The sequence below is a fragment of the Lissotriton vulgaris genome, chromosome 6, assembly GCF_964263255.1.
Source record: "Lissotriton vulgaris chromosome 6, aLisVul1.2, whole genome shotgun sequence".
Classification (NCBI taxonomy): Eukaryota; Metazoa; Chordata; class Amphibia; order Caudata; family Salamandridae; genus Lissotriton; species Lissotriton vulgaris.
The window spans coordinates 1,289,236,287-1,289,524,644 of NC_141694.1; the positions used below are offsets into that span (position 1 = coordinate 1,289,236,287).

Consider the following 288,358-nt stretch of genomic DNA (forward strand, 5'->3'; position numbering starts at 1 on the left):
TCCCACAGGGTATCCCACTGGATCCCAACGACATACAAACACTATCCACTACATGCTGGGCCTGGCGGAAACTATGCCTGCTTCTAGGCTCTGGATCTCTATATTAGCCAAAATTCCCACTATCTCAAAATCCGTGGATCCCATCAACATCTGAGAAATTATTACAACGCACTTTAGGAAACCTACACCTCCACACATTCGGGAATCTTTTCACGGATGGGCACATTATGACACTAACAGACTTTTCTGCGCATGTAGAACTGTCCCATATGGACAGATTTATTATGACTATGTTACTGATTGCCCTGGGCATGACAATCCCGTCCTCCCCCTTGATCCTGGACGAATTCACGCCTAGCACGCTCTTAATAGCTGACAATGAGGGTTCGCATCTGATCAGCAAACTATACCGTGCTAAGTGCTTGCATGTCGCTTAAACAGCCACATGAGAGAGGGGCACGTCGTCACTGGGAAGAAGGCTAGGGACAACCACTCACTGACAAGGACTGGGCCTGCAGCCATGAGCAAATTAAAAGAGTCTCACCCAATCATCGACATAAACTATTGCACTTAAAAATTTTTCATAGATACTATATCGACCTATACTGATTAAATTCGACTCCTCCAAAAAACTACACAATGCCCCAAATGCCATCACTTAGATGCAGACTTCTCTCACATGAACTGGACCTGTCCTGTCATTTTGGCCTACTGTGCATCAGTGTTTCAGATGCTATCAACCATGATCGCCACATCCCTTACGCCATACCGTAAGCTCGCCCTACTGGGCATTGTCTCAGACATCCCGACCTGCTACCGCAGGTTCAATGCGATAGCATTATTATTAGCCAAAAGGGAACTTGCAATACATTGGGGGCTCGACACCGCCCTACAAAAGAGAAATGGCTTCCAGCATGGCATACTGTGATATGCAAACCGAGGTTTACTCTACTCTGCAGCCCCCCACCTCCCGCCCCAAGGAAATCTGGCACATACATATACCGTGCGTATTTGCTTACCTTGCTACACGTTCCCACTGTTTCCTCTCCATCTTCAGCTTCGGAGCAGCCCACCCTCCCCAAGCTACTCTGCGCGAAACCCTATCAGTAGCTCATGTGCACGTCCTCTCTTGCACATACTGTTGAACTGCGGGACCCCGAACCCACTGAGCTACAGAATAATATTCCTGTTCACTATTACTCACCGTGAGTGTCTATGTGATAATCATTCCCATTCCCACTCTGCTCTCTTCCCTTCCTGATTCTTTACAGATGTGACATACATTATACATTATTCTTCTATTTCTTGCCTTCCTTCTACATAATAGAAATTGTACTGTTTTTACAGATATGTCTAATCATTACGTACCTACAGACTCGTTCAAAGGCGCGATGCTCCTTCTTTTGACGAGATGAAAAGATGTCATCCTTTTGTATGTCTATTTTGATTTTCTTGTGCAAATAATACAATCAATTAAAAACAATTAAACCCAAAATGCACTGTTGACTTCGCTGGGATTCGAACCTGCGACCGTAGCAGTCGCTACTTAAATTGCCAGCTATATTAGAGGAAAACATTCAGAACATTTTGTAAGGAGTTACTTTGGGGCCTCTAGCAAAGACAAATAAAACAGTAAAAAAAACACATTCTTTCTTTCATATAAAAACGTAGAGGGAGACTTGCCAAGTTTTGGATTGGTGTAAAATAATTATGTCACACCCATGGTTGTAAGAGCCTGGTCAGAGCGATCATAACGAGTTTGTTGAGGTACCGCTGCAGTGGGTGTGGTCGAGACGAGTCATGATTTGTTCCAAAAGCACTGCAAAAGCAGGTAAATCAGGTGGTACAGGGCATGATTAGAAAGGGTGCAGCAGGACATGTGATATACATCATTCTGTGCGTAAGAAACAACATTACTCTGGTGGGAAAGAAGGTAGAAGGCTTGCATGTGGTAACAATTTTCTCACTTTACACATCAGGGTGGTTTACTAGTGTGGCAAAATTTGATAATATTGAACTTCTCACAGACAGTTTGTGGACAGGGAACTGGATGTATAGGTTAGTTATGGACAGGTATTCGATGAAGTGAGGCTGTGATACTGATCAATATGTCCTTGCTCTGCGTCTAGAGTAGAGATAGATTTTCTTAACTCTTTCATTGGTACTGTGGTGATTCACAAAGATAATGAAAGTAGTGATACCCTGTTTGTGAGCAAGAGAAAGGGGAATTGGGAACAGATTTATCACAACTTTGCACTGCCACAAATTCACAAAAAGTGGCGGAAAGAAGTATTTTAGAGCAAACAGCGGTATGCACTGCTTTACAGCCCTCTGCATAAAGGGGGCATTGCATGGGTGGTAAAAGGCCATTCTAGAGGAAGCATGTATATTTTGGGAATTTACTACGAATGGGATTTGCATCAATAAGTAAAGCTCACTGAAGGCAGGCGCAAAGTTGGAGAAATACATTTATTGCTTCAAACATTGTATGCATTGCCTGTCTGCTGCACTGTACAGTACAGTACACATCCAATGTGTGAAAAGCTTCAAAGAAAGTCTAGGCCTAGGAATTTGCATTGGAAACAGTACACTTTCGGTACCAAAGTAAGAGTGTGTGTCTGTCTGTCTATTTCTGTGTGAGAAATTTCTCCCGGTACTCCTCAGGTGTGAAACCAAACTTCTGCACTAATGCATCTTTCATGTGGAAGTATGAGTCTTTTACCCTTTCCTCTAGATTCAGGATTGTGTCCCTTCCCAGGGTAGGTACCAACTCTCACAATAATGCTCCTCTGTGCTGCTGGTCTACCTTGCTCACCATTAATGCTCTCTTATATAAGGCAAACCATTTGTCAATGTCATCCTCCACTACAGAGGTAGGCGCCATGTTTATGAGCAACTGAGGTGTGTGTTGCACCCCTACAGAAACCTCACCATTGCTGCCACCACCCTTGCAAGGAATCATGCCCAATTTGACCTTCTTCTTTCTAACTTCCTTCCTTTGCACATGGCCTTTATCTCCACCACGATTATCCATCCTCTATTAAAAAAACAGAGCTGAACCCAGATAAGGCAAAACAGTATAGGATAATCTTGCTTCTACCTGCAACATTTTGGATAAATCGATTAATGGCATTTTATCTGACTTCTTGAACTCAAATAGACCACTGCACCAGATGCAGACGGGTTTTCGATCTAGTTGCAGTACTGAGATCGCTCTTATACTGGTAACAGAGGACTTAAGGAAAACTCTGGACTAGGGTGGCATCGCTGTAGTCATTTTGTTGAATATGAGTGAAGCCTTTGACACTGTCTCCCACTCAATTCTTTTGCCAGAGGCTGGAAAGCGTGGGAGTTACAAGGGCAGCTCTAGGAAGGTTAACATTGTTTCTCGCAGTCAGGAGCATTCAAGTTAGTGAGAGGGCCCTTTCTGTCAGAAACACACCAGCTGAAATGTGGAGTGCACAGGGCTCCTCATTGAGACCAACCTTATTTAATATTCATATACGGCCGCTCTCAGACATCATTTGTGATCTGAGTTTCACAATGGTCTCATATGCTGATGATACCCAGATTGTTGTCTCTTTGTCACCAAATACTATTGCAACCTTCTACAGACTCAACATCTGTCTGGAAAGGGAATCCAACTGGATGGCCTCCAGCTACCTCAAATTAAACAAAGACAGGACTGAGGAAATGGTGACACGAAACAATTTAGCACTTTGGGACCAATTCCTCTGGCCATCATACTTGGGGGAATGCCCCCATCCCTCAAGTCCGATGTAAAAAGTCTGGACAAAGACCTGACAATGGCTGTTCAAGCAAAAAAGGTGTCTGGCACCTGCTTTAGCCTTCTGGGGTCTCTTCGGAAGGCACTCAAATGGCTTCCTTTGGAGTGTTGGAGAGTAGTGGTCTAGGGCAGTGTGTCCCAAACTGTGGTCCGCGGACCCCAGGGGTCCTTGACACATTCCCAGGGGGTCCGCAGGCAGCAGTTTTAAAAGCACTGCAAAGTTTCTTGTATAATTAGCAGTTTTCCAGCAACAATAAAAGTGTCAAGATAACGCCAGTGATTAATGTACCTGATGGAGAGAGATGAGAGTTCTGTCCAGTGGCAGCTTTAACTTATCTAATGTAGCACAGAGGGTTAATATGCCTACAGCTAAGAACGTGTACCATGCATTAAAAAAAATTGTTTTATGTGCATAGGTCTGTGGGTTACTGCTTTTGTCAGTAAATTATGTTTCTTCCCAGATTGTTGTACCCTGGTGCATAGTAAGGTCTTCATTTACTATTCTTTAAAAGCTAATAAAATTCAATATGTAATGATAAATGTGTTATAGACTGCACAATTGTTTCCCAAAAACTTTTGGCTAGAGCCTTCCAAAGCCCCCTCTGTAGTGGCCAGGCTCACTCACTGCACTTGGTGTGCAGGGTAAAGTATGTTTGGGAACCACATATCCTCCAACATCTCATTACCCCCTGCATTACTTCCAGAGATTTAAGATCAAATATATCTCTCTGTTAATCGTGCCCAGAGTCAGGAGAGCAAGAGGAGGGTCGTCGATCCTTCAGCTAACTCGTCTCAAAACTCTGGGATAATCTCCCCACCCACTTAAGGTCAGACCAAAATGTACTCACGTTTAGGAAACAGCTGAAAGTTCACCTTTTCACTCTAGCACAGTAAATCCTCCACGATCTCTTAATTGTTTGCCGCTAGTGCCGAGAAGCACATATATGGGTAGCTGTGCGCACTACAAATGTTCTATAATATAATAATAATCTCTACCACAGTAAGATTAGCCAAGGCAGCCAAATCCACCTCTTTGTTCCCTCATATTTATGAAGCAAAATTGGAATAAATATTAATTTCAAGAAAGCATAAATGACCAATTCAAAGCCTTGATGACCATTGAAAATCAAAAACAATTTTTACTGTCAATTAAAGTAGGGATTTGAAATTTTCAACTTAATAGCTGAGTGGTATATTTAAACACAGGTTCTTTTTACCACTTCTGAACACCAATGTGAGAAAGTAGTTTGGTACTTGAGGTGGATTGAGGTCCACCGCAAGTAATAAAGGCACTATACTGTCAAGTCCAGTAAAAGGTTTCAGTAATTTAAACATGAGCTCAAACCTTGTTAACTATGCCACAAATCAAACAGTCTTAATTTAGAGAAAATATACAACATTTTTAGAAATATCAAAACACTTAAAAAGTTGAAAACACAATATAATAAAAAACGCATAAAATGACACCATTAAAACAAAAATCCAATAAAAAGAGCTGGAGATATGAATATTGAAAGGTTTTAGATCAAAATAGTGGCAAAAAGCACTAAGCGCCAATGCATGTCAATTAGTTGTGGCAGATAGGACTTAGGCAGAATTTCAGGCTGACCACGGTGGAACATGAGTTGGATACACCAACCAGTTTCAACCTGTCCGAAGGCTTTCTCTTTGACTAAGACTTTTCTTCTGGAAGTCACAATCATTCAACGGGGCAAGACAGCAGACTGTATCCAAGGAGGGCTCCATGGCATCAGATAGGTATTGGATGAGGTCCTGGTGAAGCTGTTGGTTTTGGCAACAAAGCCAGAGCAGAAACATTTTAAATTTGCACCCTGAGAAATCCCTTTGCCAGTCAGATACTTTTGAAGCCTTCACCCACTCAAGATTTCTATGTTTCAACTTAGTCTCTTTTTTGGGGTTTTAGAATTTCCAGCGAGCAAGGTTAGAACCAAAGAGGGCTCCATGAGCCCAGGCACGTACTAGGCAAGCTCCTGCTGAATCAGATCTGCTGTGTGGAAAAGCTCCAAGTGGGAATCATGTTTTGTCAGCTCATCGCAAAGCACCTTGGGCAGTTTGGCTTGATAGATATGTCCTGTACCCACTGAGGCCTTCAAGTCCAAAAATGTCAGGAGAAGCCCACTTAGTTAAAGCCAAGGGTCCAAAGACCTCTGGAACAGCAATTGGGGAGGAAAGGCTGACTCCAGCTGAGGGCACCAAAAGAGTTCAGTTTTAATGGATTAGCTGGACTCTTGATGGAAAAGGTCGGTTGCAGCTTGTGGTGGCCCTGTAACTAAAACAGGAGGTCAGCCAGCTGACACCTGGAGTTTACTTTTGTCCTGGATACATGTGTTAGCATGTGGGAGCAGGCCCTGCATTTCAGTTAACCTAACAGGTCTCAATCAGCAGGTGCAGTCTTCTGTTCCTCCACAGGTCCAATAGTGTTCTGAAGAAGGTGTAGTGGGATGCCATATTTATGCCTAGTACCCACTTACAGGTGACAGGCATGACCCCTAACCAACAGGGTAAAAGTTCCCACTTGTAACCCTATCCACTTTTACAGCAGTTCCAAATGCCTACTGTAATCAGCCCTACAGTGCCCCTCACAAATTCAAGATGAAGAAATCCTTCTCTCCTTGTTTAGAGCCTGAGTGCCTACCCACAGGTGTGACCATGGTAATAAGTAGTCGCCTCTTTGATCACATCAAACCATTTCTAGGTGCAACTTTCCCCACACTTGGTTTGGTGCCTGCCTGACTGGTGGGATAAAAGAAGGGGCAACTGTATAGGTGTCATCTGACATCTCTTTGTGACAGAGGATTCCTCTTTGCTGTAAATTAAGTTCTTGGGCATTGCCCAACCGGTATTCCTGTTAGGCGAATATAACCCCTCCTCACAAAAAGGTCATGGTCTCATACCTCTTGAGGATCATTCAACCAGCTAGGTGGCAGCTGGAGGTTAATGCAAATTAGCCTCCATGAGCTTCAGGCAAGAAAAATATAATTTTCTAAAAATCTTTTCCTTAATTTTTATTAAACATCCAACTTCATGAATGAGGGGGGCTTTAAATAAATAATAAAAACAGTCCGGTAATTACTTTTCTAGCCGCTCCCTAGCATGATATAGCTAAACTAATCTTTAAGTTTTCTCCCCAGTGTTTCTGTACCAGTCAGTCTTCATACAGAGAAATTAGCTTTCGAGAACTACTCATTATAAGGACATGTGGATAAACTGGGCGGGATGATGAGTAGTCACATGGACAGAGTGACTATGTTGCAATTAGGGTACTTTTATAAACCAGGGTATAATCCTACCAATGTTTTGAATCACCTGAAGATGGGGGGGCGACCCCGGGTACCTTATGGATTTGTTAACCAACTGCAGGAGGTCCCCCTTTACAAAAGATTCGCTCCACTATCAGACTTAGATTTATGCGACTGACTACGACCACCTACCCCGACACAGGTACATTTTTTGTACACCCCCCCCCCCACTGACGACCTAGACCTAGATAATACAACCCATCATATGGAGGTTAAGAATCAGCTCATGATTGCGCCATTAGCTCAAGTTGATTCTGGGAGCCTCCATCTTTCTGCAATTTCAGTGATTTCTTGGAATATTGCAGGTTTACTCCACAAAACTACGTCCTCTGATTGGTCGTGTTTTGTTGAGGGGTACGACTTTATTGCCTTTCAGGAGACCTGGTCATTAGAGACAATTTGTCATTCAGGGTACTTGGCCTATGCTAAAGCGGCAACCGCAAATAAAAAGGGGAGACCTAGTGGGGGATTGACAATATGGGTAAAGCAACAGTCATCCGTCCAAATAAAGGAACTACCCATAGATAGCCCTGATATCCTTCCCATCAAGATCTGCACTGAGGGTGTGCCATACTTGATACTAATCAATGTCTATGTGAGAGGGATACAGGGTGGGAAAGTCTCACCAACCATCGCTCTCCTAGACACGTTTATGGAAGGCCTACCTGGCTTGGGTGCTGTGGTTATAGTGAGTGACTTTAACTGCACCTTCGAACCTCTGGGCCTGGATGACTGTAGCCTTAGCATGGAGGACGATTAAAACTGGGGGATACCGTCCCTTTCGTTGGCACCAATTAACAAATGGACGGAGGCAGCGCTCCAATTGAAAAGCCTATCCCTAGGACGGGGCATTGGAGCTACCAATGGGAGAACTCCCTCAGTTATGGAAGGTTGTGCCACATTTTCTAATGGGATCAGGAGTAGTAGGATCGATTACATATTTATAAGTTTAGAGCTCTGGTCTAGATTAGTGGATATGGTGGTACTCCATAGACCGGAGGGTGGTCATGATCCTTTACTACTGACCCTAACTAGGATTTGTCTAGATCCCCCAACGGCTGACATCGCCTCTACGATAGGAGAGGTGATCATGTCTCAAGACTCATGCCGGTTAAAATGGGCAGTGGTCTTAGAGGACAAAGATCTTCTAAAGCAGATTAAGTCAACCACGGAAGAGACTCTAGCACTGATGTTTTTTTTAAGAGACAAATAGCAATGGTCCCTTAGATCTTATGAAGGCCCATGAGGATCATTATGCTAAATTAAAGCTGCTATTTACAAAAATTAGGAAGCCGCACAAGCCCCTTCTTAAAAAATCGGCTAAGCGGTATAATGAGAAATGTGGAGTTGCGTTCTGGCACCTCTCAAATGCAATTAGGTTGGGAGTCCCCCTAGAGGTGAAATTAGCAAGGGCAAATTACAAAAAGTCCAATAAAAGGCGAAAAAAGATTTTGATGAAGACAGATGGGCTAGCCTAGCTAATGCCAGTAATGGGAAGAACTGGACTAAATTTTGGCAATTGGTCAAATGGGGTAGCAGCCCGACTGGAACTTCACCAGTTAATAACATTCCTCCCGAACTCTGGGTCCAGCATTTTCAAGGCCAATTTGCTTGCCCTCATAGTATATGTACTAAGTACCCTGAGGTTAATACTGAGGCAGTTTTACTATTTAGAAAAGGAGAGATTGATAGAGTGCTAGACAGGGTCCCTGCAGGGAGGGCGCCTGGTCCAGATTGCATTCCGGCCGACCTTTATAAAAAGGATAGGAAGACCTGGATGGAATATATTTTTATCATTGTAAATGCTATAGCCAGTGGTGCGCCAATACCTGGAACTTGGCGAGGGGCTGAAATTATTCCCATATATAAAAAGGGACATCGTGCCAGTCCCAGCAATTATAGGCTGATAAGCCTAATAGATACCTTGCAAAAAATAGTTGCAAGACTTGTGCTAGGTAGAGTTAATGAATGGATTATAGACCAGGAGGTTTTATCTACCTATCAAGCGGGTTTTTACTTTTCGACCCCACGTCAGCATCGTTGATCAAGTTTTTAGATTTACGATGATCTATTGGTCCACAATGATTTTAGCAGGGGGAACCCTCTATGCAGCATTTGTTGATTTAAAATCGGCATTTGATTTAGTACCCCGTCATAAGCTGTGGGACTCGTTAAAGGTGGCCGGATGCCCAAAGAAATCCTTGGCTTCATTATTAAATTGCATGAGGCAAATTACGCTCAAGTAAGGTGTGGCAGCAGGGTGAATTAACTGATTCCTTCCCAGTTAATAAGGGTGTGCGGCAAGGGTGCGTCCTTGCCCCCACCCTATTCTCCCTATTTATAAATAAGGTCATCACATATTATTCCAATTTTCCGACTGATGCACCATTTCTTGCCGGTTCAAGAGTACCATTATTAATGTTTGCAGACGACACGTTAATTCTATCTAAAACCCAGTATGGTCTGCAACGTGCCCTTGATGGATTTGTCGTTTTCTGCAATGACCATGAGCTTATGGTAAACGTTGACAAAACCAAGTTCATGGTATTGCATAGACACAAATGTGTCAAGGGTAGGGTACTATTGGAACAGACCGATATATTTACCTACCTAGGGGTAACTATGGGTAGGAAGATGAATCGGGTTTCCCAATTAGATGTCTTTGTTCTCAGGCATAATCAGTTAAGCCATTGTGTTCCAATCTTGGCACTAGATCTTGTATGACAACAATGCGCATCCTGATAACGAACACGCGCGCAGATATTGTAATTGCCATTGCGAAATTCTTGAGTTGGTCCTAGGCACTGAGGAGGAAAAAACTGGAGGCTGTTGGGGAATTACATTTAGTGCCTGAGTGTCCTAATGTAAATTGGCCTTCCTCCAGAGAGTAATTGTAGGGAACCACTATATCTGATTGATTTTATTTATTTTAACTATTATAGATTCGTAAGGACTTCGATAATGTTGGTATTATTTTTGTATGAAATGTATGTTTTTAGGGTGTTACACGTTTTGATACTTTTTATGTTTGTAATGTGTATTTTATGATTGTAAAATATCGAATAAAGACTAGCTGATGATGATGATGATGATGATGACATGTTATCTTAACATTTATACATTTCCTACTTTTAAGCACCAGGCACCCTTTCTTGTGGGCTATAGGGCCTACTTAGGCGTGACTTATCAATATTTAAAAGGAAGGATCTCCCAGTCAAAATGGCTTATTTTAAAAGGTAGTGCTGCAAGCTTAAACTGAAGTTGCCTAGCTACAGTGGCAATCTTGGAGTCATGATTGCCTGGTCACACCACCAGTGTGTACAGTAGACTCAAATGATTCATAGGTGACATTTAACTTTCCATGCAATGGGTGAATTTTGGGACACCATATTCTATGGACTTATCATATGAAAATGAAATAGGTCAATTAGGGTTTAGGCAACTTCGACCTTAGGAGTCTGAGGATATACATTGGGCACTGGACTGTGGAGTCCCAGGATATAGAATGTAAAAAGCAGTAAAAGAAATCAGCAAAAAAAGTGAGTGATCACACAAAAAGGAGCATTTTCTCATAGCCTCACATAGTACATTACTCATGACATGTTAAATGACATAATTGAAGATGTCAATAGATTAACAGGTAAGCATTTGCCAATTAATGGGCACGTTCTGCCAGACCCTAAGGACACCACTTTGTGGTCTGGTAAAATACACCACACACATTCCTGAGAGATTGTGCATGCTGTGGCCAACCAATCAAGGAGGGGGGGGGGGGGGGGCTATTGGGACCCACCACATTACCCCATATATTTTTTATTCTTTTTCCGGGCACAGGGACCATATCGTTAAGGTCTTTAATAGCTTTTTAACACATTGTTCATATAGTGACCAGCCAATTAGGGATGACAATTCCCCTTTCAAATGAACAATTGTGGCATATCTGTACACCAACAGTCCATACGTACCTAGTTTTTCTACCAAAGATTAGAACATATGACAACGGAGCATTCACTTAGGTTGCATTGGAACAAAGTCCAATGTTCACAGTCTTCCATTTTTAAACATGTCTCTTAGTGCAAATAAACAAATGAAAAGAACAGAGTGTCCATACAGCCAACATGTGATTTGTCCCACTGCACTATCTCAAGGCCACAAAAGAATATATTGAAAAACATAATTCCAATATTAAACATTTGATTACAGTGTACTAAAAGATTAACCATAAAAATGGAGTAAAATACCCCATGGGGCACATCCAGATCTACAAAAGAACATCTCTGCCCAGTAGTGAAATAACCATATATAAAAAATGTGGGAGTCCAGTGTCCAAAGGACCACAACATTTAAACAACATGTTTGGTGGTATTCCTACCCCTTCTGGGGCACCACAAGGGTCTAAAGAAATAAACCTAAAGCCCTTGCTGCACACTATGGGGCACTCACCAGTGGTAGCACTGATTATGAAATGAGTGGCTATTCCACTCATTTCATATTCACCTGTGTTGATATTTTATTTTATTTTATTGGTTGAGTGTTCCAATCCCATCCGTGACACTCAACAACTGTAGGCAATGTTTTGGGCTGCAGGGGGAGGCCTATGGCTAGTTTGTTCTGTCTAGCTAGAAGCAGTTTTCTTTTGCTCCTGTCACGCAGGAGTATTCTATTGTTTTCCTCCTATCCAGTTGGGAGCTTGTTTTCTTTCTATTCCCACTAGGACACTGTAATACATCATGCCCCAGGGCAAGGGGATTCTGGGGCCTTCAAAAGGCAGGGGAAAGAGGGTTGTATGCACTTCTATCCTTGAAATAGACTTTAACCCAGGGGATGGAGTCCCTGGTGCTTCACAAGGCTTAAGGAGGAGGCCACACACCACATTCCTCATAAAAAAGGATGTTGCCCCATGTGACAAGGTCACCGGGGCTTTCAAAATGATTAGGGAGGAAGGCTGTATGACCGATTACCATTAAAAAGAGAAAGGCCACAGGGGAAGGGGAGCCAGGGACTTCAAAAGGTTCAGGGAAAGGGCCTCATGACTCCCTCTCCATAATATAAACAACGGGGCAACTCCCCTGGGCCCACCCCACCACAAGGGTTTTTTATTTTAAAAGAACTTAAGCCTGTGTTTTTTATTATTGGTCTATGGGTCCTCCGCAGATCTGCAAGACCCCACCAGACCAAGAGGATTGGGTTATCCTTACCCTTCCCCAATATATTTATTTTATTCCTTTTTTCAGTTCAGGGTACCGAGTCCCTGAGTCCTCAATTGGGTGCCACATCTTCGTTTGTTGATGTTTTGGAGACAATCAGATCTTTTCTTTTTATTTGTAGGGTCCACACATCCTTCTCAGCATGAAACACACATTCGATCTGAACCTTAATTTCTCCTAAACTGCGTCACGGATTTACAATAATTCACAAAAAATAGATTTCTGGAACAAGATCTAACTTTTTTCCAAATTTGTTTTAATTCTGTTCAATTGTTGTTGCAATATCACTGTTCTACTTTCCTAATGAAAATTGCATGGGGAAAAAACATGTTTTTGGACCTCCTTTTTATTGGCCCCTGCTTGTTGTGTCATCTCAATATTTTCCAGGAAGAAGCTGAGGTTTATGGGACTTTTTTGGGAAAGTTTGTGACAATTCATCAAAGAGCATCAAGGTTATTAATGTGGTTCTAACTATAACTCAGGGGGAGGGGAGTTGGCAGTCGACCTCGAATCTGGGGAACTGGGTTTGAGTTTCGGCAATGACGCCGAACATCCTGTGATTCTGGGCAAATCACTTAATCTCCCCGTGCCTAACAAAAATGAATGTGTCCTCATGTAATGCAACTGGCGCTATGTAAAGCGCTCTAATACCCGATTCGGGTCAAGTTTGCGGGCTATAAAACTCTATAAAATAGGAAATAAAAAAACAAAATATAACTACCTATTGGTGATTGCCGCTGAGTAATGTGTGTGTGTGTGTGTAAATAAATATATATGTGGTATATATATATATTCACGAAAAAACAAAGGTTATAAAAACATTATAATTAAGAAATATAAATTTTAAAAACTTAGAAATTTACTAAAAAGCAAAGGTTACAGGGACGTTATAGTTAGGTTCAGATATGTGCACACATAAACCCATAGAAATTCAGCAGTTACAGTTATCTCAAGTAACTTTAACGTGGTGCCCTAAGTTTATTATAACTTGCGCTGCCAGCATGCTCACTAATTTGACCACAGATGTTTTGGTGATATTATCAATGATGTCATAGAAGATGTTATGAGTGATGTAATATATGGGGGAATTAGTAGTGCATTGCGAGGGCACAAGCTATAGTTACCGTAGGGCATGAGTTACAGTTACTTGAGATAACTATACCTACAACTGCTGAATTTCTATGGTTTTGTGTGTGTAAAATCTGAACCTACTTATAATGGCCCTGTCATCTTTGGTTATTTGGTAAATTTCTAAGAGTTTTAAAATGTTATTTCCTAACAATAACATCCATGTAACTTTTGTTTTTTTCAGTGAATTACTATGGTATTTTAATGCTATTTTATTTCATTTTATTTATTGAATTTATAAGGCGCAACAGCTACCCATTAAGGGTTTCCCGGCGCCAGGGCGGACTGGGTGAGAAACAGAGCGGCAGTAACTTGAGATTATTGGTTAAATAACAGTGGGGCATATTACCAAGCAATAGCGATAATTATCGCTATTGCTTGGTTAGAGACAAAAATGTAATGCTGAGCTGCGGCGATTTTTATCGCAAATAAACCTTGGTATTACCAAGGTTTATCGCAAATGCGATAAAAATCGGCCGCAATGCATGAATATCGCTGAAAAGTCAGCGATATTCATGCATTACCGAGCTAATGCTCTTAGCCATGTATGTTATCCACCTCCCATTGGATAACATGGCTAAGAACTGCTCAGGGCAGGTGTTAGCTTTTGGAGATATTTGCGCTTAGCGCGAATATCTCCAAAAGTTGGTAATAGGAGATAGCGATGTTAGCGACTGTTTGCAGTCGCTAACATCTTGGCACGCCCACTTTGCATGTCATTAGTGATAAACATCACTGACATGGAAAGTGGGGCTCAAGATGGTCGCTATCTCCTACTAGCTGTCGCTAACTGGTGTTAGCGACAGCTAGGTAATAGGGAGATAATTTTATCTCCGCTTTCTTGGCTTTTAAAGCCAAAAAAGCGGAGATAAACCCCCTTGATAATATGCCCCCAAGTCTTCAGGGATTTGTGGAAACGGGTGTAAATTGTTTCTTTGTGGATAGTAAGGGGAAGAAAGCTCCAGAGGAAAGGGCCGAGATAGGTGTAAGATCTTCCACCCATCCTGGAAAGTTTGAACCTCGGTACTGTACAGTTTTCGTGAGTTGCAGACCGGAGATGGCGAGTAGGAACATAGGGGCAGACTAGAGATTGCAGATACTGTGGTGCCATGCTGGTTTTGATTTTAAACATATAGCTCAGGCCTTTGAACTTAATACGGTTCTCCATCCTGATCCAATGTAGGTCACGGAGGTGGCTGGAAATGGAAGTGGCTCTGGAATCCCTGCAGAGTAGTTTTGCTGCAGAGGTTAGTACCAGCTGCAAGTCAACGAGTTTTTTCAACATTAAGTTTAAGGTGGTTGTGATTCATCCATGTAGCAATTTTCCCAAGACTTAAGCTGAAGGAGTGATGTTGAGCTGTGATCTGTGTTAGAGAAGAGAAAATAATCTGGGAGTCTGCGTAAGTAAAAATGGTCAGACCAGCCTCTTCGGCTATATCGGCTAGAGGCCTGATGAATAAATTAAAAAGCAGCTGGCTAAGGATGGAGCCCTGGGGTACCCCATAGGGTGATAAGTGAATGTCAGAGCGAACAGTGGCAGAGAAAATTTGAAAAGTGCGGTTAGCTTAAAAAGAGACAAGCCAGTCTGAGGCTTAGCCACCAATGCCCAAAGACCTCAGCGTGTTGATTAATATAGGATGGGATACTGTGTCACACTCTGCGCTTAGGTCTAACAGTATGAGAGCAACAGTATCTCCAGCATCCAGGTGATGGCGCAACCTCTCCGTAACACCCAGCAATGTTGTTTCTGTGGAGAAGCCAGCTCTGAAACCAGATTGAGATGGGTAGAGGATTTTGTTGGTTTCAACTAACTGGAAGAGATGGGAGTGGATGTGTCTCTCAAGAATTTTAGAGAAAGCCGGCAAAAGGGAAATAGGTTGGCAATTAGAGAGTACGTCAGGGTTCACGGCGGGCTTTTATAGAAAAGGGGTCACTATGGCGTGTTTCCAGTAAGAAGGGTCTGTAGATTCAAGTAAAGAAGTGTCAAGGACATTCAGGATGACACACAAATGGAGAGGGTCAAGCTGCCTGAGTATAGAAATTGGTAAAGGAACCCTAGGAGAACCAGATTTCACATTTTCTAGGATGATTTTAAGGGAGTCTATATTAAGAAGGGTCCAGGAATCCAAATGGAAAGTAAGAATATCAGACTCCATGTAAGGTTCCCTGCGGGTCGAATCTGTAAATGTGGGGAGAGGGTGTTGTCTGGGGGGTGATTCTGGACTGTGACAGAAGGGGACTGCTCGCATGCGAATTTGCGATATCCAGATAGATTTTTTCTCAATTTTGTACGTGAAAAAGAGGGCAAGATCCTCGCACTTGTGTTTGTTTAAAGGCAGAGGGTTTGCTAGGGTCTCTGAGCCGGCAAGCTCCCTAATTAGGCCAAAAAGTGTTTTTGAACAGTTTGCAGCTTCGGAGATGTTTGTAGAGACAAATTTGGCCCGTGTGGAATTACAGAGGTTGTGGTATATTCTGTTGGCCTTTTTATAGGAATTCCTATTTCTGAACTATATTGTCACTGTAACCTTTGGAATTTTCTGTGAATTTCTATGTTTTTTTAATGCTATTTCCTAACTAGAACGCCCCTGCAACCTGGGTGTGTAAGTATTTGTGTAGGGGTGTGTGAGTGGGTCTGTGAATGTTTTTGGGATCTGGATATGTGGCTCTTTCATGGATTCATACAGGGGTGGATTCGCATGGGGGGAGGTGTGTGAGTGTCTGTATAGGTATGTGAGTTGGTATGTGAGTGGTTCTCTAGGTCTGTCATGGGATGTATCAGTGATACATCAGTATCCAAATGTGATACTATGCATATTGTTTTTTTATGCCCTCAATACAAATCTCTCTGGCACAAGCATTTAAAACCCCTTTTTAGCTCTCTGTTTTTTTCAGGCTAGACCTGCTTTCTTATACCTGCAACTTTTAGAAAGTCATAACGTTTTCTTTTACATGTCAACATTTTGTATAGGGGTTTATGGGTCTGCACGTTAGATTTGGTCCTTGGGTTAACCCACTTTTGATGAATTTGACTCTGTATATTAAGTATTTTTACAGTTATTTCCACTTCTTATGTACAATTATGATGGATTTTATTATATGTTTCCTGTATGATTTTATTGCAAAATTGAATAAAGTAATTGATTAGTTGATTGAGTGGTTGTATGGGGATTTGAGAGAATGTGGGAGTGGGTTTATTTTTTTTATTGGGATCTGTAGATCTGTTGTGGATTCACATGGGGTGGTGTGTGCGTGTCTGTATTGGTATGTGAGTGAATCTGTGAGTGACTGTGTGGGTTTGTGAGTGGGTGTGTTAGTTTTTCTCTTGGTCTCTGAGTGGATGTATCAGTGACTGTATGGGTATGTGAGAGGGTGTATGAGCAACTCTAGGAATGGGTAAGTGGGTGTATGAGTGGGGGTATAGAAGGGTGAGTATGGGTGGTTGTGTGGGGAAGTGAGTGAGTGTGTCAGTGGGTCTATTAATGGGTGTATTTTTTATCTGAGATCTTTATCAAGGGATCTGTTACACATTCCCATGTGGGCAGTGTGTGAGTGTCTGTATGGGTGTGTGAGTGAGTGTGAGAATACCTATGTGAGTCTATGAGTGGTTCTCTGGGTCGGTAAGTGGATGTATGAGTGACTGTATGGGTATGTCAGAGGTTGTATGAGTGACTGTATGGGTGTGTGAGTGAATGTATGGATATGTAAGTATGTGAGTGGTTGTATAGGGTTTGAGAGAATGTGTGAGTGGGTCTGTGAGTGGGTGTCTTTTTTAATTGATCTGGATCTGCGGATCTGTCATGGATTCACATAGAGGCAGTGTGTGAGTGTCTGTATGGGTGTGTGAGTGAGTGTGTAAGTGCCTGTGTGGGTCTGTGAGTGTGTGTGTGTGTGGTTCTCTGGGTCTGTTAGTGGATGTATCAGCAGGACTGGTCCATGAAGCTAGGAGTGGTGGGGCGAGGTCAGGCGTAGTCGACAGATGATAACAATGGAAAATTAAATAAAAAAAAGAAACCCACTCACAACAAGGGCACAGTGAGGGCCCGATTCATAGAACTAACTTAAGACAAAATCCTAAACTTACTACCATTTACTAATTTTGGTATTCACAGAAGGCACTTACTCCTTTTGGTATTCACAGAAGGCACTTACTCATTGATGAGTAAGTGCCTTCTTAGAATACCAAAATGAGTAAGTGCACTTACTCATTTTAGTATTCACAGACGACACTTACTCATCAATGAGTAAGTGCCTTCTGTGAATACCAACATGAGTATGTGCCTTCTGCGAATACCAAAATGGTAGTAAGTTTAGGACTATGTCTTAAGTTAGTTCTGTGAATTGGGCCCTGAGTGTTTTTCTTTTTTTAATTAATTTTCCTTCGTCATCGTCTGTCAACTACCCCCACCCCACTGCTCCTACCTGCACGGGCTGCTCCTGTGTGTCAGTGACTGTATAGGTGTGTGAGTGCCGGTATGGGTCTGTGAGTGGGTGTATGAGTGGTTCTCAGAGTCTCTTAGTTGATGTATCAGTGACTGAATGGGTGTGAGAGGGTGTGAGTGAGAGTGTGGATGTTTAAGTAGGTGTATAAGTGAGTGTATGGATGTGTGAGTGGGTCTGTGAGTGGGTGTATTTTTTACTGGGATCTGGATTCACAAAGCTGTTGGGGATTCACATAGGGCAGTGTGCGAATGTCTGTATTAGTGTGTGAGTGCCTGTGTGGCTCTGTGAGTGGGTGTGTGAGTGGTTCATAGAATCTGTAAGTGGATTTATTAGTGAGTGTATGAGTGTGTGAGAGGGTTTGTGAGTGAGTGTATGGATGTGTGAGTGGTTGTGTGGGTGTGAAAGTGTGTGTGAGTAGGTCTATGAATGGGTGTTATTTTTTAATTGAGATCTGGAGCCACGTATCCGTTACAAATTCACAATGAACACAGTGGTAAATCCGCGAATCCTAGTGCACCCAAACAAAAAACATTTGTGGGCAATTTCTAACCATAAGGGGCCCCTCCCAGACTGCTCCATTAGTCTCATAGAGTCAGGACAACCCTATCCCTACCCCTTATATCATATTTCTACTGTATTTCCCCCTTCAGGGAACCGTGTCCTGATCCACAAAAGGCAGCCACAACTTTTCTCTCAGGTTGTGGCCAGCCAATCACGGCATTGCTGTTGGCATGTGGATCTGCGCCTCTAGTTATATATAAATCTTTTTTCTTTAGTAACTCCAAAACTACAGAAGAGATTTACAATAAATTACAAAAGTCACTCTTTCTGGACAAGGATGTAGCTTTCTGCCAAATTTGCTGTAATTCTATTTGAAGCTGTAGGTATACCTAAAGTCCCTATGGGAAATTGCATGAGCAGAGTTTTTTATTGTTTGAATTTGTCTCGTTTTGTTGTCTAGTTTGTATTTATCTCATGATTGTTGTGGGATAATTATGTTTAGTGAGCTCTTCTTTTATCAATGATTTGCTATTTTTCACATGAATGTATATGTTCATATATGATATGAAGTAACTAATCTATAGGTATGTTGTATTAATAAATATTTATATTTTTGATAATAAAAGTTATAAACTACATGTTTGTGGGACAACTATATGTCTATTTTGGATAAATTACCAGACATTAAATCCTGAGGGGGACAATTTGTTTTTTTCCTTATGATATTTTCCCTGCTCTCTTCTCTCGATATTGAGATTTCAGGGACCCTCTGTTGTGTTTTTAGAACAACCCCAGACCCCTGCCTTATCTGGCACTTACTGGCCTTGATAGTGAGACAAACGCCCTTCAGGGCATTCAACAACTCCTGAAGATGGTACATAAGGTCCTCACAACTGGAGCTGAAGACTGCCATGTTGTCAAGATAGGCAGCACTTAAATTCTCTAATCCAGCCAGGACCTGATGGACCAACCTCTGGAATGTGGAAGGGGCATTCTTCAACCCAAAAGACATAAATAGGAACTGGTAGTGCCCCTCTGGTGTTGAGAACGCTGATCTGTCTTGTGCCCACTCGATTAAGGCAATCTGCCAGTACCTAGACGTTAAGTCAAACGAACTAAAGAACTTAGCAGCTCCCAGCCGATCAATGAGCTCATCAGCTCGGGGATGTGGTGCACATCAGTCTTGGTGATGGCACTGAGTCCACTGTAGTCCATGCAGAACCACAGTTCAAGAGCGGGCAGCCTTTGGAACCAAAACGAACGGGCTGGTCCAAAGACTACTTGAGTGCTCACTCACCCCCAGGTTTAATATCTTGGAAACCTCTTCCTTATTCCTAGCCTTCACTCTGTCAGTTGGCCTGTAACTCTTGTGCTTAACAGGTGGACTATCCCCAATATCTATGTCATGAGTGCACCAATGGATGAATGAAAACAGAGTTGCTAACTGTCCCAGCAACTGGCAAAAGTCACTCTGTGGCCTTATGGTCAGTTTAGAGAAGAGGATCACAAATTCCACTGACCATCCTGCGCTTGGGCAGACAGGAGGTTGAGGTTCTGTAAATTACGAATTTGTTCGTGCTCAGCCTCCATTTTTAAATCACCGCCATTTTATGTTGCCCTCACTCAGGCAGCTCGGCGAACGCAATGTTTTTGTCGTTTATGCCTTTGCGTGTCAGGTGGCTTCCTCGCCTATGTTTACTAACGAGTGTCAGGGTCTGGTCGAGTACACTAATTCCTGTCTGAGCTGATTAATCCCCGTCCGGACTACATGTCATTTCACACCATTGTTTCCTTTAAGTTATCTTATCTGCTGTCCTTCGCTACATGTCTCATGCATTCTCCTGTTTCTCGACTGTCCTTCTACAACACGCAGCTGTGTTTTCTCTGCTTGTAAATCAAATTGTGTGGATTCACTTGTGATTTACTTAAGGGGTCGAATGACAAACAGAACTGGGAACTTGAGTTGCTTTAGTCTTAAAACATTGTCTGTAACGTTTGCCTATAGCTCATGCTCGTGTGTGATTGCATTTTGCATTGTATTGTATCGTATATAAACCTGTGCGCCACGGAGTTAAGTGGCAGTCTCTTTTGAACCTCGTTTGACTAACGACTTCTAAGACCACTGTACTAGCTGCAGCTCATAAATACCATCTTCTACGCCAGACAAAGAGTCTGTGTCTCTGTTTTGACAAGGCAGGTGAATCCCGGGGATTTTAGGTGTACCCTGCACCGCCGAGCCTTAAGGCTGCGGTTCTCCAGGTTGGCTAGAAGTTCACTCTCCTCTTCCACTCAATCATCAGTAGCCAACTCAGACCTCAGAAAGTGGGGTATGAGGCGGTCCATGTGCAGGACCCTCAAGGGCTTCCTAGGAGGCTGTAAGTCCACTAGTTAGGCGACACCAGTCTTGCGCTCCTTCATCTCAAATGGCCAGACCACTTGCCTTGTAGAGAGCAGGGCTCTATTGGATTTATTACCCACATCTTTTGACCAGGCAGAAACTCAACCAGAGTGGTATTCTGGTTGTACCAGCATTTCATGTCCTCCGGGCTAACTTCTAAATTCTCATGGGTGAGTTTCCTGAAGCGTGCTGTCTTGTTCCAGAAGGCTAGCATGTAACTAAATACATCCAGGGGTGGCTTGCTAGGAGTTTCCTCCTAGCCCTTTTCTTTACCAAACTGAGAGGTCCTCATACAGAAGCTCAAAAGGACTGAAGCCACTCTCCTTCTGTGGTAACTCCCTGTAGGCATACAGAAGGCATGGTAAAAGGACATCCCACTTATGCCTCATGGGTTCTAAGAAGCCCCCAATCATCCCTTTCAGGGTGTTGTTGAACCTTTCAACCAATCCATTGCTCTGGGGGTGATATGGGGTAGTTCACTCCACACTCCTTCCACATGGCCTTCATGTACAGTGGCATGAAGTTGGTACTCTGGTCAGATACCACCCCCTTGGGGAACCCATGTGGGTAAAGATCCCCATGAGTGACCAGGCGACAACGGGTGCCATCACTGTCCTCAGAGGGATAGCTCCCAGGTAGCAGGTGGCATGGCCCACAAAGACCAGGATGCACCTGTTATCCATGGCTGACGTGGACTCAGAGGCCCCACAATGTCAATACCCATCCACTCAAAAGGGGTGATCATGAAAGGGAATGGTTGCAGGGGAGCCTTACATCTCCTCTCACCCTTGCCACTCACGTAGTAAGTCCTGCAGGATCTACAGAACGCATCAGAGGTTTTACTCATTTGGGGCCAGTAAAAGTGGGTGACAAGCCTGTCAAAGGTCTAGCCCTAGCCCAAACTACCAGCCAGACGCACATCATGAGCTAAAACCAGTAGGAAGGGTCTAGAGTAATGGGATGCCACCTGCACACAGGCAGCCCCAGGCTCAGCAGCCTTCGGCTCACTATATAGGAGACCCCAGTCTCCCAATAGATCAGGTGAGATCCAGACTCATTGCCAGCAACCTGTTCCTCAGCCTGCTTCTGAAAACCCACAAGAGTACAACACTTTTCTGTGCTGCACAGAATTCTTCCCTGGTGGGACCCCTTTCTGCTGCCAACAGGTCCACCCAGGCTTGTTTCCCACTTCAGTCACTTCTTCCCCTGTAGGTTCTGGGGCACCCCCCCCTCAGGTTCAGCCTCCTCCCAGGCAGTTGGAATTTCTGGAGCAGATTTCCTGGGCCCCCTTGCCCCTCGTCTTCCTGGAAGACACCTGGGCCCGTCTTTCAGGCTCCAGGTCCTTCTGATCACTCTGGGCTGTCATGGACCATGTGTTTGGCAACCCACATAGGAAATCCCAACATCTCCAAGTGGGACCTGTATTCCACCTCCCTCCAAGTGGTGTGTTCCAGGCTGTTTCCCAGCAGACAATCCACAGGCATGGATGGGCTCACATCTAGCCTCAAGGAACCTTAGAACCACTTACCCACCTCCTTAAAGGGAACCTGCAACACTTTACAATGTCTCTCACTGTATTCTACTGCAACTATTTTGTGAAGTACACCAGGGATCACTCTTCAGACACCAGGTGACACCTGACAGTAGTCAAGTCAAGTCAATTTAGCTTTATTCGATTTTGACGTGCAAATCATAAAAGCGTACAATTTTAAAAACATACATTTAAAACAACCATAACAAGGGCCGCAAAATATTGACGAAATTAAAAGTGAAATTTAAAAGATTGTTCAAAGAGAGAGGATCCCGGCCCTAAAGTGTGCATACCTCATTCATAATGAAAAACAACTTTACACAATATTTAGGTAAATTATATATTCTAGCAATCCTGCCTTTAAATAGAATTCCCCTCCCCATAGGCTACTAATAAAAGCCTCTATGGCGTTTATTGTTATACAGCGTATCGAGACGGTTAGGTGCAGGGAGGTTGCTATTGATCGTTCACCAAACAGATATATCGATAGCATGCGTGTAGCCTGCCCCTTTTCTAAGTGAGGGGTGATGAGGGTAAAAGTCATAAAGGTCCCCAGTATATATCGGGCCAACTTCTTCTTGCCGGTACCAGGATTGGAGGAACGGAACGATGTTTCTGTTGCAGAATTTCACTAAGACCAGATCCCCGGCAATATCCTTTCGAAGGGGACCTAGCCAGCCCACCCTTCTAACAGTTAGTATTCTGCCATTAAGGTCAGCAGGCAGGGGTCTATTCCTAGATAGCCAGTGAATAACTTTGTTTTGTAGCTCATGTTGGGTTTCAGTTTTCCCCTGTATGATAGGTGGCACTCCTGATAGAACATAAACAAAGGGAGCAGCCTCTGGTGGTAAGTGAATATGAGGTGCTATGTTTGACCCTGATCTGGCGATATGGCGCTGTGGAAAAACACGATTTGGCGGGGATAAGGGTCCTTTGGATCTAGTATATTAGGAGCTGGAGCCTGAGTCGGAGCATTGGTGCTTAGTGCAGTTGGTTTAGGGGTTCCAGAAACAGCAGATGGAGGAAATTGTCTGGTATATACCAGATTTTTTGTGGGGGCCAGGTTTATGTTGATTGTGGTCTCTAATTCCGTGAGTCTATCCCCCAGGAGGTCTATTTTTGCCATCAATGGTAAAATGGCGGAGTTAATTAGCCGTTCAATGAGGGTCAGTAAGGTCGACTGTGAGGGCGGTGCTGAGAGATCTAACCCTCCCACAGTTTCCCCCGGATCTGAAGTTGGAGGGGAAGTAATAGCAGACAACAAGGAATTTTAAGACAATTTGGGATGTTTGGGTTGATTGCCATTTTGTTTGTCTGTTTCGCACTTCCTTTTACCAGGTGAGGGCCGTGCGGTTACTGTGCTTTGGGTGTCTGCTGGGTTATTTTGGGGCCATTCGCGCGGACTGTTATTAGAGTTTTGTGAACCAGTTGGGGCGCTAATGTATTCAGGGCTGCTTGCAGCTATAGTGTACTTAGTTCCACACAATCGGTTTAGTTCCTCTTGCCCTGTTAAGCTATTCCCATAGTCAAAGACAGATACGGGAGAATGATTTGTAGTTATGCACTCGGACAGATGTGTAGGTTCATTTACCCCTGGTTTTCAGGGAGATTGCTGAGTGGGCGTATTTCCTTGTAAGTCTTGTATCCCTTTTGGCGAGCCGCTGTGTGGGATAGCTTTTTTAGTTACCCCCTTTCGTGTCATCGTGATTACAGGAGAATGATCAAGCAGTTAGTAGGATTGTTCAAACGGATGACAAAAAGTACCTTGATAGTCAGTGAATTAGTAGGTAGGAGTTTTTACCCTCTTTCTGATGGAGCCAAGGGGAGTGGCCCGTCCCGTCCTTCCCGGTCCTGAGAGGGCCATAGAGGGCCCGCCCTTTGCCCGGGCTTAGCCCCGGGCGCTCCCGCGCGCGACTCGCGGGGCGAGAGGTGCTCCTTCCAGTTTAAGCGCCTCCGGGCGCGTCAATTTCCTCCCGTTGGCATGCGGGCAGCTGAGAAATGTTGTTTTTGCCAGGGCGTCGCGATAGACAGCGCGGCCCAGCAAACAGAGTCCCGTGTCCGTGTGTGCCCAGGTGCAGGGTGCAGGGTTAAGGCCGTTGCCCTCACGGCGCGGTGTTCAGCTGGGCTGATAAGGTCCCCCGGAGCTCTCGGCGCTCCTTCCAGTTTAAGCGCCTCCGGGCGCGTCAATTTCCTCCCCATTCATTTTGACTCCTTTGTCTCTCAGAGCCTCTACCGTCTGTCCATTAATGGCCACCCACTGCCTGTATATTTTAGTGTTATCAGGCATAAGGTTTCTCTGGACCATCTCACTGTCCTCCAGTTAGACAAGGGTCATCTCAGCTGGTTCCCCACACCCACCTGAGACCTACTCCTCCCCAAGCGCTACACTGGCCACACCCGATGACTGCCATCTGGTGGGGGCCTGTGCCTACTTGGGACACTAGGGATTCCCTCTAAAGTTTCCTTCCTGGCTACAGTCAAAGAACAACTGGGGTCCCTTCTCTCCATGCTTCCCTGGCAGCACCCAACTGTTCTTTTTCTCAACAGATGGCTGGCAATCCATACCTTGGGAACTATTTTGGGGCCCCTTAGAAAAATCTCCGCTTTTATTGTTGTCCCCCTTTTTCTGCTAGGGGCCCTTTCGACCTTTGGCTGAGTATCCCCCATACAACCTCTTGTTGACCCCGGTACTCATCTAGTGGTCTGTCTCCTGACCAAGCTTCCTGGTGTCTGCTGTTCATCAAGTGCTGGTGCAGCTCTGGAAAACACAGATTAGAAAAGTGCTCCAACACAATCAAATTGAAGAGCCCTTTGTAATCTGTTTCCTCACTGCCCTCCCCCCAACCATCCAGTGCTCTGCAAAAGGAATCTAGACATTCAAACCATGTCTGGGAATGTTGCTGTGTCTAAACTTGTCACTGTACTTACCTGGGATAAGACTATTCCTGGTGGTGAGGGCGTCCTTCATGGCAGTCTTTAGAGGGGATGATGAGTGTGTGCAGTGTTACATTTTCAAAATCCTTTGGCTCAATCCTTTTTTAAATGAAGAAGATCAGAATGGCCAATTCTTTGTAGAAAAATAGTTCTTTATTAATGATGATACAAGCGTGGACAGCCGACACGTGTTTCGCCCCTGTGGCGAATTGCGCCAGGGCTTTCTCAAGGCTATTTACAATTCTGCATAATGCCGCGATCTGTGCATGTTAAATTTCACCATAAATTCCGGTTAGTTAACGTATTAAGGGATCAAATCCCCGACGTGTATCTCCAAAAGCAGCTCGTCTCTCCCGTCGTTTCCGCGCTCGGATTTGATCCCTTAATACGTTAACTAACCGGAATTTATGGTGAAATTTAACATGCACAGATCGCGGCATTATGCAGAATTGTAAATAGCCTTGAGAAAGCCCTGGCGCAATTCGCCACAGGGGCGAAACACGTGTCGGCTGTCCACGCTTGTATCATCATTAATAAAGAACTATTTTTCTACAAAGAATTGGCCATTCTGATCTTCTTCATTTAAAAAAGGATTGAGCCCAAGGATTTTGAAAATGTAACACTGCACACACTCATCATCCCCTCTAAAGACTTTGTTGTTTGAAAACTCAAGAGGTCCAGAGTTTTCTTGAGTGTGTTTGCATCCACAAAAAAACAGTGAAAACTAAAGTGGACTTGGTCTCCTTTCGTGGACCACCCTCCTTTTGCTACACGTCCTTCATGGCAGTGTATGTGAGTTCATGTGCTTTCCGTAAGGCTAACAAAGTGTGCCTCTCCTCTACTGTGAAGTAGTTCCACAGTCCTGCACCTAACTGCAGTCTGTCAGGGACCCCATGCATGGGGTCCCTGACACCTTTCTTTCAGACGACACTGACAAATTGCTGCCACCATCTGTGCAGGACTTCGCCTTTGATCCAGCAGAAGCAGTGTAAATGTTATACTCCTTCACAATATATCTAATATCATGTATGAAACTTTCATTACATCTAAGAATTTGGGCCCACGAAAACTCAATAACCACTTACAAACACCTGGTCCTCCGACAGATCTTTGGAGAGCTAATAGGGACTCAGATAATAACAGACTGATGCTATTTCTTAAATGAGGACCTATAATGAAGGAAAAGCTTAACCAAACATAACAGTCAGAGTATGCATATATGTCAAATAATTCTATAATAAAGACAAAATCTGAATACTTATCAAGCCCCTTTTATCTAAATCATCAAAATATGAATGTTCAATATACCAGAAACATTAGTAATGTGAATTCAATAGTATTTAATTGTTACAGGTAAAATCACAATACAGAAATACGTTTCCCGACAAATACATAAAAAATTCAAACACAAGTGTGAGTGGATAGAGAGAGAAACAAAGGAATCAATACATTGAAATATCAGTATGCAGTACAAGATTCATATGAACCTAGAGTCAATGAACAAATGCACTGGGTGCATTAGTCAGAAATAGCTAACCCTTCAGCTGAAAAGGTATAGCTTGAGCAACATCACCAGCCAATGAGTGCAAGGTAATCAGGATAGATTTTGTTCAAGGAAATCAGGTTTGGACTGACAGCATGTCATGCCCAGTATGTGTAAGGAATATAGCCAGCCAGTGTAGCATGAAGAGAATACAGCAGCAAAAGGCTCTCTTCTTCGAGAAACATCTACTGCCCAATTCTTTTTCCACAGAAATAATGATACCCCAAAGTGTTCATAAACAAGCCCCCGAATTTTTCATTTTCACAGTTCTACATGATTCCATTGGTTAAATTAATGAGGTGATCTTTCTTCAAGCCAATTCATCCGGAACTTTAACAAGTCAGTCTATTGTTAAAACAAAAGATCTCCTCACTCCACGGAAGCAGGAAAGGAGCTTGGATTTTCTACACCATCTTCACGCTCGCTTCCACATCAGTGTGCAACATAGTTGACAATATTATTCATAGAAAGAAATATTTTAACAGAGGAAAGGAATTTCCAGTGATATGCTGTGCACAACTAAATTAATATAACAGGATTTTGGAAATAACCAAGGACAAATTATATTCTTTCTGAGGCTTAGTTTAATAAGAGTAAAATAACTCTAGCAGGGTTTGAGGCCTTCATTGGAAAGCATAAAATCATCGGTTTTCTGAGGAATAAAAACACAAGCATTACTGTTTGAAAAATGAAGAGAATAGATAAGGAAATGGTCATTATTCTAATTGTTTTCAAAAGGCGTAACCCAATTACAAAACGAAAGTTATTACTCAATCAATTATTCTCTTGTTATAAAGAAGAAAACATAATCATGAAACATTTTACTATAAGCATTTTTATTCTAAAGTTTTATTAAAACTCTACTTATAGTTTTCATTTAAGCACATTTGTCATTTTTCCCTCCCGTACTGTTTTAGTTCAAAAACGTCATATTTTCCGTGCTTTCTGCATGTTAAACGTAGCGGCTTCTGTTTATTAAACACCTCCTGCCCTTCTGGCACATTTTCACGTTGTACGTTCAAAAGTCTCCCATTTTATTAATTTTCACACTGTTAAATATGTTTAATAATAACACACTTTTGAAAAGACTTGATCAAACATGATTATTCGCAAAAATCATGCTCCATCAATCCCCCATCTGATGGTGACTCAAGCCATCATACAACCTACATAATCTGATTGTTTTCGGAATACACTTGCTCTCATTTGATTTAGTCTAACACACTCTACATCTCTTAAAACTTCAATGTAAGCACTCCTTTTTTGTCTTTTAACTTTATTTAATCTCTTTTCCTATTTCTTGCTCTTCGTTTTACGTCCTTTGCTTTACTCTTACAGCACCTATACATCAGTATTACTATTAGTATGCCAGCAGCAATAGCAATTATTAGTGTTAGTATTTGTCCTTACAAACTATTACTTAATGCCGAAAACCAATTACCCACCAAGGAAAAACCCTTATCAAGTTTCTCCCATGCACCATCAACTTAATTCAGTTAAATCTTTATGCAAATGTGTAATGTTACTTATATTAAAAAGAAAACAAATAGAGGAGTACCCCCTGGAGGCACTCCAATGCCTCCGCCAAGGCTATAGAGGTGCACAAAAGGCTTAAAAGGACATATTCATCCTTTGTTAGAAGACCTCTCACTCACCAACCAAGTTGGTGACATGCTTCATCATCGGGGTCCCACCTGGATAGGCGAGTGCCATCCGGGTGTGCTGCGACACCTTACTACAGTGGAGCGAATTTAGTTTTGGGATTTTTGTGTAAGTGAAAAAAATGGTGTTTAAAAGTTCTCCAGTTGAGTACTCACTATAAAAAACTTTATTCTGGAGTGACTGGGCAACAATAAAAATTATTAGTTGGACACCCTGCCGAATTAGGTAGGCCTGTGGTGTTGCAAGTTAAGTTGTGAGATAAAATTGGTCTACATGTTTCAACCACTTATATAATTGTAGGGTTTTTGTCAGGACCAGTGATGGTAGCCCGGGTGGTATACACTCGCTAAGGTGTACCCTGCCCTTGACTACGTGAAAAAAACATGAAAAAACCACTAGCAACTCACAGTGGTGGAGAATATGTTCTTTTCCCGGATTTCTAGAAAAGAAAGCCTACAAAGAAAGAAAGAGACAAACGCAAAGTATAATACATTAGACACAGAGCGTGTTTCCCTCCTGATATTCGGCATCCAAAGTGATGATGAAATACGGTGAATGTTAATGCATGGCTCACAAGTGGTCATGCCTGGGAAGCACCATAGGGTTTCAAAAAGGGCCCATGAATGTATATTACAACCCACTCAATGCTGTGTGTCTGTGCACTCATAACACACTCACTGATTCCACTGTACAGCTAGATCGTGAGTGAAAGGAAGTGCTCTTCATAGGGAAGTAAAATCACTCCCCAATTCCTATAAACACACATGCTTGATTAGTTCTTTCAAAGTGGGTGTCAATGCTCGTGCTCGATACTTTCGAGCGTGATTAAAATATCGCAAAGCGGCACACCCCTGTTCAGAATGACATACAACCAAATGTGCAACAGCCAGTCAAGCGCACACAACAATTGTAAGGGTATAGGTGATTATGATAAAGCGTTCAAGGATAGTCAGGAGGAAGGGTATTGCCAGATACGGGTGTTTCCCGTATCCGTCAATACCCTTCCTCCTGACTACCCGGCACACCGAGCCGCTCGTGATCCTAACAAAAGGCATTACCCACCTTTGTGACTAATACGAGCATATTACTGTTCATTCGTCTACTTGTGGTGCGGACACGCTATTTCCCACTAAACCCGACCAGGACCGGGTTGGAAGTAACACCGGTCCCCCGATACTACTATATTTCACACCCCTACAGCCCTGAAGAGTCATTGGGTTAACTGCCCTTACTGACGAAACACGTGTCGGCTGGTTTCTCTATCTCGTTGGTGTCTCCTGGACAGGTGGCCCAACCATTTACCAATTAAAAACTAAGACGGAAAGAACATCGTGTGTGACCTTATCCTTGAACGCTTTACCATTATCACCTATACCCTTACAATTGTTGTGTGCGCTTGACTGGCTGTTGTACTTTACATAAGGGTAGTGTCTACACCCTTTGGTTGCAGAGTTTTAGGGTTCTCTCTGTACAAGCAGCACCAACCAAAACTACTTTTTTGTGACCACTCAACCACTACATGTTGTGCGCCATTCTATTCTGAATTCGAATAACCCCTCGCTGAACTGTGAATACAACCAAACGTGCACTCATCAGGACAGCGAGGAGGGTGTGACACTTACTTGAAGCGCTAGGATAGGATAGCATGCCTCATGGACGTCGAGGTTGCAAATACAAGATCCTGCCATGATCTACATCGGAAAATAAAGGGACTGAGACTGAGTAGCTGGAAGTGGCAAATAATGTAGCAGGATTCAGAGTCAGGCATCTTTTCAACATGATATGAGGGGCCAAAAGTGTCAATTCATATCCTGTCAAGTGAGCACTAGTCAGATGCTGTGTCTTTGTTTGATTTAGCAAGGTACCTAAATGAGGTACGAAAACGAACAATGTGACAAGACTATTCCCTCACTCTGATGTATAGACACAGCTGCTGCCGCCGCCACTCGAAAACAACCAGGCAGCGGGCGGGCAACTTGATCAAGGACAGCCGAGAAATATACACAAGGACGTTGTTTATGACTGTGTGTCTGTGTTAAAACTGAGGGAGCACAACCTTTCCTCTCGTGTACATAGAGTGTGAAAGTCTTAGTGTAGTCTGGAGTTCCTAATACTGGTGCAGGACAAAGAGCTTGATGTAGCTCTTGAAAAGCATTCTGACATTCAGTAGTCCATGGGAGAGGCATCGAAGTGTCTTTAGTCAAAAGGGCCAACAAGGGTTTAATAATGTAAGAAAAGCTAGGGATCCACTGTCAACAAAAAGAAGTAAGGCCAATCAATGCACGGATGTCCTTCTGAATATGGGGCACAGGAGTGTCTAAAATGGTCTGCATGCAGTCTGGTGTGAGTGCATGTCCCTCCTTATACAGGAGGTTACCTAAATAGGTAACCTGCTGTCTACAAAATTGCAATTTCTTCCGAGAGACTTTGTAATGATGAGAGGCAAGGAATGATAACAAGGACAGTGTTCCTTCTTTACACTGTTCAGGGGTATCGGCAGCCAACAAGATGTCATCAACATATTGAATAAGAGCCACCCCTTTCAGTACAGGAAAAGATTCAAGCTGCCTTTTCAATGCCTGTCTATAGATGCTAGGACTCTGTTTACCCTTTTGGAGCTTTACAGAATCTGTATGATCTACTATTCAAAGTGAAGCCAAACAAATAACGACTGTCAGGATGAATAGGTATTGAAATAAATGCATTCTTCAAATCAATGACACTAAACTTAGTGGCAGTAGGAGGAACCATAGTAAGAAGTGTCATGTTGTCAGAGAATACCGGGTATTGGAGCACCACAATTTTGTTAACCTCTCGTAAATCAATGATGAATCTGTAAATTTTAGTATCAGTGTCTCTTTTCAAAATAGGTAGAATAGGGCTATTACAAATGTTACAAAGGACTTCTTCCACAACCCCAACCTTGATCAAATCCTAAACAATGTGTGCCAATGCTTCTTCGCCTTCCCAAGATATTTTATATTGGGGCAGTTGAGGCAATGAAGCACCTTCCTTCACTTGTATATGTACTGGTGGGATAACCATTTGTCCCACATCGGTATCTGATGTGGCCCATTAAGTACTAGGTAAGGATGCCAGAGCGATATCCTCTTTAATGAGACAAGACCTCTCAATCATTGGATAGTTATCATTTAAAATAACACAGATACCTTCTGGGGACAACGTATTTTAGCACAAAAATATTTAAGCATATCGATACTCACAATGCTATCTGGCGTGTTAGAGGAAAGCAGAAATGGACATTCTGCAGTGAATTTATCAAGACTAAATGCAAGTGTCTCTGACAGTGGGCTAGATGTAGGTGTCTCATCGAATCCTATTGATGTTATTATTGCGCCAGACAGGGGAGTCCTAGGAACCAATTTCTTAAACAGTGCACAACGAGTAGCTCCTGTATCAACTAGAAGCCGATCAGTAGAGCCCAAAACATTTGCATCAACAAAAGGACCTTTCTGATCTACTGGCACCTCAACCGGTTCCATACCCCATCCTTGGCATTACTATGCATAATCATAATCCCCAAGACCATCAGCTGAATAATCTGACTTTTGATATTGATTCCGTCTGTCAAAAGTATTAGAATAATTTGGTCCATGTTCAACTGCCTCAAACCTGGGATGATTTCCTATTCCTCTCCTTTGTCCTGAATTCCCTGGGCATCCTCTCATGCTTCCTCTACCCTGTTGATACTGCTGACCTCGCAAAAGGGGGCACTCAGAACGCCAATGTCCCATCTCTTAACAATAAGCACACTGATCAGAAGACAAAGTTGCTTGAGAGAAAGGCGACACACCATGGGTATATACTGCATGTCCGCCTCTACTACTACTCTGAATGGTGGACCATATACTTGAGCCAACATAACTTTCGTCTTTAAATCCTTAACCTTCTTATCCTCTTTGCCTTTTGCTTCCAACTCCTAATGCTCATAATACTGGGCCATAGTCAAAAGGGAGACTGGGGAAGACGTAGTCCACGAACTCTCACTGGCCTTGAGGCGACTAGCTATTTCTGGCAACATGTTAGCGACAAATTTGTCGACAAACAGAGGCTTACCCCTATCATCTGTCAATGACTGCTCACTAAAGTCATGAAATGTCTCTTCAAATCGTGTAAAGAAATCAGAATCTGACTCATCCGCTTTCTGTTTACAAGACGCTAACGTTGTCCAATCTATTTTCTTCGGGTTTATGAGAGTTTGTAACTTAATCACGATAGCTTTGGAAGATCTAATATCTCCTGTTGTGGTTTCTGAGCAGGTTCCCTAGCCGCACCTATTTCTTCTAAATGCACCAAAGTATCACCATATGCTACATTATCATCTATTTTTCAAATTGTTCTCCACATATCAAGGGGCAAAATAAGTCCAAAAAACGTATCAAGTCAAGTCAAGCCAAAAATACTTTATTATTGACCCTGAGGCCATAAAAGCAATACATAAACTTCAATAAAAAGCAATTCTCAAAATTCTGTGACCTACAAAAATGAAATCAGCCTTGATACAAGGGTATCACAATTAAATCTCACGCAAGTTGATTCTAAAATTATAAAACCATCAGATAAAAGTGTGCTAAAAAAAGGGTAGAAACCCTGCAAAACAATACATATGAATAGTCTGGAGGTTACAATATATTCAGATTGAAGCAATGACCATGGGTAAAACAGATAAACATCCAGGATTCAGGTCTGCAAGCAGGGGATGGATTCAACCCATTTCTAATTTTCTATTTGTTTTTAATCTTTGCACACCTAGTACACCACATAGAGTAGAGAAACCTGGAAGTAACGAATATCTTCAGAGAAGATGTGTCATATTTTAAAAGTCTAAATACCTCGAAGTATTTCCTATAGCCCAAGTTCTTACATAGTTGAACAGTCAATTTCACTCTGGCCTTTTTGTATAAAGGACAAAATAAAAGAACGTGCAAATCAGACTCTACAATTTCATCACACCCTGAACAACCCTGGACAGGGGTTAGTGTGCCTTCCCACTTTTGTTAGTGTATTCCCTGAGTGGAAGTGTTCCATGTCTGAATTGCAGGTATAATTTTTTGGCCAAAAGGGCTGGATTTGGTCGATAAACAACTCATAGTGATAAACAGATTTTACCTCCAGGAATCTAAGACTCAGAACACCAAGTGAACTATTTCGTAGAAGACAAACCAAACGGTGTTCCTTAAGGACAAGTGCAAGGGATTTTTTGGAAATAGTGGGGCAGGTTTATTCTGGTGCAAGCCAGATCTCTGGCCTCCCTAGTGCATAGCAAAGATTTCTAACATGCTTGATCCATGGAATCTTCCCCACCCCCAAAATAGAAAGGAGGTCCTTGAGTTCATCTCTATAACTATAGAGCTCAGGCGTGCTCCAAAGCCGTCTCCAGAAGAGAAGGGGGCGATTAGCTATTATGTCCGAAATGGGGACCGTGCCCAAGTTCAATCGCAATGGGAGGATGGGGTACTCTGGGGAGTCTCAAAAGACGTCTAAAGAACTCATTATCTGTCAAAGCAAGGGAGTTAGTACTTGCATGACCCCAGAGTCCAACCACATAGAGTGCTCCTCCTCTAGCTTGGGTCTTGTAGATTTCTACCGGGGGAACAATCATTGTATACCGTAAGAATACCCATGCTGCTTGGGCCAGCTTTAGATTGGCTTTGGCCATGTGGGTCCCCCATTTCATCCGATCGTTCAAAGTCACCCCTAGATATTCAAAAGTTGAAGTTCTCTCAAGGGCCATTCCATCTATGTCGGGGTGAGGGCAGTTGACTATGCTAGGTCCAAAGACCATATACTTTGTTTTAGAACAATTGATCTCCACATTTCTATTTTTACAGAATTGGCAGAACGCGTCCAATGTTCGCTGGATGCCCATTGGTGATTTTGACAAAAGGAGCGTGTCATCCGCGAACATGAGAGCTGCTATTTTTCGATCTGCCAATCTTGGAGAGTCTAGATCTTTCTTGCCCTGGAGGTCAGCTATCAGGCCATTCAAAAAAAGAGAAAAAAGTGTGGGGGCCAGGACACACCCTTGCCTGACCCCCCTTTCCACTGGGAGAGGTGTTGAAAGATGCCCCATTTTCCCATACCGTACACTTGCAAAGGTGTCTTGGTGCAATTGTTGTAGAAGGGGGCAGATATATAGAGGAATGTCCATTTCTTTCAATAGAGCCCAGAGCTTATCTCTTTGGACCAGGTCGAATGCAGCTCGCAAGTCTACAAATATCAGATACAAACTACCCCCCACCCCCCAAGAACCACAGTTTTCTAGAGTATTAGTTGGAGTCTAAATAATTGGTTGATGGTGGAGACCTTAGCACGGAAACCAGCCTGTGGGGGGATTAGTATCTGGAATTCGTCCATCCAAGACTGCAGCCGTGCTAGTAAAAAACTGGCAAACAGTTTTTGGAGGACGTCGATTAGGCTGATCGGGCGATAATTCGCCGGGTCCAAAGGAGAGCCCTTTTTGAATATAGGTATAATTTCTGCCCCTAACCACGTATGCGGGACTTCCATGCCCTGAAGGATAGCATTAAACAGAAGCCTAATGTAAGGAGCCCAAACCTTTTGTTCACTGCGGAACGAATCTCCTGGTATTCTGTCAAACCGCACCTATTTCTTCTAAATGCACCAAAGTATCACCATATGCTACATTACCATCTATTTTCCAAATTGTTCTCCACATATCAAGGGGCAAAATAAGTCCAAAAAACATATCAATATCTGGCAGGGTCATAGTGCAGGAGCTAATGGCTCCTTCCACTTCTTCATAGAAAGCAGCTGGATATTTCCGTGGATCAGGAAAAGCAGCCTTAAGAGCCACAACGTCTGCTCTACTCCAAGGAGTATAGCCCCATTATAGACAAAATATCCCTTTGAATCATATGAATCTTTATCGTCATTTATGCCCGCACCCTTTGGGGGAACACACAAAGGTGCAGCTTCACGCATCAGTCTCACAGCAACTACAGTATCACTAGGGTCATTGTCTTTCCCAGAAATGAACCAGTGGAAACGAGGAGCTGTGAAGGATACCGCCCCCCCTTGTGCAGAAGCCTGCCTGCTGCAATCCTCTTAGGACAGAAGCCTGCTCCTGCCTGACGCCGCGCCTCGCCGGACCCGCTACGCGGGTCCCGCTTCGCGGTTTGTGACTCTACTGAAGGGGACAACCTTGAAATCACCGGCAGGGCTGCGAGCGATAGCGGGGGACTCCGAGGACCAGGAGCCCCCGCGCGCCCATTAACCAGCTGGGCTGCTCTCCCTGCCGGCCCCGCCCACCCTTCTCCATCATCAAAAAGGGTCGTGACCGGGTGACCAGTGGAAACGAGGAGCTGTGAAGGATACCGCCCCCCCTTGTGCGGAAGCCTGCCTGCTGCAATCCTCTTAGGACAGAAGCCTGCTCCTGCCTGACGCCGCGCCTCGCCGGACCCGCTACGCGGGTCCCGCTTCACGGTTTGTGACTCTACTGAAGGGGACAACCTTGAAATCACCGGCAGGGCTGCGAGCGATAGCGGGGGACTCCGCGGACCAGGAGCCCCCGCGCGCCCATTAACCAGCTGGGCTGCTCTCCCTGCCGGCCCCGCCCAATCTTAGTCTGACCAATTGAATAGCTACATAGAGGAAGCATCGCCCCCGCTGCGCGGGAGCGCGCGGGAGGGCGCCGGGAGAAGCCCGGGACAAGGGCGGGACCGTCTGTGGCCGTCAGGGGCCGAAGGAGGCTGGGCTGGGCCCACTCCCTGATATCTTTATCACGGACTGCCTAAGGTACTGTGTTATATGCGGATAATTCCGTGTCCCATTGACATTGTTTGCTATTGATCTGTGTTGTTTTGTCCACTAGCTATCTGTACCCTCCATCCTTCTTCTCCTGGTTACCAGACGGGGGTCTGTTTGAAGTAGGTTTTTTTTCCAGCTTTCACTGAATCGCCCAGGAACACGGATTAGTAGGAGGGGTTAAAAAGCTATAGAATAGGACCAGACTCTGCCTACATGGCTTATACTGCACCTCTGCTGAATGATTTTGCCTTGTAGGAGATCCATTTGAGACCAACACGGACTGCTTTTAGGCCTTCTATTTGAGATCATCCCATATTTGAATCCTAGCATTTTTTGTAATTACCTTAGGACTTCGAATTTATTGAAGTAAGAATTTGCTTATGTTGTTTGGTATAGTTTTATTTTCTGTTTGTTAGATTTGCGGCTTGCTCTCATCACCCCATTTTAATTTATATGTGTAGTAGTTTTTGATCTTTGATACCATCTTTTATCTACCCGTAAATATGTCTAAAAAATTGGCTCCCGTTACCCCAGCACCACTCAAAACCTTAGATTCCTTCTTAGTTCAAGTGGTCAAAAAAATAAATAATGAAAGAAGGGAATCTCTAGGCTTGAGCCAATCACCAATTTTGCTCCCATTGAGTCCTGACCCTAGTGCACAAATGCCTGATACATCACTACTTGACCCTACAATTCACATACCTGACACTAATTTATTAGATATTGGCGTAGAAGATGGAAATCCCGACCAGCTAGCTGATCAGTCATTAAATGTAGTGTCTGATTCAGAGCCACAGCAAAACACCGTTGCGGAAATTCCTTCACCGTCATCGCCTGTTTTGCGACCTGTGAGAAATTGTAGAAAAGCTCAAGCTAAACCGGGGGGGGAAACAGCTAGGAAGGAATAAGATTGCCTCACCCCCTAGACATAAAGGGAAAAAAGCGGAGCATGAAGATGCTGATGAGTTCAGACAAATCATCGACGATGACCTATTTAATAGGATTTCGGACATGATAGACATTAAAATTAAGACCATTATCAAGCCACTTATCGGGAAGATAGATAAACTAACAGCAGAAGTTAAAAAGATGGGCGGGTTGCAAAGTAAGCTGGTTAATGACTTGGAGAATTTAGCTATTCAAGTTATTAAACCAGTAGTTATTGTGGAGGAGGATTTGGGTGTCGAAACAGGTCCTACAGAAGCTCTACAACAGCCCATCCCGGAAGGTCAATTACCACCACCTGTGTCCACCCAGGACGTAATAAGAGAGCCACCCACTTCGCAGCCCGTGGCGCCAGCCCCATTGCATCTAGGGGATGATTCTCCTCAATTTATTATGGAAGCTTCGCCATTAGTCCTGGTATTGGCGAATGTCCCTGTCTTATCTCAGGATCAAAAAGAATCCGCTCAAGGATTAAAAGACAAAGCTCTATATTGGCTCACCAATAATATGCGTATGGCAGAGCAGGGAATTGACCAGCTAGCGGGGGAAATTTTCAGGACAAGGAGGGTACCATGGATTGGGAATAAGACTAAGAAGTTTAAAGGGGACTGCGTAGTACTAAACTTTGCTAGCGCAGATGTACTACCTAACATCCTTGCTAATATCTTCCCACCTCAACGTAGAACCGGATCCATAGTTCCCCTTACCCTGAAATTCTTTTATAATGAGACCCAGATGGCGACCTCCTCTAACTATCCCAGGCTTAGAAGGAATGCCAGAGTCGATCACTGGGGTGGGGAAACTAGACCCAGATTTAATAATGATTGCTTTCACCCCATGACTAGTCGCGGGATAGGTCAATATAAGTTCCCGAATGGGCAAATGGCCAGAACACCAGGGCTATTTTGGCCTAACACAAATAGGTGGGGCCAAAATACTCCGGGTTACGAAAATAGAGGCCAGGGAAATGGGTTCATGACCAGGCAGGGGAATGAACACTTTTTGATGCGACCCAATACCCCTCAACTCATGTGGAACTCAGTAGCAAATGGATGGGATCAGGTGTCTACTCCTTTTGATTGGGGACTGGGAATGGGGAATAGATACGGAGTGTTGTCCGGTCTAAATGATTGCGACTGACATATAAAGATTACAAACCAGGGGAAAGAGGCCATAGTCCAACAATTGGACCGGATCAGTCCAAGTATCAATGGCCTAGATCCCAATGAGTCCATCCTTCAAATAGAGCACGAAGATCGAACTATATCTTCGCCATACTTGCCCGACCATAGCTCGATTCAGGGCCAGGGCAGTGCTAACCCACATAGCCTACTGAATGTGGGATTTAATGAAGTAACCCAAACATCGCGAAAGCCTGAAGTGGCACTGGTGCGGCACCCAGAAACTATGACATCTATAGATTCCTGTAGACTAATAAGCTGGAACATAGCAGGGTTAAATGGTAAGCGTCAGGATAAAGCCTGGTCAAGCTTTGTTCTAGGCCACCACATTATTGCCCTTCAGGAAACTTGGGACACTTCTGATAAACTGTGGTGGGATGGGTTTATTAGCTTCACTAAAGCAGCCGTTCACAGTCGCATGGGGAGGGCCAAAGGAGGTCTTTTATTCCTGTTCTCCTTAGACTTAAAGGGAAGTTGCAAGAAGATTAGCACCGACTCCCCTAACATCCTGATGGTCGAAAGAGTGATTAATAACACTAGTAGGACTATTTACATACATTTTTATAATACAGGGAATAGTGATTATAGAGGCCGTAATATCAACGATTTAGATAATATTTTAAACTCGGTCAGTCAGAACAATACGTTTGATACAGACTATGTTTTATTAGGAGATTTTAATATTCATCCATGCAATCAAAATTGCAGGAATCGTAGGAGAAGTAGTATTGAAGGGGATGATGAACCTGAGGGACCCCATTTTGAACATACCACTGAGGGAGAGGAGCTGGAGGATTTTCTCGCCAACATTGTCTTATATGAACCAGATGGTTGCATTAGACTGCCAACCTTCACTGGCATCCCTCAAGGTACAATCATTGATTATATATTCGTATCCCTAGGAATTCTTAACCGGGTTATCGTCTACCACACCACACAATTACATTTTAGTGACCATAATCCAGTAGAACTGGAGGTGGCGTGGGGAGGCAATATGGGACCATCCCCATTGAAAGTAACCGCCCACCCCCTGAGGACTACTGACCAAGGTAGGCGCATGAAATGGGCAAAGGTGGTCCCGGAAAAATTTTAAGATTAACGGGCAGGTCGAGGTATGTAATAATCCGCGTGCACAGGGCCAAGAAATTGTAGAGGCGTTCGAGGTAATATGTGGGCAGGTGTCACAGGACCTTTTAGCAAAAACAAATAAAGGATTCCCGGGAAAAAAGCGCTGGTTCGATTCAGAATGCTCAAAAGCACATAGACTATTACTGGCAGCCCTAAAAAAAACTCCAAGGGTAAAAGATGAGATCACCAGACTCAGGAAAGCTTATAAATTAGCAATAAAAAAACGAAAGGACACTATTAAACAAGAAGCATGGGAGGGCCTCCTTTCGGCAACAGTCCTGAAGGATAGTAAAAATTTTTGGGACATCATTAAACAGCCCCTCTTCTCAGATGACAATAATGATTCCATGGACTGTGTCATTCCTGATGAAAAGTCGTTATCTCACTTTAAAAATGTCTATGGGGACACTGTTGATGCAACTGATGATGCCTTGTTGTCAAACCCAGCCATCCGCCCCATCATCTTTAACCGAGATGAGGTGGAAAAAGCCATTATGTGCATCACAAAGCACAAGGCACCTGGCCCTGACGGTGTGCCTGCCGACTTTTTTATGTACTCCCCAAAACTGTGGGCTGAAGTTTTGGCAAATGTGTTCAATGCAGTTAATGGTAATCCTGCACCTGCATCATGGAACACCTCTACCATAGTTCCTATCTTTAAAAAAGGTCAGCGAGACGATCCAGGCTGCTATAGGCCCATATCCCTTCTGGACTCTTCAGTAAAATTTTTAGGCAGAGTTCTTCTAGCCAGGCTGAGGGAAAACGTTGAGGGATGTGGTGGATTGTCCGAAATCCAATACGGATTTAGGGAAAGAAAGGGGACTATTGAACAGTGTGTAAACCTACATTTGCTCATCGCTAAATACACTGTAGCCAAGGAGGGGTCCGTGTATCTTGCATTCATGGACCTCTCCTCGGCATTTGATCTGGTGAATAGGACAAAGTTGTGGTCCATCCTGCGGGAGATGGGTATCGATGAGGCTTTGGTCAACTTTATGGCCTCCCTGCACCAAGAACTCTTCTCGAGTGTACGTGTGACGAATGAGGGTAGGCGCACCGCCCTCTTTAGATCATTAAGGGGTGTGCGGCAGGGGTGCATTTTAGCCCCCTTGCTTTTTACCATCTACATTAACGGCCTGGGGTCACACCTAGGGGGGCAAGAAGCCGACGTCCCGCACGTAGGAGCAATAAAGATCCCGGCGCTCCTATACGCGGATGACGCCGTGCTGATCGCCCGCACAGGAGTTGGCCTCCAGCGCCTATTGAATGCTTTTGGCTCGTTTATGGAGCAATTAGATCTTAAAATAAATGTAGCCAAATCACACACAATGGTGTTGGGCCGAGAGTGTCGCAGGAAGAGAAATATAACATTCACATGCAGGGGGGACACGGTCTCTAGGGTACACACATTTCCATACTTAGGAATACTGTTTGACCAGAAAGGGTCCTGGGGTCCACAGGTTAGAGCTAAGAGGTTGGCTGTTATCCGATCATCGTCAGCACTCTTGAGTTTCGCTGGTAGGCTGGGGGCCAGGCCTATGGAAGCAATATTAAATATCTACAATAGTAAATCTGTGGCCATCGCTTTATATGGTTCCGCATTGTGGGGATATGCTAATGTGGAACCAATCCAGAGAGCGGAGAATGGATTTATTAGAACCCTACTCTCTGTACCCCAGTCGACCCCAACGTATTCTATTCACAAAGAAGTCGGCTTACAGTTTCTCTCTGACAAGTTGAGCATGGCCCCTCTGATTTTATGGTTAAAAATGTGGATGAACGAAGAACTCCCACTAAATCATAAGATCATGCTCGACGTTCTGGCCCTTGATAAATCCAACAAGATCCCTTGGCTGGCCTATTTAGCTAGGGCTTTTTTAGACCTAGGCCGCCCGGAGCTTTTTACTTCCCCGGAGAATATTAGAATCCAAGATCTTGATTTTGTAAAAAAATCTTTCATGGGAAGGAAGGAAGCATGCCGTGAAGAACGCGAACTAGTAAAACCGACAGTTAGGGATCATTGCCTGTTGGTCAGTTCGCCATCACTCGCACCATACCTTGGCTTCGTCACAATTCCCTTCCACAGGTTTCTTTTAACCAAATTTAGATTTAATTTGCTGCATTTTTATTTGGGTTCTTTTAGTAATTGGCAGAAGCCAGAATCAGCTCCGCCCTGTAGCTGTGACCAGTTTTCAGTTCAGGATACAATGCATTTTGTTATGTTTTGTGGGTTATATTTAGAGCCAAGGAAAAAATTCTTGTTGCCAATTCTTAAAGAAGCCGGCTTCACTCAGGTGAGACCGGCCTTGCTCTTCTTACAATTATTACCTAACCCCCACATTACTTTTTGCGTTGCTAAATTTCTGGTAGCCGCCTCAAGGGCGAAAGCTGCCTGCCAAGATTAGTTATCCATGTCAAACAACTTTTTTTAACCGTTTGTTACGATTTTAAAATTTGTTGTTAATACTTAATATTATATGTATCATGGAAAATCCTGTATGAAATGTATTTTATCCCTTGTCTCTTTGTATGGTTTTTAAATAAGCCGAATAAAGATATTTTGACTGACTGACTAACTTTTTTTTATACAGGGGTCTGAACTAGTTGCGCAGTTTGAACTTTACTAGCTAATTTTTGCACCGCTTTTAAACGTAGTGTATAATGTCTTAATTTAACTACTCGCCCAATTAGATCAGGTATATTTGAAAAAAGGAAAGTTCCAGCACTTAATTGTTTATAATCTAAATAAATATAATTGGGCTCTAAGGTTTTAGAAATGTTTTTAAAACCAAGTATTACTTCCCAGGTAAACTTCTCTGTAAAATATAACTGCTCTAAATCCTCCACTGCTGAACCATTGGTACAAGGTCTGAAGCAGAAGTAGTCCCACAAGCTTCTTTGCGAGCAGTGGATCTAATAGTTGCTTTTTCATCAACAGTCAAAGTAGAGCGAGTCTGCCGACCATCTTGCTTTTCTATGTCTTTATCGTCTGAAGAAAAATGCTCTTCTTCAGAAAGATCATCCTCAGGGGCAGAGGGAAATTTATATGGGGCGGAGGTCGATCTAACAAGATGGAATCATCCTGAGGTTTATTAAGTATGGGATAAATGGGGCGCCTAATAGGGTACTGGCCAGTTACAGTTAAACAACGCTCCCTGTCTTCTTTTTCTTTTATTGCCTTCATCTCTTTATTTTTTAATTCCAACGCTTTTTGATATATTGTTTTATGCTGTCCTTTTTCTGCCATACCTTCTTCTTTTCTCACTCTCCCCTGCACTTCTTTCTCCCACATTTGTACACAAACATATCTTGTTGACTTTTTTCTTGAATACACATTGCTCTAAATATTGAATCTTTTTAAAGTCAAATGACCATTAAAAGGCCATCGTAAATCAGGATCTTTTTTCGTATATTTGTTCCATAGTGTACTATACATTATGGAAGAAATACTGTATTTAATGTACATAAGTCTATTAGTTGTCCCTTCTGGGGAAGCTGACTGACTTCTATCTAAATCCATTTTGGTACCTCCAAGACAGCAACACAGCCTATGGAGTGTGCTAGAAACAGGCATGCTACCAAGTTTTTGTTAAATATTACTTTTCCAAAGTTTTCAAAAGTAGAGAAAAATCTCCACATGACCTGCCTTTATCTTTTGCAAAAAATACATCAAACAAACAAAACCAGAATCTTGGCCAAGCAAATCAAGACTGCCGCTTCAGACCTTACCAACTTCACATGCCAATCTCTTGGTCGGCCTAATGGTCACTGCAGAAATTACGCCAAAGGATACCTCCGTCGGGACCGGCCACCTGGAGGGTCAAATCAAGAAAACCAGTAAAATCACTTTGGCTGCAAAGACAAGGGTCTCCTCATGCAGGACATCTCCTCAGCAAAATTCCACTCTTCCGTCAAGACCACTCCTTGGATGGCTGTGTCTCCGATGAGGACCCACGTGTTGGGCGCCAACTGTGGAAATGTGCCTTTTAATGAGCACACCGGTACAGGGTTCGCTCTTATCTTGACCACAGGTCCATAGACCAATAAAATAGAGATTGACACTGAAGGTGGAATTCAAAGGACAAGTTTATGAATCACTCATGAGTGGGACCACGTCCAAACAGCACTTCTCAAGTGCTGCCTGGGGTAGTACACTGAATACACAGACCATGGTGCTTATAAACAGAGTTTGTTGCAGAGTAAGCATGTAGATACAAATAGAAGGTACAGGCTCACACAGAAATAGTTACAGCCAGACATGGGCAGATGAGTAATCACTTAGTCAGCAAAGTGGGAGGGGGAACAGAACTGTTCACAGCAGCACAAAATATCTGCCAGTTACATCTCTGACCAGGTTCATTTCAGTAAATACAGGCCTTTTCTCAGCACATACATTGCTTTGGCTCAGTACAGAAGGAGTTAACTAAAGCTGATGACTCAAGCAGAAAAGAAGGGCAAGCAGCAGTGAAGACAGAAGAATTACATTGCTAACAAAATGGATGCCACAAACAAGATAGCTTCAGCTAATGCGAACACAAAATTATTTATGATTTCCAAACTTTCATCAATCCAATTTCTTTCCCTGAAAAATCCCACACATCGGACAACACCATATCTCTCAATTCCACTGGCAAATCATTTACTGTAAATAAAGGATATGAATCATTCAACTCCGTTACCTGCCTTGCCATTTTAAAAATGATGAAATTTTTTATGAAATGCGATTCCATCTGGTGTACAATAGATGGAACAATTCATTTTACACAAGTCCCTTCCTAGCAAATTAACTGGACTTGTGTCTCATACCACAAATGTGTGTAAATCTTGGAAAGTCCTATCTGCACTTTCATTGGTTTAGTTACTGGGATCTTAATCAATTTGTTTGAAACTCCTACAAGCTGGATACCTTCTAACAAGAGGGGTAGTTTGGACATTTCCACGGTTCTCACAGTGGAATGGGTAGCACCAGTATCTACGAGGAATGTATTTGAATTTCCTTCAACCTCGCTATCCACATAGGGACCACACTGATCTACCTCTAAGGATGTGCCAAGCACGACTCCTCCTCCCCCCTCAGGCACCGTCATTGGGATGTATCTGAATCATTTTCTTCCCACTGCATCAAATACTGCGAAGAGACCTGCACATTTGAGTTTAATTGATCATTTGTATGGAAACCCACAGTTGCATTGTAATTTTGTACCTGACCATTCACATTCTGATTCTGCATAGGGGCTTGAGGTATCTGCTGACCCTGTCCTCTGCCAACCGACATTTGCTGATTCTGCTGACTCATCTGCATCTGATTCATTCCAATAACTCCTGTATCACCTGATTACATGTAAACTTCTACACTCTTGCTTCCAATGCCCTAACTTGCTGCAAGCATGACAAGGACATTTCTTTTCAATTCATCCATATTACCTCTACCTCTTCCTTGTGGAATCACTATCATTTGTGCCACAGTGTTTCCATTTGATACTACACCTCTTATACCAGTAGTAGTCTGACCATTTCCTAGTACGCTTCGGGAATGTCTGTATTAAAAAATCTTCCTTTCTTTGCCACTTTCATCTGTGCTAACATTAGTTTCTCCTTTAACGTTTTATGTCTCATCCCAATGTCATCACCACAAAACTTTGCATAACAAAGACTTTTGTCAATTGACTTACTCTGCCAACAAATTAAATGTTGCTGAATCGTGGCACTTATTTCTGGTCTTAATCCATACACAAACCTGTACACAAAATGCCCCATATCTTTCTCAGTGATGTTCTCAATACCACTGTACTGTTTAAACACCTGTAGAAGCCTTTCATAATATGCATGTACAGACTCCTTCAATTCCGGAGTAGCCCTGTCTATTCCTACCCAATCTGTCTCTTTCGTTGAGATTTTCCCTTTCAAATATATAATGACCTGATTATACAATTTCATGGCTTCTTCAGAAGGTGGTCCTGTCTTTGGATCTCTTGGATATTCTTCCTTTGGCCAATCTACAGCAATTTTACACTCAACGCAGTAATCAGCATGAACTACAATATCAAACAAGCCATCCAAATCCTTCCACAAAAATGTTAAAACTTTCACAAACCTTTGCACCTGCTTGTACCATTTCACTGGTTTTTCTCTCAATCTTGGGAAATCATCAGTAAATGATAATATATCCTGCCTTGAGCAAACTTACCTCCTGGTACTTCTCTCATGGGATATATTGTTGCATCAGCTGTTTCTGCTCCTGTCTCACTCACAGGATACAATGGTAAAGCTACAGAGGTATATTCCTTCTTTTTAGCCCATCTTGATTTCCATCAATCCCTTTCTCCCCAACTCCTTAATCTGCAAACGTTTCCCGACACATTTAAACTCTCCAAATCTTTGTAACTAAAATCTAATCTGTATGTTGTCTGTAAAGCTTTAGACTTTTCTATGTCAACACCATAAGTTTATGCAATTTCAGCAAATTTCTCATGTTGGCTTTTTGCTTTCCTCGTAATATTTTTACACATGAAAAGCAATTCTTCATTCCGATATTTACCTAGTCTTTCTGGGCTAATCATACCTGAAATCATTTCTTCCAAATCTGCTTTTAATTTTCTCACATCTATGCTTGAGTCATTTATCTGCAACTGCAACAGGTACTATTTCTTTTATCAATTAATCTAATTCTTCCAGAGAAGGACCTAATGATCTTTGAGTATCTTCACCTATTTCACTTCTGGATCTTCCTGATGTAGGGGGTCATTCTTTTCTCAATCTGCAATAACCTTTTTGGATCTATGTATATATATATATATATTCCAAAACGAAAAGTTGCTCACAAATGAAGACGCCCACATGGCATGCTTGAATTCCTTTTATTCAAAGATGACAGCGTGCTCCAGCCTTGCTCTTTAAACAAAATTAAATCGCCATACGCGTTTCAAGCGTCACCCGCTCTTGTTCACTGGCCTTTGCAAATGAGGAGCAGCAGCAAAATGCGAACATCACCTGCATCAAGTTTAAGTGTCCCGCCCCAGTGGGCGTCTGCACAAAGCATCCTGGTTACTGTGGTTCGCATTACAATATTAATCCAAGTGGATGCTGCCATGCCTCATTAGTTTATGCACATCTTTCCCAAGTGGGCTGTTCAAAGTAGGCACTGCTGGGGAATTCTGCCATTATCTAGTCTGTTGAATTGGAGAAGCCATTCCGGTTAACAGCGCACAATCACATATGCACTGCGGATCCGCTGTATCTGCAGCAGGGCGTCTTCGCGGTTTGAGCAAACCGCCAAAAATTCCAACACGAAAAGTTGCTCACAAATGAAGACGCCCACATGGCATGCTTGAATTCCTTTTATTCAAAGACGACAGCGTGCTCCAGCCTTGCTCTTTAAACAAAATTAAATCGCCATACGCGTTTCAAGCGTCACCCGCTCTTGTTCACTGGCCTTTGCAAATGAGGAGCAGCAGCAAAATGCGAACATCACCTGCATCAAGTTTAAGTGTCCCGCCCCAGTGGGCGTCTGCACAAAGCATCCTGGTTACTGTGGTTCGCATTACAATATTAATCCAAGTGGATGCTGCCATGCCTCATTAGTTTATGCACATCTTTCCCAAGTGGGCTGTTCAAAGTAGGCACTGCTGGGGAATTCTGCCATTATCCAGTCTGTTAACCAGAATGGTTCGTCCAATTCAACAGACTGGATAATGGCAGAATTCCCCAGCAGTGCCTACTTTGAACAGCCCACTTGGGAAAGATGTGCATAAACTAATGAGGCATGGCAGCATCCACTTGGATTAATATTGTAATGCGAACCACAGTAACCAGGATGCTTTGTGCAGACGCCCACTGGGGCGGGACACTTAAACTTGATGCAGGTGATGTTCGCATTTTGCTGCTGCTCCTCATTTGCAAAGGCCAGTGAACAAGAGCGGGTGACGCTTGAAACGCGTATGGCGATTTAATTTTGTTTAAAGAGCAAGGCTGGAGCACGCTGTCGTCTTTGAATAAAAGGAATTCAAGCATGCCATGTGGGCGTCTTCATTTGTGAGCAACTTTTCGTGTTGGAATATATATATATATATATATATATATATATATATATATATATATATATATATATATATATATATATATATACACACACACACGTTGTTTCGGTGTTCAACTGATCTTTCTGAAATACTAATTATTGGCTCTGATTCTTCTTCTGTAACTACACTCACATTTGCTCCACTATTTTCGATCAATCCCTGATTAACTTCATATTTTTTTCTGTAGACTGTATGAACTCCACTCATATTTCTATCTGGTATTGTTAAAGCATGCACTCAAGAAACTCCTTGTCCCTCATTATACAATGGAACAATTTGACCAATAGTCACTGGGATTGATAGAACATCTGGGTTCATTGGCGTTAGTATTCTCGGCAACTCTTCTCTAACTGGATTTTGATTCTGTCTCACAGGTAATTTTTTTTAGGTACGTCTACTTGAATTAAATGGAGCACTTGGTAAAGAATTTGTCTCTACTCTGTTCAGTTCCTCTTGATAAGGTGGACGTTTATTCATCAATAATTCATTTAAAAATTGATCATCTATGTCATCATTTTCCTCAACTAATTCAGTATTACTAGATTTCAGTTCTTCGACATTTCTCTTTTTCTCCTTGCATTTTTCTCCCTCATTAGTCTCAGCTAACATAACTGGAAACATCCATTCCCCTTCTGCTATGTCTCTTCTTCACATTTTCTTTTGAGTATCCCATTTTGCTTCTGAATATCTACTCATAGTATTCTTGTATCTAGTCTGATAACTTTCTCCTTCTCCCATGTTCCCATTCTTCAAGAGCTTCATACTGCATAGGTCTAGGATTAGGTCTCAAATTGTACATTTGTCTCCTTAAATTTTCTGAAATTCTAGGATTAAAAGTCGCATTCTCTGGAAATGCTAAATTACCATCTACACGTATGGTAACCCCTTTCTAATGACATGAATGAAGGGGAGACCCATCAGGAATGACAGGAATTCCTTCTCTAATAGGTATTGGCTCATCTTAACTAAATAAAGTTTTTAACAATTTTACTAACTTCATGATCTTTTATGCTATCAGTAAAACTATGTAAGTACAATCTTCAAAAATACTTCTTCCATGTTATGTTTCTCTGCTACCAATCAGAATTCAATCATGCTGTTAAATCCCAGTGCCACTCACAGCAACTAACCTATAGCAGTGCTGCACTTTTTGTGACGATTTCTCAATAACTGACCAATACCAGCACAACACTTTGTGATGTCAGTATAACTCTTGCGACTGACCCTCCCTTTACAAAATCAGCGTCTGCGTCTTTTCAAAGTCTTTAACAAAAACAAACTAACATATAACAATTTGTCTGCCCTACTAAAAGAAGATAATTGATAGAACATACACTCTGAGAATTCTTTACTTACAGAAAAATCTCGACCAGCGTGATTTTACCCTCACTCGAGTGAAAACTCTCAGGACTTCTCCAGATGCGCTTTCTTAAGTGACCTAAATAAGCCTCACTATTCGCCCGTCAAGCTTCCCTTTGCAAGTACTGACAATACGACCATTGCTCAGCACTGCATCAACAGCAGACAACACAACTCAGTGTATGCCACACTAAGACTGCCCTTAGGCTTATCCCGGGATATTAGGCCAACGACGGACCCGTTACTTCCATTAAGGCCAACAAAGGACCCGTTACTTTCATTAAGGTCAACGACGGACCACAACATATAACATAAAGGTACGTAGTTAATAACCGTCTGTTTCTTAATTCCGTCTCTTCATTACCTAGTATTTTTAGTCAAAACTAACCATCCTCTGCTCCCAGAAGCAGATCCAGTGGAAGCAGTGTAAATTTTATTAAGCATAGGCTGAAAATTTGTTCCGCTCGCGGAATTTGCGGATTTTCCGTGATTTCGCGATCCACGAATCTCGCGAAATCTTGGAAAAATCCGCAAATCAGCGGGGACGAATTTTCTGCCAAGCACTTACAGGGTTACAGCAGCAGGTGCAAAAGTTGAAGCTAATTTTTTGTAACCCTTTACAAAAGGGTTACAAAGAAATTAACTTCAACTTGGGCACCTGCTGCCGTAAGCCTGTAAGTGCTTCCTGGCGCCTCGTTGCCTACTTGCAACTATTCTCTGACCCTGCTCTGACCCTTGAGGCAGGGTCAGAGAATAGTTACAAGTAGGCAATGAGGCGCCTGTCAGGAAAATTAAACCTCAACAGGAAGCACTGACAGATATAAAAACAAGCATTTGTAATGCAATAGGTCTCGCATTAGGAACGTTTGAGCTATTGGTCTTGTAAATGACAATTTTTTTTATTTATGTGTTGGTTTTGAAAATAGCTAAATTAATAGCTTTGTCATTTACAATGCCAATAGTTATAACTTTCGCAAATGTGACACCTATAGCATTTATAATGCGACATGTTTTGTATTTACGTGACTTAGCTGTATTGATATTACAAATTACAATGGCTTTTAATTTTTTTAAATAATTAATACTTAAATAAAAGTGATTTTAATTTATAATGGCAATAGCTTAAACTTTTGTAAATAACTTTTGTGAAGATTATGTTCAGTGTATTTTATTCTGACGAAAATCCAAGAACAGAAGTGAAATATTAACATCTTTTTGTGACATTTGTAATAAAGTTTGAAACATTGAGAGAACATATTTGAACCAGTTGTTGTTGAATGGCTGCGTAGATTGATGCTGGGGTGGCGCTGAGTGGTGCTGTGGTAGTGCTGAGTGGTGCTGTGGTGATGCTGAGTGGTGCTGAGTGGTGCTGAGTGATGCTGTGGTGATGCTGAGTGGTGCTGTGGTGGTGCTGAGTGATGCTGTGGCGGTGCTGAGTGGTGCTGTGGTGGTGCTGAGTGATAATGTGGTGGTGCTGAGTGATGCTGTGGTGGTGCTGAGTGATGCTGTGGTGGCGCTGAGTGGTGCGGTGGTGGTGCTGATTGGTGCTGAGTGATGCTGTGGTGGTGCTGAGTGGTGCTGTGGTGATGCTGGGTGATGCTGTGATGGTGCTGAGTGGTGCTGTGGTGGTGCTGAGTGATAATGTGGTGGTGCTGAGTGATAATGTGGTGGTGCTGAGTGATGCCTGGGTAGCGCTGAGTGATGATGTGGTGATGCAGAGGGCAGAAAAGCACAAAAAGCAGTCTAACAAAGGGCAGAAGGGCAGAAAAACAAGGGAAAAAACGAGTCTAAAAGAGGGCAGAAGGGCACAAAAAACCAGTCTAACAGAGGACAGAAGGGCAGAAAAACAAGGGAAAAACGAGTCTAACAGAGGGCAGAAGGACACAAAAAACTAGTCTAACGGGGCAGAAAGGCACAAAAACGAGTCTAACAGAGGGCAGAAAAACAAGGGAAAAACGAGTCTAACTGAGGGCAGAAGGGCACAAAAAACAAGTCTAACACGGGGCAGAATGAATCCCGCCCTGCGTGTTTGTCCACGAAGATGCCACCTTTTTGTGCAATACCTCTACTCAACTGGAGTACTTTCTACTGTCTAATCAGTAAGTGCTCCCTCGTTGGCTAAATGTATAGGGGCAGATTTACAATAACTGCACATCCCCAGGGATGCACCAGTTATTGTGCGCCGCAGCTCCCCCACCCATGGTGCGCCGCATTTACAATGCGGCGCACCATGTGGCAAAAACGACACAGATGCGTCACGCATCTGTGCCGTAAAAGCAGCGCATTGCTGGAGCTGCGTCGAGCTTGCAACGCAACTCAAGCAATGCTCTGTGGGGCCCTATCTCCCCAATGCTGCATCAAGCCTTGCGCCTGCTTCAAGCAGGCGCAGGGTTTTGACGCAGCATTGGCCTAAAAGTGACTGAGTGAATTCTTGTAGATTTCACTCAGCCACTTTTAGGAGGTGTTCCTGCACAGGAACGCCCTCCCCTGCGCCGGAACGCCTCCTGATGGCACAAGGCTTTACAACGTGACGCGTCACATTGTTAATACCCAGCACCATGGGCGCATCTTTTGTGCTGCCGCTAGGTCAGAAAAGGTCTCGGTAGAGGGTGGGAGTGGTGAACCAGAGGGTGGCAGTGATGAACCAGAGGGTCACAGTGATGAACCAGAGGGTCACAGTGATGAACCAGAGGGTGTCAGGGGTGAACCAGAGTGACAGTGCTGAACCAGAGGGTGGCTGTGCTGAACCAGAGGGTGGCAGCGGTGAACCAGAGGGTGGCAGAGATGAACCAGATGGTGGCAGAGATGAACCAGATGGTGGCAGGGGTGAACCAGAGGCTGGCAGTGGTGAACCAGAGGGTGGCATGGGTGAACCAGAGGGTGGCAGGGGTGAGGCAGTGCTGAACCAGATGGTGACAGTGGTTAACCAGAGGGTGGCAGTGGTGAACCAGAGGTGCTGTGATGAACCAGAGGGTGGCAGTGGTGAACCAGAGGGTGGCAGTGGTGAACCAGAGGGTGACAGTGCTGTAGCAGAGGGTGGCAGGGGTGAACCAGAGGTGCTGTGATGAACCAGAGGGTGGCAGTTGTGAACCAGAGGGTGGCAGTGGTGAACCAGAGGGTTACAGAGCTGTACCAGAGGGTGGCAGGGGTGAACCAGAGGGTGATGTGATGAACCAGAGGGTGGCAGTGGTGAACCAGAGGGTGGCAGGGGTGAACCAGAGGGTGGCAGTGGTGAACCAGAGGGTGACAGTGCTGAACCAGAAGGTGGCAGGGGTGAACCAGAGAGTGGCAGGGGTGAACCAGAGAGTGGCAGTGCTGAACCAGAGGGTGGCAGTGGTGAACCAGAGGGTGGCAGGGGTGAACCAGAGGGTGGCAGGGGTGAACCAGAGGGTGGCAGTGGTGAACCAGAGGGTGGCAGTGGTGAACCAGAGAGTGGCAGTGATGAACCAGAGGGTGGCAGTGGTGAACCAGAGGGTGCTGTGCCTATACACGACCGCATGTGTAACTTCGCCATGCAAGGGGCCCGCGAACACGCAAAAAGCCCCGCGAACACGCAAAAAACCCTGCGAACACGCAAAAACCGCTGCGAACACGCAAAACCCCCAAAATTTGCAAATTCGCACAAATTCGCAGATTGCTGATTGCAAATTCGATTTCACGTGAATTTGCGGAACGCGAATTCGCAAATTTCGCCCATACTTAAATTTTATACTCTTTCACAATATCTCCAATATCAAGTATGAAACTTACATTACATCTAAGAGTTTGGGCCCACGAAAACTCACTAACCACTTACCAACTTCTGGTCCTCCGAGAGATCTTTAGAGAGCTAATAGGGACTCAGATAATAAGAGACGTATCCTATTTCCTTCATGAGGACCTATAATGAAGGAAAAGCTTAACCAAACATAATAGTCACAGTATGCATCTATGTCAAATAATTCAATTAAAAAGACAAACACTGTATACTTATCAAGTCACTTTTATCTAAATCATCAAAATATGAATGGTCAATACACCAAATACATTAGTAATGTCAATTCAATATTATTTCAATGTTACAGGTAAAATCATAATAAAGAAATGCAGATCACGACAAATACATACAAATTCACTAAACAAGTGTAAGGGGATAGAAAGTGAGAGAGAGAAACAAAGGAAACAATACATTGAAATATCGGTATGCAGTACAAGATTCAAATGAACCTAGAGACAATGAACAAATGCATTGCGTGCAATAGTCCGAAATAGCTAACCCTTCCGTTGAAAAGGTATAGCTTGAGCAACATCAACAGCCGATGAAGTGCAAGGTAAGTAGGATAGATTTTGTTCAAGGAAATCAGGTTCGGACTGACAGCAGGTCATTCCCAGTATTTGCAAGGAATATAGCCAGCCAGAATAGCATAGAAAGACTACAGCAGCAAAAGGCTCTCCTCTCATAGAAACAGCTACTGCCCAATTATTTTCCCACGGAAATAAATATACCCCAAAATGTTCATAAACCAGCCCCTAAATATTTCATTTTTACAGTTTTACACGATTTCATTGGTTAAATTAATGAGGTGATTTTCCTCCAAGCTCTCTCAACTTTAACAAGACAGTCTATTGTTAAAATGAGAGATATCATCACTCCACAGAAGCAGGAAAGGAACGTGGATTTGTGTCCCCGTCTTCATGCTCGCTTCCACATCAGTTTGCAAAGTAGTTGACACAATTATTCATAGAAAGAAATACTCTAACTATGGAAAGAAAATTCCAGTGATATGCTGTGCACAATTAAATTAATAAATTAGCATTTTGGAAATAACGAAGGACAAAGTACAATCTTTTCTGAGGCTTAGTTTAACAATAGGAAAATAACTCTAGCAGGGTATGAGGCCTTCATAGGAAAGCATAAAATCATCAGTTTTCTGAGGAATAAAAACACACGCATTACTGTTTGAAAAATTTAGGGGATACATAAGGAAAAATGGTCATTATTCTAATTGTTTTCAAAAGGCATAACCCAATTTCAAAATGTGAGTTATTTACTCAATCAATTACTCTCGTTTTAAAGAAAAAAAACTAATCATGAAACATTTTACTCTAAGCATTTTTATTCCAAATATTTATTACAACTCTGCTCATAAGTTTCATTTTAGCACATTTTTCAACTTTCTCTCTAATATTATTTTAGTTCATGTAAAAAAAACTTCATATTTTCCATGCTTTCTGCACACTAAACTTTGCAGCTTCTGTTTACCAAATGTGTTGTGCCTTTCTTGCACATTTTCACTTTGTACTCTCAAAAGTCTCCCATGTTATTAATTTTCACACTGTTAAAAATGTTTTTATGAACACATGTATGAGCAGATTGATCAAACATAATTATCCACAAAATCATGCTCCATCACCTTCAAATCCTGCTCTTGAGATAAAAACATATTTCTCTATTCAATGGACATTTTGATCTTCTCCAGAGAAATTTTCTATTTCTCTGCTTCCCTCTTGAGCTTGGCAAGTTCCATCTTGAACGTCCTTTCTTCCTGACTGTCCTCCAGCTCCTATGTGGACAGACCCCAATTTTGCACCCAAAAGCAGGCGCTGCGTTGATTCTTCAGCCGCCAGCAGGTGCTGCATCGGAGTTGGAACAGGTGCAACAGACGTCAGTGACACAGTGCTTAGGACTCACAATGCGGCTATTTTCCTGATGCACTGTGTTAGAACTGGGGTCTTTAGTTGACAATGGTATACACCTTTGACCAAATAGGGACCCTTGCTTCTAAGCCAGGGAATGGGGATTACACTACTCGATAAACCCTGCTCACCCCCTTGGTAGCTTGGTATGGGCAGACAGGGTTATCTAAGAGGCAGGGTGTTAAGCATTTGTGAACACATACAGTAATACAGTGAAAACACTACAGATGTACACCACACTAAGCATGGGCGGAAAATCCGTTTCGCTCGCGGATTTTGCGGATTTTCGGTAAATTCGCAATCCGCGAGATTCGCGAATCTCCCGCAAAATCCGCAAGCAGCGGATTTTATGGCTTGCTCGCACTGTTCGCGTGAGTTCGCGGCTTCCCAGTACAACTTCGCGCCCCGCGAATAAGCGCAAAATTGCAGAAATACGATCTTAGCAAAACTGAAACTACTTACCAGGTTCAAAAGTTCAGGCTCATCATTAGTAGCCATTTCCTGTAGTGCTTCCTGAGGGGCCCCTCCAGAGTTCAGTTGCCAGTTGCAACTATTATGTGACCCTGCTCTGAACCTCAGAATAGTTACACATATGCCACAAAGGTCCTGAATTACAGCTAAGGGAGACAAGCAGGAGCCAGGCTGGAAGTTCAAATCCATTAATCAGCCCCTAATTCATTATTGTCAGTTGGGGCAGGGCAGGTGTTGTAACTAATTTTGCAACAATGAAAGCACTTAGCAAGTGCAAAAGATCACTAATCAGGAAGCACTAAGGAAGCAGGTGCCAGCTAAAAAAATATTCTGTGACACATTAATCAGCCCCAAATTAATTCAGGTCAATTGAGGCAGGGAAGGTGTGCTTGCTTTTGCCACAATAATGTACACTGACTGGACAACCAGAGGGTGCTGTGATGAAACAGAGGGTGGCATGGGTGGGCCAGAGGGTGGCATGAGTAGTCAGAGAGTGGCAGTGGTGACAGAGAGTGGCAGTGATGAAGAAGAGTGTCCCAAACAGGCTGGACACGTAGAAACAACAAGTTCGCGAAACTTGCGACCCGACAGGTAAGTTCGCGTGTTGCGAAATTGTACAAAACCTTCGCGAACTGGCAGAAACCCACGCGAACACAAAAAAAAAATCCGCAAATTCGCGAGAATTCGCGGATTTTGCGGATTGCGAGTTCGCAAATCCGTAAAATTCGCGAACGCGAGATTCGCAAAATTCGCCCATGCTTACACCACACAGGTTTTATAAAAATACGTATTCTTTATATAGACTTAACACAAGACCAAAACAACAAACATCCACAATACTGTAATCGATAATAACTCTTCAATATGGTAGAACCATTTCAAAAATAGGTTACTCATTTAAAAGCAGTCTTTAGCAACAGATAACCCCAACTGGAGTTATCACGACGTCAAGGTCAAAGAAATCCCAGAGTACAGACCAACAGAGAACAGTACCTTGAAAAAGCAAAAACAAATACAGCTCACGGCGTCGGGAAGGTGCAGCTTCGTTGGCGCATTGCGGCATCGGTTACTTACTTCGGGGGCGATGATGCGCCAGAAGCGTTGGTTCCGGACCGGAGACGAGATGACATCATGATGGCGCCGAAAGCACGGTTCCGTATGATGTCACGATGTCGATGGATTCTTGACCATCCACATCGACGATCAGCTCCGCGAAGATGTCGGCTTCGGAGTCGATGCGGCACAGCAGCAGGCGTCGGGCCCGCGTCGCAAGTCGGAGCAGCGCTCACGGCTATGGAAAGGCTTACAATGTCGTCGGCTGGTTTTGATGTGGCCTGGCGGCCGGTCTCGGGTTTACTTTGCAGGACTAAGCAGTGCTTACGGCTTCGATACAGATGGCGGCGTCATTTGCCAGCGTTGGTGTTGCAGAATTCCTTCTGTAGCAGCTAGAACAGCAAGTTCCAGATGCAGGCAAACAGAAGGGGTGAAGTCTGGTATCCCTGAGACATTGATTTAGGGGCGAGCTCAAATCAAGCCCTTGGAGTAATATTCTGCAAGATGATTAAAGTCCTTTAGAAGTCCCTTTCTCCTTCCTTGACACTGTAGGCAAATCCAGCAACACAACACATGGGCAGGGGGGGGTAGTACAACTCCTACAGCTTCCGTGGTTCTTCTCCTTGGCAGAAGTTTGTCTTGTTGTGCCAGAAGTGATCTAAAGTCCTGGGATCTGGGTCCCAATATTTATACTAGCAAATCCTTTGTCCTCTGAAGGCAGAGGGTCCTGTACCCAATCCAAACCAGTTCTGTGCAGTCCTGGATCACTTTGTTTACATGACTCCTGCTTTCCTTCGGCAGGGTGGGCCAGGGTCATCAGACACACCACAGAACGTGGAGTCGGCATTGTGGAAGGCAGGCACAGCCCTATTATTTATTTTATTTTATTTTTTGAAGCTTATAAAGCGCACGGCTACCTCCAGCGGAAGTGTCCCGGCGCTAAGATTACATGAAAGTCCCCAAAAGAGCAAACCAAGGATACATCACAATCCGGAAAAGAAAATACTGAACCTAAAAGAACTGCAGCCCTAATGAATAGTAAACAACCAGGTCTTAAGTTGGCGACGGAAGGCTAGCTCAGAATCCGAGAACCTGAGATCAAGAGGAAGGCTATTCCAGAGCTTAGCCGCAGTGACGGTAAAAGATCTGCCGCCACTACGAGAAAGCCTAAATCTTGGCACCGTCAGAAGACGCAAACTATTAGATCTTAGGTGTCTAACTGACGAAGAGATCATAAGACGCTTTCTCAGATAGAGAGGGCCAATTCCATGGATTGCTCGGAATGTCAGGGTCAGAATTTTAAAATCAATGCGACGGGCTATGGGAAGCCAGTGAAGCTCATCCCGGTATGTCCTGACCGAGGTACGAGCGGGGATATTACCAATGAGCCGCGCTGCCGCGTTCTGGACAATTTGCAGGCGGTCAATTAGGTAAAGGGGAGCACCTGCATAAAGACTATTCGCATAGTCTAGGTGAGTGGTAATGAGTAACACCAACCTAAAGTTAACAGAGAGTCAGAAAGCAAGCAATCAATGTACCCAGATACAAATATACAGGAAATAGTTGCTAAACTATGCGAGTTCCCATCAGTCCACCATCGAGACCGCCCTTCATCATCTGGGATCTCTGGTGCATAATTTCTGTCACATTAGCGGTTGAAAAAACCTCTGCTGGTAGATGACTAAAACCAGGCACAGGAAAAACCACAACGATATTTACAGATGTGAAACAGAAAAGGCGTGTCTAGATGGAAACTAGAAGATAGCAGTGCGTGAGAAAAAGTGTGTTTGTGAAAGTAAAAGAAAGATGCTCTAAAATTAGGTAGTGGTCGGGAAAGCACTTTAATAAACACCCTCACACTCCTAAATCAATAAAAACAGTGCAATAGTGGTTTAACAAATAGCCACTAAAGATGAAAGGTCTACATGTTTCTGCAGACACCCGGAGTCTAGTGATCTCCTGCTGCTTCCTCGGGACCATTATTGCTACTGCTAGAGAAAATGATAAGAAATAACAAGAACCATATCACCTGAAAGTGTATGTATCAACATCCTCTCATCCTAGAGGTAGGGGAGAAAATATAGTATAAGGGTACAGAGTCATGATTGCATTTCGAAAATAACGTGCACTGAGCGTGCCATTATTATGTGCTAGACATAAGCTACTCTTGCCCAGCACTCAGACTAACTTAGTCACAAATCACGAATTTAGCAAATTTGTAGATTACGGTTCACTCACCCACTTGATGAGAAGGAACCACTCCACCTCACCTGGCTCAAGCTCAGGTAAATGGATGCACCGCACTAAAAATAAACAACAAATCAAGAGATGTATCCACATCTAAATGTAATCCTAAACTAATCGATTTTAGCATGCTCCACATCAGGCATCACATTCCTACCAGCGCCGTGGAACAGCACCTGGTTAGTAAGCCACAGTTAATGAATGGTAGTTATGAGTTGATGACAGCGCTATCTAAAGTCATCACTGTTTTCAACAAGTATAAGCTTGCATCCGCACTTAACTATAATGCCAGAGTGTAGCGCAGACAATATTGCATGTGAAGAGTAGAACATCGCCTATCTCACTCGTACACATACATGCCCGCCGTCTTACCTCTCCGTCGGTGCACCGGTCGTCCCTCTAAGCTCTATCGTAGGGAGGAACCGACTCGGTGCACCGGCGAGGCAGATAAACCTTTCTCGCTTCCGCATTCAGAGCGCGCCAATGTCCGACGCCCCCTGCGCGTGATGACATCATGCGCCTACTCGCAGCTTCATGCGCTCTTGCTGTTGGGAAATGTAGTTCCCGAGTGCTCTCTGTCTCGAGACAGAGTATGCCGAGACGCCGCGCCAAATTAGCGTGTTTTTATTCGCTAGTTATCTTGTGTCTAAAGTTAATAGCTGGGAACGCGTATTTATAATAAGTGCGCTGTGTGAACAACAGTTTGTACGATTGAAAAATCATATTAATGATAGTTCAGTGTAAAGGCGGAATTAAGCATTGACAATGCAAAACCATTTGCATTATGGAGAATAAATATCCTTCTTTCAAGTTCAAAGGAATCCATAATCAAATAGTGAGAAAGCAAATAGTGGGAAAGCAGTATGATCATCTCACTACTTGGACAATTAGGCAGAAAATTACCAAAAGATCACCAACAGAAAACCAAAAGCTGATCCTATGCACCAGAACCTAACAGAATTTCATGGTGCCATCGCTTTGTGTTACAGCCACTCCTATGTACTATGCGGGTAATATTGTTACCCCATCAAAGATGTCATCTTCTGTATTCACAGAAGTGGGGGTGTGTCATTCCCAAAAGCTGTGTACTATCAAGGGAATTAAGGTCCATTACGAAGACACCCCTACTGCCTAAAGGGACATCCACGGGATGGCATCATTCAGCCCACGTTCATCACTGCGAAGGCGATAGACCCACTTTTGTTCACATTTAAACAGAAATTTCGCCGTGTCAGTAACTGACGGTGGAATCCATGGTTGGTCCAAAACTGTCCACATGATGTCGGTGGGCTGATGACAGTAGGGTCTATAAACTTTCCCCTGGGACCTTCTTTGTGTGTGAGTGGTAATGAGTGCCTGAACGACTGTTTTGCGAGATGATTGCGGGAGGTAAGGGAAAATTTTCCTGATCATTCGCATTTTGGAGAAACAAGCACCTACCACTTTGTTGACTTGGACCCTTCCAGACAAAGCATTGTCAAAGGTAAAACCAAGGTTACGAGCCGCTTGTACAGGAGAGGGGGGAGGATTCAAAACAGTGGGCCACCAGAGATTAGCAGGAGGGGGGGATTTCTTACTGAAAAAGAGAACCTCCGTTTTGTCTGTGTTAAGGGCAAGGTGATTAGATGCCATCCATGTGCAAATGTTGCCAAGGCAGTTTCTAAAGTTGGAAAAGTGGGAGTCAGAGTGGTCTCTGAAGGAGAAAACAAGCTGAGTGTCGTCAGCATAAGAGACCACTCTGACACCCCAAGACTCAACTACCCCGGCAAGAGGAGCTACATAGGCATTGAACAATAAAGGGCTCAAGGCCGAACCCTGGGGCACTCCGCACAGGAGGGGTTTGTCCTCAGATTCAAAAGGGTGCAACGTAACCCTCTGAAATCGACTGGACAAAAAAGATTTAATCCAGGCCAGCACTGAACCTCCTACCCCTAACTGTTGTAGACGGGTGGCAAGTATATTATGGGAAACCGTATCAAATGCAGTGGATAGGTCGAGGAGGACCAGCATGGCCTCCTCGCCCCTATCCACTGATTCCCTAATGATCTCAGAGACTTCTACCAGCGCCGTCTCAGTGCTGTAACCGGTTCTGAAACCGGACTGGGAGTCATGAAGGAGCTGGTTAGATTCTAGATATCGTGCCAGCTGTTTCAGTACCACCTTCTCCAAGATCTTAGCAGGTTTGGGCAGGAGCGATATAGGCCGATAGTTGCTGAATAATAGGGGGTCAGCACCAGGTTTCTTCATTAAAAGAATTGAAAGAACAGGGAGTGGAACAAGGATTATCTACAAGGGGGTTAAGAGATACCGTGGCAAAGGAGGAGGAGAGTTTGACTATTTTCTCCTGAAAGTAATCCGAAAGTCCATTGCACAGATCTTGAGTGGGGGTACATTGGGATTTTGCAGCTGGGGGATTTGCAAAGTCTTTCACAATAGAGAAAAGAGTTTTGGAGGAGTTATGTGCCTGTTGGATGAGGGTGGAGAAGAAAGTTCTCATAGAGGAGCGTTTCAGTTTGTGAAAATGGTTCCGGGCTGATTTATAAGCCAGTTTGGCTAGAGGGTCATAATCCTGTCTCCATTTACGTTCCAACTTCTTACATTTACTTTTCTCCTCACGAAGCAGAGGAGAAAACCACAGGGCCGAGGGACGAGATCTGGAAGAAGTGAGTGGAACATAAGGGGCAACAGCGTCAAGAGCGGCGCAAAGAGCCGAATTGAATCTAGTGGTCTCTGAATCGAGGTCTTCTAGCTGATTGAGTTGGAAATGTAAATGGCTTTCCAAGGAATCACAGGTTACCTTGGCCCATTTCCGACCTCTGGCTCTGTTAAGAGGGGTGGGGGAGGGAGGGGAAGGGGCCGTGATGGAAAAAGGAATCAGTAAATGATCTGTCCAAGTAATGGGAATCGGAGGAAAAGAGGTGATGCCAGGATGGTTGGAAAAGATGAGGTCAAGTGTATGGCCTGCAATATGGGTGGGACCAATAACTAATTGGGGCAAGCTAAGTCCAAGTAAAGTTTCCAACAGGGAAGAGGCTTGTGAGCAGGAGGGGTTATCAATATGGAGGTTAAAATCACCTAGTACAGTAAAATGGGAATGTTTGAGAGAATAATCTGCAATAGAATGCATCAAAGCATGTAGAGAGGAGGAAGTCAAAGGGGGGGGTGGGGGTTGTAGACCAATATGCCTGCACGAATAGTGCGAGCAGAGTCAGCAACCGTAAAATAAGCGGCTTCAATGAGGCCGAGATTAGGAATTTTCGTAAGATTAAGTTTAAAATGAGATTTGGCAATTACCGCAAGACCTCCTCCAGACTTAGAGTTGTCTCTGTTAATACCAATAAAACAATAGCCGGGGGAGTGGCAAGGTGGATGGCTGGTTTAGAAGAATCTTTGATCCATGTTTCAGTAAGAAACAAGATGTCCCATTTATGGGTGTCGAGAGATAGCCAGATATCAGAGGCGTGAGCTGGGAGGGATCTGCAATTGATTAATGCCGCTTTTAAAGTGGTAGGAGGCTGGCTTTTGACAGTCACGGGAGTTAAAGGAGTTTTAGATATCATAGGGAGAGTGGCGTTGCAGTGAGGGCAGGTATATGCCGTAAAGTCCAGATCATGGGGATTACAGCGGGTTAAGGGAATGCAAGTGCCCGGGCGAAATAGGAGCAATTGATCCGAAGTCCAGGAGGATTTTGGGGTGTGAGAGGCAGGGGGACTGGCGCTGGGCGCGGGTCCGGCGCGGACGGGCGCAGACGGGCTTGCCTTAGGCGCGCCTTCGGCGCGCCATCGGCGCGCCCGCTGCGCCCGCCCGCTGCGCGGACGGGAAGGTCCCTTCTTTATATCCGAGTCCATCAAACCGTGGGAGGAGGGTGGGAGGCGTCCAGGAGCTGGAGCGCTACCCTGCCTCCCCCCAAGATGGCGGTTCCGCGTTCTCCCGGCCGGCGAGAGCGCTGTGCTCAGCTGCGCCGGGGGAGAGAGAGCAGGTCGGGCCCCTGGGACGTAGAGATGTCGTCCGGACCAACAGCGAGGTCTGTCTTAACAATTAAAATGCACCTTTTAAAATATACACAGGTTTTAAAATCGGCAGATCAGCGTGGCGTCTATAGCCCAAATCATCCGGCATACAGACAGTCGAAATAACGTCACACGCACACTCTCAATCAGAGTTAAAATCACAGGGAAAGAAAGATGCCCCCGGCTTCCGCCTCAGGGGATAGCAAGTAATCTGTAAAGGCAAGGGGCAGAGGAACTTAAATAGTGAGGGAGGGCGGGAGGCGTCCAGGAGCTGGAGCGCTGCCCTGCCTCCCCCCAATATGGCGGTTCCGCGTTCTCCCGGCCGGCGAGAGCGCTGTGCTCAGCTGCGCCGGGGGAGAGAGAGCAGGTCGGGCCCCTGGGACGTAGAGATGTCGTCCGGACCAACAGCGAGGTCTGTCTTAACAATTAAAATTATTCAGACCTAGGTGCTACTCCTCCCTCCCATCTGCATGCAGATAGGTCTATTCAGCCTTGTGCTGACTCACCCTGTCTAACGGAATCCCCCAGCCCCTGTCACTCACAAAACCAGACACACAATAAACAAGCTAGCAGAGGCAGGCTGGATGGTTAGGCAAGAAAATACCTACTTTCTAAAAGTGGTATTTTCAAACACAGAATGTTAAAACCAACTTCACCAAAAGATGTATTTTACCAGTTCAGGCATACTAAATTCGAATTTTTACCATGTTCCCTGAGTCAGACAGGATTATAAAATGTTATAATCAAACTGCCCATTCTGGCCTATGGGGAACAGGTAGCCTTGCAATAGTGAAAAACGAAAATTGCTGTAATTCACTATCAGGACATGCCACACACATCAGGGCATGTTCTACCTTATACTTATAATGCACCCTGCCCTTGAGCCTACCTTTGGGGTGTCTGATATGAAGAAAAGGGAAGGTTTAGGGATTGGCAAGTGGGTGCACTTATCAGGTCGACATGGCAGTACTAGACTGCACACAGGCTCTGAATGGCAGGCCTGAGACACACTTTACAAGCTGCTTCTGTGGGTGGCACAACCAGTGCTGCAAGCCCACCAACAAGCCCTGGGGACCCATGGTGCACTGGACTAGGGTCTGACAAGTAAATCAAACAACCTAGTCATGGAGTCAATAATCAATACATCATTTTAACATAGGGAGCACTTGCACCGTGGCACCGAATAGCAGTGGCTCAGTGCCCACTGCATCTAAACAGCAAAACAGATCAAAAACAGAGGAGGCAATCAGTAAAAAATGGAAAGGAGACTCACGCCAATGATACCAGGTCTAACACGCTGCAACAGCGTGCTGGAGTCTGTGGTTAAAATTGTGGTTGGTGATTCCAGCGGGAGCCACGCTTCCGTGCAGGCAGTGGCGATGCATTTCTCTTGTGAAGCGATGATTTAAGAAAACAGGTGCTGGTAGTCAATGTGTGGATTTAGATCACCAGGTTACACTTCCAAGGGCTGGGTTTGGCACCACTTGGCAGATCAGGACTCTCAGCAGAAGAGCCCGGGCACTGGTAGGTGAAGGCTTTGATGGCCTTGAGACTTCTTAACAGGAGACAAGCATGCACAAGCCCTTGGAGAACCTCGGATGTAGGATGTAGAAAGCAAAGTCCAGTCCTTTCACTCCCAGGACAGAAGCAACAAGTAGCAGGCCAGCCCAAAAAAGCAACAGTTAGAGTGGCAATCCCTTCTTCAGCATCCAGCTCTTCTTCCTTGCAGAATGTTCTTGGTCCAGAAGTGTTCTGATTTTGGTGTGTCAGAGGTCCAATACTTATACTCCTTTCTACTTTTGAAGTAAGCAAACGTCAAAGGAAAATTTTTGCAGTGCACAAGACCCTGTTTTTCCCTGACCTGGCTTCAGACACACGACTGGGGTGGACACAGTTTTGTGTAAGGACAGGCATAGCCCTATTTAGATGTCAGTGACAGCTCCTCCCACCACTCTAGCTCAGGAAGGCTCAACAGCCTTGTGATGGGCCATCAGGATATGTAAGACAAACCTCAGCTCCTTTTGTTTGATTGTCTCTAGTGAATGCACAGGAGACCAACTGTCAGCTAACCCCGACGTGTATTCTACAGACAGTGAGAGGAACAGAATGGTTAAGCAATAAAATACCCACTTTCTAAAAGTTAATTGAGAAAATAAGGTGCCAGGGCTCGAGTTTGCCCTGGCACCTTATTTTCTCAATTAACATAGTTGTCCAGCCAGGACCCGTAGGACAAAACCCCCCCCCTATTTACACTTTCTAAAAGTGGCATTTTCAAACACTCAATTTAAAAACAGCTTCACCGAAGGATGTACTTTTAAATTGTGAGTTCAGAGACCGCAACCTCCAAATCTCTGTCTACACTAAGAAGAAATGTCAAGGTAATCCCAATGTTACCCTATGGTAGAGATAGTCCTTGCAATAGTGAATCGCCAAATTAGCAGTATTTCACTATTATGACATATAAAACACACCAGCACATGTCATACTTTTAAAATACACTGCATCCTTCCCATGGTCCTGTCTTGGGCCTACCTAAGAGTAATTTACATGTAGTAAATGGGAAGGTTTGGGCCTGGCATGTGGCTGCAATTGCCAGGTCAAAATGGCAGTTTGAAACTGTACACACAGACACTGCAGTGGCAGGTCTGAGACATGTTTCCAGGCCCACAAATAGCATTTGATTTACATGCTCTGGGCCAACATGGTGCACTTTACTAGGGACTTGCTAGTAAATCAAACATGCCAATCTTGGATAAATTAATAACCAATACATTTTACACAGGGAGCACATGCACTTTAGCACTGATCAGAAGTGGTAAAGTGCCCAGAGTCCTACCACCAGCAAAAAGTAAATGAAACACAAATATGAACAGAAGGTCGGAAGTCAAAAGGCTGGGGAAATAATGCCAAAAGATGGCAGGTCTAACAAGTCCATACACATTTCTCTGATGGACCCTTCTGACAAAATAGCTGAGGATAATTAAACTTAAAAAGTGCAGTGGTCCTGGTCTTTTTTCACCCCAGTTTCAGAGTCAGAACTAATGGACACCATATCTAAGTTGGAAACATAACAACACCTTTCTGACACTGTCTATCATCAAAGACCTCACTAAACTTCTCCTCCCATGTTATCCATTCTGTTCAACTCTTCTCTCGAACAAGGTGCATTCCCAGGTTCTCTAAAAGTTGGCCAAATCTCTCTTCTTCAAAAAAACAACCACTGAGTCCAGATGAACTAAACAACTTCTGTCCAGTCTCCACCTTTCCATTCTTAGGTAAGGTGATAGAAGGTTGCATATCCTTCCAACTGTCATCTCTGATCCAGGTAAATAATATCCTAGACATTCTACAATCGGGTTCAGTCACGGTTATAGCACCAAGACAGGTATTCTGCAGATCATTGATGATTCACTTCTCATTCTTGACACTGGAAATCCATGTCTTCTTGTTCTCTGTGATCTCTCAGCTGACTTTGGTACAGTCAACCACATGCTTCGTTCAGCATCCTGATGAATTTAGTTGAAATTGATAATGATTTATAAAGCGCAACGTATGCCAAGGGCATCATAGCGCTAATGTCCATAAAGAACTGCAATGTGGTAGAGAGAGAAGGAACTGAACTAAATAGCGGTACAATAAAGCCAGGTTTTGAGGTGTATCCTGGAGATGCTCAAATGTGGCTAACATCTTAGATGCCTACGGAGCCATTTCCAAAGTAGGCAGGAGGAACAGACAAAACTCTTCCCACCCCAAGAAACGTTTTTGGTTTTGAGGATGATCACCTTTTTAGATGTTTCAGAATGCAGACTTCTGCTTAGGGTATCCATGAAAAAAAATCATTTAAGTACTTCTGCCAGTATCAGGGAAAGTTTTGTGCACTGTACATAGTGGTTGAAAGGCCGGTCTCTTTTTTACAGGGAAGCAATGAAGATCCTCTAATGCCCTGGAGACTGAGTGGCATTTCGGAATCTTCCTGAGAAGCCCTGCTGCTGAATGTTGCAGCCTCTGAGCGTCTATTTAAGGGGCCTTGTTGAATGGCCAAATAAAGGGCATTACAATAATCAAGCCATGACAAGACTAGAGAAATTAGGACTACCTTCTGCAGCTCAAGACATTTTCTTCAGGCCTTTTAGCAGGAATAAACAGCATGAGGTAAGTTTGCTAATCCGATCTGTGAAAGAGAGGTGTTAGTCAACAATTGCCTTCAGATTCCTTACTTTGGTACAAGCATGGTGAGAAAGCCCAACGAATGTGGTCACCAAGCCATGTTACAGAAAGAGGTGTCCTTCCCAAGAAGGAGCACCTCTTTTTTCTTTAAATTCAACTTCAGACAGTGACTACTCATCCAACTGACTATAGTTCTCATGCAGTTGTTAAAACGATGTGTCACCTCTTCCACTTTACTTGTGATTGACACTATGATTTGTATGTTTTATCAATAAGAACTAGCTAGAGGTGCGAGACTCGGCAGGGAAAAAAATAAATAAATCCGGGCACCGCAGAAGGACGACAGGTCCAAGGAGGAACCAGACCGGTACTTCCGGTCTTTTTCTCTGCCGAGTGACCCAAGGAGGCTTTTACAGATACTAGCCTTTTAAAAGCAAGAGGGAATCCCCCTCTACATATAGACGCACTTTAGGGAGCGCGACACATACTAAAGAAACTACACTATAATCCAGTATCACTTATTTGCACTTTTCACTCATTGGTCCTGAGGAAAGCCAGTTTTTAAGGCCTGGCTGAATCATGTAGACCGCACTGGACGTAGGGAATCATAAATTCACCAACACGCCCGACAGCCTTTTTATCCGCTAACAGGGGCCCAGTCAATAAAACTTACCTATCTTACCCTCGGGTACTGGGACCCACTGTATAGCTTTTAAAAATCTCACCTTCTCACTCACTACACACCACACTCAGCAAGTATACCAGCTCCGCAGCAATACTGGCGTTCAAGCACACCCGGGGCACGCTAGGTGCCACTGTGTTGCGCCCGATGATGAAGCATGCCACCAACTAGATTGGTGGGTGAGGGTTATTTAAACAAACCCAACGGTTTCCCTGATAAAGCGTACACAACAGAGTCTTGCACCTCTAGCTAGTTCTTATTGATAAAACATATATAAATTGGGGATCCGGACTAGCATATCCAGTCCTCACTCTCTTCTTTGATCAGGCATACTATGATTTGTATGCCGTCAGCATAAGAGATGGTGGAGAATCTGAAGAACTGGATCAGCTTGGTTTGGGGAGCACATAAATATTGAAAAGCGTAAGGCTCAGTGATGACCCTTGCGGGATCCTGCAGGGCAAGGAGAACAAGAAGTGAACTTCCCAAAAGTGACTGATTGTTCCCTGCCAGAGTGGAATGACCAGAGGAGATTGTAGGCAGGGCCGTCAATCCCAATCTCAACAAGGCATTCCTTCAGGACCGCATAATTCACAGCGTAGAAGGCTGCAGATAGGTCCAGAAGGACCACCATAGTCTTTTCTCTTTTCTCCATTGTCCATGATATGACAAATTTGTTCAGTGGCCACTACCAGTCCTGACTCAGTGCTATGGCCCTTCCTAAAGCCAAACAGAGCTCCAGCCAAAATCCCATTTTGATCTAAATACTCTGAGAGAGCAATATTCAAATGCCTCTCGAGGATCTTTACTGGCATAAGGAGACACAAGTGTGGGCATCAAAAGTGTAGTTCTTCATGTGTTTACCTCCTATCTAATGAACCGTTCACAAAGAGTGAAAATTGAGAGCTCTGGCTCAAATGCAGTCAGCCTGAAACAAGGGGTTCCTCAAGGAGTGATCCTCTCACTAACCCTATTTATCGTCTATCTTGAGCCCCTTTGTGAGATCCTTAGGAACTCTAGGATCCTCTTTCAACTATATCTGATGATACCCAAACCTACTTGATGTTTGCAACTCTAGTCATTATTACCTTTCTTTCCAACACTGTGGCAAGAGTTGAAACAAATGTCAACTTACCACCTCAAACTTTACCTTGCAAAAACAGAATTTATTTTTATATCTTGTAGAAATCAAAACTACCGGTTAAAGAATGGATAGAATACCTCTCGGTCTTGGACTGTCAAACCTTCATTGTTCAGGACGCCAGGTCACTTGGATTCATACTCAATAATTGGCTCAGCCTCCAGAGTCCTGCCAGGGCCATGGCCAAAAGCGACATGTTCCAACTAATGCTGCTCTGGGGGAGCGGCTGTTTCCCTCCATGGACGTTTTACCTGGATTGAATTATTGGTGCTGGAATTATTCCACCTGGCCAACAAACCTGATTTGAATAATCCTGAATTTATACAAACCACATGACTCTTGCCCAGCATCAGCATCAGTGATGCTGTTCCTTTTTTCACTTGTGTGATTAAGCATACTTGCATCTTCCCTGACACTTGCAGATCCTCCTAGCAGCCGCCAGTCTTCAAGTGACACCTTTCCAAGTCTGGGGCTGTCCCCTGTCCTGAAGAAAACCCTCTACGACATATTATTTATGCGTTATTAGGGTCGGAACGTCACCGCTTAATGTTGGTTCAGCCATACATACCTCTGGTTCCTAATGCAGAGAAGCCTTGCCATTACCAGAGAGACTCTGTTTGTTCTGCCCATTCCTGAAATTATATATGCTTGTACATAGCTTCACAATTGTATATATACACTTGTCACCAGCACTGAGCACTCGTGTCACTTTAAAACACCTGTCACTTTTATACTCTAATTTCACTTGGACAGCCCTACAATATGTCTATTTGGGATATCTGATGGAACAATTCAATAACAGAAACCCTTGTTGCAAAGTATCTTTGTGTTTTTTTTGTATTGGGGTGTTCTCATACTTACCTTTTCGCACGCGCTGATTTGTTCTATCTACAGTTTCACTTGACCCATTGAGCATACTGTTGTAAAGTTATTCTTCATGATTTATCCTTGTGAAACAAAGTAATTCTTGCTCCCCGACAGAGGCATTGGAGCTTGCTATATACTCACCCAGGCTCTGAGGGACACTGGAATACCCCATTGTGTTATACCTGCTCTGGGAGATTCGGCAGCTCATTCTGGAGCAGGACTTACAATCAGTTGTTCAGGCGCTGATTATCTCTGAACTAGACTTGATAAAAGTATGCATGTCACGCATCCCCAAAGCACACCCAGCCCTGCTCAGAGCAGTTCTACACACTGCAGCCCACTTTGTTACTGGACAGAAGAAGTTTGACCACATCACATTTATCCTGCTATCCATCCAATGGCTTCCTATTGAGGCATGAGTACAATTTAAAACTGTGTGCACCTCACACAAATGCCCTATTTTCCTCTTTGCCCATCTATACAAGTGGAAATTGAAAATCTCAGGCATAAACCAGAGTTCAAGAAACACAGAATACCTTCTCCTGAGGTCTCCAATCAAGGGCGTAGCTTGGTCAGTAATGATTGGGGGGGACGCGAGCTTCTGATTTCTCAACAATCACGCGTGGACATTTATCAGAAGCTCAACATGAGGGGCTTAGGGGGTAGTGGAAAGAGAGAATGCAGGTGTTTAGTGCTACTTAAAATATAATTGTTTTCAAACTAATAAAAAAAATGTAAGTCATCAAACATAAATGAGAGAGCGTGTGTGTTTTTATCAGTGTGGGCATGTAAAAATCCCAGGTGAAATCCAACGGACACTTCACCTTACCTAACTGAGAGCACTTGCACCCAACTATTTACCACAGAATCCATTTGTAATGGGGGTGTAACACCTCAACACCTCCTCCCACCCCCTTTGCGCTATGCCCCTGCCTCCAATCTTCAAACAAGAACTATACATGAACCAGTCATTCTCAGGAAGCTCAACAAGAATCTTCAGCTCCCTTCTTCCATGCTCTGTATGTCCCCCATTGCCTTAAGAACTTTATAAAGAAACAAACTTCATTTTGAAATACAGTTTGGTTAAATACATGATGCCCCACACACTCTCGAACGTCTTTTTCTCACTTTTCCTGCAATGCGACTCAAATTTATTTTTCCGTCGAGTGAACTAACTGTACTTTTGTAAAGCCCTCTGATGCCCCTACGCTATATACAATCACAAAAATTATTCAAACAAATAAAAATAAAGTTCCTAAATCGTGAGATGCAGACAGCACTGTATGTAGTGGAAAAACAATGACTGACAGTTACAGCGTACCCCAACCTAATAATGCCAAGAAAAGGCTAAACAGAATAAAAATTAACATTTATTACCCTTTCATGCTAGCTTGGCCGTTTGCCATCTGAAGGTCATCTCTAGTTTTTGGTTCTCAGGCAAGATTTTGCATGCATCGTTTTTACTTCTGGTAAAAAAAAAGCTAATACAAATATTACAAAGGACTAAAATAGTCAGTTCTCAGCTTTTGGTATGTTGCTTGGTGTAAGAGTGACGTCACCGAGACGGGGCGGGGCTCGCAGGACCTCGCCCCACCCCCTGGGCCCGTCGGTTTGCAGCCCGCCTACCTCCTGCGCTCGAGACCGCCCCTGTGCCTTGTGACAGCTGTTGGTTGGTCCCGAAGAAGAGAGGGGAGGGTCAGGAAGAGACAGACGTGAAGTTTCTCTTGGACATTTACTACCGAGGGCTCTGGAACCTTGGAGGCGTCGGGGGTGTAGAAAGACGTCACAGGACACTACCTCAATTCACCTGGGTGTGCTATTACGTACTTCCTTATTCTAGGCACCCGTTCACCCTGCTCTCCACTTCCTCCTTTGCCGCCGCCCCCCGGGGTCGCCTTGCAGCGGGCATGTCCGCCCCGGGAAGCGGTGACGAGGTTGCTTCAGCCGCTGGCGGGTCCCCGATGCCCCCAGAGCGCCGCGAGTACCTGTTCAAGGTGCTGGTGATCGGAGAGCTGGGCGTGGGCAAGACCAGCATCATCAAGCGCTATGTGCACCAGCTCTTCTCGCAGCACTACCGCGCTACCATCGGCGTCGACTTCGCCCTGAAGGTGATCAGTTGGGACAGCAGGACCATGGTGCGTCTGCAGCTGTGGGACATCGCAGGTGAGGCAATAACGCCACAATTGCGTAAAGGTCGCAGTTCAAGTGTCAATAGGTTTTCCTGTCAGCCAGCAGCGTGTTGAAGTGTGGGATTTGTAGTTTCCATGTTACCCAAGGAATGATGGTCTAGAAATCACTAATAAGTAGAGGACTTTAGTTGAAAGTCCACGTTTAAATAAAGGTACCCTATGTGACAAGGGGTAAATGGGCATCTTTGTAAATTGGCAGTGGGAAGGAGCTTGTGTCCTCTAACTAGAACATGATTAGCGCCCCTAAAATGGAGACTGGTCCGAGGGGCTGGAGGAGTGAAGTGAGCATGACCGCCGATCGTTTCCCCGGTGATCGTTTATTTCTGTGAATCCATAAGGCTCTGGCCCGTCTATGAATCGGTCTAAAGGTGTTTCAGAAGTGACTTTATAAATCTCTGCGTAGTGCCAGAGTACCTCGTTTCTCCCTATTTGGGAGTGAGTTTCACACATTGAAGTAGTCTCACTCGTCTACTTTATCCATGCCTCTCTTTTATTTTTTTTGTGTTGAACATTTTTATTGAATTTTGCAATAAAAATACACCAAGCGAATAACGGTAAGGATGCATTATTACATTGTTAATAAATTAATGAGGGATTGTATAATGATAAAAAAGTGACAATAAATACATGACATTTGTTGATGAATAAAAGCATATATATATATATATATATATATATATATATATATATATATATATATCCATGCCTCTCTTGAAGTTAACAAAATATGGCTAGTGTTTTTTTACATTTTTGTTACAACATAATTTTTTATCACAATCATCCGGAAAGAGTGACATATTATTAATGCGGCTCTATTTGGGATTAATATGGATATATCACACATCCCTCAATGGGAAACGGTTCAGTAACCTCACTGGACCAGACTTGACTTAGGCTTTTGCTGAAAAAAGACTCAAACAATGGAAAATCTTTAGCAAATAAGGCCCAGGAAATGTTCAAATATTGCAGTTACACCTTTCTGAAAAGGTCAAACTTTTGCAGAATGGCACCAGCATTTACACAAATTACATAACACAGAGTGGGAGAGGTGTGGCGCCGCGGCCAGGGTGACTGACTCCAGAATCTGGGGATCACGGTTTGATCCCGGGGCCGGCGGCAGATTAGCCCAGCACCATGTGACTCTGGGCAATAGCTTGCTTAATCTTCCCGACGGCCCCCAGCGCCTAGAGACCATAACGGGTGATGGTTTGCGCTTTACAAATGTGGATTAATATTATTATTATTACAGGTTTCCTCTAAAGGTATTTGTTCAAACTTGACAGTATAACACTCCCTGAACTCCAGAGAGATATTTCAAGAATGTTTTCCTCCTCAAAATATTGAAAAACACATACCTTATGTTGAAGCAAGAGTGATCGTGTCATTAAATCTCGGATGATTGAAATACATGTGCTGGCTCAATCGTCCTTCTAAAATCTAATTGTTACTGAGTAGTCGATACTTTAGTAAGAAAAGATGTACGTTTTTTATTACAACATATGTATTTCTGAAATGGAAAGTAGTAAACTGTAATAAAGAGATTGCCCTTTTGCATATTTTTTGACTGGTTGGGTGTCTTCTGGTGTTGTGGTTGATGTTTGTACTTTGAATGACTTTAGGTGATGAAATTACAGTTTCCTGATCTGAAACTGCACCGCTTGCCACACCAAGTTCTGTTAAATCGTTCAACTGAATGGCTAACCATTGCATAGATATATGAATAACAAAATGTTATTTTCCGGGATAATTACAAGAAATCGCGGTAAAGGAGTGAACCTTGAAAAGGATCTAAGTTCCTGTGTGTTTGTGATTTTGAGTGCAACTAGTATTATTTTTATAGTACAGCTGGGTTACATAATTGCAACATTAGCTTAGGCCCCACAGGGCATTGTAGTCTATGATGTAACAGCCATCACAGATGGTATTTGAAATCTCACTTCTAGCGGTTGTAGATCTCAGAAGCATAGACGCAATCTTCATGGTTTGAGTTCCATATCGTGATTGCTGCAGAAGATGAGTCGACTTATCCAGTGCATGCCAGTGCTCTACTTGCACAGAGCTCTCATTTACTTTGGCACGGCTCTGTGGAACCGTGGATTAGTAAGGCCTCTGATCTTGCCATCTTAGGGATAACTAAATTGTATGTGTGGCGGAAGAAAAAAAACTTACTATAGATGTGATCTCAGTTTGTATGTTTAGTGTCTCGTCAAGCAGTAACTCGTTCTTAGACTTAAGCTTTAGTAGGCACAGAAATCCTTACATTTCTGTGCCCAGGATTGATGTGGCATGATATATGTGGTGACTCTAAATCTGCAAGCATGTCTACGTCTTGCCACAGACGAGTTGGTCTGTCTCTAAGCCACCTTCTTTTATAAAGTTTTCTTTATAAAGTAACAGGGTTTAGTCAGAATATTTATATTATATGGTATCCCCCACCAGTTCCACCTCCCCACCCAAAATTGTCCTCCGTTTGTAGATCTAACTAAAAAGTAGCCATATTGAGCCAGAATCTGTTTGAAGATAGTAATCTTCTTAGTTGTGTTCCTGCAGCTGATAAATAAACAAATTCCGCATTATTAATTAGAGGTATCTGAATGGTCAGGCATGTCAAAATATGTCCTATGTCCTTGAGTTACGGATATTTTGTCTTTGTGTTTCCAGGCCTTTGAGAGCTTTAAAAAGCTGATAGAGCGCGTAGGTCACCCAACTAGAATTTGTACAGATACTCACCTTGGCCCATAATTCCAAATCGTATACCTTAACCTTTATTTATGTAACTCACGCTCTACTACCAGTATATTATGATTTTATCTCTAATTCCTATACCAGTATCCTACTAATCTTCATCACTAGATACCTATACACGATAGATCAGGGAGTTGAGTTAAGGAAAAGACACTCACAACATCATAACATTTGTAATTATATAACTCCATGGCTGCTAGAGCAATTACCGCTGGGTGCTGAAATATTCAGAAACCCATGCTCCATGACGAGCTCAGCTCGTCATGAGTGTATGAGAGGTGTACATCATGACGAGCTGAGCTCGTCATGAGCGTCAAAGGTGTTAATAACCACAGACTCAGGGTAGGTTCAAACTCTTTATCTAATCATCATCATAAGTCATGAGCCATAAGTTAAATGCTATCAGACTATCAATAACCAAAATCAGAAACCGCGTATAGCTATGAATAAGATAGAGTATGCTAATCATTTAGAAACTTAGAGAATAAAGGGAAGGTAGAAACAAGGAACATGCTAATTTTAGAAAACAGTCTTTCGCAACTTGATTAAAGGAGGGTAAAGAAAGGGAACATACTAAACCCAAAGACTTGCGCAATTCACTGGCAGTTGGAAAGGAGAAATACAATTTGTCAATTCAATTATTTAGATTTTGGCTTAATAACTATAGGGAAGGTAAGATTTGGAACATACTATTAAATTCAGCTTATCTCCTTAAAGGGAGGGTGAGAAAAGGAACATATACTCTTGTAGAAACATATCGCATTAGCTAAAGGTGGGTTGAAAAGTGGAACACACTAATAGTCAATAATACATAAAAGTCTCATTTATCAAGGGACGGGAAAAGAAAAGGGACGTATGCACTCAAAAGCTTTGCAAAATTCGGGAAGGTGAGAAAAGGAATGCAAGTTAATCTACAATGACCCACACAGACTTATATTACCCAGACCAACCCTGGCCACGGGTCAGTTGGAAAAGACAGGAGGAACCCCAAAGACTTCAGTGCCAGTAGGCAAGCAGGTGCAGCTCATGGACAATCAGGAAAGGATAACCCCAGAATTTGGATCAGGACCGATTTCACCAAAGGTTAAGACCAGCACCCACAGCTTCGGTTGCAACGCCTGCGCTACTCCCTCTCTGCAAGGACTCTGCCAAAACCCTGATTGGGTTATAACTTTTATCAGCAAAGTGCTTCGCCAGCACTTTCACTTCCCAAAACCCCGATTGGGTTCTCAAACCTCCCAACAGAGTGCTCTGCAGCGCTCTGCTTTCAGTCACCTATGGAGTGCGTTGGGTCAGTGACAGGTCAGCTAATCAGACAAGTCGGACAATTTCTCTAGCTAAACTTACGCTAATTATACTGTTTTTCAGGTCAATGTACCACCCCCCAATGTTGCAAGTGTAAGGATTCCCAATTTTGATTGGACAAAGGAGTAGGACAGGTCATCACACCACCTACATTTTTAGACTTTCTCAGACTCCTTTTTCAAATTCCGTTTACGCCCCTTAAATTCCAGGTTCTCATGACATATGCCTTTTGTTTAACAATGGTGAATATAACATTGAATACAATGGTAACAATTTTCAGTACAGTTTAGCTTCTTCTAGCTGGGTCACAGTTCGGGTTCCCGGGCGCATCTTGGCTGTTGCTGCCATCTGGCAGGATTCCAATGCTGCAGAGTTCATTTTTCCTCCCCGGCGTGTCATGCGCAGAAGGGACTTCCAAAATGGAGTAATAAGCACCTCCCAGGCCCAAAGAATAAGATTCATGAAAAGTAAAAGGAAACAATTTAGAACACAGTAATAAATGATTACACTGTATACCCTGAATCTCTATACTATACCCATTACTTTAATATAAACTATTGCATTAGGATTAAGCAAAACGAACAGCTTAGCGAAAGCAGCAATGCAAGCTTCTTGTATGTGAGATCACAGAACAGCCATTTTAGCACTAGTGCGCAGATGCGACAGGGTTCCCTCCAAAGCTGCGAGTACGTCATGACAGACAGACGCATGCGCAGTAGAAATTCCCGCGTAGCAGCAGCCATTTTATATGCAAGCTTATTAGGATTAGAAAACACATAAGCAAGCTTCACTCGGTTTCCCAATACAGATAAAGAAAGGGTAAATTAGTAAGACAAACAGGTTGGTTATTTCGTTATATGTTATTCGAGGTTCATGAATCCGAACAAGTCGCTTCGTATGCGAATCCTTGCTCCATCAAAGCTTATTGTTTCAAGACAGCTGAAGGGATGCGACGAGAACACTCAGCAACTTAAATAAAAAAAAGTCCAGGGGGAGAGACTAAATTGGAGATCCCACCTGGTTGAGGATCATAGAATCACCACTTTAAAACTAAGAGTTGAAAAGTTGACCCGTGATCTTAACTCCATCCATGCTGATGACGAGCTCAGCTCGTCATGAGGCACGGTGCTCCCTCGTCATGAGGCACGGTGCTCCGGTGCTCATTACGAGCTGAGCTTGACATGAGCCCTGGAACGCTCACACGTGGGGATAATTCCCCTGCTGTGCTGAGCGTTTCACGGGAACGGGTGTGGTCATGACGAGCTCAGCTCGTCATGAGCACACGAGCACTGTGCCTCATGACGAGTTGAGCTCGTCATGAGCACGGGGGTGCTGTGCGCGCCCCCCGCCACCCAGCACATCGGGGGAATTACCCCCGCTGCGAAGGAGTTAAACAGTCAAGGCAAACGGTCCTACTAACCATTGTAAAAAATAAATTCCAATTTTTTGAGGCCAAGGACATAAATCTGATAATGTCATGCCAGCAATAGGTGTGATCTACATGATTTGTGTTCCTTTGGAGGAAGCTCTTGTTCATTGACTTGCCACTTTAAGGTGTTGTAGTTTTTTTTGTTTTGAATTTGATATCTTTTTATTACCTGGAGCAGATTCATTTTTAGCTGAGCGGCTCATAAGGTGTATGCTTTTCTGGGTTTCCACAGCCTAACATAGTGGTTCAAAGTTCCAAAATTGTATTACATAATACAGTCAACAAAGTGAGTTAATAATGGTTTGTGATACAGTGTTGAAATGCTGGTGCACATGCCACTCCCATCTTCTGTGGTGTTTTGATGTTTTTGTTCAGAAAGTGGCTAGATCAACTTTAGGAACTTTGTGTAAAGTTATCTTTAGTAAGTAGCGGAAGAGTGTGGTGTACTTATGTTTTTTACTTTTTTTTTTAGTATCATACTTCTGCTTTTAAAAAGTTTGTAATGAGTCAAGCTCAAAAAAATGAATCCCTTCTTCACCCTACACCACTTCTGTGTCCATGCACTTGTGGTCTCGAAAATTGAAGAATCTTGTAGAGAGTTGAACTTGGTAACTTGGTCGTGCAAAACTCAACAAGCATTGGCAATGCCAGTACGGCTGGCTTTAAAGGAATGTTGTATTGTGAAGTGTGTTTGTGTGGAAGCAAAGAACTGTAGAATATTATGGGTGTCGCTTAAAAGGACAGGTGACGGTTGCACTATCAAGCCAGACCTCCACATCCACGTTGGTTAATGACTGTCCATCTCCCATCTGTGCTGCCTGCAGGGAAAAACACACATTTTAATAATATAGTTATCTAACAAACTTTTACAGCATTGCAATGTCGTGTATGTCCCTGAAAGTTTAAGGTCAGCGAACTGAATAAATAAACATAATGATCACAGCTTGTTGTGGGAAAGCATTTTTCTTTTGTGAAAGCACACAACTTCTGCCCAATCAAAATGTACTCCTGCCTCACAGCATGTGGGCAGAGCCAACGCCCCTCTCTACTCGCATCATTTTCGGGTGAAAACTACACTGTCAATCCAGACCATAAAAATGATGTCAAACCATCACTAGTAGCAGACCAGACCATAAAAACCCATCCTCCCCATTTGGGTCTATTTTCATTTTTGCTCACCACTGTAGTGCATGCTAGCATGCCTTTGCTTCCCACCAATTTAAATGTGTTTAAAGGTAGACCTTAATGGATGCCAGTAATGCAATGTTTACCTCTCACAACACGGTTTATTTTGTGTGTTTTATGCATAGGATGGGCCGGGCTGGTGCAAAGTTCAATACCGTTGCGTCGCACCTGCAGACGAGCTGTTTATTAGTCATTCATATCTGTAAGATGACAGTGACAGTATTGGAGGAGTTTTGATAGGCTTCTTTTTAAGCTTGGAAGCTTCTGGATTCTTTGGCATAAAACGGTTTCTGTTTCGTCTTGGGAGGTTTATTTTTAATACTGACTAAGAGGTGCCGGTTTATTTTTAATATTGACTAAGAGGTGCCGAATCAAGAGATCTACTGGATTGTGTGATGATATTTCTTTCGTGGAGCTGTTTCGAGCCACCAAGGGACATGTGACTACTAATTGTGTCACTGTGACGGCACACTGGTCATTTCTGTGCAGGATCCGCGTGGACGCTGGGCCATAGCCATATTTGGTCATAGAAGAGGGACTAGACTTCAAACTCCTGCTCTCCTTTACATGTTTACTTTTCCACACTATCACCCCTACTAAACCTTTTCTTCTTTACACCACTTTGTCACAACTTTTTCATCCACACGTGGAGGCCAGAAGTTAAGTCTACCCTGATAACCCGTGCGTGATATTTAGAATGCTCAAATAATTAAAATATATATATATTTAAGCATTGGCAGTGCCAAAATGTCTGGCTTTGTAGTGCCTCACGCAGGAACCCCCAGCACTAAAATGGTTATGACTCTCACCGGGCACCGAAAGGCACATAACACCCCTGCCCTCATGAACTCGCAACCCTCCCCCTTCAAACTTGGCCAAAAGACTCCCCTGCACTCACACAGTTCCCCCGGCTATCACATGGTCGCACCTCTCTCTTGTCCCTCACACAGACATACCTCTCAACTTACACCAGTGGTCTTTAAACTTCTTAATGCCACGCCCGTGTTAAAAGAAAATCATTAGTCCCCCTCAATTTTTCTCAATTATTCTGTTAAATTGGCAATGTTTAAATATGCCTAGACATATTTAAACATTGCAGTTTAGTTCTGTAACCCCTTTTACACACACTCAGAGCCAGGGTATAAATGGCAAATTATGTTGGTGGTGGCCCATTACAAAGTGTCTTACCGCTGCTCATTTCTTTATCACTTAAAAGAGAGCATACTGCTTCTCTTGGCCTGAGCTTGGTGCCCCCCTAAGATCACTTAAGGGCCCCATAGGGGAGTGCACCCCTCTGTACTACACTCACATGGCCGCACCTTGCACTAACACGGGTACACATGTCGCACTTTACTCCCAGCGCCACATCTTTGACCCCACACTCTTTGCGTCTCTGCCGTCACACAGACGCATCTTTCACCCTGCCCTCTCACAGGCACACCTCTTACCTGCCCTTTCATGGGCACTTTGTTCATCCTGTATTCACAAAGGCACCTCTCTTCCCATGCCCTGTCAATAGCACAACTCTCATACCTCCCTCATAAGGACAGACCCCTCCCTTGAACTCTCACACATACACCCTCAAGCTGTACACACACACACAGATACACTACTTAGGCCATTCCTGACACAGACACACCCCTCACTCTGCATTTGTAACCTCACCGTGCACTCACACCGGCAACCTCTCACTTTGCATTAATACAAGTACACCGCTCCCTCTGCACTCCAACAGGGACAACCCCCCACTGCAGTCGTTCAGGCACACCTCTTACACTGCCCTCACATAGGCATCAATACCCCCACAACCCAAACAGGCACACCTTTCACCCTGCACAGGCACACCGTTTACCATGCCCTGATATGGGCACATTGCACACTCTACTCCCAGATGAATACATTGTTCTCCTTATCCTCAGATGGGCTGCTTGCTTACCATGCCCTCACAGACACAGCCTTCTCCTTGCACTTAGGACACACCTCTCCTCTTTGCATTAAAATGGACACTCCGCTCCCGGTACTTATGAATGACATATGTATGTAGTATGTCTGCAAATTTGGTATGTAGTACCTGTGCTTGTTACATTTATGTTGGGTAGTATGGTGCATGCATTGCACATGTACTGTGTATGCTGGATGCATGTACTTGACAAGGAGCCGGTTGTGGGCTGTTGGGTCCTCTGGAGGAGGGAAGGCTTTCCTGAGTGGGTGGTAGATGCCACTAAGCGGAAAAGAAAGGTGTCTCTGAGGCGAGGGAGAGACAGGAGAATGAATGAATGAATAAGCAGTTCAATTTTTTTACTGGGCATGGCAGAATGACTGAAAGTTGTTGGGACCTGGTGTTCTAAAATGTGACTTTTCATTCTGGGCTGGCCGTTGATAGAAACGGCCATTTACAAGGACTTCCTGACGCCATATTTTAAATAAAACATTTCCAAACCCAGCACAGGAACTTTCAAAAGGCAAACCACAGCGTGAGGCCTCCTACTAACGGAGCAGCGAGCTTCCAGCTGTTACATCTGCTGAAATATTCTTTCGTCCCCAAAAGCAAAGTTATAAAATGTTACATCCCTTTTTTTTACCAAGATGTTTGCGGAAGTCAGCGAGTTGCTTCTTGTAGTTCCCAGGTTACACATGGCGACAGTTTGCCCAGCGGATACTCCGTGTTTCTGTATTATTCCAGAAAGCATATTGTGGGCCCACACAGACCCTGAACTTCCAGCCGTGGGCTTCTAGGCGTTCGTGAAGAGAAGTCACTCTGGTAATCCGCACATGTACATCTTGAAAGGTCTAAGTCTTGCGGCACAATTGAAGGCATCAGCTTGGGCAGAATGGCGGGGATGTGTCACTTGACACCACTGTGGACACTATTAATAGCACTGGTCAGTACCTGTCCGATTGTAACAGGTACACTCACTCTCCCTTACACCTCCCTCTTCACAGGAATAAGGTGACATCCTCTCTAGGCCTGAAAAGCAGCAAGAACTCCTGACAGAGGGTGCTCACTAGTTTTTCATCTCACTTCAGGACTTGAGAGGAGAGCTTATGACTGCCTCAGCAGTCCAGGGTTTTTGGATGACACGTTTAATGTGGTACATTTAATGGTCAAATGCAACCCTGTCGGTGTTCGGATTGTGCTCGGCACCAGAAACCCTGCATCGTCTAATCCAACTAGACCCATTCATATATCCTATTCCTTGGATGCTGATGATGCCATCCTTAACCAAGGCAATACCTAATCCAGCTGCTACCTATCCCCTACTCAGGTTCACACTAGTTATTCTTGTCCTCCAATCTGTTTTTCATTCAAAACCCCAATTTTACCCATTGCGTACACCATGTATGCCACTCTCATTCCTCCTCAAATGCTTCCTCTTCAGCTCGTTATCCTAAGGTAGGGGAACCTACTGTTAAACCATTTGTTAAATGTTTTTTAATACATGTTAGATCCTTTACTGAACACTTTTGACTTTATTATTATCCCAGAATCCTGACACTGTATTTTTAAAAGAAACGTTGCTTACTGATAGTTCTGCTCCTGCTATTTCTCAAGCCACTCCTCTTGGTTATTCAGCCCTATGTTTAGATCTCCCCTCTGTTAAATGAGGTGGCCTTGCCATAGTTTTCAGATTGTCTTTTTCTTGTACCCTCCTTGACCCCTTCGAATTCCATTTTGGGGAATGTTTTTTTCTCTCTCAAAATAAGTCCCTGCAGCTTGATCTCAGGTGTGCTCATTTATCGCCCTCCAGGCATTAGATGAACTTTCTCGGCTGCTCTGACTTAATTTTGTATCTCTATACATTGTCAAATCAGCTAATTTCATGATCTTCGGAGATCTAAACTACCACTTAGAAAATGCCTTTATCTATAACTCAATCTGTTTTTAATGTCCTTGACCCCACTCTTGCTGTTACTACCCTACACTCTTTGCAAGACATTTGTTGGACCCTATCTTCTCTAATGTGGATGCCCTCAAAAATTTCGCTTCTTGAAGCGCTCTTATATTGACAATTTCCTGTCCCATTCTCCATTTCCCTTGGTTTCTATATAGACCCTTTGCACCTGTACTTAAGTCCTCATGTGCTAAAGGCACCTGTGGTAATTTTATGTAACCCAATCTTAGGTCTACATTGCGCCCTAAATCTCTCAGTGCATTGGAGGACGCCAATGCAGGGACAACCAATTTTAATAATTGGAAACATTGAACTTTTGCTTACTTGGCTGCGGGCAGGTAGTGACACTATATAACATTCTGTGGGCTTGTGCGTGATAAAGAAATACTGGACAGAGCTTGCAGACTATATGTCCTTGGTGGGGAGAGTAGGACTGAATGGTTCCACTAAATGTCTGGGGAGAGGTGAAGGCCCCAAAATACAAGTAAACTTGGAAGATTCTTGTTCTCAGTGACGCAAAATAAAACATCACCAGAGTGAGAGAGTGCCAGGGACTCTCCAGATATTGACAATTGGAAAAAGACATGAATTGGTGTATGCTGGCAGAAAAAGTAGTATATGAAGGAAGGGGTTGCTGCAACATATGGGAAATAATCTGGCATAGCTGGAAATGATATAGTATAATAGACTCCATGGTCTCAGACCTGATGCTGTGTCGTAGTGATATTGAAGATATTTACAGAGAGGGGGTAATTGAGTAAATGGAGGCAGTTGTGGTATAAAAGAGGGATGCAAGGCCAACTTGTTCTTTAAGGGTGTAAAAATATTGTGCACATGACAGTAGAATGTTATCTTTGTTGCAATATCACTAATATAAATTATTTAAAATAATAATAATGATTGGATGACTTACCATCGCACCTCCTTGGCTCCTCCCACTTGTCATGGCTTGGACCGTCGTGTTCTTTCTTCTCTCTGGTATTCTGAGTACCCCATTGAGAATATAGACCATTGTGAAGCTCCCAAGAGATCCTGGAAACCATTCTGTGACCCCCTCCCCCACCCAGGACAAAGCCATTTATTGTACTGCTATCAAGAAATATCTATATAATAAGCTCGATGTGGTCTACCTATTTTGCAAATAAAGTTGAGACTTTTGGTAACGTCCATAAGAAAATCTTGTCAATCTTTAAAAGATTTCTCTCTCATACTTGCTGTACTGATAACCCCTCCAACTCTTTGTGATAATTGGTCATATTTTTTAAAGACAGAATTGACACGATTCAAGCATGTTTCATTGTCCAAAATGCTGTTGATGCTCTGCTGTTTTTTAATTATATGTCTCAAGTTCATCCTGTGGGTCTAGTCTACCCTACTCTGAACTTGTAGGATTTACTCACCCTTCAGCCTATTGAGTCTTGCTCGTCTCAGGATCTCTGCCCCCCCTTCAGATCTACTCACTTGCTCATGATGTCCTATTCTTACCTTTCCGCATCTTGTACAATTTTTCCTTGCTTTATGCCAAAGTACAAAGCGCCTGGAAACACCATGGTTGTCCTTCTGTTCTGAGCAATTACCTGCCTATGTTACTGCTTCCTTCTCCATCCAAACGTGTTGAAAATAATATTCTTTTGCAACTATCTAATTTCCTTGAATTGCAGTTTCTACTCAATCGGCACAATCTGGTTTCAGAAAAGCTCACAGCACCAAGTCAGCTCTCCTCTCAGTGAACTATGACATTGAGAGTATCGTAGACCAAGGCTGTTTTGCTGTCTTGATACTCCTGGATCTCTCTGCTCCTTTTTACATTGTATCACATCCTCCTTTGATATCTAATCAGTTTCATCTTTGCGTAAGTAAATTATCCTTCATCTGAGCCTGCTCCTTCATATCAGCCAGATACAAATCAATATCAATATCCCATTCCGCTCTTCATCTAAAGTGGTGACTTGTGGGGTTCAACAAGGTTTATCACTTACCCCCACATGTGGTAAGTGTTGCATCTCCCAACTGACTCTTGTTAGATCTTACAGAATTGACATTTTGTTATATGCAGATGACACAAGTTGTTGTTTCAGTATCTGGTAACATCGCTCTGACCTAAACAAATTTTCACCATTGCTTTTCTGAGGTTGCAAGTTGGATGCAAGTGAACTGCTTCCATTGAATGGAGAAAAACTAAGGTCCTTATGTTTGTCAGCAATGCACTAATTTGGTCTTCCAACTTTGCGGCCAATAGAAGAACCCTGCCATTCTCCTTCTCTATCTCCTTTAGTCGGAACTCTGGCATAGTGTATTTGATCCCAAGCTCATATTCTCACCTGTCAGCTAGGGCGAAGCAATCTGTTTCTTTTTACTTAAAATGGTCTGTAAGGCAATCCCCTGTTTTCATTTAAAAGAATGTAGGACCGTAGTCCAGGCACTTTTCTTGCTTTTGGTCTACAGGAAATCTCTTCATCTGAAACTATTAGCTGGTTTCCTTCAGAAATTACAGATCGTTCAAAATTCTGCTGCCTGACTGCCACTCGACCCTCCTCCATGTGCCTTTAGCATGAGTTACCTTAAAGATCTCCTCTGGCTTCAAATCCAAAGACGCCTGCCCTTTAAGGCACTGCGTATATCCCATATTGGTCCTGTCTACTTTAGAAACCAGTTTCAATCTTTTCTGCTGTGCTTATTGCGTTTTCTCATCTTATTTTGTAATGGTCTCAAAGTTTTCCTTCCTTTCACACATGCTTTGGAACTCCCAACCTGTCAGTATAAGGAGAGTTGCTAACCACCTGCGTCTTCTCAAGAAATTGAAATATTGGCTCTTTGCCAAAATCAGGCTGTTTACCTGGCTTCTCTAGTTCTAGAACACCTTTCTGGGTATCTGTTGAGCCCACAAATACTATTCACTGAAGCAGCCAATAGCGTTAGGTGAGAGATAAACACTCCACTGGGTTTAGCCAAGTGTCAAGCCATTGGGTGAAAGCTGCTATGCAGGGAAAGCAAATGCCTGAAAGAGGCAGACCCAAATCCTCCTCTAAGAATTTTACTATTAATAGGTCTGTTTGACCACTGCTCTGTCAAAACCCAGATCTAAAAAGGTCTAGTATCGGATTGTGCAAACTACGCCTATTCTTGCACTTTTCTACAGCATATCTTTCCATGCGTCCCTACCAGTTCTGCTATTCTTTTATTAGAGAAAGTTTCAAATCCTCCCACGTGTAGGCCAAACTACACGCCTCGCCCTATGAACCGTACACTTTTTGAACTGGTGCCCAGGACCCCGAATTAGAGCGCTTCACATCCTCTGAAAGAGTAGGGAGTGCTTTGTAAATTAAGCGGTTAGTATATATAACGCTTGCTTCTGCTGCTAGCGACTGACACACTTCTCTTTATCTGTCTTTCTCTTCCGGTTCTTTTTTCCAGTAAGTTAACTTAATTGTTCCTAACTCATGACTGCTGCCCTGAAGGCGTTGTATGGCGTAGAGCGCATGTGACTGTCATTCGCTGCACCCCTCCTGATAACGTGGCGTGACGTCAGGGGCAGCACTTTTTATCGTCCATCAGAGGTTTCACAGGAAATTCGAGCTCGAAAGAATCCTTTTTGGAAATAATGAGGAAGGAAAATCAGAAATCTTTTCTCTTCATCAAATAAAGTTTGTATTAAGCCTCAAGCTGAGACTGGGTATTACGGTGCTTATTAACATTAACACGTATCTTGAATAGAGGTTTCCGAGCCGCTGAAAGCGCGATTCTGATGGCTATCTCTGGCTCAGTTTGAGGACCTCTTGAAACTTTGGACCCAAAACGAGCCGAGCTTTTACAGGATGCGAATTGGCTTAGTGACTAAACCTGCCAACCATGCAAAATGGGGGCCCCAGGTTCGAATCGCTACCTCGGCTCTGCTTTCTTGGAATCCTGGCAAAAAAAGGTGTAACAAAGTGTGTGTCTGTTGTGTAACGTAGTGTGTGTCTGTTGGTGAAGCGCTATTATGTCCTTTGGCAAAGTTAGCGCTGTGTAAAACTGCCAAAAATAAAACCTGGTTTCTGCCTGTCTGTCACACACTCCAAACTCCTCCTCTCAGAAGTAAGGACAAAAGCATTAACGTTTGATGTCGGAAAGAGATACCCTTCTAGTGACTCAGCCGCGTAGTGTAAAACTGACACATTTCGGCTCAATCCCGGCTTCCCTGCTTGACCAAACTGTCATTCTAGACAAGTATTTTGTTTCGCACAGGCTCCTTTTTGTGTATTCACATGTATGACACACCTTTAGATACCCGTGTTCAGGTGCATTGCGCAAAAACGTCTCGTGTGTTTGACTTAATAGCCTCTGATGTTGCACCAGCTATAAGACTCTAAGCTTTATATTGGGTACACATTTGCCTCTTAGCTCACTAATACCATTGTCATCAGTAAGGAGAAGGAATATTTCTCAGTGCATGTTAAAAAACGTACTTTTAATAAATACTTAGTAACACAGATATAATCTGATGTACTAAAGTAAAATTCTTCAGTGTATTAAAGATATTCACTTTTTTCAACTTTGAAGATCCAATATCCTATTCTAAAATGTTTGATGCATGATTTGCATGTCAAATATTTTCACGGCTCGGGTTGTGCACTGGCTCTTGTAGTCTGTCGACCCTTGAATCAGTTTGTCTTTGGCTGGGCTCTCCCTTTAAATTTGTTGGATTGACCTCATCTGTTCTTGAAAGACAAATTGCTGCAGACTTTTCTTTGAGGGAAATTGTCTGACTAGACGCCATGACCTGACCTGGAGGCTTCGGAAACATACAGTCTTGTGACAGGATTTTTACAACTCTTTTGTCCACATTTTGTTTCTTTATTTTGAACAAGCAAACCTCTACAAGTGCCAGGCCACATGTTTACGGTATGGATCTGAAGGGGCTTCAAGATGGCTGTTGTCTGCCAAGCAAAATAAAACTGCACCGACTTTGGGAATTTTTGTTTCTGTAATTTTGACGATCTCTAAGCTTTTTGTTGACCAAGTTGGACCCCATAACTCCCAATAAACAAATTTTATCAATGGCTTAGCAAAGCAGTAAATATTTAAATTTCTTTAGGCAATAGGATATGTTCGTTCCTGACTTTCAGACTAACTGGATTTCATAAATAAAGCCTGCGTGGCAAATGGCTCGGAATCTTAAGGTACCAGGAGTCGAGGAAGCGAGTGGTGTTTCAATAAGGTTCACTAACTGCACGGTTGGCTCAGCTTTTTATCCCTTTTACCCAGCAAAACCAATATTTCATGTTGTTCACCTGTAAGAAGGTGATTTGAGCTAGAGGTTTCCTTTCCATGCTGCAAATAGTCCAGATATCACAGGAGAAGAGAGCAGAGCAACTAAAAAGTCTATGGAGGAGGCTTATCTGCTAGAAAGTGCCATTCAGTTTCACAAAGTTCACCCATGTCTTTTTCACCTACCTGTACTCTGCCCCAGTCCCTTTTCATTGCACTCAAATCTGCACTCCTACAACAGTGCTTCTTGGGGGCACAGAGGCTTGCTGTGGCCTCTTTGGGGAAAAGTCTGATACCTAACCTGCTATTTTTATTAGTTCACGGAGGTGGAAGCCAGAAGATTGCTTAGTGCAAGAATACTCTACCATAGGCTCATGTTTGTGTGAGTTGGAAGTTTGCACCTGATCGTGGTTAGCAACATGCTAAACAGTAGAACAGTGTGAGGGGGCAAGCTTTTAATTATGAAGCCAGGAGAACTTATTGGCTTCATTTCAGAAGGAAACTCGTGTGATTTTAATCTTTTTCTAAAGCTTATTGTACATAAGGAGGTGCACAAGGAAGGCACGTCCAATCTCCTGAATTTCATACCTCAGACCGCAGTCACACCAGGAGGCGCACTTATCATGGTGATGGATATGGGGCTTGAGGATGCCCACAGGAACTGACAATCAGACGGCAAACGTTGCTTTAATATTGGTAAATTGGAGGAATACTAGTCTGAATTCAATATAAAGCCCTGACGTAGTTCCAGGAGTATTTTGGAACGAAACGCGTTGGCTCGATTGTACTTTTTCTAAAAAACGTTTTGAATATTGATAAAGTAAAGGATGTTGTTACAAAGTGTATGAGCTTGAACTTTCCTTCCTGGTGCACCTCCTTACGTACAACAATTTTGGAATCTGTCGAACAGTAATACTAAATGGCAACAAGTGCCGGGGGAATTGTACATAGGTCATTATACTATTAGTGAATAATATGTGAGGTGCAGCCTGGATAGTTCATCGCCTGGTCTTATTTGTGTGTTTTTCTAAAGCTTAATCGTCTAAGCTTTTCCATCTCTGTACCCTAAAATAAACCAGTTAAGCTTCTCTCAGATTTAACTTTACTAATTCCTATGCCAAATTTAATTTGTGTTCACACTGTGACCCCTGTATTAGCCTGTACAAAATTAGCTTACATGATGCCACTGCCATAGAAATGTTCTTGATTAGTGATAGGCATCAAGCCTTTTCTCGAGTTCCTTGGCAGTCCATGGTCGGTGTCCTGCCATTTAACAATGGCGACCCTTGGCCATCAATACTATTGTAAATCAAAGGTACTCTGCTGCAGTCAATGAGTGGAGTCTTATTCTAGTAGAGAATGATTAGAAACTCAGATACAGCATGACCCAAAATTAACACTGGTTTAATGTCCAAACCAGTGCTTACTGTATGTTAGCGTGTGTGTGCGCACCTGTAGATGGTAGGCATCGGCACTCATTCTAATGCACTGTGACTTCCTTTTCATCATTAGACTTTGGCCCATGGTCAAAGAGCAAAAGACAGAAAAGAGAGATTTTCTTAAGGGAAATGAAGGTTAATCGTGACATGGAGAAAGAATGAATGATATATAACCCACTGAGTGAGATAAAGACGCAGGAAGTATAAGGTTGTGGAAGAAGAAAAGCATGAAGGAGAATCAAAAGTAGCCAGCCATGGTATTCGGTAACTCCAGCATTCAGCAGCACGAATGACTGGCTTCTAAGAATACGGTGTCATCCCGCACTTATGCTTTTTATAAATTGAGCATTCGCTGTGGCTTCCAGGTGGAATAGGACTTTAATCTACCGGTGAGCAATTGAACAAAATATGATGCTGGAAAAAATAAAAAGCGCTAGCTCATGCTAGAGATGAGAACTGGCCCTCTACATTTTTTTACTGTGTTTTATGGGTTAGGGCTTCTATAACAATGACCGTATGGGTAGTGTTTTACTTCAGGACTGCACGCCAGTCCTCTCTGAGGCATTTGATGATTCTTCTCTGCTATTAGCTTTTTTGCAAACTCTAAGATCTTAGACCGAGATGCCAAAACAAAATAGTACTATGCAATAAAATTGTTATAGAGCCGGCTCTTTGTTTCAAGCGTCCCCAACTCTGTCTAGAGTTCTGTGTGCTAAAGTGACCGAATTTCCGCTTAAAAATAGGAGAAATTCCTGTATCTAAAAACTCTCCACCAATATAGGCGCCCTACTCAAACAAGTCAATATAAGGTGCCTTGTTCAAACGCTGTCTAGCCAGGAACAGAGGTAAAGTTCTTTAATACTAGCTGAAACTTAAACTGCTCTCTGTATTTACAAAGAGGTGTATAGCCGGTAAGAAGAAGTGCCGCTCGACAAATTACGGTTGGGCTATTGAAGGGCATAGATTGGAGGTCGTAACTTCCTATACCTTTTTGGGAAAAATATTTTCGGCCAATATGAGTGAGAAACTCCATATAGAGCACTGCTCCCGCAAAGCTCTTGCCCATGGCAATGGGTTAAAGTCCCTATACCAGGCAACGGGGAAAAGACATTTTTCTAGTCTTCTAGAAGTGTTCAGAGCAAAAATCCCCGCAACTATCTTGTATGGTATTGAAGTAATAGAGGTGAAAAACTGGGACTTTTGCCATAAGATTGAGGGGAAACTCTTAAGATCCCTCTCGACTCTTAACAATGCTTGCCCACTGGCCGCCTGCAGGCTGGACTTTGGACTCAGGAGTTCCTGGGTTCAGGGTCTATGCGCCCTAATAAGATGGGTGGCCAGTTTGGCTAGAGCGGGAGATGGCACCCTGCGAGTTCTCCTCAAAAACGAACTATTGGGCAATTTTAAGGAGTTCTCTAAACTCGTAAGCAATTTTAGAAGGGCTGTGAAGATACTTAAACTTGATGAAAGTGCTCTCTTCTCCTACTCCCCCACGCAGTTAAAACATGTCCTTAAGGAGGCCTCGTGGGAGTTTTGTTTCCTCTCCGACAAAAAATCAGTTGGGGATAAAAGGAACGTGGAGCCTCTCATCTCCTCCTATAGGTTGAAACAGCCACAACCCTATGCCCTATGGAATCTCCCACATGGGATACGTAGGTTCTGGTTTTTATTACGCTATGATTTAATCCCACTTAATCTATTGCTAGCCAAATGGTATGGCACTTCTGCCTTGTGCAATTTATGTAAACTGAACAACCAGGACTGTATGCATGTATTATTGATTTGTCCTATGTTACGTAATTTGCGCAATCGATGGCTAAAAGTAATCTGTCTCCGCCTTAACATTGTCACTTTAAAAGATTTTCTTCATGCACTTTATTGCCCTCCAAACGAAATGTTCTGTTCTTATATTTTTAACTTTTTTAAAGGATTTTTAGCTATTTATTAATATTACTGGAGAAACTGTGTCTGTCCGGCCTTGTTAGATTGATTGTTAGTGGTATAGCTATTGCGGATCGAATCTTGTGCTTTTTAAACTCTTGTATTTTCTGTTTGTGTTGCTATGTATTGCATATGCTTATGTGGCCCTCTTTGAGAGCCAAAACATAATAAATAAATTTGAAATACAAAGAGGTCAGAAGAAAAGTGTAGTAGTGGGTCAGGTCCCTCCTTGATGTCCTACTAGCTCAAGGGGGCGATATTTACTGAAAGCCAAATCCACAGTGGATGCCTTTGTTCAGGAAGTTTCTGCTTAATTCAGTTTTAATTCTCACAATTACCGTGAAGCTCATCCTTGTTCTCAGTTGTAGGCCATTGGACATGGGAGTTGAATTTCTGGCAAGTGTGGGCTGGTTGGCTTTTGGATACCTATTACTAAATCTATGAAGAAGTGGACAAGCGTTGAATGAAGGTCCAGCTACACCCCCCCAATTGTACAAGTAAGCCAAAGGTATACAGTTCCTAAGAAAGAGAAGAAGGGGAAAAGGTCCACATGTATCTTGCCTTTCTAATAGTGTAGTTACACCACCTGTCGCAGAGTCCTGTGTAGGTCCCACACTAGCTGTGATCACGACCAACTGTGGTCATACCCCAAGACTCCACTACCGACTTTGAGGGCGTAATTCATCTCCTCTGCTGTTGATTTATTTATTGATTGTCCTAAGGTATACTACATAATTTGTGTGATAGGTGGAGGGTACGGATTTTGAAACAACACATACTCTGAATGACCTACCCTTGAGTAGTCTAGCCTTTGTTTGGTCCTAAAGAATTGCTGTGATCATTTTTTGACATTAGAAAGGCAAGAAACATGTTGACCTCCACGTAATTCCTTGAGACAATGTGGACCATTGTATCCACTCCTGGCCATCACTTGTTTTTATTATAATAAAGCAATCCAGACATTAAATTTACTTTTGAATTAGCTTTAGTTACTTTTAAACTCACTTCACAGCAGCCTATTCACTTCAGCACACTTGCACTGCATCCCACTCTTCACATCAGCAGCAGAAATGAACTCTGACAAAGAGCCCTCATGAATGGCCTGTTGGGCCTTGCAGCACCGGCCCAACAAGGAGCTGCCAGATGATGAAGCATGACACCCCTCGGGGTGTGTGAGTGCTCTTGCTCCTGATGGATCAGATCCCCTATTCTGACACCTCAGTTGTTCCTGGTATTTTCCCCTTCTTCCTTTTCTTAGGAACTGCATTCCTTTGACTGTACTCTGATATCGATTACTGCCAGGCAGAACTTATAAGAAGACCAGCCTTGCTCTGTGAAAGCTGGCAACTCTCGAACAGGGATGGTTTTCAGTGAGGCATGAGAAGCCTACACTGAAGAAAGGATGGGGTGGCAACCTCCCCATACCCTAACAGTTACGACTGGTTTTGTGATGCGGTCCCTAACACAGCAATATGGATAAAGGCATCCCCTAGGGAGTCCACCGACTTGTTCGCCAATGCATGGTGTGCTCCTGTTGAAACCTTCAATTCATCCGATTATAATGACTAATACGTGACAAACACACTCGACTGCACACTACTGACATGTTCCCCACATGAAGGTAGGTAAAACATCACTGTTAATGGGCACTGATTGGATCTTAGGGCCAGTAAGTAGTTTCTATCCAGGTAAAACTCCTCTGTCTTTTTCTATCTTGCGCCTTGGGCAGTTGTGGGCTGTTAGCGAGAGAAGAGGAAGCTGTACCCACACTCGCTTCGGCTTTACTGTGGATGAATGAATAGCTCTGCAGAAAGCTGCTCTGAAAAGTGTGGGATACCTCCAGTGGGCTCCCAAATTCGAGTTCACAAGAGAAAAACAGATCAGCACTGCTTTCCTAAGCCATGCAAAAGGATCTGCTTCGCAACAGTGTACTCTAGGCCCCTAACCTGCCACCTAGCTCCAGTGTGCTCCCTTTGTGGCATACCTGTGCTTTACAAATATTATGTAGCATTACTAATGATGCGTTTTATGGCTTTCTGTTCGGACTTAGTCTGTGTTGCTTTAAACCTGACAGATGATCAGTCATGGTTGATTCGAGGCATGTGCAGGCTCTGCTTGAGTATTGCTCAATTTCTAACTGGTAAAACCTCTTACTTCCTTCTTGCTCAAGCTCCCCGTGATTGTATAAGTTCATGCGTTTGTTTCTGCTTTGCAGCGTTGCGATAGCCAAGAGCTGCAGTTTGAAAAAGACTTTAACATGTTAGTTGTAGGATGTCTTCTGTTTAGTATCGTGATTCTCAGTTGCTCATAGGGATTTCATATACGTTTAATCTGAATGAACTTTGTTTTCCGTGCACATAATCATTTTACAGGCGGAGATGTGGCAGAGATAGGCCTCTTGCCCGCTTTAATATGATCATGAGACCTAAAAGCTGCTGTTGTTGCAGGGTTTTGCCTGGGTGTGTTCGTTTCCAGTGCAGATCATTCAGATAGGGAACTGTGGTTTCGAGCAGACGAAATAGTCCGATTCCAGTGAGCAGGGCATGTTAACGAAAGTCTGCATGCCCAATTCATTTTTTTCTTCTTCTCTGGAGCGCTTCTTCAGGCTAGTCGTTAATCCAGCCTGGGTAAATGTCTGGACTGGTTCTGAACCCCAGATGGATGTATAATGCTTTTTAGGTCGAGCATTTGAGACCTCTTGTATATACTTTAGTATATACTTATATGTGTATGTACTTTGTGGGCTCAGGAGATCACCCTAGGACTTGTCTGCTTCCACTTCGGGACTTTTTTCTGTTCAACTGCCTCTATTCTACTGTCTTGATAGAAAACAACCAGTAGAGGTCAGTAAAATACCTGAATTGCTTTCTCCTTGTTCAACTGCCTCTATTTAACTGTCTTGATAGAAAACAACCAGAACTGTTTTCTGCTGAGGGACTTTTTTTTATTTTTCTGCCAACTGCCTCTATTTAACTTTCTTGTTTAAATAGGGTGCAAAAGCCTGTAATTGTGTCTTCTCTTTGACCTTGAATCACGGGGGTGCATAAAGCAAGGAGCTATTCCAATTCTTGTGGAAAAGCGTTGCGTCATGTTAAAGAAAAAACTGCGCTGGTCCGAGTCGCTGGCCATCTAGAGAAGCCATGTAGAGAAGTGTGGCTCAATGGTTAGAGCGGCAGACCCTGATGCAGAGTTCTAGCCGGGACTAGGGTTCAATTCCCCGCCTCGGCGGGTCTTGGGCTCAAAAGTTCCACGGACCTGATTATTCTCGCCTCAGTGCCTATTCCAATCATAGAGTCCCACTCTGCAACTCTGGGCAATAGCTTGCTTAATCTCCACAACGGCCCCCACAACGCTAAGGATGCCTGGCCTCCACCCTGGGGGTGCCCAGGAGTGGACGCCTCACAGGGAAAGCCAGGATGGGTTCCACAGCGGTATTTGTACAAGCGCCTTGAGACCCTTGCGGGTGAGTAGTACGCTATACAAGTATCAATTTACATTTACATCTCCAAAAGACAACTCAAAGCCTGGCTGTTGGATGCAGCCTTGTCATGAAGATAATGCAGTAGGATGTCTGTGTCTGCTTCAAGCGCCCGGACACTTCAGCTTGAAATGTTGATTGACTTCATTCTTCTAACTTATAATCGGTTTGCTGCAGGTGATGTCAAAATGCCTTTCGACGTTCTCTAAAAGGCACACAGAGGTAGCACAAATTGTTTGGACTACTGTGTAAATCTGGGGCTGCACATCGACCTTGATGTTTTTTCTAGAGTTTTCTCATGGTGCTGTTTGTCTCTGGAAAGAGTAAGGGAAGGGGCAGAAATTAAAACTTTATAAATGATAAATAAAAAAAGGCTATTTTTTTTATACTGAGGTTGAACGTTTGTACTAAGAGTCTGTGGCAGCAAGTGGTACAATGGACATTGTTCGATTGGGGGTGGGGGGGTATATTCAGGGGCTCGGCGATTCTGCGGCTGCAGATTTTTTCGCATGACTGTGGATTTGCTGCGTTTGCCACAATTCATAGTCTTTTGCATAAAATGAAATAAAAAATGTTTCTAGCTCAAACAGATCAAAAGTTACTAAAAACACGGCAACGTGTTTGCACGCAGTGGAAGGCCCTCACAAAGGTTAACTCGTCATCTTTAATTTACTCATTTGTTAAACGGACACCAATGAGGTGAAATATTTTACCGGAAACTGTTGCCAATTTTAAAAATAACAAATTAAAGAATGAGTACTATCAAAAAAGAAGCCGCATTAAGCCAATAATTTGCCTTTTCTTGCAGCATAATTTAATCAACCGTGCTGCATAACTTGGCGCTACCCTGCCGCATATTTCCAGTGTGTATATTTAGATGGTCGCGAATGAGGAGTGAAGTCACTGAAGCCAACAATACTGGCATGCAATTTATTCATACTATACAATTTCAGCTCTTGGTAATTTTGACTAGAAGCATAATATGCAAGTCTTTCTCCATTCATTCTGATGTGAAATGATGAGCACACTTGAAAAACGTAAGAGCTTTGCCAGCTCTCTGGTCATCGGGGAGAGAGTTCCAGTAGTTTGGTCGCAGTGGATGAAACTACCTAAATTTCGATGTTGGGGAGGAGCGATTTGGAGGTAGTAAATACATTTGTGTTTTGCGAAGTGCAGGTTTCTGTAGGCACACCTAGGAGTTTAATCTGATAAGCTTGAAGGCTATAATCAGAAATCTGTAAAGCACATTTTTTTTAAGACATCCTGTTACCCACCTTGGTGTCAGTAGGAGAGTGTGGGTGTCTTTCTGTTGATGTTGTAGAAGGTTTTTGTAGAAAACTAAAGAGCCTGCTAGAGGAAAGTACGCATACTGGGGTACACCCACTACGAGGTTTTTTTCAGTGATCCATTTTGCTTGTGAGGAGAGTGTTGAATAAAGTCATATCTGTGAAAAGATATGGCAAGGGGTCTGAACTTGCACATATTTAGTAGATAGTATCTTAATATGATGTCTGCAGTGCAAATAAAATTTAAAGAGAGAAAGAGTGGTAAGAAAGGATAATGAGGTTTCGAGATGAAGTGAGCAGCTTTATTGTGTTGGCAGGAGGAAAACCGGGTTGGTTAGGCCTCTTGGTGGGGTAAATGCCTAGATGATGATAATTACATTTTTGAGGAGCGCACCGAGCAGAGCCAGAGGTTAGTCCAAGGACAGATAACAGTTTATACTTTGAGGTGAGATACTGGGGGGAGGGGGTGGGGGAACTGGGGTTGAGGGGGGTAAGAATGATGGTAGAAAGACTTGCATGACATTCACACATAGGTTATGAATGAGAACAGATAAGAAAAGGATGCCACCTAGGGCAATAGTGTACATGTGAGGGGATGCCTGTGTGAGAATGGTACACAGACTTAGGACCTTATTACTAGTTTGGCAGTCCGACCGCCGTAGGACCGCGTCTGTTAGTAGGCCACGACACTCTCGGTCCAAAGACCGCCTTATTACAAGTTTACCATGGGGCCAGCGGTGTAGAGGTGGGTAACTTGCAGCAGTGGTGAGTGCTTTTCCCGAATATATCAATACCTGTGTGTGCAAATTGAATGCAGATGTCAGATGCCCATATATGCATTATATATGTGGAAAAATACCATATCCCCATTTCCCTGGGTTCAGCCCATATGTTGGCAGTCGTGGCAATGGGTATTTGGTACGAAAAGAACTCACCTGTGGATTGCTGCAAACAGGGTCCTAATCCTCGCTGTGATGATCCTGCTATGAAAGAGGAACCTGGAGAAAGGGATCTGCGTTTTAATCTACCTCGAATAACAAGAAAGGGGTGAGTATGCACCCCAGTGCCTTTGTCACTGCCACCTTAAAGCAGGCAGTCGGATCGCCGAGATTCGCTGGTGGGACAGGCAACTTTCAATACGGATGGCGGTGTAGCTCCCCTGTACCACCCTGTGGTAGCTGCCTTTCCCCGATCGTGACCCCGGTGGTCTGCTGGTGATTTCAGTGGTCTTCCCAAAGCTGATCCACCCAACTCTTAAAACGGCACTCTGATCGCCGAGCTCACCACACTTATACCACCTCCGATGATACCCCAGTTTACTGGACTGCCAAACTCATAATAAGGCCCTTAATAACTGGTCCAAAGGTTAGAGAGTTTGCCAAAGAGTTAAAGTACCAAGAGACGGAAGGATGATCTCTGTATGAAGCATCCGAGTCAGTTGAGGGCCTTTTCAGAGAAGCCCAAGGGTAGCACAGTCTGCATACAGAGTGACCTGGTGAACTGTGTTATTGTTGTTTCTGTAGAGTGAATCCTATTGAAGCCACTTTGAAGACAGTTCAGGAGATTATGGTTTAGGAGTTACATTGTAATATTTTCCGATGGCTAGCTTAGAGATGGAGCAGTAGTGCATAGAGGGGCCAGTGATTAGGTTTTTTAGGTAAACTCAGAAAACGCCACTATTGAAGAAATGTGATGGTATCATCTGCCTCTTTGTGCTACTCTGTACCTTTACTTCATTTGTTGCCAACCTTTACATGAAACATATTCTTTTGGAGGAAAAATACTCTTAGTAGACCTCGGTCAAGAAATTAGCACTTAAGCAAATTTTGGGAAAGGACGATGCAATTTGTTACGGGTTGCAGATGATAATCTTAAGAGCGCGGGTAGCAACAGTGTGGGTGAGCCTAACCTAGACTGGGGAGTGTTTCATAAAGTAGCCATTTAAGATGGATTTGATTTAAGAAGAAAGGCTGTTCTGGGCCTGGCCAAAACAGGCGGGGATTCATTTCTGTCTGTGAGCTGGTGCTAACTGTGCCATCAGCAAGCATGTGTGCTGTGTTGCCCAGGTGTTAAGGATGACAGGAGGATCCCCCCTCCCACCCCTCACAGGGCTTAAAATCATAAAAATGTTACTAGACCTGCAGGTCTAGTCACTTGAATAATCTACTCGACCTAACTGTAATGTACTTGACCCGTGAACTGATCTCAAATTGTGTGATCATAGGCAAATGTTATGTCTTAACACCTTCGCTGCTAAGGCAATTCCCCTCCTGTGCTGGAAATTGCTATATTTCATTGTTTTATGACGAGCTGGGCTCGTCATCAGCACACGACCACTGTGCACCATGACGAGCCCAGCTCGTCATCAGCATCGAAAGGGTTAAGGAGCCACTTTTCTCTTCAATATCACATAAGGGAGCACCTTCAAATATGCAGGTTCACGATTTATGCTTTACAAAAAAACTATTTCCTAGACCAAACGTTTTCACCATGTATAATAAGAATTGAGCCCACATATAGGGTACACATGATCCGTGGCTTGCTCACTACTTCCACTAATAGCATTGTCATCTGGGCAGTAATATTTCCCCGTTCATGTTTAAAAAGTCACTATTCATAAATATATTGCTAAAGCATGATGTGGTAGTGCACTGTCATTTACGGGTAGCACATTTTTCATTGAAATGCCCACAAAACATTCCCACTAACATGTAGTGCTACTGATAAAACTATATACAGCATAAACAATGTTTGGAATTTGGGTTTTAGCAAAAATATTCAAAAGTTGCACATCACCAAGTAAAATGTTCTGATCCTATAAATCTTTTCGTTAGCCTGTAATCTGACAGCCTTTTTTCACATGCTTTGCACAGCGTGCTTGTCACACAGTTCACTTTACAAAATTCTCTCACTTCAGTCAAGGAGAGAAAAGTGAATGTAGGAAGACAAAGAGACTTTTGACCCTTGTCTCTAAAACCCAAGCAAATGTGACAAGATAACAAGATTTAAAGGCATCTTTATTGCTCATTCACTCTGTGAGCAAGCAGAAACCTCGTCTGCTTGCCAGGACAGGTGAGTTGGCTCTCTATATAGAGCCTTCTGATTAAGTCTGGCTGACCATAGCGAGTGGGTGAGTGGATTTTTCGAGCCCTGCCCCATATCAGCCAGTCCCCGTTGGCAGTCCATACGGCCTTTCGTGTTCCAGCTTGATGCAGCAATGTAGCGGGTAGGCCTGGCTCCATCACCCCAGGGGACCCACTATTGACCTTGTTGCCCCAATGTGCAGAGGTCTAAAAACTCTATGCATTGGCTCTATTGCACTATGACTGCACAATCTAACCCTAAATAGGGAGACCGGCTTATCCTCCCCGACACTGTAACTCAATTTTCTGATTTCCAAGACACCCTTGTTTTACTTTACAGGGTCACTGTAACTTTATTGTTTTTCATTCTAATGCCTTTGTTTTAGCTGTTTACTGTATTCAAAAATCTCAAAATTGTAGATAGTAAGGTTTCCAGACCTGTAACAAATTAAAGGTTGTGACAAGATATGCAGAGTCCTCCATTTTACAGCACTAAGTTTCTGCACATTTCTTAACTGTTCTATGGTATTTCAGTGATTGCATAGTGAGACGTTTGTTTTTCTAACTTTTAGAAGTATTCCACTGTTCGTGATTACTTAGTGATTGTAAATAGTGTATAATATTTCTGTCAAGGAGCCACAGTTCTATCAATGGGCACCCACTGAGTTTATAAATTTTTTATGAGCCATGCTTTTTTGTGATGTGTGCTTTTAACTCTTTGATCTTTGATTTTAACTGCACCTATAGTCCGTGCTTAATTAAATAAATAAGTGCCAGGGCCATCGTCAGTAGGCCACCGCATCTTGCAGCTCCCATTGTCACTGCCAGCGCAGCCAATGACTGTACCAACAAAATTACTAACCATCACACTGCTACAAGTGTGACAATTCTGACTGTTCGATGTCCCCAAAGCTATAAGATTGGATTGGATTTAGTTTTTGTATAGCGCGATAGCTACCCGCAGGCATCCTAGCGCTTATGAGCAACAGGTGTATGTGGCAGGGGCTGAGTTATCTGCTGAAGAGAAGGGTTTTTAGTTTTTTCCGGAACGGCAGAATGTTAGGTTCTGAGCAGAGGGAGATTGGAAGAGAGTTCCAGAGTTTTGCCGCATTTACTGAAAACATTCTGCCTCCGCTCCTCTCTCTTCTAATCCTAAGATTGATGACTTGGAAGGTATGGGCCGACCTAAGCTGTCTGCTACGATGGTAGGGGGTGATCAGGGTGTGGTTCAGAGTTGCTCCTTTCCTCCAGTAGGCACGGTGGGCAATACACATGCTTTTGAAGTCGATTCTTTCCCTCACTGGCAACCAGTGGAGATCTTTTAGTTCGGTTTTCACAGATTGGCGGCGGGGGATGTGCAAGAGAGTGCGGGCAGCGCAGTTTTGAATCACCTGGAGTTTTCTCAGTTATTTGGGGGGCTCCTAGGTAGAGGGCGTTCCCGAAGTCCAGCCGGGAGAGGATTAGGCCCTGGACCATGATCTGACTGGCCTTGAATGGGAGGAGCGGAAGGATCTTCCGAATGAGCCTCAAAATGCCCATTCAGGTGGCAGATAGTTTGACTGACTGGTAGCTAAATGTCAGTGTATTGTCCATCCAAATTCCTAGGCTCTTAATGGTGTCCTTGGCTAAGGGTGTGGGGCCCAGTGCTGGTGGCCACATGGAGTCAATGGATTTCTGTGGGGGGTTACCCAGTACCATTAGCTCCGTCTTATCTCCGTTTAGTTTTGGATAAGACTGGGTCATTCCAGGCGCATACTGCCTCCATACAGCCCCTTAGATCACTTGATTGAGTGGAGGGGTGATTCAGAGTTACCACCAGCTGGGTGTCATCAGCGTAAGACACAATTTGAACGCCAAAAGGGCGAACTATCTCTGCAAGGGGGCGCATGTATATGTTAAACAGTGTGGGACTCGGGGAGGAGCCCTGAGGAACCCCACAACTGAGTGGTTTACTGGGCGAGGTGACATTGCTCTCTCAGACTCGGAACAAGCGCTCTGATAGGAATGATTGGAGCCAGGCCGCTGCCTTAGAGGTGATTCCTAGTTCTGAAATTCTGTGCAGCAAGATAGCGTGATTTACGGTGTCGAAGGCGGCACTGAGGTCCAATAAGATGATGGCCGCAGTGCCGCCCTGATCCACAATCATTCTGGCTCCTTCCGTCACAGCAAGGAGAGCGGTTTCTGTTCCGTGCATGGGGCGGAACCCAGTCTGTGATACATCCAGTAAGTTGTTTGCTTCCAAGGAATTCTGTGAGGGAGTGATTTACATGTTTTTCCGCAATTTTGCTTATCCATGGCAACAAGGAGATCGGGCGGTAGTTCCCAGGGTTCTTTAGATCAAGATTGGCCATTTTCAGAAGGGCCCTAACTGTAGCCTGTTTCCACCTGGGCGGTACGCTACCTGAGGATAAGGAATTGTTGATCAGGTCTAGGATGGTGGGCAGAATGATGGGGGTAATTGTCCTGAGGGACTGAGCTGGAGCTGGGTCACTGGGAGATCTGGATTTTACCTGGAGCATTATGGTTTCCAGGGTGGTAGGCTCCAGTGGTGGGAAGGTTTCCAGGGTGGCAGGAGGAGGCGGGCTTGTTTCCTTGTGGCCTGTTTGGATGTAAGGGGATTGAGGAAAGGAAGAGTAGATCATGGCTATTTTGTTGTGGAAATATTCAGCCTGCTCATTGCAGCGAGTCTGAGCACTAAGAGGATCTTGTAAATTGTCCGCAAGTTTGAGCAGGGTTTTTGCAATTTGGTATATCTCCCTAGATTTAGACGCTGCTTCATTTATTTTATTTTCGTAAAAAAATGGATTGAGCATTTTCTATGCTATTTTTATATTATTTTATAGCGGTCCGGTATGCATCTTTGCTAGCTTGTAAGTAGTCAGTGCGCCATTTTCTGTCTAGTTTTTTGCATTCCTTCTTCAGATTACGTAGGTCCTGGGAGTACCACGCACGGTGCATTTCTTGGTCTCTGTTTGGGTTTGATGTCTTTGGTTGGAATAATGCAATCTAAAGAATTGGTGATCCATTTATTGAAATTGTCATTACTGACAACTGGGTCAGGGTTGCCTTCTGGGACGGAGGCTTCCAGAGTAGATGCCCACTGTTTGGGATTAAGTTGTGACCACTTACGGTCTCTCCTGGGTGCAGGGGCTGGTGTGGGGCATGAGCCTGACGATGACCAGGTGAATGGGATCAAGGAGTGGTCGGACCATGGAGAGGAATGGGTGAGCTAACTGTAAGGTGGATACAGTTGCTGAAAATTGGATCCAGGAGGTGTCCCTTGGAGTGGGTGGGTTCCAGCACTCGCCTGGAGAGTTCTAGTGCCTCAAGACTGTTGAAAAATTCAGTAGCTGCAGAATCCTGGGGATCATCTAAATGGACATTGAGGTCACCCAGCAGGGTGTAGTTCGGTAGGTTACAGACTCCGCTGGCTATTGCGGGTGCTAGGTTGTTGATAAAGTCGCTTAGGGTGCCGGGAGGCCGGTAAACAAGAGTCCCTGAGAAGGTGCATGTAGGAGAGAAGTCTAGCAAAAATGTGAGTTATTGGCAGCTAGACAGGTTAGTAGGGGATCTGCGGCAAGTATATCGTTTTTTATATATGACGGCTATGCCGCCGCCTTTTCCTGATGAGTGATCAACCCAGAGAATTTGATATCCTGTGGGAAGTGCTTGAATAATATCGGGGTCGGAGTGTGTGTGTAGCCATGTTTCTGTAAGGAATAGGGCGTCTGGTTCTTTATCAGAGAGCAGCAAGGAAATCTCCAGGGCGTGCTTAGGAAGGGATCTACAGTTCACGAGGAACATGTGATATGATGGGGGAAGTTTTGGTGTGCAGCTTTGGTATGTGCAGTGTTGGCAGAGAAAGTGTTTTGTGATGGGGTCCCAGGATGCGAGATATTGGGCATTGGTAGGGCCTCACATTTGAAGTAAGGTGCTAGGGCTGTAGGTGATTGTATTTGTTTGGCCAGCGGTCGTGGCTCTGGTCCCGGCCTGTCGCGTACGGGCGCCGACGGGCTTGCCTTTAGCACGCCTTTGGCGCCCTGCCGCCGCCGCCGCTGCGCCCGTCCGCTGCGCCTCCTGGGAAAGGGAACCATTATGTAGTGGCGAGGGTGTGAGGGCGGGAGTCTGCTTGCTCCTGCTCCTCACCCAAGATGGCGGGTCCGGAAGTAGTAATGCGGGCCGAAATGGGCCGGGAGCTCTGTCAAGTCCTCAAGGGGGGAACAGGATCTGCTATGACATAGCGGCAATTTCCAGCGTAAGTGCCGATTGTTTTAGCTTTTACGATGTGCAGTTTTCAAAACAATTAAAAAACTTCTATGTGCAGGTTAAGGACGAATAATAGCTTTTTCAGTCAAGCAACAAGTTTTTAAATCTAAAGTCCCGGCTTCCGCCTCAGGACTATCAGCGATCACACCACAAACACTCGTAGATTGGCGTTGGTTACTGGTATTAGTTCCTTTTACTTATCAAACAACTGTTGTGTTGCTCTTCGCTAAATTACATAAATAGTGCCACCACTTGGCTGCTGTTATAAATGCCGGAAACCACCGGCTCAAATTTAGCACTGCTAATAGCAATATTTTGAGGTATTAAAATGATGTGTCATTACCAAAATGTACAACTGTCTGGATATAAATAATTTCATTGTGTTGCAGCAGTTGTGTTGTAACGTACTTAGACTCAACGCTGTACCGCCTTATTTGAGCTAAGACTCAACTGCTCCTCTACATTTATCTGGACAGTCAAGGATGCAAACTAACTGTCTCGGACTGAATACGCACTGCTCTGGTTAATGGGAAACACGAAGACGGTCACCTTTTAACAGTATGTGTGTTGCTTTGAAAGGATCTCTGAAAATAGCACTACATGAGATTGTATAACGATTGTTATTATTATGACAGTATTTATTTGTCTTTACATTAATATTCCTAGGTATTCACATTTAATTGCTTATGAATTCTTTTATATTAGACATTTTCATGCAATTCTATTAGTAGTTTATTCTGTTTACAGTTCGTTTTTTTGAGCCACATGTATAGACATGGCAATTCTCAGGAGACGACAGGACTGACATTTCACAGTACCCGAGGTGTCATGCAAGCCACACCATTGTATTTCAGAACACTTGACAGAGATTGGCGTGTCTTTACTTGTGCTTGTGAAGCAGTGGAGCCAGACATCATGTGCCTAAGCAGAGTCTGCCCTAGTGGAGAAGGCACTGTAACCACAGTGTGTTTGGACATGTTCAACTATTAGACGTTTGGCCTCGCTCATGCGGATGACAAGGCCACCCAACCATAGCCGCTGGAGGCCGGAGGCTTACTTGACTCATGAAAATCAGAGGGATCTGCCTCAAAACCAGATATTCTTGTTTAATGTAATGTGTTAATATACTGGCAGAATTTTCCCTGTAATGGATGCAAATTTTATAAAAACCTGGTAGGTCTCTTTAGTAAAGAGATTTAATTAGGTTGCCTCCTAACATGAACTGCTGTAAAAGCAATTCTAAACCTCGTGTCCTGCTGAATAATTAATGCATTAAACTCATATTTCATTTTTATACATACCAATGTTCAAACTTTGAAATTGTTAGACTTCGTTCTAATGTTTTCATCTCTTATGAATGTTTGCTGCAGTGATGACTTCAGGAAATTTGTGTAAGTGATGAGAGAAAGAAGCGGCTTCTGGAAAGCTATTGGGATGAACGTTGGCTTCTGCAAAGATAGTGGGATGTGATGGTTGCCTTAAAAGTCTAATATCATCGATAAAAGGGTTCCAAATTTGGCTTCCTCTAAGGGAATGGTCTCAACGCCAAAATAGCATTTAGCTACACTACAGATTATATATCAGAAAATCGAAGTATCTGTATATCTAAATCATGTTTAAATAACTTGCTATACTTTAATTGAAGAGCACAATCTCTCAATGTTTTTTTTTTCTCTTTGTTTCTCTTACGAATTACTAGCTTCAATTTCTTTCCTCCTTTTACAAAAATATTGTTTTTCTTATCATCTTCTAAATTCATATCAATATTGCCTGTCCCGGAGGGGGGAGGGGGGAGACAAAATGCATGTTTGTTGTAAAAAAACAAATAAAGATATATATATAAAAAAAAAAAAGTCTAATATCATGCATAACTTTGAGCTAGTGAGTGTTGCACCCTTAGCAAACAGCAAAACATCTACTTGAGTGTACTGTTTAGCAGGCTGTCTAGGTAGTATTATTAAAGGACACTGAAAATGTGGGGTGTTGGAGGGGGGTGGGGGAGGGATTAGGGTGATCGCTCTCTCAAAATTCAAACTAAGTATCTAAGATGCATTTCCTTCCCCCTAATCTTCTGACTTGTGATAGTCTGTTTCGGAAAGAAAGAATGTTCCCACATTATAAAGAATTTGGATCTGCTGAAGATGAAGCATATGACCATTTGTTTTTACTATTGAGTAAAATAGCGAATCTTAAAAAATTCTACTCACTAAATAGGCTATGTACATGGCCCAATATGTTTTTGCATGAGCAAACTGGTTCGCAAACCTGTTTGCGCATGCAAAAAAGGGTCGTAAATCTGGCCCCAATGTCTCTAATTTGCTAACAAAAAAGTCTATTGATCCAACAGTTTGTCACAGCAACAAAGTGAAACAAATGATTGTGCATGGGCGATTAGTGAATGGCACTGTGCTTAATGAGAGACACAGGAATCCGAACAGCAACCATTTCCTAAACCAATAAGCCATATCTGTGTGGTACTTCATTTACACCAGTGGTTCCATTTTGTGGAGCTCACCGGCACTCAATTTTTTGGGACCAGCGCTTATTTTACCTCATCAGACCGTGGCCCAGAGCAAGAGTGAGTGAAATGCCAAAGGGAGAAACAAGGAGGATGGGAAAGGCTGTATAATTGTGACAAAGAATAAAAAAGGAGGGTTACAAAAGAACCTACAAGCATGAAATGCAAGGGCAGGTAGTATCTGGTGGGAGATTAAAAAGGTATGGCATGGAATGAAGGCTACGCAACCTTGACATTAACACCCCTAAAATTCGATACAGCCAACAGCGGACATCTGAGCAAACCTTTGGGCCCTGGCACTTAGTTACAAACTAAGCACTGGCTGTACGCTATTCCTTTGTGACTAGGTTTGCACTATGTCACTTACATATATGCAGTGTTTTTTTGTAAAACATCTGAAATATTTTAGGCAGAGGTGGCCGGCTGGAGTCCTTTATGCTGGTTTCCTAGTAAGCATTTGATGTCTTTATGTTCTGTGAGTGATCACACAACAAGGCTACTGAAAGCCCTTCATTGACTCCTGATTGAATTTTTAAATCGTGTGCATTTTGCTCAAGATATTCCGTGCAGCTTTCGAGGACAGTTGCTCAGCATCTGCCAATCCGAGTTCACTGAAAAAAAAATTCCAGTCAATCCCAGTGGTGTGGAATTTTACCAAATATCTACTTGGCCAAGGCCAGGATGTTTTAAAAATTTACTTATCCTCTAAAAAAAAGTGCAATACAATGATGCATCCTCACTACTTCAGAGCTGTGTTGGGGGGTGGGGGGGGGGGGGTTGAGCTGAAGCCAACAGTGGGCTCTTTCTGGAGTCCGAATGTTTGTTTTATTTACGTTTCATAAACAAATTATTGATAAAGTATAACAGGAGTGACCACGAATGGACAAATGCTATTCTCAGGCTGCGCAGTTTACAGCATAATTGTGGATTTACATCATTTACCACACAGTTTGCAGACCCCCCCCCCCCCCCCCCAAAAAAAAATGTGGTACCAGTTCATATGGTAGAAAATAATGCTGTTGGATGGAGAATGTACCACATATTTCTTTCCACATAACTTGAATAATCTTACTGCGATATTGTTTGATACGAGCTGTGTAGACCATACCTTTCTGTGACATAATAGTGGATGGCTATTCTTAATGTAACTGTTTTTGCTGCCTTTTGACGAAATAATAAAAAAAATCTATTAAAAAAATAAAAAAAAATGAATAATTTTGCCTCATAACACTAATATTTTTGACAATGGTATGACTGCCGAGTTGGTTGATTGCAGTCATTAAGATGGTGAAATCTTTATTTCACTGGGAACCATGAAATATTTCGCATATTTCACGGTGCCATGTGAAATATCGGTTTTGATACCACTCCATTTGTGCACTAAAAGCACTCAAACCGATAAAAGATCTATAGGGTCAGTCATCTCTCTTGCTCTGTGAAATAACAGCATTTTACCGAAGCTGATGGTCCAATACTTCACATTGCCGATGCTTTTTTTTTCAATGTTTTGCCCCAGTGTTTTTAGACGTCTTAAGGTTGCAGTAATTCACAATCAATAGTACTTTTGTTTGCACCAATAAAAATTCTATTTTACTGTGATGTGTTTAAAAACAACATTTCTGCACCTATTCTGAGTGCACCTGCCTTAGGAAACACCCGTTATAAGATTAGAGATGTGGTCTTTTATTTAAATGTGTTTATTGGAAGAATGTAATTTACACTTTTAAACAGCGACAAATTTTCTTCTTTTTCTTTTGGTGAATATGCCTGTAACAAAGAAAAAAATGAATCCTCACTACCTTGCCAAAACCAGCCCTACTGACTCTTGCAAATATTTTTTTAGAAATCAATCCGATGGTATTCCATTTTTTTTAACGGACACACGTGTATTGAGAAGAAGAATGTAGCACTTGTGTACTTCTCTGGACATGCACCTAGTGTATCGATGTAGAGAAGTAATTAGAAGTCCATAGTAAAACAAAAGCGAACGATCTTTCCCCATGCGTTTCAAGGGCTTTGATGTTCCGGTTTGCTCCAGGAAATCACACACAGAGTGGTTTCCCTGAGTCTCGGGGCAGTCTTAAGATCACTGAATGAAAGGGAAGATTAAAATGCCCGGCATTCTTTGCTCATTTGTGCCTCCCGGTTTTACAACTTGCCTTGTGACTGCAATTATCGGTGGTCCAAGCAATCAAAAAATGTAGTTTAAAAAAAACCCTCCTTTTGGACTGGAGCATAAGTTTAAAGATGGTGCTGCCAGAGGAATTAAATGTCGTAATCCCAGCAAATCAGTTTTTTTCCACCACACTGACATTTTTGAGGAAAGTGTTAACAACTAGAGCACCATAAACAAATCCTACAGTTTTGTCTATAAATAGCCCACAATGCTAATTGCACTAGAATTGGAACTTAAAGTTTGAAAGCACAAAACTTTTTTGTTAGTTTATGTTTGTGAAGAAAGGAGTGCTTAAGTTACGTTTTATTTCAGTTGTTGTGTTACCTTTAATCTTGCAGTCTAGAGACAAGGTAATATTTTATCAACCGCTTTCATGTTACTTTTCCTTTTAGGTTTTATTTTTTTGTGCCCATTCAATTAAATGGAATTAATTTAAAAGTAGACGGAAGGACATATTTAGTCCTCAGTGTTACTTCTGCTGTCTGTTTCCTAAAGCAAAGATACTTGATAAATGGATTTTCAGAGGCATAAACAAAATTGCAATTTGTTTGGGAGCTCCCTTTGCTTTAGCAAAAAATCCTGTGTTTTTAACGTTTTTAAAAATGTGGTCCCCTATAATGGTTACTTGTGATAGCACCGGCACTCTAAAGCGTGGCCCAAATGTGGTCTCCGGACTAACAGCATGCCCGATTTTTGACAGTACGCTATGTCCCTGATTACGAGTGCAGCGATAAAATTCAAATAGCTGTGCAAATATGTGTATTATATTATCCGAGTATCTGTTCAAGAAAATATGATTACCAATCTACCGCTCGCTAAAAAAGTCCAATAAATAGTTTTTTTAAAAACAGATGTCACACCAAGCCTGAATAAGATATCTGTTAGAGTGTTTTTGTCTATTAGCGGCAATTGTTTTAGGGACTAGCACCAAGAGAAGCAAATTACGCCCACACTCAAGCCCTGTGATCCCCACCATGTGATTTCCTCCCAGTGAATAGACCGTTTTGGGACCTATACAGTTGTTTGCATAATCAGAAGATGCTTCTGACTTGTCAAGATCCTCTCTGGCACCTATAGCTGGAAATGCTGGAGATCTGGAATTAATAGCCCTAAAAAATGTCTGTGGGACTCTCACAAGAGAGAGAGTTCATCTGAGGCTTTTCACACTTTTTTTAGATTTGCAAATTCATTCAAGAGAGGCTGACATATAACTCATGTTTTTCTATTTCACGCATACTTATGCAGTGGAGCCTAAACTAGTTATCTGTTCCAATTAAACAAGTTTACTTTTTGGTGTACTTATTTTCTCCCATCGAAGCTATTACAAGTGTTGCTGCAAGGACAACAGTAACAAAGAACCCGCTATGTGCATTAAACATATGACAGGAAGATGCTTGTCAGGATAGTAGGGTAGCCTCAGGACACAGAAGGCAAAATGTTGTCATTGTTACAATTTACGCTGTATGACTTAGGCCTTCTCATTGTTGAGTAGAACAATGTCTCCAATATGCAGCGCAGGACCTGGATTCAAACCATTCAGTTTAGCATCTGACTCAATGTATAACATTAACCTTCTGCACCGTATATATAATCTTGCCTGTTGAAATAGACAGTAAAACCCAAATCTGAAGCCCAATAATAGCTGAATCCCAAACCTCACCCTGTTCCCATACCTTACCAACAGTGGAACCTCATCAATTATGATCATTCTAACTTTTCCGTACCCTAACTATAAGAAAGTCAATTGTTAATTGGTAGTCCTCCACAAGTAATAAAGTCACCGACCAGCTGCTTCCAGTCAACGGTTTCAGTGATTTAAACTTGAGCTCAACCCCTAGTAGCTATGGCACAGACCAGACAGGCTTAACTTTGAGAAAATGTGAAAAGTATTTAGAAGTACCTAAACAGTGAAAGTCAAAAACATGACAAAATTAAAAGCCCACTCCAATTTATAAAAATTAGATCAAAATGATAAAAATCTAATCCGGGAAACCAAGAATATGTTTAAATAAAGATTGAAGTGAAAAAGCCCTAAGGAAAAATAAAGCACCAGTGATTATATAGTCTATGATCATGGTTAACTGGAACCTAGGAGTGATTTCAGGGCAAGGTGGTAGAGTGCAGGTCAAATACATTGAGTAGGATCATTGAGGTCAAAGATTTTACTGTGGGACTTTTAGTCTCTGAAATGGAAAACTAATCCCTCCAGCAAAGCAAGGTTCCAGACTGTATCGGAAGAGAGTTCCACAAGGCTGGATGCCCATTAAACAAGGTAATGCGGAAGTCGTTTGTTTTAGGTCGCAAAAGCTCAATGTGCCAAAATTCAAATTGCACGCCCAGAGATGTCCTCCCATTGGGCAGATACTTTATATGCCTTCACCTAGTTAAGATTTCTACATTCCGACTTGGTCTTTTTTTTTTAGAATTCATAATCTTCTAGCCGGTCAAGGTTGCAGGCTGTATTCAACAATCAATTCTAGAGGTTGGGTACCTTTTGGTTAGGGACGCACCAAAACGTGTTTGCTACTGCAGAGAAACTCCAAGCTGCACTCCAAAACAATGAGTTGAGCAAAGGCTGCTGGGATGATAGTGCACATACAGTTCTACAATTCGTCTTTTCAATAGGGAAGAATGTTTTATCCCTGATTGAGATTTTTTCAGATACTGTGGCTCCCTCACATGTGTTTTCAGTTTCCCCTGAGATTCTTTCTCCTCTTTTATTCCGTTACTCTTTATCTTCAGAATCCTGTTATATTATTTCAAGATCATTTTCTGTTGGACCCCACCTATCAGAAGTGTCAGTATTTGCACTGTCGTCCCAGCAGCCTTCGCTTGACTCTCAGTGTTTGTGTGGTAAACTTTTGCCATTCCGGTGTTTTTTTTTTCTTTTGTTCAAAAATTAGTCCTTGTTAGCAGTTCCTGGTGCCCTTCTTTGCACCTTGAACCAGAAACCGAATGTTTCTATTGGTGTCTCTAGTGGCATTTCATGTCTTTTTTGTTGCTTTTCCATAGGAGGCTGTCTCTGGTAGGATTTTCATGAGGCCTCGTGCCCCTGCCTCTTTTGGGAAACCCATGTGGGCAACCTATTTTGGGGTTTGCCCTTGTCCCTTGTAAGTATTAACTTTATGTTCTGAACAGTATACATTCCCCAGCATCTTTATATCCAGTTCTTGATGCTAGATCTATGATGTCTTTGATGTATTTATTATTTTATCTCAGTTTGGGTGTTGTTCTTCTGTACTTTCGGAGTACATATCTGATTCTTCTAGTAGACCCCCTGTGGCTGCTATTGTATAGGTTTCTTGGCTTCTTCACTTTCACTACCATACACAGCTTGATAATTGGGTCCTAGTGCGCTGACTCTGTCTTACATGAGGCATTTGCTTGATTTTCTAGAGCCTTTCATAAATATTTTTTGTTATTCCCTTAGATTTTTTTTACTCTTCTTCCCTCCTCGCCACCCTGGTTGGCTTTTATTCTTTTTAAGCCCTGAAGAAGGTGTGACCAGTTCCTTGGTCGTTCACCGAAACGCTCGTAGTGCTTACCCAGGACTGAACATACAGACTCTTGACTTTGAATGGCAAAAGTGGATGGAACGACTTCATTATTATTGTTTATATACATGAAGTTATTGATCTGTTGCAAATCCTAGGGCGTGCATAACTATCTTTGTATCTCTCATTGAGCTGTAATTAGTACAGTGAGATCACATGTGTATGAACTTCACCGTGAACCCACTGATACCAGTCCTTGTGGTTTTCAGAGGTATTCAGATTTTAACTTGTGTTGCGTGTATGTTATATGAAGGATGGGGGATATAGCCTTTTTGCAAGCTTAGTCCCAAGTTTTATTTACTTCTTCCTTCTATTATTCTGGACCTGTTTTTGTTAGCTTTTGGACTCTGGACACTTTACCAGTGCTAAAGTGCATATGCTCGCTGTATAAATTATGATTCTGATTGGTTATACATGATTGGCATATTTGATTTATTGATGCACTGAGTGTGCTACTGTCTGTTCATCAAATGCTACTAGTGGGCTTGCAGCACTGCTTGTGCCACCCAGGTGAGTAGCCCTGTAAATGTATCCCGGACCTGCCACTGCAGTGTCTGCGCTCAGTTTAAATTGTCATGTTGACCTGGCAAGAGCACCTACTTACCAGGCCCCAACCTTCCTGTTTCTTAAATGTAATTAACCCCTCTGGTAGGCCCAAGGTACCCCCATGGGTAGGGTGCAGTGTATGTAAAGTTAGGACATGTACTTGCGTGCTTTACATGTCCCGATAGTGGAATACTTACAATATCGGTTTTCGATATTGAAAGGCCATCTGTCCCGTAGGCTAACATGGGAGTGCCTTTATAACATCTTACAAGTATAGCTTTCCATTGGGACAAGATAGAGAAATTGACTCTAGGCTCTCCGAACTTAGAATTTAACAGCACCTCTTTTTAGGGAGATGGTTTTAAATTTTGTGTTTGAAAATGCTACTGTTAGAAAGTAGTTTAATGACACAATGGTTTATTTAGAGTGAATTGATCTCAGTTGCAGTATTTTTAAACATAAATACAATCTAAAGGATCCTATATATTTTAGAATCCGAATTTTTTACACTCCATTAAAGACAAGTATGTAGCAGGGCAAAAGGAAACTTTGTTAAACAATTACTTTATTCATTCCACATTATAGTATCAATATGTTAGAGAATTGGTAGATCTGGTGCTCACAGGTAAGTGAAAAAAACGTGCTTGTGAAGGGTGAAAAAATATTAAAAACATGCATTGAATTTAACAACCAAGAGTGAGACTCCTTTTGGATAGTTTTTCTATATGATAAAAAGGAGTATATTTGCTCTATAATCGACAGCGTGTCGATTTCATCTACACAAGATCATTATCAGGGCTTTTATGTGAGAACTTAGTGGCACATTAAAGTCTACCGCCATACCAATGGGAAATGGGACCACCCGCTAAGGGTGCAGCAGTCCAGTCATCCCATTAGGATGCGCCCGCCACACTGGCGGGCGCATCCTGCATTTTTAACATTGCGGCAGGCGGTGCTTTCAGCACCGCCCGCTACAATGCCAAAAATGCATGTTGTGCTTTTCAATGTACAACGTGACAGGCACCGCGCTGTGCCTGCCATGTTGTACATTGAAATGCAGAGGGGTACCATAGGTACCCCCATGTGCACCAGATTCTCTCTTTTGCGGTGAGGTCTGTGGGGTCTCATATATTCAATAAGATCAATTTGATATTCCTGTGTATCTGCTGCCCCAATACCTCCTCCATCTTTAGTGTCACCCCCGCCCAATTTTTCTGTAGGGCTGCACATTCCCAAAGGGTATGAATAAAGGTGCCCTCCTGCCCACATCGTCATGCACAATCACCATCTTGGGTGTAGCCCATATGGACCAGCGAGGGTCCAGACAGATATGTTCTGTGAAGGATTTTCAACTGGACCAGTCGGAGTCTAGAGGCGATGGCAACCTCGCGTGGAGACACCACTGCAGCCTGCCATTTCTCGTCATCCAGCCCAGCCATATAGTGGTCCCATTTACTTCTTTAACGGATAGGGGATCTGGCATGTTGTTCGGGAACTTTTTGTATATGAGATATGGCCTTTTCAGGCAAATCGCCGTCAAGAATCCTGTCTTCTAGCGGAGATTAGTCGGGGAGATCTGCAACCCTTGCAAGAACTGCCAGCAGCGCGTGTCTAATTTGAAGATATCGAAATCACTCAGTCGGCCATTTCGTATTCCTTCTGCAATCGGGAAAATGGTATGACCTCGCCCAACTTCCAAAGGTCCCCAATGCTGGAGATTCCAATAACTTCCCATTTGTCAAAACCCAGGGAACGGGACAACCGACCCAGTTGATCACAGTGCCAGAGCGGCGTAGCTCGAGTGAGCTTTCCCTCCCAACCCAGGCTTCGATTGACGTATTTCCATGCCTGCACAGCATGTTGAGTCGGGCCAGAGAGGACGGGTGATAAAGATTTTTTATACAACGCCCCCTCAAATCTGCCTCCGGGAGGAGCCAAAGGTCTATCCGAAAGGCCGAGTCATCGTGCAGACGATACTTGCATTGGTTGATAGTTATGAGCTGTGAGGCCCAACAATATTTTTACATGTCAGGGAGCCCTATGCCAACGTCGAACCATCCCAAAGTGAGTTTCTGTGTAGCGATGCAGGGGGGCTTGCACTCCCACAGCAAGTCCTGCACCGTAGACTCAAGCTCTTTAAAGTACGACGCCGCGACCGGGAGGGGCGTGTTGTGCAACGCATTCAGCAGTCGGAAGAGGGACTTCATCTTAAATAATGCTGTTCGCCCCAGGAGAGTTAAGGGGAGCGACCTCCAGTGCTGAACTTCAGATTTCAGACGTGCTAGCGGAGGCCAAAGGTTAGCGTCCTAGAAGCGAGATAGGTTCTTGGATACCCATATGCCCAAATACTTGAGCCCGTCCTCGGCCTCCGCCAGTTGGCAATACCTGGGAAGTCGGGGCTGCTTCCCACTAAGAAAGAAAGAACCCCTGATTTGGACCAATTAATCCTATATCCGGCGAACTCTCTGAATACTTGGAATTCGTCCATTGCAATGTTAAGTGACTTTGCCGGGGAGGTGAGATAAAGCAGGATATCATCCGCATACAATGATATACGGTCTTCCCAGCCATTTGTCCATCTCAGACCGCTGATAGTCTGGTCCTGACGGATCCACGCTGCCAAGGGGTTCCAGGGCCAAGGCGAAAAGGAGCAGAGACAGGGGACAGCCCTGCCTGGTACCCCTACTCAAAGAAAAAACAGGAGATTTTCCGATTATTGACAATGACATGGGCCAATGGCTGGCAATAAACAAGGCGTACCCATTGAATGAATTCCGGGCCAAAACCGAACTTCTGGAGCACGGCAAACATGTAGGGCCATTCAAAAGTGTCAAAGGCCGATGCAGTGTCCAGAGACACCACCACCGTATCCTCTCTATTCGTACCCGCTCTGCAGAGCACTCCATGTAGGCGGTGGAGATTGAGATGTGTTCCGCGCCAGCATAAACCCGGACTGATTCGGGTGGATCAGGGTAGGAAGAACCTGCAACAGGCGAGTGGCTAGGACCTTCGCAAGAACTTGGCCTTGCAGTTAAGCAGTGAAATAGGCCTATACGAAGAACACAGATCTGAGGGTTTGCCCAATTTATGAATAACGATAATAGTAGGAAGTCTATGATCCTCAGGGAGAACTTCAGTCTGCTTGTTCTCCCTGTACATGTCTGTGAGAAAAGGAGCGGTCCTGGTCACCGCCAGCTTATATAATTCTAAAGGGATCCCATTGGGGACCGACGCCTCCCCCCGTACCCCCCTCCCCCCCCCCCCCCCCCCATGTAAATCGTGGCTGGCCTTGTCTACTTCAGTTACCGTGAGGTCGCGCTCCAGGTCAGAGCTCTCCTCGGTGGGGAGGGGGGAGGGGAGGGAAGGGGGGTGGAGGGGGGAGGGGGAGTGGGGAGAGGGGGAGGGGGAGTGGAGGGGGGAGGGGAGGTTTGAGATACCACGGGTTAATCAGTGCCACACATCCAGCCGTGGGCTCTGCCACCTCCACCCTGCACAGCAAAGGCGAGTGATCAGAGATCCCCCTAGCCAAGTGTTGGATGTCTTTAACATTATGGATCTGTTGCATGAGTGTGGGTATGTAATCTATGTGCGACATGCAGCGATGGGGCCTCGAGAGGTGCGTGTATCGGAGCTCCCTGGGATGCATGTACCTCCAGACATTCACCATTGCCCCATAATGCTATATATACGTTTGCGTGAGATCGGCAGATCTTTTTGGGACCAGCGATCCAGTGAATCAGGAACTAGCAGAGTGCCTATCGCCCACCCTTCCAAAAACTTGAGGGACCGTATGTCCGAACCGAGCACCCATCCCTAAGAAATCTTCTTTTTTTCCATTATTTACCAGAATAGCCTAACATGTTTATGTTAAGAGCACTGGCAAGGGCCAAACACATATCCAACGTCACCCACATGGTCAGCAGGGGAACAGGCAAAACACAGAACGTTCAGGTCAATCGAAACATCCATGACATTCTGTCACAAGATAGCGAATATTGGACGCAATATTCACAGGTGACTCAGACCCCATTTCTCACTGTCCACCTGGTGCCATTTCACACCAGAAAGGGAAAACATACAGACCAGTTATTCAACACCACCCACTGCCTCAGTCAAGTCCGTTTGTTGCAACCACCAGAAGCCTGGGTATCACCGTCCCTCCTCGGATCCCGGGCATGGTGAGTGCGGCGGACCACCATACCCCAACCCTCCAGCCAGTCCCAGGTCTCCTCCGGAGTGATGAAGAACCAGGATTTCCCCTCAGATTCCACCCTCAACTTGGCTAGGAAAAGCATTGCATATTTCTTGTCACAGAGCGCCTTCTTAACTTTCAGGAAACTTCATTGTTGTCGTTGCAACTTGAGGGTGAAGTCCGGAAAGAAAGTGATGCAACTATTTTGGACTTCCACTGGTGAGGCGGATCGGGCACAATGCAGGATGACATCCCTGTCACGGAAGTTAAATATCCTAGCGAGAAGCGGTTGAAGGGGGGCTCCAGGCCTCGGTCGTCCCCCCGGCACCTGGTGCGCTCGCGCCACTGGAAAAAGTTGGCGAGTCCACGTTGCTTGAGGTAGTTAGTGAGTAAATCCTCCACGAAAAGGTCCGCAGATGGCCCCTCCATGCGTTCTGGCACCACGATTATGCGGACGTTGTTGCGCCTGGAGCGCCCTTCATAGTCGTCCAGCTGTGCCTCCAGCTTCGCGGCATGTGTTTGTAGGTCCTTAACCTTTTTTTGCAATTTGGACATATCTTCCACCAGGGAGGTTGCCTTGATTTCAACGTCCTTTAAGTGTGAGTTCATGGAGCGCATATCTTCCCTGGTGAGACACCTCTGTGGAAACCGTGTCGATACGTGACTCCAGGGAAGTGCGGATGGCAGCAATGGCGGCAAGGATACCCTGCAATGTTGGATATTTTGGCTTCCCTCCGAGCTCCGGTTTGTCGGAGGTGGCCGACCCTCCTTTGGGGCTCGCACCGGGACCCCCTTCCCCTGCGTATTTCGACAGTTAAGTCTGGAGGGCTGCCCTTGAGCCGCGCCCCCCCCCCTGCCATGATGGATGGAGGTCTCCCAGATTGGGCTATCTTGTGGTTGGTGCAGAGGACAATGTAGAGTGGCCGGGAGTGGGGTCACCAAAATCCTCCCCTCTGTCCCAAATAGTCCGTAAATGACTGGAGTAGTATCTCTGATGCCACAATGTTGTGACCTCCAAGCCCACTAGTGTGGTCACATTTTCGCCAGAGCCACCTCAGGGATATGCCGTAACCTTGCCCCAGAGTCAGTGTTATGGGAGGAAGGGGTAAGGCTGCAGCGGCAGTCTATGTGCACTTGTACAGCAACTATGGTGGCCAGTTGTGCAAGGCTGCAGAGCGATGCCGCCAGGCAGGCTCGGGGGGTCACCACATCATCTCATCTAATGCTCCATTCGCGGAGCAGGGCACAAATCAGTCCAAGCACAGGCTATCCACAGTCTGTGTGGTATGGGTGGGGAGTACAACCCAGGGCCGGGCTTCTGGTTGTCGATACCTGCAGTGTCGCGGTACAGCCTATGCGCTATCCCCGGCACATGGGGCGAGGTTGAGCAGGAGGTCCGAGTTACTGCCCAAAGCCGCACTTCATTCCTAACTGGCGCAGGGCACCCACCTCACTGTACACGCTCCACGATGTTGGCTTGTGGTGGTGGAGGCAGTTATCAGCGCCGCCGCCGAATCTGTAAGGTCGCGCCCTCCGGCTCGTCCGATCTGCACATATATTACGGCCCGTCTTTGCACTGGATCGTCAGAGGCGCACACACTGCAACAGTAGGATCACAGATAATGGCAGCCGCAATCCAGGTCCTCCTGCCTGCCTCAGTGGGGTGTCAGAAGCTATCGTCCAACTCTCCAAGGGCCGTGATTCCGGAGGTCCCCCGCTGCCGGAATGCTCTTGGCCAGCCGGCTGCACGGCCTCTCTCACGTCTCTGTGCGGCCCAATGTCGCAGATCGCGACGCTGACTCTCCGTTGCCCCTTCTTGGCCACCAGCGAAGCCAATCAGATCCTTAGCCCTTCCGGATGAGGTCTCTGGCAAACAAACGTCAGTTTAGGCATTTAAAAGCAGATACATTACAGATTTCGTGCTCAGGTTGGCGGAGCCGACGAACTAAGCGGCCATCTTAGTGCTTGGCTTGGCCACGCCCCCGATTGTTTTTACATTTTCAATTTATTAGGGAAGTGGAAAAGTAAAGTTCGTCCATTAACTGTCTAGGGATGGAGAGATAAGGGAAGAGTTAATTGGAAAAAACTTTTAGAAAATAGGCTTTTTCCTGTTTAACCATTGTTTGCGCCTCTGCTGTTTTGTGTATTGACTGTCTGATTTTTGAGTGACAGGAGCGGGGTATGTGCATTCACTGTAGACAGCTACGGAGGGATTGATGTATGTCATGGCTTTCCTTGGTGACTCATAGCTGGGCTGAATAGACCGTGGCTGCACTTAGATTGGCAGGAGGACTTTCCGTTGTGCCTGTATAGGCTATGTCTCCTCTGTACTATGCTGTGTCCACCTCCTGTGGTTATGCTTCACCAAAGGGGACAGAACTGGGTTGGACTGGGCTAAGAGACCCTTTCCACAAAGAGAACAAAGAGAAAATGGGGTATACATTTTGTACCATAACCCTAGAGAATTAGATCGCTTTTGGCCTTAAGAGGAACCTCTGCCAAGGAGAAAAGCTGGAGAGTTCATGGGCCCTGAGAATTATTGGTTTGTGCTGCAAAGCAAGAAAAACAACTCTAATGCCGTCAGTGATGCCACCAGTGATGCTGCAACCTGCACCTAGGCTGGGGGCACTGCTTGTGAGGTTCACAATGCACCACCCTGCCTGCACCGCAGCTCCGACTCCCTTCGACACCTGCAGTTATCGGTCTTCCCGATTCCAGCTCTCGCACCGGTGCTGTCCATGCCAGTGCCAGCATCACGTTATCGTGGAGCCGATAACCAACGAGGGTGACGTTACGAACTCTTCGACATCGCATCACCGGAACCGATGCCTCAGTGTGGCCTAACTACCTTGCCCTGGACTTGACAACTCGTCTCCTCACGTAGTCAACACCTCTCCTTCCCTGTGGCAGAAGGAACAGGCTTCGCCTCTGCACATACTCCTCCCCTCCACAACGCAGTGCATTGCCTGTTGACATAGTATACAAGGTACTGTTGTTTGGGGGTCCCTGTGACTCTGTGCCCTGGCCACACACCTCGTGGCCAGTGCCATACTTTGGTTTTATGCCTGTCACAACGTCGTAATAGCCCTAGGTGGAGATATTTGTTTCTACAGTGCTATTTTTGAAGTAATTGTTCTAAAAGTGATATTGTAATACATGTATGTTGGATTTTTGTTGTTTTGGTTGTGTTTGGTTAGATAAAGATACTTTTATTTTTGTAAACCGGTGAAGTGTCCCTTTGTGGTGTTTTCACTGAGTTATTGTGTGTTTGGGTACAAATACTTTGCACAGTGCCTTTGGGCTAAGCTTGTCTGCAAGTGTCATACAACCAAGGGGGTGATCAGGGGTATCTAAAGTGGGTAACTAAAAGCATGGGTCCCTACTTGGACAAAAGGCGCAAACCTCTGCCAATTAGAGACCCCCATTTCTGGGTTATAATTGTGGGATGAATTCAATGTGTAACAGGGGTGTGAAATGTAATAAAATACCTTGGTTAAGTCATATTAGTGGTCTCTTAAAAGAATATAACTTGCCTGTGAATGTAAATTAACACGAAGACATACAACACATTAGTAAGGTTGATTTGAAAAGGAGTCTTTTGAATGTTAGGACAGCCTTAAGAGATGAGGTTTCAGGTTCCAAGAAAACCGTTATATCTTATCTTGAGGGACCAATTGCCATGGGTCTGCAGCCATACCTCGTTTTTATAACCAATGTACAGCATAGATTCTACCTAACCAGATTTCGGATGAAAACATTACACTATCTTTTTACTTTTCCTAAAAGGGGCAAATGGTGTGCTAATCTTCCAAACTGCCCGTGTGATCGTAGTTCCAAACAAAGTACCCTTCACCTCTTACTTTTTAAATTTTTATATAGAAATTAGAAAAATTTTATCTCCGTCCAATTTTTCAAGATAATTGCCTGTACTCCTATGAAACTGCTTTGAATTATTTACGGAATCTGGAAAGAATATCAGTTTGCAATGCAGTAATCTGTTATATAATGGCGACAAAAAAAGCGAAGGAATGAACTCGTTCACTTAAATGGAACTATGAATTAATATAGGTATACATGTATAATGATTGTGCTTATTTTTATTATGTTAAGATGTTGTTTCCTTTGGATATCTTAGGTTATAAATGGATTTTATTGTATTTTATAGAATACTTTTATGGACATTTTGTATGATCCGAATAAAGCTTGATTTGATTTGATACTGGGGCAGTGTGTGTGTTTTTTTAGATGAAATTCTTTTTTTGCTTTTGTCTTTGCCAATGTTTGGTATAATAGTGAGGGCCCGGCAGCTCCCACACCAGTAAGGTTTTACAAAAACCATGCCAAAAATGTCACGCAATGACAAAACCAAAAGGCTGACCATCAATTTCAGACCTACTGGCTTTACCAATACTTGTTTTTTTATGTTTCCCATAATCTTATTAAAACTGGTTACAATGATTTTACATAATGAATATGTTTGGGAAATACTAGCATACATCAACACATTTTATTAAAAGATGCTGCAAAGAAATGGTACCTAACACTTTATAGTAGTTTAAATATTTTTCTTTTGTTTGTGAACATTTTATTTTGAAAGCAAAGAATTTCAAGCTTATGCAAATATTTGCATCCAATCAGAGAGCATTCTGGGAGCATTCTACAAACCCTCATATTGCTAAACATTGAAAACGTGTTTACACATTTTTATACTGGAACCAATGTCAGTACTGCAGTCTGAGCTTACTTTTACTTGGAGCGTTCAACCTAATAAAAAAGGGTTTGCATTAATGAACCATAAAGTGCAAGTTTGAACAGCATTAATACAGGGACACAAATATTATCTGTAACTGCAGGCAATGCCTTACCCTGAGCCATAATGTGGTACTGTAAACTGGCAGGCAAATTATTTGTGCTGTAGGGGGTTGGGCCTACTTGTCCGAAGGACAAAATACACATGAAAACATGTTGCCTGTGACCCCAAAAAATATATTCCGGGCGTCTGGGTATAGGAATTCCACATCCCTGGTGTAAGCTTGAATGAAAGTGTGATGGTACATTGAGTGCGAGTGGGAACCATTCAAGAGTGAGGATTTACGCTGCATTTCATTTCTAGTGTATTCCATATGACATCTTATGTTTTAAATTGACATGATTAGAGATGTTTAAATCTGAGACATTATTATGAATGTGCGAGTTAAATGGTTTTCAAATTAAGTAATCGTTGGAGTTTTGATATAGTATTATCTGGTTTTCTTTATTTTATAAGACTCTTTTGCGACTTATTCGCGTTCTGGATATTTGCTTGTGAGGCTTTTCCTCTTTGTTCATCATAGTAGGCAGGTTTTGTTCTTTTTCGTGTTCTGCTTTTCCCCTGACTTCCTGCCTCAAATATTCCAGTCGCAGATGGCCTCTTGTTTTTTTTTGTAACTTTGATCTTGGTACTTTTTTGAAGTCTACCAGCGTTCTGGTTGCTAAAGACATCTTGGGGACATTTAGAAAGCTTCTCTGGGAATGCATTCCACCCGTTGCTTATCATTGGCTTTGTGGTTTGCAACTCTCATTTGCTTGCTTGCTATTTGCTGACTTTCTTTGTTTTAGGCTGTCCAGCTTGAGTTCGTCCCTTCCCTTGCCCAAATCCAATTTACTATGTTCTTCCACCAGAACTGGATTTCTATAAACAGGCATTTAAAGTTTGTTCTTATCTTGTCACAATTGCTGTGCGTTCCGACACAGAGGTCAAATGTCAAGCTGTCATCCAAGGGAGCTTGGCATTTACTTTTCTTTCTCTGACTTCAAAAGTGAGAAGATTTACTTGACAACCTTATTGAGTTCTGGGAAATACATTTTATTTGTGTGGCCCACAACAAAATTTCAATGCCTGTAAATATGTTATCACGCCATACATACTCCACACTATACCACTGCACTCTGTGCCACTCCAATCTACAACACTTTACTACACTTTAAGCCACTTCACTGTGCGGCAATCAATGACACTCTACTCTACCATGCTCCACCTATGCTACTTCATTCTAGGCTCTCTACTATACTCTGACACTACACTCTGAGACTCCACTCTACGCCACTCTGTCATCCACTTTGCCACTTTACTCCACTCTACGCCCCTCCACTCAAAGACTCTACCCCATTCTACTCCACCCTATGCCACTCCACTTTGACACTCTATGCAGTTCCACTCTGACTCTACTCCACAACCCTACTCCACTCCAAGTCAATCCACCACACTCTACGACACTCCACTCTACGACACTCCACTCTACGACACTCCACTCTACCACACTCCACTCTACGACACTCCACTCTACGACACTCCACTCTACGACACTCCACTCTACGACACTCCACTCTACGACACTCCACTCTACGACACTCCACTCTACGACACTCCACTCTACGACACTCCACTCTACGACACTCCACTCTACGACACTCCACTCTACGACACTCCACTCTACGACACTCCACTCTACGACACTCCACTCTACGACACTCCACTCTACGACACTCCACTCTACGACACTCCACTCTACGACACTCTACTCTACGACATTCTACACTGACACTTTATTCCTCTGTCTGGCCCTCTGCTACACCCCTCCACTCTGCTCCACTCTTTGCCCCTCTGCTCCACTCTTCGCCCCTCTGCTTCACTCTTTGCCCCTCTGCTCCACTCTTGTAAATGTAAATGTAAATATACAGGAATTTATAAAGCGCAAATCACCGAGCGGCTTCTAAGCGCTTGCTTAGGGAACCCGTCCTGGTATTTCCCAGTGAGAGGACCCCGGCAGGGTATCCGCAAGGTGAAAGCCAGGCATCCCGCCGCGAGGGGCCGTTGTGGAGATTAAGCAAGCTATTGCCCAGAGTCGCAGAGTGTGAACCCGTGAATCGAGTAGGTACCGGAGCGAGAATTGTCGAGTCGATGGACATTTTAGGACTCAAGACCCCGCCGAGCCGGGAATTGAACCCTGGTCCCGGGCTGACCTCTGCTTCCAGGTCTGCCTCCTCTAACCAGTGAGCCACACTGCTCCACTCTTTGCCCCTCTGCTCCACTCTTTGCCCCTCTGCTCCACTCTTTGCCCCTCTGCTCCACTCTTTGCCCCTCTGCTCCACTCTTTGCCCCTCTGCTCCACTCTTTGCCCCTCTGCTCCACTCTTTGCCCCTCTGCTCCACTCTTTGCCCCTCTGCTCCACTCTTTGCCCCTCATTCCTCTCTTTGCCCCTCATTCCTCTCTTTGCCCCTCATTCCTCTCTTTGCCACTCATTCCTCTCTTTGCCACTCATTCCTCTCTTTGCCACTCATTCCTCTCTTTGCCACTCATTCCTCTCTTTGCCACTCTTTCCTCTCTTTGCCACTCTTCCCCACTATACACTACTCTACTCCGCTTCTCTCCTCCCCAGTCCACTCTACGCCACTACCTTTTAGCCATGCTGAACAGCAGCCTTGTTGGTGTACAACATGGCTAAAACACATTGGCAAAGCCAATAGCTCTTACAAGACCCATTTGCTTTGCCAATGCTTGTTTGGAAATGGTCTTACAGTTTATTTTACTTGATTTGAATTTCAAAAAGTAAACACGCTTGTCTATTTCAGTCACATTTTTCTTTAGAAAACAGCTTTTTAAAATGTGTTAATTTTTGACATTTCATTGTGTTAATGTATAATTAAATACATATATCTATATATATCTATATATATATCATATATTTTACTGCATACCTAATCAAAACTGAAAAAAGCATTGGCAATGCTAATGGGTCTGTCTTCGAAGGAATGTTGTATGGTAATGTGGAGCAGTACAAATTAATTGCATGGGAATCAATATGTATTTGTGTGGAAGATAAGAACAGTGGAATAATATTGGTGTAGGTTAAACGATCACATGACACTTGCACTATCAAGCCAGACCTAAAAGTCCATATAGGTTAATGACTGCCCTCCTGCCATCTGTGCTTTTGCCTGAGAAAAACAAACAACATGAATAATCTAGTTATCGAAGGCACTTTAATAGCATTTCAATGTGTGCCCCAGAAAGTTAAAGCATAGGCAGCTGCATAAATAAACAAAATAATCACAGTTGGTGGAGGTGTGCACTTTTTGGTGAAAGCACACAACGACTACCCAATCAAAATGTTTACACCTGACTACCAAAATGTGGGCTGAGCCAAAGGCCCATTATAGTGAGAATATGTAATTGTCTGGCGAGAGCTGGGATTTGTCAAATCCCCATAAAAAACGACCAGATGTTCTTGAAAAAAATAAAACTTGTATGCTTATACTGTTGCCAAGACTACCTGCTCACACTTTTTTATGATTCAAAACACTTTTATAACCCAAAATTCCACAGCCTTACAAATTCCAACAAGACGGTTGTATGACCACACTAGCAGTCCCTTCTGGAATCCAAGTAATAAACGCGATATAACAAAACAAAACAAAACATTTGGATAGTTTAAACATTGTGCCCTTTCCGATTCCAGATTTTGCATTGCTGTTCTTTACTCCAAGCTAACATCCTTGCTAAACAATAAAATCTTTGCATAACAACCTGTTGTTAGCCTGATTGTATCTTTTTGCCAATAAGCTGGGATCCATTCTGCCGCATATCTCCTAGTCTATGTTGTAGGGGATTGGTTTGCAAAAAACACTGTTTTTGTTGCAAGGATGCCCAGTTTTATCTGAAAGTTTCAAGCGCTATCAAACTTATGCAATCACTGTCTTTCCTATGTGACATTTATGTTTCAGATTGGGAGTTGCTTCTACAAGAAGAAACCCTCAGAGGTAATACCAGTGCAAATAACTTCAGGATTCCAAGTGATCTCACAAAGTGATCTCACAAACTTGATATAAAAGGTAGCTTCTATCAGGTAACTATTATCCCTAGAGGTCAAACAGAGAGTTAATGCTTAAGTCATAAAACATGTGTGCAGTAATGGTATGCATTTTATTGGTGAGCCTAGAATGGTTCTGTGAAGAATATAGTGTAGACCCGTGTTGCGTTCTAATCAGTCCTGCAGTTGTTCCAGGCTCTACCCAAGTCGCCCCCCTCCCCTTTCATCTCATGGACAGGCTGGATGGCTTTCAAATTGAGAGTTAAGTCTCACACATACCTCAGTCAAAAGCTACGCTCTCACACCTTTCCTTTTTCAGTTCGAGATCATTGGGATCAGCCTGACCGGTGAACCTGAGACGGGCCTAAGTTGAGATTCCTTGCACACCTGCTCATGTGACAAGGGGCCATATGTAGGTGGACAAATACAGGTCGGTAACGGCCGATTTCGGCCGTTACTGACTGGTATTTGTATTTCCAGATGTAGGGGGCCTGAAATTTAGCGATTCTGTATATTTACGGAATCAGAAAATTTACTGAATCGGTAAATTACCGATTCGGTAAATGTGCAGAATCGCTAATTTGGGATGTAGGTGGCACTGGAAACAGTGCCACAGGCCCTGAGAAATTCGTTATTTACCATGAAATACAATGGCATGGTAAATAACGAATTTCTGTGTACATGCACATCTGTGCATGTTCACCTGTGCCATGTGGCACACATACATGCCCTTAAGGCATGTATGTGTGCCACATGGCACACAAGCCAGAATCAGGGGTGTAACAGGGTGTCAAAGTGACACCCTGTCCCCCTTGACAAATCGGTAAAATTACTGAATCGGTATTTACCGATTCGGTAATTGCCTTTGAATCCTATGGGCATCAAGGCCCATAGGAATCCATGGCAATTACCGAATCGGTAAATACCGATTCGGTAATTACCGAATATTACCGATTCGGTAATATTTAAAGAATTATTACCTACATGGCATTTACCGAATTGTAAATACCGAATTTGTAAAATTCGGTATTTAGGATTCGGTAAATGCCATTTACATATGGCCCAAGATGTTTATCACTGTTTGCTCCTCACTACCCAGAGTAGGTGTAGGGCACTACTGGAACTGACCCAGTGAGTGTTGAAATGCCTATGCTAACTACTGAATTGTGGGAACCATTCATACCTCACTAGGGCATGTCGGAGTGGAGCTGAAAATTCTATGGCCATGATTATTTTTCCTGTTGTAAGTGTGATTATGGCACCCTGCTTCGACAGGGGATACTGCATATATATATTCGGAGTATGAGGGACAGTCTGTGTTTTAGTTGTTAATTTCTGAACTGCGTTAGCAATATGGAGGCATGTCATAATATGCAGATGTGGTAACTAGGTGATGAACTTGGGAGGCAGCCTTTACAGTGCTGTCTTTACGACATACCTTTGCCACACATATCCTTTACCAAGTATGCTTTTACATAGAAAAATAAGTATATTTAAGGTGTGTGTGTGTAGAAATTGGTTTAGCATTGGGCTGCAAAATGTAGATTTATCTGCTACGCATTTGTGCATTCGTTTACCAGTGATATCATGTGTGTCCATAGGCATTTAAAATATTGCATCTATGCTGATATTAGTGCAAGACCTCAACGTAATAGTACTTTTTCTATGTTTATGCCTGCATGTGGTGGGGAAGGGCTTTAAATACCTGTACACTTTTGGCGCCAATCAGATTGAGAAAGCCTTCTGCGTAGGCGAAATGTGTCTCTCAGAGCTCGGGGTCGAGGTAGACCCATGCAAATAAATGAGCCATATCCTGACAGCTTCGTGTGTGAGCCTTCTTCTTTATGAGCAGGATTGGGTGTTCATTTAATACAGCGTTAGCGGTCTATTGCTGATCACGCAACAGCAGCCGGTTGGGCTCTCTCTCAGCCATGCGTCTCTCAGAGCTCAGGGTCGAGGGAGACCCTTGCAAATAAATGAGCCATATCCTGACAGCCTCGTGTGTGAGCCTTCTTCTTTGGGAGCAGGATTGGATATCTATCTATCTATCTATCTATCTATCTATCTATCTATCTATCTATCTATCTATCATCTCTAATCTCTCCAGCAGGTTTTATATCTATCTTACATATATATAAAACCTACTCCCCATCGATGTTACGTATTTATAGTTGAGACCTAATTTCCATATGAAGAGCATCTTTTGTATTACCAATAATTGTGGTGTTTGACGAATCCTCACGAAAGTTTTGAAACAAATTTGACTTTAAATTTAGCTGCTGTCTTGAAAGTTTTGGGGTGATCTGTCAAGCGGAGGTGATCAAAAAAGAGAGAGAGGGGGGGGTCCCAAAACTTGTTTTCCCCAAGTTAATTTCTATAGGACATTTAGACATGGCTACAGCCCAAACTACTGAACGGATTTTCACCACATTTGGCAGGAAGGTAGAAGTTTGTTTCAGGGAAGTGCCTTTTTGTGAGTTGTTACAAATCTGTTAAGTATTTGCGGAGTTGTTTAAAGATTTTTCAGAGATACAACTGGGGACGTGGAGGGTTCGCGACCCGTTCCGATCTTGTGCTGGGATCTGATTGGCTGCCAATACTTCAAACCAGGAAGTGTTGGCAGCCATCTTGTGACTCGGTTGAACAAAACAAAAAAAAATTCGACCAGCAAGTTGCCGGAGGCCCTGCCCTTTTCTGTACCACTGTGCAAACATGCCTCTGGTGCACTACTGGTTGAGGGATGAAGTCTCCGTGAATGCTGAGGGTCCTTAAGGGGCAGGAACCATTTCTGTTACCTCCATTAAGTCACAGACAGCAGGATAGCTGAGAGTTGTTCATAGGCCACACCGCCTTTCACTACCACTCTGTAAATGCGCCTCCTGGCACACTGCTGTTTGGGGGACGAAGTCCTCTTGGATGCTGAGGGTTCTTGGGATCCCAGAAGCCCTCCTGTTACCGCTAGTAAGTCAGACATAGCAGGATTCCTGCGAGCTGGTAAGCGGCCCTGTGCCCTTTCTCCACCACTCTACCGACTACTTGTTTAAAAAAACATTTAAATTCACTTAAAAAAAACAAAGGTAAACAGAGTTGTTATAGTTGGAATATAGACTTTAAAAAAAACTTAGTAAATCATTTAAAAAACAAAAGGTTACAGATTCAGACAATATGTTATGATGACATCGGGGTAAACACTGGCAGTTGTTCACTCTCCGTTTCGGAGCCTGTGAAAGCCTTGCCCCCACCTCCCAGCAATGGCCCCTCATTTATTGTTGTCCAGGGTATCACTAAAGTTTTTTTCAGCTTTAACTGCCTGTGCTTGTTCCGCCTTCATTGGGGAGAATCTGTTGCTTGCATTTTTTTCTTTTCCTGGGCTTCCGCTGCAGCCACTCCTCGTTGTTCCTTGATGACGAGTCCTGATCGGACTCCAGCCATTGCATGCCTCCTGAATGGATAGCAGACAATGCACCTTTTTCTGGTACACCACTCACAATTTTTTAAGGAAGATGAGGACATATTTGAGGCCTAACTTACGCAGTATTTTCTTGATAGACATAAATGCCCCCTCTTTGTCTTTGGACAAGGGATGTTTAGTCTGAATAGATATTAACCTCTTGCCCCTCAACAACTATGGGCCATGCCGAGGGGAGCTCTGAAGGATGTTATCCCTGTATTTCATTAGACATGTGATTATTGGTTGAGGAGGTTGTCCCAGAGCCAGTCCGCTCACCGGTATCCTACTCTCCACTGAATAAAAGTGATGTGTGAGGGCTTTTCCTGCAGCACTGTCTTCTCCAGCCATTCTTCAATAAAGAGCTCAATGTCCTGGCCTCCTCCTTTTCAGGGACCCTTACTCCTAGACCTCCCTTTTGCATCTTCAAAGGAGTCTTTGAGGACAGCCATTCCTTTTTCTAATGTCACACAGCATCTCGTGAGGTCCTGCACCGCCCGGTGTGTTGTGTCCGGTTTAATCGCTGCATCTTGGACCCTCTCTGATAATTTCTTATTGTCTGCCCACAGTATGCCTACTTCATTTACTACTACCTCTATTTGTCCCTCCAGTGTTAGCTTAGTGTCCTTGATAGCTGTAAGTATGACTGCAGTATGCAATGCAAGTGATCCTTCCTCAGAGTCTGGAGACAGGCTCCCTCCCCCCTCCTTTGCTAAAGGCAAATCCAACTGTTTGTACTTTGCAATTTTGGGTTCCACCATGATTGACCAGTCAATATGGCGATGTGCAGCTGAGTCACTTATCCCCACAGTAGGGTTCACTGATTGTGTATGTCCTTCACCATGTGGCCCAGTGCTTGCGCCCTAAATGCCACCCGACTGGAACCCCAGAGAACCGCCTGTCTCTCAATCTGCTCTTTCTTGCCTCCCACGGTGCTTCCTCAGTGGTGCAGCCAGGACAGCCACAAGATAGACGTAGGTTTGCAGCTGTGCCCGCTGTGCATCAACTCCTTGTGGGGGTTGGGGGATGGGGGTGATACCATTCTTCAGCTTTAATGATGCCTATTTCTGTCCCCAGAGAGACTTAGGCTCTTGACTGCTCAGTCGATCTCCTTGTACCCAGGTTAGGGGGAGGGGAAGGAGATCGTTGGCAATGTCCACACTTTACGAGCATTGTCTGGGCCTGAATGCCCACTTCGGTTTGCAGGCCGCCCTTACCGCCAGGCTCCTGCTGAGCTGCCAAAAAATAGGAAGAGGGAGTGTGAAGCAGAGATTCATTCAGCTTCCCGAGCCAACACTTAAATAATCTAAAAGAATGAATCACTTAAGTCATTTTCCAAAGTCTATTGGACATTTTCTGATGAGGACCCCTCAGCCACACTGTCACAGCAGCAGTATATCTTGGTTCTCCGCTTATTTGTTTAAGTGGGATGAATCATCATAGGGTCTTGGCACCTAAGTGTCCCGTTCTCCAGGTGTTCATCATCCTCCACTTGGAGGGAGACTGTCTAGTGTGCGACAGTCGTGAGTGGGAAGTGTTTGAATAATAAAAAAAATCAAAATATCTTCTCTCCTGTGTAGTTTTTTTTTCTTCACAGGAGAGGGATAAGGTTAAAAAAGTGGGCGGTGCTTAATTGGATATAATAGGTCCAGAGCACCTGGTGAGTGGTCGGTCGACATGTTTCAGCCTGTGTCGCCCAAAAGGGTTGGATGGCTTTCTTCAGGAAGTACATTCGGAGGGTGGGACTTTGTTGTTTGCCCTCCTCATGTGGTCTGATTGCTCACAATTTCGTATGGCTATTAGTGCTCAGCAACAAACGGCCTTGATATCTGTGGAAGGGCCAAGAGAGCTCTTCATGTTAATATAGGAAGTGTTAAAGTGCGGATATTTTTGGTAGCAGTTTCTAGAGCCACTTGGGGGAGGAAATATCTAATAATGCTGCCTAATGGGTAATATTGTTTGGATGTGAACTGGTAATGAGGCACTATATTTCTCAGGATTGTGGAAGATAAGATGCGATGTCGCACTCAAAAAAGTTTCAGATTTGTTCAATGAAAAGTTTATTAATGTACTTAATCACACATATTGTTGTTCTTTATTCAGCAGGTGATTTTCGTTCTTAGGTGCCCTTGGTGATTCATGGCATACGTTCCTTACCGGAATGATACCCACGGGAAACCACGGGATAGTGTAGTTTAATCCTTGGTTATAAGTACCTGAACTGTACTCCCACCTCTGTTCTTTCACTAAAGGATGTGTTCCGCATTCTCTTACGCAGTGTCTATAGTCTCCAGAATGACCCATCGTAGGTCATCTGTTCAGTGTTGTTCAGTTATGTAGTGGCTGCACATCCTGATAGTTGATTGATTTTTTGCACCGGATATTACTATGGTGCTACCCTATGCATTATTTGACTTTTCGGCAGGTCTTTACGATGTAATTTAGGTTACAGGGGCATGTGATCATACAGATTATGTGACTTGTGTTACAAGACGTCTCAGAGTCCACTTCAGTTGTAATGATTTTGTCGGTTGTGTGTGATGGCAGATTGAACATGACCACAAGGATAGTGGCCTGTGACGGGGGTCTGGCCCCATGAGGTAGGTATATTTTCTCTAACTTAATTTTTTTCCTCGAGGTCTAGTGTGAACTAGTATGTCGAGGATATTTTTACTTCTTCTGTTGGCAAATCTCGGTTTTGGCCACTTCAGAGTGCCTGAGGTCAGTATGCACCAGTGTTTATTAATGGCTTGTTTTACTCGATTTGTGCAGCTGGTATATGTGGTTACACAGGTAAGAACACCTTCTTCATGGTTTTTTGTGACAATTTCTAGGAGGCTGTCACGATTCTGATTGAGGGCTCTTTTTTTGACATATGCATATTATTTTGTTTGGGTAGTGTCCCTCAGTTTTATGCTGAGGGCTTGCTGCTTGTAGTACTCTGCTTCACTGCAATTTCTCTTAATACAGAGAAATTGACTAAAGAGAAGATTTGCTCACAGAGTGGGGGTTGGAAACTGTTGAAAGATAATAGGCTGTTTTTAGCTGTCTGTTTGTAATAGGTTTTGGTTTTCAGATTGTTATCTTCAGCGAAGATTGTGATGTCTAAGAAGTTCTAGGTGGCACAGTTGGCTGTATAGGGGAATTTCAAAAATGTGTCACATGAACTGAGCCAAGTTTGGAAATCTGATAAACTCTCTAATCCAAATCATAATGACGTTGTCTATGTATCTTTTCCTGAATAGTATCCAGCATCTGTGTGGGTTGAGATTGTTAAGGACAAATTGTTCTTTGAAAGTGCTGACATATAATTCTGCCAGACTTGGGGCTAAGGTACTGCACATAGAAGTCAGGTGGGTTTCTAGATATAGTGTACCTTTACACTCAAAAATATTTTCTGTGATAGCGAGTTGACCACATTCAAGAATGAACTGCCTAGGGGTTTGGAAAGTCTAGTTTTCATTGGAAATAATTTCCGCAATGGTTTTTATTGTGGCTTCTTGGGGAAGGTTGGTGTAAAGACTTTCGACATCCAAGCCAACTTAGTTCTGGTGCAAGGTGGTTATTCAAGGTGCTTAAGTTGGTTCAGTAGGTCTCTGGCATCCTTACGATAAGTATGGGTCCTTTGCACAATGGGTCTGAGGAAGAAATCAGTGAATTGTGACAGGGTTCTAGGATTGAGTTGGTCCCTGACACGATTGAACGCCCAGGAGGAGGGATTCTGTTTTTGTGCATCTTCAGTCAAGAATAGAAGTATTGTGTTGTTGAATTTATTGCTCATAGGAAGTCTGATTCTTTCTTACAAATCCATGAATCAGTTTCTGCTTCTTCCACCATTATATTGATGGTGCTTTCCAGTCTTGCAGTGGGATCTGTGAGCAAAATTGTGTAGAATTTGTTATCAGACAGAAGGTTGATACATTTGTCTGCCGGTTTAATGATCAGGTTGTTGTCTTCTTTAAGTTGATCCAGTTCTATGCATTCTTTTTTTGTTATACATACATCCCCCTCTGCATGGGACGACTCCTGGTGGCCGGAAGCCCTCGGAAAAGCACCCATCCCGACAGACCATGCACGGAACCTTGGCGTCATCCTGGATTCTTCACTCTCAATGAACAGACAAGTCAGCGCCGTATCCTCTTCCTGCTTTAACATTCTTCGCATGCTCAGAAAAACATTTCGCTGGATCCCCTCCGAAACAAGGAAAACAGTCACCCACGCTCTAGTCACGAGCCGACTGGACTACGGAAACACCCTCTACGCAGGTACCACCGCTAAACTCCAGAAGAAACTACAACGAATCCAAACGCCTTAGCCAGGCTCATATTAGACATCCCACGCAACGAACACATCTCTGGTCACCTTAAAGACCTCCACTGGCTACCCGTCAATAAGAGGATCACTTTCCGACTGCTTACCCACGCACACAAATCACTCTACGACATCGGACCAGATTGCCTCAACTCTCGACTGTCCTTCTACACCCCCTCCCGCCAACTTCGCTCTTCCAGCCAAGCCTTCGCCACTGTTCCTCGCATCAACAAGACCACCATGGGAGGCAGATCCTTTTCATACCTGGCTGCCAAAACATGGAACTCACTCCCCGCTTACCTTCGCCTCACCCAGAATCACCTAGCGTTCAGAAAGCAGCTTAAAACGTGGATATTTGACAAATAATCCTCCTCCCCTTCCTTAGCGCCTTGAAACCCTCTGGGTATGTAGTGCGCTATACAAATTTTATGACTTGACTTGACTTGACTATATTGACAAATGGCTTGTTGGTAGTGTCCAGACACTCACTGTTTTTGAACACTGTGACTCAAAGATGGAAGTTCTCATTTTCCGAATTGATATGTCGGCTCAAGTCAGCTGGAAGGGGGCTCTGGTTTACCGCTCCCCCGGCCCTTTGGCAGGCCTTTCAAATATACTGATTGACCTTATAGCCCCTCATGCACTTGCCAGCACTAACTTCCTATTGTTAAGCGACTTTAAAATCCATAGTGAATGTTCTAACAACATGGAGTCATCAGCCTTCCTGAACGACCTTGCACTTCTGGGCCTTAAGAAACAGAATGCAGGTCCCACCCACACGGCTGGCCATACATTAGATATTATTCAATCTAACTCTCCTAACATACAGTGTGAGACACCAGAGCAACTCACATGGACTGATCATGCTTTAATTGAGTTTGCAATTAAAACCCATAAAGTAGAACATGGGGGCCAATGTCAAGATTCTAAGGCATTGGCAGAAGGTTACCCAAGAGAACTTTCAAGCTTCTCTGAAAGTCCATTGGAACAAACTCTCTGATAGTCTAGAAGAAGCGCTTACAAATTACAACCTAGTATTAGCTCAAACCATAGACCATCTTGTTCCAGCGAAACCTTCCCCATCTCATCCAAAACACCAGCAAGCTATCTGGTATACACCTCACCTACTCTCATTGAAAAGACTCTGTAGGAAACATGAGAGGAAATGACGTACCTCCCACAAAGACAGTGATAAAACCCAATTCTTAGCGTCTATGTGGAGCTATCATAATAGCATCAAGCTTGCACGAAGGAGTCACATTTCCACCCAACTCACTTTGGCTGGTAATTCGCCGAAGGTTTTATATAACATTCTCCAGCAATTTATAAACCCTAAGGCTTGTGAAAATGCAGAAGTCCCCACACAATTACTCTGCAATCAAGTTGCATCATACTTTTCACAATAAATCGAATCAATTTATGATAGTATAGTTTCCTATAAGTAACCCACCTCAATCACCTCCGACAGTGGATGTACTAGGACAGGTTCCTTCTACGCAACTCGAAAACTTCTCCCACTTACTATTACAGATGTAGAGACCTTAATGCACCAAGTGAAATCTGGTTCTCCTTGTGACATAATTCCTGCTAGAATAGCTAACACCCTTATTCCTCCATTTGCACCACTGCTTGAACATGTTTTGAATCTATCATTGAAGAAAGGTCCTGTTCCATCGAAGTGGAAAGCAGCACAGATAATGCCTATTCGAAAGAACACGAAGGCCCCCTGACCGACCTGACCGATCTTCGCCTCATTTCACTCTTACCCTTTCTGAGTAAAGTATTAGAGAGACATGTCAACAAATACCTCTCTAGCTTTGTCGAATCTTCAGGCAGCCTAGACCCCTCCCAGTCAGGCTTTAGGCTCAAATATAGCAACGAATCAGCCCTGCTTAAGGTCACAGATAACATCAGAATGACCCTAGACAAGGGCCACTCCATGATTCTGGTGCTATTGGACCTATCCGCCGCATTTGACACTGTTTCCTATCAAATACTGCTCGGAAGGCTGAAGGAAGTGGGACTAAGGGACTCTGCCTTTCGTTGGTTGGCGAGTTTTCTTTCTGGCCGGACTCAGACGGTTACTGTAGGCGCGTATTGCTCGGCACCCATGGGACTTACCAAGGGAGTTCCACAGGGCTACTGCCTGAGCCAGACTTTATTTAACATCTATGTGGCTCCCCTGGCTAACGTCCTAAGAAAATATGGGTTTGTTCCAATATCATATGCAGACGATATGCAGCTGCCCTTCCCCTTCGATAAACTTACTCCTACCATCCAGGAGACTATCTCTCTGGACATGAATGCCATTTCACAGTGGATGAGGAGTCATTTCCTCCAATGTAACGTCGGGGAAAACCGAGCTCCTACTATTTGGAGAGGCCCCTGTATTATGGTCCCCAAACTGGTGGCCCACCAATCTTGGAAAGCCCCCTGTTCCTAAAACTTCTGTTAAAAACTTGGGAGTTCGTTTAGACCAAGCTCTTTCTTTTAAAAAGCATGTTGGCCAGACAGTGCATGCTTTCACACCTTGGACCTACTCTGACGAGTCTTTCCTCTACTTCCAGAGTCTGTTCGAAAGACTCTGATCCAGGCACTTATATTGAGCCGCCTGGACTCTTGCAATGGTCTGTTGCTCTCTGCCAATGAAGCATTAATTAATAGACTGCAAGTGGTTCAAAACACGGCGGCACGTCTGGTTTTAAGCATGCTGTCTAGATCAGCTTCCCGCCCACTTCTTCTAAAACTCCACTGGCTCCCAATACGCCAACGGATAAAGTTCAAGGTTTGCTGTACCATTCACAAGGCACTGCACAATCTCGGCCCCAGCTATCTGTCCGAAAAGTTAATTCCCTTTCTTCCATCAAGAGCTTTGCGCTCCATCACTAAATATCTGTTGACAGTTTTTTTTAAAGTTTTTTTTAAAAACCTTTATTGAGGCAGATAAAAAAATAACAGCATTTTGCTCCTACAACCTGGAAGCACAGGCCGGCAGCTACTTCAGTGTCATTAAAGTAAATCACTTACTGAAAAAGAAACATATGTCTAACACGACAAGCCGCCTACAACCCATCATGGCCGGCCGCGAAGAAGGCTACTGAGAGCTGCGTAAGGATGCATTCTGTAATGATGGAGAGAACTAAGCATACCAAACTGAATGCTTGAGGTTTCTTGATTTTTTTACTTTACCTTTAGTCTACTGTTAAACCTAACAAACTTGTGGGTCTAGTGCAAACTGTTCCCTCCCATTGTGTGTCCACCATACCGGGTATGTGGAGGAAAGGGCCTTGTGGCAATTGTGTAATCATAATTGTCCAAACCTAATTCTCTCCGCACCTGGTGGATCAAACTAAAGAACATGGGGGGGGGATATGACTAATGATTAGATAATGAACTTGACTAGATGTTGTTTATTAGTACGTATGTCCTTAGGGTTAGGGGACCGCAACTAGGAAACGGGGAGTGTGACTATTTCATCATTGTTACGACCATTGCAGCTAGTGTAAGATGTATAACACTAATATCACGTGTGTATAGCGGGTGATGATAAAGTATTACAGAAGCTCTGGTATGTAGTACCACATATAATGTTACATGTGATGTGCAAGGCATATGTAATGAGGGGGATTTGATAGGTGACGTCACTTAGGGGTGCTGTTCAGGGCATGGTATCGCAGAAGTGTCCTCTTGTTGCTCTGTATCGCCCTCAGCCTGGGTACTGGCTTGAAGCCGGAGAAGGTACGCCGTAAGGGGACCCCATATGTCTCTGGGCCATGATTTATGCGGCAAAAGCTCAGCATAATTATACAGTTGGTCTTGCCATGTGGTCATCGTTGTCAGCCAGGTCTTGAATTTGGGTGCCCGACCGCGCCCCCACCGGCACGCCACCAATCGTTTCGCCAGAAGGAGGCCCAGCGTGAAAAATTTACGGTGAGCCTTCAACGTAGGACATGCCTGCCCCAATAAAGCAATCCTCGGGCAAGATGAAACGGTCGTGCCAACCATGTCCGACAAGGCCGCAAACACTTCATCCCAGAAAGTCGCCATGGCACGACACGTCTACGCAAGGTGTAGGAAGTCCGCCCCCTCGCCCCTGCAACGTAAACAGCGATCATCATCCCGGAGGCAGAAGCGGTGCAGTTTGGCCGGGGTGTAATAGAGTTGATGTAGAAATTTATAATGGACCAGTCTGAGACGTGTGTTACCCGTCACTGCAGCGGTATGCGCGCAGCTCTCTTCCATTGTTCATCCGACAGTGGTGCGTCTAGATCACCGTCCCATTCTCGTCTCGCTCTTGGAGAGGGGGTAGATGGGGCTGCCTGTGTATGTTTGTAATGATTCAGAAAAGGGGGTGGTGATGAACAGAGTGTCTGAATTAAGCAGATCACTCTTACTCAGTCCAAAGATCAGGGCTTGATCCATCACCGTTTTTTAGCTCACTGCACCATCCCAGCTCAGAACTTGGCTATATGCAAATTAGTCTGACCCTGGCCCAGTGCATCATGGGAACAGGGCAGACCAAACTACCAAGCCAATTCATATACTGGGAAGGAAACAAGCTACCGGGGACCGGTTTCTGGCATTTCAGCCGTCTTCGGCCCGGCTTGCTTATATCCTGATGGTGCAATGAGCTAGGGACACACATCTGAGTATACCCTTCCACGCTTATGGTGGACAAAAATGATTCAGAAAAGGGGGTGGTGATGAACAGAGTGTCTGAATTAAGCAGATCACTCTTACCCAGTCCAAAGATCAGGGCTTGATCCATCACCGTTTTTAGCTCACTGCACCATCCCATCTCAGAACTTGGCTATATGCAAATTAGTCTGACCCTGGCCCAGTGCATCATGGACTGGGTAAGAGTGGTCTGCTTAATTCAGACACTCTGTTCATCACCATCCCCTTTTCTGAATCGTTTTTGGCCACTATAGGTGTGGCAGGGTATACTCAGACATGAGTCCCTTTCTCACTGCACCATCAGGATTCAAGCAAGCCGGGCCGAAGACGGCTGAAATGCCAGAAACCGGTCCCCGGTAGCTTGTCTCCTTTCTGGTGAAGAATTGGCTTGGTAGTTTAGTCTGCCCTGTTCCCATGATGCACTGGGCCAGGGACAGACTGATTTGCATATAGCCAGGTTCTGAGCTGGGATGGTGCAGTGAGATAAATAACGGTGATGGATCAAGCCCGGATCTTTGGACTGGGTAAGAGTGGTCTGCTTAATTCAGACACTCTGTTCATCACCACCCCCTTTTCTGAATCTTTTTTGGCCACTATAGGTGTGGCAGGGTATACTCAGACATGAGTCCCTTTCTCACTGCACCATCAGGATTCAAGCAAGCCGGGCCGAAGACGGCTGAAATGCCAGAAACCGGTCCCCGGTAGCTTGTCTCCTTTCTGGTGAAGAATTGGCTTGGTAGTTTAGTCTGCCCTGTTCCCATGATGCACTGGGCCAGGGACAGACTGATTTGCATATAGCCAGGTTCTGAGCTGGGATGGTGCAGTGAGATAAATAACGGTGATGGATCAAGCCCTGATCTTTGGACTGGGTAAGAGTGGTCTGCTTAATTCAGACACTCTGTTCATCACCACCCCCTTTTCTGAATTGTGTATGTTTGTAAAGCATGGAGACAACATGTTTCGGGGTGTCTGACTGGAGCAGGGCATGAAGGGGCGCCACCGTGTCTGGTTCACTTGGAAAGTGGGGGGTGACCGGTTGGACGCCCTGTCTTAGTCACGCATATAGAAACGTATCCATGCTCGAGGGGGTGACATCTCCAAAGAATTGCGCCGATGTGCAGAAACTTCCCTGGAGATACAGGTCTCCCCATGTGTTGATTGCTAGCCTCGTGAGCATTTTACGGCCAAGTTCCTCACAAGTTACACTCGGTCTCGGATCATGCGCCAGGGTCATGTGAGGCGAGTAGAGAAACTGTGTTCCCATGCCTCGGCTAGGCGCCTCCAGGCGAGCACCGTACAGTCCACTGTGGTGGGATCACGGTCTACCATCTTGGCTTCAGAGTAGAGATAGCCCGACGGTTGTTCTGTCTCATATAGCCATCTTCAACAGCCAAGTGCGCCATGAATGGAGGGGGATGAAGCCAATATGCTGCGAAGTGACCCTGTGCACAGTCATAGTAGCGCTGAAAGTTGGGCACATTAAATCCCCCTTGGTGGTAGGGTAGCATTAGATGGACCGGACAGTTCTTCTCTATGAAACCTTTATGCCCACAGTGCTAGCCTGCTGCTTCAGCATCAAGTTTTGAATGTTTTAAGTCTTTCCCGGTTTCGGAGCATTAAAGCGCATTTGCGACCTTGTCACAGTAAACTACATTACCCAGCAAGCCTGCGGGAGTCGCACGCGACTTTTCACGGCGATTGTGGCTTGCGTTTGAACCATACAGCGACCCCATTTACATTGGAAACCCACACGAAATCGATAAGTGTGATCTGCTTCCTACTAAGTACACAACGCATATTGAGCAGCAGCGAGGCTTGTATCTTACTGCTCTACTGCTTCCTGCTCCTTTCAGCTCGGTGACCAGAGCTCCGATTGCTAAGCCTGGAGGAAGACTAAGGTTTCTCCGCGCCGTCCGGCGGCTGGAGGTAAGAGGCCACCAGTTTTCATTTAGATTAGAGACCACTTGGCATCGGCAGGTGGACGTTTAAATCCCTTTTTTGGACACATATGACCTAAAACTTTTGCGTTCTTTTCACTTTGTTGACAGGCCACTACTACCCCTTTTAGGGGTCAGTGGGTCGTGCACAACAAGAAAACAGCCCTTGTAGGACACTTTGGGACATAATTAGGTAAGCCCTCTTGTTGAACAGACAAACCGTAGGGTTTCAGACAGCACACTGTTATGCAATAGGTACACTCATGCTTTTCTATCTTTTTCTTTGTCCCTCTTCTCCCGAATCCTCCATAGGAGTTGCAGAGATTCTTGTAAAAGGTTGTAAAGATATAATCCCTATATACTGGTAAGCTTGAGTGACCTTCTGGTTGAGTAGTGCTCTCAGATAATTCACCTAAGATTGGCTAGCGATATAGTTTCTTTTTTCTTCTTTTCACAGATTGTGGTTGGTCCTGAGGAGAATCCCAAGATCCAAAGGGATTCGAAACGCCTAGACCATCGGGTCTGCCAAGTTGTTCTTTTGCTAAGCAATTTTTTTGCAATTTTGGTAGCAACATTACATCTAACCTTGCTGTTTCAGTTCTGAATGAATTTAACTGTTTAATGGAATTGGATAGGGTGTATTCTAAAATAATTAATGGTCTAAGTATTATTTGTTGGCAGACCTAGTGCCTTTCAATTGGTGCATTAAATCCCCGTTTGATTGAGTACTGTATAGTGTGAATGTGTGAGGTGTGACTGTGAAATGGTCGAGTTGTGATGAATGAAGGTATATGTGTGATTTTCGTTCACTTTCTCTTGTGTTCATCCCCATTGTTTGTACATAATTTTGTTATAACTGTGTTTGAATTTCAAATGATTTACAAAATAAGTATTTTGAAATAAACCGCTATTAAATAGCATCCGGATGCATTGTACGGTGGTCTATGCATTTTTGATAGATTTTGGTCTGGAATAAGGTATCAGTATTGGCATTTCTCTTTGCAGCTCAGCTTATATATTGCAAAACCCTGAGCTGCACCTGTCTTTGTTCATATGGGCCTCCACTGCTTTAGTCTGTTGGCAAATGCTGCTAAACTAAAGGGTTTGCAGCCTCCTGAGAACCCTCGCTCATGGTCTCCGCGCTCCAGGCGGCATGCCCACCCCGAGTCTGTGGCAACACCTCGCCTAGCACTGAATTACAGGTGTCGTCTTGTGCGGGGCCCACACTGCTATGGGCAGACTTCTTTTTAGGGATATTACAACCTTTCGGGGCATCAATTAGCCCCCATGACATCTGTGTTCGCCGCACTGATTTCTGCGCCCCCTTCCCCTCTGGTTACTTGATGCTGGGGGCAGGATAATCGGCGCAGGGACCACTTGGGCAGCAGGAGCTCAGCTGAGCACCTTCACCGCAATTGCCTGCCAGGCCACCCCCCTCTACTCCACTCTTGAAGTGCATTGTGCATACTTCAGACACTGGTTTGGCCCATAGGCACAGCTGTCAAACAACACTGACACTGCCTGCATGTGCTCCTGTAGCTTCTCTAGAGATGTCCAAGCCACACTCATGAACATGCTCTTTGATATCAAGAAGCTATTTGGAGAAAAGACAATCTAACCCCAAGAACTTACAAAAACATCAAGTATTAATGGTTGACTGCTGGGCCCAGGCTAGCTAGTCAGTCAATTTGATCAACAGCATGGGAAGTTTCTAGGCTATTGCAGGATAGGGGTTTATCTACTGAATGCTAGCACCAATCACAACTCATATCCAGTTTTATGTGGAAATGCATTAACTGTTGTGCTGGTCAAAATTGAGGCACTTTAAAATGGCAACTAATGCAGCCTACAAACCCTTTCGGTCATGCAGACTCCTTTGAGAGTATGTGGCATGTGTTTGTTATTGTAAAAGGAAACACCTAATGTAAAAAGAAATTACGGCAAAAACAAACAAATCTGCACTATATACTATGATCATGAGTTAACTCCTCCCATGCTGGTGCCGAACCCCAGCCGTCACGCCCCACGGTGGGCGTGACGGCTGGGGTTCGTCACGGCCCCGCCCTGTTCTTTTGTTTTCTGCACTGCGGTAAAATCGCGGCCGCAGCGAAGGGGTTAATAGCAACCTAAAGGTGTTGGTAAACAGAAGCGCTGAACTGCTTCAAGAGTCCGTGGCATTTGCTTGTTGCTGTAAAAGGAATCGCCAAATTCCCACCAGAAAAAAAATGGTAACTGTAGATAAAAAAACAAGTGCCAGTCAGGAAAAAAGTACTCCGAATCAGGGTGCAAACAGCGGAAGGACACACAAAAAAACAAAATCAATTAGTACTTGGTCCATGCTCCGGAGAAATAAAACGGAATGATGAGGGATATGGTGACCAATTAGGAGGTAGCAAAAAGAATGGAAATTAAGCCAGCAAATGGTAAGTAATGGACAGGCTCCAAGCTCTTTACTGTTCACAATACCCCTTGCAGCAACAGCACGTACATGCTGTTACCTGAGACATAAAGAGTAGCTTTAAGTGATCCCCAGGCAGTAGGATATTCCTGGGATTCTTCCATGCACTGGTTCCTCTGAATGTTTGTAATCCTTACGATTATCCTCCCTAGAGTATGCCAACACATCCTACACCTTTACATAAAAGGTGAATTCAGTGGACTGCTTTGAAAGTACAGCGCATGCCCACTGTATCAGGAAGAGAATCCCCAGGATTACTCTTATGTTATGATATTTGTACACACCTCAGGGAAGGTAATCTTAATAACTTCCTTGATGACTTGTGCTGCTGAAGTGAAAATAGCCATTTCGCCCACTGCCTGGGGCTCAGTGAATTATTGAAAATTCCCGCACACACAGCTGCCATGTGGAAAAGGGGGCAGAAATGCGGAGGGATTTCTTCGAACTTGGCATTGGGCAAATTTGGAAACTACCACGCGCTCCGGGATGGCAGGCCCGAGCACCATCTTCCCACCCGGCCAATGTAAAAAAAACTTGCAGAGAATACCGCCACCCGATTCTTACTTGTAGGGGAGTTTTGTGGGCAGGGCAGAGGTGAAGGCAAGGATACTGCTGTCTGACTGCCCATCTTCACCTTTACCTTGTAATTGGTGGGTAATTCGTTCTTTTTGTGTGCGCAATATATAGGTACCCAAACACCTGGATAGATTGCAAGACTGCAAGGGGTTACTCTTCACAATATCACATTTCCTCCTCTAAATCTCCCCAATGTACTGGTCACCAACTTCACAAGTACCCTATCTCCTGCTTACTGCATCATCTCTTGTGGGCTCAGATTTACTAAACATGTGGCGCAACACTGAGGTGGGGTCTGCAACCGTACATTGTGCAAACTAGAACATAGTGGGGTTAAACATACAAAGCTTCAACAGCTGTGCTAGAAATGTTTTGCCAATGGTTACTGTTTGCAATCTGAGTTTAGGTGCAAGTACAAGCCATTATTTTTTGCATGAAAAATGTACTTGAGGAACACAATCCATTGCAAATTATACACGATGCTGCTATGTCAGTTTGTGGAAATTAAACATGTTACGGTGGGAAATAACACAATATTCTGCTTTTCCCTTGGTTGCTCCTGATTTTATTTGGTGCTAGGACTTCACGCAGAACCATAGATTTGGCTTTGTGCGGAATTGTATTGGTGTTTGTGCTAATCTCGCCCAGTTTTGCCCCCTCTGCATAGATAACAGACCGACTGGTGCCTCGTTCCGGAAAGCCATTTTGCTCTTTGCTCGCGTCAAGTGAGTGCAAAATATAGTCACCAATGATCATTTCCGCATGCGTGCTCCGACAGCCATTGGCTACTTCCTAAACATTACAGGCCAGTATGCATCATTGTCATTGCATAGAACGGTAATTTTCAGAAATTAAAATCTCTGTCCGGTTACCAGACATTTCGACTCTGTGGCATTCCAGTCAGGAGCTCCTCCCTGCCCACCAGTTAACACTACTTCGAATTCTGGCATGAATGACTCTAGTGTGTAATTTGAAAGCTGTGTCTAGCAAAGAAAACCCCTCAAGGCATGACCCGGGCCTCCTGTGCTTTCTTTAACATTATTCTTAGTCCCATGGTTTGAAGCAGTTTGCAATAGTTGTCCTGCATTTTCTTCCAACCACGAGTTGAGGGAACTTCCCTGCACTAGAATGTGAAAGGCGTGTCTTCTATTGCGACACTGTCATGAGATCTACAATTGGTGGGTCATCCAAGAGCATTTCGTTATCTTTAAAAAAGGAATTTTGTCATGAGATCTACTGTAAAAATGAGCTGTAATGTTAATTCCCAGAAGAAAATATTTTTGTTTCCAGTGTTACCTTTTGGCTAATCTCTCCCTCTGCCCTCTACCACCAAAAACTTTTAACCATCTGAGACCACAATTTTTCAAGATTTTTTTGCCCTTTTTTTACTAAACTTTTTAAAGGATTGAGCTAATGGTAAACATGTATGTTGTTATAGTCTAACCGGGAATAACATTCAAGGGGTAAAATACATCAATTTACCTTTTATTTTTTACCTTTGTCCTCCCTAAAAAAAAAAAATTTACAGACGTTGGTATAGATCCGATGTGGACTAATCGGTTTGAAAATACCAGCCTGTTTAAAAAAAATAAAAAAAAATACTACTCCATTTCTGCTTCCAGTGGCACAGCCACCAAAAAGGAGCACATCTACTGCCCAGGTCTTGAAAAATAAGCGCATTGCTATTAGACATACTGGTGGAGTAATCTAATAAAGTCACTAGGCCCACGAAGCTTCACTACATACTGTTTCACAAAGTAGCAGTAAAATTTTTTTTTTTAATCTATAGTTTTTAATTTGACTAACTGGTGGTAGTAAGCGGAGACTGTGGCTCGCTGCACTAATGCATCCACTGCAAGGATCTGTGTTCATGGTATATTTGTGCACCCAAGTTCCTGCGTGTGAAGCGCTGTTGGCTAACAAGCCTACACTAGCTGTGGGTGTTAAACTTGACCTGAGGCCTCTGTAATTATGGTTCTGACTGTTTGCTATCCTTACCAATCCTTCAAAGGCAGGTTATGAAGAAGTCGTGCATGCAATACAAAAAATCTTATTACAAAAATAATTAAGGCACGTATTGCCTAAATCGGGGATGCTTGCGTGTGTATTCTAGAGGGATTAAAAGCCCAACTGGTTGTTGGACAATGTGCCACTTAACTATTGCCCACTCTCCACATGTCTTCCTTCATGTTAAAAAAAACCTTCGACTTTCAATAACGGGGGTTACCAATGAATGACCTGTTTTTCAGTGTTAGTGACTGAAATGTATATAAGATTTATGAAAGTGCATTTGGTCAGTAACCTAAAAATAAGGAAGAATTTGATGTCCGGTCCTGTCTCCCAAAACGTGTTTGGGAACAGTAATGTAAAACGCTGCATTTTAAGGAACCTATTTTGCCACAGCGCCTGAGAGTTCTTCCCCAAGAAACTCTCATGAAAGTAATACCAGATGGTGCATTGTAAAACACAATGGGACTGTAACATCGGTCAAAATTTGCTAAGATTTGAAGACCGTTCTACATGATAACTGGATGTGCTCTACATTCCCCAGATAAAGCCTGATGGAGAACATGGGGGTATCCAGGTGTGGAGCAACACGTATAACCAGCCTCAGCATTCCCAGTACTGGGTATGGACAGCCTGTACATGCCCATCAATTGTTCACTAGGGGCCAGATAACAGAAAGACAACTGCTGGAGGGGTGATCTAGAACATTGGGTTGGCAACTGTAGTATAGGAATGTTTTTACATTGTTTGTTATGATTTGACTGAGAACTCGTACACGGAGCAAACGCTGGTATGAAGGTTCGAATGGCAAGATCAGCTGCGGTTCGACCTTCAGACCAGGGAATCGCTCCAAGTTGTGAGTGAAGTTGAAGAGGAATAAAGTATTATTAAAGCTGATCACGGTGTGCCTCCTCTTACTTACTTCATTTGGCGACGAGGATGGGATCCTCTCACTTACTGCAGCAACTTACCTTCCGAATCCCAAAACCAGAGTTAAAAGCTCTGTTACCCAATAGAACACATTCTGTGATCCTGGGCATACGCCTTTACCCCCCACTCCCGTCACTAAATTAGCCAGTACTGAGATTGCGCAGAAAAAAACGCATGCATTCGGTATTAAGGTATTTTAAAAACTGTACAATTACGTTCTCAAATTATTGGTCCACACACCAAGTGAGGAACAAAAAGCTTTCAGGGCAGTTGGCTGCTTGGTATATTGAGTATATTTTTTTTCCTTTAGACACATTTTACGACATATCTCCGGTGTTGCCTACACTTCACCTCGTGTAATATCTTGTGATGCCAGGCATGGCTTCTTAAAGAGGGGGGCACAAAGCCACCGTTACGTGCATTTGGGATTTAAATATCACTAATGTAATAATTATAAGTCAGTAATGCTCCTGCTAGACTCAATAGTAGTAATGTTTTCAAATAGTTTCCGGGGGGGCATAAGGCAGACACTGCCTTGGAGGGAGTCCAGCCTACGATATGCAAATTGCACACTATTTCTCTACTCACCCTCCCAGTGACACTTGGATCTTTCCAGTAGATGTACCCTTGTCAATACCTCATGACTTTTTGGCACTTTCACGCACAGAAAGAAGTGGAAAAACCTTGCTGAATACAAAGAAGCTATTTACTTCTGAACCAGTTATCTGCAAAATATTTCATGAAGATGATCAACACCAAATGAGGCATTGGTGGCTTGCTGTCAAGGTCAACATGAGTCATAGCGACTCTTCTTGTGTGTGACACCCACAAATAAAGTTTGTTTTTCCACACCCAGCAACTAGATAGTGTGATTTTTGACCGAATGTGAATCCTGCATAACCTCACTCTGCAAAAATACTTATTTTTCTTCCACTATACTCGTATATATGCAGTCGGATGTGTTTTTATGAGATCGGGTGTGGTATGGCCGTAGGTGCAGTCAGGGGTGTCCTGCTAAAATACCTGAACTATATGCAGGTCAAGGGAGCTAGTCCCCATAACATTCAAAATAAACCTTTTCATTTTTTTTACTGAGGTCAACAAAATGATAGACAAATTTAAACTAAATAATGACTGTATAGGTGTTTTAGACTTACATATCATTTGCTTTGTGTCTAACAAAACTCTTCGTTTTTAATGATTAATCCAATTACAAAGCAACTGCAAAGATCCCAGTGCCATTCTCAAATGAATAAAGTGACCCCCCAACTACTCTTGAAAATGAACAGGTTTATTAACCTCACACTGCAAGCTACATGGGTGCTGTTGTTTTTGCACATTACAGGCCGTGTACCCTCCATTCCCCATGTATCCTTTCATGAGAATGCAATCTACTATGTCCCACCCTTATCTTTAGACAGCCTCTTCCTGGTTTCCATCCTTCCCTATCTTCAATTACTATTGCCCCTCCCTTCTGCCTTATACCCTCCTCAATCCACTTATTCCATGCCTCTTATAACCATACAGAGTGTCTAGTTTTGGCCTTGCTCCTCTAATGCTGTCTCTGGTAGATCCAGTAGTATGGACCGCCTAACAGTTGACCCCACAGAGAGAATGTACCTTGCTCTAAGTCGAACAGCGTGTCTCTTTTATCCTTAAAATGTGGTTGTGTGATGGAAAAACGCATGCCATAACCATGTGTTCTAAACTCCACATACGCGGTTAAGGTATATTCATGGTTTAGGCGGTAGTGCTACCGCCTGCGTGGTTCAGCCAAGTGTAGTTCACACTGCGAAGTTAAGGCTGTCCCCCCTTAATATGTGATCATTTAGCACCCCGCCTGCCTAAGGTGCCAAAAGACGGTCAACAATGTAGGTTTCCTGCCACTGTTCCCTCCTTGTTCATAATCTCAATGCTCCTTACTAATTTTCTTTAAACAAGGATAGCACAATTACTTACTGTCTGGCTGTTACATTTTTCGTTTCACCTCATTCTCATTTACTGTATCAAGAGTTAATTACCTTAAAGCATGGCCAAATAAATGTATATTTTTGAAATCATCATTCGGTGGTGTCAGAACTGGGGGTCTCTAGTTGGAAGAGGTAGGTACCACTATCCAAATAGGGACCCTTACTTCTAGTCAGGGTAAGGAGGAAACACTCTTCAGATAACCCCTACTCACCCCCTTGGTAGCTTGGCACGAGCAGTCAGGCTCATCGAAGGCAATGTGCTAAGTATTTGTACCAACACTCACAGTAACACAGTGAAAACACCACAAACTGACTCCACAACAGTTTAGAAAAATAAAGGTATTTATTCTAAACTACACAAAACCAAAACGACAAAAATCCAACCTACACAGTTCAAGAATAGGATTTCAAATGAGTTCTTAAGTTTGCGTTAAAATAATCTACAGTTGCGTCACGTTTTAGCCAACAGTACCTTTAGATGCTACAAAAGTTCCAAGTGAAAGCTGTAGCGGTGAGAAGCAAGGAGATCAACAAGAGGGAGGAAGAGGTAGTGCCGCGTGGCACTGAGGTGGGCACGTCCTCCTCATGCACAAGTAACTATAATCAAAAAGGGTCCACCTCAAAAGGGGGTCTGTTTGTATGTATCCTGGTGTTTCTGGAATACACACATTTGTTTAAAATACCCCTCACACACCAAAAGGGCCCTTGGTGTCATGCTTCATCATCGGGGTCTTCCCGCCCGGCTGCCGGACGGGGCAGTGCTGCGACAAGCGACTAAGCTGGAGCACCTTTTTAATGTGGGTGCTATGTGAGTGAAATGGAGTGAGTGTCAGTGAGGTCAGGAGTGATAGGAAGGTGATGTTAAAAAATACCTGGTCTAGTGATACAAAAACTATTTATTAAACACTGGCTGGTATTGTTAAAAACACGTCAAACCACGGAGGCCACGGACGGAGGAGGAAGCACATAGAGGCTGGGAGTTGACTGGACCCCCCCAATACCCTTCCATCTACTGTTGGCCCATGAGGCACTGTTCCTCATCATAATAAGCATACTACATAAGTATCTTGTTAGTAAGGGATGTGTATTAGAATATCAATTTTATATCCATACACATAGTTCCCTTTACCTTCACTTTTTTGTAAATACACCCATTGTGGCGACTTTCTAGTGAGTGACAGGGGGATCATTAACCCCGGTCCTGACGAAGGGGCATGGAGCCCCGAAACATGTCGACCCACATAGGAAAGTAAGCACATAACCCCGCTTATCCTTTCTGACTTTACTTTTTTAACAATACCAGCCAGTGTTTATTAAATAGTTTTTGTATCACTAGGCCAGGTATTTTTTAACATCACCTTCCTATCACTCCTGACCTCACTGACACTCACTCCATTTCACTCACATAGCACCCACATTAAAAAGGTGCTCCAGCGTAGTCGCTTGTCGCAGCACTGCCCCGTCCGGCAGCCGGTCGGGAAGACCCCGATGATGAAGCATGACACCAAGGGCCCTTTTGGTGTGTGAGGGGTATTTTAAACAAATGTGTGTATTCCAGAAACACCAGGATACATACAAACAGACCCCCTTTTGAGGTGGGCCCTTGCGGTGAAAAGCAAGCCATGCGTCACTCCTGAGCCCCTAGGGAGGCAATGCGACAACCCCGCTGGATGTAGCGGGCGTATTGCGGTGACTCCGGTCTGTATGGGGAGGGATGCGATACCTTGCGTGGATTCCGGTGCACAGGTTTCGGTGGAAGCGGCTCGCAAAAGGTACGATGCAACGGTCTTCGGGGCGGCGACGATCTCCAGTGCGGCGACTATGCGCGGCTCTGTGTCAATCTTTTCCTCTCGCGGCCCCTCGATGCGATGTCTCTGCGACGACTCTCACAGCGACGTAATGCGGTCCGCAAGCAAGAGGTGCGACAATCTCCCCCCGTGACGACAGGCTCTGCGACGATACTCGCAGCGATGGTATCTTCTCGCACCAGACTGGTGCGTCCCGCAAACGAAGGATGCAATGACTCTGGCAGCGGCAACAGGCTCTGCGACGATCTCGACCCTCGCGGCTGCGGAAATTTCCTCGCACTGACGCGGATGCGCTCCGCAAGCGAGCGATCCGATAAAACTTGCAGAAAGTCTTTTTAAAATCTTGGTTTCCAGCTTCCCCACACAGGTACAACTTCCAGAGCCACCACAACTGGCCCAAGCACTCTAGGAATGACAGAACTCTCTCAGCAGAGATCAGGGAAGCTGGGGGCGAAGTCCTTTTGTTCCTGGGACCTCTTAACAGGGAGCCAGCTCTTCTCAGGCCCTTGGAGATTCCTTCAAGCAAGGGGACACAGCACAAAGCAAAGTCCTTTCCCTCTCCTTGTCAGCAAAGCAACAGCAGGTCAGTCCAGAAGAGCAACAGTAGGACAGTCTTCCTTCTTCAGTTTCAGCTTTCTCCTTGGCAGAGGTTCCTTCTTGATTCCAGGATGATCTCATTTTCTGTAGTCAGGGGTCCTGTACCTATACCCCTAAAAGTCTTTGATCCCTTTGTGCAGGAGGGCTCTGAGCCCGGTCTGAATCAGTTCTGGGTGTTTTTTGAGCACTTTGTTTTCCTGGCCTCTCCTTTCCTTTCAGAGAGAGGGGCAGAGTCGTCAGCTGCCCAGCAGGAGGTGGAGCCAGCATTGCATAAGGCAGACACAGCCCTATTCAGGCCCATGTGCTACCCCCTCCCACCACTCTAGATGCAGATGGAGCTATTCAGCCCAGGGATGGCCCACTCAGCCTCTGGGAGCCACCCAGGCCCGTTTCACTCACAAACCAGACAGTCAATTCACAAGCAGGCCAAGGCACACAGAAAGGTCAGACAAGAGATCAGCAAAAGTGCTGTTCTCAAACACAGTATTTAAAAACAACCTTTCTTAAAAGATGTGGTATTAAATTCTGAGTTCAGAGATACCAGACGTTTATGTCCGATCTTGCTCCTATGGGAAGATATGCTGGTAGCCACTGTAGCCAGCATTCCCCATGATAGCCTATGGGGCAAGATAGCCTTATAATAGTGAAAAACGAAAATGGCTGTTTAATCACTACCAGAGCATGTCACTTGCACTAGTTACCTTTCACATACACTGCACACTGCCCAAGGGGTTACCTTGGGCCTTCCATAGGGGTGACCAATGTGCACAGAAAGGGAATGGTTAGTCCTGGTCAGTGGGGACACTGACCAGGAGGACATGGCAGTTCACAGACTGCACAAAGGCACTGCGATGGCCGGCCTGAGACACCATTTTAGGGCTCCTCATGTGGGTGGCACAATCAGTGCTGCAGGCCCACTAGTAGCATTTGAATCACCCGCCCTGGCACTCTCAGTGCACTTTACTCGGGACTTCTTGGTAATACAAATATGCCAATCATGGATAACAATCTCAATAACAATTTATGCAGGGAACACTTGCACTTTGACACTGATCAGCAGGGGCAAAGTGCCCAAAGCATCTAAACCAGCAAAAACGAAAGCCAGCACAGCATCAAAAATACAGGAGGTAGAGGCAAAAAGATAGGGGGAAACCACGTCAAGGATGCCAGGTCTTACAGGGGGTAATCAAATAATTTCACAGACTGTATCAAGCTCCTTTCATGGCCAGATCAATAAAAGTGTTTTGTGTGCTAAGCAGTGGAGAAGTGTGGCTCAGGGGTTAGAGGCGGCAGACCTGGAGCTTGAGTTCGGCCCTGGACCAGGGTTCAATTCCCCGCCTCGGCGGGTCTTGGGCTCAAAAATTCCACGGACTCGTTAATTCTCGCTCCGGTGCCTTCTCGACTCACGGGTTCACACTCTGCGACTCTGGGCAATAGCTTGCTTAATCTCCACAACGGCCCCTCGCCGTGGGATGCCTGGCTTTCACCTTGTGGATACCCTGCCAGGGTTATCTCACAGGGGAATACCAGGACGGGTTCCCTAAGCAAGCGCGGAGATGCCCCAGGGTAAGTCGTGCGCTATATAAGTTTCATTCATTTCATTTCATGTTTTCAGACCAAATCAACATTGTAAGCCGGTATTTTTTAAGGCTGGAACACATTGGAGTGAAGGAGGGATCAGAAAAAGGAGAGAGTTGAAGGGGGTGCTGGCCACCCAGGACTATCATACATCACTGACTAGGACAATATTGGCCATGCAAATGACAACTGGAATGACCTACTCAGACATTTATAGGCATAACTTCAAATGGGATGTGGATATCTGCAAAAGATAAATGGGCTTAGAATGGAAACATGGGGCTGAAATGGGAAATACAGAACATTTTGGACTAGTTGTTACAATAGGTCAACAATGTCACATCAGATGAGATGGCAAGCTCACTGAAAACATGTTGCTGGCCAAAGTGGATGTGTGTAGTTTATTTTATTTTTTCAATACATTTTTATAGATTAAAAAAAATTATAATGAGAAGCAGTACAGAGGAAATTAGGAGGGAGAAGAAAAGGATTCAACCTTCGCCATCCGGCAGTCGCACAAGGTAAACAATAAAGTGGCAGATAAAGATGATAAAAGCATGAGATAACAATAATCATAAATCCAGTACATTAGAAGCAACAGACGCAGTTGGCATCTGGCTAAGTGCATCAAATAGGACTGGGTGAAGTGAACGGGGGAACTGTCAGATGTTTACTTTTCATGAATGTACCAATGATGTGGAAAAAGAAAAAGAGATAAAGAAAGAGGGGTAAGTGGGGGGGTAGTAGAGCAGGAAGGAGAGGTGAATGTGTGTTTTATCTGTTGGTGGGCATAATGAGACGCTGGCCTACCTCCTGTTGCTGGGCATAGGGAAGCTGTCAATGCCCGTCACTGGATATGTTAAGAATGGTCAAATATATTTATGGGCACGACGTGCTGGTCATGCCAGCTGTTGGACAGTTAGTGACTAATTTTGCTCATTTTCTCGCTTGTGAAGGTTGGCCATATATGCTGCGGGCGTGTCAAATGGACAATGCCTGTTGCTGATTCCTGGGCATGACAAGACTTTACTTGACCACTTTTGGCATTTGGGAGCTGGTCATACTCCTTCTAGAAATACCTGTCAGTTTGAATGTAGATGCTGCCTAAACGTGTCGGGGCATGTGGAGGCTGTCTACATCTGTGGCTTATTACTTACTTGGAGACCAGCCATACATGTTGTTGATAATATAGAGACTGGTATTAAATATTTCTGAGGATGCACGCTCCATCATTACCTAATGCCAGTTATAGAGGGGCTTGGCACATCTAAGGCTGTATCACTTAAATAGACAATGCAAGTTATAACTTAAGAAACAGATTTATCTGTATGTGTGCGTAGTTATAAAAAATACTAGTTTTACCACATTATGAAAGCAGGTTTCTGGGGTTGGTAAATGTGTCACTGTGCATCTTTGTTGTGAGACGTCTTGTGGTGGTGGTGTGTTCTGCTAGAGCTGGTGTGCTTTTGTGGGACATTATGCCAATGTGATGTGGTAGTGAGGTTGTTGTATTCTGTTTGACTGTTCTGTTGTGGTTTACCCTGTTCTTTTTTTTAATTATGTTATGTTGCTTTTTGTATGTTATCGTCTTATGTTACTTTGATTCTTTTAGACTCGTCAAGAAGTACTACTACATTTTCAGCCAAAAGCAGCAGACACCTTTAAAGTTCCTGTGGCAATCCGCCATTTCCCAGGGTCTTTCGTGATAAATTAGCCCTGCCCCAGCTCTTCCACACTTTAAGACACCAGATTAGCCCAAAACTGTAGCATTGACAGTTTATATTTACTCAAAAACCTGTATTTATGGAATTACTCACACATACAGATAATTCTGATTGTGCAAACCCATCTTTTACATAGGAAATTCAACAAAATGAAAAGGCTGCCTCCAGTAGTTTCTCTTAAGTACTTGTGAAAACGGTAACCAGGTATGTGCCTTTGTTTCCTTCCGTTGCCTATAGGTGTTAGGCTCCTGTTGGCTCCTAGCCAGGATGATATGTGAGCAAAAGGAAGGCTGTTAGCCCTTTAATCAGTCCTTTGTTTTGGTCCCAGGTGAAATCTGAAAAAAGAAACACCCCTCGCCAGGTTGCTGCTCGGAACAGAATGTAGGCCATGTGGATGAGCTGCTGAATTATTTCCCCTGTCAGGAAAATTACACCAGAACAAATTCATCATGTTTACTTTTTTCGGCAGATTCCCAGATGCGGCCCAGAAATAGCTGCCAGAAACACTTACTTCCCAGCACTGGCTGTATTAGATGAATACATAACAACAATAATTTTGTTGTGAATAACTAGAATTGAAAATGAATTTCAGCCCTTCCTCTGCCCGTGCCCGTGCTTGTGGGTGCCTCAATTCTGCATTGCCTCCACCTACTGTGCCTCATTAACACTGCCTCCAGGCGGCCATGTCAGTACTAGACCTAGATGATTTCCCCCTCGAGCTGCGTTTGTTTGGCAAGCGAATGGTGAATAATGGGAACTTGCAGCTCATGGCTCTTGGTCCACTGGTAAACTAACTTGAGCGGAGATTCATATTTACCATCATGGTTTGAGTCTGCCACCTTGTGGGCATGTGCAAACACGAGCTCGCACCTTCTCCTTTGGTGTTTATGATGGTCTTTTCGTACATCTTTTCTATTTATTGCATTGTCGTTGGTATTCACAGTTTTATATTTTGTTAACTGTTTATTGTTGTTAACTCATGTATTCATACTGGGCTATGTGGGGGGGGGGGCGGGGGGGGGACCGGGTGAACCGCCTCCATACCGTTTTATTCAAGACACACTAGGGATTTCTACACCTGGATCTCTATAACCACATTATGGGCCCGATGTAGGTCATTTCATGTTACCACTTCCGAATGATACCGGATCGGTATTTAATAAGTGGTAAAATAGATGGGGGTGGGGGGTGTAGGTAATACAGAATCAGTAAATACCGAATCGTTAAGATTCGGTATTTACCGATTCTGTAAATACCGATTCGGTAATGCCCATTGATTCCTATGGGCATTGAAGCCCATAGGAATCAATGGGCATTACCGAATCGGTATTTACCGATTCGGTAAATACCGATTCCAGCAAGGGTGCAGGGGGTGTCACTTTGACACCCTCTAGCACCCCAAATACAGGCATGTGTGCCATGTGGCACACAGACATGCCCTAAGGGCATGTCTGTCTGTCACATGGCATAGGTGTGCATGCACACATGTGCATGCATACACACATGTGCATGCATACCTGGATTCGGTATTTTACCACCCAATTGGATTGGGTGGCGAAATACCTAATCTGAAAGGCCTGTAGCACTGGAAACAGTGCTACCTACATCAGGAATATTCCGAATCGGTAAAATTACCGATTCAGTATTTTCCAGAATCGGTAAATTTACATAATCAGTAAATTTACCGATTATGTAAAATATAGCCCCCTACATCTCAATCACCAAATACCGGTCGGTAAAGGCCGAATTCGGCCGATACCGACCGGTATTTGGTGACCTACATCGGGCGCTTAATCTTTTAACATACAGCGCCTTAACACCCCACTCAAACGTAGTGTTCAGACACAAAATTTATGTTTCAAGGAGGTGGACGTGGTACTCTTACAAGAGACACATCTCCGCGCAGATGCTAAACACCTTTGCTTATACTGGTACCCCACACAGTTCCACTCATGCAGCACCTGCAAGACCCGGGTAACAGCTATTCTGCTCCGTCCCGACCTCCCTTTTACCTTGGACAGCACTTACAGGGATCATGAGGTATGGCAGATAGGCATACGAGGCACAATTGGTTCCACTCGACTGTCTATATCTGCGATTTATGGCCCCAATGGAGAGGATGACTTCTATACTGACCGTTTTCCGAAGATCTCCCACTTTCATAAAGGCAAAATAGTACTTGGAAGTGACTATAATGTCCCCCTAGACCCCTGCTTAGACCGTTCTCAGTCCTGATCTGACCCAAGGCATATTGGACTTGACCCTGACTGACATCTGTCCCCCACCACCATTACCCACGAGAGAGGAATTAAAGGTTCTGTTCCAATGTCCACAGGACATACTCTTAAGATTGATTACTTCTTTACTTCCTGGTCTTTAATGCCTGGTCTTGTCGACACTCATATCGACGTTGGCACTATTTCTGACCTTTCCCTCAGCTATGGATTCTCCATGATGTATCGCTTGGAGAACAAGCTCTCTGCAATCGTACCAAAGAATCTATCAAACACTATTTTTCTCAAAATGACACTGCAATTTTTCACCTGGAGCTCTCTGGGATGGTGCGAAAACTGTTTTCTGACCAGAACTTATCTCCCATACGACAGCCTTTGAAAGGACTAACAAGCTTCGCGAACAGGAGCTAGAGACTTCAATACGTCCCGCAGTAGCATAAAGAAGGGAGCTCCCACAGGACTCGCTTCAGGGCAAACTTGAACACCTCTTGAAATCAGCTGCGAAAAAACTGCTTATATCGACTAAACATATTATGAAAAAGGAGACAAGGTAGACACTCTCAGCTCATAAATGATGCATCAGAGCCACATGTAACCATATTATGAAGCTGATAGAAATGATGATCTCTGACGTCTGGAGAAGGAGGAGATTCCTGAGGTTTTCAATGACTACTTTTCCACTCTCAGGCTCAATGGCTTGATGCCCAGAGTCAGGATGACTACCTGAGCTCCTATGCCCCCTAGATAGATATGAAGAACTGTGCCTGCTGGAGGAGGACATTACTACGGATGAGGTTGGGCAGCCATTAGCGCCCTTCCTTCATTAAAGCACCTGGACCTGATGGCTATACGTCACCTTTTTATAAATCCTATGCTTCTCTCCTAATTGATCCCTTGGTGTGGGTCTTTAATTCATTTTTGACAATTGGTGTGGCTGAACCACACATTACTCGACTCCAGAAACCGGATAAGCCCACTACTCAATGCCCTACATAAATGTAAATGTAAATCCAGTACTTGTATAGCGCACAAATCACCCCCGAAGGGGTATCTCGGCACTGGCGGCCGCTGGGAAGATTAAGTGAGCTATTGCCCAGAGTCGCATGGTGCTGGGCAGACCCCTGACGCCGGAGCCAGGGATCGAACCGTGATACCCATTGTCCAGCGTCCGTCGCCCTGGTGTCACACCGCTTTCCTTACAGACCTATAGCTCAGCTCAACTGTGATGTAAAGCTATTTGCCTTCATCCTGGTTGCCCGCTCTCAACATATCTAGCCTTCTATAAACGCCACATATCAGTTTGATTTTATCCGTACCATGCAGGCCAAAGACCACACGCGACTGGCGGCGGCTCTTATGGAAGTAGCCGAGTGACAACGTCAACCTATGGCCCTTCTCTCCCTCAACACAGAGAAGGCAAGTAAGGAGAGCAACATTGAACAAACCGGTTTTAGAAGATGACCTGGGCTCCCCGATGTTTCCACTTATATCTTGGTAGCACAACTCCACCCTTCTTTGGACTGGAATCATTTCTGGGGGTGGCCTTTCAAGTCATTACCTCTAAATGGAAAAACGTTAACAATATTCCTTTCTCACATGTTGGAAACTAATTTGTTATAATCATAGGTCGGATCGCCCAATTCAGCCACAGTACAGGTAGCCATTAAGAGAGATTTGCTTTGGTTGCCACTGACATCCTATTTATCTAATTCTTCAACCATTAACATTAGAACTGTATGAATAATACTCCATTTCACTTCCAATTTCTCCTTCACTCTCTTCACATCACCCACTGTAAATCTCTCTGCTATTATCCTCAATATATTTTTAGCTGTTCTATTCTATTTTTTTATTTTTCCTCCTTTTTGGACTTTTGTAATAGATCGCTTTCACCTTATCCTCCCTCCTCTCCTCAATTAAAATACTAACAAACTGCTATTAGTTGGTATGCATGTTTGTTTTTTCTTTCAGTATTTCGTGATATTTTATAAACGCCAAGTCATTGTACCTTTTGTTCAGTTTGTATTTATCTTGAAGATTAATTGCTCTATTGCTTTGATATGTATCATTCAAATATTCTTTCCAGGTTTTGCTGTATTTTACATTCTCTAATAAAGCATTTTTTTTAACTGTGTTGGAGTCATGACCTTGGTCTTCGATCTGTGTCCGCTATAAGGAAAACGCATATAAAATGTGTCCATTTGGTATCTCACACCTGTTATAGTAGCCAAGATTTTCAAGGTTCTGACTTGTACTGGAAGGGGTGCGGGGAGAGGGACATCTCCCTACACACATGGTGGTCATGCTCAGTGATCCAGGCATTCTGGGTTGAGATGCAACATATAATACAGACCATGGCCAATGTTCATCTTCCACTTGAACTAGTAACGATTCTTTTGGGCGACTCCGGGACTGACAGGCTTTTCCCCACATCAACCCCTCAAGGCCACCCTCAAAGCACCCTGCTCTCCCACTTTCTCCTAGTGGTGCAACTTTGCGTGGCACAGCTGTGGAAGCAGCCACTTACTCCTTTATTAAATACGTGGTGGGGTATGGTGTGGTCCATATACGCAGTGGAAAAATTGACCGCCATCATTCCGGACCGGGTGGCTAAGTTTAAAGCCACATGGTGTCCTTTTTGAACTCACATAAAGAGCCAACAATGAGCAGGGGATGTTCACATGATGATGTCCACGGTTCTGCGCACACCTGACATCAACATTATGTCCTCTTCTGACCCCGAGGAGGGTTCTGTCGAAATATAACTTTCATGTGCATGACCACTGGGTAGTGAAACGTTATACTGATTTTTCCATACTATCTGGGTGTGAGTGTTCTGCTTTTCCCTGTCATTTTTTTTGTGCCCGACTTGCTGTTCCTCGTCCAATTGAAAGATGTATCGTATTTCTTTGTTCTCTTTTGAAAATTCAAAATAAAATCCTTAAAATAAAAAAATGATTATACTTTACTATATAGCTTCTTAAATTGGCCATATCTAATGTTGTTGAACTTGTTTATTTTGAGGGCTTTCGATAACATGGACCAGGTCTCAAGTGCTTCAAGGCGCTGTATAGAAAGTGATTACAGTACATCGAAATACATATAGTGTTATTAACAATTGAGAGAAAAAGCATATTTGGCTTATTGATGTAAAGGAAAACCAGTCCTTGGATGAGCTGAAGATCACATGTAATTACAGTTGTTCTCCTTATTCTTAGAAGAAACAGTTGATCAGAATAAATTCTGTTACTTAATATTCAGGGCCATCACATTATTGAAAGTAGTTTTTCAGCCAGATGTTTTATTTTTCTATCCTCCAGGACAGGAAAGGTTTGGCAATATGACACGAGTGTACTACAAAGAAGCAGTAGGTGCCTTTGTCGTTTTTGACGTGACCAGAGGTTCCACATTCGAAGCCATCATGAAGTGGAAACAAGATCTGGACAGCAAGGTCCACCTTTCGAATGGAGGCCCGATTCCAGCAGTGCTTCTTGCCAACAAGTGTGACCAAGCCAAAGAGACCCACTACCAGAGCCCAGCACAGATGGACAGCTTCTGCAAAGAAAATGGCTTTGTTGGATGGTTTGAAACGTCTGCAAAGGTAAGAGCGCCTGCAGGATAATTTTTTTAAGAATGTCATATTCTTCCTGGGCCAGAATACCCTTCTTAATCCAAAATAATTTTCTAGTTGGGATATGCTCGATTTCTAGTGTACACAGTGTCAGTATTTAAACATGTTTTTGGCTATTTAGTGCAAGGTTGGACGGAAAAGTCTTAACGCTACATACCCGTTTAGTGAACAGTATGGTTGTATTCCGTGTCATAGGAGTGGAGCCTACCGGCACACTCAGTTGATGTTCCGCAGCTGTATTTTCAACTCGCTTGGCCTGCATGGGAGGAATGTAGTGTTGTGGAGCCTTTGCATGTCTTCATGTGTGCTAGAGACTGCATGCTTGTGTGTCTGTGAGAATACTTAACACAGAGTCCTGTTTGTTCGATTTTGGGAAGCCCAGGGCATAGAAAACTCTGAAATTGACTATGGAATGCAGACCCAGACCGTAGATCTGGGCTACTGTCGTTCCTGAGGCTGGGGAGAGAGCATCACTTGAGGGGAGCAAAGCAACTCCTGTGTGCATCAAAGGCATATTATGATTCAGGAAGGATGCTGGGCAGGGAGACGTGAGCATAGTGTCTATGGTAGACGGTGGGACTGATAGTGTTCACACTACAGGAACACAGAATCATAAGAACTTGGAGGCTTAATACTTTGAACCTTTGAGAGGCTTATGTCACTGGAGGCTGGCACCTAGATAAAAATAACCCTTTGCTTCATTCAAGACCCGAGTTCTGGTTCCACCAACTCTAGTGTCACCCCTGCTGGAACAGACAGACCCTTGGACAAAGAACAGAGCTGAGGCGTGGGTACTTCAAAGAGTCTGAAGCCCACTATACAAATTTCAAAGGGGTCAGGAACTAAATCACATTTGTGTCTGGAGAGACTGTATAACAGTGGAAGCTAAAAGCCCACTTGTTGTTCAGAGCTGTGACAAGATCACCACAACTTGAAACGGTCTCTGCTGCTACCAGGAATAGTGATCAAGGTCTGTTGTTCTCTACAGCTGGGGAGGGGGACATTGCCCAGGATGCCTGGAACACTTGGCTTGAGCCTGGAGCACCAGCCTGTCTACCTGCCAAGATCAGTGTGGCCTGTGAGGAAGGCAGGAGATGAGTTGGAGTGAGGCAGGATTCAGAGATGAGGATCCCGGTGAGCCAAATGTGAGGCAGAATGTCCATCTGGACTGACTTCCCTGTGGGTCCCCTGCATTGTGCCATTAATTAAGGCCATCACTGTTGGATGACCGGATCACCGCCCAAGTGTTTCGTTGTGGTCCTCGCCCAAGGAACCAAATGAACATGCTGGGACCTCCCATTCTGCCAGCAGAGGGAGGTCTTCTTGACTTCAGAGCTGCCGTCCGTGACCCTGTGTGTACCACCAAGCCCAAGTAGCGTGGCAGCTGATTACCTGCTGTTGACCGCTGACCTGCCTGCCGAGGAGGATTCTGCTGGAGGCTTCCACCAGACTGCTCACTCCTGCTGAAGGGGTCCTCTACCACAAGAGAATGTTCAGGCTCGAAGGTACTCTGCCCGATGCCAGGCTTCAGCACTTCCATCCCTGTTTTGAAATCACTAGAACATCCATCTGAAAATAGAAGGGGATTGTTTTGTTTTTGTTACCAGTTGAGTAAGACACATCGAACAGGGTCTCACTAAGATTTAGGGACTGAGGCGCAATGCGCCACATGTGAAAACTGTGTAAGACTTGCAGAAATTTGCTGCAACCTTTGTGAACTGAAGCCTAAAGGTGGTGGGGGGGGTAGCACGTATGGGACAGTTGCCTCTCATACGACATAGACACTTCAGAACCAGGCAGTGGGTCTAGACGGGACAGACTTGGGTGAACAAACTCGAAGACCTAAAAGTGGCTCTGCAATGGATTTTATTGGCTATTTTATTGTACTAGATTTCAACTGTTGCATGTAATAAATACTTGTTTTTTCATAAAATTCAGAATTGGCCATGACCTGATTTATTGGGTTGCTGAAGGGGGCGTTGAGAGATGTGAGTTTACGTATACACCAACACTTTAACCCCACTCAAAAGCCCGGGACTGCACGACCTGCGCTATCACTGAGAGTCAAGCGCTTAAAGTGTAATACTTAACGCTGTTTCATAGAGTTCATAGTAGGCTTAGTCCCAGGATAGCAAGGGTAAAGGGCCCCAACTACCACGGTAGGCCCCAATTACCCTGGCCTGTCCTGTGGCCTGCTGAAAGAGTTCTGACATGCATCGTACAAGAGTCGCCACATAGATAAATAACTTGTTGCTATTAACTCAGTTGTGCTCACATGAAATTGTGTTCAAAGTTCAGACAACCTGTGCTCTGGTATCAGTGCTCACTTGTTGTTCAATTGAGAACCAAACCAAGCATCAGTTGTTTTCAGTAAGTACCCTGGCAAACAATAGGGTGTACTGAGGAAAAGTCTGTTCATTTCTCCACAGCTTTCCCTTTGACTTTACATAGTAACTCACTGCCACTCTCAAGAGGATTTCAGTTGTGCAGGAAAGCGTCTGACCCAGATTATTTAGAAAATAGATTCATGGACCACTTTAGTCTACACTAACCCTGGGCGAAGCACTCGCGGAGTTTGCGAAGTTTGCGCAACTTCGCACTACGCGAGCTGCACGTAGCACAGTGCGAACACGCGTAGTGCAGCGGTCATTTTTTGCTTGTTCGCGGTCCTGAACGTCATGTTCGCGACCGCGAGCAAGCAAAATGACATCCCGGTGAGATTCTCAACGCGGGGAGGTCAGGTTTCTCATTGTGAGTGGTTGTGCATGCTCGCGACCGCTCTCAATGAGAAACTACCAGTTCGCGTTGAGGAAGCTGCCGCTCGAGTAAAAATCTACTCGAGCCTCAGAAAACTACAGCTCGCACTGTGCAAGATGCCGTTTTCAATGGTTGCACAGTGCCGGATGCTTGTCAGTGCGAAGTGCACTTCGCGTAGCTTCGCGTAGCGCTACTTAGCGAACTACGCCCACCCCTAGTCTACACAGCACTTGCAAGGACTCTAATCAGGCAAGGAGCCAAGTTCAGTTCATGGCCAGTACTTTATAGCAAAGGGAAGGGATATAAAAGTCAAAATCACTTTGATGTATCAAAATGCTCATTCCATCATGAATAGGAAAATATGGTCTTCGACAAACCAGTCAAGGAAAATCTTGTGATCACCAAAGTATTGAAACCCATGGTAAACTAATTGCACGAAGCTCTCTCAAGCAAGCGCAAAGTTGTTTAAAAGGGAAGGTTGGCCTTGTCTAAGCTCAGGACATACAATTTGTGATCAGGGTAACCATAGAATATTGGGCTTTCTGTTTATAGTGTTTTGTCCTATGGTTTGTGTTCTATTGGTTTTTCCTATCCAACCTACCCATGCTGTTTTTTTCTATGCATTGTGTTTTGTATCTAATATTCCATTCTGCTGGTGTAATTACCACATCTTCTAAGTTGCCTTTTCTTCCTATTTTTTGCCTTCTTAGCAATAACGAATGAATACTCCCCACCTTAAATCTCATAAAGAATGTTTTATAATTTTTCTTACCCCTTATCGTTCTTTCACAATGTTTACCTCTGCTGCCTTCAAGGAACCCCACTCCCATTATGTCACTCAATAATCACTGGACTTGGGAATGTGTAAACTGGAGTAATTTCTCAACAACTGGGTAATCTTGTCAGAATGAGAATCCCGAGAGTGGTCTCAGGCGTTCGACATATTTACGCAGTTCATCTTGAATTCTTCTCTCCCTCCCACTCTGCCGTCCTAAGAGCCTTGGGTGGCTGGAGCATACACTCTCCACAGTTGGCTCTTCAAAGTTCCCCAGGTGGCATGATGATTTGGGAATGGCACAGGGATAAATGCTATAGTGTGTCAGAAAGCACGAGCCTAGTTCTTTGGATCCAGTAGCAACAATGAACTCTTTCATTTCTTACTGCTGCCATCAGTGACCACATACAATAATAATATGAGGGCCAATAGTAGAAATAGGGGATGTGGAATGGGATAAGAGAAAAAACAGACACCGAACACCACCACTTTGACTCCTCACGTCTGCTGGGCACTGATGTCCACAGATCGAAGTGGATAAAGACAATTAAGAGCTATCTAAGTAACCTGCTGTGAAAGTCCTGCATCTAACTGTAACAACAAACTGATATATTTTAACTCTATATCTATGTAACATTTGTTTTGATCTGAAACTTGTTACTCCTGAAACTAAAGCATATGAGATAGGAATCTTAGATAAAAGTTCACTAACACTTTTCTCGTAGGTATGAGAACTAGCTCAAGCTTCATAATTTTCTAGAAGTGTTTCGACCATAACCTAGACTAATAGATGTGGAAGACGGGCTCTCCACAGTCATTCTTAGACCACCTCCATATGGTTGGTTAATAACTTTATTCGATCTTAATTGATAAGGTTATACAAGTATACAGATCCTGCGTTATTCAAAGGATATAAGAAAAATACATCACAAGCAGTTTAATTAAAACATCACAAGGGTGTACAAACAAAAAAACAAAAACCGATAGGAGCCATTTAAAATAGTAATACCGTTCATTGGGTTATTCAGACTGACTTATCCATAGCTCGTAAAGTGCATAGTGCTTAAAGTGCTAACAGTGCCCTTTGTAAACAATACCATTAAATTGATAAAATACATTGCAATGGCGAATATATGAATTGTAAAAACTTTTTGGATACTTATCAAATTAGACTCCTCCCAATCAGTTATTATAATATGCTAATTAATGCTTTTTTAAACAGTCTAATGCCTCACTAACCTCCTTTTTGATAGAGCCGAACATAAATACGATGCTACACAGTAGTTGATATATGGATTAGGGAGCATTTGGAGGAAAAACAGGGCAGGACGGCACTGGATAAAATTACATTTTAGCGGTAATGGACAAATATACTATTTCCGAATACATGAATAAAATTTACAAAAAAAATAACAAATGTAGATTGTATGGATATATCTTCACAGGGACAAACTGGAAGGTCGTTTGCTGATTAGGTCCCTGATGGATAACCTAACATACAGGGGATAAAATTTAATCTAAACCGTAACAATATAATCTGTCGGGGATTTGTTACAGATGTCAAGTATGAATTAATTTCACCATATGGTAGCGAACCTCCTTACAATGCTGGGTTTCATGTAGAACATGCTAATGTCACAGCAGACTTCTTTGTAAAGGCAGAAAAAGGGGGAAGAAATGTTCCTTTACTTGGGAAAAACGTAGGTTTTTCGTAAAACCCTCACTCACCAGGGTTACCCCTTGGTCGCATGCTTCATCATAGGGTCCTTCCCGTTCCGCTATGAAACGGGCGTTGTGCGACCAAACGATTACGCGGGAGCATTGATTACACAGACTTTGAGAGGCAGATGTGCTCTGGAGGAGTGAAGTTTTAAGGGGGGAGTGTACTTAAAATTACCTGGCTTGTGGGAAATGTGCTTTATTCTGACCCCTAGTCGGCAAGGTTAAAAAAACGGGAAAAGAATAGGGTGTCTGGGAAACGAATGTTCATGCACCCTATTGGTCGGCATGTTTCTAGCCTATCCCTATCGGCTATTCTTCTGGACCTAGTTATAAAGTAATTTATCTCCAGTACTAGATCCACTCCTTAGGTTTTATAACTGAATACAACTAAATACTTGCAACAATCACACATTCATGCACAGGTGTGTAATAATTCCATATCACCTGATCCTTTGTAACTGTATAAGCTGTAGAAAAAATGAAAAGGAAACATGATAACAGGATATTTGTAGCGTTTGCCAACTAACTAAACCTATAAAAATGATCAGACTTAATGACAAGATCACTTGGCAACTTAGGAAGTTCACTAATGGTAACACAGAGAGGGTGGTCTACATGATAACATGCCCATGTGACGTCAAATACAAAGGGATGGCCTTTTCTCATACATTGATTTGGCTCAGTACAGACGGAGTTAATTAAAGCTGATTACAAAAGCAGAATAGAAAGGCAAGCAACAGTGAAGACGGAAGAATTACATAGGTGACAAAATGGATGCCACAAACAAGATGGCTTCAGCTCATGCTAAATCCAATTATTTTCGATTTCCACAGACTGCCCTTTTAGCATTGGCTGAAGACATCTCTATGATTTGGAAGGAGCAGGGAAGATATAATTTACATCTCTTCTCAGGAGTTCATTAATTTCCTGGCCCATTGCTAGGCGGGCATTTACATTCTTCGCATTTTGTTTAGTCGGTATACACGAGGTACAGGTAGAAATACAAAGGGAACAGAGCATCCGGTCATATTGAATACATAGGCAAGAAAAGAAAAGAATTGCAACAAATATACATAGAGCTGACAGTAATTTCCAGCCCCATACAGTAAAGATTTTCCGTAGTCATCCAGTCAAAGTCCATGTCCCTGAATCCTGGTGGATTTCAGTGGCTAAATTGTGCATCTTGGAAATCGCTTCAAAAACTGAAGGGGTGTGGTCAGGGATGTATACGCAGCAGCTGCTCCCAATGATGCAAGATGCTCCACCACGGTCGGCCGGGATGACATTGAGGACCATCCTGTTTTGGAGCACCACAATTCTCGCAATTTGTAGTTCTTCCGTGATATTTCCAAGTGCCATGGCTGTCTGATTGGTTACAGCCTCTACAACACGTCTCAAACGTCTGATCTCTCTGCTGTTTAAGGCCGCACCAACAAAGAAGAATAGTCCCAAGTTAAAGTCTGTATACTGCTGCAGTGCAGTATCAGTTTGATCCACCTCATCATTGTTTATTGTCCTCATGAATCGGCTCTTAAAAAAGTCATTATACAGCTTATAGTCTTTATGGTAGGATGCAGGTGCCAAAAACACAGGTGGAAGCAAAAAGGACACATAGCAGCTTCCAGACCACCCAATAGGTAGTTAATAATAACCTTTACTTCGCAAATGAAATAGGTGTTGTGTGAGGACCAAAAACTACTATTGTTTATTTCAGTAATGTTCAATACTAAAGTACAGTCACTTTTTCCCACAGGAATACTGCCAATGCTGCTCAGTCAGAGATCCGCCCGAGCTCTAGTAACAGCGATAACAGAAGGCCCATTTCCCTTGGTTGATCGAGTGTTAGGGAAAACATAGCTTGCAGAGGAATTTTCTCGACAATCCTCCTCCATTTCCCATACAGTTCCATTAGCTTGTGGATCTCCTTTATTCCACATACCCAGCAGTTTGTAACATTGTGTGTATGGTGCAACATCTGAATAAAAGTGTTATTGAGGTAGGACATTCTGTGCTTCTGTTCATAAGGAAGAGTAAAGTAATGGTGTTCAATGGGGACAGGAGTAGTAGCAGTCAGCACATTTCGAGCAGGAGCTACTCCCTCTACAACCCATGTTATTGTAGCAATAATAACAATGAGTTCAATAATGAACATACTCTTTCGATCACAGACTCTTGCAACAGTTCGCTTCTGCTTCTTAGGCACGCTCATCTCATCGTTGAATAATAAAACAGATGGTGCCCTAAGGTCCTGGGCAGACGTTGATATCTTCACTGAGGTTAAGATGAGCAGTCACTAAAAGGCTACCGCCCTTTGTAGTCAGCCTTAAACCAACCATGACAGTGGCTCAAACAGTCATTTTCAGCAACAAAGTGTCTTTCTTCCTGAGTCGCAGCTGAATTCGAGATGTACAAGGGATCGTGTGGTCCGGGAAGACTTCCTCCAGGTAACGTAGCTTGTCCTTTTTCTGTAGCCAGGATGTTGAGGTGATCTGCCAACGGAGCTGGGCTCACTAGGTCTTGCAACACTTTTCAGCAATGTGTTGCATGGACTCAGTTCTTCCGGTTGGTTACACGAACCACAGTCCTGGTAGCCGAGAGAACCTGCACAGGGCCTCGCCTCTGAGTGCTAGGTAGCTGGCTCTCTGGAAGGATTTGGTCACTACGAAATCTCCAGGGCGCAAGCAGTGGCCCGCACCTTGCGACATGTCTGGAAAAGTTTCCTGAATCTGTTGATAAATAGAAGACAAATTGTCAGTCAACTTTGACAAATAGTCCATCAATATATAGGGTACATCATGTATAGGGCGTGGCTTGGGAATCCCCCAAATATTCATTAGCCTTCCAAAAACCACCTCATACGGTGTGCGGTCAGATCGTGTATGTGGTATCGATCTAATAGATAGCAATGCCAAGGGCAGTGTATCTGGCCATTTCAAAGATGTGGAAGCCTGTATTTTAGCCAGTTTTAATTTGAGGGTAGAGTTTTTAATGTTCTACTAGTCCCGCTGATTGTGGGTGAAAAGCAGTATGAAACTTCTGCTTAATTCCTAACGATCATGAGATACTCAACATCTTGCCCAATTAAATTGGGGACCGTTGTCACTCCACAAAACTCAACAAATTCCAAATGTGGAGAAAAACTCCTTTAGGAGCACCTTTGCTGTAGTTAGCTGTATTTTCCTTCGCGGCATATGCCTCCACCCATTTACTAAAGGCACACACCACTACCAGAACATACTTCAGATTATTACAGCGTTCAAGCTGGATATAATCCATTTGCAGAACCTCAAAAGGTGCAGTAGGTATTGCGAACCCTCCTGTTTGAGTTGTTTACCCTTTCCAGGATTATACTGCAGACAAATCCGACAGGACTGGACTAGTTTATTAGCTGTACCGACAATCTCTGGATAATCGCAAACTTGCATAAGATGTTTTTGCTATTGAGGATGCTCCAACATGTGCTGGCCCATGTGCCATGTGAATCATAGGGTGTACATAGGCTGAGGGTAACTTCCATTTGGTCATTTCTTTATTCCCCCAACTGCCCTCATCGTTCAATGCTCCCTCCTTGGACCATTGGTCTAATTCATCAACAGAGGCAGATTGTTGCATGTCCAGTACTTCTTGCCTGGCATCATGTCATTGTTCTCCCTGAGATTTAACTACATACATAGATGTAGTACTTCGCTGCCTTGTGGTCTCACGAGCTGTGTAGTCTGCCTGCTTCTATTTTATCGGTCACTTTCTTGTGTGCGCTACATTTAACAATTGCCACTTTCTTAGGATAGGTCAAGGCAGAAAGGAGATTATGTACTAATTCCCCATGCACTATTTGTGTCTCATGTGAAGTGAGAAATCCTCTTTCTTTCCAGAGTCGGGCAAAGCTGTGTACCACGCCAAAGGCGTATTGGCTATCAGTGTAAATGTTAACAAGCTAATCTGTACTAAGCTCACATGCTCTTGTCAGTGTCGTCAACTCAGCAGCTTGAGCTGACTTCTGTGGGATACTAGCTGTCTCAAGTACTGTCTGAAGTGTTGTAGTTGCATAAGCAGCAGATGTAGTGCCATCAGGCAACTTCATGCAAGACCCATCAACCCACAATTCCCCATCAACACTGGAAAGAGGTGTATCTTGTAGGTCAACATGACCCTTTTTCTGTTCTTCAGTAAGGGATATACAGTCATGTAACTCTTGTGACAGAGACTGAGTAATTGAAAATGGCAATAATGTAGCAGGATTCAGAGTCAAACATATTTTCAGTGTGATATGAGGAGCCATGGCCTGTCCAACGGGCACTAGTCAAAAGTTTTGTTTTCGTTTGATTTAACAAAGCATCAACTGAATGAAGAACTAGCACAAGCAATCTATGTGACAAGACTATGCCCTCACTCTGACGTATGGACACCGGCGTCGCTGCCACCGCTTGAAAACACCCAGGCAACGCACGAGCAACTGGATCAAGGACAGCTGAGAAATATGCACAAGGACATTGCTTATCACCTTGTGTCTGTGTTAAAACTGAGAGAGTGCAACCGTCCCTCTCGTGTACATAGAGTATGAAGGATTTGGTATAGTCTGGAGTTCCTAATAGTGGTGCAGAACAAAGAGCGTGACGTAACTGTTGAAGGGCATTCTGACATTCAGTGGTCCATGGGAGAGGCATCATCGGAGTGTCTTTAGTCAAAAAGGCCAACATGGGTTTAATAATGTGAGCAAAATAAGGGATCCACTGCCTACAGAAAAAAGTAAGGCCAATAAATGCATGAACATCCTTCTGAGTACGGGACACAGCAGTGTCTAAAATAGTTTGAATGCTATCTGGTGGGAGTGCACGTCCCTCCTTAGACAGAAGGGGCCCTAAGTAGGTAACCTACTGTCTACAATATTGCAATTTCATCCGAGAGACTTTGTGATGATGAGAAGCAAGGAATGATAACAGGGACAGTGTTCCTTCTTCACACTGTTCAGGGGTATAGGCAGCCAACAAGATGTAATCAACATATTGAATAGGAGCCACCCCTTGCCTTACAGGGAAATAATGAAGCTGCCTTTTCAATGCCTGGCTATAAATGATAGGACTCTCTGTATACCCCTGTGGAGCTCTACAGAATCTGAAGGATCGATTATTCAAAGCGAAGCCAAGCAAATAACGGCTGTCAGTGTAAATAGTTATCGAGAAAAATGCATTCTTCAAATTAATGACACTAAATGTAGTGGCAGTAGGAGGAACCATAGTAAGAAGTGTCATGATGTCAGATACTACCGGGTATCGGGGCACTACGATTTTGTTAACTTCTCGAAAATCAATAATGAATCGGTAAATTTTAGTGTCAGTGTCTTTTTTCAAAACAGGAAGAATAGGGCTATTACAAATGTTATAAGGGACTTCTTCCACAACCCCCACTCTGATCAAATACTGAACAATGTGTATTAATGCTTCTTCATCCCCCCCAGATATTTTATTTTGGGACAGTTGAGGCAATGAAGCACCTTCCTTCACTTGAATATGTACTGGTGGGATAACTATTTGTCCCACATCAGTATCTGTTGTAGCCCTCAGAGTACTAGGTAAAGATGCCATACCAATGTCTTCTTTAATGAGACAAGACCTCTCAACCATTGGATAGTTATAATTTAAAATAACACGCACACCTTCGTGGGAACAACGTACTGTAGCACGAAAATGTTTAAGCATATCGATACCCCCAATGTTATCTGGCATGTTATGGGAAAGCAAAAATGGACATGCTGCAGTGAATTTATCAAGACTAAATGTAAGTGGCTGTGACAGTGGGCTAAGTGTAGGTGTCCCATCGAACCCTATCAATGTTATCATTGCGCCAGACAAGGAAGCCCTAGGAACCAATTTTTTAGACCGAGCACTACGAGTGGCTCCTGTATCAACCAGAAACTGATCAGTAGAACCCAAGACATTTGTATCAACATAAGGAGCTTTCTGATCTACTGGCACCTCAACTGGTTCCTTACCCCATCCTAGGCATTCCTATGCATATTTAGAATCCCTAAGACCATCAGTCGAATAATCTGCCATTTGATATGGATTTGTTTTTATCAAAGGTATTAGAATAATTTGGTCTGTGTTCAACTGCCTCACATCTAGTACGATTTCCTATTCCTCCCCTTTGTACTTCATTCCTTGGGCGTCCTCTACCTCGTTGATACTGCTGACCTCGCAAAAGGGGGCACTCAGAATGCCACTGTCCAATCTCTTTACAATAAGCACACTGATTAGAAGACAAAGTTGCTAGAGAGAAAGGGGGTACACCAGGGGTATATACAGTACGTCCGCCTCTACCACTGCCTCTGAATGGTGGAACATACACTTGAGCCAACATAACTTTTGTCTTTAAATCCTTAACCTTCTTATCCTCTTTGCCCTTTGCTTCCAATTCCTGATGCTCCTAATACTGGGCCATGGTCAAAAGGGAGACTGGGGAAGAGGTAGTCCATGAACTCTCGCTGACCTTTAGGTGACTAGCTATTTCTGGCAACATGTTAGTGACAAATTTGTCAACGAACAGATGCATACCCGTGTCATCTGTCAATGACTGCCCACTAAAGTCATGAAATCTTTCTTCAAATCGCGTAAAGAAATCGGAAACTGACTTATCAGCTTTCTGTTAACATTTTCCAATCTATTTTCTTAGGGGGTATAAGAATTTTCAACTTAGTTATAATAGCTTTGGGACGATCTAATACCACCTGTTGCGGTTTCTGCGCAGGCTCTATAGCCACATCTATTTCCTCTAAATGCACCCAAGTATCTCCATAAGCTACAATATCGTCTACCTTCCGAATTGTTCTCCACACACCAGGGGCAAAATAAGTCCAAAAAACATATCAATATCTGTCAGGGTCATAGTGCAGGAGCTACTAGCTCCTTCCACCTCTTCATAAAAAGCGGCTGGATATTTCCACGGGTGAGGCAAAGCAGCTTTAAGAGCTGTAACATCTGCTCTACTCCAAGGGATATAGACCCAATTATAAATAAAATATCCCTTTGCATCATCTGAGGTTTTATCCTCATTCGTTCCCCCTCCCTTTTGGGGGAACATACAGAGGTGCTGATTCACACATTGGTTTCAAAACAGCTTCACTATTACTAGGTTTATTTGCATCTACTGATGCATCTACTTCCTTTGTCTGAGATGGAGCTATTTCTACAATGTTATTTTTTCTAGCTATCTCTTTCTCTTTTCGTAAACGCAATGTTTCATCTTGTAATTTGGCAACTCGCCTAATCTTATCAGGTAAGTTTGAAAAAAGGAAAGTCCCATCTACTAACTGTTTAGAATCAATACTTATATCATCTGGCTCTGTTTCATAAGAATTATGCCGCCAACCATATATTACCTTCCAGGAGCATTTTTCTAAAAAATATAACTGTTTTGCATTTTCCCAAGTCTGAACTGTAACTGTGAGGACCGTCGCTCTAGTAATCCGGCGCGCTTCCTCTCTGGCAATGTCCCGTAATTTATCTCTCTCTTCCTTGTTCAAAGTAGAGCGAGTTACCCGCCCACCTTGCTTATCTTTTTCATCTGAAGACAAATGCTCCTCATCAGAAACCTCTTTCTCATGGGCACTAGGGAATTTATACGGGGTGGAGGTCTAGCTAGCAAGATGGAATCATCGTGAGGTTTATTAAGTATGGGATAAATAGGGCGCCTAATAGGGTACTGGCCAGTTACGGCTAAACAACGCTCCCTTTCCTCCTTTTCTTTTATTTCCTTCATTTCCTTATTTTTCAATTCCAATGCCTTTTGAAATATCATTTTCGCTGCTCTTTTTCTGCTATAGCTTCTTCTTTCCTCACTCTCTCTTGCACTACTTTCTCCCACATTCGTACACAATCAAACATATCTTGGCGACTCTTACGTTTAAACAATCACTGCTGTACATACTGAATATTTTTATAGCCAAATGACCCATTCACAGGCCATTGTAAATCTGATTCCTTTTTCGTATATTTTTTCCACAGTGTACTATACATTATTTAGGAAATACCGTATTAAATATACATATGCCTATTTAGGTGTCCCCTCTGCAGGCTGACTTCTTTCTAAATCCATTTTGGTACCTTCAAGACAGCAACACAACCTACGGAGTGTGCTGGGAACAGGCATGCTACCAATTTTGTATAAATATTACCTATCAAATGTACTCAAAAGTAGAGAAAAATCTCCACATTACCTGCCTTTATCATTTGCAAAGGATAAATCAAACAAGCAAAACCAGAATCTTGGCCAAGCAAATAAAGAGTGCTGCCTCACCGACCTTACCAAACAAAAGTCTCCAACTGCCAATCTCTTTGTCGACCTAATGGTCACTGCTAATTCTTCAAAAGGAAACCTCAGTCGGGACCAGCCACCACCTGGAGGGTCAGATCAAGAAAACTGGAAAAATAACTTTGGCTGCAAAGACAAGGGTCTCCTCATGCAGGATGTCTCCTCATTAGAATTCCAATCTTCTGGCAAGACCACTCCTTTGGACGGCTGCTTCTCTGATGAGGACCCACGTCGGGCGTCAACTGTGGAAATGTGGTTTTCAGTGAGCACACCGGTGTAGGGCTCACCCTTCACTGTTCACGGGTCATTAGACCAACAAAATGGAGGTTGGCACTGAAGCTGAAATTCAAAGAACAAGCTTATTAATCACCCATGAGTGGGACTACTTCCACACAGCACCCTCAAGTGCTGCATGAGGTAGTACACTGAAGACACAGAACACAGCCCTTATATACAACTTTTTCTGCACTGTAGGCATGTAGTTACAAATAGAAGGTACAAGCATATACAGGAATATGTAGATGGAGATCACTTAGTTAGCAAAGTGGGAGGGGGTACAGAACTGCTTAAGTAGCAAATAGTGAGCGATCGTTACATCTTTAGCCAGGTGCATTCTAGCAGCTACAGGCCTTTTCTCATACATTGCTTTGGCTCAGTACAGAAGGATGCAAAAACAACAGTTGATGGACAGAATGCAGAACAATGTCATACATTCACCGCAGTACATAGATCTGGGCCTAAATCCATCGTTTTTTGCTCTCTATGCCATTCCAGTTTGAACCCAGCCATGTGCAAATCAGTCTTGACCCTGTGCCCCATGGAAACAGTCCAGCCCGAACTGCCAAGCCAGGTCCTCCCTGGACGGGAAACCAGCATGGACGGATGTAATGCCAGAAACCGGTCCTAGGAAGCTTGTTTCCGGTCCAGGGAAGGCATGGCTTGGTAGTTCGGGCTGGACTGTTCCCATGAAGCACAGGGTCAGACCTATTTGCATATGGCCATGTCTGAACTAGGGTGGTAGAGTGGGCTAAAGAACGGTGATGGATTAAACCCAGATCTGTTGACTGGGTGTGAGTGTTTGATTGGTTCAGATGCTCCGTCCATCACCACCCCCTTTTGTACCGCTTTCTTCTCCATAAGTTGGCAGGGTATGCTCAGACGTGAGTCCCTTGCTCACTTTGCCACTGGATTCAAGCAAGCCTGGCTGAAGACGTCTATAATGCCAGAAACCGGTCCTAGGAAGCTTGTTTCCGGTCCAGGGAAGGCATGGCTTGGCAGTGCGGGCTGGACTGTTCCCATGAGGCACAGACTCCGACTAATTTGCATATGGCCATGTCTGAACTGGGGTGGCAGAGTGGGCTAAAGAACGGTGATGGATTAAACCCAGATCTGTTGACTGGTTGCTAGTGTTTGATTGGTTCAGATGCTCCGTTCATCACCACCCCCTTTTGTACGGCTCAGTACAGAAGGAGTCAACTAAAGCTAATCACACCAGCAGAATAGAAAGGCAAGCAACCGTGAATACGGAAAAATTACATAGCTGACAAAATGGATGCCACAAACAAGATGTCTTCAGCTCATGCTAACACCAATTATTTTCGATTTCCACATCTGGACCTGGCTCAATTGTCAGGGCTTTTCCCTTCTCGTGGGATCCTGAAACGCCAGAGCCGACAAACTCGCTTTTGCCTTGGTATCATTATGGCAGCTACACCTTCAGGTGGCCCAGGGAAACTTTCAGCAATGGGGAGAATTGGGGCTCGATCTGTTCACCACAGCTGAGAACATGCAGTGTTAACGCTTTCGCGTGTTGGAGTTCCCAAGAACGTTTTTTTAGTGAGCCCTAGTCCACTTATACAGGAATATATTGCTTCACTCTACCTTTCCCTAGCTGCCTCTCTGCCCAGAGTTCTGAAGGTCAGGAACGACAGGCCCAAGTCATCCTAGTGGCTCTGGAGTGGTCCAGGAGAGTGTGGTCCACGGAATTGTCTAGGCACGAGCATCTGTTCTTGGATCTGCCTATCACTATTGGAGGACCTTCTGATGCAGCAGGATACTGCCCCGGGCCTAAACAATCTACACATCCAGGTGTGGAGATGAGTGTGGCAGTTGACTGCAGTTGATCTCCCTCCCGAAGTAATGGATGTCATCCTGGCAGCCATGTGGTGTTCTACAAATCTATTTGCGCTGGACAATGGGACAAGTTTGTGGTTTCGTACGATACCCATTATATGGACCCAATGCAGACTAAACTGTTGGATATGTTACTGTTTGTTCTTTCCTTGGCTCTGCAAGGACTTGCAGTGGGTGCTGCTAAAGATTACTTGTCAGCCTTTATGCCTTTTTATGTTTACTGAATTTGCCATCCTTGCTCATATCACCTATAGTGATGCATTTGCTTTAAAGTTTGGTCCACATATTTCCACCAAAGTCTTTAGTGATGCCTCACTGGGACCTTAATTCAAACCTTGTACACCCCATTTGAGTTATTTAACTGTCCCTTATGTCTCCCGACCTTGGAAAAGGTGTTTCTCATTGCAATCACCCCAGCTTGTCGCAGGAGTGAACTTCCAGCCCCACACCACCTTCTTTCAGGACAAACTGGTGTTGAGAACTAGAGCGGCCTTTCTACCTAAGGTTGTGACTCCCTTTCACATCAGACAGTGCATCACACTCTATCCCACCTCACGCTTCAAAAGAGGAGGTTAGACTTTAAAATTTGAACCCCAAAAGCTTTTATATCCATCATACCCAAGACCATCTGGTGAAGGAACAGCTCCCTTTGGGCAGAGCCAAGGTGCTACAACTGCATTCGTGCATGGAGTGGCCAATATATGCCAACACTTTCTGAAGGGAATGAATTCAGCACAGAGCCTCACGTTCCCACCAACTGCTGTCATGGGTTTCGCTGGAAAATCCCAACTGCTGTCATGGGTTTCGCTGGAAAATCTTCTAGATCCACTCTGGGGTGTGGAGGTATTCTACAGGTGGGAAATCTGCAGTTTAAGTATTCAAAAGAAACACGTTTAACAAAAGTTAGTAACCTGTATCTGAAAGAGACAGTTAGTTGTAGATTCCTTACCTTTAGAATTTCCCCCAGGTGTCAGTCTGGATCCGGAGATTTTTCTTTAGCAGTACCCATACACTTTGGTAGGTGGCGTTTGTCGACTCTGCGTCTGTCGTTGGCGTTGTGGTCGCCAGGATGATGTTGCGGTGCCTCGTTAGACGCCGCCCATGCGTGCTAAAGGCAGTTCTTTCTTTTTCGTGCCAGCCTAGTGCAGATCCAGAGAGAGAGCTACCCTATGCTGTTATTTTGGCTAACCTTTTTTCGACTTTTCTCTCGATCTTTTTCGAGTCTTGGACTCCTGGTGCACAAGGGATGTCCCAGCGTTGGACCGGTTTCAAGCCCTGCGTGTCCTGCCACAAGAGGTCAGTGACGGACCCGTACTTCATGTGCTTCTGATGTCTGAAGCGCGACCATGCCCCGAAGTCGTGCTCTGACTGCCGGGCCATGCACCCGAAGAGTTTAGGGCAGCGGGCCTGAAAGTTGTTGAGGCCCGGCAGTCAGCTCCACGTTGTTCCCAGTCTCGTTCAAGAGGAAGGTCGTGAGACCATTCACAGAGCAGCCACTCCTCGTCGCACTCAGTCGTCGAGGTCTTCAGGTAAGTCGAAACACAAGAAGAAGGCGAAGAACTACAAGTGCTCTTCACCTTCTCCCCGTCGGTCGACTGACGCAACGCGGGAATTGGAACATCGTTGCTCAAAGGCTCCGTCTCTGGTGCCTGTTTCAGGGATGACTCCGTACCTCCCACCCTTTGTGGGAGCCGGAACGTCCCCTGCCCAACTTAAGCTGTTCAGCCAGGCCTTACACCTAGTCTTTGGGCAGTCTGACTCTTCCGACCCAACTTCGGGCCCCGGGGGGCATGGTTTTGGGCCTTCAATGCCACCAGCTCCGGCGGGACCCCGCAGATCCAGGCCTGGCTCGATGCCGGTCGATCTTATGCAACCTCCCCAGCACCGATCCAGGTGACGCCCCCGGAGTCGACCGTGCACCTGGCCGACGCCATCCCCGTCCTCATCCCCGAGTTGGACCTGGAGCTGGACCAACACCAGAAGGTACTTTTGTTGCCCTGTTCATCCCTGGTGTTTCCTGCCAACCTTAGGGTGATGATGAGAACTGGGAGGGGACGCTAGACCCTTTAACTGACCAGCTAGAAGAGCCAGACTGAGGAGAGGACCTGGGTGATGCCAGTGGTCTGGACACCTCTAGACACTGGTTTGCATTCTCCCCCGACCATGGCTAAGGAGGAGGGAGCGTCCTATGCTGTGGTGATGAGAAGGGCGACTGCGGTCTTGGGCCTTGAGCTCCCTTCAGTGGCAGTCGGGACTATCCTCCTGACAGAGGTGCTTCAGCTTGCGGCTTCCTCTTCTGAACCCCAATTACCCTCACTGATGTTCTCCTGGCCACTTGGTCCAAGCCCAGCACAGGTGCTCCTGTGGAGAGGACAATTGCCCACCTCTCTGCCCCGGGAGACCCAGTGTTCTTGACCAAACACCCTTCCCCTGAGAGCTTGTTGGTCCAAGCCTCTTCTTCTAAAGTTGCAGTCCCTTCTGCCCCTCCAGATAGGGAATCCAAGAAGCTGGACCATCTTGGAAAGCATATGTTATATTCCTCCAGCTTGGCTCTGAGGACGGTGAATACCGCGTGCCTCTTGGGCCTCTACTCCTATACCATCGGGGAGACGGTCGTGCAGGTTCTACCTTTGGGCCCAGAGGAGCCTTGATCCATGCTCTTCCAGGCAGTGGTGGATGGGAGAGATGCAGCGAAATTCGCCTTGAGATATGGACTGGATAACACCGACTCACTGGGCAGAACGATTGCCACGTCAGTACCCTAAGGTGCTACTCCTGGTTGAGGACATCTGGCTTTTCAGGGGATGTCCTGTCAACTTTGATGGCTGTCGTCTTTTTGACGACCAAGCAGACTCTAGAGCTATGGCAAGGTCCTTGGGCCTCACAACGCCTTCTCGCCCACTCCAGTCTGCTTTTCGTCCCTTTCGTGTCTTCGGAAGGGGCTCCTAACCACGTACGGCCCAGTCTAGCGACATGTTCATGCAAGAGACCTGGCCTCTGTATGGTCGTGGACGTGGGACCCAGCGGCCTCACGTGTCTGGGTGCCAGCGGGTCGGCCAGTCCCCCCTCCCTCCCCCCCCCCCCCCCCTGCCTCCTCTTCCAAGCCTTCCTAGTCCAATGTTTCAGACCATCATGGCTAGTTGGAGGCCGGGATCACCACGACCTCCTCCACTGGCAATCCATCACGTCGGACTGGTGGGGTTTGCAAATCATCTGAAGGGGCTACTCCTCCCTAGATGTCACCATCTAAAGAAAACTTATTGGAGGATCATTTGGCACTTCTCCGGCAGGAAGTCTTGGATCGACCAAGGGAGCTATAGAGAGAAACCCTGCACCAGAAGTAGGTTGTGGTTGCTATTCCTGCTAGTTTCTGGTGCCCAAGAAGGACACAGACCTGCTTCCTATTCTACGAGACTGGATGGTGATGTGGACTTGCAGGACGAGTATTTCCATATTCTCGACTTGCCTGCCCACAGATGCTATCTATGGTTCACAGTGGACCACGAGCACTTTCAGTTCACTGTGCTCTCCTTGGGCCTTACCAGTGCCCCTCGGGTGTTTACAAAGGTGATGGTGGTGGGCGCAGCTCATTTGCGCACATCAGGGGTTCCAGTCTTCCCCTATCTTGACGACTGGCTGGTGAAGACGGGTTTGCCCCAGGCTTTCATCTCCCAGCTCCAGACTACGGCGGACCGCCTGCACCCCCTGGGGTTCACTATAAACTTGCCAAAGTTACGCCTGACTCAGTCTCAGATGTTCCCTTTCATTGGAGCTGTTCTGGACACTGTGCAGTTTCAGGCCTATCCTCCCGAGCAGCGAGTCTGGGATATTCGGGCTATGATACCGATGTTTCAGCTTCTAACCTGGATTTCGGCGAGAATGACTCTGATGCTGCTGGGCCACATGGCCTCCTGCATCCTTCTAGTGGATCATGCCTGACCTGAGGTTCCAGTGGGCACAGCATCATGGAATCTTTCTGACTACGTTCAGATCTCAGAGGGAACTGCACAATAACTGCAGTGGTGGCTAACGACCCAAGCTTGGATCCGAGGCAGATCCCTCTCCCTTCCCGAATCAGATCTAATGGTGGTGACAGATGCGTCACTTCTGGGATGGGGCAGCCATCTGGGAGAGGCGGAGATCAGAGGCTTCTGGTCTCCGACAGAGTCCGGGCTCCATATCAACCTGTTGGAGCTTCGGGCGATCCCATTGGCACAGAAGGCATTCCTTCTCTCTCTCAAATGGAAAGTGGTGCAGGTGTTCACAGACACCACCACCGCCATGTGGAGTGGGGTCGTGCACCCTTTGTCAGGAGGCTCTTCCCCTCTGGACATGGACGGAACATCAGGGCATGACCCTGGTTGTTCAACACCTGTTGGGTTCTCGGAATTCCAGAGCGGACAAACTCCTTGTTCGGTGCTTGGTCGATCACAAATGGCGTCTTCATTCAGAGGGTGGTACAATGTCTCTTTCAGCTATTGGGGGTGCCTTGTTTAATTCTGTTTGCCCCCGAAAAGAACATGCAGTGTCAATAGTATTGCACGTTGGAGTTTCCAAGGCGGCACTCGCTAGATGATGCTTTTCGTCATGATTGGAACTGCAGCCTCCTGTACACCTTTCCGCCTGTACCACTTCTGCCCCGAGTGCTCAAGAAGATCAAGCGTGACCGGGCCCAAGTTATCCTTATGGTTCAGGACTGGGCACATAGAGTCTGGTATCCCGAGCTTCTGAGCATGGCCATCGATCCACCCATCAGACTGACTCTTCAAGAAGATGTTCTGTTATGGCAGCAGAGGACAGCTCTCCACCCGAACCTGTCTGGTCTTCACCTCCCTGCGTGGAGATTGTGCAATGACAGTTGCCAGCTTTTGACCTTCCGCCCGAAGTCTGTAATGTGATCTTGGCGGCCAGGCAGCCCTCCACTAAATCGGTATACGCCTGTAGATTTATTTATGTCAACAACACCCTGGGTAGGGTATCAGAGCGCTTCACAGTACAGAGCAACAAATTCAAGAACATTTTAGTAGGGGGTCCTATATATAGATATGTGGCATATGAGGTTCGGAAGAGAACAAATCGATAATGAACAAAAAAGTAGAAATCTGTTGTGCAGTTCGGTGCAGTAAGAACAAGTTCAGGTACAAACAATTCATATTAGCGAGGCTGTCATCACGGGCATCATAGATACGTGTTTAGATTAGCAGATTGGTTCATTGCAAGCAAGAGGGATATCGAAAGTAGGGCTTCCTTTAGAGTCGGATCTTGTGATTTCCAAAGTGGAGAGAGTCACTCCTAGAGAGGGGCAAGTTGAAAAGTTATCTGTTGCAGTTTATAGAGCCCAGGTGGGTGAAGATTGCTAAGGAGTCAAGGGACGAAACGCGTTGGCTACAGTGCGTTATGAAGATTAAATAAAGATTGAACTTCAAAAATAACATCGTTGATTCTGCTACTGAATGCTTCACTACTTTGATTTGCTAAATTGTGGTTACCATTGTATATATTTTATAAAAAATAACTTTGTGTGCTGGATCAATATTGATACAAATTGTTCGTTTTGTAGAGAGTTGACTTTAGCTGTGAAGAAGGAAGAACATTCTTCACTACTTAGCTCTGATTTTGAAGTCATATGTGTGGTTTTGGCAATTTGTTTGATTGGTGGTTTAACATTTCGAAGAGTTTCTTCTGCCTTTTTTTGGCATTGTCTAGTTCCGATCTAAAGAATTTTTTTTATGTTTTAGAATACTTTGTAATAGGAGTTTCTAGACTTTCTTAGCAGTTTGAGTTGATGGGAGAGGGATGTTGTCTCCATTTCCGTTCAGTTAGATTCAGTTTACCTCTTTCTTCATTCTGGGCATCGTTGAACCACAGGTTTTTGTCTTTAACTGGTATTCTTTTGAGTTTTGGTGGGGCAACGTGGTCAAATAGTTTGGTCATCGTGGAGTTGTAATGATCAATGAGTTCATTGACATCTGGCAAGTTATTAGGAGTTAATATTACTTTCTCACAGTAGGAAGCTAGATTGTTCCAGTTGAGGTTTTTTGTGTCTCTAATCCAATGTCTGAGCTTGATTTGCAGCAAGGAAGTTTTCATTTTAGTGGTGGGTATTTGAAAAGTAATAATATGATGGTCTGACCAATCGCATGGGATGATCAAGATAGATTCAACCATTTTTTCTTTAAAGATGATCCAGTCAAGTGTAGCACCTTTAGAATGAGTTGGTAGTGAACAGGCTTGGATCAGGGATTGGTCTGCTAGGAAGATTTTGACAGCATTGACCTGCTTATCTAAGGAGTCTTCCCAGTGCAGATTGAAGTCCCCTAGGAATATGTCACTAGAGCGAAGGGTTGAGTTTGTTGTAATGATTTTCATTAGTTGGTCTATGAATAAGTCGTTTTTACCTGGGGAATGGTAAAGTATTTGTAGTTTGTAAGGATGGTTGTCTGAAGATTTTATGGAGAGCCCGAGGTATTCACAAGAATCAAGGGGTTCGGAGTGAAACTTCGCAATAGGGATGTTGGATCGATGTTTGCAAGCGATGCCTCCGCCCATTTTATGTGGTCTGTCTAGTCTTATAATGTTGTAGTGAATGGGTGCAAGAAGGTCTAGGCATGAGGAGGATGATTCTGTGAGCCATATTTCCGTTAAGATAGTTATGTCCACTTTCCGGTTCAGGATGAAGTCGGCGATGTCAAGAGGCGTGTTTCATTGCTGAGCAGCAGTTGAGTAGGAGGCAGGAGAACTGATTCAACGCATTTCCCAAAGTAAGGTCATGATTTTCAGTGGTTAGGGTTATTCTTTGTTGGTTATTAGGGTTTAATCTTTCTGTGATTCGGTTGTGAGGTTTTATTTGGATTGATGGAGACTGGGTGAATAGAGAATTCATCCTTGTTGGTGAATGGAAATGGAGTTGATTTGTAGGATAGTACTAAGGTTTGGATTTCAGAGTCAGTTAAGTAGTTAAGGTGTTTGCATGTACGGAATTGTCGGTTTGACAGAGGCAGTAAGGTAGTATTTAGTTTTCTGTTAGCTAATGATTTTTTAATGTGGTTGATTTTTGAGAGAGAATTTTCTGAGAGTTGTAAGATATTTTTAGTTTCTGAGATAATGTTTTTTAGGTTCTTTTATGTAATGTCCATTGTGTTCTGAGTGCGTTTAGTTCAAATTTGGTATGAGGGAGAAGGAAAGAGCTGCACGCAAGAAGGCTAGGCTTAGGATTGCTGGGAGGTTCGAGAACTGTGCTAGCAGTATGGGAAGTTTGAGCGGATGGGATAGTGGTAGTCGTAGATGAGTGGGGCTGGCACGGGTGAGAGGCTTTTTTACGATTCGCTACAGCTGCCTCATTGCTGAGAACTTCACAAGAGGTCAGAGAAGGGTTGAGTGGGGTGGGAGTTGGTTCTGGAGATGGGGCTAGGTTCAAGGTATGGGAATGACAAGGGTCGTGAGTTGAGTTCTAAGGGAGGTGAGTTGCTGTTACTTCTTTTTGGGGTTCTAGATAAGGGTGTCGGTACTGTGACTCTAGAGAAATAGAGGAATCTGTTTGATCCAAGTGGTCTATGGGTTGCGTGTAGGTGTGAGCTTTTAGTATGGAAAAGTATTTGTCGAATTGTTCTAATTCCTTATTGGCTGCTTGGATAAGAACAGTGCTGTTTTTGTAGGAGGTTATGTTCAGAGTAGCTCTAAGGTTTTGTGAGGGTGCCGTTCTAATGCTGGTTCCATAAGGAATATTTTTTCTTGTCCTGGATGGTTAGTAGCTTAGAAAAAAAAGTTCATAATTTAGCCATTTTTCTAGTGAAAAAATATAAGGTCATTTATTATACCTTCTTTACGTTTAAGGAGGGGTCAAGAAATAGAGTTTCGGGGTGGTGTTTAAAGGTTTTAGTAGCCTTCCTAGATAGATTGGTGGAGTATATGAAGAATAGGAGTTTCTTCCTGTAGGTTTCATAGTTACTCCCGCCATGATGTAGTTTTCCTTGTTCTGGGTGGAAAGACCAGTTTGCAGTCCTACTGAGGAAATGCTAGAGATATGTATTTCAGAGGGAAATAAAGGGACAAGCCTAGGCCTATGCAGGAGAAATGTATTTCAGTGGGAATTTAAAAGAGGACTTTTTTGTAAAATAGTCAGATGGGCCAAGTATAACAGTGGGTTGGGTCTTGTTACAAGATGGCTGCCACTTTGTAGGCTGAAGACAAGATGCAACAAATTTGTAGCATGGTGCACAGCAAAGGCTGTGGATCCCCTTTCCGCCCTCTTTCAGAGGTCCTCTTGTATATCTTTTCTTTTGGCCCAACAGGGCTCTGCTCTGGGCATTCTCAAAGTTTATCTTGCAGCTATCTCTGCTTTTCTTCGGCTGCCAGATAAACTATACTTATTTGAGTCTCCTATTGTTAATAGGTTCTTTGACAGCATTACTCATCTGTTTCCTCTATCTCCTTTCACAATACCCCAGTGGAACTGTTCTCACATACCTTGTGTGCTCCCCTCAAGCCTCTTCATAACTGTCCTCTCAGGCTCCTCCCTCTCAAAACTGCCTTCCTTGTGGCCATCACCTCTGCTCGCAGGGTGAGTGAGCTTCAAGCTCTGTCTTTCAAGTCCCTTTTCTTCTCTATACATCCTGACAAAGTGGTGCTTAGAACAAGCCTTTGTATCTTCCTAAAGTGGTTACACCATTTCAAGTAGGAAAGTCTATCACTATGCCCACCTATTTCCAACCGCCGCACCCTTCCAAGGAGGAGGAGAGACTCCACCGTCTGGACCCTAAACGTGCGCTGTCATTCTACCTTGATCGCACCAAAGATTTCCGGATGGATGATCAACTCTTTATTGGATATGTAGATGCCAAAAAAAGGCTGGGCTGCTCAAAAAGTACAATCTCTCGATGGGCTGTCCTTTGTATAAAGATCTGCAATGCTTTAGCTAAGAAGGGTCCTCCAGTGGGGTTGCTTGCTGATTCCACTAGGGCTACAGCAGCAACCACTGCATTGGCACACGGAGTCCCACTCCTTGATATCTGCCAAGCGGCAACATGGGCATCTCTGCACACATATGTACCAGACATTACTGCCTGGACAGCCTTTTCGGTCCACCAGGACTTTCTCGTCTGAACTTGGTTTGCAGGCCCTCCTCCGGAGATGGTATTGCTGGGGTATCTATTCTAAAGGAAAGGAATCTACAGCTAACTGTCTCTTTCAGATGAACAAGTTACTTACCTTCAGTAACAATGTATTTGTAAGAGACACAGGTTAGTTGTAGATTCCTTACTGCCTCACTCATCCTCCCCGCTCTGTGAACTGATTTCTACAGATAGAGACTTTATAGTTGTGGCGCACCAGTGGTCAGTATCCTGCATGGCTCTGCGCTTCCTCTGACATTCTACATTGAGCAGCCTTGGTATGTAGCGCACACCGTCAGTATAGCTACTTCATGGTAATAAGGAGCCCACACACTAGACTAAGCAAAACATTGCTTTTGTATCCTACAGATACAAGACCCATACAGCCCTGAAGACAGACCAGTGACTCCAGTCTGGTCTAGAAACGTGTCGGCAGTGTTGTTTGGGAGATACAAAGTTTCATTGTTGTACAAAAGCTATGCATTAAGAAATCACAATTTATTTTGCGATTTCTTAAATTTCCTTAATTGCGATTCACAATTTGCGAATCGCAATTAAGGAATCTCTTCCCATTGATTCCTATGGACCTAGATTCGCACCGTTTGTGAATGCAATTGACAATGATGCATGTGGGCCTTTGGAACATACAGACTTAAACCAAATATCCTTGACAAAAAATCGAGATGTCCACTGCTGGTCCTAATGCGCCCACAAACTAGATCATAGACTTGTAACATTTGAACAACCATAGAACAGTCGTTTTAACAAAATTTTAATGTTTTTAGAAGTATGGAGCTTTATATGTAAAAATTGTTTTGAAATGAAAAATTCTTGTATTGCAATGGTTTTAACGAACTATGCAAATAAAAATAAACTTAAAACATGAGAAAGTCAAAGGGAAAAAAATGAGCCTCATCAAAGGGCACTCCACTCATAAACATGCCCTTTTTATACAAGAGAATGAAAATAATTAACCATGTATTAGACACTATCAAAAATGTGTTGGACGTTATTTTCATGTTGCTAAACTGTAGTCCTTTAAATTGTGCATAAAAAATAAATGTGGTCGTGTTTCTCTCTCTGTAAAATAGAAAAATATTGTGAATTAATTTTAATCTGCTGGTCGTTGTTGTTCTGTTGCGATTTATTTTCGGACCTAACAAGATAAAACTTTCAAGGGTGAAGCCTGCAATGTTTTAGCAGAAGTAAACGTTTTCATTGTCTATTATGTGAAACTTCCTTTAAGCATGATACGTGCAAGACGAATGATATCTAAGAAACTAATTAAAGCAATGTTTATTAAAGTTGTTATTCTACTTCTGGTGAAAAGATGATATGAATAATGAATGCTAGCAGAATATTGAGAGTATTTTGTTGATAAGTGTCCAGACGTAAAGCCGGAGAAATGTTTTTATTTTTGTGTAACATCTCTTTTCCTAAATCTGCTAGTGACTGAATGTTATGTATTAAATACATTTTTGCCACATGTTGTTGTGTGTAACGTGTATTGTTCAAAACAGTATAAGGGGTTTCGAATTTATTGTCCGTATACCTCTTTTACGAGTTCATTCGGAGCACTTGTTGCTAGGGCACGTTTGTTTGGTGCATCCCCTCATATTTTTCTCGCAGACTTTTTGCAGATCTCTTTGCCCATTTCCATGTTGCTTACAGATCTCATTTAAAAATTATTTTGGTTTTAGCTTCTAAGCCAATTTGAATATTTTAATTTGTTTGGCAGGCTTGCTTTAACAACTTACTTGGCACTTTTGGCTTGTTTTAGCTTAATATTAGACATACCTGGCATATGCACATCAGTTACAGGCTCTCTGTTCACATGTTTTCTCAAGCAGAGTATTGCAGTATTGTTTTACTTATTCTAACTGACCAGGCTATTTGATTATGCCTTTCTTGTCTGGCTTGTGTATTGTTCCCTTAGACAATTTGAGTGCTCAGAGCATACAGTTGATTTTCTGTTTTGCATTATTTTTACTGGTTTATCACTGCTGTAATGACAGCTAGGTTTACTGAATACATCTAATATTTGAAAAGACCAAGTGAGAGCCTTTTTTAAATTATTTGTCTAAATTTCTCAAGAATCAGCCTTGCCCAACTGGTCCTGCAGATATTTTTGATAGATGAAAAGCGTTGACATAGTAATAACCGAAAACTGATAGCCATTGGATTGGTTTTGCTGAGGCATGGTTCCGCGAGAATGTAATCACTGTGCTAATTGATCTGATTGGTTTCGTTTTAAACAATTACATTTAAAAAAAGCATCAGGAGAAAGCACAATAGTACTTTTTGTCCTAATTACCTCATCCACACTGAAGTATTTGTTGAAAAACTAATCTGTCAAATGTGTGATTGTGTAGTGTGCAATAAATACAAGCATTTCCTTTGTACAACTGTAAAATACCTCTCTTTAAGCTAATATTGATACTTTCTGGGTGAAATTTGCAAAGCACAGCTTAGTAAATAACTTTAAATGATGCAGTCAACCGTGTATTGATGCCAGATCAGCATTGTACCTTAAGTAAAACTACTTATGGGACCCATACAAGTTGCAGGGCACTCAGTGGAGCTAGTGCTCACATGTAGTACTACAATCACATGCTTCATGGTCTAACTGTAGATTTTGCCTGATAATACACAGCACTCTGCCTACCATGGTCATCCAACCTCCTTTTCAAAGTAGGACGCAAGTCAAACCAATTCCATAGAGGTACTACAATGAAAGTAGTACTGAAGAGTTTAAAGCACTCTTCAACATGGTTGAAGCGGGCAGGCTCTTTGGACCTAGAGTTCCCTTGGCAAGTCTGCACCACAGTGCTGCCAACCCCCTTAACAAAATTGTTCACCTACACATTCCACATCTCATCCCACAAAGAATAGCTGAGGGGTAACAAACGCTGGCATGGGCCGACACAACTATCATTTGATTTAACTGTTCCTGTGCTCACATGTTCTGTTTTTTGTATTCTCCACTGTTTATCTCACAGCTCTTTGTAGAGACTTGCAAAGTGACACATCAGTTAAGACACCCTAAATAAATAAAGTAATACATGTTATTGATTTATTATGAGGAGGACAAATGCATAGAGGGTTCCTTGATCCTAACCCTTATCTACTCATTCATCTTAAATGTATAAACTACTATCAGCTCTGCGTTCCTGCCTCGTTCTTGATGGATTCATAAAATTATCTCCCAATATTCTCTGTGCTCTTCCTGCTGACTGGACCACATACAAGTCCTAGTTTACAATTGGAGCCATCCGTGGTATATTGCTTGATTCAGTCAGAAGGTAATGAATTTGTGGAGATGGTAATTGGAGGTTGTGGTGTTCTCCATTGGGAGGATGCCAGGAAAAGATGTCAGCCAAGGTGAAAATGTTGTACTTTTAGCTACGGAACAGGTATGTTGAACATAAAGAGTGGGAATGTCCAGTTACTTCCATGCTTTGGCAGTTGTGTTAGTGTTTCTATCAGTAATTTTCGTTTGAAAGATGGAGGTTGAAAAGAATTGTAATGAGATTAGTCTAGGTAATATATTTTTTTTGTTCACTATGACAATGTTAAGAATTGCAAAGCCTGTGTCCAGAGTATGTCCAGCAGTGTGGTTGAGCACAGTTTTGAAGACACAAGTCTAGTAGCAGATCAACAAATGCAGGATTGTGTGGTGAAGTCCCAACTAGTATGAGGATTATGGTGTAGAAGACTATTGGATGGACAGATTTGTGCATTCTGAAGTAATATAATCTATGATAGAATTTGTTGGTATAGTTTTGTGGAAAGCGTATACATCCTGTCTAGTCTTCAAGGGACAACTCCTCATGAGGATTTTGTATCCTGCAGTAATTGCTTCTTGTAGAATTGATGCTCATCATTTGTGATTCCATTTTCATGATAATTAGTAGGTCGAGATTAGAATATGAGTTTAGAAACAGAAATTCAATTTAGTTTGGTAAGAGGCTTAATACTTGAAAATGATGGGCCGATTTGTTAAAATGAATAGCCTGGTCATTTGAGAGTAGCTTTTTAGCCATTTGTGATGGAAACCAGACTGGTAAATGCACAGTGTGTTGTGCTTAAACCAGTAGAAAGGGCATGCTTGTTCTACAGACACTCGCTTATTAGACTGTGCAATAGTGCCATTCATAATTTAGTTTATAACCTAGGGCCTTGCAGCTAATTTCTTAGAAAATGTCAAACTTAAATTCCTCATTTCGACCTATTGGTACACATTTTTCTCTAGGTGGTTAAAGTCTACACAACTTTGTTCAATTGGTTTGGCTTGCTTGTTGCTATTTGGGCAAGGAATGTAAGCGTCTTCGGTTTTCAGATTTCACCAAATTCTGCTCCTATAAGTCACATAGCAGAAAATGTGCTTCATTTTATTAAATATGATTTTTAATATATGTGCAGCACACGTGTAATTTTATTGAAGCAGCAATCTAGCCATATTACAGCTCCTGGAATATGGCAAAACTAAGCAACAATTGTGAAGAAATAAGGGTGCACTCTTCTGTTTTTTCTAGTTCATCCATTTTCATTTCTCTTATTTATTTTCAGGATAACATCAACATAGATGAAGCAGCTCGCTCCTTGGTGGAGAACATACTTGTGAACTACAAGAATTACCCTGTTGAGAAGCATGAAGAAGACGTTGTAAATCTGGACAAAATGATGCCGGCGGAGAGCAAATCCCAGTGCTGCTGATGTTGACATGCCTATTTAAGCATGCACCCAAACACGCTGCTCTGCAGCTGGACTTGTATGTGCCTTTAACAGTCATACTGCTGCTGTGATGCCTGACCATGATAAGACACGAAGCCAGAAGTCGGAGGTTTTTTTTTTTTACTGTGTTACTTAAGTTTATGTGTTTTGGTATAGCGGATACATTTTTAATTGTTGTCACTACATTACTAACTGCTTGAGGATAGTCATCCACCTATTTTTGGGATTCAAATACTTGCTGTGCATATACCAGGATATTTTTCATCATATGGTGATGATACGACAGAATGGGGGTTTATCCATAACCAAAATTATCTTATATTCGAGAAGATTTATTCTATGTTCGCTTTTGTGTCCAGATATGCAAGTCCAGTTCAAAGAAACCTGTTTACAGTACTTTTTCAAAGACTGATCTGAGTAACAATTCTGGTTCATATGTGCCGGTTTGAATTTGTCCTTTTATATGCCGCTGGTTTGACAAACGCTGCCTAAAGGGGTGGATCCTTTTAAAGTGAAATCCTAGAGGGCTGTTTTGCATTGGTCTCTTGGATCTACGAGCAGAGCGAGATGAAGGCCTGTGACCTGTAAATGTCAAGACATCTTGTTCGTAATAAATTTACCTATTTCATGATTAGTAGCACTAGATTATGTAACAGATGACCACTTCATGCAATGTTGTGCTACCTCATGCTAGCTTGACTGCCTGCCTCCAGACATCGTGACTCCATGGTACTCCATCAAAATTGTTTGCTGCGGTTGCTGGTGAAACTACAGGGTTTCTTTGGTTTTCGACCTTGTGCGAATCCACAATCTTCATTTGTGGTGAAGTTAATCCATAAAAATGCATGTGCCTGTTTCCTCTTCAGCATTCTTTTGCAACAATGTCTTAATAAAATATCTTTGGAATTATCCATATATTGTGTTTCATTTAGCACTCCCAATCCGCCATTTCTGCTCTTTCAATATAAAAAAACTCTGGTGTTTTCTCTTAATGTCATTAGCAACATTTTGTGTCTCAACTGAGAATCGTCATACTTCTACAACTTACCCATATGTTTGTTTTTAGTGCTCCGTTCCCCCTACCACTTACATTTTCAGTGTATGAAAAGAAACTGTTACTTGTATGTGGATCTGAAACTTTCCGATGTTTGGCTTTGTACAACATTCCTACCATACATTAATGGAGGTTAATAAGGGTAGGATAGGTTCGTCTGGTGTATTGTTGGTTCAAGGGCAGTTTTCTTTGCTGTTATATGGCTATTCTTTCCAGGCCCTTTTTCACCCCTCCTTTTGTTGAAAATGTACTTTTCTAATAATTGTATGCACTGATCACCTTGCAATGAGCAACACCTTGATTTTCTGACACTTTCCTGCGGTTTGGTATTGATATGCACTTTAAGATGAGATATGCATACACTTATGCCTGGAAGAATTATGTATTTTTTGGGGAATATTGCTCACACAGCAACAATGTATCCATTTTCCATTTGCTGCTTTTTTGAGTCCGTATTTACCTTTTGAAGTTTACCTTCAAATATCATTTGGTTTGTATGCTCAGGCTTTGACTACACATTTCTTTTCTGTGCATGATATTATGGATCCTAAAGATGTACCGATTCAGTGGCCAATTAGGGTCTAAATCCATGTGGATTTATAAAATGAAAACATTTCTCTGATGTCATGTAGGATCATGAGCAGTGCATTGCGTCACTAACTTACCAGACATACTTGGACCATTGGGGTTTGGCACTGTAACCTCTTTGTATGACTTAGTTGATGTGGTATTATACTTCTGATAGACCGGTCTCCTTTATGATTCCCCTCAATAGCTCCGTTTTCAGTGAGTAGCATTGATTTCATAATGTTAGGCTAAGAGAATGTGTAAAGATCATGCATGCTGTTAATCCTGGTGCTATATCCTAAAAAATGTCTAAAGGGCCCTTTGTGAACACATATTATTTGCTATCTAATCCACCAGAAAAGAGAACATTCGACAGCAACCGTCAGTTACCTTTGTATGAGCTGCTGTATGACATGAGAATGAATGAATTAATGCAATTTATAAAGCACATAGCTACTCCTAAAAGGAGTTGTCCCAGCACTGAGAGGTCAGAAAACACTAAGGAAATAGCAGACATGAAGAGAAACAGCCTATCTGAAAAGACAAGTCTTCAGTCTTTTCTGAAACAACGATTCCCTGCAAAAATTGCCTCACCTGCAGCGGAAGGGAGTTCCAGAATTTAAACGCGATTTGGCTAACAGCTCTTCCACAAGAACAAGCTTTCCTTTACTCTGGGAAACTGCACGAGCAGCAGCTCCAAAGACCTGAAACATCCCTTAGGAGAATAAGGAGTAGGAAGAGAATGCAGATAAGCTGCACCAGTCTTCTAGTAATCCGGTAGCAGAACCAAAGAGCTTTGAAAGAAAGCCGTTTCTCTTCAGGGAGCCAATGCAATTTAATACATGCTTTTCACATAGGTTCACACTTGGAGAGGTTAAGCAGTAGGGGAACCGCCAAATTCTGAACATGCTGGAGTCTCTTAATTCTAAAGCAAACCCAAGGAGATGATAGACGGAGAGCTGAAACCTTTCATGCTGGAGTCTCTTAATTCTAAAGCAAACACAAGGAGATGATGGACGGAGAGCTGAAGCTTTTCAGACACCCGCCGCCCCCGAACACAGATATGGGTTGAATCTATAATCATTCTTTAGCTCACTACGCCACCTCAGTTTGGACCCAGCTATATGCGAAACAGTCTTGACCCTTTGCTTCACCGTCCAGCCCGAACTGTCAAGCCAGGTCTTCGCTGAACCGGAAACTAGCATCCTGGGACCGGTTTCTGGGTAACACCCTTCATCGGCCAAGCCAACTTGAATCCAGTGGCAAAGTGAGCAAGTCTGGGCATACCCTGCCATCTTAGGGCAAACAAAGCAAACACAAGCCTGAGAAACTCCTAGGTAAAGCATTTTGCAGTAGTCCACAGCTTGGATCACTGTCTTCTGGGCTGAGACGAGAAAAAGATAAATACAACTTTTGAGGGGTTTAAGAATGCCAAAACGCTTGACAGATAAGGCTATGATTTGAATAAGGCTTGTGAGTAACCTAAATGGTAGGTATGCTAGTATGTGTAGACAACACATCATTCCCCTGTATAAGTTTTAAGCGTAGACTAAGCGAGCATCCACTGTGTCTGGGAGGCTAAGTGCACACTGTAATTGAAAGTTCCGTCTAAATGCGTTATATAAATGCATATAAGGAACTCATTGTATAGTTACATATGTGGTTGTGAAAAAAGATGTAACAGCATTACTATTATGCCCTTGCCTCTTTATCTGTTTGTATTAAAAAGATGTTCCCTTCTTGGTAAGTATATTTCAGTAAATTTGAATATAGATTAGATTGTTCAAATAAGGGTTGTCCGCGCTGAACGATAATGACAGTAGTACACTGATCACAGTAAAAGATGATATAATAAATGCTTTCTGTTAGACTCTTCTTACAGCAAGAGAATTATAGAGGCATGTCTGCATGAGAGGACAATGCCATTATTGTGAGGCTTTTCCCTTGAAACTATCTGAAAGCTTAATACACAATATTTACCAACTGAAATGAGTTTAGTAGTGTGGCTGTCCAGAAAGAGAGGCCGAGAGCAATACCATGAAACGAACTCTTCAAAGTCTAAACTTCTCTCCTTTGAAACACAATGTACTCTGAGCTCTAAACTCTTTACAAAGAGCTATTACAAAAGAAGAAATGCAAGGCACATGATTAAAATAACCAAAATGCACTAACAAGGATACTTTCCCTGTAGATTTCAACAATTTTTTAAGCATGTGCAATGACAGAGAAGCGACGACCCACTGGCTCAGAGCCAGCAGTTGAAAAATAAAATATTTTATTATGGTTTTATTTTCCTGCTGCTGGCTGAGCCAGCTTCTGCATGGAGGGGTGAGGAGGAGTGGTAGGTGCATGTTATAACTGGGGTCACCAATTCCACCACGGTAGCTTGGCGCGAGGCAGGAAGGCATGCGAATGTAATGTGTAAAGCAGAAGTGCAGCGCACACTCACACTGAGACAGGGAGGCACACACAATAAAATCACACCACACCAGATTGTTGCTTCAAACAAGACTTTTTATCTAGACTTTCTTCAGTGCAGGTAGGTAACTCACTGTTAGATACTAGGCATCAATTCAGGTATTGAACATTTCTCAAACATCAGGCAGATATCACTTTTCAGGTACTAGACAATTGAGATCAACATCTCTCTGGTATTGCTTCATGGAACATAGCACTCTGCTCAGGGCAGCCGAGGCAATAACATTTCCAATAACCATAGGCATCAAAAGAGTTTGATTATAAAAATGCAACACTGCTACTATTCAGGGGGGATGACAAGGAAAACTTTAACATTTCCTAGGCAGGGATTTGGCATTCACAACATCAACAAAGCATCATTACCAGTTCCCAGGCAGGGGCGCTTTCAAAAGGACATTTCCCTAGCAAGGGTGGCTTAAAACACAGTACTCCAATAACCAATGCAGTCCCCCATTCAACTCAGAGGTCTAATGGTGATTCTACCCTCTGATCTGGGCTCAGTATGCCTCTGGACAGTTCTGGTACCTCTTGAAGACCCCAGGGATAGTCAGAACCCTAGATGGTTAAGCGGGGCCTTCAGGGTCCAGGTACAGTCTCCGGCGGGGGAGGGGAGGTCACGGGGCTGCCTCTCGGGTGTTCTGAAGCTCCTCGGCAGCCCCACTATCCCCGTGTGCTGTTGAGCTCCCCCGGGGGGTTGTTACCTCTATTGTCAGCCCTTGCGGCGTAATCCTTGGTCGGGGCAAGTCGGGGGGCTTTCACTCTCCTGTAGCTCCCCTCGTTGGTGCCTCGAGCCGGTCCTGGGCAATCAGGTACGGCCCTCAGGAGGTGCGGCCCCAACCACCACTCACAGCGCGGCTGGCTGGGGCACGGCCGCAAAGGCCAATGGTGGTGCGGCAAGAAAGGGGGCTTGGCTGATGACGAGGCCGGCGCCCCCGTCACGTGGGGAAGACTGTTCTGGCTTCTTAGGCCCGGCGTGAGCCTCTTCAATGCCGCGGTGGTGACTTGGCAGGGAGACGCTTCCTTCAGCGGCACTAAGGCTGCTGCGGTGAGTTGAGCAAGTAGCGCCTAGAGGGACAGAGCGCCAGTGAACAGATACTGGGGGCAGTGATCACGCGCATCGCAGCAGGTAGGACACCCCCCCCCCACATCAGTGCAGAGAAGTCTGGAGCTGCGGCGGTGGACTAGGCGATGCAGTGCTGGCCTACCACAGTGCTAAAGCAGCTTAGCACAGGGGGGCACAATTCCTGCCACAGCAGTCTTTCAGAGTCCTGGCAAGGTAGCGCTTGGGGCACGGTTCTGGAAGCAACAGTTCTGGGCAGAACAGCACTTAGGAGATTACAGTGCTTAGGAACACAGCGCAGGAGGCCTAGTTCTGGCAGTAAGCGCTGGTTACCTGGTTGATCCCCCAGCAGTGCTCACAGCAGGCAGGGGCTTCCTGACAGCGCTTGATGATCACAGCGCCTTTCTTGGGGGGAGAAGGGGGGTTGAGTTGGTGGGCTTCAGAGGCAGGATGGTTCCCTGCAGCACACTGGAGATGGTTTCCTGGGTTCCCCCTCGCTGGGCTAGATCAGCAGGCTGGCAGAGTCCCTCATCTAACTTAGAACAGCAATGCCTAGGCCCAGTATTTCCCAGTAGTGTAGGTTCCTCCCCTTGGCCCAACCGCCTAAACTCCTGCAGAGGTTCCCCCAAGTCCAGTGGTGCCCCAACTGACTGACAGGTTTCCCTCCTTTACTCTTATGCCCCTAGGTCAGGTGACCCTCCTCTAAAGGCGGCAAAGCGTAACCCATCCCATGGCTGGAAGGTTCCAGGAGCTTCCACATATTAGGCTATGGAACAAAAAGGCGGGATGGCAGTGATACTGTAACATGATGTCCCAGCCTGCTCCTAACTACTAGTGCGTGTCTACAGAGGCCACTCTGCAGTAGCAGGGGCCTGTGGCAGCCATGTTTTTGGGAAAGAGCACTTGCACCTCAGCACTGTTTGGCAGTGGTAAGGTGCCCAGAGACCTAGGTCCAACAAAAGACGGTTGCAAAAATAAGGCAAAAAGAACAAAAAAACAGGGTAAGACCACCCTAGGGCTGACCGGTCTAACAGTGCACTTTTAAGTGTGCATGTCAGTTTGACCGGCTGTCTTAGGCTAACTAAACTAACATGCGCACTTAGGTTTCTCTAACACAAGTTTATTGCACAGCCGGGTTTTTAGAAACAGCACAAACTCCCTGTGCGTGACCAAGCATTAATCCAGCCTGCTCAGGCCAATCCACACGCTGCACTCATGCTTGAAAGCAGCGCGCGATTGGATGGGGAGTCCATGATGGAATACCAGGGACTGGTGAGACCAGGATCTGGAAGCAGAGGAGAGGAGCACGATGCGGCAGGTAGCACCAGGTAAAGCTTTTAATTTTGTTTGTATTATTAAACCCCCCGTTCCCCCCGCCGCCTCCTCACAACTCCTTATCAGTGTCAGCCGCCACTGGTGACATGTACAGATACAAATAACTGGATCCTCATGTATTTGCTCTCTAGCAGTTTTATGCAGGAAACCCTTTATACTGATGAAAGCACACTCGAAAGAAGAGGTAAGAGTTTTTTTGTTTGAAGAATGTGCCTTGAATATCAGATTTGAGTGATATCCTTTTCCACAACTTTGTTTAATTCCCCACTCCAGTTTGAAAACACGATGTAGCGCCTGACTGTTTCTGAACAATGTCATCTAAACTTCGTAGAGAGACTCCCCTCCATCAGAAGACATCATGTCAAATTACTTCATGAGCTGAAGCCAAGGAGTGTTGCACAGCCAAGAGCTACATCCGCAGTGAATTATAGAAATATTTGTTCAGGGTGTTCTTCACTTCATGTTCATGAGAAAAGATGTTCCAACTTTTAGAAGGCCTAATTTATCATCCTAATCTGTATTTGATGTATATTTTGTTTAGGGGCAGCTACTCCCTGCCTCCCTAAACACTTCACACATTGAGGTTTATTTAATATTTTTGTCAAATTCAAATACACAGTGTATAAGTGACTTAAATGCATTTAAATTATTTTTAATTTGATGATGTTAAACAGTGACACGTGAAAAGTCTTCAAATTGCATTGAGAACAACTTTTGAAAGTTTGCATATCCAATAAATAGAGGTTTTATGGCTAACCAATGCACCACTTATTAACACATTCCCACTATGAAATGTCTTTTCACTAGTCGGGTGCTTTACTTAAAGTACAAACACTGTGGAAACTATTGGCCGCTGATTCGAGGTTACTCCTCGCTTTGTGAGAGTATGAAAGCCCTTAAATAGTTGTCACAAACCTACAAATGAGAAAAAAAGTGTGGAATAACTTGTATTTCTGTATGCTTTCTTCGCCTTTTCTGAATTTATTTATACTGTGTATGTTATCTAAGAGGTGTATTTTGCATTTAAAATGATTTGTAAAAAAATTTGAAACTGCTGCAAATATTGTGTTCTTGATATTATGCCCGCCATCACGAAGTACAACAACTTTGCAAATTGCAACAACTAAACACGTGTTGAATGATATAATAATTTTACAGCAAATTGCCATAACAAATATTTAATTATTTAATAGGGTGGCAATGCAATTTTTCATGTTTCTAAAATGTTTAGTCACAGAAACCTTCGAAATGATGATCACTAGAAAATGTAAAAATGCATGTATACGCTCATTGAAAACCTTTTCTTATGGAGCTCTAATTTTCAAAGTACTTTGCTGATGGGAGTGTCTTCTATTTTGTAAATGTTTGCTTGTGAAGTAGCTCTTCCAAATTGCAAACACTATCGAATGCTACTTAGCCAGTATTCTCAGACTTTTTTCATGGCTCTCATTAGTACAGTGTGAACAAGACTCCTTGAACAATATTAATTCCAAATTTTCAAACCTTTACTCAAATTTCTTCAAAATATTACCATTAATCTATATTGAGAAACACATGTACAACTAGCTCTGTTTAATTTTTAGCTCCTGCCTCAACAGCTGTAATTTACAGCCGAGGCAGTTTGTGATTACTTTTTTAATCTAGGTGTTCCGTATTTTCTCGCAAATGCATGCTGTCTGCTGAGACAACCCCCTGCATAGACTTGAGGCTGCGATAAGATGGACCTGAGATAAGCAGAGAGAGAGAGATGGAGGGCTGCGTGCTAGACCAACTGTACCATCCACTCCCCTGTAGTTCTGGAAGAAGTTGCAAGACGCTAAGCTGTGACATGGGCTCAAGAAAAAGTTAATTACCTTCAGTAGTGTCTTCTCATGGATACCTTTTCCCTCTCATTCCACACCTCTTGAATCTAATACCCAAGGAGTTGCCTGTGGATTGGGATCTGAGGAGATAATCTACCAAAGGGTCCGCCACAATGCAATCTGAGGGAAAGATCAAACCATAAGCACTGGCAGACAAAACATTACAAAAACAAGGCAGAAACCAATCCCAAGGGATGTACGTACCCTTACAAGTCGATTTTCACCAGCGAACAATCGTAACACATTGGTGCATAGAGAGAAGTAATAAAATGCCTGGACTACAATGTCTTAGACCAGAATACCAAAGGGTCTGGCACAGTGATTGGCAACCGGGGTGTCGAAAACAAAAGCCTCCCATGGGGAAGGAAAGGAGGCCTGTCTTACATCCCTACCACTGAAATGAAAAGGAAGGAAGCAAGCACACAATTATGTGGTTTTACACAATCACCACCTCCAGATACTAAGGAACAACAGAAAAGGCTGTTGTCAGAAAGGAGCAACCATTAGTCATGCAAGTCCTAGCCATCCATGGTCAAACTGAAGGGATCTATGACGCGTTATTTTACAACGCATGCTGTAACATCGCAACTTTTACAACGCAGGTTCCATTACATCGGATGCCATTACAACGCAGGACATTACATAGCAAATGCTATTACATCGCATACCATTACATCGTAAGTATAGGTAAGTATATCTTTTTAAAAAAAATGTAATTACGTTAATTTAATTAATTTAATTTAACTAATATAATGAAATTAATTTTCAAATTGTAATTAATTTAATTTATTTAATTTAGTTTAATTAAATTTAAAAATGGAATTAATGTAATTTAATTATTTTAATATAATTTAATTAATATAATTGAATAAAACTTAAAATTGTAATTACTATAATTTATAAAATTTAAATAAATTCAATATATTTAATTAATTTAATTTAATTAAAGTCGTACTTTAAAAATAATAAACCCTAAAAATACCCCTGTACCCCAAAACCCAAACCCAGCCCTAAAACCTAAAAATACCCCTGTACCCCAAAACCCAAACCCAGCCCTAAAACCTAAAAATACCCCTGTACCCCAAAACCCAAACCCAGCCCTAAAACCTAAAAATACCCCTGTACCTCAAAACCCAAACCCAGCCCTAAAACCTAAAAATACCCCTGTACCCCAAAACCCAAACCCAGCCCTAAAACCTAAAAATACCCCTGTACCCCAAAACCCAAACCCAGCCCTAAAACCTAAAAATACCCCTTACCCCAAAACCCAAACCCAGCCCTAAAACCTAAAAATACCCCTGTACCTCAAAAGCCAAACCCAGCCCTAAAACCTAAAAATACCCCTGTACCCTAAAACCCAAACCCAGCCCTAAAACCTAAAAATACCCCTGTACCTCAAACCCCAAACCCAGCCCTAAAACCTAAAAATACCCCTGTACCCCAAAACCCAAACCCAGCCCTAAAACCTAAAAATACCCCTGTACCCCAAAACCCAGCCCTAAAACCTAAAAATACCCCTGTACCTCAAAACCCAAACCCAGCCCTTAAATTAATATATTTAATTGATAATATTAAAAAACATAAATAAATATATTTATTTATAATAAATATTAATTAAATAAATTAAATAATAACAAATAAAATTTTTAAAAAATTAAATACTTACCAATACTTACGATGTAATGGCATGCGTTGTAATAGCATCTGCTATGTAATGTACTGCGTTGTAATGGCATACGATGTAATGGAACCAGCGTTGTAAAAGGTGCGTTGTAACAGCATTCCGATGTAAAAGTTGCGATGTAACAGTAACATACCAACTGAAGACAAGAGCACCAAGTGATCAAAGGACAACAACAATTATACCCACAGAAGGAAAAGTAAGGGTTGCAAGGGCAACCTATGCTGTGACAAGCAAAATAAGGAACCATAAACTGAACCACCCACCCAGCAGAGGTCGGAGGTTCAAGGAAAATCACTGCTCACAAGCTGAGCCTGTACAACTGCGCAGTCTAGGCAACCACTAGTCGCAGGTCCACAGCAACCACTTCCTCCATGTTGCATTCCAAAACGGGGAGTCCATTGGTCTACGCAACTGGTGAAGGAAGATGCACTAACCCAATATGATGACAAACCTTCATAGAGTGAGGAGAAAACCACCATTGTTACAAAAAAAAGTAAACCCCAATGAAGAGAACAAAAGAAACTGGAATCTGGGAAGAGCTTGGACACCAACGAAAATGAATACCACAACATCTGAACAGAAACTATGCATGTGCCAAGCATTGGGCCCTAACAGCGAACTATATCCCAAACTCTGCTTAGGGCAGTAGCATAAAGTGTGAGCAAAATTAGAACAAAAGAATAAGAGAAAACAATCAACATCGGCACTCCTAATCACCAGCAGGAGCTTCGACCTAATTCTGAAAAGGAATTGATCGTGCTCTAAAGGCTCAATGCACCACACATCACAAAGTGGTCACTTGTTCCCATGATAAATAACCTTAATGGCTAACAATCGAAAACCCGTCAGCCTGCTCATACAGCCTCTGCAACTTATTCACTGGAGAAGGCAACGTTCTAGAGGAACGAGTCACTGTCCATACCTACTCAGTCACTGTTCTGTAAAGACAAAATATATCAAAAGGTGGTACATCAAAATCTGCGATGTACTCTCAAGATCAGAGGTATCTATCTGAGCACAGTAGGATAGCGATATAGACGAGCCCAGTGGATCTTGCCACTGAGTCCACTGTGCCAAGCCCCTAATTAAGCAGCTATTTGGCAGTTCTAAATCCATTATGACGAGCCTCAGCAAAGTAGTTGCTCGCATAATCTGGAAGGAGCAAAGCCATCATCTGTGCTAACTTCCTAAGAGTGTGGAAATAGCAGGTCAACAGTTACAGCATTACAACAATGGATGGCCACATCGCCCAAGACAGCTTTCTTCCCCATTGCATCACTCTCCATCCAATAGATGAAGAAGAAGAGGGTGGGAGATTGTAGCTCACCCCATGATCTTCGAAGAGTCACCATGCAATGCTGTCAAACTCCGGATTAAAAATGAAAAATCAGGGGCCTAGGATATCAGGCGTTATGTCCAGAAAGCTGACTGCTGGAGCTGGGGTTCACTTAATCCAAATATACTTCATGAATTCCAGCAGGATTTTCATTAAAAAAATAGTTATACCTCTGTCCTGGGTAATAGAAGATCCAAAATCTCCACACCTTTGCACAGAGTTTCATTAAAAGAGAAAATATCCTCTTAAGGAAGGCTTAGGGGCCTGTTCAAGATCCACTGCAAATTCTCATTCACTGGTGTCATGAAACAGACTAATGAAACCTTACAGAGACTCCGAGAAAGAGAAGGTGCAAAACACCTTCTTGATGTCCCAAACATCCTCACACACCTTTGATAGTGCCATAAAGGAGCAAGCTGAGGACTCAGAAGAGTGAGTTGAGCAACTGGAACTCTGGAGTTGTGATCCTAAGGCATGAGAAAAAACCATGGCGGGCTCTGACCTAAATGTCTGGTTGACTCCAACAGGCAGAGCAGAAAACACCTGGAATCCTGGCTAGAGGTTTCTACTGACACAGACCATGGTATCACTGCAACGGTCAAGAAAATTACACTGCTTCCATTGGCAGAGTGGATCACATTGAGGCTGCGGCAAAGCAAGCCGGTTCTCATGTGTGAATAGAAGCCACCAGGATGAGACATAGACATGCCTAGAAGTTCCAGAGGGCTTAAAGGCAGAAGGGCTGTAATTTAGCCAACAGAGGTTTGGTGAACACCACAAATGAATGGGGTCAAGCACCAAGTGCTAGAAACTCGGAGTATAGCAGGCAGCACAGTTTTAGACTCTGGAGCAAAGCTGGGCTCTGGGACTGGGTCTCTGTCCTTCCAAGCAGGAATCTCGTTCATAGACTATTTCAGGGTTGGAGTCAAGCGATAGCCTCCATTGTGGAACAGCGGGATGTTTGATGCGAAGAAAACACTACCACCAGATCAGTGTAAACAAGCAGAGGAAGGGTGATTTCGACAAGGCAGATGATTCCTCTGTTAAAAGGAATCTTCCTTCTACTGGAGTGTACAAACAAAAGCAGGTTCTAAAATGGCTTAAAATGTAGCCGCGCAGAGGAGCACATTGGACCCATATCAAAGGGTGTGTAAAAAAGAATAGTGATGTCAGAGTACTGGGTGTGCCATATAGTGCTCTGTGATGTCCTCTCTGAGATGTGTGAGCCAATTTGGAGCCATAGTTTTCATGCAGTGGCCATTTTGAAAGATAGGGCATTTAGTAAATCAATGCACAGAATATTAGGTGTCCATATTTTGGGCAACACAAATGCGAAGTGAGGAAATTGACTTGACCACTGTGACATTTTCAGTCAGCTGTGATTTCAAACCGCTACGGAGTTTCAGAAGGTTTTAGGAAAGAGTGAGTATTGGAAGAACACAGTTATAAGAATGGATCAGGATAGAGGAAATGTTTTGGAAGAAAAGATGAAGGAATATATGGAGACGATGTTTGATGATTTGGAAGAAAGGATAGATAGGAAGATATATACTAGTGTTGAGAGCAACATTAAGGAAAACAAATCTTTATAATATTTAGATGAGGTGACATTTTGGTCAGCAGAGGAGGTTAAGCCTGTAGCAAGAGGCACAAAAAGGGCTCTAAAAAGGAAGCAAGAGGAGGTACTTGCATACAGCAGAGAGCCTGTGCATAAAGCGCCAGATACAGTATGTGCTATAAAGGCAAAAGGGAAGTGGATAATTGTAGTGGCATGTGATGAGTCATCTTCAAGTGGAGATGTAGAGTTGAAATGCTCATCGGATCTCGATGCGACAGAGGAGGAGTGTGTCAAAGGTAAGAACAGAAAATTGGGTGAAAAGAGAATAAAGTGGAGTTGTGTGATTTTGTTGAGACGCGTGGTGAGGAACTTTTCGATCCTCTACTGATGCAACACTCCTTGTCACCTCGGTGGTTGCCAGCAGAGCATGTGGTGCAGTATGTTTCAAATTGGATATGCAGTGAAATCCTAAAGAGGTTCGGACAAGGTTATGTTCTGACTGTCCAAGGCCTACCCTGCAATACAAGTGGCCTATAATCCAGAGTTGGATCCCAAAATGTTGAGTTTCCTCAACAAAACTTGCTGAGATCCTAGGAAAGGGTTAAATTAGGCTCTGAAAGGGTGCCAAGATAGGCCTTTGGATATTGTAGGGTGTTTGATTTGTGAGATGAGGCACATACTAATAACATTGGTGTGAATGTATTTGGGCTTTCCTAATGGGTCCAGAGAGCGATCTGCTTACTGGTCAATATTAATGCGGCCTTATGTATGGAACGGTGCAAAAGTATTTTAATAAAACTAGATCCAAAGGTGTCGGAATTAGAAAGCAAAGAGTTTGGAGAAGAGAATGCATTGTTTGGCAAGGAGTTCATCAAGGACATGCCCTGACATATGGGGACTTCTAATTCTTTACAGAAAGTGCAAAAGGACATGCTTAAAACTTTTGGTGGGGCCGGGAGAATGTGCAGTTGAATCGCCGGCCGTGGACAAGGGATCACTGGTTCTTTCATACGAGGTTTCAGACCCTATGGCTAAAGGTATAGAGCGGAACAAGGGGGATTTTATCCTCGGAGGCAGAAAGCAAGATTGCGAAGATCACGGAGTTAAAGAAGAGCAAGAGGCGGAACAGGTGAGTTTAAGGAGTAACCTTTTATGTACCCTTGTAGAACTGGGCAACAAAGTAGAACAGTTTCTTACGAGATGGAGAGAGATTACAAAAGAGCCTTGGGTGATAAGTACTGTTCAGTGGTATCATATAGACTATTTAGGGGTTCCAGTGCAGGAATTTTAACCAAGGCTACTACGATTTTCAAAAGAGCAAGAGAGGTTGGTGTCCAAGAGGTGGAAGTCCTCTCAAGAAAAGGGCCCATAGAGCGAGCTGTGCAGAGCCCGACATGTTTTGTAAGCAATATTTTCCTAGTGGAAAAAAAGACAATGGATGAGACCGGTAATAAATCTGGGAGAACTAAATGATTGGGTGTGTTCCAATCACTGAAGGATGGATGCTGTGTGGTGTTTTATGAAGATCTTGAGACCTGTGGTGGCATTGTTGAGATCAAGGGGAGTACAGTTAATAATGTAATTGGATGATGTGTTGATTATGGCGGAGAGGAGAGAAATAGCAGTAGATCAGATGCAGTTGGCAGTGAGGATGTTGGACGATTTTGGATTTCAGATAAACAAGAAGTCTTGTTTGATGCCAGCAGAGGAGAGTTTTTTTTAAGTTTTCAGTTACAAACCTCGGATGGAGTGTTGAAGATACCATTGGAGAAAGTGAAAAAGATACGCAAAGAGTTGGAGAGTAAGACAATCAGTTTGAATTTGTGTCAAATAGGGAGGTTGTGGGGACTTTTATACGCATCAGTTCAGGCAATTTTTCCAGCACCCCTGCATTACAGGGAAGTTCAAAGGTGTTCGAACCAGCTGTCTCTAGTTGGCAGAGGTATACACTTCTGACAAATAGGGGCACACCTTTTCTAGTCAGGGCAAGGGGATCACACCCTTCAATAACCCCTGCTCACCCCCTTGGTAGCTTGGCAGAGCAGACAGGCTTATCTCAGAGGCTGTGTGTTAAGCATTTATGACCACATACAATAATCAAGTGAATACACTACAAATGGACACGACACAGTAGTATTATAAAAATAAGTATTTTTATGTAAGGCTTAGCACAAGACCAAATAACGACAAAAACGTACACAATCTTAATAAATACTCTGGGAAGGGAAAAAGGATAGTTCAAAGGTAGTTTCTTCTTTAGCACAAAAGTCTTTAGTATCAAAGCAAATCTTCTTCTTGGCAATACAGTTCTTAGCAACAGGGTAACCCACACGGGGGCTACACGACGTCGAGGCAAAGTTAATCCAAAGGTTCGGCGTCGACCGCGAGGAGCGCTACGTCGAGCCCGGAGTCGCACGGACCCCCAACAACACAGTACCTTTGGAAAATGAAGCACACGATGATCAGCGGCGTCGAGCAATCCGGCGTTGCGTCTTCGGTGTCGATCAGGCCTCAGCAGGCGTCGTTGTCGATGATGCGGTTGCACAGAGTGAGCAGCGCTCACGGCGTCGAGAGGGCACGAGAGCGATGCGATCAGCAGCGGTGCAGACACAAGGTCCCTTGGAGCTGGAGCCGTACTCCCACTCACTGGCGTTGCTGCTGGCGTCGGTCGGGCCCGGCGGCCGGTCGTCGAGGAAGCGGGACACTGGGGCCGTTACCCACTATGCCGAGCTGGATTCGGCGACGTCCGTCGGCGTCGAGGTTGCCGGCTCTTTCAGAGGTGCTGGATTCACAGGTTCCAGCAAATAGCACTTTAAGCAGATGAAGTCCTTTAGCCCTGTGACTTCAGCAGGAGACTGGCACTCTTCCAGTCCTTGGAGATTTTCTTATCAAGCGTGAGAGTACACACACAGTTCCTCTCTCCTGGTTCCTTGGCAAAAATAAAGAAGCACTGCAGGATTCCCCCCAGCAAACAGCACACTGGCAGAAGGGGTAGGCAAGTCCTCAGATCAGCTGGCCTCTTGTCCTTGGTTACAGGGTTCCTTGTCAGAAGTGATCTAAATTCTTGGTTCAGGGGTCCTTCTTTTATACCCCTTTTCGGCTTTGATCCCTTTGTCCATGCAGGGGAATTTCCCAACATCCTGGGTCTGTTGTGTGTGGAGCCAGGCAGTAGCACCTGGCCTATTCACTGAGCAGGGCTGGATCCTCAGCCGCTTGGCAGGAGGTGGAGCCAGCATTGACACTGGCAGGAGCAGAGCTATCGGCCTACTGGCAGGAGGTGGGGCTAGGATCGTCCATGGCAGGCACAGAGCCATCAGCCGCTTGGCAGGAGGTGGAGCCAGCATTGTACCAGGCAGGGCAGGCTATCAACAACTACTCTCCCCCTACTCTCAACGCAAATGTCCCACTCATCCCACACTGACTCATCCAGACCTGTGGAGCCACCCAGCTCCTGTCACACACACGCAAGACCAGCAGAAACCAGATATGGTTAGACAAGAAAATAGGCACTTTCTAAAGGTGCTATTTTCAAACCCAGAGTCCAAAAACCATCCACACCAACGGATGCGTAATTAAACCCAGAGTTCAGGGATACCAAACTCGACATTGCACCATGCTCCCCGAGCCAGCTAGGATCATAGCGTTAATAATCCCGGCGGCCCATTCTACCCGACGGAGAGCAGGTTCCTCGCAATAGTGAAGAACGAAGATGGCGGTAATTCACTATTAGGACATGCCAACTTGGTCAGGCGTGTCCTACCTTATACTTACAATGCACCCTGCCCGCGGGCCTACCATAGGGGTGACTAACATGAAGTCAAGGGAAGGTTTGAGGGGCTGGCAAGTAGGGATACTTGCGCAGCCTGCATGACAGCACTAGGCTGCATGTGGGTCTCGCAATGACCGACCCGTAGACATTCTTTTACGAACGCGCTCCTGTGGGTGGCACAACACGTGCTGCAAGCCCACGAGCGGCATTTGTATTTACAAGCCCCGGCACTCTTGGTGCACTAGACTAGGGATTGACAGTAAACCAAATAAGCCAAACATGGATACAATAGATACATCAATTTAACATAGGGAGCACTTGCGCTGTGGCACTGATCAGCAGTGACACAGCACCCAAAGCATATACCAGCAAAACATCGAAAAACAGTGGAGGCAAACAGAAAAAATGGAGGAGAGACTCAAGCCAATGATGTCAGGTCTAACACGTGTCCCCTCCAGCTGAAATGTGGGGAGAACTACCCTTAACCTAGGGAGTCCTCATCACTAAGGCGGAAAAATCTGGACAGACCATCAGCATTGGCGTGATCTGTACCAGGGCGGTGTTCCACCGTAAAGTCCATCCCCTGTAGGGAAATGGACCACCTCAACAGTTTCGGATTCTCACCCGTCATCTGCATCAACCATCTGAGGGGCCTGTGGTCTGTCTGAACCCGGAAGTGAGTCCCAAACAGGTAGGGTCTTAGCTTCTTCAGCGCCCAGACCACAGCAAATGCTTCTCTCTCTATCGCACTCCACCTCGTTTCCCTGGGAAGTAACCTCCTACTGATGAAGGCTACAGGCAAGTCTCGGCCCTCTTCATTCTCTTGGGCTAGAACAGCCCCCACGCCATGCTCTGAGGCGTCGGTCTGGACAACAAATTCTTTCGAGAAGTCTGGTGCCTGGAGTATAGGTGCTGTGCACATTGCAGTTTTCAGGGTGTCGAAGGCCGTTTGACAGGCATCAGTCCAGATCACGTTTCGTGGCTGCTTCCTGGAAGTCAGCGAAGTCAAGGGGTGCACAATGTTACCGTAATCCTTGACAAACCTCCTGTAATAACCCGTGAGTCCTAAGAAGGCTCTCACCTGAGTTTGGGTTTTGGGCGGCGCCCAAGCCAGGATGGTATCAATCTTGGGTTGCAGGGGGGCAACCTTGCCGCTCCCTACTTGGTGCCCCAAGTACACCACCGAACCATGCCCAATCTGGCACTTACTGGCTTTGATTGTGAGGCCTGCTCCGCGCAGGGCCAACAACACTTCCTGGAAGTGGCGCATGTGTTCCTCCCAGCTGGCGCTGAACACTGCGATGTCGTCCAGGTAGGCGGCACTGAAATCCTCCAGTCCAGCCAAGACCTGGTTGACCAACCTCTGGAAGGTGGCAGGGGCATTCTTCATCCCAAAGGGCATCACCCGGAACTGGTATAGCCCATCTGGTGTGGAGAATGCGGACCTCTCCTTTGCCCCATCAGTCAAGGCGATCTGCCAGTACCCAGACGTTAGATCAAACGTACTAAGGTACCGGGCAGCCCCCAACCGATCGATGAGCTCATCAGCTCTGGGGATGGGGTGCGCGTCAGTCTTCGTGACCGAATTGAATCCTCGGTAATCCACGCAGAACCGGAGTTCTGGTGAAGCACCAGGCGCTGCAGCCTTCGGGACCAAGACCACTGGGCTGGCCCAAGGACTGCTAGAGGACTCAACCACCCCTAACGCAAACATTTTGGAGACCTCCTCCCTAATGTAAGCTCGGACCTTGTCAGTCACCCTGTAAGCCTTGTGCTTCACAGGAGGGCTGTCTCCGGTGTCAACGTCATGGACACACCAATGAGTGACACCCGGAACCAAGGAAAACAGATCCGGGAATTGTCCCAACAGGTGGCGACAATCCTGTTTCTGCTCAAGGGTCAGTGTGTCAGAGAGGACCACACCATCCACTGACCCGTCTTGCTCTTTAGCACACAGGAGGTCAGGAAGAGGCTCACTCTCCTCCTCCATTCCATCATCCGTAGCTAGGAGCATGCCCACTTCGGACCTTTCTAAGTGGGGCTTCAAACGGTTGACATGCAGGACCCGCAAGGGGTTCCTGGGAGATTTCAAGTCCACCAAGTAGGTGACATCGCTCTTCTTCTCCACAACCTTAAACGGTCCAGTCCACCTGTCCTTGAGCGCACAAGGTTCCACAGGGGACATGGCCCACACTTCCTGACCAGGCTGAAGCTCTACCAGAGTGGCGTTCCGGTCGTACCATTGCTTCATCTCCTCCTGGCTGGCCTCCAGATTTGCCTGAGCAAGTTCTCTGAAGCGCCGAGTCTGGTTCCGAAAGGCCAGCATGTAACTGTATACATCCTGGGGAGGTTTCCTGGGAGATTGCTCCCAGCCTTCCTTGACCAGACTCAAAGGCCCTCTTACCGGGTGACCGTATAAGAGCTCAAAGGGGCTGAACCCTAGAGACTTCTGCTGCACCTCTCGGTAAGCAAACAACAGGCATGGCAAGAGGACGTTCCATTTCCGCCTCATTGGTTCTTCGAGACCCATGATCATGCCTTTCAGGGTCCGGTTGAATCTCTCAACCAGTCCATTTCCTTGAGGGTGGTAAGGAGTGGTGAACTTGTAGGTTACCCCACACTCCTTCCACAGAGACTTCATATAGTTCAAAATGAAGTTGGTGCCCCGGTCTGACACCACCTCTCTGGGGAACCCCATTCGGGAGAAAACACCCATCAGTGCCCGTCCCACCACGGGGGCCATCACTGTTCTGAGAGGGATGGCTTCCGGGTACCGCGTGGCATGGTCCACCAAGACCAGGATGAACCTGTTGCCCAGGGCTGTCTTGGGGTCCAGGGGCCCAACAATTTCGATACCCACCAGGTCAAAGGGGGTACTGACCACTGGAAAAGGTTGGAGGGGAGCCTTCTGCTTCCTTCCGCTTTTCCCACTTGCCTGGCAAGTGGGACAAGTCTTGCAATGGATGTCTACATCCCTTCGCATCTGAGGCCAATAAAAATGGGTGACAAGCCTGTCATAGGTCTTGTCCTGCCCCAGATGTCCAGCTAACGGAACGTCATGAGCCAAACTTAGTAGGAAGGCTCTGAAGCGCTGGGGTACCACCAGCACACGGGCTGACCCAGGCTCAGCAGCCTTAGGCTCGCTATACAGGAGGTCGTTCTCCCAGTACACAAAATGTGACCCTGACTGTTCACCTGAGGATTGGGCTGAGGCCTGCTGCCTCAAGCCCACAAGAGAAGGGCACACCTTCTGTTCGGCACAGAATTCCTCCCTGGAGTGACCACCATCCTGCTGCCAATGGGTCAGCTCGGGCAAGTCTCCCAGTTCGGCAATTTGTTCCCCTGTGGGCTCCAGGGCATCCCCCTCAGGGTCTACCTCCTCCTGGACCACGGGAACTACGGGGGCCGGTTTCCCGTGCCTCCTGCCTCTTCTCTTCACAGCTGGGTCCTGGGCGGGCCTCACAGCAACCTGAAGAGTACCTGAAACTCCCCCCCCATTCAAAGGAAACCTGAGCTACCTCACATTCTTTCTGGGAGTTGTCGGCAGCTATCACAAGGTAGAATACGTGGGGAACCACCTGCTCTCGGGACACTAAGTGACACTTGACAGCTGTCACACACACTCCGGTGTCTCTGAGAGCTTCCACTCTATGGCCATTAATGGTCACCCACTGCCTATATTTACTAGTTTTACTAGGCAGAGGGGGTGGAGGGACCATTTGCATGTCTCCTAGCGAGACATGCAAATGGTCCCCTCCCACCATGGACACCCATCTACTCCCCTCCCAAGGCTACACTCGCCAACTGGCGGGGGGCGCACTCGGCGGTGCATTCGATTTCGTCATGGGACACTGGGGATCGTAATACCGGTGTCCCACCTGCCCACAAGTGTAGCAGGTTAGGGGGCCCCTATGAACAGGTTTACCCGTCGGGGCCCCTGGCTTCTTCTCAGGGGGAGGCTGGGAACCTTTCCCTTGGTTCCCTTGGGGATTACTTTGGGGCCCTTTCTGGGACTCCTTCTGTTTACCCTTGTCCCCCCCACTCTTCTGCTGGGGACCCTGCCCACCCTTGGCTGAGTCTTCCACTGGACCCTTGTGGACCCTGGTACTGACCCAGCGGTCCGCCTCCTCAGCAAGTTTTCTAGGGTTAGATATCTTGCTATCAATCAAATGCTGGTGCAGCTCTGGAAAACAGTTATTAGACAAATGCTCCCAAGCAAACAAATCATAAAGAGCTTCATAACTTTCCACTTTGCTGCCCTTTACCCAACCATCCATGGCTCTGCAAAAATAAGACACATATTCAACCCACGTCGTACCAGGCAACTTCTTACATTCTCTAAAAGCTTGTCTGTACTTCTCGGGGGTTAGGCCATACCGCAACATTAAAGCATCTTTCATATGAGCATACGACATCCTATCCGCAACAGGCATGTCTAACAGGGTATCTCTCCCCTCATTCACAAAGCGACCCCACAACCCCGCTCACCAATTCTTCTCAGGGACCTGGTGAGCCAACAATGCTAACTCATATGCTTTAAACCACTGACCAATATCTTCGTTCCTATGATAATCTTTTATAACATCTTTGGGAAAGTAAAACTTACTTTCTGCAGGCCCAGATGGAATGCTGCCACCAGAGGGATTCAATTCTAACTTCTTAGCTTGGATGTCCAACTCCCTCAACTTGGTATCACGCTCCAAAGCTAACTTCTCTCTTTCAAAATCTAACCTTTTGGTCTCCAAATCAGCTTCCCTTCTCCCTCTTGCATTTTCTAACTCCAACTGCCCATTTATCTTTAGCCTTGACATTTCCATGTTGTATGCACGCTCCTTCGCCCTTTCTTCTCGTTCTTCAGGGGAAAGACCTTTGGAGGAAACACTGCTTCCGGGAGAGGACTCAGGCCCATTCGCTGGCGCCTCCTCATCCCCTTCCACTGGCGGTACCACCACCTGATCAGTGGGATCTCTTGACTCCAACCAGGCCTCCAAAGCTTTGAGAAATTGCTCTTTTCTTGAGAGGCCTTTGGTAGGCACTTTCAGCTGCTTGCAAAAGAGTTTCAGCTCCCTCAAGCCGTAGTCGTTTGTCTTTGCTCTGTCGAATTCCTCCTCAACAACAACAGGGGTAGTGACTCCGTTGTCACTCATGGTCAAAACTGGCAGTGTTCAAAAAATCAAGCTTCAGAAAAGTGGAGAACCAAAAATAGGATCCTTCCCAATTAGATTGTGACTGCGCTATGGTCTGCTTTCACTACGTAGCGTACACTAATCACTGCACATGGGTCATAAATGCAAGGTCCAAATCCTCACCGCTGCATCCAATGTTAGAACCGGCTGTCTCTAGTTGGCAGAGGTATACACTTCTGACAAATAGGGGCACACCTTTTCTAGTCAGGGCAAGGGGATCACACCCTTCGATAACCCCTGCTCACCCCCTAGGTAGCTTGGCAGAGCAGACAGGCTTATCTCAGAGGTTGTGTGTTAAGCATTTATGACCACATACAATAATCAAGTGAATACACTACAAATGGACACGACACAGTAGTATTATAAAAATAAGTATTTTTATATAAGGCTTAGCACAAGACCAAATAACGACAAAAACGTACACAATCTTAATAAATACTCTGGGAAGGGAAAAAGGATAGTTCAAAGGTAGTTTCTTCTTTAGCACAAAAGTCTTTAGTATCAAAGCAAATCTTCTTCTTGGCAATACAGTTCTTAGCAACAGGGTAACCCACACGGGGGCTACACGACGTCGAGGCAAAGTTAATCCAAAGGTTCGGCGTCGACCTCGAGGAGCGCTACGTCGAGCCCGGAGTCACTTGGACCCCCAACAACACAGTACCTTTGGAAAATGAAGCACACGATGATCAGCGGCGTCGAGCAATCCGGCGTCGCGTCTTCGGTGTCGATCAGGCCTCAGCAGGCGTCGTTGTCGATGATGCGGTTGCACAGAGTGAGCAGCGCTCACGGCGTCGAGAGGGCACGAGGGCGATGCGATCAGCAGCGGTGCAGACACGAGGTCCCTTGGAGCTGGAGCCGTACTCCCACTCACTGGCGTTGCTGCTGGCGTCGGTCGGGCCCGGCGGCCGGTCGTCGAGGAAGAGGGACACTGGGGCCGTTACCCACTATGCCGAGCTGGATTTGGCGACGTCCGTCGGCGTCGAGGTTGCCGGCTCTTTCAGAGGTGCTGGATTCACAGGTTCCAGCAAATAGCACTTTAAGCAGATGAAGTCCTTTAGCCCTGTGACTTCAACAGGAGACTGGCACTCTTCCAGTCCTTGGAGATTTTCTTATCAAGCGTGAGAGTAAGCATGAGCGAATTTTGCGGATCTCGCGTTCGCGAATTTTGCGGATTTGCGGATTCGCAATCCGCAAAATCCGCGAATTCCAGTGAATTTGCGGATTTTTTTTTTTTGTGTTCGCCCGTGTTTCTGCCAGTTCGCGAGGGTTTTGTACACTTTCGCAAATTGCGAACTTACCTGTCGGGTCGCAAGTTTCGCGAACTTGTTGTTTCTACGTGTCCAGCCTGTTTGGGACACTCTTCTTCATCACTGCCACTCTCTGTCACCACTGCCACTCTCTGACTACTCATGCCACCCTCTGGCCCACCCATGCCACCCTCTGTTTCATCACCACACCCTCTGGTTGTCCAGTGTACATTATTTTCGGCAAAGCAAAGCACACCTTCCCTGCCTCAAGTGACCTGAATTAATTTGGGGCTGATTCATGTGTCACAGAATATTTTTTTAGCTGGCACCTGCTTCCTTAGTGCGCCCTGATTAGTGATCTTTTGCACTTGCTAAGTGCTTTCATTGTTGCAAAATTAGTTACAACACCTGCCCTGCCCCAACTGACAATAATGAATTAGGGGCTGATTAATGGATTTTAACTTCCAGCCTGGCTCCTGCTTGTCTCCCTTAGCTGTAATTCAGGACCTTTGTGGCATATGTGTAACTATTCTGAGGTTCAGAGCAGGGTCACATAATAGTTTCAACTGGCAACTGAACTCTGGAGGGGCCCCTCAGGAAGCACTCCAGGAAATGGCTACTAATGATGAGCCTGAACTTTTGAACCTGGTAAGTAGTTACTTTCAGTTTTGCTAAAATCGTATTTCTGCAATTTTGCACTTATTCGCGGGGCGCGAACTCACGCGAACAGTGCGAGCAGTGCGAGCAAAATCCGCTGCTCGCGGATTTGCGGATTTTGCGGGAAATTCGCAAATCTCGCGGATTGCGGATTTCCCGAAAATCCGCAAAATCCGCGAGCGGAACGGATTTTCCGCCCATGCCTACGTGAGAGTACACACACAGTTCCTCTCTCCTGGTTCCTTGGCAAAAATAAAGAAGCACTGCAGGATTCCCCCCAGCAAACAGCACACTGGCAGAAGGGGTAGGCAAGTCCTCAGATCAGCTGGCCTCTTGTCCTTGGTTACAGGGTTCCTTGTCAGAAGTGATCTAAATTCTTGGTTCAGGGGTCCTTCTTTTATACCCCTTTTCGGCTTTGATCCCTTTGTCCATGCAGGGGAATTTCCCAACATCCTGGGTCTGTTGTGGGTGGAGCCAGGCAGTAGCACCTGGCCTATTCACTGAGCAGGGCTGGGTCCTCAGACGCCCAGCAGGAGGTGGAGCCAGCATTGACACTGGCAGGAGCAGAGCTATCGGCCTCCTGGCAGGAGGTGGAGCTAGGATCGTCCATGGAAGGCACAGAGCCATCAGCCGCTTGGCAGGAGGTGGAGCCAGCATTGTACCAGGCAGGGCAGGCTATCAACAACTACTCTTCCCCCTACTCTCAACGCAAATGTCCCACTCGTCCCACACTGACTCATCCAGACCTGTGGAGCCACCCAGCTCCTGTCACACACACGCAAGACCAGCAAAAACCAGATATGGTTAGACAAGAAAATAGGCACTTTCTAAAAGTGCTATTTTCAAACCCAGAGTCCAAAAACCATCCACACCAACGGATGCGTAATTAAACCCCGAGTTCAGGGATACCAAACTCGACATTGCACCATGCTCCCCGAGCCAGCTAGGATCATAGCGTTAATAATCCCGGCGGCCCATTCTACCCGACCGACGGAGAGCAGGCTACCTCGCAATAGTGAAGAACGAAGATGGCGGTAATTCACTATTAGGACATGCCAACTTGGTCAGGCGTGTCCTACCTTATACTTACAATGCACCCTGCCCGCGGGCCTACTATAGGGGTGACTAACATGAAGTCAAGGGAAGGTTTGAGGGGCTGGCAAGTAGGGATACTTGCGCAGCCTGCGTGACAGCACTAGGCTGCACGTGGGTCTCGCAATGACCGACCCGTAGACATTCTTTTACGAGGCCGCTCCTGTGGGTGGCACAACACGTGCTGCAAGCCCACGAGCGGCATTTGTATTTACAAGCCCCGGCACTCTTGGTGCACTAGACTAGGGACTGACAGTAAACCAAATAAGCCAAACATGGATACAATAGATACATCAATTTAACATAGGGAGCACTTGCGCTGTGGCACTGATCAGCAGTGACACCGCGCCCAAAGCATATACCAGCAAAACATCGAAAAACAGTGGAGGCAAACAGAAAAAATGGAGGAGAGACTCAAGCCAATGATGTCAGGTCTAACAAAAGGTTAAAGTGTATCATTTGCAGTTGGGAGAAGAGAATTCACAGAATATAGAGAAGAGTCGGGAGGCAATGCAGGAGGTGAATTGGTGGTTAATGAACATGGAGGCATGGAACTAAAGAGCTATTTTTGGTTAAGTTCTAAATGTAGTGATGGAGTTGGATGCCAGTCTTTATGGATGGAGAGCCAGGTGCGGATTAGTGACAACAGGAGGGTGTTTGTCGGAGACAGAGAGAGAGATGCATATCAGTAGCTTGGAGTTAGTGGCAGGGTTGTTCGCAATGAGGAGCTTTGTAAAGAACCAGGTGAAGTTTTGTGTTGTGCAGAAGATGGACAATTTTTCAGCAGTGCATTATGTCAAAATGTTGAGGGGCCCTCGATTAAGGGGGTTAGTGGAGTAGGCAAAGGAGGTTTGGAGTACTGCTTGGACAGGAATATTATGGTACAAGTTAAACATATTCCAGGGACGAACAATGTAGAGGCATATTGGAATTTGAGAAATCTAAAGGATGCCAGCAATTGGAGGTTGAACGGGGAGGTGTTTTTGAGTTTGGACAGGAGATGGGGTCCATTGAAGGTGGATCTGATCTCGGCTTTAATGCAGAGCTACAGAAGTTTTACAGTTGGTAGCTGGAGCCGTGGGCACTCTAAGTGGATGCCTTCCTTCAGGACTAGGGGAAAGGGAGGTTGTATGCGATTCCTCCTTTCTCATTGATTCAGAGGGTGCTCATGAAGGTCAGGAGATGGAGGATGGAAGTGGTGTTGATAACTCCATTTTGGCAGTCACAGGTGTGGTGTACGGATGTGATGAGTCTATTGGTGGACGATCTGGTGTTATTACCTTGTTTTTTGCAGGTGCTGGTGGAAACCCAGGGGACTTGCCACGAGTTGGTAACAGAAGGACAGTTTGTTCTGATGGTATGGCTGATTTTAGTAGAGTGTGGCAAATGCCTGGGTTATTGAAAGATGCTTCAGAGCTTATTAAGGAGCCAAGGGTTCCAGAAACAACAAAAGCTTAAAGGATGTTATTGATAAAATGGTCTGGTTAGAGTGGTTCAAGGGCTTTGGATCCCATAATAGCACCTGTAGTAGAAGTGGTGAGTCATTTGATGGAATTGTTTAGGAAAGGTTTCGTGTACAACTTAGTAAACTTGAGCAAGTCAGCTATTTCAGCTGGTCATGAGTTGGTGGATAGGGTTCTAGTAGGACAACATGCTGTAGGTAAAAGAATAGTTAAGGGTGTGCATTTGGTGATGCCCCCCTAGGGCGAGTTATGCATCTCTATGGGCTATGTCGCAGGTGTTGAATTCTGTAGATGTAAAATTGTCATTCCTCATGCCCACTGGAAGCAATTTGTATTCTTTGCCCTGTGGAATGCACAAGGTCTGCACCTGGCTCTGGATGTAACCCAGCTCGCATAAGTCATGCGGGGGGGGCTCTAGCAGGTCTCCTCATCTCTCCTGCTTCCAGTACCTCACCTCCCACAGGACCCAACTCTCTTGGGAACTCACTCTGGAAGTCATGCTGCAGTTAGCTGCAATAGGGGGTTTTCCGGAGGGGCAGAGAGTTTCCGCTCCATGTAGGGTAAAACTTTCAGCCTTAGCCCACACCAGGATGAGCATCTCCACTCTAGTAAAGGAGGGGGGTTTAGGAGACTTCCACCACCTCGTGATAAAGCGTTTGGGCATCAGTAAACCCAAGTCCAGGAAACGTGGTTATCCTCAGTCACTTACTCCTAGGAAAAAGGTGTAATATGCTTTTCCCCCAGGTGTGGGTCATGTGATTCCAGTGCCAGGAGCATAACACAGGCCCCGCAACCCCACCGTTGTGCAGGGGGGGGGGCCCGAGCTGCTGGGTGCCCCCTCAGCACAGTACTAAAGCCTGAGAGCTTTGGATTAAATCCAGAGCGGGGGCCCCTCCATGTATCTTGCAGAGGGGCCCCCTCCTCTTTCGTTACGCCACTGGGTTGCACCCTCAAATTCTCAGCAGTCATGCCCAGCTACTGCTGGTACTTTAACTGGCAGCGCCCAGGGGTAAATGGAGGGCTTGGCTCCCACTGGGGACTTGAGCTTCAGTTCCAGCTTCCAGCCCCTCGCGCTAGCACCATAATAGGGGCGGCCTGTGTGCTCACACACAAACATGGCAGGGGGTTGTAAGGGGCGGCCTGCGTGCTCACACACAGGAGGGGTGGTTCACACACCGGGAGAGGGCCGAGCTCAAACAGACTCTAGGAAGGGCCCAGGAGACTTCCCTACTACACACTTCTCCTACTCTCTGTCTCGCCCCCCCCACATCCGCCTTTCACACTTGGCGGCTCCCCGATGCCATCTTGGAACCGGCCTGAGGCTACAGCACAATGAGCCAGGGACTCGGGCCAAACCAACAGGCTCAACGGAGAGAGGGGTATCCTGCAGTTCCCATTGTAAAGTAAATAAATGATTCCGGCTCGATGGCCCTGCATGGCCCTGGAGAGGTGTGGCTCACTGGTTAGAGGCATACCCTGAAGCAGAGGTCAGACCCGGGACCAGGGTTCAATTCCCGACGCGGCAGGGTCTTGAGCCCAATTGTCCACGGACTCGATAATTCTCGCTTCGGTGCCCACTCTAATCACAGGTTCACACTCTGCAACTCTGGGCATTAGCTTGCTTAATCTCCACAACGGCCCCCCGCGGCGGGATGCCTGGCTTTCACCTTGGGGATGCCCAGTACGGGTTATCTCACAGGGAAAAGGCAGGACGGGTTCCCAAGGCAAGTGCCGAGATGCCCTAGGCTAAGTCGAGCGCTATATAAGAACACACATACATACATACATACATACAGAAAGCCCAGCGCAGGCCATGCACGGTGGGGTGGTAACTGTAGGAGCTAAATGAGAGAGGTTCCCTCTCCGGCTCACTCCCCTACTCTTCGGCTGTAGCGCCGTTGGGTGACTCCAGTCCCTGATTGCTGAGGGCAAAGGCAGTGATCCGAAAGGAATGTTTTACACCAGGCGAAACCAACTCCATAAGGGGAGTGTCTTGAACAAACGCCAATGCCACGCGACATGTAAAACATTCACAAGTTATCTAGTGGGCGGTACTGTCTTATGCCCTTATAACAATACAATGTGACTGAGAGACGATGAGTTTCCGAGCAGAGACTCCAAGTGGGTTCTCGAGACTGGAATATGGATGTTCCACCCTCACAGGTTTACCCAAGATCTCTTTGGCTCCTTTAAAAGCCTGCCTCAACGGGGCTGCCAGACTACTCACCGGCAGTAGAAAATTCGACCAGATCTCTCCACACATGAAAGCGCTGAACTGGCTCCCCCTAGACGCCAGAATACAGCTGAAACTGGCATGCATTGAACACATGGCTCTATAGGCAAACTCCCCTAGCACAGAAACTAATGGTACCTGGAGGAAGCAGGAACTCTCGGTCCGCTAAAAACCTCTTGCTCCAACCTGTCCGTTTTCAGAAAAAAGAACCTACAATAGGGCCTTCTCCGGGGCAGAACCAAGAATTTGGAACTGTTTCCCACCAGCCATCAGAAACCTCCCTTCTCTAGTATGCTTCAAGAAGGAGGTCAAAACTTTCCTCATGGGTAAATTCCTCGTTTAAGGCCTGCCCTCAACCACCAGTGTGCCTGACGAATCTAAGACTATCGCTTCTTCCTCAGATCACCAATTCACTTCGCCGAGAAATGTGGGGCTTTTGTTTTTACTGATTCTAACTATAATCCTAACCATACAGTTGTGTCCCCTTTTTTCCCCTATGTTCCCAGCACCCCTGCCCTCGCCAACCTTTTTGTGTATTTCTGTACCTTGTGTTTGTTTCACCTCTGTAAACTGTGAAAAGCGCTCTGATAGCCTCACGGGTCAAGTTCGCACTCTATAAAACACAAAAATAAATAAAATAAAATAACATATGGAGTTTAGAAGCAGTGGTTATTTCACATCTACCAATTTGTGGGTACCCATACAAGCATGTAAATTAGAGGGCATTTTCCAAAATGACTTATTTTTTTACATCTTACATTTGAAAGGCAGAAATGCTTAGCGAATCAAGTGGTAATAACCCTTGTTCTACTATTCTGTATTCACCTACGTTTTCTGATAAAAATGGTAGTTCACTTGTGTGGGTAGGCCTAGTGCCCGCAGCAGGAAACCGCCCATAATGCAACATAGACACCATATTTATCCAGTGAAAACTGCCTTTTTCAAATGTAGCTAGCTCTGAATTTTGGACTCAAGCGCAGCTGGCACCTAAGGAAGCCTAGCAAACCTGGGCATTTTTGGAAAATAGATAACCTGGGGAATCCAGGATGGGGTGACTTGTGTGGCTCACCGCACTGGCACTAATTTCCTACCACCCATCATTCCCCTCGATCTCCTGAGTTAAATGATACCTCACATGTGTAAAATATGTCAAATAACTCACTTGTGTAAAATGATGCCTCACTTGTGCCCAAAGCAGAGTCAGCCTAAAAACGTATAGAAATAATTGTGCTTTCAGTCTGCTGTGAAATCCCCTCAGTCTCTACACATTTTAGCTTTACTATTCACAGACACTTGGCCCATCCACTCAAGTGAGATATCATTTTACCCGGGAGACTCAGGAGAACGCTGCCGTAGGAAATTAGTGTCAGCGCGGTTAGCCCACAAATAAATGTGAGAAAAATAGATTTTGTTTAGCTAAATTTGAGGTTTGCAGGGGATACTGGGTAAGAAAAAGTTGGAGGATCATGCAAGCCACACACTCCTTGGATTCACACAGGTGTCTTGTTTTCAGAAATGTCTGGGTTTGGTAGGTTTTCCTAGATTTCCACCAAGCCAGAGACCAAAAACACAGGTGCCTTCCTTGCCAAACCAGTTTGTTTTGTGATAGATAGTTTTTTTGTCTACACAATGCATTTTGGGCCCTTCCTGTAGCAGGCACTTGGCCCACACACACAAGTCAGGTACCATTTTTATGGGGAAATGCTGGGTGTTAGGAAATGTGTGTCTGTCCACTGTTCGCACAACCTTTCCACACAGAACTGTGATGAAAATGTGATTTTTGTTATCAAAATTTGAAGTTTGCAAGGCATTCTTGTTAAAAAGAAAAAAAATTGGGGAGATCTTTGCAAGCCACACTTCCCTGATCTCCCCAGAGTGTCTATTTTTCAGAAATGTCTGGATTTGGTTGGTTTCCCTAGATTGCCACCGAGCCTGAGACCAAAACGCAGAAAAGGGTACCATTGAAAAGGGGAGATAGCCCCATGAGCACCAAACCAGTGAAACTGAAATTAGTCGATTGGCTCATTTCAGTTCACTTTCAATGTAAAGTCATCTTGTCAAGTGCGCTGATAGTCATTACTTCAAAAAAATAAAAAATGCCTTGGGCAGCTGGGGAAGCTCTTCAGTAAACGAGGAGGAGTTTAACCTCCCTGGATAGACAAAAAAGGATTAGCTTCTGACAACCATATAACATGACAACTTTGCTCCCTCAGAATAAGAGTGTATCTCTAGAGTCGTGTGAAAACAATTGACAGGTATTTCACTCAGTCAAATATGCGTACTTAGTTTCACCAAAGTGCAGAGAAAAGAGAGACTGGCGTTTTCAATAAAAAGGTGTAATTATTGAGCAGTCTTCTTTCTCATGCAAGAGAAATGAATTGCCATAATTGCAATACTTAATGTAAAGTAAAGTGCGTACAGTCAAAAGAGTATTATGAAATAATACTGTAAAAGCATTGATATGGTTTCTTAGCAATAAGATACTTTAAAATAGATAACATGTATACATACATATATACATTGACTAACATACTCAACTGGTGCTTCTAAAATACGCCTACCCCGGTGTACCTGACCTAAGCCTAATACGTGGGAAGGAGTAAGTAAGTAGCAGTTTAAGTTAAGTTGGTTTTGCCAAGAATCTGACTCAAGAATTCTCTTTAAGGATTTAGTCAGCTCCGTACCTGGGTAATAGAATGCAGGAGGTCTGGAATCTCTCTTTAAGGACTCAATATCCCAGCAGCCCGCGAAGGCGGCTGAGAACACCGAAGCTGGATTTCTCGGCAGGAGAAAAGACAGCGTCTCTCTCAGTGCGTCAAAGAGGAGGGGCAGCGTCCGTGGGCTCTCGCATCAGCTGGGCTCTCGGGCAAGTAGATAAACCACCACCGTGTGTTTGCTTAAGGCAACGTTGGTACATTTATACCTGAAAGGTGCCGAGTTTGACGTAAGGTTTGGACATAAGACGTCAATAAAGATGTCACTAAGAACTGACTGTTCGCAGGAGTTCAATGACAAATCAAAACAAAAGCAAATGGGGATTTCCCAGGTTGCTGAAGGTTTGGTGTGTCAAAAGAACTTGTTGTGCTTTCTAGGAATCCAAGGAAGTAGCTTCTGCTGTGCTTTGGACTGCAAGGGCTATTTACTTAAATATGGATCTGATTCTTATGCCATTATAGGGATATTATTGATTATAGCCGTACAAGGGCATAAAATAGCAATATTGATTCAGGTTCCTAGATAAAAACACAATACCCACTCCACGATCTAATGTCCATCATTACTAAAACTAAGCAATAGTAAACATTTAAAGGTGCATGTGTATTCCAACCCACCCCAAAATACATTTTATGCATTCGAAATGGTGTATGCGAAATACACGAAAATGATTATTGGTACTGTACGCTTTTCAAACAGTGTAATCATTCAGTTAAACATACTTGTATATATTAGCTGAACGATTTGTGAAAATTACACAGGAAATGGCTCTTAATATAGAAAAGAAGGTCGAGACCATTCCATCACATATAAATACAGTTGCTGTAAATGTGCTAGAGGCTGAGGTAATATATTGTCTCTAGAGTTTCCTAAAAATAGAAGCTCTGTTCTTTAAGAATAGTTCTACTTTAAGCAAAGTACATGTGCCAGAAAAAGGTAAATAATATTGAAGTTTGAAAATATAATTTCGCTTTCAGGGGAAAAAATAGTTCCAAATGTTTTCAGTAGCTTTTGTTTATCAAAGCCGAAGGCCGAATTCAGAGTTCAGGGAAACGCTGTGTGCTCGTTGCTTAAAAGTTATTCTTTCTGTTCAGGGGAGAACATCATTTCAGACAGACTCGCAAAAAATTGGTCTACGACATCAGGTGAAAGTTCGACCAAGTATGAAAGTTCCGCAACAGTGCAGTCGTGAGAATGATTGCTATCATCGATGTCAGGATCAGCAATGTTCACAGAAGGTCGTACCTGGGTAATGCTGCTCTCATCTCGTACTTCACGGCCACCTAATTGTAGTGGTGAAGTCTCAACGAATGCCGTCATCAGAATGGGTAGCCGCTGGGGACAACACGATGCATGAGCCGTTACAGGACTTAGCAAAGTATCTGTATCCAATGGTACTGCTGATGGTAGTGTAAGACAGACGTCCAACACGCATTCTTCTCCGCATAGCATACATCGAAGCACAGGTAGGATGCAGTTTTGCCAGATAGGTCTGAGTGAAAGAAACCACGTCGTATTCAGATCTCATAGCCGGGCTAAACCAAGGACTTTAGTTATGCGGTCCCGATAGCGTATAGCTACGATCGTTTCTTCCATTGTTGCTTGAGTCTTGTCTGCGACTTGGTTTGCCATATCGGAGCAGAAGGGTCAAAAATAAAATTCCTGCTACGAGTCCCAAAAGTAGTGGTAGGCCACCAAAGACAGAATGGACAAAATTGGGAAAGATGCCCAGAACTGCTTCGAAGGGTGTTAACAGTCCCGAAAAAATTGTTTAAATATATGTGGGATACCACTGGCATCAGACATATTTAGGATTTGGCTTAGCATTTCTACGAAATGAACGGGGCAATTTGTTGATAAAAGGGTATGTATCTCTGCCTTTGTCCTTGCAACCAGAAGATCATATGTTTCTTTTGATGACGTTAAAGGCACGGTTGTCTGTAAAAGAACAGACTTCATTCTGCTTAAAGTGTCAATTCGTATAGAAGAGATATTCAAGGAAGGCCAAATCGTCGCCTCCGTATGTGGAGAGCCGTTTGGATACAATACTTGCATACAGCAAGTGACCATGGAACTAACGCTTACGAGATAGGCTTTCCCTGGCACCATGCCACAACAGCTGTGGTCTATTATTAGAATATAGCTCCCGTTAGAAAGCCGTCTAAAGAATGGCTCTATTTGTGTTGCAGGTGTGCCGTGCTGGTGACATGAAAGGTTATTTGAAGCCCCCTCACAGGCCCCATGTAAATTAATACCTTGGCACAGAAGTATACCGCTTAGTGATTGTTTACAATTGTTACCACTAAGAAATACATTCTGTTTCTTTTCACTATAACATGTGTGTGTGTAAGGCAATTTCCATGATGACTTGATGTACCCTTTACCCAACCTTTCATACTGGCCAGCTGGTAAATACTCTTCGCAGTATTTAAATTGGAAAGTTGTTATCGGATTTGTAATTATTCCGTGTATTATCCATTCAATGACAGGTCTTTCTGGCATTGTCAATGGTAATCTCTCAAGTTTTTCAATGCTCAGAATCATATAGTCTGCTCCATTTTGTGCCAAACTGATTTGTTTATCAGTAAGGTTAAAGATCGAGAATAATGACGTTGTGTTTATCAAACGCCATGGCACATAGCCTGAACGCAGATTTTGCAACGTCCAGCCTAGCTGTATAATAGAACGTAATTGGGACTGACCGTGTTGTAACATTAGTAAGTCCTGATCTATTATATCAATAGCAGATGATACAATACTGTCCAGTGAATATATTCTGGAGGACTGAGTCATTAACCCATTGTCCACAACAGAAAGTGATTTTTCAAAATTAATACGATCATTTTCTCGTATTTTCTCTATTGTCTCAATTTGAGTTACTTTCCAAGCTTCGTTGTACGCAGCGTATATACCGGACACTGTGAAACGTTTTTGACGCTGTTTGCGTGGTCCCATTATGAAATCACGCAAGTCAGCACCGTCTTTAAGTAAAGTCAAGTGTTGCTTAATTTCAGCCAGTGTGGATGTCTGTAGCCATTCAAGGCATAGTTTCCCTACACTGTATGTTGTTACTATCCCTGGATGTTGTCTCTGGGAGTATCTAGGGTCTGGTCTGGTCATTCTGAACCCCTGTTTTTTGTTCAGGAATCTATCTTGAAAGTTATTTGTGTCTGTTGGCCAGATCAACCACTTTTTCCAATCAGGATGTGTGCTGTTTTGGTGTAAAATATTGGATATGTCTATCTCAACATCTGTAGTTGTATTACTATCAGGTATTGGCTTTGGAATAGACGGTTTGTTTAAGTCTTTAATCTTAGCTAGGCCAAGACAAGTAGTCTGTTGAATGGTGTCATTCAAAAATATTATTTGTTCTGGGATCATGCAGGCTCGAAATAATGCTTCTAAACCTTGGACCTGCCTTTTTTTTGTACCCCAGATGGTTTTCGTTTCAATGTTGTCTTTCCAGAAATCAAAACCAAATGTAATCATTTTTTCATAAAATGTTTCAGAATAAATCAATTTAGTATTTGTCAATATTGTTTTTATCCCTGTCTTATTTAACAGTTTAAAATAAAACATTTCTGCATCACTTGTGTTAAACCCTGAGAAGTATGGGAATTTCTCATAGAATGTTTTCGAACTGCCTTTTGGTGGAGTTGCACAATGTTCCCATTGATTATACTTAAAAACATTTCTAGGTTGAGCAGATTTATGTAAATAGTGATGTGCAAAGTGATTGTAGCAGTGCATTTGTTCATAATTCGACGAACCCTGTAAGTAATCATGTTCTGTAAATTTTGCTGACATTACTAAATCTGACATCATGATATTTATGCTTTCAAAGTCCCAATCATCAGAGAATGTGCTCGGTTTTACAAAGTCACTTAATGAAACTTTGAACTGATGTGGATATTTCAAGAGTTCAACCGGGCCATAGATCTCGTAATCCTTTTTGTCCCAAGCTACCCCACCGGGTATTGGAATGGCTGTGACATTCACTGATGATAGTTCTCTTTCCTCAATGTGAGATGACTTATGTGGCTTAGGGACCAAGTTGATGTACTGACTTGCTGTGTCCATTGTACTGTATTTTCCCTCAATGAATTTTCCCAAACAAAGTACCATGATTAGCCAAAGCATGAGGAAAAGTACACCTAACACAATCCAAAATTCAATATATGGAGAAATCAGATAGGTTTCTTTGAGTTGATGAAAGAGTTCAGTTAATTTGTCTTTGAAAGTTTTATGTTATTGGCATTTCTTCAGGTTCGCTTGGATCTTCAGAAAAGTTATCGAAATTGATGAAGTAGCCAGATGCAGTTCTGTCAGTTGTTGGAATTGCTTCTGAATTTTCCTTTGCTTTTTCATTTTTTCTTTCATTAGCATAGTCTGAGGCTACATCGTTGTAGACGGGTGTTTCTTGACGAATTGTTTCAATTTGGGTTTCAAGAGGCACAAGTTCCATTGGCATTGTTGCATAGTCCTTTTTTATTCACTGCAGGTTTATCAAATGTGATTAGTCGCTCAGTTTGAACCTCTTGGATTGTAGCAAATTTTGGTATTCTGCTATTTCTTGGGAGTCCACTGGGCCTACTACTTATTATTGGCCACATGATTGTGGTTTTACCAGGTCGATGGATACAACTCTGTTCTCCTTTTTACCAGCAAGGGGCGGTGGTACAACTGATCTTGTTCCGCTAACAGCTAAGACAGGTACTGCTTTTCTGTAAGAAGGCCCAAATTCCTTCTTCACCGCAATCTCTCTGACCAGATCCCCAATCTTTGGAATCCAGACAGGCCTTGCTGGGACAGGTGGTTTATCTTCAGTGGCTGTTGGCTGCTTTTTAAACTTTATATTGCTCAGATCTTTTCTTGTTTCATTTAAGTCCTGTAAAACAGCCAAACGATCTTTGATATCAAAGCATTTTCTTTCTACCACTGAAGTCTGACTATCTAAGTCCTGAATATGCATTCTAGTTCCGAACAATAGTTCGTACGGACTTAAACCTTTTAGAGAATTTCTTGGCAGATTGTTAAGACTACGTTGGACACTTGTTAAATGTTGGACCCACCCATCACCCGATCCTAATACCCTCGCCGTTATAGATTGCTTTATGTCCCGGTTTTTTCTTTCCACAATCCCATTTCCCTCAGGATGGAAGGAACAAGAGTACCGCAATGCAATGCCCATGCTGGTCATGGCCTCCTTATAAGCTTGAGAGCTAAAAGCAGGACCCTGGTCAGAATGTAGCATGCCAATTGCGTATGTGCCGATAAAGACTCGCAAATCTTTTATAACAGTTCTGGCGTCAGCCGAGCGCTGGTGTCTGCATTTTTAAGGGAATCTAGTCTTAAATAGAAATTAATGGGACGCTGGATTTTACATATAGATATCCTTATGCTAACTACAAGAAGGGCCATGGCAATACTCCTGTTGGTTCGCTACTGCGATCTCTGTTGCAGTTCGGACAGCTCTTTCCAAATTTGTAATGTTGCAGGCTCATCCCCGGCCACCAGTATTCTGATTGTAATTCTTTCAGAGATTCCTTGATCTGTTGGTGCCTCGGACCTTCACCCATGTGTGCTTCTGCTATTTAATAAGACTCTCCTGTTCGTGTTTGGAATTACTCTATCCCCCCACTCCAGGGATTCAAGCAAAAGGATCGGAGTTTGCATCAATTATGTATGTATAATTGAGTGGATAGTTCATGGGTAGTGCTGCACAGTCGCCTTTAGAAGACGTTTTTACCGCCAGCATGGTTTCCCCGTCTATGTATTTTTCTGAACACTTTTTTGTGGCTACGGAAGCCAATTGAGCTGCTTCTGCTGTGGCTGTATTAGCCAATGAATTCCCTGCAACGTGAACGTCATCACGTTGATGACTCAGTGTATGTATCATGTGAGTCTTTCGTAGTTCTTTCTGCAAAAGAACTACCTGCTCCCACAGCTTCTTATGCTTTATTGTGGCACCTGTGTCATCTTTGTAACCGTTTTGAACCCAGTTCTGCAAGTCATTATTGTAAGATTTGACGCAAAAATGTGAATCGCACACTATTAGTGTCGGGAATTTACGATCGGCATTTTCAAGCGCCATCTCTAAAGATCTGATTTCAGCTCGCTGAGCCGAACAATTTCTCAGTGATTCAGTTTTTGTTATTTTTGGTCTGAATTTACCACAGCGCCAGCGACCTTTAACAATCGCGCATGCTGCATTGTAGGATCGTAATGTTGTGCAAATCTGTCCATATAGATTACACAAGAGTACTGTTGGAGAGGCAGAATTTCGATTGGCAGAGGATATTCTTCTTCATATTTTATATCTTTCAGTTTTTTCATGTTCGGATCAAAATAGTGTTTCACGTCTTCTGCAGCAAGAGAATTTTCCCACTGTATCCATTTTGGATCTAATGCCACCGTTTTTAGATTAACTGGGCTTAATAACGCCTCAAGGGCTGATTCTGCTGTAAAAACAGTTATTCTTTGGGCTTGGGCTCTGTTGCTACAATAGTTCGAACCGCATTTACAATTTTTTCTGTAAGACTGAATGTTTTTTCAGTTTCTGTGTACAAATGTGATTTGTAAGCTATTGGTACCGTTTCTCCCTCATTAGAGGTCAGGTACGTGAATCCGCATCTTCCTGGGATGACTCTGATTTCAAGGTTGCATATGTTGTCGCGAGTTTGTACTTTTGTTTTAGATAACATGTCCAATTGATTGGTTTAAAATCAGGTTTTATTAATTCATATAGAGGTTTAACCCTCTCTGCATAATTTAGAATGTAAGTTCTTCCGAAATTCAGGAAACCTAGTATTGATTGTAAGTTCTTCAGCGTTTTTGGTGCTTGGAGTACAGCACATTTCTCTAAGAAGTTGTCTGCTAGGCATTTGCCTTCACTTGATATTTCATATCCTAAAAACAGGACAGTCAGGTGGGCAATTCGTGACTTTTTAAAGTTGAATTTGTAACCCTCTGCTGCGAACCCAAGTATTATGGTGTTCATTCTTTTCAAGTGAGTATCCAGGTCATCATCTGTGAGATAGATGTCATCGACATAAGATAATGCCTCATCATCATATATTTGTAGTATCTCTGTTACCCTTGCTGAGAATAATCCTGGGCTATTCTTGAATCCCTGTGGGAGTCAACAGAAATTTTTCTGTGACCCCATTATTGAGAAAGCGGTTAAATACCTGCTTTCAGGTGCAATGTTTTGACAAAAGAATCCATTAGAGATGTCTAATGTTGTTTTGTATTTTTTGCGAACGATGTTATTCATTAGTGCTGCACTGTGTGAGTTTTGTACAGCAAATGTCTTGCAACATGAGTTAAGGTGTCCGTAGTTTTCAGCTGTGTCCTCAGTATCCTTGGCATGTTTGATTATTTTAATACTGGCTACCTTCTTTCTTGGAAATTGTAATTTTTTACTTTGAGCAGGTTCCTTGTCTTTGGACTTGACGTGCTCTTCCCTGTGTTCTGACCATCCTCTTCTTTCCGATTTCTGTGAGGAAGTCTGAAAAGATCGAGAGGGACGTGTATCAATATCTTCATATCTGTCAGGCTTTTTCAAATTATCCCTTTTTCAAAGGTTGTATCTTTTCTCAGAGGGCTCCCTCTGGGGAGACTTGTGTCCTTGGTCCGGAGATCTTTCTCTCCGCCGAAGAGACCTTCCTCTGGACTGGAATCTTTTTTCCTTGGGAGTGGATTGTTTATTTCCATCCGAGCTCTTCTTTGGAGTGTTTAGATTATTTTTAATAAATATCTTTTCAGGATTTTCAGTTAGTTGGGGTTTTACCGGTTTCCCACCCAAACTATCTCTACCTAGTTCTTCATAGGATTTTTCTATGATTCTGGCAAGTTCAATTAGTTGGTCTGCTATATCTGTTTCTTTCAATTTCTGGCGGATCGCCACAGATGCTGCTTCTCCTTTTATGTTGGCTGATAATATAGCCGAGACCTGCTTGAAGTCTTTCAGTAATTTCAGACCCAGAGTTAAAGCAGGTTCTGGACCGTATTCATTTAGAATTTGTCTTAGTACATCTGGTATTACCGCCATAGACGGAACACGATGAGTTTTTGTGTAAATGGAAGCAAAGTCTGTGCCCCAAGTGTCACAATCCTCCACATGTGGTGCGATCCTCATTGGAAGGCAGATAGTCAGAATTCTGTGTTTCTCACTAGGGGTAGTATTCGGAAATACCGCCTCTATTTGAGTTATCTTTAGTGTGAGCCAGAATGGAATTTGTTCCCGTTTTGCGGGTGTTTTACCAAGACATGAGTGCATGTTCTGTGGTGTAATTTTGATTGTGTTTCCCTGATGAGGGGTCAGCTGTGGAATGTTAATAGCTGGTTGGACTGTTGAAGTCCGCATTACATATTGGACTAATTGTCTATGTATTTTAATTAGTACTTTTAGCTGGGCTAAAAGTTCCCGGTCTGACATTTTTTCGATGTCTGGATGTGGTGTGTAGCTGGCTAGAACCGGCCACGTTGCTCCTGGTCTACCTAGTGGACCGAGCCTGGTTATGTGATTATTATGTTTTAGGGCGCCTTTAAACCAGAGCAGGTGCTCTTGGTAATTTAGTGGGATTTCAACGTCCTCAAAAGGAGTATATTCATCCGGAGGTTCCTCTATTTTGTAATAGTGGAATTCGTGTGTTGCAGCGTTTGCTGCTGGAAAGTTTATCCATGAATAGAATACCTCTGTCTGCCGATATTCATGGTCCTCTACCACGAATATGACTGTACCACCTCGTGATGTCAGTCCGTTTTCTATAAGTTTAATAGTTATAGTTCTTCATATATTTGCCGGGATGCTAATTGAACCCGGTTCATTTTCATTAAACCCTGTAACATCGAAACCCCGTTGATTCACATCTACTGCAGCTTCACCGGTTTCGTTGCTGTCGCCGTTAATTGACATTGTTTTAATGAAGGTTTGCAGAGCAGGTTTCCAAGGAAACAAAGATTAGGTGCACAATATTTTGGAACACTGTATCCTTCAACGTTGACTAAACCAAAAACTATACATAGGAATCTTTTCCTACTGAGTTCCGGCGGATTTTAACCTTTTACCCACTCCAGACGTCTTTTGAAGTATTTACGTGAAAAAGGGTCTGTGTGAAAAAGCGCGACTGAGTTACTATAACGTCTTGCGTTAGTTTTATCGCCTTACCAAACGTTGGGCGCCATGTAGTGTAGTTCCTATATTCCCAATAGGCTCTGCGCATTGGAATAATATATTCAGCAGTGTAGACGTAGGACTGAGGTCGACTAGGTCTCTACTGACTATATTAGACTTAAGGTTTGCCAGCTAGCTCAGAGGTCACTAGAAACTTTCTCGAATAAACGAGGAGGAGTTTAACCTCCCTTGATAGACAAGAAGGGATTAGCTTCTGACAACCATATAACATGACAACTTTGCTCCCTCAGAATAAGAGTGTATCTCTAGAGTCGTGTGAAAACAATAGACAGCTATTTCACTCCGTCAAATGTGCGTACTTAGTTTCACCAGAGTGCAGAGAAAAGAGAGACGGGCGTTTTCAATAAAAAGGTGTAATTTATTGACCAGTCTTACTTCTCATGCAAGAGAAATGAACTGCCATAATAGCAATACTTAATGTAAAGTAAAGTGCGTACTGTAAAAAGAGTATTATGAAATAATACTGTAAAAGCATTGATATGGTTTCTTAGCCATAAGATACTTTAAAATAGATAAAATATATACATACATATATACATTGACTAACGTACTCAACTGGTGGTTCTAAAATACGCCTACCCCGGTGTACCGGACCTAAGCCTAATACGTGGGAAGGAGTAAGTAAGTAGCAGTTTAAGTTAAGTTGGTTTTGCCAAGAATCTGACTCAAGAATTCTCTTTAAGGATTTAGTCAGCTCCGTACCTGGGTAATAGAATGCAGAAGGTCTGGTATCTCTCTTTCAGGACTCGATATCCCAGCAGCCCGCGAAGGCGGTTGAGAACACCGGAGCTGGATTTCTCGGCAGGAGAAAAGACAGCGTCTCTCTCAGTGCGTCAAAGAGGAGGGACAGCGTCCGTGGGCTCTCGCATCAGCTGGGCTCTCGGGCAAGTAGATAGCTGCTCGGCTCCAAAACCACGACTGTGTGTTTGCTTAAGGCAACGTTGGTATATTTATACCTGAAAGGTGCCGAGTTTGACGTAAGGTTTGGACATAAGACGTCAATAAAGATGTCACTAAGAACTGACTGTTCCTTTAGTGTTCGCAGGGGTTGAATGACAAATCAAAACAAAAGCAAATGGGGATTTCCCAGGTTGCTGGAGGTTTGGTGTGTCGAAAGAACTCATTGTGCTTTCTAGGAATCCAAGGAAGTAGCTTCTGCTGTGCTTTGGACTGCAAGGGCTATTTACTTAAATATGGATCTGATTCTTATGCCATACAATACAGGTTCCTGGGGGATGTTCCAGATTCCTGGAGGGGATCACTGCTACACCCAATATATAAAAAAGGGCAGAACACTGACCCCAGGAAATACCGCATGATCACCCTGCTGGACATTGAGGGCAAGGCTTATGCAAGCACTCTAGCGGACCTAGTGGACTGGGTGGGCACTGAAGGCCTCTTGCCCTTCTTTCAGACCGATTTTAGACCAAAGGGCTCCACTATGAACAACATCATCGCCCTCTCATACTTAGTGAATCAAGCAGTCGCCCATTAAACCCTACCGCTTTTCGCCTGCTTTATTGATTATTCAGCGGCTTTCAACGGGGTAGATCGCATCATCCTCTGGCTCACTGGATCATCAGCCCGTCTTTACTACAAGCTATTAGATTGCTGTATTCACGAACCTGAGTAAGGGTCAAACTCTCGAGTGAGTTTGCCACAGAGAAAATCGCCACGGACTGGGGGCTAAAGCAAGGCTGCATCCTGGCCCAATGCTTTTTAATTTATATGCAGCCAACATAGGCCAACCCATGCACGGAGCCACTTTAGCCTCCCCCAGGATTGGGCATGCAAATATCAAATTGATGCAATAAGCTGACAACCTGGTTCTTTTGGATCATACCAAAATCGGCCTATAAAAAACACTCGCAGCCCTCGCAGTCTACAACACCAAAAACAAGCTGGCCGCCAACCCGACCAAGTCTAAAATAGTGATCTTTGGCCATTACCGAAAAAAAAGGAAATTGGCCAAGTGGAGTCTGGGTCCGTTGATTTTGGACTGTGTACAACATTATAACTATCTGGGGGCTTGGCTTAGCGAAACAGGCCGGCCACAGGTCCACCTCCACAAACTGCAGTAGAAAGGCAAAAATGTCACCTACGCCCTCTACAAATTAAATGCTACTTTAGATAGTCCAACAACAACGGCCATTCAAAGAGTAAAGAGGGTGAAACTACTGCCTTTCCTCAACTATGCGCAACAGGCATTTCCAGGAAAATTTGCGAATGACCTAGAAAAAATACACTGCACAGCTTATAAAAAGCTATTTCGTCTACCAGCCTACACCAGGAACAACTTAGTTCGCCTGGAATTTAATGTTAATCAACGAAAATTGAAAGAGATGGCAGCCTTGACCAAAGATTTTTATCAAACAACGGCGGTGCCAGAAAACTCCATGAAGGCCGTTATAGACGTATCTTCCAACAACCTGGCAATCCTTGGTTTGCCTGTCTCTCCCCCGCCAAAGACCTCTTGCAACAGAGAATTGGAACCCTAGCATAATCAAGTATGCCACTATTAAAACAACAATAAAAAAGCAAGTGTGTCTACATTCTCGTACTTTGGATATGGAATCCTTGGTAGCAAAAGCCTTCCACGAGACCGAAAGTCTCCCCCACACACTGTCCAGCCTCAAACCTCATCTTACGCAGGTTGTGGAGATACCAGCCCTACATAGGATCCTAGCAGCTAGACTATATCCTTTGCCTCTTAAAGAACTATACCCAACTGGGAAAGTAAGGCGAGCCATCACGGAGTGCCGCCTTTGCAACTGCAAGCGAGAGTCTCTGGCCCACATTTTACTCTGCTACCCGGCACTGCGCCTTGTCCGCAGAATTTACCTTAGGGCCATCCTCCCTCAACTGGGCACTCGCACAGCAAACAAGGCAGTTCATCGGCTCGATACATTGAACACAGTGAAGCATATGGCTAACTTTGGCAAATTAGTCCATTATATTAGTACAAAACTGATGGTCACCTCCCCCTAGGCTGTTAGACGGGCATTGCGGGGGCTGCCCTCTGCCCACTTCTTCACAACAGACTTACCTAATATACAAGACTGATTGTCACTTGATTGTTTTTATCTAAGATAGCAAAGGAGAATTTTAACAATGTGTACATATACATCTTTTTTCTATTTTAGGTTTTTAGATTTTACTGTGTCACTTTATAAGCGCGCGGGATGCTCCTTCGCTGGAGTCGCTGTGCGCATAATAAATTGTTATAACATAACATAACATAACATAAGCTGTATTTTTGTAATGGTTTTGAGTAACTACACAAATAAAAAATTCATTAATTCACTGGAACCAAGATATACCTGGTTAATGAGCCCTAATAAGGGCAAAACAGGTCCTGGGTTGCTTATGCGCCAATTCAGGGCGGACCTGTCCTTGCAGTTTAGACTGGATTGATCCAATTAGAGCTAGGTCAGAATGGTATGCAGCCCAAGTGATTACCAGTTGCTGTGATTAATTCAAGCATCCCATACATTTTATTTTGCATACTACAGTTTCCACTGTTGAAGTCACCATTCCGTTTGCTGCATGTAGTTCTAATGCTGGCCTCCAATCCTGAACTGTCGTTACTGTAAAGCAACCAGTAGTGATTGCTTCAGACTCTTTCACAAAACCAGTATTACTAGAGGCCTTTTTCAGCTCAGACTCAGGCTTGATCCCCTTTACTGTGTAGTTGAAGGACTTTACTTGGACCTACAGAATGCCAGTGGGTTTGACCACTGCCCCATTAATGGCAGCTTCATAACCTCTATGAGAGAAGTTTCTAACTACTCCCGTGAGATTGAGTCAGATGGGAGACCTCATTTGAACCGAACTCAGATCCTAAGGGAAGACTAGACCTAAGGTTGAGCATAATTTCACCTGACTAGCATAGGTGCAGCTAGAACAGTGGTTCTTCACCTGTGATCGGGACACTCCTGAGGATCTTCAAATCCTACTCTGGGCCTGTAACTGCTTAGAAAAATTTAAAATAATATGTATGTCAATGAAGATGCAAAATATACAATTGAAAATGTTTAAACATTCTGTAAATGTGTAGAAATTTGAAATTGGAGGTTAAAAATGAACTTCCATTGACAGATTTTTTGAGATTAAAATTCTGATTTTTTTTTTAATGTGTTTGTGTATCAAATATTTAATAATTGTTGTACTTGTTTGCTGAATGCTTATTTCTGTATTTGTTGTGTATTGTTTTGTAGTTCAAATCATCGAAAATTATTAGGGCTGGTCCTTGGCTTTTAGTAATAACTCAGTGGGAGTCCCTGGATTCTAATAATGATTTGCTATGGGCACCCGGTTCCAATAATTGTGTCCACAGAATTCAAAATGTTAAGGACCATGAGGTAGAGTAATCTCAAATCCCATTTTCTATCATTTGAATGGATGATGGAATAGAAGTGTTGAATGTTTCGGATCCAATGAAGACCCTTTTTTTTTTTAAAGACACCTTGCTTTCAGAACACCCTCCTGCAATTTAGGACTTTAATCACTAAAACACTGTTTTCTCTTGGTGGTCTAAATCTAGGGTGGGCTCTGTGATCAACAAAAGTATAATCACTTCTGCAGTTAATGGTTTTTACAGTGGGAGCAGGTTGCTGGGTGGACAATATCCACATTCCGTACCCTTGACTCACTATTGTTTATTGGTGACTTTTTGACTGGAGATTGATATTCTATTTACCAGGATTTATAGTTTTGTGCTAAATGTGCTGTTGCCAACTCATGATATACCAGCGGATCTTGCATGTTTTGAAGCCCCATTATAGAGTCCATGTTGTTTGTGGTTCATCTCAGTCGTTTGAGTAGCTATTTGTGTGGTGGGGAATTTTCAGTGTTCAAAACTGTTAAAATCGAAGTTACCTGTGAAGATGTTCAGGAAAGAGATCAATTAACTTGGCTATCGCTTGCCTTAGATAACAAATTGCTGCTCGGGGTGACAAATGCAAAATATATGGCCATGTCTGAACTGAGGTGGTGTGGAGGGGCAAAAAACGATGGATTTAGGCCCAGATCTCTGTACTGGGAAGAATGTATGACATTGTTCTGCATTCTGTCCATCAACTGTTGTTTTTGCATTTGTCACCATGAGTGGGATGGGTATGCTCAGACGTGAGCCATGCTCTCCACACCACTGGAGTCAAGCTATCCTGGCTGAAGACGGATGATAGCCAGAAACCGGTCCTAGGATGCTTGATTCCGTTCCAGGAAAGACATGGCTTGGCAGTTCAGGCTGGACTGTTCCCATGAGGCACAGGGTCAAGGCTGATTTGCATATGGCCATGTCTGAACTGGGGTGGTGTGGAGTGCAAAAAAACAATGGATTTAGGGCCAGATCTCTATACTGGGGTGAATGTATCACATTGTTCTGCATTCTGTCCATCAACTGTTGTTTTTGCATCAGTAGAACCGAGGCACAAGAAAAGAGAAAAACAAACGCGCAAACCACGAAAAGGGGGCAGGGTAGAAACAACCTGCCCCCTTAGGCCTGCTCATGGGCTCCCACAAGGACCCCCAAGGCCCCCCCAAATATTTTTTTACAAATCGCGGGATGCGCGGAGGCTATTCAGATCCGGCCAGAAAAAAAAAAACAAAGCGCAGGCTCCCGTGCTTCGTTAATATATAGCCCCCGGGTGGACCAAGTCCCGGTGGCAATCTTTATATTGTAATGGGGGGCCCCAGGGGCTGCTACCCCCTGGGGATTTTCAAAAATATGTGCGGGGGGCTTACAGCCCCTCCCAGCCCCAGGGAACGCCACCCCCCAGGGCTTGTAAATTAAATGAGTGGGGGGGCTCAAAGGCCCCCCAAGCCCCAGGGACTGCCAACCCCGGGGCTTTTCAAAAATATTTGCAGGGGGCTCCCTCCTGGAGCCCTGTCATGACCCTGGTGACTGCCATCCCCAGGGCCAACTCCTGCAGTGTCCTGGGTGCCCACTCCAGGACACTGGAGTTTGCTATGGCAGGGGGGGAGCCTAGCTGCTCCCGCACTGCCATAGCAAACTTTGCTTTGGTTTTTGGAAGAGAGAGCAGGAAACCTGCTCTCTCTTCCAAAAACCAAAGCAGATTCCTTTTCCACATGGGGAGCTGCATCTTTGCGGGACCGTGGGGGGATAGGGGACCACCCCACGGTCCCCAACAGAGAGGGCCAGCCCTTGGGGATAGGGACCCTGGGGCTATTAGTGGCCCGGGAGGAGAGCCACGCAGCCCCCCTCCCAAAAAAAAAAAAAAACATGTAAAAAAAAAAAACGCCAGCCCCAGGGGATGGGGTCCCTTGGGCAGATATGGCTCGGGAGGGGGGCCACGGCGCCCTTCCAATTTATTTTTTAAAATAAATAAAATTGGGACCAGGTCCTGGGGGATGGGGTCCCCAGGCCGAGTAAAACAGGAAAAGAAGGGGGGCCAAAAAGCCCCCTTTCTTAAAATTTTTTTTTTTTTCTTTAAAGACAGTCATTGCATTAGAGGCCCGCGCCGGAGGACCCGCACCCTCCCTGCAGCACTCTGCAAACGCACCCCTGGCGCGTGTGCAGATGGGAACTAATTCCCCTTGAATACTGGGCGTCCCTGGGGGCCAAATAGCCCACCAGGAACCTCCAGTATGCGCCAGGGAGCTGCGTTGCAGAGAGGTGTTCAGAGGCCACTCCCCTTTTTACACCTCTCTGCAACATAGCTCTTTGGCGCTTAATGGAGGTACCTGGTGGGCTAGTTGCACCCCAGGGACCCTCAGGATTCAAGGGGACTTAATCCCCCAACTTAAAATGCGCCACGGGCGCATTTTCACAGTAGTGAAGGAAGTGGCCTCGGAACATCTCTCTGCAACACAGCTCCCTGGCGCAGACTGGAGGTACCTGGTAGTCTAGTTGGCCCCCAGGGACCCTATGGATTGAAGATGAATGAATTCCCCAACTTAAAACACGCCACAGGGCGTGTTTGCACATGTCAAGACAGGCCCGCCCCCTTCTTTCACCACTGTGCAAACATGCCCCCTGGTGAGTTGTAAGTTGGGGAATTCATTCCCCTGCAATACTGAGGGTCCCTGGGAGCCAACTAGCCCACCAGGTATCTCCCAGTTTGCGCCAGGGAGCAGCGCTGCAGAGATGTGTTCAGAGGCCACGCCCCTTTTTACACCCCTCTGCAACGCAGCTCTGTAGCGCTTACTGGAGGTACCTAGTGGGCTAGTTGGACCCTAAGGACTCTCAGGATTCAAGGGGACTTAATCTCCCAACTTAAAATGGCCACAGGGAGCGCTTACACAGTGGTGAAAGGAGGGGATGGGGCCTGAGGTGACGTGTTCAAACACGCCCAGTGTCACATTTTAAATTGGGGAAATAATTCCCCTTCAATCCTGAGGGCCCCTGGGGGCCAACTAGCCCACCGGGTGCTTCCAGTATGGTGCCACTGCACTTTGTTGCGGAGAGGTGGTCCAGGCAGTGCCCCTTTTTACACTTCTCTGCAATGCAACTCTGTGGCACTTACTGGACATACCTGGTGTGTTAGTTGCCCCCCAAGGACCCTCAGGATTCAAGGGGACTTTATCCCCCAACTTAAAACACACACAGGGCGTGTTTGCACACATGTCATCTCAGGACCCCCCTCCCTTCACTAGTGTGCAAACGCACCCCGTGGCACGTTTTAAGAGGTAGTTTTAATCCTCCTGCCCTATTATATACTAGGAGCTTACAGAGGAGGTCATGCTAATCACATGGGTACCCCAATGCATAGTGTTCCCTAGTGTATGTAGGTGTTTTCACTGTATTTGAAGTGTCTTTTAGCATACCACTGGCTCTAGGTCTGGTTAGTCAGTCAGTTACCACCAGTACCCATCTGAAAAAGTTGTGGGCACAGGATGATTTTGTAACAAGGCCTCATTCCGCTCCTCTGTTGATTCTTTCTGCACATGTCTTGCTTCTTCCTGCACTTTTCCTCATCTTTGAGGAATTCTGTTGCTTCTTTCTGCTTTTCTTTTGCTTCTTTCTGTGCGTTTTTTCTTCACATGTCCTACTTCTGTGGGCATAGTTAGAAACTAGCATTTAAAAAAACGTTTGAAATTCACTTAAAAAACCATAGGTTTCAGGCACGTTATAGTTAGGAATTAACATTTAGTTTTCAGGGGCGTTATAGTTAGTTGCACATTTAACTAGTACAAAACCACTAGTACAGAACATTCCTGGACCTGAGGAAGATTAGGAGAGGTCTGAACCTGCTGTCTGTGGCCTGAGAAGAGCCTTGATGGACTGTAAGGATTTTCTTCCACTCATGACTGTGAAGTGGATTCCAAGGGTTATAAGGCTGATGACCTGTTCAATCTACAGGGATCCTACAGCTACAAGAGGCCTTTCCTGCAACTGCCTAGCTGACCAGTGGCTATTAAATTTGAACTGCATCTTGCTGTTGGTCTCGGCTTGACACCCTGTGAGTCTCCAAGTACCTCCGCTGAGGTCCTAGGGGGCTTTAGAAGTGTACTCCTGTGGTGGATGGAGCTTAAAGGACTAAAGTCAAAAGGTAAAAACTTTGCACAGGATGCCCCTGATTGGTGTCAGACCTGCGCTTCATCGCGTTCAGCACCAAATTGCACCAAGTCCTGGTCTACTGCAACCATTGACTAGCATTTTATGCTTTTTAGAGCTATCCTTGCTTAAACCGTGTAAAAACTCATATTGTTGTTTCCCCTTATTAAATCTTTGCCAGTTGGGTGTCATTTTGTTTAATAAATGTACTCTAGTTTTTTTTATTGGTGTTCGGATTTTCATTGTTTTGCATTTTGACCTTACTACTGTTTTGACACTGCATTAATACATTGCCCTAAATTAAGCCGGTCTGCTCTATGCATAGCTACCAAGGGGTTCACCCTGACAAGGGTTGTGATTATTCCTTGAGGTGGGTAGTGATCCAGCGAAGAACCGCTCATAAAAATTAAAAGTGCCGATGCTGAATGTGAGGAACTAAAAACTCTCTTTTCCATAATTATATACTTATTTACTTCCACACTTTAATTTCGAGCCCTTAAATATTTCAAGTATCTATAAAGTCAGGGCCACTGGAATTATGCAGCAGGAAAAAACTTCAATATGCAGCAGGGTTGACTATATTATGCATCAAGTAAAGGCACGTTGGGTGGTGTAATGCTGCACATTTTCTGATTGGACTACTTCATTATTTTGAAATTTGTTTAGCCATGTTAACACTATCAACTCACTAGAACAACTTTAACACTCTACTACAGTAATAAGTGACTGAATGTTGACCAGTCAACCTTAGAAAAGAGTCTAACACCTGACAGCAACACATATTGCTGCTTTGTTAGTAACCTTTGATCCGTTTGTGCTGTACATTTTTTTTCTTAAAGATCGCAAATTCTGCAGCAGATGATGGATTATGGGGTAAATACTTACCTGTACTTGGGAATGTTGGGAGGTCTGGGCTCAGTCTCCGGGTCAGAGGCAGACTCCTAGAACACACTTTCTTGATTACATTGGCGTCCAAGTGAGTCTTTGGGGCATTACTTTCCAACTATATGGTAGATTCTTGCTACTTGTATGCCTATCTGCATGAAACTTCTCTGTGGTAAACACTGCTTATTCCGTAGTGAATAGCAGACAGGATTGGGTGTTACGGACATCCTCTCCTCTATATCATCTAGTACCACCTGCTTAAGAAATGGCAGCAGGTGGTAATCAGAAGGTAAAATGTTGGGGCAGAGGCAACCTTGCCCTTAGGTCTGAACACAAGCACAAGAGGCGGGGGGGGGGGCGAAACATTCCTAATATACCCAATCACCACTGCACCATCCCCTGTGAATGCCCCATGCACCTAATTTAGAAGTTTCCCATTTTATCCATTTTATTTGTATTGGACATCAGGTCTGTTGAAAGAGCCAGGAGTCTTAAGCCATATCAGAGTCATGAACCACATGAATGCTGGAATAGAATTTTTAGTACGAGCCTAGACCGCACTTGCGCAGTCTCTTTGAGACAGGTTGTATGTACTTTGTGGGCTTATATCCAGTCTATTGCTTTTTCATTTGTTTCTTTCTGTGTCCTTTAAAAATCCTTGCTTCTAAGTGGTAAAGCTTTCCTGTTTGTCCCTCCTTTTCATAAGGTGTTCACTCCTTTGGAGCAGTACACAATTAATTGGAGGCTTCAATGTGTCTTATTTTAGTTACTGTCTCAAGAACAATTTTTTAATTCGAAAAGAGCCCTTCACACAAGTGTTTGTGTGTTGAATAGCTATGAGCTTTTCTGTTAATAGGGTAGTTAATCTTGGTCTCATCATATTTGCTGTTCATTTAAAGACTGAGTTCAAGTGTCAGAGCGCCTGTTTCCTTTTGATTATCTTTTGACCATCTGACACAGAGTAATTACAATGTTTTCATCACACCAACTTTTAAAAATATAACCAAAGTTGTTAAAAAAGCTTTTGCATCATCTCTCATATGGTGTTGTACTGCATTAGCATTGGCAATTTTTGCCTTGTTCCTTTTTTTAATGTTAAAGATGTAACATGATTTGAAAGTGTACCAACCGGTCACGTGCACTTGCCTAAATGCATGCCTGTGTTTACTGGTAGCAGTTTATAGATAGTATGTGCCACTTCTGTAAACTCTTTTAACATCCTAGCAGTGTCTTGCTTCTTGTTTTAACATCTGCTGTTTCAACTGTCTGGGAACACCTCTATTTGCCTTGTTCGTTTTGTTGGGAGGCGGTGAGGTTTAAAATCTCCTGATTTACCTTCCCGGGCTGCTCCAATTTGCTTGTTCTTTTGAGGATCAATCTGGTTTAAAATCTGTGATTTTACCAGCCCGGGACTGCCTCAATTTGCTGGTCTTGTTTGGTTTAAAATCTGCTGTTTTAATTGCTTAGAACCGCCTTCATTTGAATGTTTTTGTTTGGTTGATAGGTGGGGGGCTGCCTATTTTAATATCTGCTGTTTTAGTTACCCAGGACCACCTCAATGTGCCTGCTTTGTTGGGGGGCCTGTGTTTAAGGTTTGCTGTTTTAACTGCCCAGGACAGCCTCAATTTGCTTGATTTGCTTGGAGGGGAGGGGCTGTCTGGTGTAAATCTATTTTACCAGCCCGGGACCACCTCAATTTGCCTGGCTTCTTTTGTTGGGGAGGGGGGCTGTATATTTTAAAATCTGCTGTTTACCTGCCCCAGCCTGCCTCATTCTGCCTGGTTTGTTTTATTTGGGGACTGTGTTTAAAATCAGCTGTTTTACCTACCCAGAACAACCTCAATGTGCCTGCTTTGTTTTGGTGTGGGGCTGTCCATTTCAAAATATCCAGTTTTACCTGTCAGGGACCGACTCAATTTGCCGGTTTTGTTTGAAGGGGGGGTGGGGACTGTCTGGGGACTGTCTGGTTTAAAATCTTTACCGGATTATGACTGCCTCAATTTGTCTGGTTTTGTTGGGGGGTTGCCTAGTTTAAAATCTGCTGTTTTACCAATCCAGGACAGCTACAATTTGCCTGCTTTTTTGATCATTGGGAGGATGTCTATAATAGCATCTGCTTTGTGTTTTTGGGGGCCTGCCTTTTTGAAATCAGTTATTTCATTAGCTCAGGACAGCCTCAATTTGATTTTTGGGGGGCGGGGGGGGGGGGGGGGGGCGACTGTCTGGTTTTAAAATCTGCAGTTTTATCTTCCAGAGACTACCTCAAATTGCATGGTTTGTTTGGTTGGTGGGCTGTCGGGTTTCAAATCTGCTATTTTACCTGTCCGGGACAGCCACAATTTATGTGTTTTGTTTAGTAGGGGGGCTATCTGGACTACAATCTCCAGTTTAATCTGCCCGGGACCACCTCAATTTCCCTGCTTTGTTTTGTTGGGGGCTGTCTGGTTTAAAATCTGTTTTACCTGCTCAGGACTGCCTCAATTTGCCTGGTTTTGTGGGGAAGAGGGGCTGTCTTCCAAATCTGCTGTTTTACCTGGCTGGGACCACCTAATTTTGTCTGCTATACTTTGTTGAGGGCATTTCTCATTTAAAATCTGCTGTTTTACTTACCCTGGACCGCCTCAATTTGCCTGCCTTGTTTCATTGGGGGGCTGTCTAGTTTAAACAAGACAGCACCCCAACCAAATAAAAAAAGCAAATTGAGGTGATCCCAGGCACGTAAAACAGCATATTTTAAAGTCTGATGTTTTACCTACCCAGCATTGCCTCAATTTGCCTACTGTTTTTGGTGGGAAGGCTGTCTGTTTTAACATCTGCTGTGTTACTTGCCTTGACTGCCTCAATTTGCCTGGTTTGTTTGGGGGAGGGGAGGTAGGAGTCTCCTTTAAAATCGGGTTTACCTGCTCATAACCGCCTCAATTTGCCTTATTTTTGGGGGTTGGGGGGTGGGGGCACGCTGTCTTATTTAAAATCCGCCGTTTAACAGGCCAAGGATAGCCTCACTTTGCGTGGTTTGTTTTGTTGGGGGAGCTGTCTTGTTCAGCAGCTATTTCACCTGCCCGGGACCACCTCAATATGCCTAATTTGTTTAATTAGGGGGCTGTCTCGTTTAAAATCCGCTGTTTTACCTGACCAAGACAGCCTCAATTAGCCTGGTTTGTTTTTTTTCGCCCGGGATCACCTCGACTTGCTTTTTTTGTTGAGGACTGTCTCGTTTAAAATAAGTTTTTACCTGCCCGGGCGGCCTCGATTTACTTGGTTTTGTTTGGGGTGCTTTCTGGTTTAAAATCTGCTGTTTTACTTGCTTTTCATGGTTGGGGCAGCCTGCTCTAAAATCTCCAGTTTAATCTTCCTGGGACAGCTCAATTTGCCAAATTAATTTTATTGGGTGAGATGCTTGGGTTTAAATCTGCCTTAATTTTTTTTGGTGGGGGGGGAGGGGACTGTCTTGTTCAAAGTCTGCTGTATTTTGTGCCCGGGTCTGCCTCAATTTACCTGGGTTGTTGGAGGGCCTGTCTTGTTTAAAATCAGTTTTACCTACTTATGACCATCTCAATTTGCCTGCTTTATTTTTTGGGGGAATATCTCATTTCAAATATGCTGTTTTACCCGTCTGTGACTACCTCAATTTGCCTGGTTTGTTTTGTTGGGGGCGGTCTTGTTTAAAATCTCTAGTTTTACCTGCCTGGGACCGCATCAAATTACCTTGTTATGTTGAGGGGGTTTGTCTAATTTAAGATCAGCTGTTTAACCGGCTGTGGTCCACCTCAATATCTGTGGTTTTGTTCTGTATTAAAATCAGCTGTTTTACCTGCCCGGTACCTCTTTAATTTGGCTGCTTAGTTTTGCTGGGGGAGGTCTTGTTTAAAATCTCCTGTTTTACCTGCCTAGAACCACCTCAATTAGCCTAGTATGATTGTTAGGGGAGCGGTCAGGTTTAAAAACTAAATTTTTACTTACATGTTTCAGCCTCAATTTGCCTGTTTTTTGTTGTTGTGGGTGGCGGTCTTCTTTCAAATCAGCTGTTTTACCTGGCCGGGATTGCCTCAATCTGCTTGTTTTGTTTGGTGTCCGTCCTGTTTAAAATCAGTCCTTTCATCTGCCCGGGACAGCCTCAATTTGCCTGTTTTTTTTTTGTTGGGGTGCACTCTGGTTTAAAATCTCCAGTATTACCTACCAAGACTCCCTCAATTTGCCCATTTTTTGTTGAAGGGCTTTCTTGTTTAAAAACTGCTGTTTTACCTGCCCATTTAAAATAACCTGTTTAACCAGCCCAGGAGCTCCTTACTTTAACACTTTGTTGGGGGAGGGGGCGCTGTTTTTAAAAATATGCTGTTTTAACTGCCCAAGACTGCCTCAATTATCCTGGTGCCTCAATTTACTTGTTTTATTGAGGGGCTGTCTTGTTTATAATCTGCTGTTGTACCTGTCAGTGACTGCCACAATTTGCCTGTTTGTGTGTTGGAGGGCTGCCTGATTTAAAGTCTGCTGTATTACCTACCCGGGACCACCTCAATTTGCCTGGTTTTTGTTTTGTTGCGAGGCTGTCTGGTTTAAAATCTGTGATTTTACCTGCCCGGGACCACCTCAATTTGCATGGTTTATTTTGATGGGGGGGTGTTTATTTTTAAAATGTGCTTTACCTGCTTGGGATGGCTTCAATTTGCCTGCTTTGTTGGAGGGCTTTCTGGTTTAAAATCTGTGACTTTCTTGCCCTGGACCACCTCAATTTGCCTGCTTTTGTTGGGAGGGCTATCTTGTTTAAAATCTCTAGTTTTACCTGCCTTAATTTTCCTGCATTATTTTGTTGGGGAGGGGTACCTCATTTAAAATCTGCTTTTACCTGCCAGGTTTGTTTGTTGGGGATTGTCAGGTTTAACGGCTGCTGTTGTACCTACACTCACCACCTGAATTTGCCTAGTTAGTTTTATTGGGGGGGGGGGGGGCGGTCTGATTGAACATCTCCAGTACTACCTACCAGAGACTGCCTTAATTTGCCCGCTTGGTCTTGTTGAAGGTCTGTCCCATTTAAAATCTGCAGTTTTACCTGACCAAGAGAGCCTTCATTTGCCTGGTCTAAGGGGGGGCTGTCTTGTTTAAAGTTTAATTTAAGGTCTGCTGTTTTAACTGCCCTGGACTGCCTCAATGTGTTTCTTTTGTTGAGGTGGGGGGACTGTCTAGTTTAAAATATGCCGTTTTGCCTTCACAGGACTTCCTCAATTTGCCTGCTTTGTTGGGATCTGTCTCATTTAAAATCTCCTGTTTTGTCCAGGACCGCTTCAATTTGCAATTTGCCTGGTTTCTTCAGTTGGGGTGGGGGGGGGGGGAGAATTGACTGGTTTAATACTGCTGTTTTACCTTAGCAGCCTCAATTTTCCTGTGTTGTTTTATTGGAAGGCTGTCTTGTTTAAAATCTGCTAAATTGTGTGCCTGGGTCTGCATTAATTTACTTGGTTTTATTGGGGGAATGTCTAGTTTGAAATCAGCTGTTTTACCTGCCTGAGACCACCTCAATTTGCATGTTCTTTTGGGGGTGGTACTGTCTGGTTTAAAATCTCCAGTTTTACCTGCCTGAGATGCCCTCAACTCGCCTGGTAGGTTTTGTTGGGGAAATGTCTAGTTTAACCTATTTTTTTTGGGGGGGGGTTGTATATTTTAAAAAAAATTGCCTGCCTGGGATGGCCTAAATAATCCTGGTTCATTTTGTTGGAGGGCTGTCTGGTTCAAAATCAGATTTTTTTCTGCCCAGGACCACATCAATTTGCCTGGTTTGCTTTGTGAGGGTTTGTCTTATTGAAAGTTTGCTGTTTTACCTGCCTAAGACCACCAATATGCTGCTTTTTTTGTTAAGGGGCTCTCTGCATTAAAGTCTCCAGTTTAATCTGCCTGGGCCTTGCTTCATTTATTTTGCTGGGGGGGGGGGGGTTGTTTGGGTTAAAATGTGTCTGAATTTACCTAGTTTGTTTTTCAGGGGGCTGTCTTGTTTATAGTCTGCTTGCTGTATTTTGTGCCAGGGTCCACCTCAATTTGCCTGTGTTGTTGGGGGGGGGGGGTGGTGGATTGACTTGTTTAAAAATCTGTTTTACCTGCCTAGAGCCACCTCAATTTGCTTAGTTTGTTTAGGGAGCTGTCAGGTTTAAAATCTCCAGTTTTACCTGCCTGAGACTGCCTCAATTCACCTGTTTTATTTTGTTGGGGGCTTGTCCGTTTTCAAATTTCCAGTTTTACCTGCCCAGTACCACCTCAATTTGCCTGGTTTGGTTTGTTAGAAGGCTGTCATTTAAATGAAGCTGTTTTACCTGCCTGGTATGGCCTCAACTTGCCTGCTTTTTTTGTTAAAGGGCTGTCTGGTTTAAAATCAGATTTTTCCTGCCTGGGACCACCTCCATGTGCCTTATTTGTTTGGGGGCGGGGGGCTGTCCATTTTAAAATGTCTAGAGTTATCTGCCCCTAACTGCCTCAATTCTCCTGCTTAATTTTGTTGGAGGGGGAATACATCATTTAAAATCTGCTTTTACTTGCCCGGAGCCATTATCAAAGATGGGTTGACCCAAAAAGGTATTGGACCTGGGTACAGTTCGATATGAAAAACACTGGTCCTAGACCTAAATTTAAGATAGAACAAAGCCAGCCTATAATCCTTAGTTCCTTATTTTGAGCTTTAACATCAATTACTCGCAGTATTAAATGCAATCAATAGACTGATTATGCAGCAACCCAGACTAACTTATTGGGGATTAAAGATTTTAATTCCACCAAATTTCAACAAGAAGTTAAAGGTTCATTTAATTTTTAACACTTTTGGTACATAAGGAGGATACTCCTAAGAACGTGCAAGAGAGATGCTGAAGAATTGAAAAGGTGAGTGAAAAGAGCAAAAGTTTGTGATTTTTAAAAAACAATGAGAAAAAAACAATGAGAATTATGGACTGGTTCATTGATTCCAGTCACTTTTTTCTTGGCCACATTTAGTATTCAAGCATAGTTCTTTATCACTAATGTAACAAAATACAAATTCTTGTGTAGCACGTTTTTACAGATTAGGTCTATTTGTGGTCCAAGAGAGGTTATGGGGGTGTCGACGTTTCAACCCAACTTAATGCTTTTGGGTAAGTGAGGGCCTCAGCCTGCAGGTCTTCTTCAGGACAGGAGGACCACCTCAGTACCAAGGTGGTTTCAGGCTCCTAAGTATAAATAGTAGTGTGTCAGGGTTGCACATGAATTAAAATAGTTAATGAACAAGACTGTGCTGGCATAGCACAGTCAGAGACTTACCCATGTGCGGATCAGGGCAGTCAGTGTAATCAATACTAGATGCAGGGCATCGTCTTATATCTCCAAAGGTTTGTCATCGGGCTCGCCGAATCCCACGTAACAATCAGTGGCAGCGCCTTAATCAGTGTGGGGAAGGGCTCCCATTAAAATCTAGTAGCCAGCACTGTACGAGCTATCTAATTATCAATGCACTAGGGGCGTTAGCACTTACCCCATTCAGAAGGGAGTATTGATTGTATTTAATACTGTGAGTAATTGATGTTAAAGCTCAAAATAAGGAACTAAGGATTATAGGCTTGCTTTGTTCTATCTTAAATTTAGGTCTAAGACCATTATTTTACTTGCCCGGAGCCACCTCAATTTGCCAGGTTTGTTTTGTTGGGAGGCTGTCTTGATTAAATTCTACTGTTCTACCTGCCCCGGATCAACTCAATTTGCCTGAGTTATTTGAGAGGGGGGATCTGTCCTGTTTATAATCTGTTTTACCCGCTTATGACCACCTCAATTTGCCTACTTTTTTGGTTGTGGTGGCTGTTTTGTTTAATCCCTTAACTGCTGGGCCTTTTTCCACCAGTGCTGAGCCCTTTTTTGGCTATATGTAGTAGCTCGCGATTAGGCCTCTGTAACTTTTTGACCACATAAGGTATCCACTCCAAATTTGTGTCCTTTTCTTCCAACATCATTGGGATTCTAAAGGTACCAAGGGTTTGTGGATTCCACTGGAGGGGTCCCAGATTTTAGCCAAAATACAGCTACATTTTGATTTTTGGGGGGAAAATGGGAAGAAAGTCCCGCATATGAAAGCTTCTGTGTTTTTCCCTGAAAATGTTATCAAAAAAGGGTCTGTGGGGCTGAAATATCCATTTTCCCAGCTTTTAGGTTATGACAGACTTATGTCAGAAAACCCAACATTTTTACACAGTTTTGGCATTTTTCTGGGACATAGCCTATTTTTGCAATTTTTGTGCTTTCAACCTCCTTCCAGTTAATGGAAGAAATGGGTATGAAAGCAATAATGGATCCTAGAAATCTATATATTTTAGAAAAGTAGAAAAATGATGAATTGAGCAAGGGGACATTTGTGTAAATCCATCAAGGTTTCTTTATGGAAACTAACCGTTAAATTGGAAAAATGGAAAATGAGTGGAAAAAAACAGCCTTTTGTGTCAACGTTTTCACCTGTTATTTCTTCTATTTATGATAGCTCTTTGAAAACAATATACCGTTACATTCACTGGACCTTATTGGTTGTGGGGATATATAGGACTTGTAGGTACACCAAGAACCAGACGAACCCAGAGCCAAAAACTGAGCACTGTCTTGCATTGTTTTTTTTATTATGTACCGGGTATATAGCAATTGTTCTGGGAAAATGTATACATGGAAAATACGATATGAAAGGCTCCTATGTATTTCTGAAATGGGAACAAAATATAGAGTTTAGAAACAGTAGATATTTGCACATTTCCGAAATTGGGAATACACATACTAGCATGAGAATGTTCGGTTATTTTTCAAAATGACTTATTTTTTACATATTGTCTTTGATTTGGAAGGCTGAAATGCATCGAAAATCAATAGGTAATAACAGTTGCATTACAAATCTAAATTACCCTAAGTGTCCCGATAAAAATGGTACCGGACTTGTGTGGGTAGACCGAGTGCCCACAGCAGGAAACGACTAAAAACGCAATGTGAACACACCACATTTTCACATGGAAAAATTACCCTTTTTTTGCAAAGTGCCTATCTGTAAATTTTGAACCATTGCTCTGCCGGCACCCAGGAAAACCTAGCAAACCTGTACATTTTTGAAAACTAGACACCAAGGAGAATCTAGGATGGGGTGACTTGTCTGGCTCTCACCACGTTCTGTTACCCAGAATCCCTTGCAAACCTACAAAATTGTCAGAAAAACATATTTTCCTCACATTTCTGTGGTGGAAAGTTCTGGAATCTGCATGGATCCACAACTTTCCACCCAGCCCTCGTTCCCCATTTTTGAGTAAAATGGTACCTCACTCGTGTGGGTAGGTCTAGTGCCCGTAACAGGAAACGGCGCAAAGCGCAATGTGGACATACCACAGTTTCGCAGTGAAAAACGACCCTCTTGGGCAAAGTGCCTAGCTGTAGTTTTTTAACCCTAGCTCTACCTGCCCTAGGGAAACCTAGCAAACCTATACATTTTTGAAAATTAGACACCCAGGGGAACTCAGGATGGGGTGACTTCACTGCCTCTCACTAGGTTCTGAACCCAGAATCCCTTGCAAACCTAAAAAATTGTCAAAAAAACAAAATTTCCCTACATTTCTGTGGTGGAAGTTCTTGAATCTGTGTGGATCCACAAATTTCAACCCACCCCGCATTTCCCAAAGTCTTTTTAAAAAAATGGTAACTAACTTGTGTGGGTAGGCCAAGAGCCCACGACAGGAAATGTGGCAAAACGCAACATGGACACACCCCAATTTCACAGTGAAAAATTACCCTTTTTTGGCAAAGTGCCTAGCTGTAGTTTTTGAACCCTGGCTCTGCCAGCACCTTAGGAAACCTATCAAACCTATACATTTTTTAAAAATAGACACCGAGGGGAATCTAGGATGGGGTGATTTGACTGCCTCTCACCAGGTTCTGTTACCCAGAATCCCTTGCAAACCTAAATTTCTTTCAAAAAAACACATTTTCCTCACATTTATGTGGTGGAAAGTTCTGGAAACTGTGTGGATCCACAGAATTCCACCCACCCTGCGTTCCCAAAAAAATGGTACCTCACTTGTGTGGGAGGCCCAAGTACCCGCGACAGGAAACGGCCCAAAACGCAATGTCAACACACCACATTTTCACAGTGAAAATTGACCCTTTTTCAACAAAGTGCCTAGCCTCTGCCGGCACCTAGGTAAACCTATCAAACGTATACATTTTTTAAAAGTAGACACCCAGGGTATTCCAGGATGGGGCGACTTGACTGCCTCTCACCAGGTTCTGTTACCCAGAATCCCTTGCAAACCTACATTTAAAAAAAAAAAAAAACATTTTCCTCACATTTCTCTGATAGAAAGTTCTGGAATCTGCGTGGATCCGCAAAATTTCACCCACCCAGTGTTTCCCAAAGTCTTCCCATAAAAATGGTACCTCACTTGTGTGGGAGGCCCAAGTACCCGCGACAGAAAACGGCCCAAAACGCAACATGGACAAGCCACATTTTCGCACTGAAAACAGACCCTTTTTCAACAAAGTGCCTAGCTGTAGATTTTGAACCTTAGCTCTGCTGGCACCTTGGGAAACCTATCAAACCTATACATTGGTAAAAACTAGACACCCAGGGAAATACAGAATGGGGTGACTTGACTGCCTCTCACCAAGTTCTGTTACCCAGAATCCCTTGCAAACCTAAAAAAATGTCCAAAAAACACATTTTCCCTACATTTCTGTGGTGGAAAGTTCTGGAAACTTCGTGGATCCACAAAATTCCACTCACCCCGTGTTCCGCAAAGTCTTCCGTTAAAAATGTTAACTCACTTGTGTACGAGGCCCAAGTATCCACGACAGGAAACGGCCCAAAACGCAACGCGACAGCAACACCACATTTTCGCAGTAAAAACTGACCCTTTTTCAGCAAAGTGCCTAGTTGTAGATTTTTAACCCTAGCTCTGCCAGCACCTTAGGAAACCTATCAAACCTATACATTTTTCTAAACTAGACACCCAGGGAAATCCATAATGGGGTGACTTGACTGCCTCTCACCAGGTTCTGTTACCCAGAATCCCTTGCAAACCTAATAAATTGTCAAAAATAAAATTTTCCTCAAATTTCTGTGGTGGAAAGTGGATCCACAACATTCTACCCACCCCGTGTTTTCCAAAGTCTTCTGATAAAAATGGTACCTCACTTGTGTGGGAGGCCCAAGTACCCATGACAGGAAACGGCCCAAAACACAACAAAGACACACAAAATTTTCGCAGTGAAAACTGACCCTTTTTCAACAAAGTGCCTAGCTGTAGATTATGAACCCTAGCTCTGCCGGCACCTAGGAAAACCTAGGAAGCCTTTACATTTTTAAAAACTCGACACCCAGGAGAATCCAGGATGGGGTGACTTGACTGGCTTTCACCAGGTTCTGTTGCAGGGCCCAAAACGTATTAGGCAACATTAAAATTGCCTATCACAAAACAACCTGTTTTGGTAAGAGGGGTCACCTCGGTTTTTGGCCCCGTGCTCGGCGGCCAGCTAGGGAAACCTATCAAACCCACACATTTCTGAAAACTAGACAATCTGGTGGTTCCAGGGAGGTAAGGCTTGCATGGATCCCCCGACGTTTTCTTACCCAGAATCCCCTGCAAACCTCTTATTTAGCTGAATAATTTCTTTTTTTACTCATTTTTTGTGGGAAAGTTGTGGCATTGCCGGGCAGACACGCATTTCCTACCACCCAGTGTTCCCCAAGGTCTCAAAATAACAATGGTGCCTCACTTGTGTGGGAGGCCCAAGTGCCCACGACAGGCTAGGGCCCAAAACGTATCGAGGCAACATTAAAATTGCCTATCACAAAACAACCTGGTTTTGTAAGGGGGGGTCATCTTAGTTTATGGCCCGTGCTCGGCGACCAGCTAAGGAAACCTATCAAACCCACACAATTCTGAAAACTAGACACCTGGGTGGTTCCAGGAAGGTATAGCTCCCAACGTTTTCTTACCCAGAATCCCCTGCAAACCTCAAATTTAGCTGAAAAAATCACTTTTTCCACACATTTTTGTGTGGGAAAGTTGTAGCATCGCCGGGCAGACACGCATTTCCTACCACCCAGTGTTCCCCAAGTCTCCTGATAAAAATGGTACCTCACTCATGTGGGAGACCCAAGTACCAACAACAGGCAATGACCAAAAACGTATTGAGGCACCATAAAAATTGCCTATCACAAAATGTTTTGGTCTGTTTCCTGTCGCGGGTACTGGGGCCTCCCAAATGAGTGAGGTATCATTTTTATTGGGAGATCTTGGGGAACACTGGGTGGTAGGAAACTTGTGTCTGCCCGGCAATGTCACAACTTTCCCACACAAAAATTCACCCTTGTACTTCCCCCTTTGCCTATGACTCAAAAATGTAAAGGTTTGCCTAGATGACGACTGAGCTAGGGCAGAAAGCCCCCTGCTACCCATTTTGACAAAAAAATATCTTACAAAAGGCCATTAAACCGACACACATATAAAAATCTAACATTTGTTTGATAAAGCTAATCCACAGCTTACACTGGTTGGTTTTAGCACCTCCAGAAACGCTGGCTTCAAAGTATATAAATAATGAAGCCAAGCCTTCTGAAGGGGAGCCATAAAGCCACATCACAGCACCAACCACTTTATGCTCCATTCACACACCACACACAAGACTTCCATACCGCAAGCCACAGGCCCAAACATTCATATCACTTGTGAGGAAATATGAATTTTTATGATCAATTGTGTCCCCTATCTTAGACCCCAACGGCTCCATGTACGTGCTACAAGTACATGTATGTTCCCTCCACTTCCAGCTATGAAGACGCAAATACATTTGCGTCCAACGTTAACATGTCCTCTTTCAGATCCACCATGAATGGATCGAATATGCCGTTCCTAAGTATGCCTTGCCACCGTCTTTATATGGTGCACTTTTCACGTTTTTCAGCTCTGGCGAGTTAGGCCCTGAATTCTGCCATCGAGCCTTTTCCTGCCTTCTGCCTCTGAATGCTCCAGCCTGGACCTGCATCTGTATCCATGACCTTTGTCTTACTTCCTGCGCGGCTAACGGTGCCTGGCTCGGCCTGTTGCCTGCCAAGACTATATTCAGCCTTCAAGTTATCTGCTCCGCTCCTCGAAAAATACATTCCTGTCTAGTAGTTTTAGGTAAACATCCTTCCAGCTGCAGAGCAAAGGGCCCGGCCTTTCTGTCTCCGTGCAAGTAATTCATAGCTCCTGTTACCACAGTAGACCCATGCCCCCTCGCATCTCACGTAGACGCTTATACACGCACTAGCAGTCAGTATAGAATAGCCTCTGCCCGAGAGACTTTTCCTTCCAGATAATACAGTTCCTTAAACACTAGATATTAGATACGATTTGGGATTAGGTTGTTCTGACACCCCAGACTTCTGTCTCCTCATGTAGGGCTAAATGTCAAGTCCCCTTCACCCTCCAGTTACACGTCAATCACACGTCATGCTGCTGCGCGCGCATCTCTGCCATATATTTCTGCTGACACTGCAAGATTCTCTTATGAATCCACCCACCTGTGACATCCTCATAATGACGTTTCTAGTACACGCCCTTATGCACGCCTATTGTAACGCCTTTTTCATTACGTATGTGTATTCTTATCTCTCCTCTCAGCTGTTACGCCTCCTGCATCTATTGCTACTGTAATGCATTGACTATATATATGATAATCTGTCAATAAAGTATTGTCTATCCCTTCCCGAACCTTCGTGGTGACGGAATCCGATTACCAGGTTCGAACCTATTCCTTTTTAAGGAATAAAACCCCTTTTAAAACCTCAAATATCACGGATTCTGCCTCTTATTTTGTACTTAGTTATTCTTATTGAACTTTACCGCATAAATTAAGTATAGGTAATTTAAATTTACCACACTTGCACTCACACAAACATACTGCCGCCATGCAAGGGCCCATTTCATTCATATGCCACAAGACATAATGACTTTGACTATATTTTACCACCTGTCAAGTCTCCACCTCCTTCTCCCAGAACGTTAATGAACACATCCCCAGTGAACCTATACTAATGGCTTCCATGACAGCCACATGGGGCTCAGGAAGACATGTCTTTCGTGCACCTTTAGTGCACTCACTATGCTAAATCCAACTCCTTCCAGTTTGTGGATACAAGTTGGGGGGTGCTAGAGTATGCTGCAAAGCCCATTCCTCGAGCTGAGCAAGCAGATCTACCTTTGAAACTAAGGCAAACATGCTGGAATTTTTCAAAAGATAACATCATAAACTATGAACGGATGAATGTGAAACAAGGGTAGTCCGTGACAACGTAGCATATGTCCAATCCACCGTTATGTGCAGTGACTGTAATGCACTTATCATACAGCAAACAGCAAACTGACCATCTACTAGGTTCTAACGGAGGATGAACATGGCGAGCAGCATTGACCCATAAGTACTACAGTAAATTCAGTGTGAGTCTGGCAGCAATGAATTTGAATCCATGTATGAAGAAGAAGTCAGGACGTGTGTCTATACTACATTTACTACCTGCCTTCTACCTTTGCAATATTCCTCGTAAAGCGTACCTACCGTAAGCTGTTCTAACCCGTTCATGTGTCTGTCCTCAGAGTCCTGACTAACCCTGTCCAATTGCTAAGAGACCCTATACTAATGCCTTCCATCTCTAGCTACTTGAAGCTTGAGTGAACATTTCTGTCACGAGCTATCAATGCTCTCACAATGCTCTATCAAACTCCTTCCAGTTTGTGAATGCAAGTTGGGGGGTGCCAGAGTATGCCGCAAAAACATTTCTCGAGCTGAGCAAGCATATCTACCTTTGAAACTAAGGCAAACCTACTGGAAATTTTTATTGGAAATTTCCAAAAACTTCCTAAAGAGACCATAAATTCCGAAGAATGGTTGAATGTGAAACTCCATGACAACGTGGCATATGTTTTGTCCACCAGTATGTGCAGCGTGGGGACTATAATGCACTTGTCAATTGGCGAACAGAACAACTACCACATTCTGAAAGCAGACAAAGGTGTTGAGAAGTCCATGATTTCATGAAGTAGAGGAGGAAATATCCTGCAGCTGCTTGCCTAGTGAAGGAGTGGCCCACAGACAGTAGGTATCCATTCACACCAATTGAAAGGTTAACCTATTGGCAGCTCCACCTCAGTCATTTTCCCTGTATTTGGCTTTAGTGTGATACAACATAAAGCAAGTAGGAAAACAGAAGGCAGGATTACTTGGGTACTGGGGACAGTAAACATGAGTCTCCTGCCTCTTTCTCTGCATCGAGCACACTTTACAACAACGACATGGTCGCTCCTTTTTGGGTGTTGCAGGAATTTTATCTGCAAAGTGTCGCTCCTGCAGCCTTGCCACGTCCTCCAGAACACATGAAGTGGAGGCTTCTGCTTTTGTAGCCGTAAGACTTTCAATCACAGACAACTGAAAGTCAAGGAAAGACATGAGTCTTTCTGTGGTGATCTCACGATAAACAACATGCGCATTGTATGTTGTCATCTGGATCAGGTGCGTAAACAGTTTCTTAAACCAAGTGCGAATTTTACGACTTGCATTGTATGCCTGAAGAACCTGGTCGTTCTTGTCCACTCCGTACATGTACTTTTCATAATCAAGTATACAGGTGAGCTTGTGGACTTCGGCCATCTGACCCTAAACCGTGACAGGGGAAGTGCTCTCCGCATGAATTGTAGTGAGCACGTACACGTCACACCTATATGAGAACTTGACTGCGAGCAGTTCGTTGGAACGCAACGCAGTGCTCTGGGATTTCTGGAGCTTCTTGCAAACAACCTCCTGAGGGAATCCTTTGCAGCGACTACAAATTGTACCGCAAGCCACGGTGCCAGCTTTGTAGAGCTCACTGAACAGCTCTACTGTATAGAAATTGTCCACATAAAGGTTATAACCTTTGAGAAGAAGTGGCTGGACTTTGAACAACCTGTCATGGTCTGGATGATACCGGGGCAATGCAGCAGAATTGTCATTGAAATGCAGCATGCGCTGCAATAGCAAAAAATTGATCTCTGCTCATGTATGGTGCGAAGATGGCGGTTAACCAAACCGTGCGAGTAGACCAGTAGGGATAGCAAGGTTGGTTTATGCACTACCCCATTTTAAGCGTTTGGCCCAAAAATATCTTCAACCCCCTAGAGAAGTGAGAGTCCACTTGCGCGCCCTAGAATGAGGCCCAAGAGTGCCTAATTGCTCCCTCAGAAATTGTTCGGCACGCAAATGTGTTTGCTGCACAATTTCGTCTAGGAAGTCAACACCAAAAAAGAGATAGTAGTAGTCAATTGGCAAAAAATTTGCTGTGTCTACTTTACATCCAGCGTCACCAGTGAAAGGCAGAATTTGGGGCTGAACTAAATTGGGAGGCTGCGTAGACGGCACTCCGTCTGTGCTTGTGGCCGCACGTGCCTGCACTCAGGGCTGCTCTAACCTGTTACTGGTGTCCTGCTGCACAGACTGTGCTGGCAAAGGGATAGCACAACTGACATTGTCTACTTCAGAATTGCTGGAAGATGGAGTCATCGGATGGCATGCACTGACTGAAAAGTCACTCCCAGATTCGGCTCCATTGTCCTCTCCCTCAGATGCTGTCTTAGTATCTGCTGTCTCAGTCTCTGATCCTGCCTCAGAGCTGGACTCCAGAACAAGACTTAGGGCCTGGGCAGCACTCATCCAATCAAATGCCATCTCTACTAGTGCCTAAAACTATCCTTGTTAAACACTATCCTACGTAGAATGCAGATTGGTTGTTGGTTTTAAAGTGTAGGTGGGTGTGTGCGTCAGAAAGTGTTAAACAGTCAATAATGACGAAGTCACCTTACCTTTGCAAAATCCGTACGCTCTCCAAAAAGATTAAGAAAGAGAGAAAAAAGACACAGTATTACTTATCCTTGCCACATACCCATCATTGTAGCCTTTTAGCGCTGATGGGAGCCAGTGCGACTATCATTTTGCACCAAGATGCCTAAGGGTGAACGTGTGCTTTACAATTGCACACTATAACCTCCTTTCACTCCCTCACTACTATCCTTGCAAACGTGCCCCTCATCTCTCCATAGCCCCGCTCTCAAAAATACATTTCATCTGTTTAAAAGTGTTTCTACTGTGTGGCTTTACTAATCCACTTAGCTATCCACATAATACAGAACTGTTCTTTCCAGCATGCCTTTTATGGCGTCAACACTGCCACTAGACAAAAGTCAAATATCTCTATCTAGCAGGATTTTTTTTATACTCTGCAGCAGTATCCCATTTTACTGCCTTTCATGCAATTTCAAAGATACTCAATATAGTTCTTTCACAATCTCATATTTTCAGCACTGGGAAATAGCTCTGTAAAAATATATATGTATACACACATATATAAATTCACAGAAAAAAACATAGGTTTCAGGGGTGTTATAGTTAGCTGGACATTTCACTCGTACAAAACCATAGAAATTCCTCCGTTATAGTTAGTTAGTTTTGCTAACTATAACTCCAACGTCCGCAATGCACTGCTGATGATGTCACATAATACATCATTCATGATATGGTCAGTGACATCACTGATGACATCTCAAATGACATCACTGATGACATCATCCACTTGACAATCTGATACACCTCCTCATATACTAGTATAACCTTTTATCACTCACTGTACTGAGTACCATATTTGAAACCATTCACACACAAATACCAGTTACTACATACCCACGCACTGATTCCGAAGTCTACACACACAACTACCCATTCAACAACAGAATCACTTATACATGCAGTCACGAATTAATAGAACACTATCAAATGCACTTATACACATATATAGACATTGACACATCAGCAGTCATCTTAGTCAATTATGCAGTCATCCTACTCACTCATGAAAAGAATTTATCACACTTACATTTACTCACCCAATTATACAAACACCTCATTTATTCAAACCCATAGTAACTCATAGTTAATATGTTAAAAAATCACCATTACAATTATACACTAATTTATATAATTACTCTGACAATAACTGACTCTTACATATACTTATATATATATACACACCAACTCTCACGTACAATGCCTTTTATTTTTTTACTTTGTTGAAGATGTACAACTAAAACATATTCGCTCACCAATACACAAATAAATACACTGTCACCCAAACAACTGTTTCCACATGCACTCTTAAACCTATACACCTAGTCAATCAACCATTCACACATCTATGCATACAGTTACACACACCCCATCCAACCACATGCAAACTCAGTGTCCCATACAAATAGTCACCCAACTAATCAATAACTAATATAAACACTCATGTAGTTAGTGACCAACTGATGCAGCATGTTATACCACAACAGAGACAGTGATGCACACATTCACATAGTTTAGTTACTAATCCATCTTTAAGTGAGACACTTTTAATTACTCACTAAAACAGTCAGATAGCTACTAAATCCTCCATCCAGACTGTTATATATCCACTTAATCTTCAATACAGATTGATATATATATATAATACATATTTAAATTAGGTGTGGGCAAAATTAGCGAATTCGCGGTCCGCGAATTTGTGCGAAAGAAAATTCGCGGTCAGCATAATGTGCGAATTCGTGCAAATTTGCGGGGTTTTTTGCGTGTTAGTGGGGCGCTTTGCGTGTTTGCGGGCCTCTTGCAGCGCACTGACCGCGAAGTTACTCTTGCGGTCATACATGGGGTGGCCATCTTGTCCGCGTTGCGTATTTCCGTTTCCAGGCGCAGTTGCATTTTCGCGTTGTGCGCAGGGTGCGATTGCATGGTCGCATGCGTTTTTGCGCGCTCGCGGGGGAAATATCGTGCAAACTTACTCACACGGTCCTCTATGGGCGCGGCCATCTTGTTTTTCATTCATTGCTATGGTTCTGGGCATGGTTTTTTAATCCTTCCCTAATCTTTGTAATCCTTTGTTTCTTTAACCTTTTTTTTTCTTTTCTTTACTTTTTCCGTATTCTTTCCTATTTTTTTTTTCAGCAGTCCAGGGCCATGGCAAAGGGAGCCGGGAAGAGGAAGGGGAATGGTCCTGCACCCCATACCCGGCTCCCATGCGGGCGATTGAGGGGGGAGGATGTAGTGGCCAGGGAGATTTTCGCTGCGGTCGAGGTGGCCGCTCTTATATTTTTTGTTCTTTGCCACCTCCCTAAGACCGTGGCAGCTGGGGGCAGGCCCGGTCAAGGGTATGGCCTCCGGGAGCATCGCCAGCGGTGGGATAAGGTGTGCCAGGCCATGCGTTGGGAGTTGGGGGTCCAGCGCACCTATGACCAAGCGACGCACCGGTGGGCCGACATCCTCGACCGGGAGCAGGACCTGCTCCACCTGCTAGGCGTGGAGATCCCTGGCCTTGGTGAGTAGCTATTTACTAACTACTTTGTTTTCTTCTGCTCTGTGTTATATTGCTAATATATGTTTTTCCCGATGATCAAGAATGCTGCTGATTCGATTACATTGCAGGTAAATTAATGTTTAAATAGCTTCTGTGGGTGCTCGCCTGCTCAATGGCGTTGCTACTATGCTTACTTGTTTGTAACTTTGTGCTCATTTGGCCTGAATATGTATGAGTGTAGTTCTTTACAGAACTGCGTAATGCTAGAGAGACTAGAGACTCAAGTCTAATCCTTCCTTTGTACTCCTGCTGCCACTAAGAAGAAGTGGGGGATTGATAGGTTGAGTATAGTATGACTTGGTATTAGTAGTAGGACATTTTTTAGTGGTCTGCAATCATGATGACAGACTGTGTCTGTCACGTCCTGTGCTGCTGAGTGCTGGCAGTCGTAGTAGAACCTTTTTGTTGTTGGTTTAGTTAGTGATTTACATAACTTTCCAAGTAGACGGTCTGCGAATCCAGCAATACTGTACTAGTATCCTCCTAGTTGACCAGATCAGATAGGTCAATACATGTAGTGCAATTGTTGCTAATTTGTTTCCCTGAGATAATTTTAGATTGTGGTCAAAGAAATAAAATATTTCAAAAAAACAATCATCCATGTTTGTGTTTATTTCATGATCCTCAGCACCTCCCAGGGGCAAGAAGACAGCAAGACCCCAGACTCCGGCGGAACAGAGTGGGCAGGAACATTCCTCTGCAGGCTCTTCTGCTGGCCCCAGTAAGTTGTTCTGTTGTTAATATCATTATACTTCCCTAACTTTCACAGCTCCTATTCATTCCAAACTGTTTCCTAATTCTATTTTTTACAAAATAGTCCTTGATCTTCTTGTAGACTGTTTCTACATTCTTATCCTGCCTCTCTACCATCACTCTCTGTGCTACTACTATTTACTAATATTATGTGTCGGTCTGTGTAGGTAGCTAAGCTTGCCCAGTCGGCAAACATTGTTAAACAAAACTCTGATCTAGCAATTGCTCTAGAGCCACTCAGTGTAGTTCTTTGGGTTTCCCTTGCTGTCTATTCCAGTCTTCCTGATGTTAGTGCTTTGACAATTTCCAACAACAAACTGTCAATGTCCACCAAGAATAAGCTAGTAGTTGGCTTTTTGATTTGATAGTAGCACATACCATACCGCTAGTGTTTCAGGGACTATTCTGCACATACAGAAGTATATGGACAAGAGAAATAGGACATTGTTGATGATAGATGCAGTTCGACTTTCCACATACCTCAGTCAGAAGTAACTGTGCGGGACTCGGGAGCCCTCACCTTGTTGGAACTACAAGTCCTCCAGGTGGTGATGAGGAGTAGTTGGTTTTGTCTGTAATTATAAAAATATTGCACGTTAAAGAGCAAGCATTCATCAGTTGTGCCAAAAAGAGTTGCGTGTTATGGCTAGGCATATAAGTTAACACCCTCCCCAAAACCGTGACTTCTTTTCAGTCCCAATAATTAAAAATTGTTTAACATTTGCTCTTCCATTATGATACGAAATAGGGGGGGGTGTATGGCATCTAAAAATATGACTTGTAATTTCTAGGCGTCACAACATCCGATGCGGCACTTCCCACCACCAGTGCCGGGGCCAGCAGCGCGGAGGGGTCCACTCCAGGAGTGGGTGCGGCGGCGCCACAGTGACACCAGGAAGAGTTGAGGGGGATGGCTCAGCAGCGGCGGACGGTGATAAGTTATTATTATACTCCTTACTTATTGACATTTTGGAGTAGGCTCGCAAAGGAGTGTATGATGTACTGTACAGTAGACAGTACACTACTACAAGTACACTGTACTGTTAAGAACAGCTACTGATTTAGAACTACATTTTAGCCAATCACGAAGAAGACAGTCACCCTTGACTTAGCAATAGCATTAGCGGCGGTAGTTCTCGAGTAAGCAATGGCCCCCTCTATTTGACTTGAAATCAGCTGGGAAACTTATTGTGGAGCCAAGTCATATCAGATGAACTTGAGGGATGTGATGAACTAAAAGGGAAAGAACTTAGGGTCAATGGAAGGACGAGCGAGTCGTAACATTTATGACTGTAAAGAATGATACGTGTTTTTGAATGCAGGCAAAGGTGGCTGATAGGAAGGAATCAGATGCATGGCTGTTTGAAGCAAGGCTGGTTGGAGGAGAAAGAAAAAATGACTGCCTGTGTGGGTGAATCAGAAAATTCATGTGTGGTGTGCATTGCAATATATCATTTGGGTGAAACTCAAATGCAAGTCAAGACGTTGGTTTACCAAATAAAATGAAAAGGGTGTTATTTGGTTGTTGAGAAAAAGTAAAGTTGTTACAGTTGAGACATTAAGAAGAATGATAGACGTTTACTTTGGAAGCCTGGATGGTATCCTCTTCCTCATACATAGCAGAGGTGTATGTAGAGCAGATGCTCAGTGCATGAAGAGTGTTACTTTGTTTGAACAGCATGTCCGTGCCAGAGTAGCAAAGCAGAGGAAATCCAAATACTACAAGTTGTAACAGTACATTAGTTTACTTTGCAAGCACAGCATATATTGTGTATGTATTGTATAGTTTACAATTATATAAAGTCAAGTCCCTTCCTCTGGCAATTATGGTTACCACACTCAATCCCTATGTTCATAATTTTCTTTCTGCTGTGTTAATCATGGGTGGACTATCGCTGTTGTTCACTCAATCTATCACAACAACGCACCTAAAGTCATCCATCATATAAGCAAAGAGATCATGTGATCGGCTGGATACATGATCAGAAATGAGAGATTGAGTGGCCTGAGAGGAGTATTAGAAGGAACAGTAGCCTAAGCAATGCCGAAGATAAGTATGGGGAAAAAAGAATTGCATGGATGATTATGGCTACAACAAGAACAGTGACAAAGCAGCGTAACAAGTCTTCTTGACATGTAGGAGGATGATGTTGACAATGGATCCAATTGATGGTGGGCATGAAATTCAGAATTTATTTTAAAATACTCATTGTTGTTTTTTTAACCAGAATTACAATGTCCTAGGATTCATCTAGCTGCCTTAAAATTGATTGGAGGGGGTTGCTGTCACCTTATCCTCCCCAGCAAGTGTGTGGAATTATTGTTGTATTTACTCACACCTCAATGAAAACCACACAGCCCGGGGGAAGAGGGTTAGGGTTTGAAACTTGGATGGGAGTGGGGTTTGTGGGGAAAGTTTTGTGGAGAGCGGAAACAAACACAGCATGGACAAACAACAAATGAAGATAAACAAATCTTTGCATACAAAGCTATCCATAAACCTTTTAAGGCACATAAAGGAAGTGCATGCACTACTGCATGCATGAAGTTGTTTACTAAATGGATAGTTTACTGAAAAGTAAGTAGTACTTTCTACAATGTACTCACTATGAAGAAACAATGTGACAGTACAGGGCTGCAGTAATTACGCAATTTCACTTGCCTATCTGCCCTCAGAGAGAAGAGAACGACTTAGTACATTAAATTAGTTTAAAAAATAGCAAAGAAAAAAGTATGCAATGGCTGGAGGGATGAATTGAAGCAGAGAGCAAACAAATGCACAGAGTCACACTCATAGAAGTTCACAGCAATAACATTACTTAAAAGATAAGTAGAAATGAAGATGGATACTGTAACTGTATGTTGTTGTAGTTGTCTTGTTGAATTTGGGAAGTTGCATGCATCCAGCCATTCCTCTTTTTCGCGGTACTCCTCCATTCCATCTGGCGCTCCGTCGATTAATGTTGGGCACCAGAAGACACCTTGTCCACTGCCTGCCTGGCAGATGCTGAATTGTGGCTCGCTAATGGTAAGCCTGAGTTCATCCTTTTCCCCATTGTACAGGGTAAAAGCCGGCCTGTAATTGTTGATGGAAAAACAGGAAGTGATATTAAAACACCACAGAGAAAAAATATATAAGGTACGCTGTGTAGTGCAAAACTAACACTTTCAGTTTCAGAGTCGACAGTATTACAATACATACAAGCATCATTTCGAAAGTGCGTACTCGGAGTCTCCTTTTCAAGGATAAATAAGTGTGGGCAAATTTTGCTGATCTTTCCCCTCAAGCTAAGTGTAAACTGCGATCTTAGAACAAAATTAGACCTTACCAGCAGTGCTCCCAGACCCCTCAACCCACCCCCAAAAATCTAGAACACCCCCAAGTAGCCCCCCAAAAACATGCGGTACTGCGACCTGGCCGAGGCCTACTTGAAATTGTGCTGAAACACACTCTGAAAGTAGGCCCAAAACAGCTCTTTTCCACCATGGATTTTCTCCAAACCACTTGCAATCAAAGTTAGACCTTCCCAGCAGTGCTCCCAGACCCTTAAACCCAGTTGCAAAACTCTAGAACACCCCCAAGTAGCCCCCCAAAAACATGCAATACTGCTAGGCCTAAGTTTAAGAATGCCAAAACGCTCTCTGCAGCTAGGCCTAAAACCCCTTTCCCAGAATGGATTTTCTTCAAACCACTTGCAATCAAAATTAGACCTTCCCAGCAGTTCTCCCAGACCCTTAAACCCAGTCGCAAAACTCTAGAACACCCCCAAGTAGCCCCCCAAAAACATGCAATACTGCTACCTGGCACTAGCCCTAACTTAAAATCGTACCCTAACGCTCTCTGCAACTAGGCCCAAACCCCCCTTTTCCACCATGGATTTTCTCCAAACTACTTGCAATCAAAATTAGACCTTCCCAGCCATGCTCCCAGACCCCTCAACCCACCCCCAAAAATCTAGAACAACCCCAAGTAGCCCCCCAAAAACATGCGGTACTGCGACCTGGCTGAGGCCTACTTGAAAATCGTGCTAAAACGCACTCTGAAAGTAGGCTCAAAACACCCCTTTTCCACCATGGACTTTCTTCAAACCACTTGCAATCAAAATTAGACCTTCCCAGCAGTGCTCCCAGGCCCCTCAACCCACGCCCAAAAATCTAGAACACCCCCAAACAGCCCCCCAAAAACATGCAATACTGCTAGGCCTAAGTTTAATCGTGCCCAAACGCTCTCTGCAACTAGGCCCATACCCCCCTTTTCCACCATGGATTTTCTCCAAACCACTTACAATCAAAATTAGACCTTCCCAGCAGTGCTCCCACACCCCTCAACCCACCCCCAAAAATCTAGAACACCCCCAAGTAGCCTCCCCAAAACATGTGGTACTGCGACCTGGCTGAGGCCTACTTGAAAATCGTGCTAAAACGCACTCTGAAAGTAGGCCCAAAACACCCCTTTTCCACCATGGATTTTCTTCAAACCACATGCAAAGTTAGACATTACCAGGAGTCCTGCCAGACCCCTCAACCCACCCCAAAAATATAGACCACCCCCAAACAGCCCCCCAAAAACATGCAATACTGCTGTCCCTAAAACATGGGAAATCGCGCCTTGACAAAAAAGTGCTGTTTTCAGCACTTCCACTACTTCGAGCCTCTTGAAACTTACCAGGACACTTGTTCCAGTGATTCCCAAGAATCTCAGCAAGGCACAACAAAATCGATCCATTGGAAGGTGTACGACTAGTTCACCCAAACACACACGCCCGGAAAAAACCAAGAAAGGCCAAAATTCGGCCAATTCTGAAAAAACGCCAAACCCCCCTAAAACCTTGTCAACATCATTATGAACGAGCCTGCATCAGGCCCTGAGCCCTAGACTCCGGGAACCCTACCAAAATATTAATTAAACCCAAAAACCCTAGTAAACCGCACGGAACCCTAAACGCTAGATATGCTTGGTCTGTCTGTGTCAAAGAGCCTAGGTATGCTACACCAGGTTGCTTCACTCACAGGTGCCTGCCTTGACCGTCTGCATGGCCCTGCCGTGAGCATGGGCCAAAAATCCGTTCCGCTTGCGCAATTTGCTGTTTTTCAGCGGCAAATTCACAATCCGCGAATCTCGCGAAATTGCTGAAAATTCGCAAACTCTTGAGCATAACAGATTTTTGGCCCATGCTTGCAGCAGGGCCATGCAGACGGTCAAGGCACGCACCACTGAGTGAAACAACCAGATGTAGCATAGCTAGGCTCTTTGACACAGACAGACAAAGCATATCTAATTGTATGCAGCAAGCCACATAGCCCCAATTTTACATGAACTGCTGTACTCTGTAATCTGCCTGGCATAACAACACTACACTGCCTCGACCACTCCATACTGTGACTAGTCAGACATGTAGTTCTGTTGTAGTAGTTGTTGTAGACTGGTTTACCTGTTTGCCACTCACGAATTGGCCATAGTTCTTCCCTAAAGCGATGCTGATGATCCATCCATCCCAGTGAGTGACTGTAAAGAAAAAAGATATAATATTTAATCAATCATCATGGTATATTGGCAAACAGTAAGTCCAGTGACATTTTGCATATTGGAAAATGCAACGTAGTGGCCCCTGCAGTTGAAGTACAATTTGAATTAAACAAGGTTAATAAAAAGCAGAGTAGACTTGAGTTACATTTAGTGTATAAAAGATTAAATAATAACAGAAGACATATGATTCATTTCATGCACAACAAACAAACAGCAATTACTTTCATCAGAGCCAGACAGCCATTGATGTCCACTGCATGCCGCCTTCTTCTCATTATTCATTACCTGTTCCACTTTTTGTCCGCATCTTCTTCTGAAAGTGCGGGACCACAAGGCAGCCTCTCCTGTCAATTTCAGAAGTAACTGTCTGCAATCAGCAAGCATGTAGTCATTAATTCCAGTCCCACTTGAGGGGACTCGTCTACGAAGACAAAGTTTCTTTATTCTGCATTATCCAGCCATCTGCCTTGAGGGACATGGATAGGGGGAGTCTGAAGGAGGAGGATAGAGGAGCATGATTGAGTTGTGAACTTGTGAACCTCAGGAATGCAGACTGCGGCACCTTCAAATAAATAAGGAAAGAAGATGAAGACAGTGCTGCTGATGGACTTGTTGTGATTAGGTGGTTAGAGTTTTGTTTGTTGTGGTAAAAGTTGCAAAACAAAGAAAGACACATAAGAATAAAAGTGAATATGGACGAAAAAAAGGAAGTCATTTTCAGGCCTCGGTGTCAGGGAAGTATAGCTCGTCCTCAAACTATATGAATTGAGTCGGGAGTAGGTCAGGTAACAGAGAAGAACTTCCGTCACCTAAGTCGGTGTCCTCTTCTTCCTGCGTGCATTCACATATTTTGTAATCTGGTGGTATGAAGTGCTGATTCATCTTGATCAATGTTAACCTCTCCACATTTTTGGGCGAGAGGCGGGTCCTTTTTGAAGTTACAATGGCACCAGCAGCACTGAAAACATGTTCAGAAGACACAGTTGCAAGTGGGCAAGACAAATAAGTTAGAGCCAAGTTGGTGACCAGTGGCCATAGAGCCCTTTTCCTATACCAATACAGCAATGGGTTCTGATTAACGAAGACCTCTGTTGTGTCATCCAGATAGATTTTGGAAATGGGGGTGGTGATGGACAGAGTTTCTGAATGATGCAGAATACTCTTACCCAGTCAAGAGATCAGGGCTTGATCCATCACTGTTTTTTAGCTCACTGCACCATCCCAGCTCAGAACCTGGCCACATGCAAATTAGTCTGTTCCTGTCCCAGTGCATGATGGGAACAGGGCAAACCAAACTACCGAGCCAATTCTTATACTGGGAAGGAAACAAGCTTCTGGGGACCGGTTTCTGGCATTTGAGCCGTCGTCGGCCCGGCTTGCTTGAATCCTGATAGTGCAATGAGCAAGGGACTCACGTCTGAGTATACCCTCCCACACTTAGTGTGGACAAAATCGATTTTGGAAAAGGGGGTGGTGATGGACAGAGTTTCTGAATGATGCAGAATACTCTTACCCAGTCAAGAGATCAGGGCTTGATCCATCACCGTTTTTTTGCTCACTGCACCATCCCAGCTCAGAACCTGGCCACATGCAAATTAGTCTGTTCCTGTCCCAGTGCATGATGGGAACAGGGCAAACCAAACTACCAAGCCAATTCTTATACTGGGAAGGAAACAAGCTTCCGGGGACCGGTTTCTGGCATTTCAGCCGTCGTCGGCCCAGCTTGCTTGAATCCTGATGGTGCAATGAGCAAGGGACTCACGTCTGAGTATACCCTCCCACACTTAGTGTGGACAAAATCGATTTTGGAAAAGGGGGTGGTGATGGACAGAGTTTCTGAATGATGCAGAATACTCTTACCCAGTCAAGAGATCAGGGCTTGATCCATCACCGTTTTTTAGCTCACTGCACCATCCCAGCTCAGAACCTGGCCACATGCAAATTAGTCTGTTCCTGTCCCAGTGCATGATGGGAACAGGGCAAACCAAACTACCAAGCCAATTCTTATACTGGGATGGAAACAAGCTTCCGGGGACCGGTTTCTGGCATTTCAGCCGTCGTCGGCCCGGCTTGCTTGAATCCTGATGGTGCAATGAGCAAGGGACTCACGTCTGAGTATACCCTCCCACACTTAGTGTGGACAAAATCGATTTTGGAAAAGGGGGTGGTGATGGACAGAGTTTCTGAATGATGCAGAATACTCTTACCCAGTCAAGAGATCAGGGCTTGATCCATCACTGTTTTTTAGCTCACTGCACCATCCCAGCTCAGAACCTGGCCACATGCAAATTAGTCTGTTCCTGTCCCAGTGCATGATGGGAACAGGGCAAACCAAACTACCAAGCCAATTCTTATACTGGGAAGGAAACAAGCTTCCGGGGACCGGTTTCTGGCATTTCAGCCGTCGTCGGCCCGGCTTGCTTGAATCCTGATAGTGCAATGAGCAAGGGACTCACGTCTGAGTATACCCTCCCACACTTAGTGTGGACCAAATCGATTTTGGAAAAGGGGGTGGTGATGGACAGAGTTTCTGAATGATGCAGAATACTCTTACCCAGTCAAGAGATCAGGGCTTGATCCATCACCGTTTTTTAGCTCACTGCACCATCCCAGCTCAGAACCTGGCCACATGCAAATTAGTCTGTTCCTGTCCCAGTGCATGATGGGAACAGGGCAAACCAAACTACCAAGCCAATTCTTATACTGGGAAGGAAACAAGCTTCCGGGGACCGGTTTCTGGCATTTCAGCCGTCGTCGGCCCGGCTTGCTTGAATCCTGATAGTGCAATGAGCAAGGGACTCACGTCTGAGTATACCCTCCCACACTTAGTGTGGACCAAATCGATTTTGGAAAAGGGGGTGGTGATGGACAGAGTTTCTGAATGATGCAGAATACTCTTACCCAGTCAAGAGATCAGGGCTTGATCCATCACCGTTTTTTAGCTCACTGCACCATCCCAGCTCAGAACCTGGCCACATGCAAATTAGTCTGTTCCTGTCCCAGTGCATGATAGGAACAGGGCAAACCAAACTACCAAGCCAATTCTTATACTGGGAAGGAAACAAGCTTCTGGGGACCGGTTTCTGGCATTTCAGCCGTCGTCGGCCCGGCTTGCTTGAATCCTGATGGTGCAATGAGCAAGGGACTCACGTCTGAGTATACCCTCCCACACTAAGTGTGGACAAAATAGATTTTGGAAAAGGGGGTGGTGATGGACAGAGTTTCTGAATTATGCAGAATACTCTTACCCTGTCAAGAGATCAGGGCTTGATCCATCACCGTTTTTTAGCTCACTGCACCATCCCAGCTCAGAACCTTGCCACATGCAAATTAGTCTGTTCCTGTCCCAGTGCATGATGGGAACAGGCCAAACCAAACTACCAAGCCAATTCTTATACTGGGAAGGAAACAAGCTTCCGGGGGCCGGTTTCTGGCATTTCAGCCGTCGTCGGCCCGGCTTGCTTGAATCCTAATGGTGCAATGAGCAAGGGACTCACGTCTGAGTATACCCTCCCACACTTAGTGTGGACCAAATCGATTTTGGAAAAGGGGGTGGTGATGGACAGAGTTTCTGAATGATGCAGAATACTCTTACCCAGTCAAGAGATCAGGGCTTGATCCATCACCGTTTTTTAGCTCACTGCACCATCCCAGCTCAGAACCTGGCCACATGCAAATTAGTCTGTTCCTGTCCCAGTGCATGATAGGAACAGGGCAAACCAAACTACCAAGCCAATTCTCATACTGGGAAGGAAACAAGCTTCCGGGGACCGGTTTCTGGCATTTCAGCTGTTGTCGGCCCAGCTTGCTTGAATCCTGAATGTGTCATCCAGATAGGCCTGCACCATCGACTGAAGGTTCTCCAGTGTTGCTCCACTTTGCGTACCATCTGTGGCCTTTGCATCACTGAAACGAGCAAACCCTTGATGAGTTAGCCAATCCGTTTCCGATAATATTATGGCTGGGCCTGGTGCAGGTGAGGATGAAGATTCAGTTGCTGGTGTTGTTAACGGCTGTGAGGGAAAGTGACTCCCTTTGGCCACAGATTCAGAAGTGGAACTTGACGCCGGATGGCCTGTTGATTCAGTTGTACTTCTGGTGGCTCCTTCAATTTTCTGCCGCTCTTTTTCGAACCAAGTGGCTGACACAGCTAGCCAATGTTTGTACTTTGAAACATCTGCTTCATCAAAAGGAAGGAATGCTTTGCTGACCAGTGCCTTTTTGTACCGTGGATCCAGAATAGTGGCACAAATGTAATGTTGTTCTGTATGTATTTTTTAAGCCTTTCATTGTTAACTAGGCGGCTTAATAACCTCTCCGCCAACTGATATGCATCTTGCTTTTCAGCATCATCTCGGAACTTTGAAGACACCGCCTTCAGTCGGTGCTCTAGCATGCGCAACAATGGGTAGCTTTGCCCAAAGAACAGTCCTCCCTGCTGACTTCAAGCGTGAAGACCTCAAAAGGAAAAAGCATGTCTGTCAGGCTTGCAACTAGCTTCCATTCCTCCAACTCTAGCCTCATGTCTTTCATAGTAGAACCCAGTTTATAGACACACTCATTGATTACCTCCCACTGCTCAGACAGACGCTCAAGCATGTAAAAGGTTGAGTTCCAACGTGTTGCCACCTCCTGGATGAGTCCTTTGACTGGCAGTCTACGTTCATGTTAAATGCTCCTCAGCTCCTTCCGGGCCTTAAAAGAATGGCTGAAATGTGTACAGATTCTTCGGCAGGTGGTCAGTAACTTGTTGACTGTTTTTTTTTTCAAGAAATCTTGCAAAACAATGTTAATACTGTGCTCCAAACACTGCACTCTGAAATACTCACCTAGATGCATGGCCTTAACTATATTACTGCCATTATCCGTGGAAACATAACCAATCATGCGATTTCCTGGATGCAGCCATTCGTAGACCTTCCTATCAAACTCCTCCAAACGGTTAGGTGCAGTATGAGTTTTCTCCATGGCAAACATGGCTACTGTTGCATGTTTCCGAGTAGCTTGAAAAACTGTGTCCGTGTCAACACCTGCTTTTAACTTGTCTTTAACCCCTGCAAAAGAGACCCAGTGTGCAGTGATGCACATGTAATCAAGGGCTTGGCAACTGGTCCATATGTCTGTTGTCAGGTGGATAGTGTGAACAGCACTCTTCTGAATAGCTGCGCCAATCACCTCCAGCACATCTTGATGTAGTGCTGGAAAGGCAACTCTGGCAAAATAGGATCGGCTAGGAACCTTCCATTTAGGGCAGACTGTTGACACAAATTCTAGAAAACCCACCCCTTCCACGAAAGAAAAAGGGAGAAGGTCCAGCGTGGGCGTGGGCGCTACCACTGCAGTGCTACTGACAGGGGTACTGGGTGTACCAGAAATAATGTCTGTCGCTTCTTCATTCCCCCCCCTGCACGATCAGCCCCTCTCATCATCAGATGCAATATCAATGGATACATTTGGAGTTGTTTTTCTTTTGGCTTCCTGGATCTTACTTAGGTGTGCCTCCCACTGGATAGTGTGGTGTTTTTTGAGATTACCTCTCTGGCCTCTGGTACCATAGTTTGGTACCAAGCTTACCCCGACTAACTGATATTTTACAAATCGAACCAACAACAATGTTTTCTGCCTTTTGGCTAACACTAAAGAAGTCCCAAACTAGGGACTGGAGATGTCTGGTGGTGGTGGAGGTGCTACTTTCAGTTTCAATGCCAGATGAAGTGGAGGATGGGTGTGGCTGAATTCGACTATGTTGTTCACTTACAGCACCACTACTTGAGGTAATGGGGGTCGAGCTGGATGGAGGTCTCTGCCGGCCCTTCTGATGAGAAAATATGGAAGCTGTAGGTCGTGTTGTATTGTATTGTATGGCACATTTATAGAGCGCAACTGTCACCACACGGGTATCCTGGTGCTGTGATCCTCAATGGCCTGAGCACGATATTATAGTGGCAGCTGTAATTACAATGTCCTTCGGAAAAGATGAGTTTTAGTCCCTTTTTAAAAGAGGATAAGTCACCCATGCTTCTTGGTGTTGGTGTTGTAGTTAACTGCGTTGGTGGTGGTGCCAGTGCCACACCGCCCACATCCCGCTCAGCAGCCATTCGGGATAGGGTCAAAATGTCTGTCTGCTGCATGCCCGCTGGGGTTGGAGTGACGAATGTGATGACTGGGTCGTCGTAAGACTGTTCATCAGCAGCAGAAGACACCACTTCTTGTTCGTCGTCATCACCCATAAGTGGAAGCCTTGCGGGAACCTTCCTTTTAGGCTTAGCTACCTTTGTCGGCTCATGGGTTGCCTCCCCCTCAGACTGCATTTGTGGGTTCCAATCAAGATCAAGATCATCAGAAGGAAGGGTGCTTGAAGAAGAACTTGTAGTAGCCCTCCTTGACCTTTTTCTTGCTGGGGATCTGGAAGACAATGGATCATCCTCAGGAGGAGTGGCTTGCTCGGATGATGCCTCCGCTTGAATCTCGATTTCCTGATGTGCCCCTACTTCTGGAGGAACAAGCATTGTGGGCAGTTGTGCCATCTATGCACCTCTAGTTGGGCCTGTCCATGCGCCTCTCCATGCACCTCTCCATGCACCTCTCCTTGCGCCTCTCCTTGCGCATGTACTTGCGCCTCTCCTTGCGCATTTACTTGCGCCTCTCCTTGACCATGTACTTGCGCTTGTACTAGTTGCACCTGTGGTTGTCATTGCGGCTGTGGTTGTTGAACACTCGTCAGCTGAGTAACACCCTGCATTGATTGAATGCTACTTTCTTGCGATGAACCAACATCACAGGTCGATGTTGATTGAACAATCAAAGTGGCTGCCTCTGCAGCACTCATGGACTTGGGCCTTACTTGGTGTGGTGGTACTGAGCCCAATGAAGCGGAGGTGCTGCTCCCAGCTTGGTCCCCGGCGGACCCCACTGCTGCAGGCGTTGTTTTTTTTCCCCGAAAAAAGTGTCTGTGGGCACACCAGTCTCCTTGGTAAGTGGCACCACTTGCTTCTTCTGCTCCTTCCTACTGGCAGTGGCAAATTTCTTTGTAGAGGAGCTACGGCCACCTTTCTTTGGGCCCATCTTCTTCAGATTTCAGAACAGCAGGCCGCAGTTGCACGAGTTGCAGAGTTGTCTGTGGCCACACGTGACGTCACGTGACGTTGTGCTGCACACACCGATACAGGACTTCTTCCCGGCACTGGTGGTTCTCGTGTGCACCTAAAAGCAAAGGAAGCCAGATGAACATCAGTTAAACACACAAAAATCACCTCAATCCATCCATGCCCTCAATGATGTTTAAATTCAAGAGGCCCCACACAAAGCCTTGGTCCATGCACTCACTACCCCTGGGCATAATGGGTGAAAGCAGGGCAGGCTGGGTGCAGGCCTATGGCTCAAAGTTCACTGCCTGGCTTCAAAATGGCCCCTTGTCCCCCAGCCTCATGGCCAGGCCCTGCCTGGACCAGGCCTCAAAATGGCCCCGCCCACATGGCCAGGCCCCAACAACGCCCCAAAAAGTAAAAAAACACACAAAAATCACCACAATCCCATGACATCAATGCCCTCAATGAAATTTAAATTCAAGACACCGAAATTTAAATTCAAGACACCCCACAGAAAGACTAGGCCCATGCACCACTGAGTACCTCTGGGCATAATGGTTGAAAGCAAGGCAAACTGGGTGCAGGCCTGAGCACACTGCCGGACTTCAAAATGGCCCCTTGACCCCACCACATGGCCAGGCCTTGCCTGTACCAGGCCTCAAAATGGCCCCCACCCACATGGCCAGGCCCCAACACCAACCCAAAAAGTCAAAAAACACACTAAAATCACCACAATCCCATGCCATCCATGCCCTCAATGATGTTTAAATTCATGAAACCCCACAGAAAGACTTGGTCCATGCACCACTCACTACCCCTGGGCCTACTGGCTAGTGAGGCTGTACAGTCACCCCAAAATTAAAAAAAGAAATTTCACATATAACAGTGAGCTAAAATTCCATGACATAAATGAGATTTAAGTTAAAAGAACTCACAGAAACAGTTGTATCATGCACCCATGACTAACCCTGGGCCTTCCGGATACTGTGGCTACCCACAATATATTTTTTTGTTGTGAAAAAGTTTAAAAATGTTAGTTGCAGCAACTGCAATGCCCCAAACAAACCACACCAACTTACTTGTAAAATCTCAAATCTAAAAGTGATCCAAAATCCAAAGTCCAAAAAGTCCTCAAATACAAATATCCAGCAGCAGCCACAAGAAGTAATCCTTCCAGCTCCAGATCCAAATCAAAAGTGACCAGGACATGCACAAAGCACTGGGAGGAGCCTGCTGGACAGGAACAGGAAGTTGAAGACTCTGGGGCACTTCCTTCCTCCAACCGCCCCCACCAAAAATGGACTCCTTGCACAAAAAAGTGCAGACAAATGTCAATCTGAGGAGTTATTCTGATCAAAATCGTGATTTTCAGAAGGTTTATGCTGCCTGCGGTGGATTTCTTGTGCAGAATTGCAATTTTTGCAAGTTCGGGAACGCGGGTTGTTCAAATCTCCCGCTGGAAGTCAACTGCGCGCCGCATCTACGGCGTTGCGTGATCGTGGGCCCTTATGACATACTCGCGTTGTCCAACTCTCGCTGTGCAAGATGGCAGGCCGCAATGACGTAATCGCGGTCGAAAAACTTTTACCCGATCACGCAGCAAGATCCAAAATGGCGCAGTAAACGCAAACCGGGAGAAAAACAACTTGGCGAAAAACTGAATCACGGTAAGTCAACGCCGCACGCAATATTGTATTTTTCAAGCGCGACCAAGCAAAAAAATTCGCCAGCTTGCGAATTTGCAGATTTTGGGGCAAATTTGTACGATTCGCGGATCGCAAATTTGCCAAAAATCCGCAAATTCCGCGAACTGAATGAATTTTGCACCCACGCTTAATTTAAATTTCACACTGAACCACATTCACTGGATGATGTCATCAATGATGTCAACAATGATGTCATTTGAGATGTCATCAGTGATGTCATCATTGATGTCACTGACCATGTCATGAATGATGTAATATGTGATGTGTTTTTAAAGAACAAGGGGGACCCAGCGGGTAGCTATGAACCATGGGTAACAACTGAATTCTAGGAAACAAAGGTTCTTAGCTTTTTTAAGGATAAAGCAAATATTATATAGAGCACAATAGCCTACTATATGTTTCAACTTCCTTGTCCAGCCGGGCAAGTAATTTATTTAACAACAGATATCAAATGTGGTTACAAATACATTTCTACAACAGTAGCAAGACACAATCCTGATCCTGGATCCGGCAGTAGGACCTAGCACTCAGACGGTGCCCCGCGAGCTCGATTCCGACCCGGTAAGCACTTTCCAGCCAGCACTCTATAGCCGGTAGGCAAGCCAATTCCTCAGGCCCAGGACTCTGTAAGAGAACTCTGGTGCTAATTGAATGCATAATTTATTTACAGCGGTCCATTTTTCGACATTGATCGCACGGCGGGGACGGCCATTGAGCCTCCCTCCAACTATCTACCCCAACCGGAAACCTTGTATCTTAATCACCCCACTCAATGAGGCCACTCTCCCCGGTAACGTCTTGCTTTGAACCCACAGCTCGCCACATCTGGCGCAACTAACCGACAACCTTCCACCCCAGCCCATAACCCATCACGAACGGAAAGTACAACATAAAATGGTATGCTTTCTATCTTGTAACTCTTTCACTAGCCCTTGCCTTGTATACATATGGCGATTATATCCAATATTGGTTCCCTGTTGATCCTATAGATCGGCGTCACGCCGCAAAGGGGTTCACAAGAAAGCTGATGACTCCTCAGCTCCCACCAAACTGCAGGACATTGGTCCTGTTATCCAAGGTACGCCACCATCGCACAATTACATATGGTGCACCCGCGTATATAGAGTGATTCACATGCTCTTCCTTTAACAAACTTGTTCATTACAGGAACATACTTCCTGGTTGTCGTTCTGCTAACCAGCTCTGGTGCCACCCCCCACCATCTAGTAACCAAGTGTACCTTCACCTCTTGTTAGAGGTACGTCCTAGGCAGTGCTCAAGTCACCATTAGCCCACCAGACTCGCACAGAAGCCTGCCCCATGATAACTATAAACGCACAATGCTCCGCTCAAGCACCAGATCACTGAGCCTCGAGCCATTTTTAATCACATGTTCTGCACAACCCCAAACAACTTCACCCACAAAATTTGTGTCACTGCGATTCCGAATACAATTGTATATGAATGTTGGTCCCGAACTGTAAAGTTACCACTTTCACCAGCACTCTGCACACACCGCGATTTTGATTACTGTAATTGTTAAGAATGTTATGGACTGACCGCCCTCCAGGATTCTCGCCTGATAAATTTCCTGCTTTGTTTTTCATTTTTTCTTCAACAGGCGCTTCCAAAAACTCAGGCAAACCCTATTAGATAAGTCCTGAAGATGATCCCCTTTATTTAACTGAGCAAAGGGATCGAAACGTCAACACCTATGAGTTGGCATACATGAAAATAATTTATATATGATTTTGTATGTACTATTCCAGGCGCCACTGTCAGTATTCTTTACCTATAACAGTGCCCTGCCTGCTCCTTTTCTTTTGCCTGAAAACACCCCTTTCACTCTTTTCTATTTTCTTTTTTCCTCTTAGTACGGCACAGGTAATATGTGACATCGTCGGCACTGCATTGCGGGCGCGTGAGTTATAGTGAGTCCACCTAACTATAACGTGGGAATTTCAATGGTTTTATGCGCGTAAAATTTCCACCTAACTATAACTGGTGTGAAATTTAGGGTTTTTTCAGTGAATATATATATATATATATATATATATATATATATATATAACGTACTGGCGGTCGCCAGAAGGTAGTTATAGTTAGTACCTATTATCCATAGGAAAACCGCAACATTCTATTGCCAATAACTTTGGCGCCTATTGAGAAATCTTCTTGAAATTTTCCAAGCTTCTGGCCAGCTCAGTTCCGCTCTTCCCTGAAAGTTTTGGGGTGATTGGTGAAGTGGGGCATCGAAAAAAGGGGGTCCCAAACATGTTTTCCCCATGCAATTTCTCATAGGACCTTTAGCCACGGCTACAGCTCGAACGGCGGAACGGAATTACACCAAATTTGGCAGAGAGGTAGTCCTCAGTTCCGACTTGTGCCTTTGGCATATCTGGTGGCAATCTGTTCAGTAGTTTCCTTGAAAATTACGGTTAAAGTAATTTATATATCTATGGGCGCGGAGGACCCGCGGATTGTGCAAGGATTGGCCTCTTGGATAAGAGCATCGCTCCAATCAAGCACTGAATTCTAATTGGCTGTCAAGCGGTTTAAACATTCGAAACCAGGAACTGTTGGCAGCCATTTTGTGCCTCGGTAGAAGCGAGGGTGAAGAACTCTGTGAAATATGTTGGTAAAACGTGAACAGGTGCAGGTTAGACACACCCTGACCCCCTAGTCCTGCCCAGGGGGTGACATAGGGACCCGTAGGACAAAAAAAGTAAGAACATTTTTTTATAGAAAAAGTCGCGAGATGCACGTAGGATCCGCGCATTTGGTCGCTGAAAAAAACAAAGCATGTATTTTTGAGATATATATCAAGTTTATATGTATAGATGTTGGGTGGTTCTACAAAGAACCCTTGTGTTTATTGAGAGATTTAAGTAATTACAAGTAAGTACCGATGCAGAGTCTAAAGTTCATGAGGAAGACTCGGTTTCCTTCATCTGTAAAAAGTACACTATCTCTTTAATAGATGCCATGCATATTGAAATGCAGATTGTTGTGGTATATGGACAATATTCTATAGTGTCATAGAAAAGTAGAAAGATTTTTTCACAGGTTTATTCACTTATGTGTGCAGATCAGGTGTTTCAGTCTTCTCCTATCTCAAAGACTGGTTGTTGAAGGCGGGCTCGCCCCAGACAGTCGTCTCCCACCTCCAGACTCTGGTCGACCTCTTGCACCTGCTGGGGTTGTCTATCAGCGTGCCAAAGTCACACTTGTGGCCCTCTTAGAAGCTCCTCTTCATCGGAGCGGTTCTTGACTCAGTGCAGTTTCGGGTTTTTCACTCCGAACAGCGGATTCTGGGTATTTCGGCTCTGATTCTGATCTTTCAGCTTTTATCCCGGGTCTCGGTCAGGTTGACGCTGCGGCTCCCGGGGCTGAAAGCCTCCTGCATCCTACTGGTGCATCACGCAAGGTAGCATGTGAATAAATATAAACATAGGCCACGCAGTTTGCCTCCCGTAATACACAAATTTCTAGGGGTGGTGGTTCGCGGGGCTTGAGAGGGGGTCGTTGAAGCCCACATACTTTGTTGTAGGGGGCGTTGGACGCGAAAGTGGTGCAAGGGGGTTGTAAATCTGGTACACAGTGTTTTGTTTTACTTTGCTTTCCTTTCTGTGATGTAGAAGATCCTGGGTAAATATAACGGTTTTTGTACAGCCAGTAACTTTTAAACCTACCCCCACACAGCTTTTCGGCCTGTTAACATAGTAACAGCTCATGGAACACTTATGTGAGCACAGAGGTTAAAAGTTCACCACACTACGTTGCTAATGAGTTAGCCTCAGAATTATACTTCAAATTATAAATATCATTTCTATTGATGACTGCTAGCCCCACAAAAAAACAGACATATGTACTTTTTTTATTAACTTTTATTAAAACAATAACTGGAACTAAAACTAAAAGATAACACAATAAATAACTAGAACTATAACTAACTAAACAATATAATAAACAATATATAATATTGACTCCAAATGAAGTATTGTAGTTAATCTGCAAAACAAAAAAGTAAATTAGTGTTTAAAATTAGATTGATGTGACTAAATGAGGTCAAATATTACAAGTCAAAGTAACACTTGACAATATTTATATTTTTTTAAATGTTTGCAGTGTGCTTGAAACCCTTCCACTGGCATTGTACATGCAGACTTTGGTTCACCCCTTTTATCAAATTTTGCAGTTTGAGATATAACGTCCTACCTCTGTTATTCATCTCCTACTTTCTCCTTTCAAATTCTCTTGTAAAGACCTTAACAACAATTAAAGGGAACATTTTCTGCATATTTTTAATAAAGCATTTGACACAATGCATAGTGACACCGTATTTATTTATTGTTTTGTAATTCATTTTCACTTAAAAAAGTTGAATGCAAGAAAAGTTACTTTCCGCATATGCAAGACTGCTTTCAAGAGGAGACCCCAATAAAGAGGACTGGTGTGGAACTGCAAGTATGCGGAAGCACTTGCAGACCAAGAATCTGGTCAACTTTGCAAGGGAAGAGTTAAGGATATTGAGAGAGGCTCCTCTTGATTCATGAGGAGGCCCAAAAACCAGTGGAGCAACACTGTCAACCTCAACTGCACAGCCTAATATTCGTCCCCAATTTGGTACTCTTTAAGAAAAAAAGTAAGAAGGTTGAGAGCTCTGCATGCCATCCTAATACCTAATCATCCTTTAGTTATACAGAGATCTACCCTGTATCAGACCCATCCGTACAAGTGTGAATTAGAGATTATCTGCCACTGAAAACCCCTCAAGTACTTATATCCGTTACCTTTTAACTTCGTCGAGTAGTCGTATTGTGAGTATTTACCTTAAAGTTGTCCGTTAAAAATGTGTGAATCTCTCTGGCTTCATACAACTAGTTCATGCCATATTTGAGACATCAGTGAAGTGAACTGAAACAGGAGGATATACTTTCTTCAATGTTGGTAACTTGCTGCTGACTTATGTAACATTGTGGTAACTTAAAAAAGAGTTAAAAATGTATATGTTGTACATATATCCAAGTTTAATTTTAATGTTCATAAAAACAATTGTTCGCAATAGGATTGGGGATGAAAAGTATTCATCAGAGGTTATATTTGGACAGCAAAATAGGAAATTGTATTGCATTATACAAATGTTAGGCCGAGATTGGTCACTCACTTCATTCACAAACTCCTGGGCTTGATCTGATAGAACCCTTTTTGGACTTCCATAATCTAGAAATTCAGAAATAAATAGCAAGGAAAATTAAAAGACAAGTTTTTAACAAAAAAAAATTTAAAACAACATTTTTACTTTGTATTGATGTACAGGCTGAAAACGTGTAACGAGCATTTAAATGACAAATGGATTTCAGAAAGAAAAGTCTATAAGACTATCGCGATGCAGATTTATATTTTATAAAAATATTTATAGAAGCAAGGAAAATTATAACTCATACATTGTTCAATTTTAAATCACATATTTGGGCAATAAAATCGAGAAGACATTTTTTTTACGTTTGGTTGATTTCAGAATGCCTACGAATTCTAGTAAAACATGACTAACAGTTTTCCGTCTGCAAACACATGAAATACACAAATGCTTATATCAGAATGGTTTTCGATCATGAAATTTTGAAGACAAACCTGGTAATTCCATTAGGTCCATTGCAATTTTCGGCTGATAACATACGGAGAGCCGTCAGTGGATCTGGTGTGTCGAGATGTTCACCACCAACTGGTATAGTGTATGGGCAGGACAGCTTGTGGCGATCAGTACATCTCATGGTTGAGATATCTGTATAATGAGATAGAACAGGGGGCAAATGAAGTTTAAGGTTATTAAAAAACATGGAGAGCGTGCTAAAATACAACATTGACCAATTGATTACATGTGCAGTGCATGGGGAGAAAGCAGCACCTGACACACTACTTAAAAAATGATATGCAGCAGGATTAAGTGATTTTCCCAGAAACATCACCTACCAAGGCAAAATAATAAAGTTATAAGAACTGGAAACTGTGCTAAAATACACTTACTTTTGCAATGCATGGGGCACGTGACGCATTTCTTACACCAGAAAAACTACATTGCATTAACTTGAACAGCACGTAGCACACTGCTGCGGCAGTGGCCACGTGGCGCTTGGTAAATTAAACAAACGCAGCTGGATTAAGTGACTTGCCCAGAACAAAGGATAGCAAATCAAGTTTAACGTTAATAAAAAATATGGAGATCCTGCTAAAATACAACTTTGACCAATCGATTACATGTGCAGTGTATGGGGAGGAAGCAGGACGTGGTGCACTACTTAAATAATTAAAGGCTGCAGAATTAAGTGATTTGCCCAGAAACATCGCCTACTAAGGCAAAATATTTGAGGTTTAAGAGCTGGAAATCAAGCTAAAATACACTATTGCCGAAAACATTACTTTTGCAATGCATGGGGAACATGACCCACTATTTACACGAGAAAAACTACATCGCATTCACTTGAACAGCATGTAGCACACTGCTGTAGGAGCGGCCACGGGGTGCTTGGTAAATTAAACAAACACACCAGTATTAAGTGATTTGCCCAGAAACAAAAGTTACGAAATCATCTTTAACAATATAAAAAAGCAGTAAAGCGTGCTTAAAAACAACATTGTTAAATCGAACATAAATGTGCATTTACGCGGTATTTAAAGATTGTTCAGATTAAGTAATTTAATTACTCTTAAAAAAGTGCTCACCTACGAAGAAGTGAATACCAACACTCTCAATGGCTGTGACTGAGGAATAGGAAAAGTTCAAGAAGGTTAGCAGCTTATAAATGCTTTGCAGAAGGATGATTTGTTGAGCATGATGTCACTGGGTGTGAGAGCTGTGATTGGGCATGTTGTAACTGAGCATGCGCAAATAAAATGAAATAGGTTAGGGGTACATAGCCAGACAGTGGGACGTATTGTGCGCATGCGTAACATTAACACGTATGCGCTGCCACAAACATACAGCTCAAAGTCAACTCCTACGGGGTACATACATAGATGGAGTTCGGATATCCCCGTTGTCTTGAAGTGGCTTCAGGAGGGGGGCTTTGCAGCCCTCCTCCATAAAATATTAATATATAATTAGCCGTGTCCCGGGGGCTGGGGACCCCGGTGCCTGGAATTGGGCACAGGAGGCGGGCCACGCGGCCCACTTCCCAGAAAAAAATTTAATATGTATACTCCGCTTATTGTCATGGTACCATAAGCGCATCCTTCCGATCACGCGCTGAAGGCTAATTGACTGTCAAGTGGTTGTCAACATTCGAAACTAGAAACTGTTGGCAGCCAGTTTATGTGTTGGTACAAGGGAGGCTGAAGAAGCGTGTGAAATGTTTGTTTAAAACGTGAAAAGGGGGAGGTTAGACACAACCTGATCCTGTAGGTCTCCTCAGGGGGTCTCACAAGGTCTCGCATGACCCCTAATTTTTTTTCTTTTTGGGGGAAAAATCACGGGGTGCACGTATGATCCCCACATTCTAGCGATATTTAAAAAAAAAAGATGTGGGCTTCCGAGCGTCTTTGGTAATTAGCATTCTTTCAACTGTTTAGAGGAAATGCGCAGTGCTGGATCCACTATTTACAAGCTAAGTGAATTTCCTCCTATAGGATAACAGTGATGTACTTTTTAAGAAAGTTGAAGAAAATTATTAAAATAATAACTTCAGATTATCTCTTGTCTTAATACTTATATTAAATATATATAAATACGGTTTTCAACATTGAAAAAATCGAGGAAGTTGCACACACACACCGCGTGTGATATGTATATGACTCATGCGCTACGGCGTGTCTGTCACGTCGCATTATATGTACATCTCGCCTATGCGCAAGGCGTCGCATACAAGTCGCATAGCAACCGCGTGGGAAAAGTTGTACTAACTATAACTTGCGTGCCCGCAATCCACTGCTGATGATGTCCCATATTACATCATTCATGACATGGTCAGTGACATCACTGATGACATCACTGATGACAACTCAAATGACATCACTGATGACATCATCCATGTCACAAGCTGATACACCTGATCATACAGTAGCATAATCTTTTAACACTCATTATAAAATATGAAGTACCATATTTGAAACCATTGACACACCAGTACAAGTTTCAAAAAACCCACTCAGTGATTCCTACATCTACAGACACACACATCTAAACACTAACCTATAGATTCACTCATACATGCGAACAATGATCAATAGAACACTATTAAATATACTTACATACCTACATCAATATTACACACCAGCACATATCCTATTCCTTTATGCAGACATCCTACTCACTTATGCAAACAATTGATCATACTTATATTTACTAAGCTACTCACTTACACAAACACCACTTTATTTATTCATATAGAAAGTAACTCGTACTTAGTGTTATAAAATCAGTATTACAAGTATACAGTTATCCATACATCAATCATACAATCACTGAGTATTATATATACGTATTTATATACAATACCTGTCACATACACTGCCTTTTATATTTTTAGTTTGTTGGATATATATCATTGAGAAATATATTTACTCATCACCACACCCATAAAGAGATTCACTCACCCAAACAACTGTTTCCACATACAGTCTTAACCTCATGACGTAATTTGACGGTGATCGGGTTAGCATTAAGCTTTCCTACACGTATTTTCCCTTATCTTGACTATAGTGTTCAGGAGCCATTTTGAATGCATTGGCGGCCATTTTATATGAATGCGTCGCCTCGTGGCCAGCATACCCTTTGTCCTTTTTCTGTACCACTGACCACTCGAATTTGCCCAGCAACAGGCTATTTTTAGTACTGGTCAAGCCCGCACATGCGCAGTTAAACCCTCTGTATTAGTGGACAGTCATCACTTAGGAATGTCCCTCCAAACTGACCAGTGGTGTTGAACTCCTCCCATGAGTTGGCTGTGTTCCAAAAATGACCATATATGTACCTAAACTCTGTAAATGCGTTCCGCCTATACTTTTTATTACTGTAAAACTGTATAAAAGAGGGCTCGCACCGATGTTCGGTGTGATACTTCTTGCATTGCCGAAGGGTGCTGTAGGAATGTACCACCACCCCATGGGGTCTTAATAAACTTGTCTTTTGCGTTTTCCAGTTTCCGTGCCAACATCTTTTTATGGTGTAGCGGGTTTTGCGGAATATGTAGGCCTGGAGAACCCAATACCACAAATTGGCGACCACGAAGGGACTCATCAGCGACTCGGATGCCCGAAGGAGAGGTCGTGACGAAGGATTGGAAACTCTCCATGGACGCGTACGCTGCCACTGAGTGACCCGAATCTTGGCACCCATGGTGTTTTCTTCCTTTCCTTCTGATCTGACCTTCCAGGTGGCGCCGGTCCTCGACTGAGATCCTGCTCGTTCGAGTTGTCGTACAGTGCCGGTTTGGCTGATTCGATTAAAGACCTTGGCAGTTGGAACCTGGATATCTGAGAATTTGGTAAGCTTGTGATTGGTAAGATAGTCTACGGACGCTTACTGTGGCTCTTTCAATATGTTTTGAGTTAGCTAACATTTGATTCTATGATTTGAATTCTATGTGCAGTGCAATTTACATAGGCGGGCATGTAGAGATATTTCTCTAAATTTGTCTTTGTTTGAACGGCACATTTGTGTGGAGTATATTAAGTGCCATTTTTGTGATATCGCGTTTCTGTGATATTTTGACATGCCTGTTTTAAGCACACTCCGAGGAATGTGCTGTCTTGGAAATGGTACCAATTATCGATTAAATGAATCTCAGCCGGCTCCCCCAGAGGGGACTCCTAATCGGGAAATGTATATAAAATTTGGCCTTTCCCCCTATTCTATATAGTAAATTGTGGCATAAGTACACGAAGCCTGATCCTGAATTGCAATGGCCACTACATGGGTCGTTTGATTTACTAAAGGTTCAGTATGTGGAGCAATGTTTGTTTCAGCGTAGGTCTAGACAAGATATGTTTGATTGTGTACGGATGTGGGAGAAAGCAGTGCGTGAACGAATGAAGCGTGAAATAGCCTTGGCGGACAAAGAACAGCGGAAGGCTACTCGGGATAAGGCTTTACAGCTGGAAGAAAAAGAGTTGCAGGAGAAGAAAGAGAGGGAGGCACGGGAACGTAATTTGCAAACGAATGGTCAATTCCCTATTCGGCGTCCTCTTTATTCTGTCCTTACTAATGAAGTTGATGATTTTTCATTATTAGATCGGTGCCCGCCTCCGTATGTTCTGCCTACGGCCCCAGACGAGGAATCGGACGGAGCTGGTCAAGGGAGTAGTCGTGTCAGTGCTGGTGTTTCTGCGGAATTGCGCAGTTTTGCCCGCAAACTTAATTTGAACAAAATAACTATGTCAGAGATTAATGATGAAATGAGTAAGTGGTCCGAACGAGAACGGTTGTATTTTTTGAGTCAGTTTGGAGATGAAGTTGTAGAACGATTTAGGAAACATTCGACTGATCTAGAGCCTAAGGATATATCGGTCAATATTGAGAATATGCGTAAAGGTTTATTTGTTATTGCAGATGCGGGTGGTTTTTTCCGACGGTTGGTCCAGCTACGGGATGAGGCGTCAAGATTACGGGACGCAAGAAAAGCATCAGACGTGCCTGCGCTGGGATCGACGGAGCAATCCAAAGAGTGTTCTATCTTTGGAGCAGATAAGAGTTCTACGGTTCATGTTATGCCTATGCGTGAAGCTGCACCTTTGTATGTCCCTCCTAAAGGCCAAGGTACAAATGACGATAAATTGTCCGGGGATGCAAAGGGCTATTTTGTATATAATTGGGTTTATACACCTTGGAATGGAGCAGATGTTATGGCACTTAAAAATGCTCTGCCTGACCCCCGTAAGAATCCAGCAGCTTTCTATGAAGGAGTGGAAGGGCTATTTCTTCGTGTGTTATGACGTTAGTTGATATTGATCTTTTCTTTGGGTTAATATTGCCCCCTGATATGTGGAGAGCGATTCGTAAGTTTGACGATCAAGCGATCTTGGGAGCGGATTGGAAAGCTTTAGCCCAAGCTGATTTAGACAGGGAGCCTGCATGTAAGCCGTGTCAATTGTTTGGAGGCGGTGGCAGCACCTCATTACAACGCTTGAGAAGGCGAGCAGATTGCGAGGGCTCTCCTCTGCTCTTACCTGTTTCCCACTGATGCATTTAATCCGACTTTTTTAACACTCCTAATTGATTTTACAAATTACTGTGTTATTATTGTGTGTACATTTTAAAACTTACCGCTACTAGCATTGCATTAATTAGGTCCCCCTGAGCCCCGTTCCACCGCGGCTTCAAGTGCCGATTGTCGTGGAGGGCTAGGTCGGCCGCCATCTTGAGTGTGGGCCAGACCCTGCGGGACCCGAGTTAGCGGTCCAGCGGAGGGTGGCGTTTGCCTACAAATAGTCATGCACTCTAAGACGCGCAGCGGCCACGCGCAGCGGGCGTGCCGTTTGCGCACCGAAGGAGCGCCAAAGGAGGGCCCGTCTGTGCCCGTCCGTGTCCCGGGCGCGGCCAGCGCCAGCCCCCCTGTCGGTGCCCCACATATACCCCACAGGACCAGAACTCGCTACTCCCGTGAGTACCTGATGGCACTAAGAGCAAACCCCTGCCCTTGCAGTGACAAATGGGAGGCTGCTGACAGCCCCTCGCGGGTTTGTCAAGCTTGCAAATTTCGCTTCCAGCCCACTTTTACATGTCCTATTCAGTATTCCGATAATTCTTCACACATCCGTGCAGGCCTGATCAATGCCAGATCATTGGTCAAGCACACGATGATATCTTTGAATTACTGAGCGACAATCAGTTCGATCTCCTTTTTGTCACGGAAACTTGGCTAAATGAGACATGCAGCCCAGCGGTCGAATTTGCCATCCCACAAGGTTTCAAAATTGTTAGAAATGATCGCCCTTTAGGCAGAGGAGGCGGCATAGTAGCCATTTTTAGAGAACAATGGGCACTCTCTCTTGACCTTCATGGCCCCCCAGCTGATGCCGAGAAGCTTCATTTCTCACTATCATTTGGGGCGCATTTTACCTTAGGGGGCACTCTGGTTTACCGACCACCAGGTCATGCAGGTAAATTCCTGGGGGCACTGGAAGACATAGTAGTCCCACGGGTTTTAAGATACTCTAGATACCTTCTCCTGGGGGATTTTAATATCCATGTGGATAATCTAGATCTGCCTGATACGGTCCGCTTAAACGAAGCTCTTGCTTTGGCCCAGCTAAAACAATGGGTTAAGGCACCCATTCATTCAGGTGGACATGTCCTTGACTTGGTCTGTACTAATTTTGATATTGACATGACTCACCCTGAAATAGTGACCTGGTCAGACCACATGTTGATTAGGTTTACCTGGACCCTGACCCGCCCTGTCGAGAACAACCACCCAGCTGCTCACACACAGAAAATTAACGTAGATATCTTGTCCGACCATCTAGACACCTCCCGCCCAACTCTTCCTCTTGAAATTGAATCAGCCGTCAGTTCATTCAACTCATGGATTGAATGTGGGACTGCTACATCAATAAAAACAGGTCGGGTTTGCAGAAAGCGCTCTACCCCTTCTAAACCTTGGTTTTCTCACACCCTCCGTGATCTTAAATCAGGTTGTAAAAAACTTGAACGGATATGGAGACAAGCCTATCTCCCCGAGGCAAAGAAGGAATTGAGGGTAGCGCAAAAGAAGTACTATGCAGCGATTAGATCTGCCAAAAGCCAGTACTACGAAGGGCGTATAACTAAGGCTAACAACAATAGCAGGGAAATCTTTGCTATTGTAAAAAGCTTTGTATCACCCTGTGCTGCTCACCCTCTACTGACCTCCTCGGAGAAATGGTGCGAAGAACTCTGTGTTCTTTGTTGACAAGATCACCAAAATTCAGGACGATTTACTTATTGTATGCAACAGCTTTCCATCTTCATTGGTCACTCCGTCCCCCATGATGCCTGTCCACACGGAACAGTTTGCCAATTTCACTCTAGTAGAAAAAACTGATATTGTTAAAATCCTTGCTGCCTTACAATCAGGATCCCCCTCTGACCCCTGTCCTGCCAGAGTGTTTGCGGGCCTTGCAGACACAGTTGGCTATGAGGTGATACACATCATTAACCGCTCTTTTCTTACTGCTACCGTTCCGGCCTGCTGGAAACAAGCTAAACTGCTCCCGCTCTTAAAAAAAAATGGCCTAGATCCCGCTGTCCCCGCTAACTTCCGGCCCATATCACTGTTGCCAGCTCTTGCAAAAATATGCGAAAAGGTTGCTTTTACACAGCTGGACAAATTTGTAGAAACTTCCCAGGCACTCCACCAAGCGCAATCAGGCTTCAGAGCAGCCTTCAGTACGGAGACTGCATTAGTTGAAATATCCGAGGCTATCCGGGAATGTCTGGATGGAGGTGGCAGAGCGGCTCTGATTTTATTGGACCTCTCTGCCGCCTTCGATAAGGTCCCTCACTCCCTTCTGCTCACTAGACTAGCGGCCATAGGCATAACAGGCTCCGCCCTTGACTGCCTGACATCTTTTCTAGATAACAGATCTCAACAAGTCTGGATGCCGCCCTTTGCCTCTTCTCCCAAAAAACTCACAACTGGTGTTCCTCAGGGCTCTACCCTCAGCACCCTGCTTTTTAATATTTATCTGACCCCTCTCATTTATCTTGCCTAACAGCTAGGAGCAAAATTTATGGCCTACGCCGACGACACACAACTTGGATACGTCGGAAGCCCAATCCTGCCTATCATCTGTCTTTCGTTGGCTAGCCCTCGCCCAACTAAAATGTAATGAAAGTAAATCAGAAATCCTGCTGTACGGTTCTTTCCCAGACAAATTCAGCTACTCTCTTTGGCCTGCCGATCTGCCATGCCCCAAATCTATCGGCGGCCCTGCAAAAAACCTAGGAGTCTGGTTTAACAATGACCTCAGATTTGTGGACCTCCTAAAAAAACTTACTGGGATCTGCTTCTCCACACTCAAAACATTACGCAGGTTCTTCCCTCTGCTACCGAGAGAGGCCAAGGAGACTGTCATTCGCGCCCTTATATTATCCAGACTGGATTACGCGAATGGCCTCTTCTGCGGTCTACCGGCCTATCTGATTCATCGTCTCCAAGTTATTCAAAATGCCGCCGTGCAGCTTTTGTTTAACATTCCCAAAAGCTCAAGTGTCCGTCACCCTCTTCGCACCCTTCATTGGCTCCCAGTCGCTCACAGGATTTTATTTAAAATCCTTGTCCTTGCATATCGTGCTGTCCATCTAACCGGTCCAGTCTATTTGAGAAAAAGAATTTCCCTGTATGTTCCCAACCGACCTCTCAGGTCAACTAATCTGTACCAAATGACTGTACCAAAGTTTAAGTACAGCAGGCTTGGTGGTCAATCCATCTCTGTCAGAGCTGCGAGAGCCTGGAATACCCTTCCTCTACATCTGAGAACAGCCCCATCCATCACTCTGTTCAAGATAGGACTGAAGACCCACCTCTTTAACATCACTGTATAGGGTTCTCACTCCTATCTTTACACCGGAATCACCCTGCTCTGCCTCCCTTCTCTCCCGCGCCAGGATACTATTTTCTTAGTAACAGAGTACGCTATAAAAGCCTCTATAATAATAATAATTAATTTCGGATCACCCAACGGCTATTTTGAACAAATTAAAAATGCTTGTCCCCCCTAGGAAGATTGATTGGACTATGTTAGCTTCTTGCAAACAGAAGGCGGATGAGTCGGTGTCTGACTTCTTCTCACGTTTTGAAGAAGCATTCCATGGTTAGAGTGGGCAATTATTAACAGATGATACGGGTAGGCATTTGTTTGTCGACAAGTATGTGGCTAATCTCCTACCGGAGATTGCAAAACGTCTAAAGACTAGTGAAAGTTCTTGGACCACGGCGACCCCTGCTTCCTTATTGACTATGGCTCAGTATTATGAGCGACAGGAATTAGAGGCCAAGGAAAGTACTGATAAGAAAGCAAAGGAATTAAAGACGAAAGTGATGTTGGCTCAGGTTCGTGCTACACAGCCGAGAGGGAACGACAGAGGTAGGCGTGGAGCGTATGGTGCGTCTTCTGGTCGTACCGACATTGCTGAGGAGCAATGTGCATATTGTAAAGAGTTTGGACATTGTGCCTCAGATTGTCCGGTGCTTCGTGAACAACGTAATCAGCGTGGACGAGGAGGTGGAAGGACACGGAATAGTTATTCAGGAGCGAGGGGCGGAGCAAGTGATCGTGGTAGGTTTGAGGCGAGGGGTCGTGGTCAGGATGATCATAATACTTTTGATCGACGGAATCAGTATCAGATATCGGAGGGTGAGAATGTGGACTCTCAGGACTATGTGCATGCATAGGAATGCGTAGGATGGGGTGTGGAATCGGTTGAAGTACAAGTAGATCAAAGAGGTCCATATGTATCAGCGGGCGTTTTGGGTTCTATTGATCAGTTCCTGGTTGATACAGGAGCTACTCGTAGTGCTCTGTCTAAATACTTGGTTCCAAGGGCTCCCCTGTCTGGCGAAACAATTACATCTATAGGGTTCGATGGAACACCCTCTCTTAGCCCATTGTCACAACCCCTTACGTTTTACATTGACAGATTTTTTGGTCCGTGCCCATTTTTATTGTCGCCGAATACTCCAGACAATATTATGGGAATAGATTTGCTTAAATACTTCCGAGCAACAATACGCTGCGCTCCTGAAGGAGTGCGGGTTATCTTGAATGACAATTACCCAGATGTAGAGAGACTGTGTACTATGCAAGAAATTGAAGCGTTAGCCTCTCTCCCACAAACATTATGGGCTACTTCGGACACGGATGTGGGACAGATGCTTATTCCCCCTATTCGAATAACTGATAAGGAGGGTGTGTCTCTGCCACGTGTGCCGGAATACAAAATCTCTAGGGAAGGTGAAATTGCCTTAACTCACATTGTACACGACTTGATTATT

General features: G+C 44.1%; 1 protein-coding gene across 1 annotated transcript; it reads left to right on the plus strand.

Annotated features, from left to right (window-relative positions):
- Positions 1-70,928: 70,928 nt before the first annotated feature.
- RAB32 (RAB32, member RAS oncogene family) lies at positions 70,929-188,902 on the plus strand. Its single transcript, XM_086927422.1, has 3 exons — positions 70,929-71,407; positions 158,141-158,421; positions 187,825-188,902. Exons 1-3 carry the CDS (start codon positions 71,152-71,154, stop codon positions 187,969-187,971), a joined length of 684 nt encoding a protein of 227 aa, XP_086783548.1. The 5' UTR covers positions 70,929-71,151; the 3' UTR covers positions 187,972-188,902.
- The last annotated feature ends 99,456 nt before the right edge of the window (positions 188,903-288,358 follow it).

Coding starts and splice junctions, on each gene's coding strand:
- RAB32 (XM_086927422.1), top strand. CDS start 71,152: ATGTCCGCCCCGGGAAGCGGTGACGAGGTTGCTTCAGCCGCTGGCGGG. Junction 71,408..158,140: donor GCAGCTGTGGGACATCGCAG/GTGAGGCAATAA, acceptor TCTATCCTCCAG/GACAGGAAAGGTTTGGCAAT. Junction 158,422..187,824: donor GGTTTGAAACGTCTGCAAAG/GTAAGAGCGCCT, acceptor ATTTATTTTCAG/GATAACATCAACATAGATGA.